The 288,358-nt window shown below is 38.8% G+C and overlaps 8 protein-coding genes across 12 annotated transcripts; all 8 read left to right on the top strand.

Moving 5' to 3' along the window:
* Positions 1–49,304: 49,304 nt before the first annotated feature.
* Positions 49,305–225,208, top strand: unc5db (unc-5 netrin receptor Db). 3 transcript variants are annotated; one of them, XM_053480676.1, is made up of 17 exons: positions 49,305–49,568; positions 134,723–134,935; positions 160,439–160,582; positions 162,085–162,188; positions 170,790–170,970; positions 175,843–176,010; positions 177,796–177,960; positions 178,558–178,590; positions 180,552–180,737; positions 191,467–191,736; positions 194,700–194,784; positions 202,621–202,792; positions 211,382–211,606; positions 220,201–220,350; positions 222,003–222,167; positions 222,621–222,796; positions 223,673–225,208. In XM_053480676.1, the coding sequence occupies exons 1-17, from the start codon at positions 49,487–49,489 to the stop codon at positions 223,854–223,856; spliced, it is 2,703 nt and encodes a 900-aa protein (XP_053336651.1). In that variant the 5' UTR covers positions 49,305–49,486; the 3' UTR covers positions 223,857–225,208. The 3 variants fall into 3 exon arrangements, with proteins under 3 accessions (XP_053336651.1, XP_053336650.1, XP_053336652.1); XM_053480675.1 differs by having other exon boundaries at positions 222,618–222,796; XM_053480677.1 differs by lacking the exon at positions 178,558–178,590 and having other exon boundaries at positions 222,618–222,796.
* A 13,236-nt stretch (positions 225,209–238,444) lies between these two features.
* Positions 238,445–247,034, top strand: hdr (hematopoietic death receptor). 2 transcript variants are annotated; one of them, XM_053481496.1, is made up of 10 exons: positions 238,445–238,632; positions 241,184–241,301; positions 241,389–241,517; positions 241,759–241,870; positions 242,295–242,389; positions 242,838–242,933; positions 243,027–243,061; positions 243,164–243,412; positions 246,353–246,389; positions 246,507–247,034. In XM_053481496.1, exons 1-10 carry the CDS (start codon positions 238,612–238,614, stop codon positions 246,803–246,805), a joined length of 1,191 nt encoding a protein of 396 aa, XP_053337471.1. In that variant the 5' UTR covers positions 238,445–238,611; the 3' UTR covers positions 246,806–247,034. The 2 variants fall into 2 exon arrangements, with proteins under 2 accessions (XP_053337471.1, XP_053337473.1); XM_053481498.1 differs by having other exon boundaries at positions 238,452–238,632; positions 243,164–243,259.
* A 2,368-nt stretch (positions 247,035–249,402) lies between these two features.
* Positions 249,403–253,749, top strand: LOC128509453 (lysosomal membrane ascorbate-dependent ferrireductase CYB561A3). 2 transcript variants are annotated; one of them, XM_053481203.1, is made up of 6 exons: positions 249,403–249,464; positions 250,701–250,899; positions 251,168–251,376; positions 251,906–252,060; positions 252,852–253,020; positions 253,397–253,749. In XM_053481203.1, the coding sequence occupies exons 2-6, from the start codon at positions 250,713–250,715 to the stop codon at positions 253,418–253,420; spliced, it is 744 nt and encodes a 247-aa protein (XP_053337178.1). In that variant the 5' UTR covers positions 249,403–249,464; positions 250,701–250,712; the 3' UTR covers positions 253,421–253,749. The 2 variants fall into 2 exon arrangements, with proteins under 2 accessions (XP_053337178.1, XP_053337177.1); XM_053481202.1 differs by lacking the exon at positions 249,403–249,464 and adding an exon at positions 249,976–250,085.
* Positions 253,750–253,976: 227 nt separating this feature from the next.
* Positions 253,977–254,618, top strand: LOC128509829 (histone H2B). Its single transcript, XM_053481682.1, has one exon. It carries the CDS (start codon positions 254,048–254,050, stop codon positions 254,420–254,422), a length of 375 nt encoding a protein of 124 aa, XP_053337657.1. The 5' UTR covers positions 253,977–254,047; the 3' UTR covers positions 254,423–254,618.
* Positions 254,619–254,665: 47 nt separating this feature from the next.
* On the top strand, positions 254,666–255,308 carry LOC128509830 (histone H4). The gene has a single exon (XM_053481684.1). The coding sequence runs from the start codon at positions 254,822–254,824 to the stop codon at positions 255,131–255,133; it is 312 nt and encodes a 103-aa protein (XP_053337659.1). The 5' UTR covers positions 254,666–254,821; the 3' UTR covers positions 255,134–255,308.
* Positions 255,309–256,960: 1,652 nt separating this feature from the next.
* Positions 256,961–258,541, top strand: LOC128509887 (histone H1-like). The gene has a single exon (XM_053481760.1). It carries the CDS (start codon positions 257,049–257,051, stop codon positions 257,661–257,663), a length of 615 nt encoding a protein of 204 aa, XP_053337735.1. The 5' UTR covers positions 256,961–257,048; the 3' UTR covers positions 257,664–258,541.
* A 7,210-nt stretch (positions 258,542–265,751) lies between these two features.
* On the top strand, positions 265,752–267,197 carry LOC128509852 (histone H1-like). Its single transcript, XM_053481711.1, has one exon. It carries the CDS (start codon positions 265,832–265,834, stop codon positions 266,444–266,446), a length of 615 nt encoding a protein of 204 aa, XP_053337686.1. The 5' UTR covers positions 265,752–265,831; the 3' UTR covers positions 266,447–267,197.
* Positions 267,198–282,217: 15,020 nt separating this feature from the next.
* On the top strand, positions 282,218–283,004 carry LOC128509773 (protamine-like). The gene has a single exon (XM_053481608.1). It carries the CDS (start codon positions 282,218–282,220, stop codon positions 282,743–282,745), a length of 528 nt encoding a protein of 175 aa, XP_053337583.1. The 3' UTR covers positions 282,746–283,004.
* Positions 283,005–288,358: the final 5,354 nt, after the last annotated feature.

Genomic DNA, 288,358 nt, shown 5'->3' with positions numbered 1-288,358 from the left:
GACGACATCATAAGAAGTGTGTGCGCGCGTGTTTTTAGCCAAGATGGATTAAGCAGAACAAAAGGACTACGTTTACATTCTAAGCCATTCAGCATTTCCTGTTTAAAATGCCCTTCAGACTATGTTCGTGTGAAGGCGGATGGATACTGTATATGTGTAAGGAGTCAGACGTGTAACATCCACTACATCGCGACAAAATACTAATGTGATAACTTGAGATGCAGTACCTTATATTCTAGATAACAACTAACTCTAATCATTAGGAACGTACACTGTGAAATTATTAGGTGAATACATATTAATAAGGTTAGTTCTTAGAAATAATTATTTTATTCAAAGAAAAAAGATAAATAATAATCACACTATAAAAATTGTATACAAAAGTTCACAAAAAGCTCATTAACCTAAGTTCTTTTTTATTAATGATTAAATAAAAATGCAAAGTTCTTGGTAGAGATAAAATATATTTACAAGGGATGTTCAAATCAAACCGTAACTTTTAATTGTGTGGAATAAATGAACACAGTTCTGTGAGTAAAATCTGCCTTTATTTCTTTATATAATCCCCTGCTATACTGATGCACTTATCCCAGTGTTTTACTAGTGTTTGAATACCAGCAAGGTAAAAAAAAAAAAAAAAAAAAAAAAAGGTTTCGCGTGCTTCACTCCTTTTGAGGAACTCCTTTAACTGCTCAAACATGTGGAAATGGCTTGGATTGAGGTCAGGACTGTACAGGGGATCTGGCAATAACTCCCAGCCAAGGTCCTGTAACATGCTAATAGTGGTGTATGATTGTGTAGAGTTTCCACAGGCAGATGCATCTCAAGTGCAAATTCACGACAAGTTATTCATCAATCAGGTGTTTCACTTATTGAAAGTTCACTTAAAGTGGGCTCTGAGCCACCTCATTCATAGACATACAGCCTTCTTTAAAATGTTTGTACCTTTCAGATGTTTTACTGCGACTAAGAGTCTCATCACCATACTGTGCTGGAAGTCTTGTGTAAATGTTGGTCAGTTTTACGCCTTAATTTGTAAGAAATTTCAGTACAAGTCGCAATTTGACTTTAACACCCCCTGTATAACACACTTTTCCTTTTTTCTTTTCCTTTTGCTAAACTATAACCAAGATCATGTCTTGCTTTAGAGGTGGAAAAAGGAAATAAATGTTGTGGAGCGTGACATTGCGTTTGCACATCTGTGTGTCACAGGTCGTGCAGAGTGAATTACCTTCCTAGATTTACAGGATTGATTCTTACCCGCACGAAAAGGCACTTCGTTTTTTATGATGGTCTCCTAATGAAAGTACAACAATCCCTCTATGTGTTATGAGAACCAAGGCACAGAAAAGGGGTAAGTCACTTTGAGTATTGTTTAAATTCACTGTGAGACATGGCGTGAGGGTGTTGTTTTGAAGCTCTGTGGCACAGACTTTGGAGGGAATCTGAAATCTTTTTAGATAGAGTCAACTTTAAAAAAAATCAACATACATGAATCTTTACAATAAATTACTCATAAAGAAAACGTTTTGTTTTTATTGGAAACATTGTAAAGGCATAGGGGCAGAGCGCAAGCAGACATTAACAAGTCGAGATAATTAAAACACAAGAACAGGCAAAAATCCCAGAATATAATAGTATAAATCGACATCTTTAGACTCAGAACAGGTGCACACATTAGGTAACAGGCTAATGACCGGACAAAAACCCAAGGACATGAAAAAAATAAAAAGCAAAGTTATGAATTTAAAATGTACAATATATTCCTTAATCTAATGAACAGTACATTGTTACAGTAACAATTAAAGTAAATGAGTAAATAAAAAAAAAAATACACTGCCTAGCCCAAAAAAAAAATTCCATTTCAGATGGGTTAGGTCACCCTCCTTTCAATTCTATACATTACAAATACATTGTCTATTCTTCCTTAACACATTGCTTCATTTTAGAGGACTTCGGGCATTCACTTACAGACAGCTCTCTTAAAAACCTTGATTCTTTTACTTCACTATTCTGATGTACATTTACTGATGTGCTTCAGATTATTGTCCTTTTGCCTGACCAAATTTCAGCTGGGCAAACATTTAGGCTGTTGGGCTGAAGGCCTCACATTTGTCTCTAGAGTACTCCGGTTGTATTCTCAAGGTGCTTCTCTCTAGGGATTGCCACAGCTGATCATCTGATTCACACACACAACCTGGCACATGTCTTAGACCTGATGCCCTTCCTGATGCAACCCCTCCCATTTTATCTTGACTTTGGACTGACACTGGACCCAGGCCTTATACATGGCAGTGAGAAATCTACCGCAGAGCCATCAATGCCACCTGTAGAATACTCTAGTATCCAATTCTTGGTCTACTTAATGACTGCAAGGTGCCCAGCACCCTGGTTCTCCTGGCACCCTTTCAAGCGAACCATATTTGTTCAGTCTTTTTCCAAATGTGCTGTCATGGACTATAACATGTTTACTGATGCCTATAGGGTCTGAGATGTAGCCTTTGTTGGGTTTGTATTTATCTGAGCATTGCAAGGACTGACCTTGGCATGAATCTGCTGGGATGTCCACTCCTGGGAAGATTGGCAATAGTCTTGAATGTTGTTTTCATGTTACTGTGGAATCCTAAACTTCAAATTCATGGGAAATTATTTTAGAATCCTTTGCAGATTGACAGCAACAATTGCTTCTCCGGAAAGACCAATGCTTGTGTCTATGCTTTAAAACTACTGGTTTTATAGAAGTCTGGACACCTGCTGATGAGTAATTAATCAAGGGCTGATGATAAGCAGCACCTGGCTGCAACTTACCCTCTAAAAGCAGTAAAAGGGTACTTAGTATTGCCTTAATTTAATTCTTTTTTTGGTTTTATTTTTGTTAAATAATAACGGCATGGTAAAAAAAGAATTATATGTTGTTGTTGTTTGTCTGAGATTGTATTTGCCAAATACTCTACCACTACAACTACTACTCTAGCACTACTATAATTAGATAATTTTATTACGTTTTTACACACCAGAAAAATTAAACATGACTGTATATGTAAACCTTCTTGTGCAAAATATTTAATTTTGATGGTCAAATATTTTTGGACAGTTTATGGACATGGCATAGTGCAGATAAATTGGAGGTAAATATTTACAAAGTTTATAAAGATATAGCTGAAACATTCTACACTCAACAGTCAAATAGTCAGAGAGCTAAGGAAATGATGTTTACGGATATGAAAGTGAGTTAAATTTCGTATTTTCCTCAAAACTGACTTAAATTGACTGTCCTTCAATGAGGACGCTATTCGGAAAATGGAGTTAAACTTATTTAAAATTACAGATTAGGGGTCAAAACCTTAACCTAAAAATGTAAGTAAATTTATGAAATATTTGACAACTGAGTTTCAATAAATCAGTATGTGGGGTATCTGGGGTACTTCCTCTCTGGGAAACGGCCTACAGAGTAAGATTTATATGCTAATATTTAATAAATTAAGCTTAGTAATGGATCATGCTGTTTTAAATATTAAGTCGAAATGATGAGATATTGTGCCTCGGGGCTGCTGTAGTTTCTTAAGAAATAGGACTTCTCTATAATTAATATTACATTAACCCCTCTATAGAAAGAATAAGAGGCACTGAACTACTTCCAGTAATGTGTAATAAAGCTGGAGTCACCTGCATCTTTTACTCCTCTTAAGAATTTTTTTTTTTTTAACTAAAATATGTGCAATGCAAAATAGATTTTATGTCTTGTATCTATGTATTTCCAGTGTTGATATCCATCTATGGTCAAGTCATAACCTCCTGGCAGCGACAAGCGTTTTCCCTAAGTTGATAGCTCTTAAGTTTTGTCTAAGGGTAAGCTTGGTTGAGATTGTAAAGCATAATCTTAATCAAACCATTTAGTGAGTCTTCATGTTGTGTGCATGGAGGTGGAGTCACCATAAAAGGGAAGTGTTTGATCATAGGATAAAGTCAATTAGAAGACTCAGAACTAATCTGACTCTGTTCTAAATTAAATGAACCCGTTAATTGGTCAATGCACAAGGTGGAGGGGGGAAAAAAGGCATCTTTCCTAGAATATTCTTGACCAATAGAGTTTAACTTTATATTTCCATTTAGACATTATTTGTGCAATGTTAGTGCTCATTAATTCTGTGAGTGTTTATTATTTATTTATTTATTTATTTATTTATTTTGGACACCACTGTCTCCTGGTTTTCCATGATACTGACAAAGTTGTTCTCTGAGGCGCTGTGATACATTTACATTTATTCATTTTCCAGCACTTTGATCCACAGCAAATAACAAGTGACGCCTAATCCAACCCAAGCACAGAGCTGAACTCCTGCAGAGGCTCTTTGCTTACAACCTTCCCGCTACTAGCGGACAACCTTTACTCTCTGCTGCAAGCTGTTGTTGTGTTGCGAGATCCTATTAATGTAGATATTTTTAGCATTTATAGCAAAGCTATCCTCTGATTATGGATGAAAATACAGGAGCCACAAACCTCCTTTTATTCAAACTGGAAATCAATGTGAACCCCAGCCACCAAATACATGACAAATGCATTGATTTGCATTGATAAACAGTGCTTGCATTTAGAAGTATCCCCCGGGTAAGTCATTAGGAGTTACACATTTACTCATCGTCTATACCACTTTATCTTGTACATAGGGTTGCCCGAGACCTTGAGCCTATCCCAGGAGACTCATGGTATGAGGCAGGGTACACCCTGGATGGGGCACCAATCCATCGCAGGGCACACACACGCACACACAGACACACACACACACACACGAATACACACACACACACACACACCCTAATTCACACACACTATGTGCAATTTAGGTATAACAATTTGCCTAATCTGCATGTGTTTGGACTGTGGGAGGAAACCAGAGTACCTAAAGAAAACCCACCAAGCTTAAGGAGAACATGCAAACTCCATGCACACAGACCCCAGAGGCAAGAATCGAACTCAGACCCTGGAGGTGCAAGGTGACAGTCCTAAACAATAAGCCACTGTGCCACCCATTAGAAGTTATTGAACTCAAAATAACATCCTATTAGAAAATTCTAATGTGTGCAGTTGAGAAGTAAATGCTGAGCTGTGTTAAGTGAAAATCTTTGCATATTCGCTGGTTCTGGATTAACAGACATTGTGTATTTAGCCTTATTAAATCAGCACTGTGGTCTGAGGAAAAGAATTGGGTTTAGTTGTATATTAAATAACCCTGTCCAATACCACAAGTGCTGACATGCAGCTACATATTTCTTTAGTCACTTAAACACACCTTTATTCACAAACACATACACACACACACACACACACAATTTCTTTTCTACTTTAAACATTTTGCTCCACTAGAAAAAAGCAGAGGCTGTAAAACTGTCGAGGTAAAAAAATGTGCTCTTAGTTTATCACAGCTAAAAAGCTTTAAACAAGCTGAATATGTGGCATTTGAGATTATTTAGAAAAGTGTAAATGGGTGGAAAAACTGCAGGAACTTTATATGCAGGTATGAGATGTAGTGGACAGAAAAAGCACAAAAAAGCATATTGTTTTGTATTGGGTCTTCAAGTTAGCCCGGTTTTCTACGACATACTGACTTAAAATAACTGCCAAATTCACATATGGTTTAATAGTCATATATTGATCTCAAAGCCAAATGGTTTGCATGTGTAGCAAAAAAAATTGGCCCAATATTTTTGGAGTATTATAAATTCATTCGTACGACACCCATGCAGAAAAATTGTGGAAAGGATTCTAAATAATTTGATTAAATTTATATTTGGTTCTATATTATCTGAACCATATAAAACTTTAAATCTGCTGACTGATTAATTTTCACTGACACGTTTTAAAGTGTAATAAAAACTAAGAACATTTCTGTATTTGGTCCTGCATTTTATCATCTCTAATAAAAAATTTGTGGCTTCAGAAGTTTCAGTCTGGAAACAAAATGCACTAGATCATTAAAGAAATGCTTTTGACATGTAGTTAATCCCATGCTGATGATGCCAATGTCTTCGATCTGAGCATCCCAGTGTAGCAGACGCACTGATTTGGGTTTAAAGTGTAATTAGTTTCCAACTGTTATCAAAGACATTAACAGAAAAGCAATATTTCTAATGATCATTCATTTAAGTGGGTGTGAATGAAGTTTGGCGTTTAATAAAGCACAGACTGTAACCTCAAATTCCAAAATTGTTGACACCTTTCAGGAACAATGATAAAAAATGAATAGATATCGATTAAAAAAAGAAAAAGAACACCCATTCTTATGTATATGATTCTTTTTTTCCTTAATGTAGTGCCATTTTTTCAGCAAAATGGTACTTTTTTTAATCAGGTGTGTGTGTACTGTAAGCAAAAAATATTGTCATTATCATCTACAGTAAATTTACTGTAAGTATACTGTACTAAATGACTGTTACTGGCAACTTAGATCACGTAGGCTACTTTTTTCTTTAAAGGATGTCACTTTATAAAAGCGATTATCCATTTTTTCGACTTCAGACTGAGTACAAGTAGGAGTCCATATTTTTTTGTTATTTAGTTATTTATTTTTGTACTTATATATATATAATTATTTAGTGAATAAAATAAAAATAGAACATACCATTAACAATTAATTTCTGTTTCCTGATTAAAACAGTTGCACATTGAACTTCGGCTACTAGAATCATTTATTACAGCACTTGCTGGTTGATTACTGTATAAATGAAGTGCATTAGTTACACTCAGTTCCATGAATTTTGGAGCAAAGATCCTTTTTTTTTTTTTTTTTGCCATTTGGCCCCGGTACACCACCACATTGAATTTGAAATGAATAAATAATGGAACACATGGCTTACATGTTGCATGGCCAGGTGTACCCTGTTCCCTAGTTACTCAATGACTAATCAAGCAGAAAAAAGGCCTGGAGGTGGTTTGGAGTGTTACTGTACATTTGCATTTGGTAGCTGTTCAATCGAACTCTCTACATGAGGACCTAAGGGCATAAGTGAAGAAGGCTGAAAAAGAAAACACACAAAACAAATGCACAAGAGAGACAAAAACATTATGAGTGGCAGTACAAAAGAAGGAATTAACTGACAAGCTCAGCAACATCCAAAGGCCTGTCCTAAAATGGAGGAATGGATAATCCTGTCAATGGTGAAGAAAAAACCTTTTACAACATCTAGCCAATTCAAGGACATTATTGAGGAGGTAGGTGTGCCAGTGTCAACGTCTAAAGTCGAAAAACTATTATTAAGTACTGGAGCTTCACACCAACTGATGAAACCAAAATGAACATGTACCTAAATGATGGGAAAAGAAAAGTATAGAGAATAAAGGTATCATCTCATAACCCAAAGCATACTGTACCACATCCTTTGTCAAAGATGGCGGAGGCAGTGTTATGGCCAAAGTGGGTATGGGCTGCCAATGGGTTCCAGTTCCAGTAGAGAAACGTTAAGACAATGCTTCATATTGTAAATGTATAATGTCCCAAGGCAAGCTATCCAGGGCAAAGAAAAGGGATATTCTTTACTGGCCAACCCAACAGAGCATGGTTTTTACTTTCTTTCACCAGACTGAAGGCAGAAAAGACCCATAAACATCCAGCAGCTGAAGGCAGCTGAGGGAAAGGCCTGGCAAAACATTGTGAGGGAGGAAACGTATCATTTTGTCTTGTCCATGGGATCCAGACTTCTGGGTTTCATTGATTGCTAAGAATTTTCATCCAAGTATTAAAGACAATCCTTATTTATTGTAATTATGTGCATTTGTTTCAATATTAATTGAAGATCCCCTCTAAACAAACAGATACACACAAAAAGAAAATGATGCGTCACTTTAGCTTTACTGTATGTCGTGGTGCTCTCATAGTCATTCTTGATTCATATCTGCCATCACACTGCTACTGTTTAAATGCCATTAAAACATTTCTTCAGGTTATTTTTATTGCAAAAAATGCTGTTGTTCCAACTTTTGACATGTTCAAAGAGCACAGTTCTATGAGCACAGTAATGCTTTGCTTTGATTGCCCTCATTAATCATGAAATACATCAAGAGTGCTGTCATGTTGTACCATCTGTTCATTATTGTCAGAATCTACACTAGGCTGATGTCACCTAGAATCATGTGGTATTGGTTGTTGGTCTTGAATGAATATGAGTGAATAACTGTGCAGTTATACCAATACCAATACCACTATTGGTATTGGTATTGATGGGTCTCTATCCAATACAATCAACAGGAATAGTATTGATGGTAATGAAGCCATAAACACCTTTTCCATGATTGCCTATAAATAAGCAATGGAAAGCGAGATGTACAGCAATTTAAAGTCTTGTTCGTGGTTTCAGGTCAAAGAATGGAGGAAAATAATGGAAAACCAAAATGATAATTTTTACCTAGGCATAGAAAAACTATAGTGTCAATCTCCAGCAGAGTGGAAACATCACACATTGCAATTTATTCATTGCACAATGAAAAAAAATAAACTAATCCCAATAAGCATGCTCTTTCTCTCTCTCTCTCTCTCTCTCTCTCTCCCCATCTCTGGCTGGTCCATTAACTTTGATGATGGTTGAGTCCATCATATGGTGCCTTCTTCAGCCGTCGCCATTTAATTTATGAGCTGGAGTGCGCTGCTGACATAACCTGAAGCTGCTTTCCCTCTCTTGCCATTATTGAAACAGGCCTGAGCATCGTAATATTGATACAACACTGATGTGTAACATAAAACGGAAAGGCTAGCCCACGGCTGGGAATGCGGCACTTTTTAGAGATCGTATAACCGCTGTGAAAATAGTGATGGAGGACTAAACAAAGTCAGGTTTTATTGTCGTTCCATCCATCATGACTCGTATAAAGATACAAAAGTGACTCTGAATGCACTATACCACGCGTAAAGGCGAAAAATTGCAGAGGATTTTGTATCACAGATTGGGATAGAGAGATGTCTAAAGGAGCAGTATTTTTAATTCAGAGGTCAGGTCAGGGTTAGGCTAAAACAGAAATTATTCAGAAGATTAAACTGGACTACCTTCTCAATAATTCCTATTTCAGTCTAACACTGGACTTAGGTAATCATGTCAGCCTATGATCTGACCTCAGAACTAAAGAAAAAAAGGCAATATTCAGAAAGCAGTGACTTTTTAAATGGTTTAGCAAAACTGTGTTAAAAATACTTACCCATGAAGGTGACGCAGTGAAATGATGAAATTATAGTATTTAATAAGGCACGGCCATGACTATTGGGGCCATAAAGGAATCATTTGTGATATCATATCATAAAATACCAAAGTCATGTTTATGAATTGTGTTACATAATTAACTCCAAGATTAAAGTGTACTGATCTCTGTTGTTGCAACAAAATAGATCTCTAGAAGCATTCTTTTGTGAAAGATTTTCCATAACATGATCTACTGGTTTATTCTTTGTTTACTACTGTATGATGTGTACCATAGTATTGTTACAAGTACTGGCAGGTAGGAAACAATGTGACTAGAGCTAGCAAATTGGAATTATCTGTATAGATACTAGATATGAGAAATGAGAAACAAAGGAGGCTACACAAAGAACCTGTTAGATGAGGAATTTGTAACAAGCAGCATAGAACCAGTAAACAAGCGATATCATGCTAGATGCTGGTAGACTTTAACAAGAATCTGAATAATATGTATAAAATTAGGACTCCTAATATGGAACTGCAAAACACAAAGTCTAGAATTAGACATTAGGAGTTATGGGACCAGGAATCCACAATACTAACCCCCTATTTTTACCAAGGAACAGCTGTGTACAGTAGCATTCTGGCTGGGACCTGGTTGCCAGAGTTGCCATACTTGTCAATGCTTGTAAATCCAACAGATGTCATGAAGTATGAATTATACTTTATATCTTTAGCAGAAGTGGTGCTCTGCTCTGTTAAAGATACTCAAGTAGTCTATCATTAACCTTCTGAAAGAAGTTCAAGCTGCCAATCACCTAAAGCTTTCTTCTTGAATATTCATTACAAGGTCAAAAGTCAAGTCAAGCTGCTCTGCTTCTGAAATGCTCCAGGTGTGGTATGAAGCTGAGTAGAGGATGAAACAAAACTGGGTTGCAAATTCAGTGCCATAGATCTATTTTATGTTGGAATCTGGTGCAAGATAATAAAAAATGAGGACTATTTTATTAGCAGTAATAGATAACCGTCAATGGGTAATAATGGGTCAAAAGATTGACACTATAAGATCTGAGAAACAGAGTAAAAAGTGAAATACTAGGCATACGTAACTAGAAACAAGGAATCTAGAGTGAGTGTAGTTAGACTACAACAGGAATTGAGAAACTAAGTATGGAGTCGGAATAGCAGATATAAGGAACTAGTACTGGAAGGAAGGGATTAGCACACAAGTACACTAGGATTGCTAATCAGTAAGAAAAAGCCATGACAAGAAACAACTAGAAATCCTGTAACTCTGGGAAATACGAAACTTTTTTATGGGTTTATTAACTATATGTTTAAGTATTATTAGTGATGTTTGCAAAGCACTTCTTTTGTACAAACTTTGTACTAGTTCCATATTGTTTGTCTTAGACTTGGCTTATTCAGGAATGGGGTTCTATGACTTTTCTAAGGCGTGGGGGCAAATTTCCTTCGCAGTCCCTTAAACTTAACATTGAGACCAACTTTGACAGATTCTAGCGCACAGCAAGAATTTTGTTGAAATATAAAATTTATTACATTTGAGGAAGCTTGCAAGCTGCGTTAGAACTTAGTAAAAGGGTATAGTTTGTACCCCTGGTGCCCAAGTTTGCTCCATTGGCATGTAATGGTGAAAGTACTTCCCCATCGAAACAAGGAGTGTTCACAGTTGCATGGAGTTTATTATTATTATTATTATTATTATTATTATGTTTAAAAATTACTACTGTTTTTCCTATATTGGTGCTTCAAAATCTTGTTGAAATGTTTGACAAGGTTGTAGACACTTGTGAGGGAACTTCGTCTCTTTTTCCATGCAGAACAGTTTAATGGTCTTAGTGCTGTTCTTTTAAACTGTCTAGAAAACATTTTTAATAGAAATTGACAGCTCTGTCCATCATAGATTTTTATGTTATGTATCCTACTAGAAAAAGATTCAGCTTGTATCTATAAAAAAAAAATCATATTAAAAGAGTTTATAATTAAATCAGCAAGTGCATAATTTGTAATTTAATCACCAGGAGATTTTTTTTTTTCACCTTGTCTTATTTGTTCGCTGATGTGCCTCATTAAAGTCTTTCAGCATTAAGGTAGCTTGAAGGTGCCTAATTAATACTTTACCACAGTGTTTTTAATTTCATATCTGCTTCGATTCAATATCTCGAGGAAGATTAAGAATAGCACAGATGTGTTATATGTGTTATATCATCTTGCTTAGCTTTTAAGTTTTTCATTTCTTTTAAAGTTTTTCACTGCTTCACACTAAGGTTCTGTAAATCCTTTTGTTTTGTTTTTTTAAAATCAAGCCAGATTAATCAACACAACGTTTACAAAATAATAATCAACTCAGGCAGTAGGGATGAATACTAAAACTTATCATTCAGCTTCATTTATGGATTCTGCCAATAAGTCACAAAAAAAAAAAATTAATTAAGTGGATACTTCAAGCAAAGCGCTCCGATATTGTTGCTCATCAAGGTGCCTGAACGATCGGTTTTGTTCACAGCTTGATTAGTTTCTGACTACAGAAAGAGCCGAAGCATCAAGAGAATGCTTTAATCTCTGAACGTACTGTGGAACTTCACCAGACATATGTGACAGATGAACAGCTTCAGAAAGCCAATAAAGGAAAAAAGAACTAAAAATGCTACAGTGTATAACTTAAATCGCAAAATCCTAAATGTGTTTTCAGGTAATATATTTACAACCTTTATAACGTTAGGAACCATGTGCTAGGAATTTAGTGCTATTTATGTTTTCATGCTTAACACCTTTTCCCTGGGGAGTATCCGACATCTAAAAATAAGTCATAAGAAGTCTGTAAGCCCCATAATGACCCCGGTTTGACAGTGGGTTCTTCATGTGCTTCATTAAAAGACCATACGATGTCATAGACAGAATCAATGATAAAAAGGTAATCCCAGTCTAAAAACATTCAGCTGAATTTAATTATTTCCTAAAATTATAAAACAGGATCAGAGTTTCCAGGATGCATCATTGTGCAAGCTCATTAACACCTTTATACTCATCAGAATGGAGAATCCCACAGCACTTAATGCTTTTTCTTACTTTTTCTTAATTTTTTATTTTTAAATAAAACAGCTTAGGTTTATAGACCTTGCTTATTAGTTTAATTATGGTAGGAATAGTCAGGGGCAAGTAAACCCCTCTGGTTATACAGAAAGCATATGCTCTAGGGAAGTGATTTAGAGGAAAGAATCACTGCTAATCAATCCGAAACATTCGCTCCATTATTTACATCTTGATGTACGTTATGTGGTCCTGCCCAATGTCTCCGCTCCCATCCACAGGACACTCTCGGTGTGGCTCAATTCCAGGGGTTGTATTTGAAGGCTGAGTATGTAGGCGTCTCACAACAAAATATTTACGCACAAGCTATTAAATTAAAATGATGTTAATAAAAATTCAAAAAACAAGGGGATTTATGTGAAATCCATTCCCTAAGAGACAAGTTTTCATGGTTAAGTGTTACACGACATTAACCAATGCAGCTTGGCTGCCTGCATCCTATTTCACAACTATTTTAACCACAATCCTTGTAGTTTTATAGATAATTTATACTTCATATTACACTGATGTAATGGTAAGGGTGGAAACAGCTGGTGTCACAGTTAGAAAGGCCTCCGTAGACCAGACCGTCTTATTAAATTTCGGCATTTGTGGTCTACGCAGTCAGCAAAGGAAGGCCACAAGTCTACAAAGACTTGAACAGTGCCCAAGCACCACCGTTACCAAAACATCAACAGCCATATTTTTAAAAAATGTCATTCAGCACATCAGTAATGTTTAAAAGTCCTGTCAAAGTGATGCGATTTGACACTATGAAGTTGTTATGCTGGTTTGACTTTTATCAAACTTGTGTTTGGAATCTGGCCATTTTCAGGTTCTTTTTCAACTCTGGGTGTTTATATGATTATATCCACCTGCAACAGAAAAAAAAAATAAAAAATCTTCTCTTTTTTTGACGTTTGACACTTCCTGCCAGGCTGGATTACTTTTTAAGGTGGCTGACGGATCGATCCAGACGCTCTTGTGTGATAAATGGAGTAAGATGTGACGAGCATGATGACTTCTTTTTCCCTTTTTGAGGTGTATTTATCGATTACCAAGGCCAGTTTTGAAAGCGTGCACCCATACCGATATCTAGTTGAAAGGAAATAAAAGTGCAGCGAACGTGTAAGCCTGAGGCCTTCATACAGTATGTCAACCAGAATGTTATTTATTTATTTTATTTTAGCAGGGAAATTGATTTGGTGTTAAAGCTTAAAGCATTTTGATTTAATTCCTGTTTTTTATTTTTTTTTTGACTGAAAGGTCAAAATTCACATTTTACCGCATCTGAAATTCACGGCTCCCCTTCAACTGACCTTGACCTTAAGTTATACAGAGTCACGGGCTTTAAAACGCGCTCGTCTTTTCCGTTATGAAGAGCCCGTATCACTCTGTCCATTAAATATCCAGAGAAGGCATCTTGTAAAATTCATTCACCCATCTCAAATCCTCTAATAAAATGAGCAGTGATTTATTAACCATCGAGACCTTGGCCCGTTAAGATCGCTCTCTTGTGCTATTATCGTTTATGAACTTCAGATCGAGTTCGGCCTAGGGTGTGTGTGTTGGGGTGGGGGGTAATAGGGTATGGGGTATAGTTTATCAGAACTTTACAAGAAGCTGGTTGGATAAAGATGACTCAAAAATCTTTAGGGGGCAGTTTTGCAGACAAATCTTTTGAATGAACATGACGGCGACTCTCTGCTGATAATTTGTTCCAGTCGAAGACTACATTTAATCTATTTCAGGCCGCAGGCATCACAAAGATTTGAGCTATAGCCGGTTAGCTACTGCATGTCTGCCGAGAATTCATTAGCACGGAGCTAAATCCTGAGCTCTTAGACATTCAGATGAGTTTTGAAAAAAAAAAGTGAAATTACCTCAACAGTAAATGCATCAAGCTTACTGTTAGACAGACAAGGGAATATTCAAGTGCCACAATAATTAAATGGTCCGGAGTGGACAAGCTCGGAGACAGGAAATAAAAAAGAAGCTGGAAATTACAACCCGTTTATTCCGAGCACACTACCTCGTCCCTGAGAGCTACAGCCACTTCTTTGGTAGTGCACTCAGACTTTTAGACCAGTGTGTACGTCAGAAGGAATAAAAGTCACTGTGAAGCTTCTGTCCGCCATTAAGCAAGAAGAGCCACACATGATGCAAGCAAAGAGCAAGCTTTGTTCCTTGGAGAAGTGCAATGAGGGAAAGATTTGACTAGAATGGAAACCAATGGAGGCGCTATTATGTAATATTCTGTAATTCTATTACATTTGCAAGAATATACATCAAGTAAAGGTAAAAGACAGTGTCCTTTAATAATCTAATATGAACATAAGATTATAAGTTTTATTATTAAAAAAAAAAGTTTTAAAAACCTGCAAAATTTGAAACACATCACTCTACAAAAAATGTAATTATTTTACAAATCTCAAACTTTTTTTATTAACATGCAAATCTGTGTCATGCCTTATGTTTAGGGCAAGTATTACCACTAGTAGTTCATTATAGATTACAAAATATGCACTTTTTATTCTTAGTTCCTTCACACAGCTTCATTACATTTACTCCAAGGAAAAGAAAGTCACATCATCTAAATTTCATGATCATAAGAAAAGATAAGTTATATAAATATATATTCAGAATTGTATTGACTAATTAATTTTAGAAGTGCAACTCTGTTCTGCACATTATAGATTCAAATAAATATGGTATGCACCATACTTTACTAAAACTCAGGATGAAAAAGGCGGCAATACAATTCAGAAAGAGATTTAATAAGATGCCCACAGAAGTTACACACGGTTCTGTTACTGTACTGCATCAGCATGATCGTTTCCTTTGGCGGGAGTCTGCAGCAGCCTTTGTTCCGGGACATGTTTGAGAATCTACAGCGAGGCAGAACACACACACACACACACACACACACACACACTGCACTGACTTTACACATACCGTTGTAAGTATGTGTAACATGCTAATAGTGTGTACAGTATGTTTTCAGGAGAAAAACACTCACAGATAACACCAAGCTAATGTTTGTTTTTTTCAGTACCATATGTTTTGCAGCACACTGTATATTAGGTAAAAATGATAATAATACATTAACATTTTTTTCCAAGTTCTCATACTATAATTTAAATGCTAGTTGTCTGTTAGACCTGTATGATCTAATCGATTTTATGATTTAATCGATTATGCTGTTTAATCAATTTTCTGTTGGTTTTCATTTTAGGATCTGTTCGCACTTTTTTTGTATTTAAGTAAACGTCTAAATGTTAAATTGTCTAAAATTGACAATTTTTTTTATTGACAAAAAGCTTTTGCAAAAAAAAAATGCTCACATCTACCAGGAAATGCTCTCATTTTGCAGAATTAATTGCTTCTTCTTTTGGGTTTATGGTCAGTTTAGTGCAATAGCACCCTCTACCAGACTGGAGTGTGGTCTGAAGATTGGCAGGAAAAAATAATATTGATATTGATTTTAATCACTAACATACTGTACAGGCATCCAATGGTAACAAGATCATTTAAGTAGTTTTTAATACACATCCCTTTTACTAATCAGGCAGTAAACTTAGTAGTGCTATTGAATTGAATCAAACAATCTACGTACAGTCTATTAACCACACTGTACGTATGTAGTAGAAATTGCTGTGCTAAAAGAAATAAGCAATGGTACTCAATTAACATTTAATAATTAGGGATCAGGAGCTTAGAAACAGGAAACTGAAAGTTAAAAATGACCTCAGGTTTTTCTACTTTAATTTGTTTCAAAAGCCAACATCAGAAAAATCTCATCTCCACGTTGTTCCTTACATGTACATCATGGGTATGTGACAAATCTGTATTTAATGACAAGGCAGAAGATAAATAACATCTTGACCCACCACAGGAATATTACTCCAGAATCATGGCGAGTCCATATTTTATTAATCTCCCTAGTGAGTGTGCAGTTGATAATTGAAGCTCATTTAATCCAAAAGGAATAGCAGGACAAAGCTGGATCACAGGTCTGTAAATAATAGCGCCGACGCTAGATTACTCCTATTTGTCAATGTCGGCGTGTCCTCTGTGCCGTTCTCACGTTCCTGCACACACCTAAGCGCCTGCAATTTCTACAATCAATTTGTCAATGGATTGCGTTAGGAATTCATAACACACCGGTTCATAGCACGCAGAAAGTGCCAGAAACATATTTCATCTGCAGAACAATTACAGCGCAATATGCAAAGGGTTCGATAATAAAACTTATTGTAGATTATAATGAAAAAGAGAGCAAAAGTATATCTGCATACTGTACAGTATGTGGATTCTTTTTTTTTTTTTTTACTACGCTGATGATTTTCAGTAGAAGCCTCAAGTATGTGCTGCTTTGTTTAGGGTTTGCTGATTTTACAGTTTGTAAAGGTAAGTTTGCGGTTGTGATCTTTTTTATATATATATTTTTTATGACACCTTGAGCTTTTTGCAGTAAACTTAGCCTGCAGGACATGAACCAGAAAATGATTCCCGCCTAACAATATCTTTAAGCTTATGTCCTTGAGATATGTTTGATATATTATGTACTATGACTTTTTAATGTAGTGCTGTAATGGAAGTTTATGTCTGATGTGGGAATGCTGGGCATAAAAATGATACTGGTCTATTGTTCCATACCACTGAATTCACTAATCTAATTGGTTGTTTCTACAGCATCAGCCAATTGACAAAATTTGCATTTTGCACTCTCTTATCACACAATAAACATGATATTTAATTCAAAAACATAACTGTTGTTATGGTAAGAAGGATTTCTGTGAGGCTATTTTAAATATTTATGGAATGAGTCTCCAGTGCCAGCTCATATCGAAGGAGCCACAAGTATTGCCTCCTTCATAAGGACTCTTTATTGTCAGAGCGTAGGAAAGTGTTTGTGTCTACTGTTACAAAAGGAGTCTCCAGTGCCAGCTTGTATGAAGGAATGAAGTCTTATGAAAGAGTCTCCAGTATCAGCACTAATTAAAGGAGTCTCCAGTACCAGAGTTTATGCAGGGAGTTTCCAGTATCAGCACCAATGCAAGAAGTCTCCATTTCTATCATTTATGTAAGTAAGTATGGAGTATCCAATTTTAGCTTTAATGGAAGGAGTCCCCAATCCTAGTGCTCATGTATAGAGTATACAGTTTCTAAGATTGTAGAATGAGTCTCCGGTTTTAGGATTTATGTAAGGAGTCTGTAGTTTCAGCACTTTATGGAAACAGGATCTTAGTGCTCATACAAAGAGTCTCCAGTGCTAGCTCTTATAAAAGAATTATGGAGTCTGTAGTGTCAGAGCTTATAAATTGTTAGGGCGTTTTCATATTTAGCTCCAAAGCTTTGGAATATCCTTTCAGACAATGTTCGGGGCTCAGAGACAGTTTCCCAGGTTAAAAGTAGACTCAAGACACCTCTTTAATCTGGCATACACATAATTCATCCCATAACCTCATACTCCAGTATCTCCTGGATGGCAACTAATTCTTTCTACCTGTTCTTTATTTTTCTACCCATCCCTCTAGAGATTGTGCCAGCTTCAGTAGACAAAGGCTTCAGTAGACAAAGGCTTCAGTAGACAAAGGCCAACCCTGCGAGGTTCCTGAGGCATCCAGGGAAGAACCAGCTCCAGCTGGATTTAGTGCTTATAAAAGGAGTCTCCAGTGCTAGACCCAACTGATGGAGTCATCTGTTCAAGCACTTATGCAATGAGTTTCCAGTGTCAGCACTCATGGAAGGAGACTCCATTTTACTGCTTATGGAAGGTGTCTACAGTGTCAAATCTTTTTTTAAATGAGTCTTTATTGTCAGTGCCTTTGAAAGGAGTCATCTTCATCAGAGATTAAAATATATGCTGCTGTATTTAAAAAAAATAAATAAATAAATCAGGAATTAGAAAACAATTAGCATCAGTGCATCATTGGATAATTTCCTATTAAAACACACAGCCAAATGTTTAATTTCTCATATACTATATGTACTTGAGAAAAACAAAGGATTTTTAAAATAGGTTTAATAAGTTTACTTTGAGCATCTAACATTATTTCGCACACAATGCACGTTTTCATAGAAATACCCCACAGCCTGTCTCTCCGTGTGTGTGTGTGATAATGAAAGCCCCCTATGCAGCCATGGCAGGGTTATTTGTGTGAATATCGATGGTGTTGATGGATGGAGTTGTTCTGTTCTCATGCTGGACAGTGGAGAAGGTGAAATATGTCCAGCGGACTTTAGCCATGCATCACTGTGACTGGAATAGTTTGTATGATTGACCACTACGCGTGACTGTTTTTTTTAGCTTCTGCTTAAAATACATGCAAAGTAAAGATTATTCAGTCCAGTTTAATGAGCGTTCGCACCGGGCAACTCATATAAAAATCTCAGGTTAGTTGAAATCAGAACAACGTTTTGCACATGGAATTCAACAATAAAAAGGTTATTGTCAGAAAAGAAATTTGTTAATGGACAATTACAGAAACAATCTTCAATAATTTTATCTATATTCTTTTAAAGTCTTATTTTCTTCTCCATTTGTGTGTTAAAATTATTTGAAAAAACATGTACTGTAGACTCATTTTGCCTCAAATTATAGACTTAACATTTATATGATTCAGTTCGAAAATGAAAAGGAACATCTATATGTTATATTTTGTATGTTTCAAGGTTGTAAGATCACCAATTCTTTGCTTAAGTTAAAGTCCAATTACTTAAGTCAATTCTTAAAGCATTATGGGCAATGGCAAAAGGAAAGATTTTCTTCAGCATGAAAGCACACACTAATTTACTGTTACTGATGCTAAATTAGGCATCCAAAGAACAAAGGACAATGGAGGGAAAAAGAAAGGCTTTATTGCTATCTATCCATTTTAATATCTCTGGTCCAATGCTAATCACTAGACAGGATAATTTTAAGATTGACTCCGTTAAGTGTCAGATGAAAAAGTCAAATTTAAAGACTTTAAAGACATGTAGTTAAAAGAAAATGTAAGCGAAAGAGAAAGAAAACCCATGATTTGGCAGAAATGAAGCATGATTATAATAAAAAGTACCATCTAATTGGATGTAGCTAAATTTTGGCAGAAATGAAGCATTTATCCATATTATGCTAAATATACAGTAACTCTTCATCACGGTCGTCACTGGCAATTAATCTACCCTCATTTATTTGGCATCAGGAGATCACTCACTCATCATCTATACCACTTTATCCTGTCTACAGGGTCGCAGGGGGCGTGAAACTTGTCCCAGACAAAGCAGGGTACACCCTGGACAGGGTGCCAACCCATCACAGGGCACACACACACACGCTCATTCAAACACTAGGGGCAGTTTGGGAACACCAATCAGCTTAATCTGCATGTCTTCGGACTGTGGGAGGAACCCAGAGGAAACCCACTAAGCATGAGGAGAACAAGCAAACTCCATGCACACAGATTTAAGGCGGAAACTGAACCCGGAACCTGGGGGTGACAACGATAACCAATATGCCACCATGCTGGACATCTGGTATAAAGATTTGTCATACATCATAAGGTGGCATAAATCATTTTTTGGCAAAAGGAAATTAGTGAAATTTAAATATAGTCTACTTCAAGATATTTATTTAACTTTACAATAGGTTGTCAAAAATTGTGGTGACTTTAATTTGGCAATATTATGGACCTTGTATTACAATGCTTATCATTGGATCACTATAAGGAACATGCTGTTGATGTGGACAAATGTGTATATGTAACACCAAGGATCAAAACACCACATTACATTGGAGTAATTTAAGAGCTAAGATGCACTGCATGGTAATATTTTTAAAATGGAAATGAAAGAGAGATAATGTTACAACACTTAGAGATGTGCGACATGAGATCCACATACTGTTGCAATCTCAGATCGGAATTCTAAACCTTGATAGAAAAATAATCAGACGTTGTGTTTGGGCCATTTCTTCAATGTTATCTCAACTTTCCAAATTAGGGTTGTCTGGACATTTGAAGGTTATCACAACATCATTACAATCTAATTACAATGATCATTTAGGAATATGGTTCCTGCTGGGTTCTCTAGCTTTTGGCAAAGACCTTATAAGCAGCCAAACCCAACTAAACCCAGTTAGTGTAACTTGAAAGTATATACTTTTTATACTGTAGTACAAAATTTTAAATTTTCCTTCCTGCGATGTGAAGGGTTTTCCCATTTCTTTCCATGTACAAACTGCTTGATGAGTCTCACTGAGCTAAAGGCACCCAAAGCCTCATCCATCACATGTCAGGTCATAGATTTTCTGCTAACATCATATTATCTTTATATTGGTCTCAATAAATCTGTCGAAACTCTAACAGCTATGATTGAAAAAAGATGTTTGAATGTACAAAAACTGTCAATAAATCTTCAAGGTTGAATGTTTTAAAAAAAAAAAGATAGTGTTTATTTAAGATTACTGATAGCATTCCAGGCAAATGGAGTACAATTGTCTATATAAGCCTGCATGGTTGATTTGCCTGAGTTTACAGACCAATGATTTTTACTTCCACCTGTTACAAGGATTATAAATAAATATATAAATATGTTGATCAATATGTTTCAGTATCAGGCTTTCAGGCTTTGAATCTGATCCAAGAGACGCATCCTTTTTTTTTTCTTTTTTTTAATTTTAATTATCATCTTTGTGAAGCAGTTAATCTGTCACATGCATCACACAGTGCATTCGGAGATTAAAGCGCCCTCCTGATGCGCAGATGCTTTCTGTAGTCAGAAACTGATCAAGCTCTGAAAAAAAAAAAAAAAAAAAAAGATCAGTCAGACACCTTGATGAGCAACAACATCGAATCGGTCCTCTGCTTGTCCGCTGTTTGTCCATCTTCGCTGTGAGGATAAAACAAGAGTGAAGGGAATCAGGGAGCACTTTCTGAATGATAAAAGTGAATTGTCAAGAAGAAAGAAGCGTTTCAGCGACATTGACGCGACAGGATTTCAAACAGAAAATCTACAGTATTATAATAACGCACAATTGACTGATGAGGTCATCGAGGTCAGACTTTAGAGCACTCCTTTTATTAAAAGTATTTTCAAATACCCAATAGACCGTATCTAGGGAACAATACACTTCAGGATGTGCTGTTACAGGAAAATAATCAATTACAATGAGTTTTAAATAAAACAGTGTCTGAAATCAATGGTTTTATTTCATCCTAAGTTGTTTTATTCTCCTTATATCGTTTTAACGTTTAACCAAAATCAAAAATGATGTCCATTGACATTGTAGACTCCAAAAATCCAAAAAATTTAAATTAGAATGTAAAATGGAAATTTAAAATGAATGCTTTTCCTGTGCTTATTTTTAAAAATCTTGCTGTTGTAGTGAGAGTTCATGTGTAAACATACAGTACAGTACAGCCTGCGAATCATATTGAGGAAGGGCAAAATATATGCTAAAGGAATAAAACCCTGCATCCCCTTTCCGTTTTTCCTCTCCGGCTGTCCTTCCTTCATCCATCCATCCAGGTCAGCAGAGCGAGCTGCGGCCGCTGCGCAAGTCCTGACCCAGCAGCCGAGAATGTCGAGATTAGCGGCCCTGGGCCAAACAGGCCTGATGAATTCTCTCATGAAAACAGGGGAGAGGGGGATAGATGGAGGAGAAAACAGGGCAGATTGTGATGGATGACAGGGTCTTAAAGTCGTTCTTCACGGGCGTCTCTCCAACAGCTGGACTACCTACGGTTATGGCCTCAGTAGGACACAGATTTTTCTTTCTCAGCACACCGTAGTCTTAAAACGTCGGTGGCGCCGAGATCTAAAACCTTCCCCTCGGGCGTGCGGTAATTAAACGAATTTAACACGATTGCCAATCACAGGGCTCAGAAGGGGAACGCGTATTCTTGTTGCACACCATTATATTTAACAGCTATTACTTTGTTTGGAATTTAATTTTCCCAAAGGTGTGAAAACAGAGAGAGACGGAGAGAGAGAGAGAGAGAGAGAGAGAGAGAGAGAGAAAGAATTTATCAGAGTACCAAGCTTGGTTCAACAAAAATTAAATACAGCTTGAGGACGCAATACAGCGTCCAACAAAGTGGAAAAAACAAAAAAAAAATTGGTCGAAACATAATTCATTCTCTATGCAGCAAAGAAACCTGTTTGAAGAAATCTGTCTGCAAAAGAAATTTCCATTTTCTCTTTATAGTTCAACTTCATCACACTGTCACACTCAATTCTAACAGTTACACATCACAGGCTTAGAATAGGCCTACAGTACATAGTGTTAATTGTTGCTTTTTAACGACTTACAAATTATGTTGCGCCTTTTAAGCAACGACAGCTGTTGGGAAGTCTACGCCATCCAGAAATATATCACAGGCGTAGTCATGGAAACCAAAGTTATTAAATAAGCAACATATCTATTTAACTTTTGGGTGTTTTTCGTGGCAACGTATTATGAAATATTAACAGTGCATAAGGATTTGTATCTGTAATCTTGCTATCAGCAAAGTTTGACTAGTAATTATAAAAAGATATCAAATACAATTTAGTAATTTTTATGTCATATGCAAGAGAAATTGAACTTCAGGATGTGCTTTTCTAAGAAAAATATCATGTTCGTGGTGGTAACAGAAAGTCCTGTTCATCACACCATCCTGTTGTTGATTATTTTCCTGTAAATGCATCTTTAAGGAGCATGAAAAAAAATAAAAATAAATAAATTTTAATAATTTTATGCAATTCCATACTGCACAGACAAAGCTTTTTTTTTTCCTTGCATTTTCATTCTTCATGTAAATAGAGGATTATGGCTGCTAAATGCTTTGAAAAGCCTGAAGGCTCGCACCTTATCTCCTCTCACAAGCGATGACAGAAGGCAGCGATGCAGCAGATTGTTTTTAATTGCCTCTTCGACTCCCGTCTCAGCAAATTGAATTTAAAATAAATAAATAATAAGAATAGGTTGAACCAAAAAAAACATACAGTCCTCAACAGAATGTGTTGGATATGTGCAGCGAACTTCCTCTCACGCTCGTAAAGGCCCAGGGGTGGCACACACTTCAGCGGGTGTGTGTTGCAGCTTGGCAGTGGCACTTAATGGCCCTCTTTCTCCGAAGAGCTCAAGGAACATTTAGGGTTTTGTCCTCTGAAGGCTTCCATAAGGGCAGGTGCTGGATCGGTTGCATAATTTAATTTGCTTTGGTTCAGCGCTCGTACATAAAAAAGGTGAGTGGGAGGTGTGGATGAGTGAGAAGGAGAGAGAAAGAGCGAAGGAGGAAGAGTAAAACCTTTACTTTTGTTAAGAAATCAAGAAATCTGGAAAAGCATGGTGATCAAAATGGAAGGCAAATTCAATTACATTTTTATTTATGGATTATTTATAAATATAACAAGTCACATTGTTTAGTAGCAATTTACAGTACAAGTCAATTTGGGACGTTTGATTGTGCAGAATAACAGAAAGCAGTTATAAGAGTAAACTCCCATATAGTTTCTCTCTATAATTCCCTGCTACACTACTGCACTTATCCCAGTGTTTCAATAGTGCTTGGATACCATCAAGGTAGAAAGTTTTCTCAGTACACCAGAGCTATGTTTGACCTGCCTTCCTCAGATCTGAAACACTGGCCTCCCAGGAACGCCTTCAATGGACCAAACATGTGGAAATGGCTTGAAGTGAGTTCAGCCCTGTACGGGGGATGTAGCAATAACTCCCAGCCAAGTTCTTGTAATGTACAAGTGGTGTTTGTGAATGATTGTGTGTATAGTTCGCACAGACAGATGAGTCTCTTCTACAAGCTGGTGACAAGATGTTAATTTTCACTGATCAGACGTTTCACTTGCTGAATGTGTAGTTGGGCAGTGAGTGCAGTGGGGTCCGAGCCACCTTGGCCAGGATCATCATTCGCAGACGAATGGGCTTCTTTAAAAAGTTTGCACTGTTCAAATGTTTTACTGTGGCTAAAAATATCATCATTATACTCTGCAAGTCTTCTATAAATGATAATTGGCTTTAGACTCACTCACTCACTTATCGTCTATACCGCTTTATCCTGTATTCAGGATCACGGGGGCCTGGAGCCTATCCCAGGAGGCTTACAGCACAAGGCAGGGTACACCCCGGACAAGGTGCCAATTTATCGCAGGGCACACACACATACACACACTCACACACTACGAGCAAATTGGGAACGTCAAATAGCCTAAACTGCAGGTCTTTAGACTGTGGGAGGAAACTGGAGTACCCGGAGGAAACCCACCATGCACGGGGAGAACGTTAAAACTCCATGCACACAGAGACGGGAATCGAGCCTGGCCGGGAATCGGACCCGGACCGTGGAGGTGCAAGGACAGAGTGCTAACCACTACACCACCGTGCCGCCCTGGCTTTAACTTGAACATGATAAAATGTAAAATCTGTAGAAACACATATTGGTTCTGATTATAGATTTTTAAAAAAGATATGTTTATAATAGAAAATACTGATATAACTGCATCATACAGTAAGTAGCATCTCTTGCAAACATCTTCTAAGCAGTATCTTTGTCAATCCTGCTTCTGAAAAATCTCTGTAAAATAATACTGAGCCGAAGGTATGCAAACACTTCTCTATTGTAATTTGAGATTTAGCAGCAAGAGTACTAAAACACTTGAGTTTTCAAGTTGACCCAAACCCTAGCGAGTGCTCTTATATCTCTATTCATCAACAGATCTTTTTTTAAGCACTTCTGCACCCGGAGAACGATTCTTTATCTCTCTATCAGAGCAGAATTGAATTCAGATTGCCGACATAGCTTTAGTTAACTTATCAAATGATTAAAACTCCCAGCCTGCCTGGAGAATCAGTTCACTTCTGATCTGCGGGGGATTCTGTGCCGTAAATCCATTTAGCTAAACCAAATAATCTGTAGTTATGTTTTGAAGATCTAGCGGGAGAATATTTCTTCTGCACAGTCTTGAACTGAACTCTGAAATGTAATTAATAGAATGCATTATAACGTTAGAGTTGGAGAATTACTTGTTCTATGATATTAGCTCATCTCATCCATGATAATGGGAGATAATGGAAGTCTTATCCGTGTTGGATGTGCGTGTACATGCAAAAACGGAAGAAAAAATAAATCCCCTCTTTTTTCCCTCTTCAATTTTCACACACCTTTTTTTTTCAGATTTTCCTCTTGTTCTTGATGTTTACGGTGAATAAGGTACAAGACTCAACCTTGGATCCTTAAGCTGTGAGTGTTGTTATTTTATTTAAGTATTATTTTAGTCAAAGTTATTGTTTGTTATGCTTATTTGTTGAATTTAGGCACACTGCGACGTTAATGTTAAAGCCTGTATTGCATGCTGAAGCAGGATACATCTTTAGAATAGTAATTTTGAGGAATATTAATATTGTACTAGAAAATTGGTGTGAAACTTTGTAAGCCAATTTCATGGGCTTTTATTAGCAGATATGGAGGACTGATATAGAGCGTCATCCTTTTGGTTCATCTGTTTCTTAAGTATAATACATGGGTGCAAAGGTTAGAGGTTAACTTCCAATAACCAAACTAGCCATCCTAGTCATCCTCTTGGTTGTGTTTTAACTTTTATGTCGCCAAACATCAAGGATGCCAGTGTGAATAAAAACCCATAAATATAAAAGAAATCAATCAAAAACAGCTTGTTTTTTGGTCAGAAATGTGGCTTGGAAAACCCTCAAAAAATACGATGAATGCCCTATAATATTATTATGTTATTTTATTATATATAATAACTTTATATAATAACTTTATATATAATAACTATTATTATCTTATAATAATATAAGATAATATTATATATATATATATATATATATATATATATATATATATTATATATATATATTATATATATATATATATATATATATATATATATATATATATATATATATATATATATATATTAATGGTTTGAAACCCTAAAAATCCAAGTGCACAGACCTGTGATGGCAACACAGCATAGTAAAATGATGTTTAAAAAAATACAAGGTGATTCACCGAAAACGGCCTAAAATATTTTGTAATAACAAGAATAAAGCAATCTGAAGGAAACAATGTACAATGTGTTCCTCAGTATATGGAGCTTTGAACCTGTTGGGAAGCTCTGAGTCAGAGCGATAAGGTGCCAGACAGCCATCGTGCTGTTTAATGCTATACCACTTCACTCACTCACTCAACTTCTCATTAGGATGGTGGCGTGCAGTAATGACCAAATCGTTTAAGCAATGTGGTTTTAAGCAAAGAGTGAATTAAGATTTGGGTATGGTAAGGATGTACGGTAGGGTGGTATGGAAACCGGAAACAATGGCATCTAAAGGCAGAGGACGTTGAAAAATGTCTCAGGACACAATCGGTGTCATGCAACTTCATAATGCAATTGATTACATATATATACTGTAGTCTATTTTTTGGATTCAGATTGCTTTTATCAAAGTTATAATGGAATATTTGGGGGGCCTCTTTTGACTGAATCGACCTGTTTATATGTTCTTATATGGAAGCCTTCAAATATGAGAGTAATGTCGCAAAAAATTAAGAACTATTTTTATTTATTGATTTATTTATTTTTGGCCATAAAAACAACCGAAAGAAACAATAAAAACACATGATCATGTGTATCTGTGCTATTTCTTTCAAAGAAAGCAGGTTTACACAATCAACGTATTATTTAAGTTTGTATAAAATGTAAATGTGTATAAATCTAAATGATGAGACTGTCCCTGATGAGCAAGCCGAGGATGACGGCGACAGTGCCAAAAAAAACTCCCTGGGACGGCAATAGGAAGACACCTTGAGAGAAGAGAATTATGACTCAACAGGGAAAGTCTCTTGTTTTTCACCCAAATTTCACCCCTCATTTGGGTGAAAACGGAAAGCAGGGATTGATTCCCAGTCATACTGTGTGAGACTGGAAGTTCAGTATAGCAGGGAATGTGCCTAAGTTAATATGGATTCCAGTTAGTTATTGGGGGAAAATTCATTTAAATAATGTGCTGAAAATAAGACATATGTTACTATATACAGCGCAATCCTGAGCCATATACAGTATATACTATATACTCTACAGTACGTATATTATTTATTTACATTTATAAATAATAATATATTTTTTTAAATAGCAAAACAAAAAAAATACTAAAATGCTTTAGGTTTAATGGGTTACAAAAAGGGGATGATATTTTCCCAGTCGTTCCTGGCCTTTTGTTCTGATCAACTGAAAAATTCATCACTGCAAAGGTGTATTTTGAGGACAGTTCATTTAAAGTGAAATAATGAATAAAAAAAAAATAAAAAAAAGAGTGAATGTGGAGGGAATTCAGCCATGCAAGACTGCATGATCTGAGCTGTATTTTAGCTCGCTGGAATGTTAGCAGACACTTTTTGGCAGTAGTGGATGGAGTACTTGAGTGAAAGTCAAGATCCCCTAGGTAAAATAGTACTCCAGTAAAAGTCCTCTATTTACATTTCCACTTGAATAAAAGTACAAAATTACTTGCCTTTAAATGTACTTAAGTATCCAAAGTAAAACTGGGATATGTTATGACTCTAATATTTTACAATTCTTCCTTTTTTACTCAGTTAATCAACTTATTGAGAAGATTAACACGATCTATTTAGTTAGTCTGACATTGATAAACATTATCATGAGCACTTAACATGCAGGTGAGTCAGTTCTATTAGGGAGATCTGAGTGGCTGTGGCTGGATCTGAGAACAGGCAAACTTTTCTTTTCAGATTTAGATTAAATTGGACATCTTTGCACATGGCCACCACATGCCTTCTCTAGAAAAAAAAATGGTAAAGAAATCCTAAATATTTTAACCAAATATTAAATACTGTATATCATTCTCTCTCTGAGGAATATAAATGAATGTTTCATGTGCTTGGTGTGTGAGAGATGTACTGATATCCAGAACTGCTTGATAATTTAGTAGAGGTTATGATCACAGCCAGTGGAAGCTGAATTTGTGGAGATAATAATCTCAGCTTGTTAAAGTAGAACTTCACTTTACCTGCTAATGGCCAAAACATGGTATTGATATTAAAAAGTGTTTCTCACCTAGGTGAAAAAGTGAATTTTAAGATCGGATCATAGAACACCATTTTTTATAATACTTAATGCTTCGTATCTTCCGATCCATGCTTCATTATTTGTAAATGCGTACAAATTTACATTTTCATCAAAAAAAAGAAACACATTTGCTACAGTAATTAGAATTTCATGCCCTTTTGTTAAGTGTCTATAACCTTTGAATTTAAATCTTTCAAAACTTAAAACTTAGCCAATTTACATTTCACATGAAAAGACCTGAAAAATGTGTATTATTCTAAAATGCTAAATTATTATTGTATTGCAACATGAATTTTAAAAAATAATCTTTTTTTTAATCTTTAAAAAAATTAATAATTTGTATTTTAAATGATTATTATTTAAAGTGAGACAATATAACTCTGAAAAATGGTCATGTTTGGAGCAATCGCCTCTTCAAAACGGCTAAAGTTAGCAACTTGAAATTTTTAGGGAAGCAAGATGCGTAAACTTCCATGATGAGTAAACTTCAGACCTAGCTTCTTTGGCACACACATTTTCTGTATTATATGTACTGTATGACATATAACAAAAAATAAAATCAACACCAATACTGTGTTTTGGCTGCAACTGTTTTAATGTCATAGATTTTATTTACCCAAGTCCAAATGTTAACACTAAATATTTAGCATTTCAGATCATAAGAGTGTGCAGTCGATAAGTTTTGAACAATACAAACTATGAAGTGAAACAGCAAGCTCGCTAGTGGAAATGAATAAAACCTAAAGTGATAACTAGCTCCAGCCTGTGTTGCTGTTGTACTGTTGTACAAGATAACCGTAGTAATGATGGTCAATTTAAAATACAGTGAGAGGGTTCACTGCTGCGATCATTACAGAGAATTATGGAAGCAGGAGGAGAAAGCATTGGAAAATAAACCATTCTTTCTTCTGTTCCACAACTTGAAAAAAAAATCAAAAAATTTAAAGAAGGTCATGGGTTTTGAAGTGAAGAGTTAGACTCAATATTTTTTTGTTATTTCTCCAGGTGCTCAGTATAGACTAGTATAGTGTAGACTGTTGCACTGATCTTCTACTAGTTATGACATGAAATGTTTAGACACATCAGACACAAGTTTAAACATAAGACTTTTTTTTTGGAACAATACTGGATTTTCAAAACTATAGACATTTAGTCAGCAATTGCATAGTAAGGATCCAAAATTATTCTTAATTACACTTAATTTTGGTTTTAACAGTACTAAAAGGCTCCGATCTAAGAGACTTCTTTTTTTTATCAAATCATGCAATGTTTAAGTAGAACTATATTGTTGTCGTTCTGTGCAAACAAAAAAAAAACTTCCCCTTGCCCTTTAATACTGCCACTCTGTATACCACATTTTAAGTGAAAAATTCCGTACAGTTAATATATTTTTTTTATTAATAAACTTTATTATCACACACCTGAGAAGTATAAAGTGCAACATAAAGTGAAAGAACTGGATCTCATGTTTTGTTAGATAAAGTTAAGCTTATCCAGGTTTTTGCACTCAGATTTCTCCACATGCCCACGTTTACTCCTTTTCTGTGGCCTCCCTGGCCCAGCTCCCACTTCCCCACTCTAACAACCAACAGCCTGAGGATGAGAGCAGAGGGAGAAATATTGCTCAGGTTCACCCCATCCATCACCCATAAGGCCTGGTGTGTGAAATACAGGCCAGGCTCCTCCAACAATGAGGCCTATCTTGTATGTTAGGCCCCTCGCTCGGGTATTTATCACCTCCGAGTCCGCACAAAGCCTGATTCATGGGCCGATCACTCTGATAAAAATGTGCTGACTGCATCTCAGGACTTGCTTTCCTCCATCAGCTCTTTCTTTCTCCTTTTACCTTGCAACCTCTTCCCTACTCAGTCCCCAATAGCGCTCACAAAAATAGATTCAGTCTTTAGGGCCTTTTCCACCTCTGTTTCGACCTGGCTGCCTCCTAAAGCACTTTCTCCCACGGGACAAATGCAGAAAAAGCTCACAGAGCTAAACTAGAGCAAACTGCTCAAATGGTCTGATTTAGCCACACAGGGGGTCAGTGATCGTCCAAGGGGTTTTGTTTCAGTGTAAAGGCAGCAAATCAACCGTAACATCATGAGAGCTCCTTTTTTTGTTAGTGTTGTTTAGTTGTTTTTGGCAGAATCTCTTAGCTTGGCTGCTGGTCACCGTTACTAGCACTTTTTTTTCCTACCTTCCATAAATGTCTTGTAAAAAAAAAAGAGGACATTACAAAAAAGTTATTAACAACCCACAGCACTGAAAACTATTTCTAATAAAAAGAAGCTAAATACATTTTTTTTGCCTTATATTCTGGAGCTGAAGCTGGACATAAAAACAGTAAGTGATACAGTATGCTAGTGTTGTTGGGAAACATGTAAACAAGATGTGATTGTCTTTTAATAATAGAAAAGTAAGCATAAAGCAACAACACACAACAAATTATCAATTAACAAATAACAAATTACATGTAGCTTTAACCAAATATAAAACCAATGTACGAAGACGGTGACGTGAATAAAAATTCATAGCCATAAACTACTCATTAATGTTCAAGCATTAAAAGAACCAGTAGTAAATAAATATAGAGATCTTTGTAGGAAGTATTTTGTGTGAAATTTAACATTTTGTTGCTAACAGAAATTCTTCAGAACCTTCAAGTCCTACAAAAAAATGCCACACGGCATCCCGCAGGGTTCAGTTTGAGGGCCACTATGATTCCCAATTTACAGGGGGAGAAGACATTTGTTCCACAAACATAATATTGGATTTTAATTCTATGACAAAGACACACTACTTCATACAAATTGGAAGACAGAGACTGAAATACTATGAAGCTACAGCTAAGAAATTTGGTTTAGCTACAGACCTTTTTGTATCATAAATAACATCTGATCAAGAAACATAATAAACAGAATAATTATGCTCACTCAACATGGTGCTGAGAGACAAGAAGAAAATAACATCAAAGCACATCACACAAATATTCTTCAAACTAGAAAACTCTTGTCATTTATCATCAAATTTTCTTTTTGTTTAAGAGGCTGCACTGTGTTACAGTAAATTTTACTCAGAGGCTTAGTCTTACTTCATGCTCTACATGTGCCTCATCAATATCCTTCCCCCACATTTAGGCCAACATACAGCTGACAGCGAGCGTCATTATTTTGTGCGCTTTGCGGCCACGACTCTATCGTATTGATTTAATGATTGATATGCTGGCGAGAAAAAAGGGACGCCGTGACTGACGGCAGGGACAAGCGAAGGTCTACAGTTTCTCTAGATAGCCTTGTCCTTGATTTAGACGAATTGATATCTGGAGGGCGATAACTCTCAGCGGCCTCTCTGATCCCAGGGCTCCGTGCTGGATTGAGAGGTGGAACACCTGGCTTATATCTTACCTGTGATTGATGGTAGTTAAAAAGCTAATTTGAGGAGATAGTAACTGAGGCTTCTAGCATCTCTGTCTGGATCTGAAGTTTGACATTTTAACTGGTAAGTAAGAAACATGAAAAGTCCCCACATCATCAAGTATGCTGGAACATATGGAATGGTATATGGAACTGATAAATGCATGGAAAGTGTTACGAATTATAAATCTCCTTAAGGTAAGTTGCTTACAGATACTGCATGCCCGCCGCCAACCTGCAAACAACCACGCATAGCTATTTTGTTACAGCCAAGTTCCTTTATGCAGAGATATTGGCCAGTACTGTAACTATTTTCCCAGAATAGCACTCACTACAGTATCAAACCTAATACACAGGTTGGAGCACAATAATATATTGCAAAATTTACTAGAAATTCCAAACACCATAGCTGCTTGTAATAAAGCTCGCAAATCAGATAGCGAGAAACAGATGAACTGTTTTCTACTGTACAAAACACACACGCACACACAGGGAAGTAGAAAAGCCGAGATGAACTGCACTAATGAGGCAAACGTTGGCTTCGTATAAAGGTATGTGCCTGAAAAGTAGCGCATCTTTTAGCGCATACACTTATGTGCAATATCTTGAACTTATATTACAAAATTAATCTGTAAACGGTGCAAGATGTACAATATATGTGTAATTTATTGTATATTTCTTTTCTGCTCTTTGATTGTTGTTTGCTGTATTTAAAACAGTTTATATGCAATTATGTTTGTGTGCACTGGAAGCCACTTCAAAAATGTAATTCAAAAAGATCTAGAACACTAAAACAGCGGAATGTTTCTTTTCCATGTTATCTCACATTCTCTTGTTCTCAATTAGACAGATAAGTAGAGAAATAGTAATAAAGTAGAGAGTAAAAAAAGTTATTTTTAATGTTTAATGTAAAACAGAGAACAAAGAATGTTAAAATTTCCAAAAACTGTAAGTAATCCATTTTTGTTTATCTGTCTGTCTTTAAAAATGCCAAATGAGTATGGTGATACATAATTTAAAATGTCATCGCCGTTTTGCCATAATGTTTTTTAATGATGTGAGAAATCCCCTGTATGTTCACCACTGAAAAACAAAACAAAACGCCATCCTGATTCAGACCTCATTTGTATCACAATGTCACACTTATTAAGAAAAGAAATGTCGAAATGTCTTAAAACTTCCACTGTACCCTGACTTCTCGCCCCCACATTTAATTTCATCTTTGCACTTTGATGAGGCAAGGAATCCTACCCAGGCTTGGTGCTGAGATCTTTGTGAACGTGCTGTTTGGTGAATAATTGACTGCAGGTCTGATCGAGTCCCCATGGCAGCTGTTGCACCAGACACAGCACCATGATCACGCAACATCACACCGACGTCATGCAAGCGATACCCGCTAGCTGTAAAACAAGCATCGTTTAATGACTGGCATGAACTGATTAGAAGATAAGCTGGTTATCGTGTGGCTGAGTTTGATCATGTGTTTTCTCCAGACAAAAAAAAAAAGAAGAAGAAAAAAATCTCTGCTGCTCAAGCTCCAAGAGAAGTAAAGCCATGTAACAAGCAACATGAGTAAACTTTCCTTCCGCTATGAAGCTCCCAGTCTGTGGTCTGCTTCTCTCTCTATGATGGTGTGTTCTGAACAAAAATGAACAACTTTTATTTTCGCTTTTCTTTTGAACTGCTTCCATTTATTTTGTTTTGCATTATTCCTTGTAATACATCCTTGGGCTTTGGAAGGCTCCTATAAATATAAATTTATTAGCAGGAGTATTATTTTATGGATCGTAGCCCCAAGGAACCGCATGTGAAACCCCGACATACAGTAACCAACCAATTCTTTATGTCTGAGCTTGTTCTATTGATTTAGCTTTACAGCTAATTACTTTCAGGCCAGATGTGAAGGTTGATGCCTTGGAGAGGTGTGTTTCAAAAACAGTTCAGGAATGGTCAGGAAACAAGGCGGTGACCTGGGTTATTGTTTGTTTGTTCAAACAAACATGATTGCGGGCCAAAAAGTAATTTTCCATTCTCCATCAAAGTAATTCTCCATCATTTTCCTTTCGGATTACTGGCTTTTTTGTGTTTAACAAATTTATATAATCACCACTTTTTCTTGTTGCTACTGTAGTCTTTCAGCTGCACTCATCGAGGGGTCACCACAGCAGACCATCAATTCGCACAACAACTTGTCACAGGTTTTATGCTGAATGCCCTTCCTGATGCAACCCTCCCATTTTATGTGGGTTTGGGACCGGCACTGCATGCAGTGACTGAGTAGTATGGGGTTTGGCAATCCCCCAATGGCGGGGCTCAAACCTTAATCCTCAGATCCCCAAACCAGCAACCTAGAGCCTCAGGCGCCTGAGCTACAGTACCTCTCCCCCTCAATCACCATTTTTTCCCCTTTTTCACCAACCAGCTACCAACTCAGAATGTTGGAACTAACATTTTCTTCCATATCGTTTCAAACTGCTGTTCATGTTGTATCACAGGATGACAATTTGCCTGCGCTTTGCAAATTTTTCGCAAGCTCAAATAAAAACTATTTTTTTACAACCGGTAATGAACTTCATTTCTTTTAAAAGTAGCACTCCTTCTTTACTTTGGAGTATTTTAGCATTCTCCCACCAACAGAATCAAACATAGTCTCCCAGTTATTGCCTGGCTCGCTGTTCAGCTCCAGTGAGCGTCTCACTCATATTTCATTCCCAATTAGAACTCGGACCATTAGGTTCTCACGGTCGCTACTCAGCACAGCAGGTTGTTCCAAGAGTCCCATCGCTAAGAGCTATGTTAAGAGGCTGGATGTTTTTTTGTGGCTACACCAGCTCAAGACCTGACTAACTTACAGGATTGGAGTGTCTTGTTTGATTCCAGTTGTGATTTGACCCTCTAAACATTGAACGCATGCCTCTATTAAGCTTTTGTGTCAGAGATATGAAAGCAGGAGTATCTTGATCTGTATCAAGTGACCTTTTCAAAGAAGTGCAAAGTTATTATGTCATTGCAGTTCGAAAAAAGAGCGGACTCTTCAGGTCTGGAAGCTATGAATAAAATTATACTTTTTTCTGGGTGAAAATTGCACGTCCTCCTTGACAGGCCCATTGTAATTTGTTCATTGAAGGCTTAAATGCACGAGATTTCTTCGGAGACCTTTCACATGCAGATTTAAATTGCAGATGAAACTTTTGGAAGTGATTTCGATTACGAGGACTCGCTCATATTCCTGAAGAAGCTCGTTTTAATCAACCGATTATCTGAGCTGGGGTCTCGGGTAACGTGAAACTAGATACGGCTGCCAAGTCTTTTCTGGGGATCGAGAGGGGAATTGTCTGCCACTTCAAAGTGGCTGTGGTTTTGCGGCCTGTCCGAGTTAGTGTGGTGATTAATCTATTGGCGTGGAGTGGGGGACTTGGGGGGGTGGTAGTGGAGGTCGCACCTTTGTCGGATCCGATTCGCAGCTTCTTGTAATGCAGTGAAGTTAAATAAGACCACAAAGGTCAACCAGCATTGCTAATAACAAATGACAATCATTTGGGCTTTTTATACTTAAAGCCAAGACTATAATGCACACACCTACACCAGTAATATTTCGACCTTGTGGCTTTCAAGTGGTATTTCATCAGTCCGCACTGACATTTGCAATGGAATGTGACAGGATGTGAGCGGATATGGTGGAATTTACCTTTCAAACACTTGATCCTGGGTATTTTTGCTTCAATATATTCTCTGCTATTCTTCTGATTCCCAAATGACATTTGATTAATTTCAAGACCGTTCTCTTTTTTCCTTTTTATAATAAGTCTTATGCCTACTTTTGCTGTAATGTTTTTTTATTCAGGCACAAGACACAGCATCATCATGTTGTGGGGAAATGATCACCATGGAGTCATTCTATTTTCCAGTATTAGATTAAATTACATTTATGCATAAGCCAATAATATTAGCTTTCTACCACATGGTAATTTCCTGAAAATTGGAAATTCTGGGAATAGTCCAAAACATTGTCTTGGTTAAATGATCTTAGCCATTTCCGTGGTAATACATCACCTTACATTTACACATAAGCCAACAACATTAGCGTTCTACCACCGAAGATCATTTCTTCACTCGCACTTATCGTCTATTTTGCTTGATCCTGCATGCAGAGTTGCGAGGGGCCTGGAGCCTATCCCAGGAGACTTAGGGCACGAAGCTCAAGCCACCCTGGACGAGGTGCCAATCTATCACAAGACACACACACACATACATACACACATTGGGATTTGGGAATGACAATTAGCCTAATCCGCATGTTTTTGGAAACCCACTAAGCATTGGGGAGGAACATGCAAACTCCATGCACATGGAATTGTACAAAGCCTTGTCCTGGTTAAATGAAGTTATCATTTTCCCCCACTTTTTTTCCAATCCTTGTGAATATTTTATAGACTACTCTACCAAATGCAGTCCCTGAAAGTTGTCAATGCTGTTATTTTCTGTAACTTGCACTAGCGCTGTCTTGCTTAGATGATAAAGCTTTTCCACTAATGTTTTGTCATCCATTCACAGAGGATTCAAAGGAAGTTAGAGTCAACTAATGCTAGCCCCATACCTTTCAAACCCTGCTGGCTACGAATAATTTGCAATATTTATAGCTTTAATGAAAACAACGAAATGACATTTTTTTTTTTTTTTTAATTATCAGCATTACACAAAAAATAATTTTTGCTCCACATTTAATAATCACTAGCTATTTCACAGGTACTAATACATTATACTAGTGGTGGAAAGCAAAAGTTGTTGTTTAGCATGAAATAAAAAAGAAAAGAAAAAAGAAAAAAAAACCTGTCTGTGGCAGGAGAAGGTTAGCAAAAAAGACAAAAAGCTTTCATTAATCTTCTGTAAATGTCTGGCTTTCCAGTGACATTAAGATTTGATTCATCGCCAGACCCTATAGAGTCGTGCCGCGGCTGAAGTAGTTTTAAATTCGAGATACAGGCAGCGAGGAACCAAACCAATATAGAGTCAAGAGATATCGTCTAATCCGACCTGTGGTCGTGGCGCATCATCACAAGCGCTAATTCTGTTAGATCCTGCCTCGACCGGGACTCTGAGCGCTGTGTGTCGTTATCCATGCCGTATCATTCGCAGTCATGTTCCTCACACACTGTAGACTCTCAATTAACTCGTCCCCAGACTGCATTCTCGCGTGCATTAAAGGACTGCCGAGCACGATAGGTCAGGGAAGATTATCTGTGATTTATTTGCCCTTCCCACATCGTCGTGTTCTTAAAGATGATTTTTCTTCTTTCTTTTCTTTTTTTTTTCCTTTTTTCTTTTTAACCCAGGCGAGGCACAATTTCTCCTCCATTTGTATTCACTTTAGCGTTTCCTCTGATGCCGGGGACGAGGTGAAAAATGAAATTGAGACGCGTAAGAGAACGGGATCGATAATAATTGGGCTTTGTTTCTAAAACAGTGGAGATGGAGTGTCTCTTCGGTTTCCAAGCAGTGTGTCCCATTTATAACACAACTAGTTGGAAGATTCTTCAGGAGTTGTTTTAGAGGTGTGTGAGCAGAGTGATATATTAGCACACAGACTCTTGGTTGGAAGTAAACGAATGTGCTTTAGTAAGCAATAATCCTTAGTTTTGATGTCGTTACAGTGCATAGAATGTATTTCCCCCTCTCTCCCACACACACTGAATGCATTTTAATATCACTTTATGTATTCTACACACATACATGCTGAGCACAGATTAAACATATTGATCTATTATTCCCGACATGCAAATGAGACAAACGGCATCTAAACAGCACAAATGACATTAAAGCCTAGAAAATGAAAAGGTCAACCCGGAACAAGGCCCGCGGCAACGACGGTTTTTCTTTAATCATTTTGTACTTGTGTGAATTTCCAAATCAAATGTGAGTACAAGGCAGGTGAAGATGTAGATTTTTTGCATTTTATTAAATCGGTGGGTTTTCGGATATAGTGTTAGATATAATGTAAAACATATTGTAGGTGTTCAGTGCTCCATCTCTGAATATGATCTTGAACCACCCACATGGTAACGTTAAGCATAGAACATTGGCATAGAAATCTGAATCTTAGCTTTGACTGAATGCTTACGGTCTTGTGGAAGGTCACATTGTACACGATCCTCTTCCATACAAGGCAAGATGATAAAAATGACATTTGTCTCAAATACTGTAGATAGATAGATAGATAGATAGATAGATAGATAGATAGATAGATAGATAGATAGATAGATATGAAAAACTCTGCATTTGAATATTTCATAATACAGAATAGTATCCACATGAAGAGCTCAGAACAAGTTTATACCCTGAAACCGTCTTCTTCTTTATCTTTCAGTTGTTTCCTTTCAGGGGTTGCCACATCGAATCATCTGCCTCTATCTAACCCCATCCTCTTCTCTCACACCAACTAACTTCATGTCCTCTCTCACTGCATCCATACTGTAAATCTCCTCTTTGGTCTTCCTCTAGACCTCCTGCCTGGCAGTTCAAACCTCAGCATCCTTCTACCGATATTTTCACCATCTCTCCTCTGAACATGTCCAAACCACCTCAATCTGGCCTCAACGTGGGTTGTCCCTCTGATGAGCTCATTCTTGATTCTATCCATCCTTGTCACTTCCAAAGAGACCGTCAACATCTTCAGCTCTGCTACCTCCAACTCTGCCTCCTGTCTTTTCTTTAGTGCCACTGTCTCTAAGCCGTAGAGCATCGCTGGTCTCACCACTGTCCTGTACACCTTTCCTTTCATTCTTGCTTATATTTTTTAATCGCACAACACACTTTACACTTTTCTCCACCCATTTCAACCGGCCTGTACACACCTCTTCACCTCCTTTCCACACTCTCCGTTGACTCAAAGTACTTAAAGTCCTGCATCTTCTTTACCTTTGCTTCCTGTAGCCTCACCGTTCCACTTGGGTTCCTCTCATTCACACACATGTATTCTGTCTTGCTGCGGCTAACCTTCATTCCTTTGATTTCCAGAGCATACCTCCATCTCTCCAAATTTTACTCCACTTGTTCCCTGCTCTCGCTACAAAGCACAATGTCATCTGCAAACCGTATAAGGCTTTATTACTTCAACTTCACGTTCTTCTTGTTTTGTAGTTTATTTCCAGCATGTCTCTTCCAACCCTTATGAATAATAAATAAAAAAACAGCATCCTGTTTTCTGATGCCCGAGAGAACCACGTGTTCGTAATCGAACCACATTTTCATTGTAGTTAACTGTTATATTAGGCAATGTTTTGTAATTGTGTGTAGGAGTGTGTGGGTGGGGGGGGATGGTCATGGGTGTGTCCTTGTGTAAATGAAATATACCACTCTGTAATTGTTATCTTCTGCAAAATCACCAACTTTCATGGCAGAACTGGAAAAAAGGAACAAAGCTAGCTATAATATTCCATCAGGAAGCACAATCCGAGCACACAAGAGAGACAAAGGCCTGACAGAGATCTCAAAAACGGAGACAGATATCGATGTGTCCTTGGGTTACCCCTAAGTGCTGACTATCGTTTTGCCACTTTGGGTCCAAGTCTCTGAGTATTGCCAGAGATTCGGGCGGATGTTTTGCTCCGGGTGAAAGTTGATCCGTCCTGAAAATCAGAGAAAGAGAGAGAGAGACATAGAAAGCTGTTAAGCTTTTAACCCTGCTGTTCTTGTTCACTTACTTAGCAATGGATATCCCATTGACCCAGGCCTCAATTAGCTCCATGATTAGTGATATACACGGTACAGATGGAAAATGGAGACCCTTCTCGTGCGATGGGACCGCCCTGATGGTCGGAGGCTGCTGGTGTTAATTAGAGATGGAGGGAATGGGACAGCCATAAAGTTACATGTTGGGCAAAATATTAAAAACGTTGTCTCATGCTGCTTTTAGGTAGATTTTAAAATAGGTCATCTTGACCCGAATTGAACACGAGGGTTTAAACTGCTTTTGGAGTTTGCCATATGGAGTACCTGTCCACATTGGATGTTCCCTCTGTGTCGGGAATTTAATATTAAGCTGCCTGCTGGCTGTTTACCAGATGGTGCAGTGAAACCCCTCGCAACGAGCCGCTTGAGACGAATATCCATGATGAAAGCATGCACTCCCGGTGATGAGTCCTCCGCTAAATTTTCTGACTACCAGACAAAGAGAAGTGGTTTGCTTTACTTTAGGCAAAGAAGGTTGAGACCTTATTAGTTGGAAGCTGTCTCATACACCACCTTAGACACAGTTTCATTATGTTCTATTTAATCAAGTATCAATATGCTTGACAAACAGACTGTACTGTAAATGTGCCCTCTACACATAAACCAGTTAGTGCTTACCCAGACTTTTAAATGTCTTTTAAAGATACACTACATCCAGCTTTAGTGGGATCCAACAAATCAAACTTTTATTCCAAAAAATACATTGTTCATTAAAATGACACGGTGGTAGAACCTTTGTAAAGTTTGGGTTAAAGTTTCCAAGCAGACAACTGAGTCGAACTGGGGGAAAGTTTTATTACTCGCTAATTAAGGGCCAGGAATAGTCAAAAGCCATGCTGGGAACTTTATGTGAAGTAAACAGTTATATTTAAAAAATATCACATTATGAAAATCATTCTAATGGCTTAAAAAAAAATGGAGTACCGAATTGCTTACGTTAATTTGATGTGAAAAAATATTTTTTAAAGAAGTAGAAGCAGGGGAAATACAAGATGCAGATCTCTGCAGATATGTAATATTATTATTAATATTATTATTATTATTATTATTATTATTATTGTTATTATTATTATTTTAAAATTTAGCCAGAAGAAAATGTGTTTACTTGAAAAATAAAGAACTGAAAAAACGGAAAAGCTTAATGAACTTCATATTAAATATATATCCCATGTGGAAATAATTATATTTGTTTTTACATATAATTCATTAATTTCAACAGATTTTACTCATAATTTATTTATTTTCACATGAGATTTTACACAGACAGCCCGGTGACTTGGTAGCTAGTACGTTGGCCTAACACCTCAAGGGGGGTCGATTCCCATCTTAGGTCTGTGTGCTGTACTGTAGTTTGCATGTTCTCCCCATACTTGGTGGGTTTCCTCCAGGTACTCCGGTTTCCTCCCACAGTGCAAAGACATGCAGACTTGGTAAACTGGCTTTGATTAAATTTTTGACATGTCAATTACCTAAATGAAAAAAAAGATTGCATCTATATACAGAATGTGTATTCCTGTGAAGCTGCATTGTGACAATGTCCATTGTTCTATGTTATATTGTGCTATATAACTAAAATTTTATTTAATTAAGTATAAATTTATAGTCATATACAGTAATCAGAACATTTTTGACATGGCTGCTCTCTCTCTTTCTCTCTCTCTCACACATAAACACAAATACTTGGGAACTTAACATTTCTAAGTCTAAGTCTAAGTATTTCTAAGTTTTGTTTGTTTAAAATTCTTTAAAAATTTTTGTCATTTTTTGTTGCAAATTAAGGTCACTGAAGTTAAAGGCAGATACATTTTAACATAACTTAAATATAAAATACATCTTTTCTACAAATAGGTTTTTCCCTTGAGGTACTAAGACTGGTAATTGTAACAACTACGGTTCTTCACCCAATTCCAGTTTCTAACATCTACAGTAAATCACAGTAAGTTAAAAAAAATGAGCATACAGGATGTAAACACACACTGTTTTTATTTGGGTCCTAGTCCTCAGAGTTATAATCCATAACAGCGATCAAACCAGCAGTAGTGACTGTAAACCCAGGCCGATCGATTACCATTGACCATCGAAGGTCTAGGCTTACTTTTGCCCATTTTAGACATTGGGATTTAACGGTCAATAAAAATGCCCCATTTCAACTAGATATGTGTTTTTTTTTTTTCGTTTATTTTTTTATATTCAACACAGAAAGATTGATGACTCAAACCTCTGGCTGTTGACTGATGTAGGGCATGAATAACTGTAATAAACTGTATGATTAATCTTGTTTGAAAGCTGTTGCCATATACTCCAAACACAAAAACAAAACAAAAATAAAGAACAACTTACACATTTTTGCACTGGTAAATGCTACATAAATCCTAAATTACTATGTAGGTTACATCCCATAATAGGGAGAAAACTAACATATGAACAGGAAATTACTGTACACAAATACATTTGTTATCAAAAATGACACAATATCATTGTTCAGAAACATAACTTTTAGAAGAACATAAAGCATCACCTACCTCTTCTGTTATTACTAAAAACTAAAAATGAGAAATTATCATTATTAGTAATTGTGCAGACTTTCTACCCTTTTTTTTTTTACAATGTAAATCTTTTATAATGACACCTACAGTACTTGTTAAAACATAACGAAAGTGTACTGTTGCTTTCAATTAGTATAAAATTTGGTATTATACAAAATTTAGTATTATACAATTAGTATTATTCGAAAAGTATAAAAACATTGACATTTGTGTAAAACTTTTTTTGCAGTTAATGATAATGATAAAGTGGTGCAATAAGTCAGGTCCTAAAATGTTTTGTCTATCTTACACAACAGCAATTTGTTAATGATTAAATTGTTTTTTATATTTATGAAACTGAACTTTTTCTTTTATGTGATGTAAATTATAACCTTTGTAAACAATTTTAAAGTATAAGCTCCTGTGTTTTTGGAGACATACATGTATCTTAAGGCTTAACATTACAGCTTTATGATGATGTATGTACTAATGAAAAATTAAAAATGGATTGTTTATGGAACAACCTCAGCAGCGACCTCGTTTCCCCTCTTGTCTGTTCCAACCACTCAGCATTCAGCATCAGCAACAAACCAATCTCCGGCCTGATCATCTGTCATCATCTGCACCTGTGTCTCACTGGTTCGTCCCTTACATTAGATGCTTTTTTTATGCTTGAGTGATTCATAGGCCACTGTTTCGCTTAACCAACAAGAAACATTATTTTAAAACTGGTCAGGTACAGGGACTGGACAGAAAATAAGAGCCACAACTTTGTGAGTAATGAGAGCCAAAAAAAAAGTCTTATAGGAAGCCTGGAGAACTATTTCTTAAGACTACATTAAAAATGCAAGACAGTTTGGCTCTCTGAAAGCAAACTATAAAGAAATGAGGTGGGATAAAGATTTTTGCACTATACTGTATATAAAAAGTAATTCAGTCGGAGCAGCTGTCAGATGATTGCAGTTGATTTTAAGGATCAGTTGCCTCACATGTTAATTCTCAGCCTTAAATAACAAAGCATTGCTGATTTTTTAACACCTTTTACAATAAATAGTTTATTATAATTTTTTTTAGCATAATATTCTTGACAAAAGCCTTTTTCTAGGCTACTCAGCTAATGCCAGACAGACAGTAGCAGGGGGGTTGCATTTGGAAACTGATGGGAGACTAAATCCGATTTCTTCACTAAAATACTTAAATAAAAACATCAAACGTTAAGTAAACGGCACGGTGGATCAAATGGCATTTAAAAGCAACCAGACTAATTGCACATTTCTTTCTATTGTTATAATACCTCACCTTACCCTCGCCTATAATCAAGCCCGGCAATTTTAGCAGGCCTTGAATGGCAAAACTATTGAACTGCAGCTGATAATTAACAGCCACGTGTCCATAAATGATAGCTTCACAAGAGTAAATATCTTTTAACAGGAAAAAAAAAATTTCTCAGTGTGAGATCAATTTTCCCAGTTAGGACATTACATTAACAATAGAAAAAAAGACTTGTTTTGTGGATAATGGTCAATTAAATGACAGAAGGTTTCAGTTTATTCAGTCACCTTCAGAATTCAGGGTCTTTTTTCAGCTTTTATCCTCAATGCCCATGAAATGCAAAACGCATACATGAAAAAAAAAATATAGAAAGTGGCCTTTATTCATAGCACAATGTTTACCTACAGTATCATATTTTCCTAATATGTGTAAAATGTCTTCTAAGCTTTAAAATGAACTTATGTTGGAATATGACAGCACTAATCCAGTATGCTTCTTTCTTTATAATCAGTATTCAGCAATACAGTATTAAACTCTTTGTCAATTAAAACAAAATTTTAACTTTTAAATGTAACACCATTATGCCATTTTTGTGCATCAAAACAGAATTGTTCAACCAAAAATAAAGATTCAGCAAAGAATCAATTTCTTCTTTCACAAATGTTCTCTATGTTGTATGGCGTACTGCTCAGTTAATAAGAAGAAATATTTTTTTTTTTTGCTTATATTGGTTGAAGACGCTGGAATCTTGCTTAAGAAAACACAAAAAAGTTTTTTTTTTAAATCCATTCCTCTTTGATGCATCTTTGAATAACAGCAGATCCTGGAAGATGAGCCAGACTGCATTCAGAGAAATAAAATGAAGGGCTTCAGTTTGCTTGGCAACAAGAGCAGTGAGAAACCGCAGCACGGTCCCCTTTATCACGCTTTCTCTGACCGTGAATGGAGTTGGAGCGTCTCCGTAGGCTTTGTGTGTGCGTGTGTGTGTGTGTGTGCGTGTGTGTGTGTGTGTGTGTGTGAGAAAGAGAGAGAGAGAGAGAGAGAGAGAGAGAAATGAGTGTGTCTCAGACAGCTTTACAAAGTGTGATGGAAAGCAGGAACCTTGACGCTATGCTTCAGAGCACTTTTTTGGACACTTTTCATTATTCATACTTGGGTGTCAAGTATTAATTTGAATTTGGCATTTTATTATAATGCTTTTTTTTATTCTAGGCTTTTTTTTAATGTTTAGAAAATACAATAGTCCTTGATGCAGAGACTCAACATACAGCATTATCTCTGTAGATCTCTGTTTACTGCATAGCCAAAAATAATCACGTAACCTCTTTTCACTAGCATTTAGAATTTAGATATAGTATTTTTTGTCCAAATGTCACTACACCACACTAGAAAAATACACTACAAAGTTTGCTCATTTTCAAATGTATTTTTTTTCTATTGCAGATAATTTTTTTCATTTTAAAAATAAATGCTTAAAAAAAAAAAAAAATATATATATATATATATATACTGTATATATATACATATATATATATATATATATATATATATATATATATATATATATATATACATATTTGTTATGGTTTGTTGTCATCTAATATTAAGAAATGTTAATTAAATGTGACTAAATTCAAGATGCATGGATAAACGTATTTGGATAAACCTGTTAATTATTGAATTAAGTTGTTTCAATCAGGCCCCTTATCCCCAGTGAAGGGAAATCTTAATGCTTCAGCATACCAAGACATCTTGGACAATGCTATGCTTCCAACTTTGTGGCAACAGTTTGGGGAAGACCCTTTTCTTTTCCAACATGACTCTGCCCCAGTTTACAAAGCAAGGACTACTGTATAAACACATGATTGGATGAGTTCGGTGTGGAAGAACTTGACTGGCTTGAATGCACAGAACCCTGACCTCAACCCCACAGAGCACCGTCAGGATGAATTGGAACGGAGATTCCGAACCAGGCCTTTTCGTCCAACATCAGTGCTTGACCTTATAAAAGCTCTACAAAATGAATGAGCACAAATTCCCACAGATACACTTTACAATCTTGTGGACAGCCTTCCAAGAAGAGCGGAAGATGTTATAGCTGCAAAAGGAGGATCAACTTCATATTGAAGTTTGTGTATTTGGATACAATTTCATTGCAGGTTTGGCCAAATACTTTTGTCCATATAGTGTAGTTTAACCTTTTGCAGTGTATAAAATACAGGTCAAGAACAGAATATGGAAACCTATGTGATTTCTACAGAATGGTATGAAAAGCAACCAGCAAACAGAAATGCCTTGATGGTGTTAGAGGTACCAAAGATTCTATAGAATGGGTAGATTAGCTGAGAGGAAGGCTGCAACCATGGTGAACAGAAAAGCATTTCCACATCCACAGCACATGTAAATTTTACAGCAGGGGACCAAAAGAAAAGGATAAGTGCTCCACATCCCGCCATGCATGGGGCCAAGCAGGCAAAATTAAATCGAGCATCCATAGACAAACATGTGCCATCCAAACAAGTCCAATCCATAGATGTCCATGTTGTAACCCGCAGCACCCAAAGGATCCACTATCAACAAAGGTTTTGTGGAGTCAGAGCTGCTCCAGTGGCACAAGGGAATCCTAAAACCTAGGTGGGGATGTTTATATTTTTAATGTTATGCTTAATCTGTGTACTTCATCAGTACTTTCATCCCCAGGGTAGGTGATCTTGTGTATAAGGATGAGGGCGGATAATGCTTTTTTTCTCTTTTTCAACGCATCACCAGTCATGGGTTACATTGGTCTTCTCACTGATTATGATCATGCAAATTCTAATAACATTAAATGTCTAAACATCTAAAAATTGAAGCATTTGACTTTAATTTAGACAGTAAATGGATGATAAAACATTAGATTTCTATATGCACATTTTCACATCTCCTGCTTGTTTCTCCATACTGAAGTTCTGAAATCAGACAAATTGCTAATGCTGTCAGGCATCACCCTGATAATCAAATGCAAAAGCTTATAATCATTCCACTGTATCAAACTCAGAAATCCTGTTTGCCTCTCGTTTCCATGACCAGTAATTGTTTTACAGCGTTCATCAGAACAAAGGAAAAAGCAGCGCCTTGAACGTTCTTCTTTGCATAATTGGGTTTGCAGCAAAATTTTGTGTTCCTAAACGTCATCACTTATAAAATATGAGTCATGTTAACTGTTTGAATTGCTTCCCTAAACGTAATATTGCCTCCACACCTTATTGCATGTTGAATATGCAAACGAGAGTTTTTTTTTTCTTCTTCTGTTGGAGCTGAAGGTAAAGGTGATTATAGTATAGTGAATGGACTTTAGTTCAGCTGATACATTATGTATTGTATAATAGGGAAGCCTACACTTTAAGAAAAAAAATAAAAAATTTCCGAACAATTACTATAATGTAATTACATAATGTGTGCACTCTCTTCAAAGGGCAACATAAAAAAATTGAGAAATATGAACAAGTAACATTTTTGCATGTTTTTAATTCAGAATAAAATAAATACCTTAAAGGTTTAATTTTAAACAACCAAATAAACAGCAGTCTAATTATGGAATCACTCTTAATCACATTAATTTAATTTGATTAATTGATAAAACTATTTATCTTTGGCAGCTGGTAGAAAAGTAGAGTGTTTTTCGAATTTTAGTACAAGAACACAATAGCAAGGCAATAAGAAAATCCTGAATGTTTATTGATCGATTTAATTGAGTAATTATGTTAATTATGTTGGGTCGAAAATGATCTACCAGCTTGACCAGCTTGTCTGTGTTTTGACAGGTGGTAACTGGAGCACATATATATTTTTCACAGAAATTGAATTCTGTGAATATCGATTCTTAAATTCCAACTTGAAAGCTATGATTTGATTCTAAACTGTATGTTGATGCTTTTCCTTTCAAATCAGGAAGTCAGAGTGACACCATATTGTTTGTGAATAGTGTTTGAATGATTAACACAACAGGAAGACATCATGTATAATGACACTGCTGGTTCTTACTGATAGAAAAACCCTGACAGTGTATAAAAAATATTTTCGATCAGATAGATACATTAAACAGCCATGAGTAACATTATGTATAAGTCACACAAATTTTAGTCGCATCCAAATATTTGAGGGTGAGTCAAAAATTATTCGCACACTATATTATACTAAAATGTCTGTTTGTCTCATTAGCGCTTTTCCCCTGTTAAGCAATCAACAGTGCTCATTACAGTGAGAAGCGTATTGAAGACCTGAAGCCTAAACACCAGATTAAATGCAGAGGACTGTTGTATTTAAGGACATTGTGATCTTGCATGACGATGCACGTCCACACACTTCTGCCCACACTGTCTACATGCTGCAGGTGTTAGAGCATCCTCCCTTTAGTCCTGATCTTCCTCCATTGGACATTCAGCTGTTTGGTCCCCTGAAAGCAGCCCTACGAGGATGAGGATTTACCCCTGAGGAAGGAGTTAAAACAGCAGTCTTGCAGTCTCACAGCTCAGCCTAAAACATTTATTTATTGAGATAATACAAAAGTGTGCACAAAAGCAAGGAGATTATGTTGAAAAATTCTGTATTGTCTTTTTAAAAGTTAATTAAAATAAATTCTACAGGCAGAGTTTTTTTTTCTTTAAGCAATGAACAGCTGGAATAAAGTAATATATGCTCATTTATAACATACACCAATAAATCATGACATATTTTAGAGGCAGGACAAATACACGCCAGAGAGCATTTAATTCAACAAACACAATACTAGTACAGGCTGGGTCACTGGAAACTATTTTTCATCTATAGTTTTACATGCTAGATTCCATAACACTCAGGTATGGGCCGTTAAAAGAAACATCCAATTAAATTTTAAGTAAATTTGTACCTCGACATATATTCACTTTAAGAAATAACTAACATTTAGCAAGAAATTTGAAGCATTTTTAGCATACAAGGAAATGAACTGAGCTAAAATGAAAGCTGGCTAAGTTGCTTGTACATCCGGGGGCCGTTCCAAATTTGTCCGCGTTAGTGAAAAGCCAAGCAAAGAGAGTTTACATATTTTTTGGTGTTTTTTTTTTTTTTTGCATTTCGTGCAAGATTTATTGAAGACATAGCAACATGGATCCCAAGAATGTTAGCAAGGACAGTCACAAGACAAAAAGGAAGCCACTTTCAGGTTTGTTTTTAAAGCAGCCAGTGCCAAGAGAAATCTTAAATTAAGGTTAAGTGAGGTTTAATGTCTATTTATTTCATATTTACATGTTTTTTTTCTTAATGTTTAGATTGTTTTTATATGCAAAAATATGATTATAGTGTTGTAAATTGGTAATACTTTGGGGGGCTGGAACAGAGGATCTTAATTGACTTTATTTCCTAAGGGAAAATGTGTTCGGCATTACTACCTTTCGCCTTAAGAACTCGCCTCCGGAATGGATTAAATTTGTATGCTGAATTACACTCTCTTTTTTTTAATTGCTGTTCTGTATAATTTATTTATTAAATGTATCGTTTATAATTGTGTGTGCCAATAAAATGTCTGATTACCCTATGTAATATATATTTAGCTAACATCTATAATGTTATTTAGGATGAACACTTCGTATGGGAGCACAATATTATTTCTTATGAGGAAATGCGTTTCGCAATACGACTTTTCACCTTAAGAACTCGCCTCAATAACGGATTACACTTGCATGCCGGGGTACCACTGGTACACCCTGAAACCGTCTTTAAAGATTTAAAAGTTTAAAAGTGCAGTTCTGTTCACTTAAACTCAACTTTCTGCCCAACTCGCACGTGCTAGCTAACTGCAAAGTCAACTGTTTCCTTCGCGCGCGCGTTCCACTGAAACATCTGCCGCTGATGCTGATGCTGCTTCCACGCGTGACCCCGCCCACCTCGGCGCGCTATTGGCTAAGACGTCCGTCTTCCCGCCAGCCTCGTCAACTTACTATTGGCTGCCTGTCCCACGTGTGACGCTTGAAAGTCTGAAGAGGCAGCTCGAGAGATAGAGTTGCGCGCTCGCGCTGTGGCCGCGGAGTGATGATGGCAGTCGGATAGCTTCGGCTTCAGCGTGCCAAGTTCTCATCTTCTTCTTCTTCTTCTTCTCTTTTAAAGCTTTTATTCATTTGGAAGGACATTTCACTGAGGGTGTAGAGAGAGGGGGAATGTTGCGAGTTTGAGGAGGAGCAGACGGCGACAGAGATGCGAGCTCGGAGGGACAGCGCGCGCTGCTGGGACGCCGCGCTGATTCTCCTCCTGTGCGCGAAGTGCGCGTGCGGTCGAGGTAAGCACCACACTATGGGAATAAACTGCATAATTTCATGCAAAGATGTAAATCATGGAGAGAAATATTCATTAAAGACTCCATATCGTGTTTGGAATGATTTTTTTGTCTTTATAAATCACAGCAGTTCTTGATATTTGGCGTTTCTAAGCGCGCACGAGGACGCGCGTTTTTGGGGGCTGATTATTTATGATCACTTAATAGTGTAATATATCTGAACGTCTTGGACAAATGCGGATATGTTGTTGAATCTGTGTGTATGTGCATATATATATATATATATATATATATATATATATATATATATAGAGAGAGAGAGAGAGAGAGTAAGAGACATGCATTTTTGTTTAATAAATAAGATTGTGCTTTATAACATGCATACAGTATGTCACGCGCATGGGGAGATGCAACAGGCGCACAGGCTTTTCATTCTTACTCACATTTACTCCATTTTAGCGATAGTTCCTCCTCCTGCTCCTCCTCCTCCTGGTGTGGTGCCCGAGTCACACTGCAGTGCCTCCTCACCCATGCTCGGATGGGGATTAAAGTCCTGCATGTGGATCGAACCCAAGTTGCATCCATCTGCATCCATCAGCAGCAGTGAAATGTACAGTGTGCATGCATGCATGCAATACTCTAGGGAAGCCTATAGAGCAAAAACAGCCTTGAATGAACACCTAGAGTAGTGTTCGGTGTGTAAATGAGCACTCCTGTAGGGCTGTGTTGGATGAATGGATTACTCTTACATGGTTGCAATAATACCTGCAGTACAGAATCAAACGCTTTAACGTTGCATTAATTAACTCAGGGTTGGATTTAAGGCGTTCGTTTGTCCAGCAAGATTCTGTGGAAGCCATGGGAAATTTAAGAGTTTGTGGTTCGATGCGGCGGGATGCTTAAAGTCGGACCAGTTGAAGAGCGTGTAATTTTCACGAAAGGGGGCGGGGTTGTTATGAGTATCATCAACTTTTTTGTAAATACAAACTCGTTATTTTTGGAACTTTAGTTGTGGACATTTATTATGTATGTGGAATTACATCAATTAAGAGAAAAGCTGTCTTTAATTAACTTTTACTCTTTGTGTGTATCTACTGATTACAAATTGAACCCCAAATTTGGTCTTGTTATTTTTTGCATCACATTTCTTTTTTGACATCTCAAATTTGACATCTCGAATTGTCTCGAACTTGTCCTATTGAACCAGAAGGTCATCAAGGACTTCTCTCCAAGGACTTGAATTAAAGATGACAAATTATTCCCTAATCAATCTTTATTAAAATTCATGATTGGCTGTGAATTTTAGGATTCCATGTGGACATTGCATGCTTTTAGAACCTCATAACTGCCCTACTGTAGTTTCATACCACGATGCGGTTCAGCCAACAAAGATCTGTGAGTCCAGGTAATTTTTAAGAAAGCGATCATTTATGTGACAAAATGGAGGAAACAAGAAGAAATAGAAAGTCGTTGAGGAGATGACTAAGGAAACATAAGCAGTCTGTTTTGCCATGAGAACTGGAGCTACGGTACACCTTTTTCCCCTTCCCATGTCCTCCCAGTGAGCTGAAGAAGCCGCAGTAGCACTAAACCTAACAGCGTGAACCGGAACGCTGCAGCGTTGATTTAACGTGTGTCCTGTGGATTGAAATCATTCTCACCGGGTTTAATGATCTCCAGAAGCGTTGATTTAATGCCCAACATGGGAGCTAATGCCACCACGCAGGAGTTAATTCCTCACGGTCGGTGTTAACTCTGCCCTGCAGATCTCCCCGCGTATGTTATAGCTGTCATCTCGCCTGGACCGTTTCCTTTTCCTCTGTAGCACAGCAGCAGGCCTTATTAAAGCACTGCTTCAGTTTTACAAAGCGTCAGGAAGCTTTCATGCCCACATAAGGGATAAATTAGTGTGTGAGAGGCGTGTTTGTGTGTGTGCGTGAGAGAGATTATTGTTATTGTTACAGCACTCTACTGTGTGGTTCTGACGATAAATTGTTGGATAGTTTTTTACACTTTTTAATTTTTTATTCTTTACACTTCAATTTTAAACCACCGTTTATATCCAAGTGTGTGGTTGTGGGTTAAAAATAAAATAAAACAGCGCACCCTCAAGGACGTTGTCTTATCGTGATCTCGATCTAGGTTTATCTTTCACCCAAGGCCAGAGAAGGACAGCGAACAAAAGCGGAGGTCCGTGCACATGAGCACGGGTGAAGGTCGAAGCGAGCCGCTTCCACTCCCGTTTACGAATCCATCACCTGCTTCGGTGTGCGCGCTTACATTTACATTTAAATGAAACCAAACGAGCGAACACTGGCGGATGAAATACAGTAGCGGCACCGGTAATAAAAAAAGCAACGTCGCTGTGTTTCTTGGAGGGCCGATCTCACCAGGAAAGCGGCGTCATTTAGGCGGCGATGGTGTGTAATTTATGAGTAACAACGACTCTCATTTATGCAGAGCATGCATGGAGTGAAAAAAAAAATCACACAAAAAATACAAGCAGGATAAATCTAGACTTCTGACCTACACATGGCCTTATCAGCACGGCGCGAGTGAATGATGTCAGAGCATATCGGTGTCACAGCCCGGATGATTAGTCATATCTACCCTAAAAAGAGTACAGCGTGCTCCTTTGAATGACCCCCATTTGTTTGAACGCCCACGTTCGTCCTCTTTGTCCAGGCTAACGTTCTCACAAAGGGATCAGCGTTAGATTAGCATCTCTGCTCCTATTGTTGCAGGAGAAATGATAAAGCGTTTCATTAATCAAAGCTATAAGAGATAATCCATCTCAAAAAGAATCTTCGTGGCTTTTATTATAAGAAAAAAAACACTTTTGGTTCACGACTGTGTGTCGCGTCAGCAAAATCCAAACCAACTTCCAGGTCAAAGCTGAGCTGGTACTTAAAGACTGAGCATTGGCTTCTTGGGATTTGACCTCATACCCTTCAAGTCAAAGACATGTCTTATGTTACCTTTAAGTGCCTTTTAAGGCATGGTGGTCTGTCCATGAGGGTAGTGTTTCATCCTGGTCTGGTGTACTCTCTTCTTCTAATGTTCCTTCTGGTTTTAGGGCACCTATTATGCAAATTTTTTTAGTTACCTCTCTTTTTTCTTTTCTTTCCTTTTATATCTATTGACATATAACACAAGATTTCAGGCGAGAAGGAATCCTGGAGTTCAGCTCGAATCAGGGACTATTTCTGATTGGCTAGAAAAATACACTTCCACAAAGGAGCATTTCAGCAGAAACATTAACCGAGGCATTTCAGAGAGTCTAAGACTGAGCACGGTTAAAGGACATTGTATCTTATTTCTAAACCTTTGACTGAGATGTGAATAATTTTGCTGGCATCTGAAATAAAGAGAAATGAAGCTGCAGAATTTATTACACACTCTTACTGTAGATGTTGCCTTGTGGGACGGGACCCGGAGCTCGAGTGGTGGGGTTTGGTCTTTAATGACTGACGAACACACACACTTTGCGAAAGGCACCTAGGACACCAGTAAGCTGTGTATTACTGTAGGTACAATATTAACACCACCACCATGAGACTAGCATGTACTTCCTCCATTTATTCCGAACGTGTCAGAAGCCTGGCGCTGGGACATGTGACGTCTCCTGCGAATGCAGCACGCTGTTTGATGGAGCTGTGACAGGCAGCGTCAGCTCGTCTCCTGTCATCTCCACTCCGCTCTTCTTTCCCACCTTCTCTCTCTCTCTCTCTCTCTCTTGCTGCAGTCACTCTTGGTCTTTGCCTCTGCCCTTCCCAAGACTATTGAAGATGATTACAAGCCAGCAAGAGATCAAAATCTAATAAAGGGGGAAAATCGATAATGAAAATATGAGGAACAGTGCAGTAGAGGATGCTGAATGTGTGTGTGTGTGTGTGTGTGTGTGTGTGTGTGTGTGTGTGTGTGTGTTTAACATAAATGGCAAAGGAGTATGCAATGCAAGGATCTATCTATCTATTTATCAATCTGACCCCCATTATAGTCACCATTCTAATTGTTTTCTGTACAATAAAGTGACAAAATAAGGTACGATTCAAAAATATATATATTATTCATGTAATTAATTTGTAAAAATATAACCTAACAAATAATATATTATAATACAATAATATATATAATATAAATTTTTACAAATAATGTCCTGTACACATAAGGAACTTGCACACCTTTACTTCGTAAAAGTGGAATAATACTTGGATTGTGGCGTCTGATTAGCAAGGATGTAATGCAGTGTTATTATTATTATTATTATTATTATTATTATTATTATTATAAATATTAACATTATTATAATAATAACAAATTTCATTATTATTTCCTTTTTATTTACTTATTTTTATGAAATTATAAGTTGTTTATCTGTATTTTCACACATGTACTGATTGTATATTTATGAAGTGATATTTTAACCCATGAGCTCATTTCTCAGCCATGTGCTATTGTTTATTTAAGTGCGCAGTGTTTGGGCGTCTCAGAGCCTGTAGGAAGTTAGGTAGGCTGTGTTTCTCCTTCGGATTGGTTAAAATTTTAATTTGCATCTATATGTGTGTGTGTGTGTCTGTGTGTTGTATGTGTGTGTTTAAAAATGCCCTTAAAACATTACTTTTAATTAACTTTGATTTGGGTTCATTTAGTATTCACTCAGATCACAACATAAAAATCCTGAACTGAATGGTAGGGATTGGAATATAGTACGTGCTGTTACACCCTTACTGTGGGGTCTGTCTGTCTGTCTGTCTGTCTGCCTGTCTGTCTGTCTGCCTGTCTATCTGTCTGTCTGCCTGTCTGTCTGCCTGTCTGTCTGTCTGCCTGTCTGTCTGTCTGTCTGCCTGTCTATCTGTCTGTCTGCCTGTCTGTCTGTCTGTCTGTCTGTCAGCAGGTCTTTCTGTCTGTGGGTTTATCTGTAAGTCTTCCCCTCCATCCATCTGTCTATCTGTACGCATAACTGTTAGTCTGTCTGTCTTCATTTTGTCTTTGGCTATCTCTCTGTTCATCTCTCTGTCTGTTTGTGTTTCTATCTATTTTTCTGTCTGTCGATCTTTCTATCTGTACATCTGTCTATTTATCTCTCTCCTTACTGTATCTACTGTATCTCTCTGCTCCCTTGCCTCTTCTCTTCCCCTCTATGTTTTTCTCTTTCTCTCCCTGTTCCTCTTTTTACCCTCCCATCTATTGATTAGGTTTGGGGGGAAAAAAACAACTGACAATCACGATCACAATCTTCTTTTTAGTTCACACATGATGCGATTTAAAAGTTGCACAGTTTTTAGAAGTTATTTGGTTTATACGAATAGACATTGGACGTGGTCCTTTTTTAGAGGACATTTAGAAAGCATCATTTACACTATTTTGCTGTAGGTACTGTTGTTACTTTCTCGACAACGCAGACGGGGACATAACATGAAACACCATCACAACTGAGAAATAAACTCTGAGTATTATTCTGAGCGATGTTAATTCAGCATGGCTTCACACAGCATTGGAAAAGAACCTTTAAAGGAAAGAATAAGCTTTAAATTAAACAACGTACATTTGTGTGTAACATCCAAAGTTGATGGGTATGTGTTTGTAGAAATAGTTAAATGGTTAAAGCTAAAAATTAACATAGTGTTCTTAACTTGCCTTATACTCAACATTTTGATGGTGCAAGGTTCAGTCATCCCATATTTTTGGAGTAAGTCATAAAAAGTCACGCTGTCGTGTATGTGTGTGTGTGTGTGTGTGTGTATTGAGGATCGTGGTAGCTTGTAGATGCATTATGGTTGTTTCTGTGTCTTCCACATACTGTGTGCACAGTTGCTGTTGATTGGCTCTTTTGAGTGACGCGTATAGCCACGCCCACCTCGAGGGAAGAAGCACTGAATAAGTAAAAAAATTATTCTAGATGCTGTGATATAATCTGGCACATAACTGTTCATAACTTCTCTTTTACTCAACATTTTGCTTTAATTTATGATGTAGGTTTTACTTCAGGGAAAAACCGAAGGACTGGCAAAGTTTCAATAAATTCTGTTCAGCCCGTTTTGTGTGATGCTGTGACAAAATCTGGCTGGACAGACATACAGACATTCAGACATACAGACAGGAAATTTTCTGAGACTGGTTTCTGGTCCTATAATGAATGAAACATAAAAAAAAATATCTTTGAAAGTGCGAGTTCTGACCAGTGTACAGCCGAAACCTTTCTTTTATTTATATAGATGTTCTGACTTTTCAAATCTATAATAATTCCAAATCTCTGAAGTGATTGATCTGTCTGCCTGTTATAAAATCAGACTGTGTATGTATGTAAGTGTGTCTTTCTGTTACAGAAGTGAAAAGGTAAAATACCTGTATAGAAGGAATATGTATTATATCTCCACAATGTACATTTCTGAGACGAAAAGAGAAAGACGGACAGAGAGACAGACAAACAGAGATGGTGTATGTTTGTGTGTGTGTGTGTGTGTTAGTGTGTATGTGTGTGGGGGGGCTCTGACCTTCACTCCTCACACGCAGTGTTGATTTACTGCAATATTGCTGGAAAGCAACTCAGCTCCTTAGAGCTGATGGAGGAAGGGGCGTGTTTCATCCATGTATTGTCCTTGGTGAAGTGTTCTATCTTTAGATGACTTGATATGATCCAGACCGCGCCTCCTTTCAGGACAAGTGACACTTTAAAGATAACAACAAGGTGAAAGTCATGACGAGCCATCAGAGCATCTAAAAAGGCGATGTCTCTTAAATAGCTCTGACGACTTAATAAGACAACCGCGTATGCTTTTCAACATGGGCGGAGTCATCCTGGAGGGACCACACCCACCAGCATGGAAACATTACCTCATGTAGTGAGCTTGATTTATAGTGTTGCTTCTTTTTATAAGGAGAGACTGTAAGTCAGTACAGATCTCCAAGTGAAATAAGTAAATGACCCCCCACACATGGACTTACACGTATCCTTTCCTTTCCTACATGTCCCACAATCCAGTGCGTCGGCAGCCTGTCTGTAAAACCCAGGCTCAAGAGTATTTAAGATTCTGATGAGAAATAACTGGTGCAGTAACAGAACACTCATTCGCTTTTTTTTTTTCCCCAGCCCTGCATTATTCCATCTTGCCTAAAGGACTTTTGGGATTAGCGCCCATTAGCATACGTTGGTATCCAGGCAACGGCGTGACACGTCGCAGCCCTTCATGGAGAGTGTCTCAGACAATTCCTTTACTTCAGCGCGCAGCAGTAAGCGCGAGGCATGGACGCCTGGTGTTTCAGACACACCCCAAATCCCAGTGTGTGCTAATTACTGTTTACCCGTCATCAGTGTCAGTTCTGGTGGTCCACCATCCAAATATATACGCAACGTAGCATGTTTACAACTAGCTGATTACACAGGCAAATGGAAATAGATTTTAATTATTGTTTTAATAAATTGGTGCAGTAATCATCTAACCATGACATCACCAACAACCCAGATCCCGCTCAGTGCCGGTTCCTGTGACATAACAGACATCGACATGAACAGGAAGCTCCTCCCCTCCCCGAAGATTATTTATTTATCTATAGATTTATTTATAGATTTTTCTTTATTATTTTTTGCAGATGGCACCCAGCAGATGAGCTTTTTATCTGTCTTGTTTATCAGCTCTCAACCCCAGCCCTCATCCAGCGTTATTTACAGCTCTCTGAAAAACGGGGGGAAAAAAAACTCTCGCCATGCTCCCGTAACTCAGTTTACACACGCGTCATAAAAAACGAACAAGAAACTGCCCGAGGGCTTCTTTTCCCCCTCGTTCACGTTGATGTATGTGTTCGTTCGGAACTTTACGAGGTTTTTCCCTGAGCTTGAAACACCACCAGACTGTCGCGCGGAAACATTTTCAAGCCGTAAAGGCAAGAACCTGTCACGTTACGGCGCTTTTTAAGGTAAACGACACAGCAGGTGAATGAGGAACGACGCAGTCTTTCAGACACATTTTTTTTTGTGCGCGTTGATCGGTTTGTTTACGAGGTGTTTTTTATGACTTTTTTTTTTTTTTGTTAAACTCAGGAAGATGCTGAAGATTTCAACTGTTACAAAAATGTGCGGGAGGTTTTCACTAGGTTTCAAGTAAACGTTTCAGAGCCCGCAAAAACGTCAAATACCGGGGCGGCCGATCTTCTTTTATTAGAGCACGAGCAGAACATGAGTAAAAGAGCCTGAGAGTGAAGAAAAAAGTTTCAGTGTCAGTGTAAACAGACTGTAATCCAAGCTTTCATCACCTGCTCCATCTCTCTTTCTGTTTGACATACGGAGGCTAAGCTGTGTCTGGAAGTGCTGAAAGAGAAACTCAGAGAAGCCGTGACAGTGTGTGCGGGCAGTATGCTGTTAACGCACACACACACACACACACACACACACACACAAACCTACGCTTAGACATGGTCTACTGTGCCTGAGCTTATATAGTATATTACATTATATTATATTATGTTGTATTATATTTCCGTTTGATCTCGCCGATCAGCCATAACATTATGGCCATTATAAGAGATGAAGGGAATAACATCTCGTTTCAAGTATTTCATTACAACACCACCTGGAAGTGGGTGGAATATCGTATTAGGCAGCAAGTAAACATTTTGTCTTTAAAGATGATGTGTTGGAAGCAGAAACAAACGGACAAGCTAAATAATCTTCAGCAACTTTGGCAAGGGATGAAGTGTGATGGCTAGACGACTACTCCAAAACTGCAGCTCTGCTGGGATATCCCAGGTCTTTAGTGGTCAGGACATCCCAAATTTACTCCAAGGAAGGAAAGTTGGTAGACTGATGACAGGGTTCTTTACAGGCACGCTTCATTGATGTACAGTATGTGGGAAGTGAAGGCTGGCCCGTGTAGTCCGATCCAATAGAAGAGCTAATGTAGCTCACATTACTGAAAAAGTGAATGATGGCTCTGACAGAAAGGCACACAGGGCATGGCAGACCAGTCAGAGTGCTCATGCACTATAGAAACCACCTATAATGGGCACGTGAGCGTCATAACTGTCAGAAGTCTTGTCTTTTCTCTCTCCACCCTGTGGATGGCTGGGTTATGTGTGATGCTTACCTGGCGAAGACTTGGCACGAGGGCGTACTGTGGGAAGAAGGCAAGCCGCTGGGGGCAGTGTGAGTCCCTGGACAGTGTACTGCTGGGAAACCCTGGGTCCTGCCATTCATAATGTTACTTGGATACGTTTTTACCTACCTGAACATTATTCCTGACCTGGTGTACGCCTTCATTTAAATGGTATTCTGTAATGACAGTGGCCTCTTTCAGCAGGATAATGCGAGTAGTGGTTCAAGAATGGTTTGAGGAGCACAACTTCAGTACAATGAGTTTAAAGTGTTGCCTTGTAGTCCAAATCCTCCAGATCTCAATCCTATGTGTGAAGGCAAAAAGGGAATTGCTTAATATTAGGCAGGTGGTCATAATGTTCAAATTCAAATTTTATTCGTCACATACACAGTCATACATAGTACGATATGCAGTGAAATGCTTTAGACAACTGCCCGTGACCCTAAAATGTTATGTTATGCCTAATAACTACATAATAATAATAATAATAATAATAATAACAACATTTTCCCACTATTTTTAAATGTACTGGTAGAAAAACAAGATATTGCATTACTCCTGTCATAAAAAAATAATGTTTATGATTTTAACATAAAATAAAAAATATATACAAAACAATATTTCAAATAAAGTTCAAGGGAGTTTATTGAAACCAGGAATTTTAATCTTTGTACCAGAAGTTATGATTATGTTACATGGAGATCATGATTTACATCAACTGTATTTTAACATTCAATCAAGATTCATTATTTAGGACAGTATATGACAGTATAGTAAACAAATGTTAAATAGTCTAAAATTAAATAAGGTTCTTAAATATATCCAGGACTACAGCTTTTGCCAAACATTTTTTAAATGTATATATATATATATATATATTGTCTGTACTCTTTTTAGAGTGCATTTCGATTGGCCTGGAGTTTGCTGCAATGCATAGTTTTAAGAATGTTAAGTGTGATTCCAAACCGCAGGGAGCGAAGCTGCTCAATTTAAAGGAAACCGTGTAGGGAACAACTGAACAATGGGTCTTTACTTCGCCAAAAGAATTCCCATCAGTCATTGCGCATCGCTGGAGCATGATAAAAATCATGGAGGTCAAAACTGGATTTATATGTCCATTATTCTCATCATCATCATCATCATTGAGACCATCATATTAATATGACACAATATTTTAAATGATAATTTAAATATGAAATCCTTATTATTATATTATAGGCTAGTAATCTGTAAAAAAAAAATTTAATCTTAGCACTTCTTGTACATTTATCAAATAATTTACAGGTTGTACACATTTCACTTGTTTATATTTTATAATGGTATTTATTTTTGTTTTGATAAATATTTAAAATGTATCAAATATTTCCGTAGTGTGAAATTTACCCAGCAGCAGCAACAGGTGTCCGAGGTCCTCATGTTCCCATGGTGGAATGGTGGAATTTTGTTGAGGGAAGTTCCCTTAATTAACGTTCCCTGCACACAGAGCAGGGAGTAGGGAACACGCTGTGAAGTACACGCCGGAATGGAACACGGCCATACTCTCTTTACGATTAGTATTTGTTCTTTTTTATGGGTGATTGGGGAAACACTGCCACCTAGTGACCTGGAGTACGGCGCGGAAGATTTTGAAGAAGAATTTCGGCATTTATTTAATACTTTTGTTAATTTTGTAAACATTTACATGTAGGATTTTTTTCGGCTGGCACATCAGACAATAAAGATTTGTGCTATAGAACTGAATTCAAATCGCAAAATTTGCAGTGCCACACACAAATAGAATAATATAGCATTCCGCAAAGCCTTAAGTCGTTTGTGGACGTGTGTACAAATGAATACGACTGAAGGGTAGGTACTAAATTGCTTTGCAAACCAATTTTATTCTAGAGGAGAATAAAATATACGTATTTAATAAGAGACATTATTAACACTCTTTCCTTTCTGCAAATTGAGTCACTTGTGAAGACACATAAGTTTTTAGACTTATTAACTGATTTCACTTTTCCTTACTGGTTACTGTGTACATCACTCTTAAGCATTGTTAAGTGTGTCCGTACACTTAGACATTGCCTAATATTTATTTAAACAAAGCTTTGGCTTTTTCATAAGCTCGAACCTCAAATTACAGCTCCTCCGTCCCGCGGTAAAGTTCCACACTCGCCACATGTTCACACCTCCAGCGTTGAGAGACAGTCCGCTTACACGTGATGTAATAAGTGTAATGATTTCTTGTGCATCGGCTTCAGGCTGTTCATTTAATACACAAAATCTTTATTAAAAATTAGTATCCGAGTTTAGTCTGAAAAATATTTCCATGTCATTGGAGTGACGGGAGTGGGAAAGCAAAGACGCACTGCAGCTCGATTACGTGAACACAGAAAAAAAGAGGATTGAATAAAAGATAAAAATAGCATTGTTGCAATAGAATGTACACTTCTATTAAATAGAATGTCTCCGCAGTTACATACAGTATAGAGAAAAGCGGTGAATTTATTTATTTATTTATGTATTTATTTAATTTTTATTCCAAGTAGGCCATGACCTCCAGTATATAGACTTTAATACTTGCACTATTGATCTGTAGGGAGAGGTTTGGTCCCTGGAAAGCAATGGATCAATCGATATTGGCTCAAGTGTATATTATGATTCATATCTCCAAGCAGTAATTAATTTATATTTATTTTTTTTAATTTTTTATTTTGTAATATAATAAATGAATGTTTTAAAAGCAGCAAAGGGAAAAGTGATACTGCATGCTTGTTAAATAAAACCTTATGGCACAAGCTAGAATTGATTCAAATAAAAATGATTCAGTGATGCAGATCTGGATAGTTAATGTTATTGTAGTCAAGTTCAACTATATCAGAATGTAGAAAGCCCAATTTAGCCTTCTTAGGTTAGTCTAGCTTTTCACATCGAGCAACCCCCAAATGTTCCCCACACACACACGGTCGTTAACTACCGAAGTTCAGGTAATCCATCCTGCGTGCTCCCCTAATCCACCCATAATCACATAATCCATCCCAGATCGTTTTGATGGTTTCCTCCGCCCGGTCTGTGTTTACTCACATGTTCACTGAGAAGCGGCTCTACTCTGCACTTTTCTGTTGGGATCGTGTAGGTGTGATGATAACAGAGCCGTTGTGTGTGTGTGTGTGTGTGAGAGAGAGAGAGGGAGGTATGAGCAAACTTTGATCACGATGCTGTTCATTGATTCGTGTGCTTTTTTTTTCACGCAGTTTGTTTGTTCTTTGTTCTTTCCCGCTCTCCCTCGAGTAGGGACCTTGACCTCGCGTATCTCCTCCAACTCGTCTGTTTTGCATGCCTTCCATCTTTAGGAAAGAAAGAAAGCGTTGCGTTTTTTCTGCACGGCCTCGGGGCTTTTCCGTTTGTGTTCGTTCCAAGTTTCGATCTTCCCCGGCCCTTTCACTTTGTAACAAGGCCAGAAGTGCCGCGAGAGCTGTTTGATAGTAGGCAGCGCCGCCTCTCACCATCACGCCCCTCTTTGTTGGTTTAACCTCCACCTACTTTACTGCGAACACTAATTCTTCAGCGTTTAAAGCTGCATTTAGGATCTAGAGAATAAAAGAAATAGTACTAGTGTTTGATTTGGGTCAAAATAAAGCACTTTTGATTAATAACAATGAAACGATATATGGAATAAGAAAGAGTTTATACACTTGCGGTGTGCTGTTGTAGGAAGATAACGGTTGGACGATTTTTAAGACTAATGATATAGTAAGAGGCTGTCATGGACCTAAAATTTCAGGATAACTTGAAAGCAGGGACACAAACAACAGGAACTGATCAAATAATCAGTTTTTTAACTATAGTATTCTCAGAGAGAACAAATCAACACCTTGGGACCAATCCGAATGAAGCACTCAGTACTATGGAAACTGAGGGTATCCTTATTTTCCTAAATCTTTAGGGGCTTTTTTTTCTTAGAGTAAACATGTCTGAGAAAAGATAATGGCCCGGGACGCACTTTAAATCACATCAGCCTCAACAACAGATGAAAAGCCTCGACCCTGGGCAACGAGCCAGAACAAGCTGAAAGCACCTCAGGATCAGGATCAGGTCCTAAAGAAGCTCACCGGAGCTGAAAGAGACTGCACGTGTGTCCTTCGCGGAACATCGCAGTGATTTAATGGCATGCAAACAGGGGAAGGCCACACACAAAGAGAAGTCATTTATCCATCCTTCCCTTCCCTGCATGCGCAATTTAATAAAGTGCCGAGCAATAAAACAGCTCCCTTCAAATCCAGGGGCAAATATCAGCTCATAAACACAACACAGCACAGAGCTCAGACGAAGGGCATCGGACGGCCTGCGGGGGAAAGCCTGCCGCGCACCCCGCAAATGAAGTCCTACAAGATACCCAGCTCCGACCCAAACAGCGCAACTTGTTGCAGCGGCAGTTTATTAGCGAACCACGCACCGGATATCAATAATGCAGATGTGGTTGCTCAACACTCTCGTTTGTTTGTGTAAATACCTCAACCAGTGGGCAAGCATGTATGAATTTCGAATAAAGCATAATTAATGGAAGCACATTGATCACACGTCAGGTTTCGGGCCCGGATAATTAACGCGGCTGTCTGAAATATTTATGCCGTCTGGAGTAAGAGCAGAGCATCGAAAGGCAACCATGCGGAAATCCAAACCGCAGTCCGGCTATTAAATATTAAAAGGGAACATTAATCTAAAGCCTTGTTTTGCGGTGACAGAGGGTGCGGATTGATCCCGAGCACGGTGAAAGCCGTTTCAAAGATTCGACCGCGGAGTCACAGGAGGTCAAACACGGGGTCAGGGTGGATTTAATGGAGCTTTACAGCTATTTTTATCCGTTGTTTCTAATGCGACGTTGTCCGAGAATATCGTCAGGGTTGTGAGCGAACGGGAGAAGCCGATTCCTGCTGTAGTTTCAAACTGATTGAAAAGCACAATGCGTGAGATGTTTGTCTCTGCCGATAAGTCGCATTACTTCACCGGTCCTTCAGCTCATTTAGTTTCCCCTGCTCTTATTACAAGATGTAGGTCAGGACCACTACATTCACACAAGCTCACACCTGCACTTCCCATCCTGAGGAATGATGCTCGACCTGTTGCATGATTAAGTCCCATCGTGTGTATCGCTGACTCTCAAACACCAGGGGACGACTTAAAAGAAATAAACATGGCAGCCTGCCAGCCTATTTTGACTCCGGCGTATAGCTGCCTGAAATAGGCTCGGAGGCTTATTGCCCGAGCCGCGTCTTTCCCCTTCGCATGACCTCATGAATAAGTATTGGTGAAGCAATTTTTCCAGATTCCGAAAGGAACTTTTTTTTTTCTTTCTCGCCTAGCAGCCAACACCTATTTGCCCACCGTAATGCAGGAACAAATGAGGTAGCATCAGCTAAACGGGTTATCAGAAGGGTATAAGAGGAATGCCAGGCGCGTAGTTCCCAGTCAGGCGCATCGTGGTGTGCATCCACGTTAATTAGGCATTAAGTTAGGCTTTGTGGCATCTCAGAAGGGCGTTAAATTAATGCGCACACCTTGACGAACACCAGCCCAAAAGTAATTGCATCGACTGTGTGCTTAACACTACGCTAATCTAAGATCACTTACAAGCTCTGCTCTGCATAGTGAAAATCTCCCTCTCTCTCTCTCTATCACAGACACACACACACACTTGCTGTTTTGCTGTTAAGCCTGTGTCAAAATGGAAAGTGTGCTAATTGATCCTCAGTAAATCAAACAGAATATTAATTGTCTCACACTTGGTTTTTAGTTTAGCTAATGTGCATGTTAAGAGCAGTGCAAAAATAAAATAAGACACACACACCAGAACTACTGAAATGGACGCACATGGAGGCAAACAACATGTTTAAAAATGTAACCTAAAAGTCATTTTCAGTGGTTGAATCAGCAGGATGTTCTTACAGGACACTTACAGACACAAGCATGCATTATCTCTGTGTGTAGCAGTGCAACAGTCTTATTTCTTCATCATCCTGGCATTTAGTCACATCTCTCCTTTGAAACGCCTGACGGTTATTCGAACACCCGTGTGGAACTTAGCTGGAAGACCACTGTTGAATTTGACGAAGTAGATTTTTGAAAAGGTGCTTTTGAAACTCATGAAACATGGAGCACAGTGCAAATTTCTGCTTGATCAAAAAAAAACAAAAAAACAAGAAAGCTGAACTTCACCTGACTTTTTGCTTTAAACAATATCTGGTACTTTGGAGAAAAAAAAATCCAGATTAATCCCAGCTGTCCTTTTCGATGTTGGAAATAATTTGATAAATGACATTTTGTGGCCACGGCTCCAGGCCCGGCATCTCGCTTTGATAAATGTTACTTTCCTTGGGTTGTCTTCAGTCAAAGGCCTTTCTTAAAGGCCACCTTCGTCATCATCACCGCTCGCTTTTGATGAGACCCGAACCTGCTACTGTTATTGCGGATGTAAAGAGCGAGGGAAAGAAACACGCCGACAGACATAAATGTCAGCGTGGAGCGTCGTAGGCGCCCACCAAGACATTCAAGAGGAATGCAGATTTCTTCACTTCTGTGATATAGACTTGTGTGAACTCTCTGAACTGATATCGTTACATATAATATGTCTGATAAAATTTAGGTTCTGAACACAGGAAAAAAATTTCAATATGCAGTTCAATCAAAACACGTGATTTTAACTGACAGTGCTAAATCATGCAGAATCAGGTCAGGTGGTGTTCAGATTATACATCAAAACATGGTAAAAGTGGCGTGGTTGTTGGCAAGACATAATCAGTTTTTGAAATGCTGCATCATTGACCAGGTACTGTATACAGGTGTTTGGTGATAAAGTCAGAGAGGCCAGACTAAGTTGGTTTGGACATATTCAGAGGAGAGACTGTGAATATATCGGTAGAAGGATGCTGAGGTTGGAACTGCCAGGCAGGAGGTCTAGAGGAAGACCGAAGAGGAGATTCATGGATGCAGTAAGAGAGGACATGAAGTTAGTTGGTGTGAGAGAAGAGGATGCAGAGGATAGGGTTAGATGGAGGCAAATGATTCGCTGTGGCGACCCCTGAAAGGGAACAGCCGAAAGACAAAGAAGAAGAAGAAGACAGGTGTTCCCATTAAAGTGGTCATTATGTGTCAAAGAGTGTTTACACACAAGTGCAATGTGTAGACATCAATCTAAATCCCTTAAAGTATTTCTGCATTTTGTCCCAGTGCAATACCACTTGTTATGTTGCTGCAGATGTCTTTCCAGATGTTCTAGTCTCTTCAGTTAATAGTAATTGCCCTAAGATTCTCAGAGGAACCCTCTCCTAGCAGCCTAAGTGAGGACATAAACAGTAAAACATGAGACTGAATATGACAAACTAGCACCTACACTGGAGATCTTTACACCATTCTGGGATGGATAAAAAGACATGGAAACTGAAGAAGGAAGCAAGGTCCAATAAATTTACATTTATACCAGAAACTTATATCCTACGATATATCATACTAGTACAAATTTATCAAGATTTAGAAGTTCCCTTAAAGCTTAGAAAATAGTGTCATTGGGAACCAGGACTGACACTGAACAACCAGGGACACCACCCAGGGAAGAAGCCAGACCCCCACTGAAGGACAAAGTCCACCACACAGAAACCACAGCCATATCTGAAAGATCAAGATTACCAGTGAGGAATCAGGGCCACCACTGAAGATACTCTAAATGAAGAAAAATCACATGTCTGAGGAACAAGGATTGACACTGAGGAAGGAGAACTACCACTGAGGAACCAGGACTGAAACTGAGGAACCAGTACTGACAGTAAGCAAACAGGGATACAAGCCAAGACTCCCACTGAAGGTCCAGGATGACCACTGATTATCCAGGGCCATCTCTGAGGAACCAGGCTTGCCAATGAGGCAACAGAGCCACATCGAAGAAAACTGGATTTAAAGGCATAATAAGTAACCAAGGCCACCAATGAGAGACTAAGATAACCAATAAATAACCAAGACAACTAGTGATGATTCTGAAACCCCACTAAGTGACCACAATCTCCATTGGTGACCCAGGGACACCAATAAGAAGTAAGGAATCAGGACTGCCACTATGAAAAACTAGATAATCACTGAAGAACCAAGACAGGTACTGAGAAACAAGGCAACCACCAAGATATCAGAGGAACCAGTAATGAACCAGGGCTACAATCATGATCTCGGCTAGGGGCTTACATGAGACTTGGGTTGAGAAAGCAAATTGGCGTTTGTGCATTCAGTTCTGAACCAGGAGATGGTGTAATGAGTACAAGGACGAGAGGCCGAAATTTAATTCCTGCAGTAAAAGGAAGCCACTGGAGTAAGGAAGTCAGATAAGAGAATTTGAGAAGGTAATGAACCATATGAGCAGCAGGTTTATGAGCATTCTGTAGAAGAGGTACAGCATATGAACTGAAGAGTTAATATTCAAGTCTGGCATACACTCGGGATGTGATGGCAGTTCCATCACAGAAGTCGTATTATTCCAAAGTTATAAAAATGAACCCTGATCTATCTGGTGGGTTGATGTGTAGAGATTGTGCAAAGGCAGATATGAATGAAGTCGAAATGAGCTGAAATGTCGATCAAACACTACAAATGTCAGTAGGTAATTAAGAAATATGTCATAAATCAATGGATACCCTGGTGACTTGGTAAGTATGTGGGTGTTCAGTAAATGCTGTAAAGAAGGTTAACTGATGGTCTGTATATGAAAGTAGAATGTGATATCATTAATTGGTTAGCTGATTGTGTGTAGCTGTTTTGCATTAATTTGTCCTATACAGTCCATTCTGCCTAAAAAAACCCTGGGGTGCAGTGCTGAAGTACGATGCATCTATAGTGTAATGACAACATCTTGTTTTGGCATTCAAATTTTGAGGCTGATCGTTTTCCTGGTGCAAGACTCAGATTCATCAGATCAACAGATCGGAGGACTTTACACCGTCCCTAGATGAAACCTTATATAAAAGTAGTAAAAAAGTAAACGTCTCATTATTGTTTTCCTCCTTTGCCTTCACATGCACTGAAGGCCAATGAAGATTTCTCTTTTTTCTGCTCCTAAGGCAGCAGCTCAGTGCCGTAATTGGCCCTTTGTGTGAAAGGAGTAGAGGCGAAGTGCACGCCGAAATGAGATTCAGATCTTGGACTAGAGAGGCAGAGCGGTGGGGAAGTGATGAGGAGTGATAGCGCAGCAGAGGACAAAAGTGCCAGTGATTACGTTTATTTCCACTGCAGCAGGAGAAAAACCTGCTCGGAGGCTCTGATTGCTGCTCTGTACATTTGTGCAGGGATTTGGCTTGAGATTTTTTTTTTTTTTTTTTTTTTTTTAATATTGGCACACAAATATACAATCTTAATTATAATTTGCTCTCTGTGGATTACATCTACAGTACCACGTATTCGTTTTAGTGCTGCATTTTGTGATTATATTATGCTCTGTCGTTTTACTATAAAGTCTGGATTTGAGTTTGTTTATGAAACAATATCATTTAATAAATGCAGTTAAATTGGCTTGGATTATTTTCTGTGCCTGGACACCTACATAAATCTAATTTTAATTTCACAGGCATTATCGTGCTCATGCGCGTCCGCTGTTTTGAAGTGATATTGAAATGAAGTTGTACTATGGAGCAGTATTATGTCCAGAACTGTGACTGTATGTCATTTGAGCTTAATGAAAAAAAGGTAAGTTCTTGTAGTATCTTATCCTGCCTGTTCTACACAGCATGGCCTAAGATTTCAGAATGACTAAATTGGCCTGCATCAAGCATCAAAACGACCTTAAAAAAAAACACCTTTAAAATTTGAAAAAAATTGTGATTTTCTCCCCATGCATTTAAGAGAAAGACAAACAGACATGAAATCTTTTTGCTTTTCCATCCAGGCTACTGATTTGTCCACCGCTGTGCCTGTAATTGGTTATGTGATATTCTGTAAACATGGGCAATAAATCTAATTTGGGAAAAGAGAAAGGATCAATTGTATAAATTATATAAATTTATGGCTCATTGTAAGTTTCTTGAAATGAGTGTAATTTTTTTTAACACATAATCGAAAACCCTGTATACAATACTCAGCAAAGAGGATTCAATCCCAGCTTACCACTCATAAAGAAACATCCAGATCTAGAAGTTTCAAAATCACAGTTTGTTTGGTGGTTTTTGTTCTTCTTCGTTTTTTTTAAAACCCTTCAGTCACATTTCTGCACTTCACACTTAAACCCCGCCACTCAACCTCTCCACTTTGCCAATTTTTGCTTTTTGTTTCTCCAGTGGTGCATTTGCCGTTGCTATAGTAGCACTCGTGCTCCATTGGCAACGATTATGAGTAATCTGTAGTTCAGTTCAGATGGTCGCTACGTGTGCACCGTCCTGGTTCGCCCTATGATTAGCCCTTTATAAAGGGCACCACACAAAGCATCCCTCGGAAAAGCTGTACTAACAAGCAAGCCTCATCTCCCACACACACACATTACAATTAGCGCGGTCGTTTATGTTTAATGTTGCATTGCTATAAATGCGGCAAGCAGCAGGCATGCTCAGGAAACGCCTGTGGTGACAGATGTTAATGGTCAGGGATGTTCAGTCAGTGATTCACTGGACATTTGGGCTGTTCGGGAGCTATTAAATGCTGCATTACAAGCTTGTTCAACGAGTGAGTGACTCAGAAAGAATGTGAGGAAATTAATGACCATTCAGATAAAAAAAAAAAAAAAAACATGGTTATGGAGAGATGTTTATGAAGAACAAACTGTACAGTCACTCATTTGTCATTTGCATTTATTTCTATAATAAACGCCATGATGACACACTTGCATCCTTGCTCCAGATTGTACTTTCGGCCATGAGTGAAAGCCAGTGTTGCTCCTTATTTACCCAAGTTTTTGAAGACTTTCAATAAGCTCCATATGAGTTGTAATGTTACTTTTCCACCATGCAGATTAGTATTGCAGACAGATGGTGTCTTGGGTGGCAAACGTGACAGGCAGGCAAGATGGATCTCCCTCTGCTATCAGCACGCCGTTCTCTGGCAATGCGTCCCAGGAGAGCAGGGCCACCACGACATTTATTAATCGTCAGTGGATAATTCCAAATAAAAACCAGTTCTGCAGCGTGGAAATCTGTGGGGAAGAGCGAGAAAGAAAGCAAGAAGTCTCACAGCCTGACATGAAGTATTACCGTGCCTGGTTTCTCCCATGACTCAGAGCTATTACTTGTACACGAGACAGATATCGCTGGCACAGCCCTTTTTTTTTTTTCCTCAGCCTAATATTTCTAAAAAAAAAAAACCTGAAGATCAGTCTAGGTGTGAGCTTTTAATGAGAGCGAAGTAGAGAAGAGGTATGCCAGAGTCATATAAATGACACAGTCATGTGCTCTTCCTTCCGAAGATATGACAGTCGCCTTTTGTTTTTTCTTCTCCATCTATCCACCGTGCCACAGAGGTAAAAAGTGCTAACTTAGTGGGATAAGCTGGTATACCAGTGCTAAAACCCATTTGGTTGCATGTTTCAGCTGAGCTGCAGTGAGGTTAAACTGTTTCTAATGGAAAGTAACTAATGCATGCTGAAAAAGTTGCCAGATGAAATCAGAGACTAATTTACATATTTATTTAACTTTTTTGATCGTCTGCATATAAAGACACAAAGGCATGACTACTTGATTTTCTCAAGATGCTTAAAATATAAGACAAATTAAAGAACAAATGAAGGTAAAATGAATTACACAGGACAAACAATGGTAATCAGCAATTGGTTGCTGGTAACAGTGGTAATTATTGATTGGTTGTTGTGTAGAATGGCGATTAATGGTTGGTTTCCAGGAAGTCATGGTGATTAGTTATTGGTCATTGTGGACTTCGTTGATTAGTGGTTGGTTGTTAAAAGCAATTGAGATCAGTAGAACAGAAGAGATAAGCAATTGGTTGTTGGGAAGCAATGGAGGACTGGTGGAGATCAGTTTGTTTTTGTGATAAGTAATATTTTTTTGGAAGCAGTACTGATCAGTGATTGATCATAAAGAACATTGGTGATTAGCAAGTTGTGGTTGGGAACAATAGTGATCAGCGGTTAATCATTGGGAAATTAGTGATTAATTAGAGTACTGATTAGTGATTGTTGGGAACAATGGAGATCAGTAGGAAGGTGATGTTAACAGTATTAATCAGTGATTGTTTCAAATTTACCAAATTGAAGATTAGAGGCAATGGTGGTAGTGACTGTGAAGATCAGTTAGTGGTTATTTGGAATAGCAATGATCAGTAGTTGAATGTTGGAACCAATTGAAATCAGTTAGTGATTCTAGGATATAGACTTAATTAGTGGGTGGGAAACTATGGTGATCAGTGATTGTTGGAAACTGGCGATTAGCGAATTGTTGTTAGGAACAATGACGGTCGATGGTTGGGAACAGTGGAGATCAGCTCATACAGACTTTACGGTTTTGGTTTCAACTTCTGTCGCGTAAGCTCGAGATCTGCATTGAATGCAGGACAGTCACCACCATCTGCTCAACAAGTCACCGGGTTTGTTGCTTATATCTTTTTTACTACCTGTAAAAAGTCATCAAAGCTGGAGAACAATCATTTCTAAGATGGCACAACAGAAGTAGAACATTTTAAGAAAGCAATCCTTCTCTCTGTAGGTCATGTCTTGCAGCATTTATTGCTGGAATCAAGTCAACAACGTAGCCTTTAACTCAAGTGATTGGATCGAAACGGACAGACGCACAATATGCGTTAGGCACGGTCCTCAATCGACGCTAGGAACATGATGACGGTACTGGTGTGTAATAGCTCAGTTCTGACACTTCAGTTTGTCTGGGCTTCTCCAGTCAAGATGAGCGTATCATTAAACATGAAACTCATTCAAAAAGTGTAACCCTGTGGGAAATAGACCGATCCCTGCGCGCTAGCAGAGGGTTGTGACAGCATTAAAGACACAATGTAAAGCAATTTATTCTGATCCTTAGGATTTTTTTATCCATTAGTGACCATGTGGCTATTTTAAACACGTTGTGTTTTGAGCAAGGCCTAATTTCGTTACCACAATAGACAAATTGCAAAACAGCAGTAAAACAATCCCCCCAGAGTTAAACTGTATTCATTATATTTCCTTGTTTCAAGTGTCACCCAGAGCTTCTATGCAAACATCAAATTGCGTTCTTTTCTTTTTCCAGCGCGTCTCACCTTTCCCGTTTTCTATTTTTGAACAGAGAAGAACATATGAGCGGAAGGTCTTTTATACCTAAGCAAGGCACTAGCGACGACATCTCGAGTGCACAAAACAAGCTCTGACAGATAGACTGACTCGCTAAATGATTTATGCAGTAAAGAAAGCTTCTCCTGCACATTAGCTGTCACCGGCACTTTCTCAGAGTGTTCACCGGCTATGGGTTTTTTTGTTCTGAAAAGAGCTGTACAGAGCTTTTAGGTCGGAGAAAAAAAACGAAGGGAATGAAGTCAAATTAAGCTCAATAAAGAGTCCTATGATATGTCTTTTCACTTGGGAAAAAACAGCACTTTTGCAGCATACCCTGGCTGCCATTCACTGTCCAGACACTGGACTTGTGACGTGAACTTTTTGTACATGGAATCATTTGTGGTTCTTCAGCTAGTATGAGTAGTATGAATTAAATGACGTGTTTAGCTCCATGTTTAGTTATATATTACTTTCACAAGCAGCACAAAGTTAAATAACTATTCATTTAATTGTCTTGTTAAAAGTATTTGTCTATGACCTTTAAGTAAGTTTATGGTTGAGAAGAGGCATCATGGAAACTTTATGAAAATGCTAAAAAAAAACAAAAAAACATCCTAATTAAATAATTTATGTTTCATCCTCTGATGTTAATGTTGGCCCAAATGACGAGTTCTTGCAACTGTTTAAATCTTGACCCAAGTGAATGAACCCAAGAGCAGTACAATCTAACCTTCAGCTAAACAAGTTAACCCTGGTGAGGTAATCAAACCAACACTCAAATTAAAGGATCTTAAAGTCCAAACAAAATAGTTCCTTTCTTTAACCTCGAGGACATGGTTAAATAAAGGGCTCCATCAGTGATCTTGGAACATTCAATATTTTATCCTTAAGCGGAACATATGAAAACAAATCAGATCTCTTGATAATGTAAAATCATTTTTCTGAAGTAATTATTTTAATAAAATTATCCTTTCATTGCTCCTTTAGAAATTTTCATTATTGCATTATTGTTTCAATATACTCTATGACGGAGTTGAACATCGGATGTAACACAAGGTAGTCCCACTTAACTCAGGAGCACCAATTTTTAGCTTACATTTGCTGGTGAAGGACTTGGCTGCGAAATACTTACAGACTCTGGAGGCTATTTCAGAGCACGACTTGTCTCCATAGCTCTCAGAACAAAAGGATCCTAGCCAAAGATTTTATTGAATTATTGCTGGAGTCCTGTGTGACTGACATTTGTAAAACAGATACATATAGTAGTAACATGCATGGTACGTGGAACTATAATTGAATATTTCATTTGGAGTTGTTTTATTAATTGCACTGGAAAATGGGCGCTTTTTATAAACCTTTTCTTGATGGCAGGGTAGTACAGGTGGTAGTACAGGTTACTGCTTGCCTTACAGCATCCCTTTTTCAGTTTTTCAGACTTCTGGTTACTTTTCATTTTCTGGATCTTTACATTTGGTTCCTCTTGTGTCCCATGGTTGGGAGTTCGAATCTCACCTCTGGTCCGAGTGTCTAGAGTTTGTATGCTCTCCCGGTGTAGTCCAGTTTCCTCCTACAGTCCAAAGACAGGCTGTAGGCTGACTTGCATTTTTAAATTGCCCTTAGTGTATGATTGGGTGTGTGTCTGTGTTTGTTGCTTTGCCTTATGACCTAAGTTTCATGTACAGTAATAGGTAGAAGGTCCCCTGTGATCCTCCACAGTAAAGCGATTTAGATAATTGGGTTGATGACTACTGATAAATCAAGTAGTGAGTGGTGACATATGATGCATTCTTATCGCACCCCAGATATATCCCTACATCACCCCCAGCGTCTCCGGAATGAACTCCAAGAACCCGAACCAGGATAAAGTGCTCACTGGCAATGTCTACTGCACTGACTGAGACCCCAGAAAGTTGCGGATTAATTACATTTTCTTGCAGTGGTTTGAGAAGTCTAAATAAAGTTGTCTGCTTCTCCTTTGTGGATGGCCACAGCATTCCCTGCTCTGCACAGATAACACCATCATCCTGGGAGTCTCTGGACAGCTTTGCTAGACTGAGCATCACCATCCATTTTTAGCTCTGCAACTTTCACCAATTACATTTCAAAGTGGGTGGATTAGTGCAACTTTTAATTACTAACGAGGACAAAGTGCATCTCTTGGTTATTTTGAACCGTTTCTGAAGCACAGCGGCAGGGTTGATAAGTCCAGCGCTTTCTATGGCACAGAGCGATTAAAGCGTAGCACTGATAAAAAGGAGGCAAATTAACCCTTGGGGTTCAATTAGCATTTTTTCAGATTAAGATGCTTTTTTCCACTTGGGTGTCACTTTTATGCTTTCCCCTATCCTTTTGTTACATCAAAGAAGCATTTAGCTAGGAGACATCCTTTTTTCTTTTAATTCGACACCGGCTGTGAAGATCCGAGAGATCACCATCATGGAAGATAAGAATGGATGCTAAATCATGGAGGGAATTCTCAAGGAATTCATAGTATAAGACAAACAAATGTAGCCATGTTCCTTTGAGGCACTTCAATAAAGGCCAGCTGAAAAAAAAAAATTATCTGCTATGAGCATGTGTTGACAGCGGTGTCACGTTTTTTCTCTCAGACCATCCAGTTGCCAGTGACACTGCTGCTTTTTTTCCAAGCTTGTTAAACCATGAAAAAAAAAAGAACTTTTTTGTCCAAGACCAAAGTAAGGCTTTTTAAAATCCACCCCGAAGGAGTAGAGAACAATTTTGTCTAGCTTTTTAGTTGCCCTGCTTCACAAAAAAACGGATTTAAGTTTAGATCCATAATCACAAAATGTCAGATTTCACAAAAGAAGAAGATGAGTCCATCAAAGCCGTTGGATAGAAGACGGTATAACAGACTGTTCCATCGCCACTCTGGTATACCTGGTTTTTATACTCTGGTATGAGCATGGTTTTTAATCAGAGATTGGATGAATAGTAAGTTTTAGACCTGTCAAGCCTGCTTTATCTTCCAATCCATCTACACCCATACAGTGGAATGAAATATCGGGCCCTAAAATCACTGTGCCACACACAAGCATGAGGGCACAGTTCACACAAGCACAAATAAAGCGTACAACAAGGCTTGTGTCAGGAATCAGGGAAACGCTAAAGAAACTAAAGCCCCAAAAGTTCTTTCTCAGCATAAAGGTGTAGTGTCGCAACATTATTAAAGCATTACTTGCACTACGTTGGAAGTCATTAGAGTTACGTTAGCAGGAAATAGAGTTAAGAAATATGAACAAAAGGAATTGCAAACATTAGTGTCTCCACGGCTACTTAGAGCGGTTAGCACACACATCTTATAACATTCCTAGCCCAGGCTAATTATCATTTCATTTTAATTATCACCATAACACACCCACTAAGTGTGCACAATTTATCTAAACGCGCAAGCAAATTAATAACAAAATTAGCTCAGAGCCTCAGTTTCGCAGAATCCTTCTTACTTGAATTTTTTCCCCCTATGTGTTGCTGTGTGAGGTACAGATCCTTCAGTAACTGTATCATCAAGTTAATTTTCATCAACAGCAGCTCGACTTCCAGCACTCCCTAAAGTAGTTAAGAGGATTTCTATAAGGCTGGCTTCGAGAGAACATGGTGGATTTCCAGACATCCAGACCACCGCCTGTCTCCCTACGTTTCTTGATTGATTTTTAACCCGTGTAGCGGTCTGCTCTTGATGTTCCCATTAAAAGAGCTACAAATCCAACTGATTCCCGGCATAAGGGATTATCAAGATAATCAGGAGCAACAGGTTTTATCCACATGTCATGGGCTATCCCAGGTTCAGTCTCCGCAATGTTTCCATAAAGACACTTCTTGTCTGCAAGGTCCAGTTTAATCAAACATGGTGCACGTCCAGGCCGTCTCTCTCGCTTTACACTCATCCCGCTAATGATTATGGACTCACTCAGGCCGATTTGGTCCGAAGCCCAGAGGGTTGTTAATCAGCTCTAGCTTCATGCAAATGTCTATTGGCCTTGCGCTTAATATTTCAGCCTTACCCTTCTCATCAGCTCCACAGAGGGCCAGGAGCTATCTTGAATTCAGCTGTTTTTTCTTTACATCATAGCCCAATTGCTTGCTTCTGCAGTTTCCCCTCCCCTCCATTTGTTCTCTTTGCATAGGAAACGTTAGACAAGGATTATTTTGCCCTTCAATGTTCTTGCTGAGGCGATCCACGTGAGCAAGCGCTCATGGCGGACCCTTATGAGGACATTTTTTTCCCCCCATAAAGCATGGCTTGAAACCGTAATATTACACCTGGTGGGATTTTCAAGTCGTTTCGCAATATCCAGCAGTGAGTCACGCTCGGCTGAATCAGCTCAGGGCGATGCTTTTCCGAAATGCAAGCGTACATATCTCTACCGAAAAACCCATCCAATTCCTTATCTATATTACATATTTACACCGTTATTTCCATATTGGACACCCTGGGTTCTTATTACCCCATGCATTCACCTCCTGCAATCCACACACACACACACAGAGTGTCAGTGCCCTAGTGACTGCTGCCTTGACACCTTGACAGGAAGTGCGGCTGATAAGGCAGGTGGTGTCACATCATTTAGCGCTCCAGGTCTAAACTAGGTGAGATGCTATTTGTCTCAAGGTGGGGGGAAACAGGATGCCTACCAAGGTCAGATAAACCAGTGACTGATGAAGGCCCTGAGTTGAGATGGCAGACATCAGTCTTGGCTATTAATGTATTTATTTTTAAACGTATACATTCACATATACAAATGTATGTGTAAACTTTTCCATAAGAAAAAAAACAAATAATAATATCTGATGTTGTCTGGCAATAACTGCTAGCAAAACATTTATTTTTAACTCCCTAAATGATGTTATGCTTAAAAACAGAAGCACATTAAATAAATTATTGAAATAGGACAGCACTTTGTCCTTGTACCTCCAGAGTCGTGGGTTCGAGACCCATTTCCGTTCTGTATGTGTGGAGTCTCTGCTTTGTGGGTTTGCTCCAGGTGCCCCGGTTTTCTCCCACGCTCCAAGACATGCAGATTAGACTAATAGGCATTTCCAATGTGCAAGTAAGTGTTTGTGTTTGTGCTTGTGCCCTGCAATGAATTGGCACTTCATCTAGAGTACCCTGCCCCATCCCTTGTGCTCCGGGTCCCCTGAGCTAGGATCCAGGCTTCCTGCGACCCTGAACAGGATCTGAGAGAGAGAGAGACTTTTATTGAAGAAGAGACCTAAATAAATCTTCTTTTTTTTTTTTTTTTTAGCTAGGTTAACCATGCAGTAAGAGCGGCTAATAAACTTCAGGTGACCCCAAACACACATTTACGAATGTTGTCCTTGTGAGGACCTCCCCATTTGTAACTGATGCTGATTTTCCTAGAAACCATAAATTAATCGTGTGGCTGTAGAATCGCCTAATGTTTGCATGGACTCTCTACTGACAGAATAGTTACTGTAGCCTTAGTAACCAGAAGAGAAGCTTTTGGTTATAAAAACACAGTGTGTTGATAAGGACCACTTGATTGTGAGGACCGGATGATTGTGGAAATTGACGATTTTAGGATTTTCAAAGCATTTGTTCCTTGTTGGTACTCCAAAAGACATTCCATTCACATAAGTATGACTGTGGCTAATAAATGATGTGTTAATAGAAATGTGCTACAGTATCTCTGTGCTTCACCTCAGTAACTAAAAAGTAATCCAATGCCTTTTTTTGTCAAATCATCAGATTTTTGGGGACTTTATAAATGTAAGGAGATTCAATGATGCATTACAATTGAGGTGACATTTACAGCTCTGTTACGATTGTGATGATGTTTAACACAGCAATACAATCGCGATTACATTGAATAACCTTCTACAACTATGATGACATTTAGCGCTGTCCTACAATTGTGATGATGTTTAATGCTCTAAGACAGTTGTGATGGCATTTAACACTCCCTCCTTAATACAATTGTGATTACATTTAATGCTCTTTTATGATCGTGGGGACATTTAATGCTATCCCATGACAGTAATGGCATTTAATGTTTGTGATGACGTTTAACGCTGTCCGAAAATTGTGATGACATTTAACTGTCTCTTACAATTGTAAAAATGCTCAGTGCTTGATTAGGACTGTTCGGGACAAATTGGTCCTCATAAATGGTTTATCACACATATAGAGATGTCCATGTCATGCTACTGTCTTAATGAGGACCTTGCTTTAAAAATAAAGATTTTTTTTTTCATGTACACTAAGAGAGAGTTCCTTACATTGATCAGGGCAGAAGAGCTTGACTTTGCAGTGTAATTGCTAGGGAAAAACCGTCACAGAGAGGAAAAATAGTTTAAATGAACCTTTTTTACTTTTATATTTATTCATGAGTGGCCATTGGTGGCTTAGTGATAGGCATCTTGCCTGCCTTGCAGAAGGCCCGGCTTGCCCTACCAGCCAATGCCTCACACATAGACACGGTGCCTTTAGGGCCGGTTGATTTAAATGCGTCAGGATGTTCACGTAATAGCTGTGCCAAAATTAAATGTGCGGTTGATTTGCTATAGATGATCGAGTGATAATATGATCAACAACAACAACAACAATAACTAATTTTCATTTCTGTCCCATGTAATAGTTATGGGTCGTTTATGGATGATTCGTTCTTTTTAAACAAGTATTTAACGTGACTCAGAAGAACAGGTAGTCTTAGAGAGTAATTTGTTCATTTTCTACTGGGCACTGGTAATTTTTTTTTCCTACAGGAAACAGAAATTTGCAGTGCAATAGATTCAAAAGAACAAATGACTCGGACTAAAAGACTAATGAAAAGAACTGTTCAATTCTGATTCCTGTGTAATGCACCGCGTAGCGTCTATCAAAGTCATGTGACAAAAGAATGAACGATTCGGACCAGAAGATATGAGAGGTGAGCTGCCCATTCTTTTTCCCATTATATGTCCTTAGCTGCATTGTAATATTTTCATTATTGAAAGTAGAGACAAAATTTGTGTATGTAGACGTGTTCAGGTCTGTTTATTGAAAATGTAGCTTTTTTAAAATTATTTCTAAACAAAAGAACGAAATGAATTAAATGGCTCTAAAAAAGATTTGTTCATTTTGATGAACGAGATTCAAAGAATCGAGTCACTAAAATGACTCAGACTTCCCATCACTACCGTGTACATGTAGGCGGATGGTGACTGTGCACGAATGCTTTTAGACTTCCAATCTATTTTAAATAGTCTCATAGCCATGAGTCAAGATGTCGAAGTCACAGTTTATTATACGCATATTCAGCTCCAAGCATATCGTTCAGTAATAATGATAAGAAGAGGTGTGTAGTTACAGTACAAAAGCCAGAAACACCAACAGCTCCTGACACTTTAAGGGTTTAATCTTCCATGCTGTCATGTGACCTCAATGAGTTTCCTGACGCACCAGCAGTCCAGTCACTTCGAATTACCACAACCAGACATTGAACGTCTTGGAGGCAGAAAATGGCCTCAGCAAACGGATTCTGAGTATTATAGCAGTTTTGAGGGAAAAAAGAAGAAGATTGGAAATTGAGGAATGACGGGAGCATCGTCGCTAAGGCTCTTACTGTCTCAGCAAGAGATTTCAAACATCAATTATACATCTCACTCTCCAAAGAAGGCACATGTACTATTGTCTTGTTTTAGACCGTATTAGCGCTTCGGGGTCTGCTCTTATAGGAGCTCGTCTAGGAAACAATGTGATGGAATGCTGTCACTGTTGCACCGCTGGAGAAAACCTACGTCTGAATCCTAAATTCCTTCTCAAGCCACCAAACTAGATTCAGAAGAGACAAGAGCGACGTTTCATTCTTGTGGATGCCACAATGTTTCCAGGACTGAAAACCCTCCTGCTTTTTTTGTAATCTTTTGTTCTGGTAATGCTAGCTAGCTACAAGTGGTCTACTGTACCTGATCACACAGCAACAAATTCAGTCTGGCAGCTGTTTATTGACTTTTATCAAGCGTATGCACTGTAATAAATGCACTCTAGTAGAAGAACATTATTAAATATATCCCTAAAGGGGCCGCACTGGAGTGGAGAGCTTTTTTTTTTTTTTTTAAGAAACACACATTAAAGAAGGAGAAAAGCTTGTAGCGAAGTGCATTTTGTGAAGAGATCTGGCCTCCATTTAAAACAGATTGAAAACAAGAAATGAATCCACTGCTTTTACGAAGGTAAATTAGAGAGTTTAAAGTTGACTTGCTCCGCAGTAACATTTCAATCAATGTAACCGGGCATAAATCTCTCACCGCCTAAAAAGATTCAAATATGACTGTTTTATTTTGAAATAAAAACACAAATTAGCTACCAAAATAATACAAAAAAGGCTTTAAGTTTTAAGCTTAAAGTTAACAATCAAGCAAATTCTTGAAGAAGAATGTTAAGCAGATAAATAAAGGAATAACTGTCAAGGTTTCTAATAGGGATGCAAATCACCAGTGACCATTAACTACAAATTTATTACGATTCCTCGGGCCGATTTAATTTGTATTTCGATTCTGTAAGTATCAAGATTTTATAAATATCCAGTTTTTTCTTCTTTTTTTTCAGATTTTGTTACACTTTATAAGACCTTCAACCTATAAATTAATAAAAAAAAGTTGAAGAAAGCAAAAGTAAAAAAAAAAGCTGCTTAAAGTGTATTAAACATAAGAAATTCAATGTTTTGATTCTCTTTATTCCTTATAACATTAGTTTTCACACCTAAAAACCAAATGTAGCATTTAAACAATGCAGAATTACTTTAAATACAAGAGTTTACTATTTAACTTTTTTAAATTGAATTTAACAAAACTCCATTTTTAGTTTTTTTAGAAATGCACATACTGCATCTCTGTCATCTGCCATCATTATTATTTTTTATACAAACAGCATATTAATCACTCTTACCTCATGGGGCAGCATAGTTTAGAGTGTACAATCTGTAGGATCATAAACAAACGGTCGCATTTTATCACCATGCATTAACCGCATTAACCAGTTGAAAGAAGAAGAAGATTCATTCTAAACTAAATACATTTTCCCTCATCTCTAGTTTTTAATATCCCTTAGATTTTTTTAATCGATAAATTAATCGATTCATTGCTTACTAATGAGTCGAACTTTGTCTGTGAGTAATTAAAAAATGTGAGTTAAGAATTAAAAGTTCTTAAAGAATGGTTCTTTAGTGAGAAAGCAAACCCGGTCCACTTCTTCACTTTTATACATGAATAGTATAAATAAAGAGCTTCGTGCTAGCAGCCAAGATCCTGTTGTCCTTTCCTTAAGGCACATTGAACCTTCAAACGCCACCTTTAAGGATATTATCATTCACTAGTATTATTGTTTCTATAGTAAAAGCTTATTCTCAGGATGCTGGATCCGCATCTAATAATACGCAGTTAAGAATAAAAAAATAAAATGTTTGTTAATGATGTGCTTATTATAAGAAATGTGGTTTCATTATACTAAACAAATTTACAGTGCGGGTATATAAGTTACTGCTATTTATTATACTTCAAGGGAATACATCTACTAGTGTTGTTACAATACAGATACTATTATTAATGTCGATACTTCTCTATACTTGCGATAAATGTGTTTTAGCAGGGATTAGCATTAGTTTAGCATTGTAATTCTTTTGTGTGACAATTCTTGTACTGTATCATTAACTTTTTTTAAAATATATACTGTATTATTGATTTATATACGTTTGCATTTGAGTTGTTAAAATGTTGCCATTCCTGTGTATTTCTACACGTGCCATGGTCTAAACTATTTGCTAAGTTTGCTTGGAATTGAGTGACATGGTGGTGCAGTGGCTACTTCTGTGACCTGGCACCTCCATGGTCTAGGGTTCGATTCCTATGGGGTTCAAATTCCCTGGGATGGGCTCCAGGCTTCCTGTGACCCTGTACAGGATAAGCAGTATTGGGAAAAAGTGAGTGTTTAGAACTACTGTATAACGAATTATACTGTATATAAAAAATGAAATATATAAAATAAAATCATGATAGTAACAGAATCATAATAAAAATCGAATTGGCACCTGGTTAGCACGATGGTGGTATCGCTTAGCCTTGGTGATTTCCAGATTTCCATATGATATACCATCCCCAGAAGATATTTTGAATGAAAATGATTAGATACATTATAATCTAGGACTTGTGTCATATTCTCAGGTTGTTTTCAAAATCGAGCTTTGTCTTTGGGGGCAAGAATAGAGTCTAATAAAGTGGGAATGGTCTAATAAAATTAGTTGAGTTTTATTCCTATTTGCTTCCAGGAAAAAAAAAAAGAGCAATTAAAAACATTTTACATCAGCTTGCTGTAGTTGCTAAGACTGCTCCTGGGTTCTATAAAGCACAATAAGTTTATATGTGTAATCACTCATGCACATTTAAACATGTGCATCATTAATAATTGTTAATAAAATATGCACGCTATAAAAAAAATAAAATCCTGCATCCACAATGGATTTTAATACAGCAGTATGTTGACCAGATCATGCAGCTTATAGATGCGTCCTACTGTATTTCAGTTCTCCTCTGAACTGTAGCAAGGATTATAGTGTCAGTTTAAAACTTTTTGTATTTCACTGAGGTGATAAAAAAACATTTTTTTAAATTAGTTGGGAAATGTAAACATTATAGTACTTTCTATTTAGAAACAAACTGCAGCGCCACTGTCTTGTGGCATCTTATGGCATTACATTATTATCACTATCAGACTTTTAATAGCAATGTACCTGACTCTAGCACCGGTGATCAGCATTTTGAGATTATTTTCAGGAGGGTTTTAACGATAATAATTATAAAAAACAACAAGAACTAACTGTATATTCAGTTGTCTACTTCATAATAAAAAAGTGCACATTTTGTCCATTTTTTTGTGTTGATTTATTTCATAAGAAATAAAGGAAAAAATATTAAATATGCCGTAAATATCACAAAATAACCCCAACTTTACCTCACTTTAAAACAGTGTGGGTGCAGCGGTGGTGCTGCGTTTAGGAGCTTGTCTTTTTCTTTTCCGCTCACTCTATAATGGATGCCTCTCCATATTTCACTTCATTTCAGTTCCCCTCATTACTGCGCCCATGTCTTCAAGTCTAATCTCTGAATCAAATGAAAAGGTGCTCTGTTTTCGCTCTGTTTTTGCTCATTTAACAAACTCAACTCAAGATCTTTTTTTTTCTTGCTACATCACGAAGACATCGCTGCACTTAAAGAGACAGATCATTGTTAGCCAGACCATACAGACGTATGCATAGTAAAATTAGCAGTTATTTCAAAATGCTTTCAAAATTAGTGCAAGACCATCTACTTCTAATTTACACACAAAGCGATTTAAGTTTGTGCTTACAGTTATGAACAAAATGTATATACAAGCGGGAGTCAAAAATTGTCTGCACTGGATTTCTTTAGAAAAGACAAATACATATTTTCTTCTTGCTTTTTAATACTTTTTCCATCTATCAACACACTTTGGTTTTCCATCATTAAAAAAACGTTTAGGGCTGAGCTGCGAACCACAAATGCGCTGCTGTCTTCACTTCTTCATCAGAGGTGAGTCATTGTCCTCGTAGGGCTGCTTTCAGGGGACCAAACAGGTAAAAGTCAGACAGAACAAGTTCATTATTATAGGAAGGATCAGACACCCTTGGACAGCAGTCCATTGCATTTAATTTAAAGTTTATTCACTGTTGATTGTTGAACCTTTTTCCTGCCAGTACTGGCCCTTGAGAATCCCAGAAAGCACCAATTTTCCAGCTGATGGTTGACTTTTGACCTTTTTCTCAGTCGGTAACTGAGGATGTTTCCGTTCCATACTCTGTCTGTGTCTCTTCACCAGTAATGATTCTTTTTAAGTTTTAATATAACTCCGGATCATTTTTGAGTCACCCTTAAAACACAAAAATTTAGAGACAATAAAGTATAAAAATGAATACATGCTCTACAGTATTGTTTATGAATTGCGGCACGTTTATCTTCTTTAGTTCCCCAAAGACAAGCAGACTTCCTTTGATAGAGTCACAGTTTTACATTTCAATACATTTTCATTCAGGAGTTGAATTGGTAAAGCCAAGCAAGGCCTCGTTAAGTTATTTTTCAGCTTGGTTGTTGTCCTCTTGTTGTCTGGGTCGTCCATCTTTAATCTCAAGATATTCCCTTCGATGACGTGTAATGCCCCAGGTCCATTTGTCTTCATGCTCCTCACCCTGGGTATCATGTTCAACCCCTATTTTGCCAAACATGATGAACTGAATGAGCTTAAAGCTTTCTGTATGTGTTGTTATTTAAGAAATCCAAGAAAAAGTCTTAGAACAATTGTTAATAGCTGTTCTAATGAATTGTTTATTAAAAAATATCACATAAATTAACATTATCTTTAGCAGATCTCTAGTGATGTTAAAGAAATAAGATACTTTTATTTATCACTCTAAAGCATCTTAGTTTATTTATCAAACATATGGTATGAGCATTAATTAATTCTTACAGGCACCTTGTAGGTACTATATATATACAGGTCCACTGACTAATAAACTTCATTAATTAATCATCTTCTTGACTTGATATAAACAAAATGAAAAAGAATGCATCATTTTCTTTTTATAAATTATTAAGTATTTGAACTTTTTTCCCCTGTGGACTTTAAAACTACACTATATTAGTGACTCTTTCCTTAAAGTCTCATCTATCAAGATCTTTTTGTTTTCCGCATCTGCGTGCTCCGATTCTTTCCTACTTGAGGCGTACACCAGCCGAGGCTTTGTCGTGCTTTTGTGACAGAACCTGATTTGGTACAGCGTTTTTTTTTTTTTTTTTTCCAGCCTCACTTTCTTGCAAAGACAGGCAACATTTCCGGAGCGGATGTGTTTAGAACAGGCAGGTCGGAAAACAAGCTGAGCAAAGCACTGACGGGTTGGAAAGGAGGAAATTTGTTTAAAAAAATGTTTAGATTAGCAGGTTCTTGTGTTGGATAGAAAGAACCTTTAAATCTGCCGGTAATATAAAAGTAGAAAAAAAAATAGAAGCCAATTCATTATTACAAACACATTTGACTTTATGGATATGTGCAGTATTTTTGACGTCAAGCAAGTAACACGGCAATCAGATTGTTTTGCTTGAAAAACACCACATTATTCCTTTTTTTTCCCCACTATAGTATTCCACACGATATCCCTAGTACTTATATTATATTCCTTAAAACGAAGCAGGTGGGAGGAGTGAAACCCGAGCACCCCGTTTGACTGACAGCTGGTCCTGACACATTTGAAAGATTGATTGAAGGAAGCTGGGCTTCATCTTCTACAAGCTAAAGTGTTGCAAATGAGGGGTAACTGCCTGGAACGGAGGAAAAAAAAAACAGCTCTCTTTTTCTGCTTAAGCCAAAAAAAAAAAAAAAAAAAAAGCCAGCAAAAATGTTCAGTGAGAGACTGCTGTATGGGGGAGCTAAGATAATTCCGGGAAGCGCATATCCTCCAGGTTTTCACTGTACGTTATAATGGTTCCTCGACTACATCCAGCGTTCGGAGGGAGCGCGAAAAGGTCAAGTGTCGTGTTTCAGATTATCGATTGCAGAGAATGGCTTGAAAATAGCATATTCTGAGCTCTTGTCTATTTCTTAATAGTCCACCGCTTCTTTTTCCCAATCTTGGCTCCAATTACGGATTTTACGATACAGTGCTGATGCTGCATTGAATGGATCAGCCAATTATCTCTAGTCTCTCGGGGGATTCACTTTACACTTTACTTGCACGTCAAAACTTTTTGATTCCCATTAAATGTGTGTATAAGGTACCACACGTGTAAGCAAGACACGAGGCAGAATTATAAACTCACAATAAACCAAACCATTTATTTGGTTTAAGAGGGCCACTTTGTAGCACACGGATTCATCCCCTTAACTGCACCAGTTTCAGTAGAGCCAGGTTTCAGAGCATCCTATCAGCCAGAAAAGTGAGTGAGAACCTAAAAGCCATTACAGCTGTCCATCAGACCTTGCGGAAGCCATTTATAAAATCAGCGGGATCAGTCTGAGCAAAACAACAACAACAGCAAAAACCCTTTCTTTTTTTTGGATATCCTCAAAATCCCAAGATTTTCAGTGAGCCCCTTGAAATACTCTGTCAGGTTCATGGAAATGCCAGAAGCATCACTTCACAGACCAGATTGACTTTTGTCTTTGTTTTTCTTTTTCTTTTTTCCAAAAGGTTGCTCATTACAGCTTATCAGCCAGGTCTTTTACGAGCAGCCCGCCTTTCTAAAAGCCCGCAGAATAAATTGCCCTCAGTGTTCATGTCGTGAAGCGAGCGTAAAGTGAGTTTGCTTTAAACAAGTCCGGATTGAGGGTAATTGCTTTTTCCTGTGACGTTCGGACGGCTTTGTCATCCATGCGACAAGTGGATTTTGATCATGCAATGAATTTGAAGATGTCACTTTTTTCTAATGCACAATAAAAAATTATATTTTAGACATTTAAATGATATGTATAGAAATTTGTATATGATAATGTTATATGTACATTTGTATATTCAGCCTAAACATTATATTATTTTTATTGAATTTTCCATCTTTGGGTTAATTGTACTCAGTAGTGTAATTTGTTCATTGCAGTGAAATCTTTTAACTTGAACTTGGGGGAGGCATACATTTTTTTTAATAAATGTATGCCTCCAATACCACAGGCCACCATCAAGCAATGCTTTTGGAAGTAAATATGGCAAATATAAAACAAACAAACAAACAAACATGGGTTAGTTAGGTCATATAGACTGACTTTTGTTCATTAAGGTACAAATTGCACATTCTTTTTCATAAGCGTCAAGACCGAGCAAGAGACTGATGGCAGCATTGCTGCAGGACATTCTGGCTTCCTTGAGAACCCAATACACTGGGGTCATGACCTGGACGAAACCAACCCTTGTGAATGTAAATATTTTTTTTTCTTAAATATATCGATAAAGAGTGGGTCTAAATTTATTGGGAAAAATATGTGTAATAAACAGTTACATTTGAAGTACTTCACTATTTGATATAAACATAATTCAGCCCAGTTAGAAGAGTCACATGACTAAAGCATTAGGCTGGGTGGTAAAAATGACTTTCTATTTGAAAAGAAATAGCATGTTAATTGGCATTAGCAAAAATTCGAACCGAAAACCGACGACATGACATTCATGAACGTGGCATAAAATTTCCTTCGGTATGGGTGAAAATCTAAGAATGGTCTCCGCTGAGACAAGGCCAATCATTTTGTACCACTGGAAATAAGATTTCCATTGCATTCCAGCCCTTTAAATGCAGCGCCCTGACTTTTCAAGCCAAAATAATGAGATAAAAGCTAGTGCAGTAGCACAAATGTCTGATTGATTTGTATAAGAAAAGCTCAAAAATAGGAAGAGCACTTTTCCCACTTCCTGTTAAACCCCCTATAGTTACTGAGGCATGGCTTTCTTCCGCACTTCTCTGATTCCTGCAGGATTAAACAGCACCAGGCATGTGGAAAGCTTAAGATTCGGTTTACGCTCATTCCCTTGGCTACGCTGTCTTTGAAGCCCACATTTAGCAAGGACTTGCTGTTTATTTCTCCTTGAACAAAGATCTCGGCCTCGACGACGCTCGAACTTCCCGAGCGACTGCCCCCTTAAGGGAGATCCTGAAGGTAGTTTGAATGGCTGTGCATGGTTCTCTCTTTTTAATCACCTCCACACACACACTTTGTAATTCTAGTTTATGATACTTCTTTGCATTTTTTTTTTCTTTTTTCCTTTCTTGTCCTTGATTGTGTGCCGCATGGAAAGACGTGGGCTTATTAAATTATTTCAAAGTAAGAAAAAGAGTTAGGAGCACAAAAAGTGTGGGCGTTCACTGTTTTTTTTTTAATGTGGTGTATACGCTCAGGTGCGAGTTTATTTGATACTCCTGGCTTGTAGATACACTCTCGGGTGGATATATTTGCTTATATTACATACATATTAAGGTGCCTCATAATACCAGAATGCTGTTGAAGGCAAATCACAGATGTCTTCTTTTTGAACGTTTTATAATATGTAAGAAGTTGTAAGTGTTTCTGTGCATCTGAATCTGTGCACCATATAGTATAACATTATTGTGCAATATCAGCAAGAAGCAATGACAACCCAGATACAAAGCAGTAGATGATACCTACTCACAGAGCAGGACCATCAGGCGCTCTCTCTAGCAGCAACATCAGCACAGAAACTTTTAGGAAAGATTCAGAGCTTTAGCTGTTCACAAGCTTACTGCATTAAGAACAATGCCAAGTGTCAGATAAAGAGAGAGGGTATTTGAGGTATATTGATATATTTTGAAACAAGACATTGGATGAAACCTTGACTCTACATCTTTATAAGGCCCCACCCAAGACACTTCCTCTGCGTCTCCACGAAGCCCCGCCCCGACTCTCCTTGTACATCTTCACGCAGCCCCACCCACGACACTCCCTCTGCGCCTCCACGAAGCCCCGCCCCGACTCGCTCTCTACATCTTCACGCAGCCCCACCCATGACACTCCCTCTGCGTCTCCACTAAGCCCCGCCCCAACTCTAGCTCTGCGTCTCCACGGAGCCCCAACTCTCCGTCTGTGTCTCCTTGTAGCCTGCACCAGCTCTTCCTTTGTGTCTCTACACTGCCCTGCCTCCACCCTACAATTCCTGCTGCCATGTTAATTTTGCTTCAGCAAACAAATAGAGAAACATTTAAAAGTCTAAAAGTCTCAATGCAAATATGATCTGAAAAATATCCTTAAGCACTGAATAATAGTTGTAAACTGCAATACAAAGAGAGTTTCATACTTTGCATCGCAAAGGCTTCACGGCCCGTGAAGTCTTCTGCCACATTTAAAATTCCCTCAGTGTGAATTTATTTTTCTTTGTGACATTCTGGGAGCTCCACAGTCTGTCTCAGTGGAAAACTTAACTACTTCACCAGAGCAAGAAGGCCTGTTTTGTACCATTACCATTTTTATTGCTGTATTTAACTCTATTATAATCAGTCTCTTATTGTGGTTGAGAACAAACAGGAAATAAAACCGAGTCTTTGCAGTTTATTTTGATCACTGCCTGTTTTAATAAAAGTGCCTGTGATGACTCACGTGCGACTTATAACTGAACAGTTAGCCCACATTGCAGAATAATGGAAGGAAGATGATGGAAGATGGTGATGGATGGATGAAGGACCTCAGCCATCCCAACAATGGACTGTTCTCTCTGTTGTGGTCTGGGAAGCGATTTCGCTCCCTGAAGACCAATACAGAGAGATTGAGAAGGAGCTTCTTCCCGCAGGCCATAAGGTCTCTCAACCACAATACAATACAGGACTAATATCATCTCTTTTACATCCAACACTGACTGGGCATTCATGGCCACTATGGACACATTCATGCACACTTATATACACACTTATATACTTATACTTTTATTTATGGACCACTGCACAAATCACTTTAGTAATAAGACACTTTAAGAAGTCACTTTATGCATATTTGCACACCTCGGTCATTTTTACATTTCTTATTTGTACAAATTTCTATTTTCTTCTTTTATATTTCTATATTTTATCTATTGATATTTTGTTCTTATTTGTACAGTATATTTTTATTTTATTTCACATTGCACAGTATATTTTACTAGTTCATTTCATTTTTCTACCATATTTCTTTTACTGCAATATATCTTTATTTTTACTTGTACAGTATATTTTACCAGCTAACTTTATTTTTCTACCGTATTTCCTTTATTCATATTCATTTCTTATGTTTAAGCTTTTATTTTAAGGTCACTGGTAGTCGAAAAAGCATTTCACTGCATATCGTACTGTGTATGACTGTGTACGTGACAAATAAAATTTGAATTTGAATTTGAATTATTATATATACTGTAATTTATCAACATTCAGCCTAAAATACAAATCATCTTTGAGCCATGGCAACCAGCACTGTCTGGCAGTCTGATGGGTTAATCTGGGTTTGGGGAAGAACGCTACCTTCCAGAGTGCAAAGTGCCACTTTCAAAGTTTGTTGAAAGAGAGACAGCAGTCTGGGGCTGTTCGGGGAAGGTTCTTTCCCTACTCTAGCATGACCGCGACCCTGTCCACTAAAGGTCTATAAAGACACGCTTTGATGAGTTTGGTGTGGAGGAATCCTCTGGTATCCTGCACACAGCCCTGACCCCATCCCCACTGAACAGCTCTGAAACGATCAGGAACGTTCAGTCGTTCAACATCAGTGCCTGACCTCAGCAATGCTCTTCACACCATGTTGGTACTAAATTCCCACAGATACCCTCCAGGATCCTGCAGCAAGCCTTCCCGAAGAGATTGGAGGCTGTTATTGAAACAAACTTCGTATGCATGCCTATGCTTTGAAATTGAACATCCAAAAAGCTTCCTGGCGTGATGGCCTGGTGCCCACGTACTTTTGGCTCTATAGTGTATGCATGTGCATGAGCAAGCAGGGCATCTCTGCTACAACGTCAACCCACTGCCAAGTGAAAAAGCTGCAGAGTCTGTCCAGCCCACACTAATGGCCCTAAACAAATGGGCTAATAAGAGGGAACCCTGTCTTACCTCTGAAAACCGATTATCCGTAGCTAATTAGCACACGTTTAATGAACGAAGAAATTAAGCCACATTAAGTATGGATCTGTGTTTATGCTAATTTGCGAGGCAGCTATGCGAACCATGTGCATTAGACAGACAAATAAAAAGAAGGGGGGTGTACTGAAGTCAACCAAAGGGAGATACACAGAGGGAACAGACCAGGGAAAAGGTCAGAGGCTGAGCAAGAAAGAAAAAAAAAATCAGCGTCGCATGACATGTTCGGGAGCAGCTATTTACAGTGTTGGCATGCTCACCCTCTGGCCATGGCATGAGTCAAACACAAGCACTCCGTCACAAGAGCCAATCAGACCATGTTCTCCGCACCGCGCAGTGGCAGCCATATTGGTTTTGTGCTTTCCAGCAGAAATAGAACAGCTGCGCCACTAGCAATAATGCAACACACACACACACACACATAGCAGCTATTCCTCTGCAGTAATGGCCTGCTGGGCCCTGGCACTGCCCGCTCACTCCCTGTTTTAAACCCTTTCATTCCTGCAGAGGGTGGGTGGATTATGTGAGTAGCAGGAAATTACAGCTCTTGAATGGTAATGCTGTTTTGAATTGTTGGGCTGGGAATAAAATAAATAAATACACGAAACGTGGAGTCAGAAAGCACGACCGGAGTCGCGCACGGTGCTGTCTGTACCCGGAGGATGCATATTTTTATACGTCTGCTGTATAAAAGTCGCATTTTAAAAGAAATATAGTTGATTTAATTCTAGCTTCCACAGGAGAGTCTGTCACTTTTTCCGCCCACTTTCAGACAGTTAGAGACTGATAGAATACGACTGATTAGAGCCATTATATTTATCCATTATAGATCTTTTCCTGTAGTCTGTATGCAAACATTGAGATTATGTCATGTACTCGCCAGTTAGAGTAGTGAAAGGGGCAGGGGTTAAATGTACTTAAAAGCAAATTAAAAGAAATCCACTAAGTGAAGATGTGGTTCTGTAAAGTCTGTTGTAAAGGTTTGTATGCGTGTACAGCCAATCAGATCACAGCTTTCAAGATGACTGGTAGGGGAGGCTGAGATAAGGAATAGGGTTATGGAGAGAGGCAGGGCTATACATTCTTCATAAAAAATGGGAGAGATGGTGTGAACATGGACTGTCTAGCTGTGCATTAAAATTTCTTGTGATTAATACTAAGTACTCGCATGTACTCTTGTGCTTGGCTATATGAAAGAATCATGGTGTGTGTAAACCGAGGTGTGATTTGAACCCAGTACCGTGCCTGAATAAGACGGATAGCTTTTCACGGACACCTGAACGCTTAGCCGATCTGTCCGACTGTCAGTACTTGACTCTTTCGTTCAGGAAGATGCACGAGGCTTGTCACGTCCATCACGCTAGATCAAGTTGCGAATTTCTGCACACGCCGTTGCATCAGAACCACCCCTTCCGCTTAGGCTTGGCGTTTTTATTAAAGAGTGCAAGGGAATATCTGTGCTGATAAGATGAGGAGTTTTCGTCGATTAGCATATCGTAATTAGTCTCGGTCCATTGGTCTGCTGGATAGATTCATTAGGAGCAGGGCATGCTGTAAGGCCATTAAAGTGCCTGATAGTTAAGCAACCGTCACATTTAGCAGCGGCATCTCAATAACGTTTATAACCTCATCAGTCGCAACGTGCAGGATTTTATCGCTTTTCCGATTTGTTCATGTTTAGGTAAAAAACACATTTAAACAGCATGTGACGTGCTAGAAGCCGCTTCCTTCCCTCTCGTTACCCCCAACAGGATGGTCAGCTCAGGGTTTATTTGAGTACGTGGATCCTTCGCATGTGGACTTACTGTGTGTTCTTACAGTTGACTTCCTTTTTCCTTCCCGTCTTTCCTTTTCAATTTATTTTGTATTTTTTTTGCAGCAGACTTTATTTTCAACACCACATATTTATTTAGTAAAAAATTAAAGACAAATTGAGAAACAACATCGTCTCTCTAAAATATTCAAAACGTGTTCCAAAGTGTGTAATTTCCAATTAGGCTTCTTCAGACAAGGACTTGAACAAAAATAATTGAACCCATCATGCATTAAATAATCACTGAGACCCCAGACGTACAGTTATGATATAATCAGAGGTGCAGTTTAAAACCTCGCTGCTTCTTTTTCTCCAGCTTTAATGGAGGCGTCTCATTTCTTGCCCGCGTCCCGAGCTCATAAGTCAGCGGAAAGATCGCTGCCAGCTAGCGCCACGCTGTTTGTGTTTTATTTATGTATTTTCATCACGCTCCTGCGAGAGCTTGCAGCGTGGCAGCCCGCGAGCTAAAACACCACCTCGGCTTCGCTCCGAACAAGTAGATTTAGCTTGGCCTGCATGCCTCCTGACTAACGCTGCCTGTTTTTCATCAGCCCAAGTCAGGGAAATGGTAAAAGAGGCCACTTTTTTTTTATGTCCAAGAGCCTTATTACATAAAGGACTAGGGCTCGATTTAAAAAACACCCTCGCAACAAAAGTGAACACGCTATAACACCAAGAAACAAGTGCATGCTAAAAACTTATAGCCTAACAGGTAGCAAACTGACAATTGGCTAGCTAACTGACCCTAATTACTTAGATTACATAACAGGACGAAGGTTGTGCAGAAAATATGCCGTCTGAGTGCCGCTATTTTAAAACATGGCCTTGTAGAGATTTCCTGATCACAGCCGAACAAGCAACAGCTAATTACTTTTCTGAAGGCTTCACTTTTTTTTCTTTTTTTAACTCACAGAATCAATGTCCATCAACGCTTTTAAAGAGGCGCACAAGAATGAGAAACGTGGTACCGGTGTCAGTGCTATTGTAAAGAAATGTCCGGGCTCTCACTTATCTTTTAATGAAAATCATAAGTCAAACTTGCAAATGACCTGAGGAAATGCCGTTTATAATCGAGTGTATAGTGAGACCGTGGCTTAATGTGAATAATGGAAACAGTCCCAATACTTTAAAAAAAAAAATCATTATCAAAAGCCATTAATTCATGCTGATGCACTCAAGAATTTTCAAATGTTCAGGTTGTGAATGCAGCCATGATAAAAGGTATTACATTTGCAGTGGAACCTCGGTTCACAAACATAATTCGTCCTAGGTTCTGGTCGTAAATCAATTCAGTTTTTGTTTTCGAAGGAATATATGTAAATAGAATTAATACATTCCCCATCACTATATTTAACTTACATTTATTTTGTTTAAATCACAAGTTATAAAACAAAATCTGAAAAATCCTTAATTATTAAAAAAAAAAAAAAACAACAACAGAGCTCTAAATATTTAAAAAGAAACCTTCTTGTGCTATTCTCTTGCTGATTTGATGGAAAGGAGGAGAGGAAGGTGGGTGGGTAGGGGGTAAGTGTTTGGAAGGAAAAAACCCCTCCATAATACCACAGGGTAATTCTCCTTCATGGGTTTTCTCTATTTTCTCTGGTTCATATGTGGCAGCCAGAGAGATTTCTTTCTTTCTTTCTGTCTTTATTTTTTTGTGCTGCACAATTGCAAAGGTGCAGCACTCTGCCAAGTCTTGGACGTCATTTCACTTTGCGCTCAAAATAATTTTATCATGTGCGCGATCCGTAACCCGCTGATCCATGACTGTCGCTGGGCGACGCACTCATGCCTTTGTTCAGCTGATGGCGGCAGCTTGGGATGGCAGTGTTCTGAGGAGGAGTTTGTGAACAGGGTCACATTTTAGCCGAATTCTTTGTCATCAACTGATTTGTTCACACAAGACAAAGGTGTAAAGTCCACTGTATTTTTAATATCGAATATTATACTGTACCTATCAAAATATTTCATTTATGTCAGGATTAACACAACAAGGATTGTTAGATAGATAGTTTCAGCACAAACAGTATAAAAGAAAATGCTAGCTATTATGCATCGTGGTACTGCATATTATTAAGCCTCTGATAGGGAAGTTAGGTTACTGATAGGAAAGCTAGGTGCTCAAACCCCAGCACCATCAAGCTGCATCTGTTGAGCGCTTGAGCAAGGCCCTTAACCTCGTGTGCTCCAGGGGCCATGTATTCTGACAGACGCTGCACTTTGGCCCCACCTTCCATACTGGCATATATGAAAAAAATAATAATTCACTGTGCTGTAAAGTGAATATAAATTGAATCTTAATATTCTGTGTTGCATATGCCGAGGAACAAAAACTTTATATTTCATAGAAGATACACCAAAGGAAGGGGGTTTTGCTATATAATATGTGAGAAAGTAAGAGGGACATTCCTCACAGAATAAGCTAAGGGCCAAATGGTAATTTTACATATGGTACATACCAAATGATGAAGGAATATATTCAGCATGGAGTATATCAAAATAGGGAATTCCTTCGAAGAGATAAATAAAATGGAATGTTCATAAATGAGAAGATATATTCCATGTCAGAATTACCAAATAATGGAGGATCTTTAAATACAGTATGGGACCAAATGATGATTTCTCTTTATTTATACTTGACAATAAAATGTATTCTATTCATTGTATAAAGTGGTTAACTTTGGTTCCCATTATGCACTCTGGTTTAAGCTGGACCTCGATTCTGTAATTTAATTTAAGACAGTTGCACAGTAATAATATACTGCATGTAGACCATCTCCATTTCCTTCACCTCTACTGTAATAACGAAAGTCTATGAGTGGAAAAAGGCACCGTTCTACCCTGCATTAACTCTGGCTAGAGAGAACAGCAGGGGAGAAAATACATATGGAAATATATCAACATCATTGAACGTTCATGCCCTTTTGCAATTCACGGCTCTCTCAGCGAGGATGTGGGTGACGATGTAGCCGGTCTGACGAGCCTAATGAATTTTCATTGCTTGGGGGTATAAGGCAAAGGTAAAAGGCTCTGCCTTCGCTTGGATTTCTCCACCTGTCTAAAACTAGCTCTGCAGCTACACTTCGAATTCTCCTCCTGATGCTGGTCGACTGTTATTTGGATGCAGGAAAAGCTGTAATAACTGATCAGAGCGTAGGCTGCGTTAACGCTTTTGCGTTGATAAGACCTGGCTGTTCCTTTCTGATAAGCGTGCTGACAGATAATAAAATAAAATGGGTTTTTTGAAACATCTACTAGCCCAATATACGAGGCTTAGCTCTGGTATAGAAACCTCCAATCAGAAACCTGAGCTGTGTTTTCTTACACTCCTGAGCAATTTGTCTGCCTCGCCCTACTCTCATATGCCTGAAAAAACCCCAACAAAATGTGACACCCTGCGCGTACAAAGCTTCTCGCCACATATTCTATGGATACGAAGCGGAATAATTTGCGGCCAGCTCACTGAAGTGGCTCTAAGCTGGGAGATAGAAGCACTGTATTTGTCATTTCCTGCGGTCCTCCAGGGCTCGTTTCGGGGCCTTTACTGATCCGTGACATATTCTCCCTGATTGACCAGCTGCTCGGACATCGAAAGCAATGAATAACTAATGAAGCCGGGAACCTGATTTGCTATGGAAAAAAAGCATACAGGCATTTCTTCCCCGTTATTAGATGATGTTTCGCAATGCCGGAATGCTGGTGCATGTCAATAAGATTCTCTTTGCTGGAGCGACTTTTAACCAGAGGTGTGTCGTTTTAAAGCAGAGGGCACCTTGGGTTCAGAAGGGGAAAAAAAGAAACAAAACCTGGAAAGAAAAGATCAGTGGAAGAGAAAGTGGATAGCTAATTTGTATGCATTATCCACATAATGGGGATTTATGTTCCAAGCGTCTTCCTGATTGCAGAAGGAAAACTGTTTTCATTCCCTGCTAGGCATTCAAAAGGTGGTAGAGTAGGTAAGTCTCCGGCAGGCCATACTGTAGGTTAGGTGGATAGTTGAATGTACTGCTTTTAAATGACTCTTTTTACCACTGATTTACAGCACTGAAAAAAACATGATGCAGCGATGGATAAAAAGGTAGATAGAGTGCCCAGCCAAAAAAAATAAAAATAAAAATCACCATCATTCGCATGGCTTAAAAAAACAGTTAAGAACCTTCCATTGGATATTTACTGCAGTGATTTAATATTGTTCAGTTGAAACAAGTTATTTACCCCTAACTGATGCAGGGAGTAGCTTGTCATTTCTTAAACAACCATGTACCAAAACATATCCCGTGGTCGTGGCAACCAACTCTGTTTCAGAAGGGTCGTAAAGCAAACAAAACAACTAAAGAGAAAAACTAACAGCTGTGCAGCCTAAAGAAAACAACTCATCCATGAGGCTAATCAGTAAAAAGGCTTCAATTTGCTAAGGGGCATATACTGTAGAATGCACTGTGGAGCGACGAGAAATTGTTCCAGATTGAGGAGTAAGAAAGGTAAGAAAAGAGGCAATAAAGTGATGCACCCATCATGCCCAGTGCCTAAAAAGATGTCACTGCTATAATAAAGCTCAAGGTGGTCCGATAAATTATTAGTGTGTGTTACTTTTTTTTTGGGCCGGACAGTGTACATACTAAAGGTTTGGACACTAATTTGGGTTTATTCTTCTAAATTCCAGAATAATACTTAAGATTTTAAGGTGCAATGTAAATCACACATATGGCATTAGGCGATTAGGTAACAGCATCAACAAAAGTCAGTTGTTAATTTAATACATGAAGGTCAGCTGTTCTGGAATACTTCTTGCAAGAACAGTATTTTCAAGTGCATTTGCAAAACCCATCAAGCACCATGATGAAACTGTCTCTCATGAAGACCTTTCCAGGAGAGCAAGACCAAAACTTACATCTGCTGCAAAGGAGAAGTTCATTTAGCGTTACCGGCCTCAGAAATCACCAATTAACCTCAAAACAGCACATCAGATTACAGCTGTTATGAAGCTTTACAGAGCATGAGTATAAAGGCTATAAAAGTATATGTTTAAAAGAGGATTATTGTATATGTGGATGCCTTCAGCATTGTTTTACAGTTTGGAAAAAAATAAAAATCAGAAAAGACTGTAGAATTAGAAGATGTCTCCCTATGTGTGTGTGTAGTACAAGTCCAAGTCCACACTGCCTGTTTGTTTTGTTAGCTAAAGTCTTAGGGGATGAGAAAGAGACTAGAAGGGAGTGTAAGAGGGATGGGGAGTGGGAGAATGAAAAATACATTACATATCCTGACATGTTTTAGCTCAGAGAGGTGTAGCTATGTGAGTTGAGTTCGGGGAATTGAACGGGAGAACTCAATAGAGAAACATGGCACCCAATAAAGTGCTACAAACACAGCCATATGTGCAGTTTGCGTGAAAAATCTTCAGTTGAGTCAGCTCCCGGCTGAAGGATGTTCTGGAGTTGTGCCAGCTTTGATGGTGCTCTCATTACAAATCAAAGCACTTTTGTAATGACCGAGATATTCTTGCGAGAGGAATGATGATGAGGATGATGACGCTGAGGAAAAACATGCAAAGGACAAACAGTTTATCAGAGTGATAGCTGATCTACAGATTGTTTGTTTTGTTGAGAGACAGATTTTTCCTCTATAAAGAAAGCAGCAGGCTCATGAATCTTACATCAGCACATGGACATTTGTCTGTACAGCCCCTCTCTCTCTCTCCCTGATGTGTGTCCAGACAAGCAGCAGGTCCTGGCATTTTGGGAACAGACTGACTTGGAACCACCAATTAAATAGCCATGCTTGGTTTATTTATTTTCCTGATATGACAATGCCTGTCTTTTTGACATTTGCTTTATCTCTAGACAGTAATTTAAAAATGTTCTGTGTGAGATACAGCTTCCGCCCTAGTGCCAGTCAAACACAGATAGCGGGGTACCTACCTGCACACTTAGCACAATTTTGCAGGGAATGATGGAAAAATGGTATTGCTGAGTAACTCTCCTTGGCCAAGAAAGAGTAGGAGAAATACTGTATTACTTATTTATTCAGAAGCATATGTCTCTATTGAGCGAAGGAAACTGGAAAAAGGGGCATGCTCTTAGCTAAACATGTTACATAAGGAATGGATACAAAAGGAGTGAAGCTATAACAATACACCAGTACAGAATCCTTCTCCACTCTAATTCTTCCTCAGGGAAGGTCTAACTTGATGATTAAATGCCTCCGACTCTTGGTTTCAGTCTGGGTAATTGAGCTGGAGATTCCATGCCTGAAGAGGTCAGTGCTAAAGGTTTCCAGGCATTTTTGTTATAGCCTTTCTAGTCCACCATTTTGCTGCATGAACGCCTGGTGTAATGTTTTTATACTCACTACACTGAGCTGATGCTTTTATCCTAAGCAGCTGGCAGTTTAGACAGGCCACAGCTGAGTAGTTGTGGGTTAAGGGCCTTGCTCAAGGATCTAAAAGTGTGGCAGTAGTGCAGTAGTTGCTTTCAAACACCTGACCTTGCAGTCAGTAAACCAATGCATTAATCAAGCAATGGGGTACCCAGTGATGTGATCCAGTGTCTCAACCATATAGGGTAACTCCATATGGGGGAAACCAATCAACCCAAGTTGACCCAACCCAAATGGGTTAACAAAATACCTTAAGTCACTGGTGTAGCCCAATGCCTTGCCAGTGTCATAGTCCAGTTGAGTAGCACAATGCCCTAACCCAATAGAGTAACCCAATGAGGTCAAACAGTGCTCTCACCCAATGGGGTATGCCAATTCCAGAACCCAGTGGGGTAACTCATTCCCTTTACCCAATACCATAACCCAATGAAGTGACCAGATGCCTAAACATAATAATGTAACTAAATGCCCAAACCAAGGAGTGGTAATGCAGTGCCTTAACTCTTACTGCAAATAAAATGAAGATTATGTCAAAAGATTATATGACATTCCTTACTAGTAAATAACTGTCTCAAATTAATACTCGGAAAATCAACTATGTGGTGCCTATTTTTGTTTTCTCTTCATTTGCAGCATTTTACACTTACGAAACAGTATGCGTATGTAAAAAATACATACTGTGAGGGCATTTATTTAATGGTCAATAGATGCTGAACTGTAAAGGCAAGTGACAATTTTATATTTTCAGGAGCAACGATCCTGGCCTATAAAATTTAATCAAAACTCAGCCATCTGTGAAGCTGTTTGCCTAAATGTGCTCATTTTTGCGTTCGAAGGCATTGCAGCAAAACTGCATCACGATTTTTAAATGAAGAAGCTGAATAAGGATTGCCAAAAGTGGTGTCTACGGAAAAGCGTGTAAGAAATGCCCATCTTTACGTCAAGCTATAGCAATCCAGGCGCTACCGGACAAACATCTGTCACTGCAGCTTCACTTACCCGCAGGCCAGAGTGGCGAATGAGCCCGATTTGTGGTGAGTGTGAGCGAGCGCTCGCTGAAGAATGTAATTACTAGAACTGACCGCTGCTCCATGGCCCGTCTAGTTGTTCAGGCTCATTTTGAACACATGATGCTGACACCGCAGTGTCTGCACTGACAAACTCAGCAGCACTGCAGGCAATAAAAAAAAAAAAAACTCCAAATGATGCGTGTCTACTTCCACATGCTAAAGGAGCCAAAGGCTTGGGAGGAAACAGGATGACAGGCACTGAATGGGAGGAAATGGAGCCTCACGGACAAGGTCGGTAGTGTCAAGCTACAGAAGGCTGCTTTTGTTTATTTGCTAAAGATGTTGCAAAATTTGACATATAAATAGCAAAAAGTATAGTGATGAATGGCAACTTTTTGGAAACTGCACTACCACCCACCTTCCGGGTCACCATTGAGAAGTCAAGTTTTAATTACACTCGAGTTTGGTCAATATAAAGAGGTATATTCTATCGTCTAATTGACACATCATGTCGCAACGATCCACATGGCTCTTCCTCTGAACTGAGAAAGACACAGCAGTTTACTAACACCAAAGATTACCCAGAGATCACTTGGGATTAAAAGCCCTGTCTACAGTATGTTTTAAAGCCAGACTGCAAAAAAGCTCTGCGACATTGAGATCATCTGGACTGAGTGGATGCTAGGATGAGGTTGTAATCTTTGTGTTATGGCACTCTGGGGAAGGGGAGTGTACAAGGAGTGTGTTTCTTTTTCTCTCTTTTTTTTTTTTTTACACAAGGTGGATTTACTATATAAAGTTAGCCCTGTGTCCTAGCCCACTTACCTTTGTACTCTCATATGTGGAGGACTGGCCAGAGTGGTGCAAAACATCCCTCTCGTCTATAACTGAGGCAGCCCTGAGGGAGGTTTCTGGGTCGAGTAATGGCTTTATGTTCCACTTGAGGGCCGGGGCTGGGGACGGTCAGACGTAAGTGAAAAGTCTATTTCGTCTCTAGGTCAAAACCAGAGAACCGTAAAACGCTGATGTAAACTTGGGACTAAGGGAACTAAGAAACCAGACTTTGAAAAATGTACGACTTGGCAAAGAACATGAACTGTACATGAACATTAATCCCAGGCCAAAAAAATAAATAAATAAAAATAGAAGCAATTACAAGAATAAATGAGGATGAGTGTCTGGCATGGAGATTATACATATAAGAAGACTTTTAATATACAAATGAAATTAATCTTCATAGGTGAGTACAGTTTCTTATCCTAGTGTTGGTTTAGAATTAACATCCTGTAGTTACTTTTTTGTTGTAGAATGAAGGACATATCGACACTGATCAAGGAACATACAGTACAAGTACGGAATTCCCTCTCTGCCTGAAAGCCTCATCTAAGCAGAATTGGTATTTTATTTTAAAATCCAATTTCAGCTTAAACAATTGCGCTCACTCAACTGCGATCCCGGTGTAGCTGTTGTAGCGTAACGTATTTTCCTCATTACTTCAGCAGCTGTAAAGGTTTTTTTTTTTTTTTTATAAACGCAAGCAATTTCAGAAAGCTCACAACAGCACAATGGACATTATGACCCACAACACAGTGAAATGCATTGCCTGGAAACATATAGAATGAGTTCAGTAACCTATTTGGTCCTGGCTGTTTGTCGGGTTCCTTATATGTAAGCCATTTTTTTCTCCTGCATATTCATTTGATGTTTATCGACTTGAGCTATAAATAGGGCTACAGTACAGGGTATTCGGAGCAGTCAGTCGTTAAATATGGAATAAAACAGTGAACCAGTTTTCTGTACATTTTTTCTCAAATATTAAAGCGTGTGTGTGTGTGTGTGTTTGTGTGTGTTTGTGCGCACATGATTTTTGCCACTTGCCCCAAATTAGGCTTAGGACTGTCAGTAAACAAAAACAAGCATTTGGAGGGTTGGACATGTGCACTGAGCCCTGGCTCTTCTGGGGAACATCATCCTACAATCCCAGCCATGGCCAAGCTAAGACAGATGGGCAGCCGAACCCTCTGAGAACAGGTGGAACCTCTTAATTGGGACCCGGTCAGCAAAAACGCCAGCAAGTCCTCAAAGACGCCGCCACCACAGCTGTGTGTCCAGTAGAACTAGAGATCTTGATCTAAGCTGTGGGGAGAAAAACTGTCTGAACCATGTGGATGTCTGATGGGGGGAGAAATTGGACCTCATTATCAGAATATCTTGGTCTCTGCTTGTGTATCTAGCTTGCGTTAGATATAAGTGCTTGGTTGTCAGCTCGCTAATCAGGTGGCATGATTTTCAAGAATAAAAACATAGCATGATGCAACATCATGACACTACGGACTCTCCAAAAACTGGCCAAATTCTTTATTTTGCCGTCTGATGCAAGTCTGGATACAAAACCGAGGAGCTGGGAGTGCTAATTATCCTAGCTTAGCATGTCTTATCCAAGCAGACACTGACCTTGAAATTCAGTGCCCTTAATCCATTGTCTTTTGTATGACCTGAGAGACCCTGGTGTCATCCTGCCTTTCCTCGTTACCTGTTTGACTTTAGTGTAAGCTCGGGCAACATGAAGGGGACTGAAAGCACTCGGGTCATTTTCTTTTCCAATAACATGCTTTAATAGAGCCGTTTGTCTCGAGACATGTCAATGCAAAGTTCCCCGCATCATCCGTGTAGTACTGTAAATGCTGCTCTCAAAGAGCCAACATGCTATTGTCATGTTATAAGACAAGATCGTCGATGCTTGATTCTTTATATCGTGGTAGGTAATGACCTCCCTAGGGGCTTGTACCGTGCCGGTTTGAGTGCTGCCAACAAATCCAGACAGCAGTGACCTGAAGGTCTTTACTTTTTATTTTTTACTTATTATTATTATTATTATTATTATTATTATTATTATTTTCAGATTCCGACCCTTAACCGCAGGGGTATTGTTTCGAAGGTGTAAAATTTAAGTTGGTATTCGAATACCTAATTAAATAGCTAATTGTTTAAGGTGGTAGTATTTGACTAACTGATTTAAATCCCCCAAAATAAGTTTTTTTTACTACAGAGGCAATAAGAGATAGAAGGAAGCTGATATCTTCTAGTATTCGGGTTATGAAGTCTTTTTTTTCGGATAAAAGTCTTAACTCCCTTAAGTGAGGTGATTAGTTTACTGTCATGCATGTTGAATCGAATATCAATCTGGCAAGATAAGATATGAGATAAGACATTTGTAATACCATTTATTTAAAAGTATTTACTTAGAATGGGATTCAGATTTGGAGATTAAGGTCACTGAATCATGTAGGTTTTGCTGGCTTTGCTGTCCTTCCTGTTGATAAGATTCCTGTATTACATCTGACAAAAACAGATCTGCAACATGAGTAAAAGTTTGATTTACTGTCACTGATATTGGAATATTTGACAGAAGGCACATACCTTTTTTTTATTGGTATAATTCAAGTTACTCATTTGTCCCAAGTTGAAGAATCGAGTGAACTGGTAATGAATACCTGCGTAAAAGTAGTGAAAGAATAAAAAAAGGCAGCCAATTATAACAGCTCTGCTGAATGAGGCTCTGATCTCATGAACGTTCTTTGCAAAGACCAATAGTAATTACACATATTGATTCACTTGTTATTTGCAAGGTTTTCTGCCCGTGAGAGTGATGCTTAAGTTCAGGCAGCAAAGTTTGTGCATTGTCCCAAGTTTATATTTCACAAATCTTAAAAACCACAGCTCTTTAACCATCATTGGAGTAATAAACCTGTTGGAAAAACAAAGGGGCCTTCAAGACACACTAATTCAAAGCTCGACGGAGGCACACAGAACATCGTAAAGGATCTAGAATCTTTGCTTGAATGCTTGAATGTGTAAAAAGTCTCACGCCAAGACATATTTTATAAAAGGACCGCTTTATGAAGTCATTTCTAAATAAAATGAAATGGAACAGAAGAGGAATAAAAGTATTGTGTGTAAAATGGCACAGTGGGATTTACAAACCTTTGAGAGAGACTTATCTAAATGATGGATCAGGAAGCTGTCAGTAATAAGATCGTGTGCAAGCATAACGGCTTGGGAAATAACGCAGAGAAATTCATACAGAGCCTCTGACTGCATAAGTAAGCGTTGTAGTCATTATCGGGCAAGAGTAGAGTCCATATTGATTTTTAGCCGTGCTGAGAATTGAGCATATTGGAGCAAGTTGATGAAAGACCACCCTCTTCAACCCTCCTGCGCTTATTCGCTTTTACTATTCAAACACTATTTCTGGAGAACCATTTCATCAAAAATCAGCGCTGTATCGCTACGACTGCCTCCAGCCACAACACGGAATCGAACCTCCATCAGTCATTCTGTTGCGGGAAACCAGACAAGCTACGAGAAACTGTGCAAAGTGTAATTACAGATGCGAGGTTCCTGTTTCCGCGCGTTTGTATTCGCGGTGTCTGGCGCTTCATCAATAATGGCTAGATGGTGGGAAGTCGAGGGAGGGGAGCAGGCGGGGGGGAAAATTCCGGCACTCGTTTTCAGAGGCCCAGGGCACACTAGACTTGCTCGTCACGTCCCTCAACTGCCTCCATGTGTCAGGCAGGCCAAGAGACAGAGAGAAGGAGAACGAAGAAGAGTAGGAGGAAGAGAAGAGAGGGGAAAATCGAGGAAACTCAGCTTGTCAGCGTAATTGGCACCTGATGTGTAGGGCAATGGTGATGCATTGACATTCATTACGCTTAATAATGCACTCGATTTCGCGGCTTCGGTCACTGCATCTCTTGCCGACTGCATGCTTAGCAAAGAGAGCGAGAGAGCATGGGGAAGACAGCAGAGCTAGAGAGATGCTGGACGAGCTTCAAAGAGACTCCGTAAAGGCTTTTCCTTTCACTCTGCCGTGTGGTATTAAGCGGAAAAGCTGTCCGTCACCGGACGCCGTTACCAAGAGCTCTGCAGTCCTGGGGACTCGGTGGCCTTTAGTTTCACACACCCAACTACCCGATTCAGATCACGAACACGACTTTTCACAGCCTAGCTGCTAAATTGGAGGTATTAGAGCAGGCGAAACACCACAAACTTTTATCAGTGCTGAGATGTGGACCTTGATACGCAGGGTTCTCAGGGCTCTACATTTATTGAGACATCCTCAGACAGAACTGGATGTGATGTACATATTTTCATCAAAATGTCTTTTTAAAGTCTTTCTACAATGGCTATAGTCAGTTATGTATTTTATAACAATTCTCAATGCTTGGCTTGTGGAATAATGGACTTCCCCTAGCTCTTCAGACATCTTTTGAAGTAGTAGCTGTGCCACTTGGAATGTTGAGAAGGTCTTGTCTTCTGTGGAACATACTGTATAGCTGAGGCAAGCCTCTGATGTTTGCACCATTGTGACCCATCTAGATCTGAGTCTCACAGGTACCTCGGCCACCTTCACAGGACGACTGCTATCTGTTACACATTTTCCCCGTTAGACATGCTACAGTATTTAAAATGCTATTATAGACTAAAATTATTGGACTGCACTTACAGCATTTGTTTTTTTTAGCGTCTGTGCTACCTCTTCTCAGGGTCAACAAAGTGATAAGAGCAAAAGTGATGCCAAAATCAGTCTGTAACTAGAAAACCTTTAATAAGTTATGTCAGATAAATCTTTACACACAACATGCCATTCAACGTGGAGAGTGAAAACAAGTATAAGTGCAGAGTTTAATTAATTATTTCCGACACTGTCGGCTGCATCACTGTTTGAAAGTTTGCATCTTCTATGTTATTAAAAACTGTACAGTTTCAGTCTTCTGCAGCGACAGCATTACAGTATGCATTTGATTTGTTACAAAAAAGTATTTCATTTTTGCCCATATTTTTTTTGAGTGTCACTCAATGTAACTAAAACTTCTCTCCCCCACACACCTCTCTGCCTGAACGCCATTTCCTTGCTAATCCTAACCAGTTCGGACACCACAGGAGATCTCCTACATTTTGATGGAGATGGGAGTGATTTACTATCTCACTATTGCATCATTCTGAGAATTTTTGGCCACTTAAGAGCGATTTCCCACTTTGAGACGCTTAGTAAATACGGGCCCTGACCTAAATTCTTTGGAGCACATAATAATGCTGAGCCTAGACCTGTCCAACAAAAGCAAGCCAAAATCAACGCCCTTGCAGGTTTGTATAGTAGGCAATAGACATGATGGGTGCAGCACCTCATTACTTACCTCTCTTCTTACACTGGTACAATAAATCAGACCACATGACTCTTTTACAATACTTTGTATCCCAATCTTTACCTTTATCTTCTCATCTTTATGCTATAACAAACTGAAGCCTTTTTTAAGCCTCACTAATAAGTGGTTTTCCTAAGGCTACATAACTGTTTACATCCAATCCTACTAGAGTTCTAGTAGTCAGTAGTTTCAGCTTAGTTGTTTTCTTCGCTTGATGCAGACCAATAATTTGTCCCTTTCAAAAGAGAGTAACATCTTTGCTATGACCACAGGACATGGTCATGAGAAGAAATGAGAAGCTACTCACTGCACAGTTAGAGTTAAATAACTTGTTGCCAGCTGACCCATATTAATCATTGCAGTAAATATACAATGGAAGGTTCTCAAGACTGGGCATGAACATGCGGGCAAAGCAAGCTGATTGGAATCATATAAGTATATAATATGAGTTACTATTTTTGTAGAAAAAATAAGGAATAAAGAATTTCACAGCACTGTGCTTTTTAAACAGTTTGTCCTGGATCTGGATTCAGGCGGAACAAATTCGTTTGGCTTGATGACAAAGTGGCCTTTTATGTAAACAGCCAGTGTGTGTGCGAATGATGTGATGCCATGCCAGTGGATTTTGCGCTCTGGCTGTTTTGGCTAACAAAACCAACAATACAAGGCTTATCTGGACGAATTGGAACAGAAGCTCCCGATTTCGTCTCGTTGTCCGATTGAAGATTGCTCCACCTGATTCCAATCAGCTCGCTCTGCCCTCATGTTCATGCCCAGACTTGAGAACCTGCTGCTTTCTTTGTCCTCATCAGCCTGAAATCTATTCAGTGGCAGTGTTCAGGGTGCGAGTGTGTAGTGGCTGTTCATCTGAAGACTCAAGAAATGCTGGGCGTGACTCTAGGACAGAAAGAACCCTGCAGAAAAGCTAATTGGTTCACTGGTGGTTGTATAACGGGTTCTAAGTTATGGCATTTTAAGATTTACATAACGTCGGTTTATAAAACAAATTTCAGACTCAAGATGTTGAAACGAATTGAATTGTGTCATGCATTCGTTTATGATATATATTATACCTCAAATGTTATTAATACAGTAAGGCCGCCAGTGAATCAATTGGAAAGGGACTGTGTTATTTATGGCCATAACGTAGACCTGGTAATATTAACGGTCGCTATTACGGCTCACAAGGAGTAGATGCCAATTTATCCCACTTAGCACCCTCTACAGAAAACCAATTAGGGCTAATAATGCTACCTTGTTATTAGACTAATTGTTTTTCACACCCTGGCTTTAATGCAAAACAAAGGCGTTTTGTTTCAGAGCCATGAGCGCAGCAGCAATATATCTGGAAGACAGTTAATATATGCGCCGTGGTTTAGAACATTGTGCACATTTGCATTAGTTTTAATTATTAGGAAGATACATTACAGCAGCTTCATACAGTAAGCATCAAACAGGCCACACTGGCATGTACTGTTCATTGGGGGGGAAAACAATGAATAAGAGGGAAAAAATAAACTTACGGTGTAAGAAGTGAAGCAGTCAGCAGATTCTCAGCTAAGTAGAGCAGCAGAGAGCGAAGGGAGACGCACGAGGGAGAGATAATGGCGTGTTATTTTATTCTGCCAGCCAGATGCTGACCAGTTTGTTTGGGTTCATCGTCTTCTGTTTGCCAAGGAAGTTGTAAAACGAGGGCTGTAATGAACCTCTAACCGCAGTCGAGGCCCAAGATAGATAAGCAGAGACAGATGGAGTGATTGTGCAAGGTTTTTTTTTTTTTTTTTTTTTTTGGAAGCAAGTGCAAAATGTTTCAGGCCCATATGCGAGACGCACGGCCGTAGAGATGATGAGGTGAGAGCCGTGTGCAGGGAGCTTTAACGAAAACCACGCCTGTCTTTCTCCGTTTCCTTGTTGTTGTTTACCTACACCGCCGATTGTGTGATTACTGTACGTGCAGGCGATTTTCTTATTTGTTTTTCGAATTTCATTTCCACCTCTTTATGTTTGTGTTCCAATTTCCTTAGCACCAGCTTAAATTAACACCTGGGTATTATTAGTATTGATTTATAGGAAGCAGAGATTGTGTTTGTTTCCTGTTAAAGAGCCATGGCTTGTCTGATGAGGTACAGTAATATATATTATATGTAATATGGATAAATTACTCTATCTAACTCTGTCTATCAAAAAAAGATCAACTTATGGCAGGGCTGCCAGCCGTCCTGTAAAATACAGTATTGTCCCGTATTTGGAAAATAAAAGACCTGTTTCGTATTTACCATATACAGGACATCATTTGTCCCGTAATTTTAAGAATCAGTTCGAAGAAATCTATGGGAGAGAAATATTACAGTTTAGACTACGGAGACAAGGTGATTTATATAAAGGAAGCAAACAGTCAGTGCATATAATGAAACCCTTCCTCTACCTCATGGTCTCCACCACAACAGAACAGAGAGAACCCTTCTCATTGTTCTTAAAAATAAAATAAAAGTTAAGAATGATAATAGCATTTGCATGATCAGTTCCCTTTTACAGTAGTTGTTTGCATTTTCATGTCACCATGTGGGTCAGGTAAAGTCGTGCAATCAGGCAAATCCATCTGCAATAACTGATAAATACACTGTGATGGTTTTTACCAAATAATATTAACTGTTTTATTCATGCTAACACAAACATGTTATATACAGTTTTTACAAATATCTTACAAAGCCAACTACTGTAGCTCATATAAATATACCACTGAATAAGAAAATCATATATGAGGGATGTTGTAGTCAAACTGGGTGAAAGTTACGTGTGAATGAATGAGTAAAACCAACAGTTAAATTAGAATAAAAGAAAATCCCACTGCAACGTCCCTCTATCCACCTATTTACTTATTTCTGTATGAGTCAGACTTAAGAACAAATCCAATTTACGAACATGCTCCTGGAATAGAACACATTCGTAAGTCAGTAACTACTTGTACTAATTCTCAAAGTCAGTGTTTACCTAAAATAAATAAAATTAAATTAAATAATAGTGCACTCTGGTATACACCTTAGACACAGATATACAATGTAAAGCATACCAATCTAATTGACTAAATCTCTGTCCACTTACCCACACTGTCATCATATGGCCAAAAACCATACTGTAACTGTGCTTAGGGAAATTAATCTCACAGAGAAACGTGAAATGTAATAAACTCTTGTCTTTGCACATTTAAATAGCAAGCGAAATTCCGGGTGCCATTTTGTCTCAAAGCTGTTTTTCACTGTATTGGACCGTGAACTCATTTTGTTGAAGATTTTCAGAAATTATAATTATTCACCATTAGAACAGCTTTTGTAAGACATTTTTTATCATCGTGCTTCTCGACTGATTCATTAAAACTGGTGAGGCCAACCCATTTCTCTTGCACCCCCACACACACCCATACAATATATCGGACATTTATTTATACACTAAAAACATTGTAAATATTGGTATCTGGTGCACTGCAGTGTCTATTTTTTGTACAATACACATGAGCTACTTCTGTGATTTGTTCGCCTTTACAAATGTTTGTAGAACCGCAGCCAGTTCGTATCTACAGAAATTCGTAGTGCCAGTGATGGGTGTGCGCCTCAAACTGTTATCACTCCTTGCTCACTCCATAGGCTTACTAGGGAGACAGCCTCCCCTTCTGCAGTTGTGTAAAGGGGTGGGGCCGCTGGAAACGGGCACAGCTGCGTAGTAATCAGCGCTAATAGAGCTTGGGCATGGAGTGTTGCTCAGGGTCTGGTCTGGTGCTGGAGATCCAACAAGCAAAGTTGTGCGACAGAAGCTAAAAACACGGAAGATTGGCATGGGAGTGGGATGATGTAACACGCTCAAAGAAGAAGAAGAGGGGAAAAAGCCTGCTTTGCATCCACCTTAAGTCCCCCATTCTCAGCCAGGAAAGCCGACCAGCTGTCGGATATCAGAAGGGATTCCCACCTGAGGCCATGCCCAATGAAGAGCTAAGATGGGCCGGTTGGCCAGGCCAACTTTGCCCGCCGCTTGTGCTCACCAGCCTGTGCCCGCATGCCAGCTAGTCACTGCCCCCAGACCTGCACACGCACACTTCCACATACTTTTCTTGCCTTTCCATCCTTTGTCTTCCCCATTTTCCTAAATAAAATTCCCAATTTTCCTTAAGACCTCATCTCATGTCTGTGTTTGTGCTGCTACAAAAGTCGAGGACTGCCTGTATTTTCAATTTTTATTCCTTAAGAATTAAAACTTCTTTTTGAGTCTTTTTGAGTCTGGCTAAACTTCCAGACACCCGTGTGCACTAATTTGCATGTTGGAACCATCTCTGCTCGGTGATGTCACTATCTGAGAGTCCGCAACACTTTCAGGTGCTGTTTTGACAGCAGTATTTAAATATATATATATATATATATATATATATATATATATATTTAAAGCTTCGTCTTGTCACAGGACAGATCTGTAATTTCTCAAGTAGAGCTCCAGGATGTCTCTTAGTCTTGTCATTGTTTAGCAGGTAGACTGACATGTGATAATAAAGAAACTCACGTGCTGATCGGAGCTCATGAAGCTGAATGGAATAAAGAGTTTCGAGATCCCTGGCAGCTATTCAGCTCCTCAGATTATTATGTTTTCTCTTGAGGAAGCAGGTTCAGAGCCGCATAGGTGCCGGTCAAGGCTGTGTTTTTGTAATTTCCATAGAAATGAGGTAGTATTGCTTTTGTTGCTCAGTCGCTTGCTTTATAAAATTGCGGAGCTTTTTGTAGCACTTCTTCATTTGTTTTGTGTTTTTATGTTTTTTTTTTTCTGTCCAAACTATTAGGCAGGTACTGGGTTTTGTCTGGATTTAAAATATTAAAACTATATAATATATACGGTATTTTTAAAAATGAATGCAGTAGCTGATGAGTAGGAAATTGTAATGTCTAAATTGGGAAATAGGGCAAAAACACTCGCTTTCTCCCCTCCCTCTATCCTTCCCTCTAGCTTCTTCCGAAGATTAAGAAGTTGTTGTTTTTTTTTGCCTCTGAGAAAACTTTTTAAACTTTTAGGTAGAGCCAAACCTGTGTTTTTGGAGGGACAGTTCTGTCGATGTCTTACATTTTTTTCTCCATTCATACACACTCGCGCAGTAAAAAGAATCCTTATATTCCTGAACCTGGTTTCAGTTTCAGGTCTCCTTGGCTTGGCTGTCGAAGAAGAAGAAGAATCGATTGCCATTCCTAATAAAATAATATCCAAACAAATATGTACTGTAAGAGTAATTCATCATTCGACAGCATTCAGCTTCCCCTGCTTTTTTTTTTTTTCACTTTCATTAGGATTACCGTTCCCCTCGGACCACCGTATAAGCACATAAATAATTCATCGGGCGTGAGTGATTTTTCCATCACTACATTGATATCAGAAAATCTCATGAATGTTGGATCGGCTCCTGCTGTTTGTTTAGTTTAGGCTGTATGATTAAGTCACGCCCGGGCTGTTAATTCATGCTGCCGATCAATAACTTCCCAATAGCGTCCAGCTCGCACAGCCGAACATACCCGACCCTTAATGTGTGTGTGTGTGAAGTAAATAAGTAGGCGCACAGTAATAAGTAGGTTACAGCTCCACTCTGACTCTGTATTGTTCTTTCTCTCTCTCTCTTTTTTAAGCTTTCTCTCCAAGGCCAGAGCTTTGCTGACTCCAAGCTTCCTATATCCACACAGAGTGTCTCGAGCAGCTCAGTAAAGGGGGAAAAAAACAACATTTTTTTCTTTTTTCCCTCACTTGTCAGCTTTTCCTCTCTTCCTCACTCAGCGGGATGCTATCTCAGTGGTTTGGATGCTAGTCTTGATCCCCTCGCCCCCCCGCTTTGACAGAGCTCATTTGATAGCTCTTACTCAGGCATCTATGGGGGATTGATGTTGATGGAGGGTACACGCTGCAAGGTAGCGACATAGCGCTAGCCATTTTTCAACCTCAGACACAGCCCTTAATTAGCGCAGATCATTTCTTGCCTTGCAAGTGCTGCCGGCTCCCAATTATCAACGTTCAGCTTGTGTTAGCTGGAGGGAAGGTTGCAGAGTTCAAAGCTTGACTGCTCCTAATGCAGGTCCACCTTCACATTCGCAGCGCCGGGTGCTGAAACACACACTCGGCCATGATATGATGCAATCCCAGCGCCCATGGACGAAACAGCCCAGGAAGAGTGAATGTTCCTGATGTGCTTATGAGTAAGCCAGTGATTAAGTTTTTATGCTGGTAACTGAGGAACTAGTGGTTCAGAATGAAGGGCTGACAGAAAGACACAGATGAAGCTTTGAGCAAGATCTTTAGCTTGTCAAATTCCTAAAATGCTTTAGATCTACTCTTCTATTATGCTGCCAATTAATATTTAAGATGATAAAGCAAATAATATTTTTATTTGTCAAAAAAATTGCACTGTTTATTTTTTATAAAAACTGTGCAAAAAAATATTTTCGAAATCAGCTTTAGGAGCACGACAACAAGGTCCCGCCCACTAGCCCCTAATTTACATATGATATTAAAATAATGCCCTTCAGGTTACGCTCACTTCCGAAAAAATAAGAAATACAAAACACAGTTTTATTTATTCAGATGTCATTTCAGTGAGCAAATAAAAAAGGAAAAAAATCAGCAGACCAGAGTTTAAGAAAAGAATGAAATAAAGTGGGAAAATTAAGCTACAGTGAAATTAAGTCGGTGTGCTGGTGTCTGAGGTTGTGGCAAATAATAAATGTTCCTCACAGAAACCTCAACACAGAAGGAAAGAAAAGATGCTGCAATATGTTTGTCTTTCGCAGGCCTTTGTTTTTTAATGAAAATGACGATGAGTGGGTGTGTGAGGTTTAAAGGGTAAAATCGTGAAGCATTTTTGCATTTTTATCCACAGGTAGTTAAGCTGTGGATTTTTTATTCAATTTAATACACAAACAGATTCAAGGGAGTCCAGATTTAATTCACAGTTCATTTATGAATACAGGTGAGACAGTACAGAACCCCTATTCTGTATAAGCTAAGGCACTGAAGCTAGTCAACACAAAAAGAATGAAGTCTTTTGTTTGAAGTGTCAATATAAAATGTATGTAAATAAATGAATACATAAATACATGCATGCCAGAAAGCATGTTCACTGCAGCTCCAGTGCAAGATATACGAGAACAACCTTGTGAAACCAAAGCCATCTGAAAAGAAGGGGCAGACGGGGTGACCTCTGAGGCAGAGCTCCAGGTTGAGGTAGGCGGGGCGATCTCTGAGGCAGAGCTCCAGGTTGACGCAGACGAGGTGACTTCTGAGGCAGAGCTCCAGGTTGAGGCTGGCAGGATGCCCTCTGAGGCACAGCTCCAGGTTAAGGCAGGCAGGGTGACCTCTGAGGCAGAGCTCTAGGTTAGGGCAGGCGGGGTGACCTCTGAGGCAGAGCTCCAAGTTAGGGCAGGCGGGGTGACCTCTGAGGCAGAGCTCCAGGTTGACGCAGACGAGGTGACCTCTGAGGCAGAGCTCCAGGTTAGGGCAGGCGGGGTGACCTCTGAGGCAGAGCTCCAGGTTGACGCAGACGAGGTGATCTCTGAGGCAGAGCTCCAGGTTGAGGCTGGCGGGATGCCCTCTGAGGCACAGCTCCAGGTTAAGGCAGGCAGGGTGACCTCTGAGGCAGAGCTCTAGGTTAGGGCAGGCGGGGTGACCTCTGAGGCAGAGCTCCAAGTTAGGGCAGGCGGGGTGACCTCTGAGGCAGAGCTCCAGGTTGACGCAGACAAGGTGACCTCTGAGGCAGAGCTCCAGGTTGAGGCTGGCGGGATGACCTCTGAGGCACAGCTCCAGGTTAAGGCAGACGGGGTGACCTCTGAGGCAGAGCTCCAGGTTAGGGCAGGCGGGATGACCTCTGAGGCAGAGCTCCAGGTTGACGCAGACGAGGTGACCTCTGAGGCAGAGCTCCAGGTTGACGCAGACGAGGTGACCTCTGAGGCAGAGCTCCAGGTTGACGCAGACGAGGTGACCTCTGAGGCAGAGCTCCAGGTTGAGGCAGACAGGGTGACTTCTGAGGCAGAGCTCCAGGTAGACGCAGACGAGGTGACCTCTGAGGCAGCGTTCCAGGTTGAGAAAATGTCAATTTCCTCAGTGGCTTCTGGTCTTCTTTAATCGCCCTGGGGTCCAGCCAAAAATTGCCTGGTTTCCTTAATCAATGCAACAACATAAAGGTTTGGAGGATTTGACTGTGAATCAAGCTTTTCAATCCACTCCAAAGAAACCAGAGTTTGATCGTTCAGATGTTCCAAAGATGACACTGATGATTAACGAAGCCGACAGTTGAATTTGCTTTGTTCTGACGACTGAATCCCTTCTTTCTGCTCTTCTTGTGAATTAGATTAGTTCACCTGTCCACAATACGTTGGCCTGTTGGTATTCCGTAATTGATTCCTTACGCCAACAACCCTGCGCCATCAGTCAATCTTTCTTTTTTAGCTTTAATTAAAATCCATGACCGATTTCTATTCTGCTGTCTGATGCCAAGTCAGGATCAATAGCAGAGGAGCGTCCAGAGATTGAAGTAGCTCGATAAATCTATGGCTGTGAAGCAGCCAACCCTCCTGTCCTCAAGTGGGAACCTAGCTCATCACCTCTATGTGTGAAGAGATATTGTGTCTGTGTGTTACAGCCCCATGCCTTACCCTCGTGTAACAGATTTACCTGAAAATGTTCTGCAAGAAAAATTATTTCTGTTTTAACTCAAACCCACACATGTACACCTCCCTCACAGGTCCTGGAACTTTATGTTCCCCTGAAGATCAAGCCAAGTTCACGTTAAAACCCTAAGGTGGCTCAAGGTGAGGCTTAAAAAAAACTGGTTCAGGAGAAGGTGTTTACTTGCTAAAGGCAATTTTTAATAAGAAAAAAGCAGAGGAAGAAATAGTGCCCTGACTTCACATATATTATACAAGCAGTATCTATTTTTATTTTTCTACCTCTTGAGTTCTGGATTGGTCAGGAGGTGCCGGTTCATTTTTATTTTTTTTTATAACAGCAGCTGTGACAAAGCTCAGGCTTGTATTAATGTGCATTAGCTTTTCTATGTTTTACATGCCACAGTCCACAGTAATGAGGTGGCGACAGCAAATGCCCCCTCAGAACCCACATTTAAATTCAATTATTGAAGCCTTTTCATGATTTAATACAACAGCATTCATTTCAATACAATTTAATAAAAATTGTATACAATATCTTAAGCAACAACTTTGTCTACATAATATCTGCGTCTATTTTCTATTTTCATTTCAAATTGTCTCTGGGTCATTTGTGTTGTTTTATTTACAGCTAACGCTAACTAGCTTCCTGTATCCCAAATCCATCTCTAACCCCTTATCAAGGGCACTACTTAGAGTGTGGAAGTGATTGTACACCCTAGAGCACAAGCATTCGATTTAACACCATTTGGCATTTAACCCTGGGACCTGGAAGTTAAAGTAGCTGATATTGTAAAGCTGAATAAACAGAAATATAAGAGAATATCAAATGATTTACAGGACTGTTCACCACCAAATTACAATCTGTGAATAACAAATGTTTGTAGTACTGTTTGTATAAAGGCAATATCATATCTGAGGTCATGCTGGCCTAATGAATATCAATACAGCTGGGATATCTTTAGATTCTGTGCTGATATTTAGTACAACAGCACTACCTCTATTGTGATATTCCTTAAATATACTTGAAGTTTGCTACTTTGGAACAATAATTTTGTACCTAAATACATGTATTTAAGTTTTAATTCAATTATAAAAATCACAATTTTAAGAGTATTAAGTGTACGTTTTATGTGCTACAGTCGAACAATTTCAAGTATACCTAAACACTTAAACACATAAACACATTAGCACACTTATAGTCATTAGTAAAATTAAAGTACATCTTTAATGTATTATAAGTCAATACAAAATTACATACGATGTTACAAATACACAAGTAATAAAGCATGAATCCTGTTTTATTACTGCAGCAATAGCATCCATAGTTATACTTTCAACCATGTGCAATTTAGTTATAAACCGTTGTATTCATGAATGAAATCTTTCTTGTCAATACTGATCATGCTGAAGTAGTGTATTTAAATTGCTGAAAACTTTATATTATACAACACTTAGTTCCAACCATGTAATCTAATAGAAAAAAGACCCATTTGACAAGTGATTTATAATAAGCCTACTGCATTAAATAGTTAATATATAAAAATAAATACATAATAAAAGGCTAAAGAACTTGAAGGGCATTGGTGGCTCAGTGGTAGGTTTCTTGCCATGCGGAAAGCCCGGATTCGATTCCCAGCCAATGCCCAAACCCCCAGCCCACTGGAAGCAGTGCCGGTCCCAAGTCTTGAAAAAAATGTGTGTGTGTGTGGGTAGGAAGGGTTTGCGTCAGGAACGTCATAAAACCTGTGCCAAAATGTTTTGCGGATCAGTTGGTCTGCTGTGGCGACCCTTCGAACAAAAGGCTAAAGAACTTAAAGAATAATTTTTTACCCAGAAAACATAATAAAATTGTGCAAAAGCAGCTCCGACTTCCATCTGCTGCTCTAGCCAGCAATGGTCTCGCAAACAGGAAGTGCCTTGACAATAAAGGTCATGATTTTTGGTCTTACTGTTGCTTTAATAAAACTGTTTCATGAGCTAATTCTGCGAAAATTTGTGGTCATGTTTGAAGGCCACTACTGGAGAAAGTAAACAACCATTCCAGGAAATATATCTCCTGCGCCATGACTGTCTGAACAACCAAAACACAGGCAAGTGTAAGTGTGCTTTGGAAATTACACTAAATTTTCAGTTACATTTTACCTTACTATAGGAATATTATCGGAATATATTTGAACTAGTTTTCAACCAGCTCTGCTTCAGATTTTAAACACCTGTTATATTATAAGGCATGCTTAGAAGGAAAAGAAAGTCACACAATTACACATTAAGGGTCAGCAATTGGCGAAATTCCTGCGCCAAATACTACACACCACTGCCGTTAGGTAACGCAACACCATGCAGAGATGCACTGTAGTTAAGTAAGAGTACGGATAGAGGATAAAAGTACCCGCTAATAAAACAGATGAGTGAAATATGTACTTAAGTACTGCAATGAAGTAAATGTGCGCAGTTCTAAACTCGCTTTTTTTAAAAAAAAATCTAAATTTCTGTTCGAACGAACACCTTTAACAGAATTTGTATTATATACTGTATATTTCGTTGTGTTTCTACTTTGCTGATTGCAAAAATAGAAATTTATAGCTACAAAGCATTAGATTTATCATTTAAAAATGTTAGTAGGTTTAGACAATGGAAGTCTAAATTATTTATGAGTAATGTTTTACATATAATGGCATCATCTAAATTTTAAAACACCTGAAATATTGTGAAACATCTACACTGGAAATATTTGTTTTATTCTCAGGTGTGAGTTTAGTCTTTTATTTCGAAAGTGTTCGCAATAAACAGCTTTGGACTACAGGGTAAATGAAGTCAGTAAGTCTAATGAGGACACAGGGGAGATCGTCCTCTCTCTCTCTCTCTCTCTGTCGCTCTCTTTTTCTCTCACTTACTATCTCTAGCTCTCATACTCGCTCACTCACACAACAAGCTTTAAACAGATGATTAACAGCTTGTGGCATCCCCTTTGTGCACATACTAATAAATAATATTTATTTTGAAAGAAACCTCTTCATGCTTCTTTACATCTTACGTTATCTGTTTAAGAGTTAAGATACTTAGATAATTATAGGCGTAGAAAAAAAAATATTAAAGGAATCTTCAATTAGCCACATTTTTGGGGGGGTGATTGTACCTAGCTTTATTCGTTAATTTACCACAATCTAGCTTCAAATTGGAGAAAATTAGGGAATACAAGAGTTGTTTATTTTATATATATATTTACAGTATATATAATGCAGTGCTGTTGAATTCTCAATTCTGATTGGTCAGATCAATTCTGAGTCACAATTCTAATATGGAGATGCACAATACATAATCTGGGGAGATGGTTATGCTATGAAAGGAGTCTCCAGTGCCAGTGCTGTAGTGCCGGACATTCCTGCAACAACCCACTAAACATTGGACGTCGGATAGACGTGCAGATCATGTCTATATTGGGTCCGTCGGTCCATGACCAATTCTGGACATCTATTCGACGTCCAAACTAGGTCCACTATTTATACGTCTAACAATGACCCAACTTGGACGTCATTTTGACGTTAAACATTTGACCTAATCTGGCTTATTTTTTTTGGGACGTCATTTGGACGTCTATGGCAGTGGCAGTAAATGTGTTTTACAAAATAGAGCCTAGCAACATATGATTATACATATGAATACAGATTATTTATAAACAAACAAGATTTATTATCTGTATGGCTATTTATTTATTTGGTAGACCATATATTTATTTATATATTTATTTATATATATATATATATATATATATATATATATATATATATATATATATATTTTTTTTTTTTTTTTTTTACATTTTCCTGTTTCCCTAACAGTTTTTATTTTATTTTAGGTAGCCTATAATCAAGTAATTAAAATTTGTATCTTATATTGCATTGAGGCGTAGGCGGGGCGGCAGCTGACGACCATCATGCATTGCGGGAGGGTTTCCGTGTGTTCACCATGTTGGGGAAGTTTGTTTGGGCTAGTGTCCTCGGCCATGTTTGTGTGTTAGGGTGTTTGCGACCTGCTGAATGTTCTCTGGTTCATTCTAGGCTGAATTGGGTGTAGGTTCCAGGTAAATGTGTTGCTCATGCTATACAGTGCCGTGTGTAAATAAAGTACTCCCAGCCATTAGCATTGGGCAGCAAGCAAGCTCACTCGTTCTTCAAGATCCTTCGGGCGGTAAAACACCGCAGTACTAAAAAAAGATATATATATAAATTTATGTAAATTATATTTTATATTTAAAAAAATCATGGTAGCCTAGCCTATCCACCTTATTCCTATCTTACAAAAGACGGTAATTGGATGTCCAAAAATGACATGGAAAAGACGTGACTACGACGTCACATTGCGCAGTGGGAAGCAACTTTAGTATGAACTTAGCTTTATAACACTCTGCCTCACACTATCCTGTTGTTGATTATTTTTTTTGCAACAAACCTATAACAGTGTAGTATGGTGGCTTATTTTGTTGTTGTTCTTTTTCTTAATTTGTTTGCTGATGTAATGTGAAGGAATACATAACTATATTAGAACATCCAGTGTAAATGGGTTTTCTGTTGAAACAGAAGGCTAAAATGGTGAAGTGCAATAACACCATGTTCTCAATTCAGCTAAAAAGTGTAATGATAAATAATCGTGAGTCCAGTGTTTACCCAAATTAGCTAATCGGATTTAGGATGATTTCAGGTAAGGTGGGGGGTGGGGGGGAGTTTCGCTTTGTAATATATAAAGGAAAAGCATGCGTCTAGCACTTGCGCTATATAAAGCTGCGATCCTACCTCCACCTCTTCAACGCCAGAGCCTACACCACTGATTCAGGCCGTAGCTTATTATACACTTTATTATACAAGGAGTGCAGTAGAAATGCAATTAGTCTCATTACTGCAGCACTATCACTGACAAAACTCCACGGTGTTAATTAAGTCGCACCAAAAATATAGTTCCCCAAGCTAGCAGCAAACAGACGGGTCTGCTCGGGTTTCCTTTGTTACTCAGTGGCTGAAGCTTAACTCCTTCTGAAGTGGAGAGAAACCTCACTTTAAAATAACTTTGGGCTCGGAAAACAGTTTGTAAGAGCACCGTGTCCATCAGCGCATAGGATCCGGCGTGTCACAGCAACGGTGGTCATGCCTGAGCGATTTCACACCAGCCTCCTGGAGCATGGCGGCTCACTGCGCGTGTGTTCTCCTGCCCTGAGCCGTTTGCCATGCTGCTCACGCTCGCATCAACACCAGGTCAGAGTGGCTTTTCCCCTTTGTAATGACATTGTGTGGGTTTAAATGTTATCACAGCCCGAAAGAAAAAAAATGTAAAAATAAAGAATAAAAAAAAGGAAATCATTTGCAAGATTGCATTAAATAACAGTTTCATGAAAGACAGGGGGGTTTTTTCTTCTGTGCCTGGATTATTATTTATTTTTTTGACGTAATAGAGATGAGCATGGGGCGGCTCTAAAATGAACAATTATTTGCTTCATGCATATTAAATTTGTTACGTGAAATGATGTCATACGTATTGCATTGCTTATCATCATGTGCAGAAACCCCGGGGACGGCCTTCTGGTGGCTAATGATAGCTCAAATGAGCTCCGACACCCAAGCTTATGTTCAGCAGAAGCTCGTTAGCGAGTGAGATTTGCTGGCAATTTCCACAGCTGAAACAACGGCTCAGTTTCTCCGGCTTTCTTGCAGCGGGGTATTAAAGTAGATTTATCCGCGGCTGTGTGTTCTCGGCCGTACAGGTCGTTTCCCCTGGATCCCAGGCATGGCCCTATAACCCAGCTGGTAAATAAATCAGCGGCTTCCCTCTGCAGAGATTTAATTTACCTCCTGACCGGGCCAGCGAGGGCTATTATCTCACCGGGGGAATAAGGACACACTCTAGCAGAGGAAGATTGGACGAAGGAGGGGGGAAGAAAAGATGGAAAAAGACCATCCAGGTTCAAGACCCCTGGACTGTCAGAGCTAAATAAATTGTCGTGAAAATGACATTCCGTACAGGTTTGGCAAATGTTTGCACAACTAAAGGTCATTCGGTGGACATAATGTCAACTTCACATCTTGGTTAATCAAATACTTGCTGTTTACCCAAGCTCGTTTTCCAGTTAAACAAGTAAAGAGATGAGTCGAACATGCTGAAAGAAAAAAGACTGCCAGAAATTCCCTCTGGTCTCCATTTTAGTGGCCGCGTTTCATGCATCATGCTTCACGTTTCGTGTCGTGCTGTGTGAACACCGCCGCCTGGCACGGCACCTGGAATATGAACGAAGCGATTTCCACATCAAAGAGATCAGCGCGCTCTTCAGATCGCCCGAGCCATTAGGTATTATTAATGAAGCGGTCACGCTCCCTCGCCAATGAAGACAGGTATCTAGCCCTGGCCTTGTCACCCTGCCACTGGATTTTATACATACAGTGCGTATCACTCATCTCAGAGGCACGACTTGAATGATACAAGCACCCACTGAGTGGCTCGATGATTAACCAAGACTCAGTGACCTTGTAAGGTTTCGAAGAATCAGCTCAGATTAGTGTCAGGTTGGTAATTTAGAGCTGTTTTTTATTTTTTTTTTTAAACAGGAACTGATTTATTATATTTCATTAATTGGATCAAATCTTCACACACACACACACACATAACCTCATCCTCATCCTGTCCAGTAATATGAAAAGTGGTTTAATCAGGATGTTTGAGTTGTGTTAAAGAAGCGACAGATTCTGTGATTCCACCAAAAATATTTCTATTGTTTATGCATGAGGTGGAAAATTGGGTTTGATTAAAGCACTTATTTTCTCAGAGCCAGTTCATTTCTGAGAGCAAATTAGTTTTTTTTCTTTTTTCTTTCTTTTTTCTTCGCCAGTCATGATGACAGATGACAGATCCAAGCCTCTTTATATATATATATTTTTTTCCGCTTTCCTCACACTGAAGCATGGCTCTGAAAGCCAAATCATTTCCATGCACGAGCAAGCGCTGGAGGAGCCTGTGAGCATACAGAGGTCTCATTTTACCTGCGTAGAGGTAGAGCCGGGATTAAAATTTCATATCGCGATAATTCCCGACGATTGCCTTTTATACCGGTCAATATATGGTTAGACAGAGAACGAAGCGAAGACGAAGCCGTTTGCACGGGGTATTACCGCGGAAAGACTAATCGAGTTACGGCCTGACGTTTTCCCGAGCAAAAGTAAATGAATAAAAAAATTCCATTAATGCCAGAAACAATTTAGCAGCTGAGATGATTGATTTAAAAAAGGTCTATGGAGTGTTTTTTTCCAACAGCTGCTTGTAGGAGTTTTATTATTGTTATTTACACACTGCACATTAGTAGTGCACATCGAGGTGAGCTAAAATAAATAAAAAAAAAGTGTTATTGTTAACTTGTGTTGAATAAATTCCTCGCAGTTTGCTCAAATAAAAGAGCAAACACAAGGCATGAAGCTCATGAATAAGAAATAAAACATGAGCAATGATTACAGCAATCTGGTTAAGAATCACAACAGAATACCAAAATATATGTTTAATGCGAAACAAGAAAAAAAACACTCTAAGGCTTGAGATGTTCAATAAATGTCTTTTGACACACAGTACGAGCTAAAAAGTTTACCTTTTCAACTCTCTGATATTAACCAGCACTGCTTGAAAGCTCCGCCCCCTGTGCTCTCGAATGGTCACTATCGCTTTCTGGAATCACATCTGACAAAATCATTCCACTTTTTCAACCTGAAATAATAGAAAGGCTAAATTCGTTTTTTTTTTTTTTTTTTAGATTTTACACAAGCGACAAAACTGATACGTTTGAACACTTTTGTCAAACCTCCAAAAGCTTTAAGCCCAAGGGTTTTGTGTGTGTGTGTGTCTGTGCTTCTTCCTGCACTTCATACGTGCATCTCAAATGAATTTAACTCAGCAGATGGATTTTTTTAAACAGCAGTAATTCAGTAGTAGCGTTCACTCGACTGACTTCAGTTCGAATAATCCAGCTCCGGGTGAAGTGTATAGATTTATGCACTGCCTGGCTAAAAAAAAAAAAAAAGAAAAAAAAAGAAAAAAAAGTCACCACCTGGATTTAACTAAGCAAATAGGTAAGAGCCTTCTAATGGATAATTACTGCAGTGATTAATAGGGTTCACTTGCAACAAGTTTTCTTGACTTGAACTTAAGGGACTGGGACTAAACAGCTGCGTAGCCTTAAGATAAACTAATCAGTAGGTGAAACGGCTTCGGTTTACTGGAGAGCATAAAAATTGGATTATGAAGCATTGGAGAAAGGTGATGTGGTCTGATGAGTCCAGATTTACCCTGTTCCAGAGTGACCAGCGATGTAGGCCAGGGGTAGCTCAGTGGTTAAGGCATTGGACTACGGTTTGGAAGATCTCAGGTTCAAACCCCAAAACCACCAAGTTGCCACTGTTGGGCCCTTGAGCAAGGCCCTTAACCCTCAACTGCTCAGATGTGTAATGAGATAAAAATGTAAGTCGCTCTGGATAAGAGCGTCTGCCAAATATGTAAATGTTCCATCATGCCTACTGCCTGTTCTTCAAGCTTGTGGACACAGTGTTATGATCTGGGGTTGCTTCTGTTGGACAGGCTCAGGTTCAGCGATGTTACTGTACAGTATGTCTCCGAAATATTAGGTCAGCTGAATATATACTGAATAATCATTTTTTTCCATCGAATGGATGTATTATTTCCCTGGTGGCACAGGCATATTCCAAAATGACGATGCCAGAAATCATAGTGAAAGAGTGGTTCAGGCAGCATGAGGCATGCATTGGCCTCCACCTCAACCCCACTGAGAATCTTTGGGATGCGCTGGAGAAGCCTTTACGCAGCGGTCCGATTCTTCCATCATCAACACAAGAGCTTGGAAGTTAATGGATGGAAATAAATGTTGTGGCATTGCACAGGCTTATTGAAATGATGCCATGGCCATAATCAAAGCCAAAATCGGTCCAATGAAATTAGTGTTTCAATTATTACTTTCTATTCTTTCCACACACAGTTCTACATACTGTGTCCCTGTGCCATTTTGGGTAGAATCCAGAGTTCCAAGAGCATGACTATAAACTCTCTCCAGGGCTCAGGGGTAATTCATCAAAGATTCTGTTCTGGACTTGCCACTTGTGGTGGGAGTGGTAACGATAATTCTCAGAACTGTTCAACCGATGACACGTCGCGTCACGATATGAAGAAAAAGAAACACGCTTCGTGTCTCTCTTCTGTCGTCCATCCATCTAGCTATCAACACAACTACGACACTAAGTCGCCTCCTTTCCTTCCTGTTCATTCTCTGCCTATTCCCTTTCCTGCATTTCCACCAGGGGAGGCCTGAACTTATTTAACACACTTTGCAGCCAGAGTCGAATTGCACGAGCGCAGCAGGAAAGTGGAAAACTCCTCAGTGGGCTTCATTACTGTGCCCAGTCAAAGCCAGCAGAGGCAAATCTTAGAGTTTCTTCAGGAACCGTGGAAGACACACACCTCACAACTTGCACGTGTGAGTGTGTGAGAGTGCGTGGGTGAGGGTTTTTTTTTTCCAGCAAATTCAGCACTTATGGTATATATATATATATATATATATATATATATATATATATATATATACAATGCCAGAAAATATATATATATTTTTTTTCAAACATCCCCCAGCAAAAACACACTCACATGTATTTTGTTGGTAAGTGAATCTGACAAGGAGAGAAGGAGAAATCTGAGAAGTCACAGTGCTGAGGGAAGAAAATGGCCCGATGCTACAGTAGGAAAGAGTATTAGGACTGAGAACGAGTGGAAGAGCGGTCTGGTCTTAGCTATTTGATACAGATTTTTTTTTAATGCCATTTTACTACATAACGACCACTGCTCCAGACTTAATGGTGCATTTTTATCTTTTGTACAATCATTGTTATTATTTTTATTCCTTTTTCCCCCCCCGACGTCTACAGTATGGAGAGAACTGCAAAGACGATGAAATCACTGCTTGACCTCCTGCTAGGTGTCCAGTTCTTGCTCCATGTTGCACTTGCTTTCAGCTTAAGGCCAAAAAAAAAAAAAAAAAAAGAAAATGAATGAAAATAAAACTCTGGAGTGCTGTAAAGCGAAGATCCGTATAGCTGTACGGTCATTCCTAGTGGAATCAAGCCGAAGCGGATCAACGACGGGGTGTCGATAACTGACAAAGCCAGTGTGTGTCAGCCAGAGTTCCTGGCCTTTTCAGAAAAAGATAGAGAGAATAAGAGAGAGAGAGAGAATGCCAGCTGATCTACAGTCCGTAATTATTCCCGAAGCATCCAGCCGTGAGCCTTGGCGATGGGTCACACCGCGTCAGATGTGTAATTGCCCTTCATGGAGCGCAGCCGAACGGACACGCCGCTTGTTTTGTAGCAGATCTAACCTTTCAGATTGATTGCGCTAGCATCGAGGGCTCTTTTTCAAACCCTTAGCAGGCTGCATGTATGTGTGTGTGTGTGTGTGTGTGTATGGGTGTGTGTGCCATAATGGTGTAACTGTGTGACACTCACATGATACGGGCATGCAAGTCTTTTATTTATTTATTTATTGCCTCCATGCACCCACGGGACGTGCGTAACAGGTGCCGTCTTCACTCAGACACCCTTTAACAGCACCTGTTGTGTTTCTTTACAAATCTTCCCCTCGGGAACATTAAAGCGCCCGACGTCTGCGCACAAGTTTATCCATTTAAATTCTTCTATTACAGCGAGGCCTGTGCGTCTCTCGGATCGACCGGCCGGCTGCATACTGTACATGTGCGTCTGTGTGTGTGTGTGTGTGTGTGTGTGTTTTTTTTCTTTACACGCCGCTTGAATGAATCTATCCTCTCACGGTTCACGTAGAGGTTACAAAAGCAAGAGACAGATTGAGCACATAAGTAGAGTTCCCCTGCGTTTTTCTCTCTCTCTCTCTCTCTTTCTTTCTCAACCTCTTTCTCTCTCTCAGTCTTTTCTAGAAGGATGGGGATTATCTTGACACTCCTTTTTGACACTTCTGCCTTCAAAAACGAATCCCCGAGCCTGCTGAGCCTGAGCCTGAGCCTACCCACCATGTAACACTTTCCCACACACACACACACACACACATGCACACGTATTTCTACCCATCTTTCCCAGTAAGTGTTAAAGCACCAGGGCTTTTCCAGCGCTGGAAGTGTGTAACCGACTTGAACGGGAAAGAGCTGTCACACAGTTTTCCATCACATCACCTCTCGCTTAGGGCATTTTTTTTATTATTTATAAAAAATTAAAAAAAATTATATAAACATATGAGCTACATATTTCTGTCATAACCAAGCGCTCCTATATAAAGAAACCGTCTTTTTGTCAGCATCATAAAGGCTGTATTTCACATCGCCCTCATCCTATTAGGATCTCATAACCCTCTTTGCGCGAACGCGTGCGCCCTTTTCGCCGGATTTAGATTCCCAAAGCAGCGCGCGAGGCGTACCGAAGCGCCGAATGAGACCGTAACTAATCATAGGCTCCTAAAAAAAGCCCCACATGCAACACGCAGGACTGTTATTCCACCCTGTTCTCGTCCCGTTAGGACGTTTTTCTATTAGGATCATCGTTATATACACTATTCCGTTCGCTTTATGAGACATAATGTGCGCTACATAGAGGGAAGGAGACATTATTATATTATAGATCTACTTTATAGTGCCGCTGTAGGTGACCACAAATATTGGCCATATATTCTGGAGATATAGTGCACTACATATACAGAGGTTTAAAAGCCGGTAGCTCATATAGAGTAGGATGGGAATCCTTAATATCTCTCTTGTTGGAGATTTAGTGCTCTACATGGGGTGTAAAAGACTCCGTACGCAGGGGGCCTACACAGGGACTAGTGAGTGGAGTACGCAATCACTCCCTAGCCTTTTATTATTTAGAGAGAAATCATTATTTCATACCTGCTAGTCCACTTATACAGTAAGTGGGGAATTGAAGCCCCGGATAAAATGAGACACATTGCCACAAGACAGCATGAAAGGATCTGATCCAAATGACTCAACATATACCATACAGGGTGTGGCATGTACTCTTGTGCACTATACACTTGTCCATGGAATGCAAAGCTCAATCAGTGTACAGCGGCAGTCGTTGAGAGCAGGACAAATCCCGAATCTAAGCTTATTTTTAGTGCCCTTATGTGTACTGCACTCATATAAGCAACAGAGAATCGAATCCCGAATTAAACGCACAATGTTTTTTTCCCCTAAAGAATTATCCCTCGTGTGCTCCATCCACCCTCATTTGAAAACACACACCCATGTCAGCGACCCCTAGTTTTTTCCTCAGCAGAAAGCCGAAGCGCACCAACAGTCAAGAGGCTGAGTAAAACTTAACGAGCGTAATGGGAAAATAAGTGACTTATCGGCGGGCCGCCCACCTGCCTTCATTAGAGGCCGCTCTTTTACGAGCATCGATCATGAGGTGAGCAGCCGACAGCGGCTCCCCTCCCGCTTTATGGAGCGTAGATTGTCACCTTGTTCCAATTATCTGTTACCTTTTGACAGGCGTCGAGCGCGCGGGGCATTGCTAAAACGCAGAGGGTGCGTAATTAGAGCGAGGCAAAGAGAACCCAGGGCCAGTCAGAAGCTTTCCCCGGACCCTGCGTTCTCATTACGAGGCTTGCTTTTATACCTCGTTACAACGCCGCGCTGAATCGGTGCACGGTAATGAAGATGGTTCGTAATTAGGAGCTTTTTGACGGATATCGATTTCAGTTTCAGCAGCTGCTGTAGATTTTTGCTGGATTTAAGTAAAAAGAAGAGGCGAAGAACCAGAGAAGCTGCCTGTTTCCAAGGAGTGTGAATGGATGGATGTAATGGCATATAGGTTGTAAACACTCTCTCTAGTGAACGCTGGTTTGGGAGGGATTTGCTTTCGGCCTCTGGTTTCAATTTTGACATACGGCCAAATTCCGTAGGAGCCTGCTGGGATGTAGTGTTCCTTCAGGGTGCCTATGTGCCCACTCTAGCCTGAGATTCTGGTTCCTCTTCAGTTCTTCAGTAAAGTTTCACTTGTCAGGATGCTTTTCTGCTCACCATGGTTGTAAAGAGTTGCTGTTTTTTTTTTATAAAGTGGACAGTGAGTGGTTCCTACAGCACGAAGCATAACTCCACATAGTGTTCCTACGGAGATTTAAAGTTATGAAATAGTAGCTCGTAAATTCTACATAACGCACAGTATGGACATTTCTGATGTCATTCCCGCTATAAAGGACAACATTCTTAAAATACGTTGTCCTTTTTAAAAGATTTGGTCATGGGTCCTGACCAGGACATTGATTCCTGATCTTTTTTGCTAATACAAGGTCATGCCTTTGAGCTAGTGGACCATGGATCAGGTGTTGGCGCGTAACCGTGTCCTCGTACTAGTGCATTTTTCGGTGGTAATAAGTGGACAAATCAATGCAGGTTTGCATTTAGATGACAGCGCGTGCAAACACACTCGTCTTAATCTTTCTCCGAGCGCCCTTGTGTGCTGATCCCTCAGCATAATTCGGCACGGTATTTTGCTTCCATAATGCAATTTCATACATGACAGAACCGCACTCTATCTATTTATTTATTTATTTTTGTACCGCCCTTTGCACTGCGCTGACCAGATTTTCATAAATAATGTTTCATATGTGGCATCGGATTTGAATAGAATGGAAAAGTGACGTGGAAGCACATGTGCAAGGGGGATCTGATAAAGCAGCACAGGATGTTTAATTCATGACATCAGCAAGCAAAGGTGAAGAAAACTTTAGACTTTTTCTTCCATCCGTCGCCAGCGAATGTGTAGCAGCTCTGCATTTCCTCCCTCACTCTGATGCTAAACATGAGCGTGATGATTGGAAGCGGTGATAGAAAACGAACTCACTTTTATTGTCCCCGCTTCCGTCATGACAGAGTGTATTGAGCAATCAGCCTGCTTATCCTCGGAGGCAGGGGGGGATGGGGAGTGTACGCAAGATGGTTAACACAGGGACCACAATCAGATTCACTTATAGATTCGAGCTTGTCTGAAAACGAGTAGCTCTCATCGAGGTACTCGAAAAACGCATAAATACGCCTGATTCGCGTCACCTGCCGTCAACAAGGTGTACGGTGAAGTGCGAGCAAAATGAATTCTGTCCTCAGGTCACGGACCTGTTCTCTCCGAAGCAGATCGTGCAATCTCGCTCAGCCGCCGAAACAATTTTCAGATTGTCACTCAACCAGTCTCGTCTGTCTCTCGCTTTCTTTGTATTTTTTTTTTAGTTTCAGCCCGTGAACAACTGACCAGGTGGAAACTCCAGTTGAAAAACGTCTGACTTAAATGAGAAAAAAAAGTTTCATGAGTTTCCAAGGGTGAATGAGAGCTGAACACTGGCACAATCACTGATGCTCACCATCTGCAGCTTGATACTCAACTGAAAAAATCTTCCAAGTTAAATCACATGTAAATGGATCGGTATCGTCCCACTCAATTTGTAATTAAGTAGGCAGTCTGTGGATCAAATCAGCGCTGGCATGAATAATGATGATTTCCGAATGTGTTTGGATGCAGCTAATCAAAGGCAGTCCTGCCTAATTCATGCAACACTTCCAGGATGAGTGCTATGTACAGCAATCTCCTCTGAAGAGAAACGGAGATGAAGAACGTGCTGCTTGGAACAAAACTCCAAACTGCACATGACTGTATTTTTTTTTAATGCACTTAGAAAGTGTGTAGCTCTAGTGTGCTTTAAAGTAAACACATTCCAAGCAGCATGGTCGGTTCATGTAAAAAACATTTGGGTTTAGAAATAAGCAGCTTTACGCCCACACATAGGACATTTTCCTTGTCAGGATTATTATATGCTCTATTCCCTCGTTAACGTCTCCCTGTTGCACTATGAAGGCATTATTTCCACTTATATGACCACAAATATTTCTCTGCTGGATACACATAGTAAAATGTCTCCAGCTATAGATTATTTTATTACTGTGGCACCTGTGAAGGGGTAGTATGCGGTTAGACAAGTCAACAAGTCAACACACATTTCTCAAAGTCTATGTGTCGGAAGCAGGAAAAATGATCCTCAGCAACTCGGACCAAATTGTGATGGCTAGACAGCTGGATCAGACACAGCGTATCGCAGTCTGTTGCATATGTGTAGACCAGTCAGAGCGCCATGTGCACTACAGCAAGCACCGACAGTGAGCATGTAAGCATCAGAACTGGAGCATGAAGCAAAGGAAGAATGTGGTCTGGTCTAACGAGTCATGTTTAATTTCACTTCGTGTGTATGGCCAGGAGCATCACTTACCTCAGGCACCAGGATGCACAGTGGAAAAAAGGCAAGATGGCAGTGTGACGCTCCACTGGGTTACTAGGAAACCTTGTGTTGCTGACCAGGTAGAGTGAAACCTTGGATTGCGAGTGACTTGGTCTGCCAGCGTTTTGCAAGATGAATCGAGTGAGGACTCTTTTTGCGCTTTTTGTACAGAGCATCACATTATCACAACTGAGCCAATGGTTCTTCTCTCGTGCGCCCTGATGGATTATAGGTAATAGTCTTCCATGCTCAGTCTCAGTGCATGCGCATAAAGAATTTTTTTATTTTGTGTTCAAGTGTAGTGACTGTTCTTTAGTAACTACTGCAACAACAGCCCTCATAAAGAAAAAAGTTAGAAGGGAGTGTACTACACTACGCAGTGCTGGAGATCAATCTGTTTAAAGACAATGCGATGTCACATTTCCGCGAAATTCTCAAAGGGAGGCAAAAGCAAGCGTCATTAGAGAGGTTCCTTGTTAATGTAGTTTACAGTAGTTGGCAGTGAATCTGTTAGTGTGTGAGTGTTTGTGTGTGTGAGTAAAAGTGGTACTACACAGTAGCCCCCCTCCTTCTCCTCTCTCTCGGTTTAATCCAACTACCATTATTATCAAAGGTAAAGTGCAGGTTAATTTGTTTTATTTTTACTTTATATTTTGTATTCATTATTTTTATATGAATATTTTTGGGTTGTGGAACGAAATGGAAGCTGACTTTCCATTATTTCTTATAGGGGGACATTTGCTTTGATATATGAGTGATTTGATATACAAGCCCACTTCCAGAACGAATTATGCTTGCAATTCAAGGTTTAACCGTTCACACTTTTATGGGAATGGTATTCGCTGTTGGCAGTGGCACATTCAGCAGGATAATGCACCTTGACACACTGAAAACATTGTTCAGGAAGGGGTTCGAGGACTTCATCAGTAACTAAGACTAAGTGCTGGACATACTTTGATTAATGGAGGCTCCACCTTACAACTGGGGCTGAAATGATTTGCTGCTTACGTCTTGGTGCCGGATCGCACAGCACAGCTTCATTGTGGAGTCCAGGTGTTGACGGGTCAGAGATCTTTTGGACCAGAAAGGGGAGCTAGACAAGATTAGGCAAGTGGTTTTAGTGTTAAAACGGATCGGTGTATAGTCTTTACCTGTGTTGGGAGACAATAATTTTTAAAGAAACTAATTACATTACAAAATTACTGTCATTAAAAAGTAATCAGTTACATTACAGCATTGCAGAAAATGAAAACTCCTTTGTGATTCCTCATGTACAGTATGTTGTTTTAGCCAAGACCTTTATAATTATTTTAACATCATCTCTCATAATGTTAGATAGATAGATAGATAGATAGATAGATAGATAGATAGATCGATAGATACTTTATTCATTTTCATGGGGAAATTCACACAGCTTTCTTCGAGCCCTTTTTGGGCGTGGTCTTGACTGGCCTAGGCATGGTGCGACTGAGAAGACCCCTTTCTCCCCTACGCAGTTTTGCACGGTGACTGTAAGTACGGTTCATCATAATTCACTGCGGGGGGTGGGGCTTGTAGGACGACTTTCACACACACACTAACGGATTTATAGGAGATAAAGGTTACTGCTGTCTGGCTCACGGATTACATAAATTGTCTGAATAACGGATTACATTTTCGAATAAGTAACCAAATAGTACTTAAAGTATGGACCAAATGCGTTAGATTACTCGAGATTACTCAAAAAAGTAATCCAGGTACTCTAACGTTACTTTGTAACGCATTACACCCAACACTGGTCTTTACTACACAATATTTAATGTGTAGTCTGTACATTCTATATGCAACAATTATTTGAAAATGTGAGGCTTGGCCATGAGAAAAGGAGAAAGCACAAACCTAAATATAAGAATATGAATAAATACACAAATACATTATGGATATTTCTCATTTTAATATATTTCCTACAAAAGCTTTCTGCATTTCCAGGGAAACCCCAGTAGGCTAAAAACCGCTTCAGGACAATCTGCAGTTTTAATGTCTAATTTAAAGCAACGTGCTGTGCTTTGTAACAGTGATTTATAAGTCCTCAGTGGGGGAAATCCAGGAAAAAAAAGACCCCATAAGCCGTGCGGGAGTGTTCCTTATTTGTCAGATCATTACAGTCATCATCATTCAGCATTGTCAAGCATCCCGTGTCTCCTCCCATGCAATCATTTCACTGGTGGTTTTCGAGCGCTTCCAAAAAAAAAGAAAAGAAAAATGACAAGGGAGAATCAGAAATGCTGCTTTCTGTGGAGGCGGAACAGCAACAGCACAAAGAACAATTTCATCAAGTAAACCGCCTCAGTGTAGATGAGGGGAAAATAATTTGGGGAGGGTTTTTTTGTTGTTGTTGTTGTTGTTGGGGAACCAGGACTCTGCAGATCTGTTTCCAAAACTGTGTCTGAGAAATGTGTTAAAATGGACGCCATCCAGTGTTCTCACAAATACACTGGGAAATAAATAATTATAAGTGAGTAGGACGTAAACCGTGCCCACGCTGCTGTGATTGCTGCCATGAGAGCCTTTGTCCAACTGGATTGTGAGGTTATGTTCTCCATAAGCCACTAAAAAAAAAAAAGATGCTCTGTGCGACAATTCACAGATGCAAATGAGAATGAATAATGTTTACATGTTGAATTATTCAGAGCAGAGTTAGAGCTTTTCTATTAGATCCATTATTATCCATGTTGGAGCGTCAGCTGATGCACAGGCGACACTGTTTGACTATGATGATGATGATGAGGATGATGATAATCCTGGAATGTAGATAAATTTAAAAAGCAGTTGTTTATCCCATGTGAATTCTTTTTTATTTATTTATTTTTTAAAGCTTGGTTAGACGCAGGAAGATCATACTTTTCAAAAAATATAGCACATTTCAGTGGCCTGCTGAGAAGACGCTCGTCAGTAATGCAGATCTCGCCATCCATCACTCGGCTTGTCGGCTTTCAGGAATCAAATAGATCTCTCCGGGTGGTGGACTGACAGGTCTTTACTGAAGTTTTTTTGCCAGAATAGCAGAAGAACCCGTGCTTGAAAGGAGCCACTGATTAAAAAATTGCTTTCAGTCCGTCACGGCCTGCAGCGTGTCGCTCGCGTGTGTGTGTGTGTGTACGTCAAGCGGTTTGATGTTTCCCACTGGGCAGTAACTGAGCAAGCGTGGATCTGGAGCGTGGCCTCGACGCACCAAGCTGTGTGTGCGTGTTCATTAGGACAAGTCGAGGTGAATCACTTTTAAAAGATCAATGGTGGGTCGGAGGGACAGAATGCGCAGCGTGAGACGAGGCCAGCGCAGCGGTGGATTACAGCATGCTGCGATCAACTAAAGGTTAAGGCTTTCTGAGGTGGTGGGTTCTACGGGTTCTGTGTCACACGCCGGCTTTAAAGGTTTAGAGTAAACCGAGTGTAACTTGTGAGACCAATGAAGAGGAAGAAAGCAGGGATGTGAGCTATTAAATGTTGAGCAAGATTCTAAACCGATCATACTTAGTTACGCAAATTATATTTTATCTTATACTTTATCTACAACATCTAATGTGTAGCAAATTTTGAAACAGACCTCGTAAAGTCACGTGTTTAACCTGACTTGTGTCACGTTTTTATCTAAATCACAGCCATGTACAGTCATGTGATCGTATATTATGAGCCAAAGATAATTATGGAGTATTTCAGGCGTGTTTTTTCTCCACTTTGTCTTCGTTCTTGTTTCTATCAGGTGTTCTGTGACTGTCATCGATGGCTGGACTTTATTTTATATTTTATTTATTTCAGCACAAATCCCCTGGATGATGCGCTACACAACCATCTTGTTCAATGTTGTTCTGGCCTCCAGAGAAATGGCGAGATTGGAAGAGATTCGATGTTCGAGTGGCTAAGCTGTTTTGCCAAAAATCTCATCTACTGTCTTCGGAATGAGCTTCTCTCTCTCTCTCTCTCTCTCTCTCTCTTCTCTTTTCCTCACCTACTCTCCTGTCCTCCCTTTTTCTTCCCGATTATATTTCTGCGTGACCCAAAGACAATAACCTGCCGTCGATTGCTTGTACATTCAGAAACTCGATACCAGGAAGGAAGGTTCTTCACCGTGATGAGATACATTAGAGCCCATCTATTTCTTGCTTTCTTTTTCCCTTTTCTTTCCATTTTTTTTTTTTTTTGCCACTTCATCAGTCCCCTGCCTGGAGGGGGCCATTTCCGAATTCGGAGGGCGAAAAATAAAGCTTCCAATTGCTCTCCATTTTGTGGCCTGTTAAAGGAAAAAAAAAAAAATCAATGCCACTTTGGTCCTAAGGGAAATGAACATATTTATTAAAGTGGAAAAAGTCAGCATGTGGGATTTTTTTTTTTCTTTTTAGTTTTTTTTTAAGGGTAATTAGAAGGAAAATGTCTGCTATCATTTGTGAAGCGATGCATGCTTGTAGGCAAATGTGAACAACGTGTGAACATATGCATGCCTGCATTCAAAGCAAAACATGGTGTGACTCTACAATCCCTGTACATGGATTTCCGCATTTATGACTCATAAAACATGATCCAATCTGTGTCCAGGTTATAATAATAGATAAACACATCCTGTGTGAGTGGCTAACACGCAACCTGTTGTGCTTTTTATGGCTCTATGGAAGACATTGATTACTCCTGTATTTAATAACCACTCAATGGGTCTCTAGAGCTGCTGATCAGACTCACACGACGTCTTCAAGCCATTACTCCTAATCCGTCAATAATTACATCCCAAGTATTGAGACAGCCCTACATGGACAGAGTCAGGTTAATCAAATCATTCTTAATTATTGCGTTTCCTCAGGCACCGCAGGAGACGCCGTATCCGATTCGTCCTCCGTCGGCGGGACGTTGCCGCACTTCCGGCAGGAGCCAGAAGACGCCTACATCATCAAGAGCAACCCCATCCGGTTGCGGTGCCGTGCCACTCCCGCCCTGCAGATCTTCTTCAAGTGCAACGGGGAATGGGTTCACCAGAACCAGCACACGGTCCAGGAATATATGGACCAGAACACGGGTAAGGAGCCACGCTGCTTCCATTCCATTCCATTTCTGAGGAGACGAACATGATAGACATGTCTGTTAGGTGGGCGTGGCCTGAACCAGTAAAGGTGGTCATATATAAACCTTTGTACAAACTTTTTTTTGTCATTTCCATGGCACGAAATGGGTACACTTTTTGTGGTTAAAGCCTTTCATAAAAAGGTGGCACGGTTCTTTGTTCTTTATTATTAAGTGCACCATTCCAGCAAGCTTTTTGAACAACAATTGAGCAAATCGCCAATATTTAAGAGTCATCATTTCCAAAAACACTTTCATTTACATAGTAATAATGCTGATTTTATTTTACTAAACACATTAAACCATATTTCTGTCTTTCAAGCCTGATATTAGTGTTGCTATCTACAGAATTTTCATGATGACATCTTTTCATTTATGTATTACAAAATCCAAATATCCTTCGTATTTGTCTCACCTCATTAAACAGTTCAGCTCCTTTTGCAGTTTATATTACGACAGCCTGTGACAGCGGTTCAGATCAGCCAGCTGTTTCAGCTGATCACATTCGCACCGTGCCCTCTGTGCGAGCGTCGTAAAAATCACAGGAACTTCAGACTAGTTCGAGGCACAGAGGTGATGACGCCAACCTACTGTTCGACGCGGTTCGACGGAAAGAAATCCACTCCTTTCGGAGGTATTTAAGTCGTCGCAGCAGGCGGTTATCAGCAGGCGTCTGTTCACTTTATTTCTTTGTAAATGTCACAATCCGCTCTTTAGCTGTGATTCAGATTAGTTTTGCGTGCTCTGATCCAGTTTGTCTTGTCAGGTGCGCTGTTGAAGAAAAAAGAAAAACAAATCTGGCAGCTCCTTTGATTCAACCCAATAAGCCGCTGGTGTTCTGATGTGCACGGACCAGCAGCAGACAATTCTTTTTACACACGGCCAAGCTGAGACTATTACTCCCATCGGGCTGGCACAGAAACCGATGTCTCCCTGATTTCGTTTTGGACACCATGAGGACGATTACGTTAACCATTACTCAATCAAGATTTTGAAGTCGTTTAAAATTGAAATACCCATATAATACGATTACATGCGATCATTACATACTATGCGAAACTCTCACGTCAAACAAACTTTTCAGAAAGCATACAATCCATCTCAGAACAAAACGTTCTCACAGTTTTTATAGCTTACATACATATCTGAAGAAAAAACCTCTTCAGCGTTTGGAAGGCCAAAGTGCCTGCGGGCAAAACAATACACAGCGTCCTTGCGCTGAGAGTATTCAATCCACGTGTGATGAGAATGAAGCCTAAGAGTTTCTTCTTTGCCATCCCACGTGACTGTCCTTGGAATCTCTGTAAGCCTTGGCTAGACTGCTGCTTCCAGCTCGAGAACTGGAGAAACAAGAAAGGGAATAATAAGTCACCCCGACTACGCTTCTCAATATATTCATATGTACCTGGTGCCAGTGTATATGAGTGAGTGGGTCATATACCTGCTGGCCTTCCATTCGGTTCAGCCCTGTGCCACAGAGACACAGACGCATGTGATTGACAAAGACTGACCAAAATCCAGTCACGCAAATCTTGCACTGGACTTTAGACTGTGATGGGTGTGACCAGCCTGGGCCACCGCTTAGCTCTGCCCCTGCCACAGAGTTCCCTTCAGTAGTGATGGGACGTTTGGATCATTTTAGTGACTCGGTTCTTTGAATCTCGTTTATTAAAATGAAAATTTTTTTTTTTGAGTAATTTATTTAATTTTGTTTTTTTGATCAGAAATAAAATAATAAAATAAAATGTTACATTTTAAATAAACAAACCCAGAAAAACAAATTTTGTTTCTAGTTCCAGTAATACAAATATTACAATGCAGCTAAGGACTTATAATGATAAACAGAATGAGCAGCTCACCTCTCACATCTTCTGGTCTGAATCGTTCATTCCTTTCCGCTGTTAGCGTCTATGAGAGTCACGTGACAAAAGAACGAACGACTCGGACCAAAAGACTCATGAGAACCGCTCATTTCTTTCTGTTTTCTATACATAACCTACGGAGATTTTGCGATGCTTTGCGCATGTGCGCCCTGTAGAAAACAAACAAATCACTCTCTGAGACTACTCGTTCTTCTGAGTCACGTTCAAAAAGAACGAATCGTTCATGAACGACCCATCACTATCCTGCAGGGATGCACACTGCCTGAAATGCGCCATGAGTAGCAAAGAGAAGAAGGAAGCTGACTTTCAGTCATATATCCAAGTCTGGCTTGAAGATGCACTTACTGTGATTGTTTGTCCGAGGTCATTATTTAGATTTTAAGATTATTGTCGGTTCGATAACGACAAAAAAGTGTTAGTCCTCTTTAGTTTTCAGCTCGCCTGTGAGGAACAACTTTTTTATGAACAAAAATAATGCAGAAAAAAAAGAAGGAAAAGTTTGTTAGCTACTCGTTAGCATCTCTGCATGAGTTTTGTTTTCCCATTAAGAATCCTGCATAATGGGTATTTTTGCTCCAAAGCATGTAAAACAATGGGATTAAACAAGAGAGATTTAAATTAGCATAATGCTAAATGAAGCAATCGACAGTCTAAGATGATTCTCATCGGTTTGCGACTACACTCGCTGCAAAAGGTTTTATTTTGTTTTTGGTCCATTCTTTTTCAACAAAATTTTGTTCATGTGTTTTTGTTACTATAGAGTTCTATAATAAACCCCAGTAATTTGCTCAACAGTTTGTCCCCCAGATGTTGCCTAGGCGACGAAAAGCTTTGGAACGAACGGACTTTATATCGGAGCTAAACTCATAAGCTCCGATAATGTCGTCTTTTTATAGCAGTGCCGTAATGGACGACAAATACTACCGGGATTGGATTAGAGCGAGGCCTCGTAATCGCGGCTCCGGATCTGCAAAGGACTGCACTTTATCGATTAGGACAGCGGCCCTCAATGCTGCTGATATGATCTCTTATTTACCCGCGCCCCCGGACGAGGCTCGGGTGCTGATAAAGCGACCGGCGAATGCCCTTGAGCCTAATGCAGGAGAGGCAGGAACGGTCCAGAGACGCGGGATAAGCGCCAATTACCCAGGTGACAGAGTGAAGAGGAGGCGAGCTTGGCAATCTTAGCCGAAATCAACCATTTCAAACTGTTTCCTGGGCTGGAAAATCAGCAAAGTGAGCATGAAAGGAATGGAACGGTGCCGCTGCCGTAGCAGTAAGCCTTAGCTAAAATAGATTCCCATTACAACTTCTATTCTTATTTCGGATTCTGTTTCAGCAGCAGCACTCACCTATACACACACACACACACACACATGCACATAAAAAGGAAGATAATAATCAAGCAACAATCATAGAATGGTGTTATCTTTGTTAAGAAGATCAGTATACGATGTAAAAATAGCAGTCATCTGTATGTGTATCTGTGATTTAGCACCCTCATACTATACGCTGTTTAAAATTCATACACATCATACATACATATGTGTGTGTGTGTTAAATAACACATATGGATATGTGATTAAGTAACAGCAACGACAGTCAGTTTTTATTTTAAGACATGTAAGTGAGCTGTTCTGAAATAGTTCCTGCAAGAAAAGTTTTGTCAAGTGCATTTGCATATTTTGGATGTTTTACAATGTATAAAGAAATAAAAGTCAGGAAAGACCATGGAATTAGAAGCGTGTCCAAACATCTGACTGGTAGACATTTTTTGTTTGTTTGTTTGTTTGATAATTTTTTTGCGTGTTATAATATCTTTAGGCCAGAAAAGAAAGCAGTACATTATGTAAAAGGCCACTTTTCAGCCAAAAAAAAAAAAAAAAAAACAATAAGAAAGCTCCTTGGCTTTGCATGCGTTAAAAAGAAGCAGGCGTGACGGAGTCCTCAGAAGGACCGTGGCTGGTACTGCAGGATGAGCAGCAAAAACTGAGCAGATAATTTCCTTATAAAACTGCACAAATTGTACCTGAGACTCAATTTTAAGCGAAGGCTCGGCGAACCAAACATTTCCTTTGTTTCATTAAGTAGAGTTTACTGTTCTTGATAGTATTCCTTTTAATGGGGATATATTTGTTTTCCTGTACTGTATGTGTTACATGATATTGTTTGTGAAGTAATTGTTCGGTAGCAACGTTATTATGATTCCTTCGTGGTTCATAACTGTCCCAGTCTTAAATCTCAAATTAACATGCTCCACTTATTTAGTTTCATTATAATTGTTGGCTGGAAATAAGATTAACCAATCAGGAGAGTGTACAGTATGTTTCTCACATTTCTGCCTCAAGCTTCACTCTGAGCAGGAAATTAAACCTTGTTGAAGATTTTTTACTTTTTTTTTAGGTCAGATTTATTTTATTTTTATTACTGGCATGCCATTTTAGTTCTAATGTTAAGTTTTTTTTTTATGTTAAGATAATGCTGATATCTATTAGGTATATTTCCCAATTTATTCTGAAACTAATTCGCCATAACTCCTCTACCTGCAGGTCATCATTCTGACTCCTGAATTATTATAGTGGCTATTAATACGTCTGTTTATTACCGTAATAACCCACTAATGAGACGATGCTGTGTCAGTCATGTGACTGGAGTTTAAATAATTGAGCATCAACTCTCATGTTATTGGCGTGAGACTCTAATCTGGGATTAATGTTTCGCCGCCAGTTCGATCTCAAAAGGCACCATTACTGATAAGAGCGCTCGTTCCTACGCCTGGATTAGCACGCACGTGGCTATCAATAATTGATTTTTCTTTTTTTTTCTGCGAGGAGGAGGTCAGGTTCCTCATCTATAATTCAGACTGAGCGCTGTGATTAGACAGAATCAATCTCAGAGCTGTCTGCTAGTTAAAGAGGCATTAAAACAGCAAGCGAGGCGACCGATGGACGTGTGGTTCGGTGCCGAAAAGTTGCCACATGCTTTAGGTTGAAGGTCTTTAACGCTGAGTACTTTCACGTTCAGTTTTTTTTTATTATTAATAAATATTATAATATTAAATATTATAAATAATTTGAAGTCATAAATTCTTTCTTTAATTTAAGATTTTTATATTAAATTATATTTTCATATATTTTTATATGAAAATCTATTTATCTATAATACATTTCATTAGATATATTTTACAAATAATATAATAAAATACTTATTGTACAGTATATAGTAAATGTGTTATTTATTATTATTATTATTATTATTATTATTATTATTATTATTACTACTATTACATAAATAATGAATAAATAAATAGTAACTGAAAAATATTATTTATACAAATAACTGTATGAACTCAAATAAAGCTCTGTTTATAAATAATTAAATAATTTATTTTGTATTTTTTTTTTAAACAAGACAATTATTTTTTGAGAATATTTTATAAGAATTGTGTTTTTTTTTCTCAATAAAAATAACATTTCTGCATTTATAACATTTATTTTATTAACAGGTCCATTACCATAAGTACAGATGTCCGGCTGCACTGCTGGCAGATTCTATGACTGCAGTCTTTAGATATTGATTCTGACCGATCAGAAGGCAGAATTTCTGCAGTAATTGAAAGATAAATGACGTTACTTAACGAGCTCGATGATTAAATATACAGCTCAGACAGCAAGACGTGACACAAGCTGAATACAAAGTACTGAAGATTTATACTTGATATACACTGTAGTTTCAACTGTTCTAAATGATGAGAGCTGTGTGTGTGTGTGTGTGTGTGTGTGTGTGTGTGCGCGAAGGAATGAGGGTCTATTAGTAAAAGAAAACACTAGTTTAAAATGCCCGAGGTCAGAAAAAAAATCCAACACTGTCCAGCTTTACCTCCCATTGCTGGAAATAACGAGGTTTGTTAACAAGTGATGTGAGTTTGTATATCTGATACAGGTGGATCGTTTTAGTCGACGAAAATAGCGCTAGCAGAATAAATCAAGTGCATAGACCGCATTATATATTACATCTCCTTCGCCGAATTCGTGACTTTATATATAATTAGTCCACATTTCTATTTAGTTTCAGTGGTGTTTAAAGGAGACACAGACAGAGACCTACTGTAGGGCAGAACACTCACAGAAGAGGTCGTAATGTACAAAATCGTCGAGTGGTTAATAAAACACACACTTAAGGCACTTCAGCAAAGTCTGAGACTGAAGTCACGAAGTTGCTTGTTCAGTGCAAGTGGAGAATAAACACTGAAAACAGGTTCAAACGTCAACCGGGTTATGAAGGTTAATTGAAAAATAGTGGGGTTTCCTTCAAAGAAATGAGAAAGATTCCTGGAAGGAGTCTCCAGTGTCAGTCGCTCATACAGACGTAACTGCGAAAGTTTTTATTTTTATGTTTACTAAAAATGTAACTATTCAAGGGCCACAAACTTTTCCTGTCACTCGTGCATGCCTGACCTACTTTACAAGATTCCCAATGTGCACACTGGCCTCTAATGTGTTTTAGCAGGATAACTACAAAGTAGCAGGCCAAAATCAGCAGCTGTCATGAGAGCTTACACTTGTTTGTCGTGATCACAGGCCGCAGTCAAGTCTAAACAGCATCTGTTTTACTGAATAAACTAAAAAAAAAATATATATATATATATATATATATATATATATATATTAAAAATTTTTGTCTTGATTGCTTTTTAGGAAAAAAAAAGATTAAAAAAAACTGCTTTATGCAGCAACTACCATTTACTTTATCATGTTCTACCTCTTTTTTTCACTCTCGTTCATGTGAGTTTGCAGTCATGAGTTGTTCCTGGCTTGTGTCAAAGCTCTTCCCGATGATTGTTGCCAGGCATAATCACGCTGTGAGCAATCGCCGTCCCGGAAGCTATTTATCATAGTTTTGTTTGCGTAGAGAAGTCTGAAAGCGGGTGAGGGAAGCAGCTGCAGTGCCTCTTGTTGTGCCTCTGTCATCATCTCTTACTGATAAATGACAGCTGAGAAGCATACGTGTAGCTCATGGACCCGCAGAGCCCCGTGAATAAAACACCAATAAACTGTGTTTATATAGCACCTTTCATTTGTGATAAAATAGCGGGGAATGCGCATCGCAAAGTGTATTACAAAAGATTAAACGTTTACACATAAATGTGAGATATTTAACGCTGCTAGGAAAATTTACTAATGCTAGGAAACTTTAAAGAAATGATAAATTCGAATTGTTTTAGATTTATAAATTTATGAATGAAAAACTCCATCTTCTCATCCAACTGGCTGTCTCCTTACGTTAAAAACTTAGGCTCTTCAGTTTAACTTCTACGTCCTCACTAAACCAAATTTACTTCTCTATCCTGTCACCTTGACCCTTTGCCTCTTCTCATCCAAACCCTACTCCTTTTTAATATTTCACCTCCTTATCTTCTTAACCCTCTACATGAATCTTCTACCTTTCCACTTTAACCCTTAGCCTTCTTATCTAAACACTATGGGTAATGTAACCCATGTACTTCATCATCTTTCCATCCATCCAGGATCCTCTGTAGTCCAACTAGGGACCATGGTCCCAACTAGGGAAATCATGACTATTGTATTTATTCCCATCTTGTACGACCTCTGGTCCACATTCTCACACTACAGGCAGTTTGGAAACGGCAGTAAGCCTAATTTGCATGTCTTTGGACTGTGGAAGGAAACCGGAGAACCTAAGAACATACACGTCAAACCTGACGTGGGAATCAAACGTGGCACACAAACCCGATGTGGGAATCGAACCCAGGACTTGGTTGTGCAAGGCGACAGTGCTAACCACGAAGCCACCATGCTCTTCATAATCTACATGCTCTTCCTCCGCATGTTAACCCTCTACCTCATCATCAAACCTAACTACCTCACAATATTACCATTCTACCCTCGGATTAACTCTCTCCCATATTATCCGTGTCCTTACTTTTTGTCTAAATGCGCTAGTTCCTTTTGTTGCCTCATTTCAATACTCTACCACCTCGTCTAAACCCTCTACCTCCACGTCTAACCCGCTACCACCTCGCCTATACCTTCTAACTCTGCCTTCTTATCTTATCCCCATTACCACATCATCCTAACACTTCAACTCTTCAATAAACTACAACCTTGTTATCTTAGCTCATCTTAAACCTCATTTTAATACTTTGTCTCCACTGAACACTCCATATTATTTTCATCTTCTGTCTTCTTACATTTGTTGTCTTCACTATCAGAACCCTATACCCTCACATCTTAACCATTATTCTTTTTACCAAATGTCTTTACCTTCTTGTTCTTCTCCCTTATCATTATACTGTAAACCTCTTTCTCATCTGGTTAACCTTCTCCTCCTGACCTTCTTTCCCTCTTCCACATTATACCTTCCTAATTCTCACTTTAAACCTTTCTTTGCTCCTTACCTCAACACTCCAACTCCTTATCTTAACCATCTTCCTTAACCACTTCAACCCTCTTCATCCTCAGCTTGGCTTCCCATTCCTTCTTTCTTTACTATATTTCTTTTCCTCTTAACCCCACCCTTTTACATCCATGTCTCCACCTTCTTCCACATCACCTCAAGGCTTTATCCCTTTGTCTTATCCCTCATTCTAAATATTTAAGGGATCTTTTATTCTCACCCATCCTGCCAAATGCATTCAGAAGTTACAGGATGGATTAAATGTAGTACAAGATAGCCAGAGGCAGGAGAAGGCATGAGCACAGCTTTACTTTGGGCTGATCCAAGAATCAGCATTGGTTAGCAAGGGTCAAACAACAGGCAGCTAGAGGCAGACTCGAACTAATCCATAATCCGAATGAAAGCAGACAGGCTGAGTTCAAACCGCTAAAGTCTAGAGATACAGAGAAGTAGAGGAACTTTGCAGGAACACGGCTTAAAAGTTACAGCAGAAGCTTGTGGTAGACTTCAAGAAAGACATGGATTGGCTATAATTACAGTGCAGTGAGACTTTGTATTTTTAGCAACAGATTAACGTTAGAAATAAAGAGAAATGCTATAAAATATAAAGAAGTATCTGGTACATAATTTGTAGAACGTAATCAGTAAATTGTTTTTGTTGTTTTTCCCTGACAGTGCAGCTTTGACTGTTTCAAGCGCAATAATTCATACAATTAATCTCCTAGTATTTCAAGGATATGTCTATCTCCTAGATTTCCTAGTATTCTGCCGGAAAATAAAGCTTCAGGTTACATCTAACAAACTTGAGGGATTAAATACACACTGTGAGAGACTTTGATGACACTTGAGGGCCTCTCGCTTTCCCTCCGTCTGATCTGTCTTCGCACAATGCCTTAGCACACTGGCCTTATTAAAGGTGCTCATTAACAAGTTTCTTTGATTAGCCATAGAATGTCCTGCCATCAATGGTTCTCCGAGTCTATCTGTTTTTTCTCCATAATAAAAATATAGCCTCGGATACTGTATGCTAAAAGAAATGAACACCATATGGCCTGTTGTAATTATCATAACAAAACTTATTAAGGAAATGAAAAACACTTGCTTCCTGATGCCTTAACAAACATAAGAGCGCTGTCTTGTGCCCTTCGGCACCACACACGCTGCCTCATTTACCCTCGGCCATGGAGAGCACGAGTAGAGTGCACATTTCCTTGGTTAAACTCCCTAATCACAGCTGATAATGAGAACGGATCGGTACGGCTTTAGGATCTTCCCAACGAATGGACATAAGCGAGCAGCCATGCATTGGTCTGCGGTGCTTTAATTCATTGTGTTCGTACCGAGGACTCAGAAGCAACTGCAAACCAGAAAGCCTTCCCTCCCCCCATCTCCCCCCAGGGAGAATGATTTAGATTCACCGCATAAAGCAATCTCACAGACTCTCAAGGGAAGATGTTATTAAAAGAATTACTCCACTAAGCGGAGTACAATATGTGAAAATGAATTAAACATCTTTTAATCTACAAGCTCTCACAAAGTGTGTGTGGGGGGTTTTTTGTTTGTTTTCTGGCAGTCGAAATTTAAATTATGGCTTTTCACACAGCAAGTTTTCATTTAAAAAAAAAAGCTGAGATAAATGAAAGTCGAAAAGATCAGCTTTTCTAAATTCTAATTCTCATTTACATGTATATACTGTACAGTATATATGTACTCTCTATATACTGGCAGGTCAAAAAAGTCACAAACTCAAGATTTAATTAAATCTTAAATCAACACAATGGGGTGGCCAGATCATGTGTGAAAATCATTCCTCATGATCCCAGAACCACTCTTTCACAATCTGAGTCCTGGAATATGACCATGGCAACATGGGGGGGACTCCATAGAAGTGATAACTTCTTCATTTACCACGTTCAGGTCATCGGCTGACTTCATTTTAGTGCCGTATAACGTTGCTGAGTATAGACCTGAGCAACTGAAGTAACCCTAGATCATAACACTGCCTCCAGAGGCTTGTACAGTAGACACTATGCCTGATGCGTGCATCGCTTTATGTGCTTCCCTTCTTACCCTGACACACCCATCACTCTGGAATAGGCTTAATCAGACCACATGACCCCTCCATTGTCCATTCTGTATGCTTCCTGACAAACTAAAGACTTTTTTTTCTGATTAGTCTCACCAATAAGTGGTTTTCTTATGGTCACATAGATGTTGGGTCCCAATCTTTTAAGTTCTCATCACATTGAATGTGTATGGAAATGTTCTTACTTTCACTAGTGAAGAGAACTTGGTTGTGGTCAAGAGAAATCCTGTCATTCCTGGTCAGTACCAAGAATTAAACCAGATCAAAGTATGCAAGACCAACAAAAACAAGACCCAGACAGCCAAAAAAATTATAATAATTTTCTAAATACCAAAAAAAGAGCATGCAGTACGACTTGCGGGAGTCTGTGTATCATTATATCAGGATATACAGTGTGACCAATAACGTCTCGGGTTACTTTGCTGTAACCCTGTTCCCTAAAAAGGCGGGAACGAGATGCTGCGTGAAAACGCTATGGGAAACATCTTGTCATGTTGCCGGTTGTGAAGCATGTGTGTATCAAACACGCCAAATTTTGGCTTATATAACCTCGGTCGGGTGACGTCATCTGATGAGACGCACCTGCAGGTTATAAATAGGAGTGAACCGGAAACATTCCTCAGATTGATTTGTCTGAACGGACGTCCGGTCACGTAGGCAGTGCGGCATTGGGACGCAGCATTTCGTTCCCGCCTTTTCAGGGAACAGGGTTACAGCAAAGTAACCCGAGACGTTCCCTTTCAAAGGCTACACTCGATGCTGCGTGAAAACGCTATGGGAACGAGAATACCAACGCCGCCGCACTGCAAGTGTCTGGACCCCAAGGTTGTGTGGCGTGTGCGCACAAGGCCGAAAAGGTCTCAGAACTATATCTGGAAGCTGACTCGAGGACCTGTGAGCCCGGAGTGGCATGATCATCCAGATTATAAAATCTAACAAATGTGTGCGGAAAGGACAACCCTCCGTGTCACACACTTGCTGCAGGGGAATACTTCTTGCTAGTGCAATAGATGAGGCGATCCCCCTGGTTGAATGAACCCTGATTCCTAGAGGCGAAGTGAGCCCACGCGCCTCATAGGAGAGGGCAATAGCCCAATGTAGTGGGGGCCACCCCCTGTTGCGGCCCCAGACCATGTAAAAGCTGCTTTGACTTACGCCACTAGCTGATGCGGTGGACGTAAATCTAAAGAGCACGTACTGGACAAAGTAGGTGAAGTCTTTCCTGCTCCGAAGCTGTAAACGCGGAGGACAGAAGGCTTCATAAACAATAGGATGCATACTGGAAAATGTGTGCGGAGAGGACCAACCCTCCGCGTCCCAGACTTGCTGCAAGGGAATACCTCTTGCTAGTGCAATTGATGAGGCGATTCCCCTGGTTGAATGAACCCTGATTCCTAGAGGCGAAGTGAGCCCACGCGCCTCATAGGAGAGGGCAATAGCATCTCTCACGCCGCTTGCGGCTTCAAAACATGTAAAAGCTGCTCTGACTTACGCCACTGGCTAATGCGGTGGACATAAATCTGAAGAGCACGTACTGGACACAGTAAGTGAAGTCTCTCCTGCTCCGAAGCTGTAAAGGCGGAGGACAGAAGACTTCAAAACAATAGGATGCATATTGGCAAATGTGTGCGGAGAGGACCAACCCTCCGCATTACAGACTTGCTGCAAAGGAATACCTCTTGCTAGTGCAATTAATGAGGCGATTCCCCTGGTTGAATGAACCCTGATTCCTAGAGGCGAAGTGAACCAACGCGCCTCATAGGAGAGGGCAATAGCATCTCTCACGTAGCTTGCGGCTTCAAAACATGTAAAAACTGCCCTGACTTACGCCACTGGCTAATGCGGTGGACGTAAATCTGAAGAGCACGTACTGGACACAGTAAGTGAAGTCTCTCCTGCTCCGAAGCTGTAAAGGCGGAGGACAGAAGGCTTCAAAACAATAGGATGCATGTTGGCAAATGTGTGCGGAGAGGACCAACCCTCCGTGTCACATACTTGCTGCAAGGGAATACCTCTTGCTAATGCAATTGATGAGGCGATTCCCCTGGTTGAATGAGCCCTGATTCCTAGAGGCGAAGTGAGCCCACGCGCCTCATAGGAGAGGGCAATAGCTGTCCGCTCCTCTTAGAGAGGTAACACCATTTGGAAAAACCATCTTAAGGGTCAGAAACCTGAGGCGCTGACTCTAGTGGTTCAACAAGGGGCACAAGCCAGAGGACAAATTTTTTCTGCAGAAACTCCAGCACTGAAACAATTCAGCAGTGGACTGGGTCTACCTGCTTCGTCATGCACCAACTTTTCAAATACATTCTATTTGAGGGGAGGCAGTCCTAGTACTTAGAATAGTCTTAATTACGCTGGCTGGAAGACCAGCTTGACTTAGAGTCGGAGAGTAGTAAAGGGGACATTTGCTGATCTTGCGAGTCAAAGAGGTCCACCTATGCTACATGAAATTTTCCCAGAATGTAAATCGCCCTGAGGGACAGGAATCTGGTGCGCTAGCTATTTAGCGGCGCGAGCACAGTCCGCCCTGGCGATTAATATATGAGACTGCCATAGTGTTGTCCACCCGCACTAGGACATGGTAGTCTCAACTGCTGGAGAAAGTGCTTTAGGGCCTGAAATAGAGCCATGATTTTGAGGCAATTGATGTGCCGCGCAAAAAGATGGCCTCTCCAGCTCCCTTGGGCTGGACGGTCATTTAAGACCGCACCCCAGCCCACGAGGGAAGCGTCTGTCGTTAGCATCTGCGACGACAAGACGAACTTAGAGTGGGACCCAGAGTCAGAAACCGGGGTCTGAACCACATAGGAAGGGTACGAAGCACCTGGCGCGTAGCCCTTAGTGGGGATTGGCCCTAGAGTAAAATCCCCTGGTTCTTAGCCACAACTGAAATGCTCTCATGTGCAGAAGGTCCAAAGGTGTCACCGTGGATACAGTGCCATGAGAGCTAAGATCTCTGAAAGTGATGGTCACTTTCTGGTCTAGCTTGATTTCCTTGACGGTGTTGAGAATGGATTCGACACGAGCGGGAGACAGCTGTGCCCGCTTACGCTCAAATTCCATGTGACACCCAAAAATGTTGTCCTCTAAGCAGGAAAGAGCATGCTTTCATGGCATTGGATCTCAATCCTAGGAAACAATGATTAGCCAGAACGACATGCTGATGTCGAAGCGCTAGCTACTGAGAATGGGCCAGCCAGTCATGTAATTCAATACGGATGCTTCGGGAGTCGTAAGAGCCAGAACTACATCCATGTATTTTGTGTATGTGCGGGTGAAAAAGCTAGACCAAATGGAAGGACCCGATACTGGTAAGCTTCGCCCCCGAAAGCGAACCTCAGGAACCTCCTGTGTTGTGGCAATATTTCCATTGATTTATTTTTAGATAGCGGTAAAGCCTGCAAAATCTAAAAAATTTGGACTCAGCCCCCCGTTCCTCTTGCACTTTCCGGTTTCGTGGAAGTGGAGACCACGCCATTGAAACGCGGAGAGTGATGTGAGAACTGAATCCTGTAGTTTCTCTGTACAGTGCTTAGTGCCCAAGGAGATATACTTGGCAGTAGCTTCCACGCTGCCAGTTTCTCAGAAAGGGGCAAAGCTCAGCGGCTTGGTTAAACGGGGTGGATGTTAGATGTTCGGCATCCTGAAACACGGCAGGAAAAACCCGAAGAACTAACAATTTTATTGGAGACTGGAGTTGCCCGAAACACCAGTGGTGGCGGAGCAAGAACACCAACCTCCTGGGGGTGCCAGGGAGGACACTTTATTCTTTAAAAGGAATTCTGCGTGCCTCTCCCGATTGGGGGGCCACCCCCCACGATCCTGGGCACATGAACCTCAGGGCTTCTTTGTGAAGACAATATGCCAGTCTGACCTCTTTTGGGGCGGATTGCGTGACGCACCCCAATCTTGCGAGGGGGTGCCCAGCTCAAAAACACTCTCCTTGTGTGTTTCATGCCTCGCAACAGTCAGACCCGGTCAAGACTGGGTGGCCGACAGTCCCGACTCTTGAGCAAGGCGGGGAAGGAATTTCCCGAAGGCTTGTTATATAACTTCGCCTCATGAACCTAGTGGCGACCGAGTTAACGACATCGCCAAGTAGGCCAGGAGGCGAGATGGGGCATTGAGGAGGAATACACGATCCTTTTCCTTAATGCCCCTGTGATTCAACCACAAGTGCCTCTCCGCGGAGACCATAGCAGCCATAAAACGGCCGATAGCACGAGCCGTCTGCTTTGTTGCACGAAGAGACAAGTCTGTGGCCCGGCGTAAATCCAATACGCCTTACCTTGCAGAGCCCCGCCAGTACTCAAGTCTCTCAGCAGGTCAGCCTGGTAGGCGTGCAAAACCGCCATGGTGTGCAATGCGCCAACCTGACCTGCTGCCTGAAAAGCTTTTCCCTCCAGGTAAGATAAAAAGTCTACACAGCTTGAAAGGAAGTAATAGCTTTTCAGGAAGGATGATGTCCCAGAAGAGAGAGAGCCTGGAAGCGTCTCTTCTATCTGGGTGTCATCATATAACTCCGCGTTTCTACCTCAATTATATTTAAATAAATAAATAAGTTAATGGCAGGAAAACACGGGATGAATACAGCTTACTCCATGAAAGGGTTAACTCATATGGAGATTGCTAAGAAAAGGGGAGAGAGCGTCGTTGAGGCTCCGCCCCCGGCCACCCGACAGAACCTGCCGTCTATGTTTTTTTTGTTTTTTTTTTAAGTGCTTAGAGGCTATTATCATCTCCGCAAAAGCAAGAGAGGATGTTTATCCTTGCCCATTCACAAGAAGCGCGGCGCGCGCTTGCGAGCGGACAGAGGGATTTCCCGATCCGATGAGAACGCGAAAGAAAGGGGTTTTAAATCCGTCTCTCACTGCTCTGCCGGATGCACGTGTTTAAGCCCCAGGAATGCGCGGCGGCTCGGAATGCGAGGCGCGCGCGTAGCACTTAATCGAAGCAGTAAAGTGTAGAGATCGCCCTCCGATATGGATATACACACGGAGGGACATCTCAATTAAAACTCTACCATATCGGTGAGTTAAACACTTTCTTATTTTGCTGGTTTAAACACACACGCAAACACAACAAGGTCAGTGAAGACAAAAGATCTGAGGAATGTTTCCGGTTCACTCCTATTTATAACCTGCAGGTGCGTCTCATCAGATGACGTCACCCGACCGAGGTTATATAAGCCAAAATTTGGCGTGTTTGATACACACATGCTTCACAACCGGCAACATGACAAGATGTTTCCCATAGCGTTTTCACGCAGCATCGAGTGTAGCCTTTGAAAGGGAACTTCTATGGAATAAAACACATTGTGAACAGGAAGCTTTGTGATTACTGTAAAGTCTGTTTATGTGCAAGTTTCTCAGAAAGCAAAATTGCAGACATTTGTCTAGCCTGAGGCAGGGGCAGGTTTGCGCAAAACTGTAATAGCATTATCACAGGAAATCAAACCTTTACTTTCTTCACATTGAGCCTCTGCTCTCGAGCAAAACATATACAGAGGTGAGAGTGAGATTTCTTTGCCGACTTATTCTCCCGGAGCTTTTGGGTTCCATCACCAGTTTCATTAGATTCCATTTGCTGGAAAACTTACACCAAGCTGGACCAACTGGTCAATTTATAACAAGCTTCTGTTCCACTTCCCATCCATACTTGCTTTTTTTGACTATTTGTTTGCCATGTGGACTTGTGGTGGTATATGTGGTGTGCATGCCATGTGCTGCTAGAAGAAGGCTAAGACCATGATGCAGGATGACATTAATGCACTACTAAATCTCAGCGCTAAAGTGAAATGTCATGTCCATTTGTGGAGTGGACTGAGTCACTTAGTAAGTGTCTCACATCCATGCGCACGCATACACTGTGGGAAAACAACTGGCACAAAAAACATCTGCCTAAAAAACTAAAGATGCTGTTTTTAATGATTAACCAGAGCCACTGTGGACTCATGTCATCGATCTGCTGTTATATTAATCTACTGCTACATTAACATAATATATGTTTTCCACCTTTCATCATAACTAAAGAAACAAATAGGTGAAGAATTTTAAATGCGTTTCCCCAATGCATTAGTCATTTTCCCACCAGGGCAGCTTTCTCATGAATATTCATGTGTCAGCCCTGAAATAATATTTTTAAATGCATGTTAACACACTTATTTAGTACATTTATCTGAGGAATAATCGGTAATGAGCGTTTAAATAGTGCAAGGCTTTTTAGCACTCATAGAGGAAGTGGTACGATGAAGGTCAATGTGCTTACACCCTCTCCTGACATAATATCATATGAAAGCAGGCTCAATAGCTTCATGGTGATCCACAGTCCAGAGAAGAACCAAGAGCCTGAGGTCAGCTCAGCTCAATAGCTTTTTATTCTTCGCACTATGGATTCTTAATGCGTCGCTGGAAATTGAGTGCTGCGAGTGAAAGAAAAAAAAATGTTCTCATAAGAAATTTATATGAAAATGTACCAGTAAAGGCACTGGGGTTGGAATTTTGTTTAGATTCATCTATAAGAAAATGACCAGAATCAAAGCTGGAATTCAGGACATTTATTGCTAACGGCTGTGATATACACCAGTAGCCAAGAAATAAAGTACTGTATTTACATATACTCGTGAAAATAAATGTAGTGGCAATATTGGACTTTCAATCAATTTTCTGGCATTTACAAGCTGGAATTTTGGAATTAGAAAGCTTTTGGCAGAATTCTGGTTTAATATTTTCTTGGCAGAAATGGTCGTATTCAATTAAATTTGTCGGTTTCCTGGGACGGAGCCGAGATTTAAGCGTGGTCCGCAAATTTTTCAATAGACATCAGAATCCAAAAACTTGTTCTAAACATTCCAGAAGCAACTTTGATGTGTTTCTGGGGTCATTATCCGTATGAAGACTCGATTTCCTCCAAGTTTCAATTATCTAACTGATGATTTGAAGGTATGCTGAAAAAAAAATGTGAGGTCCTTTTTTATTCCATCCACATTGTGCACAAGTTCTACTGTCAGCAAAACAGCCTAAAAGCATAATCCTACAGTACCTCTTACCACCTAGTGTAGTGTTCTTGGGGTGAAATATCTCACCTTTATGCCTCCAAACATACCTTAGGTTGAACCTTTTTTTTTCCAGAAGTCTTTCTTTATGCAAGTGGTCAGCAAACTTTGCAACAAAACTGGCTGGAGTGTAAAGTGCAGCTTCCAGTTCATGGCAAACACGTTCCTTGGTAATTTCTGGGTTGTTGTTGACCATGTGAACCTGATTTCCTCTCAGTTTTCCAGACCTTGGCAAAATGACACCTCCTGTAAATATTGTGTACTTTAAGTACAAAAAAATGGTTTGAACTGAGCTTGGACTCTGCAGTTGTTTAGAAATGTCTCCAAGGCACATTGCTGACTTGTGTAAATCTACCATCCTCTTTCTCCTCAGTTCAGTTGCTGTGCTATATGTTGGCACAGAGAAGCTACCAGCTGTAGTCAATCATGATCACTAAGATGAAGTTTAGAGACCTAGGGCTTGGCAAAATAAAAAGCTTTTAACACAATATTGCCAAGACATTCATGTTCATGATAAGTCTATGTAAAAGTAATGTTAACATGATTACATGATCGATATGTTAGTAGTGGATACACTGTGGGATATTTTTCTTCTTTATTTTCTTTTTCTTTTCTGTGACAAAAATGACTCTTTTACTGATGAGGCCAGCACCTCAGGATTGCTCTCATTGTGCTTAAACGTATCTCTCTCTCTTTCTCTCATGCAAACACACTTATCAGGCATGAGATCTCATCGCTAAGCATCTATTAGCACTGCACTGTTCCCCTGTTTTCACACAACTCTCAGAGCCATCTCCTTGAAAAGCTTGATTATTAGCTGCGTTTGTCGAGATTAACTTGTTAAATTTGTCATGTTTAATTTGCTCTCGTGCCTGGATAAAGCAATTGCCGAGCACAGAAACAAGTGTGCACCATAAACAGAGCTTTTAAACCCCCCGATGGCTAAAAATGAAACTAGCCTGAGGGACAGAAAGAAAGAATGCAGTGTTCCAAAGTGAGATAAGTGACTTCCATCAAAAATATCCTCATGCTAGTACAAACATGTCAGGCTCTGAAAATAAAATAGAGATAAACCCCTATTTAACAACACCTCCAAAGAACAGACAGCAGTCCAGAGTTTCTGGATAAGCCACGATCAAACATACTATATAAAAAGCACATGTTTCCATCCTCCCTGTCCATCCTGTACTTTATTACTAGTGTTCTCGTTCATGTGCTTTGGGTTATTGTAACTGCTTTCAACTTACACATACAGTGAGGTCAATAAGTATTTGATCACTCTGTGATTTTGCAAGTTCTCCTACTTAGAAAGCATGGAGGGGTCTACAATTTCTACTGTGAGAGACAAAATCTAAAAAGAAAAATCACATTGCATGATTTTTTAACAATTTATTTGTGAATTACTGTGTCAAATAAGTATTTAGTATAAACACAGCGAATGGCGTTAAGACCAAAAAGTTCTACTTTGGTCTCATCTGAGCACAGGACTTTCTCCCACGACTCCTCTGGATCATCCAGATGGTCCCTGGCAAACTTCAGACGGGCCTGGACATGGGCTGACTTAAGCAGGGGAAGCTTCCGTGAGATGATTTTAAACCGTGACGTCTTAGTGTGTTACTGATGGTAGCCTTGGAAACGATGGTACCAGCTCTCTTTATGACATTGACCAGCTCCTCCAGTGTAGTTCTGGGCTAATTCTTCATAATTCTTAGCATTTTTAATACCCCATGTATCTACTTAGACTTTGGCTGATTGTGGGGTGCACAGGCGTCTTTTTGACAGCTAATGACCTCAAACAGGTGCTACTAATTTAGAATCATGAACAGAGTGTAGCTGGACAATTTAAAAGCAAAATAACAGGTCTTTGAGGGTCAGAAATCTGGCTGACAAGCAAGTGATCAAATACTTATTTGACACAGTAATTTACAAATAAATTGTTAAAAAATTAATGATTTCTGGATTTTTCTTTTTAGATTCTGTCTCTCACAGTGGAAATGCATCTATGCTTAAAAACTTTTAGACCCCTCAATGATTTCTAAGTATGAGAACTTGCAAAGTCACAGGGTAATCAAATACTTATTGACCTTACTGTACAGGTTGTCAGATGCAAACAGTCTAGGTTGCTTTCAGACTATGATACACTGTGTACCCAGTCTGAGGAATTTGTAGCACTAGCATGATGTAAACTTGTTTTTAAGAGATTCTGCTCCACCTCATCTTCCCATTGGAACCTTGCTGAGATCTTCTTTGTTTGCAAAGCCCAAGAAGTGCAACACCAAATGAAGTGAGATATTTTTACGAGGTCCATGCTAGGGCATCCTTGGGATACTACAAATGCCAGTAACAAGGTGGAGTTGAAGTAAAACTGTGAGGTCTCCATTTTTGGATTGAAGGATCTGGCAAGGGTGGACGATGAGTTGCTGAAAATGAAGATATCATCCAAATAAGCAAATGTATAATGGTTTAGGGGCTCACAAAGAAGCTCTTTAATTAACTCCTGGAGGGCCACAGGAGAGTTAATCAAGCTGGAAGGTATAACCAAATATTTGTAATGCCCAGATGGCATGATGAATGCAATCTTCCACTTATCCCCTGACCTCATGGAGATTAGATTATCCATAATGTGTTAATCCCTTTTTTAAAAAGATTCCTGCTTGCTGAAAGCATTTAAATGTTGAGTTCATTATGGGCAGGGAGTATTGGTCTTTCTGTGTGACAGATTTCAGCATCTAATAGTCTACACAGCGCCTTATTTTTTATATTAACTAAAAAGAACCCTAACCCGACAGGTGACAATATAAGGACAAAAAATGGCTATAAGTTCTAGTGGTGACAGAATAACCTACCCCTAGCAGGAGTTGTGCAGGGGAGCAGTTTTATGGCACCACTAATGGCAGCAGTATCTGGGACCTCTGTTTTGAAAAGTTTGTTCTTAGATTCCAGTAGTCTCAAAGCATTTAAGACAATTCTGCTTCATCTGAGCTAGCAGGAGGTTGAAGTCAAACGCCATTGATGCAGCTCTAAAAAGATTGAGATCCCCAGACAAAGGTGGTTAGGATTGGCCAAGACAAAATGGTCATTATGTTCCTTGAGCATGAAAGCATTTTTACTGATAACCTTACGTTCCCTACTAAGTTCTAATCAATAAAATTGCTTCCTTGAGCATGGAAGGCATTTTTACTGATAACCTTATGTTCCCTACTAACTTCTAATCAATAAAATTACTGGCCATGTCAATAGAGGCTTCCACAGTGGCCCAGCCTCTCCCCAGGTGATTGTGGTAGAGACAATGAGACCAGAGCCATGAGGGGCTGTCAAGGGGAGTCCCATTCAATCATTGATTCTTCTCCCTGAGATAATCCTTGCTTTTTTGGCTTCAGGTGGGGACAGTCAATGGTCAGACTGTTCCCTGAGATTGAGCTAGAAGCACCTACGCTTCCCAGGTTTAGTCGCCAGGTTTAGAGAGGCCATGCTTAATTTAATTTTTTCTGGGAGGGCTGGGGTGTTCCAGTCAGAATAGGCCCCAAGCAAAACTCCACTGATAGCTACTGCATGACTACCCTGAAGGATGATGTCACCACTCTTCTAATTTGTGAATAGTCAAAAGTGCATTTTATGATTTTCCTTAAAGCATCTTTGGATTCTGGTGTCAAAAATTTCAAGATAAGATTTTCATTATAAATGATCTGCACCAGTCTACATATAGAGTTATTTGCAAGTCAAGTTGTCCTTGCTTCAGTTCTTAGATGGAAGTGACTAAGGACTGAAGCAGTACCTTGATTTGCCCAATGTGCTGTAGTATACCTTGCACGTTTCCAAACAAAATGACTAGTGCCTGATCATATTTTCTTACCGTGGTGAACTGATTCGATACAATTTCTGCTGTTCACACCCAATTCTCTACTTTCTTTAATAGCGCAGGCCTACTGTTACAGGTTTCAGCAAGAAATACAAATAAAAGTGCCAGATAATGCCTGTTTATCCCTGAGAGGACAAGGCTTGGAAGATGGAATCAAGTTTGGTTTTTGGGCAGATTTGCTGGTGTTAAGCATACTTGTGTTACAGCGAGACAGAATGTAGGGTGGCAGCTACAGGAGTCAGTTCAGGCAGGATGTGATAGTCAACAAAGATGGCTCCTCTAAATCTCTCTCTTAATCTCTGAGACAGAGATCAAAAGAGCCGAGTGACTCCTCAGAATCAAATATCACTGTCCCTCCTTTTTTTCCTTAGTGGTTTGCATAATTCTTTCCTTAACACACATTAAATTTAAAGTGTGTAGCATGCAGGATCTCTTGAAGAGCAGCACAGAAATTATGTCTGCACACCAAGTGAATCATGCCACAGGTTTATAAAGGTGTGTGACCAGGTGGCATGCGCTTGTAATGATTGCCAGCCTCATGGCATTGCCTAGAAACCTTTATAAAAGTGTGTTTGGCTGGACTGGGCATTACCTGGAAAGGCGTTACAGGAAGAAAGATGGGAAAGAAAAAAAAACAATGAAAGTATGTATAAGGAGAAAGAAAGACCAAAAGAAACATACGGAAAGTGTGCCATAAAGGAAGAAAGACATACTGAAAATATGCAAAGAAAGAGAAACCTGAAAGTATTGAACAAAAAAAAAGGCGAGACTGAAAGAAGAATAACAAGAATTGTACATTACGCAGATAGACAGATTGGTACTGTATATAGTGGTAAATTACCACTCATACGTTTGGGATCACTTTCTAACTCCATGGTCGTTCCTGATTTTTATTTCTTTCTACTTTGTAAAACAGGTAAAATGTGCAATAATCGAATCTGCCTGCTACTCATGATCTTTAAAGCGTTTATAACGGCTCTAATCTAAAGTGCTGATTATTAGTTGATGATTTCTGAGGCTAGTAACTCTAAGAGAACTTCTCCTCTGCAGCTAGGTAAGTTTGGGCCTTGCGTTCCTGGGAAGGTCTTCATGAGAGCCAGTTTTATCATGGTGCTTGATAGATTTTGCAAGCACTATTACAGAAAGGTTGTCCTCGGTATCCTAAAATAACAACTGACTCTTGTTGTTGTTACATAATTTTCTAATTCCATATGTGTTATTTATCAGTTTTACAATCCCCAGTATTGTTGTAGAATGTAGAAAATAATTCACTAAACAAAAACAAAGAAATCTGCAAATGATCCTAAACTTTTAAGCGGTGGTATGTGTTGCAGGTGCTTTAGAAAGGTTCATTCTGTTTATGTCACTTATACAGTATTTAAGTGTGATAATGATGTCATGTGTAAAGAACACAATGAGTGTTAATGAGCGTTTACACATTCCAGCTATTAACGTGATTAACAGACTGATGAAAATGAACTTGCTAGGAACTCATGTGTTTGAAGAAAAGAAAAAAAGCACTGTATAAGGAAAGAGGATACACCAGATGCATTGTTGCATCCCCAAGGTGATTTCTTGTCACGCATCTGGAGGGAAAAGGTATTGGAGGTACCGTAGAACATGTAGCTGCTTAAAGAAGAAAACTTAAACATGTTCTTGGTTTGGTGAATAAAAAAATAAATTATTTTGAGTAATGAGGTCAATCTTGGATAGAGAGAAAGAGAAAGAGAGTGAGACTGACCAGAGGCCTTGCTCCTTTTCTCCAACATGTCACTCGGATAGTTTACTTGTTTATGCTTTGTTTTCATCTGTCTCTTGTTCTCTGAGAACATTGCGCTACTTTCTCACTCCAGCACAGCTGTGCAACTAAAATTACCCAATCAAACAAGCTGAAGTCTCCAGAACTGAGCCATAAAAATAGAGTGAAATCATCAATCTTTCTATCGTTCTTTCTCTCAATCTATCAATCCTTCCATCATTCCATCAATCCTTCCAACTTTCTTTTACTCATTCCATCAATTGTTCCATCTACTATTTCCTCAATAATTTCTTACATACATTGATGAATTAGCTTGTACCCTACTATTAAAGAAAAAAAAAAAGTCATTGAAATACCATAAAAAAAAATAAAAAAAAAATAATGAAATTGGCCTGGACAAAAATAATGAGGCCCTTAAACTGATTTTTTGTTGTACAATCTTAAAGCATTAACTGTAATCCAGTGGTTTCTCCAGCTCTTAATCAACAGGTACTGTATGACTTGACTTGAGCAAACTGCTCCAGCTGCCTCAGGTCTAAAGCGTGCTCTCTCCAGACTGAATGTTTAAGCTCTTTCCACAGATGTTCAATAGAGTTTAGGTCAGGAATCAGGAAGGCCACTTTAAAATAGTCCAATATTTGATTTTAAGCCTTTCTTGGGTGTTTTTAGCTGTGTGTTTTGAGTGATTGTCCTGTTGGAGGAACCATGATCTGCGACTGAGACCAAGCTTCCTGACACTGGGCAATATGTTTTACTCTAGAATGCCTTGAAAACAGCCCAACATAACCGAGCCTCCTCTGTGTCTCACGATAGGTACAGTGTTCTATTCTTTGAAAGCTTTATTTTTGAAAAAAGTAGTTTTGTTTCCCAGAAGCACTGTGGCTTTTCAATATGCTTTTTAGCAAATTCCAGCCTGGCTTTTTTTTAAGATTTGCTTTCAACAGTGGAGTCCTCCTGGGTCATCTTCCATTAAGTCCACTGTTGCTCACACAGTGACGGATGGTGTGATCTGACTCTGATGTACCTTGACCTTGCAATCCCTTTGAAACTTTTTCGAGGTTGCCATTGGCCTTCAGATCATTCATATTATATTTCTGTTCAATCTGTTCAGTTTTTCTCTTGCGGCCATGTTCAGGAAGGTTTGCTACAGTCTCATGTACCCTTAACTCCTGAATAATATTTGCAGCACAAGAAGATGTAGTTTTGTGGATATGGTCTTATAGTCTTACCTTTAACATGCTCATCGACAATGTTCCTTCTGCTCTCCTCAGACACCACCCTCCTTCGCTTTCTCTTTCTGGTCCATGTTCAGTGTGGTACACTTAAAGGTACCAAACTGCAGAGCGATTTCTTTTCTCCATTTAAATAGGCTGACCAAATGATTGCAAGAGCGAAAACACTCGTTATGCTCGTGATGCTAATTACATGTACAGGACACACTTCAGTTTAACATCTCACTGTGGTTAAATTAATTGGAGTCCCTTCTAGGGTACCAACTGATTTAACCAGGGCTGTTTCATTAGGTTTTTTTGCCCTTAAAAAATTCTCATTATATGATTATTTATTATTATTTTTATCAGTTTAAAGCTTTTACTTTACAGTGACCGTTGTGGGTTTTTCTGTCTTTAGTTACTGAAATTATTTCAACCAATTCATCCAAAAGTATGTATTCTTTTCTTCCTTTTAACATTCTGTCCCCCTTCTTCCCATACAACAATTCTTTCTTCCATTTTCCTCATCCATCCTTCCTTCTATTTGTTCATCCATCCATCCATCCATCTTTTTTAGCAATCCTTGTTATATTTCCTACATTGTATCTTCCCGGTATTCCCACTTACCTCCTTCCCAACCACCCTTCCATCAGTCCTCCCTACAGTATATTCCAACCATTTCTTCTGCCCTTGCTTCTATCCATCCATCTATACTTCCTATCTAACTTACTCCAATTCACACCTCATTCTTCTTCTTTCCATTCTTCTCTTTCTTACTTCCTTTCTTCCTTCCTTTCTTACATACTCACTTTTACCTTTCCATTTTATTATCACCATATTTATTCTAGTCTATTCATTTTAGTTTCAAAGCACTGTCAGATAAAACACATAAGACAATGACAAAAGGTGCACATCGCCAATAAATAACATTTTTATTAAAATGGTCTTTCTGAAGAAGTGAAGAAACAGAACTATGGCAGTAAAATGTATCTGAGGTGATGTCAATATTGACCTGCTGTTCTGCTCAGCACGGTTGTACAGAGTTACTGTACTGTAAGTGTCACATCCTGCCGTCTCAGCCATCATTACCTGATTTTCATATCAACAAGAGAAACAAAAAATATGTTCTCTCAATATATTAATATAATTTTCGCTTTCTCTCTCTCTCTCTCTCTCTCCGTGCTCAGGTCTGAAGGTGCGTGAGGTGATGATAAATGTCTCTCGGCAGCAGGTGGAGGATTTCCACGGCCCTGAGGATTATTGGTGCCTGTGCGTGGCCTGGAGTCACCTGGGCACGTCCAAGAGCCGTAAAGCCACCGTGCGCATCGCCTGTGGGTCCTTCACATAAACACTTTCTCTTACATCTTTTTTATGTACTGGGCTGACTTAATATTGCCTGAATGTTGCATATTTAGAGAACCAACAACCTCCTGACCAATCAGAATGAAGAATCAGCCAGATACATATGAACAAAGTCCTTCCACTGGAAGTCTCTCGCAATCAGATCACTCAACCTCAAATGTACAGGTTATGACCTTAAATTGAATTCAAGGTGATAAACAGTTATAAAGAAATGAGTAAAAAACAAACACATTTCAGTAAAAGGGCGAAGCTATTCAGGGTCATAATCAGGTAGAGGCCATTTTTCCCACAGTGTGTCTGCTATTAAAGAGATATTCAGAGGTGGGAAAGTGCAAACATCCTGTACATGAGTAAAAGTATAGGGCAAATATCACTCCTCTAAAAGTAGACCTCCATTTAGTGAAGCACCCACCTTCGAATTTAATTATGTATCAAACATACGGGGCTGAGTAGTCATTTTGTCTCAGCTTCTGCTTCCAAACAACTGTTACATTAATGCCTCAAAAAAGTCACGCAATTAGTCATCAGGTGGCAGATACTACACACCAATGTGGTTGTGTAATGCAACACCATGCAGAAAAGATGCACAAACTCCAAACTTTTACATTTTTCCCAGTTCCAGGTTTAAATTCTAAGGTAATAAGTTACACAAATTTTCAGGGCTGCAGCAATAAGCCTCATGAAGCGTTAAATTACCCTGTCAATCCATCCTGAGATGTTAATTCCATATTTTGCCGTTTGCTCTTTTAGCTTAGACGTTCTGCATCTTGTTTTTTGTTTTTTTTTCTCCTGTAAAAAGCATTAGTGTCACTGCGACTTTTCAAAACAGAAAGAAAGAAGTCTCAAGGAGTGCAGAGTGTTTTTCAGTGCGGGCGGCTCTGATCCGGGCGTGTAGGAGACAGAACGCAGCGCTGAACACTGCAGAGATGTCAGAGATCCTGAAATACACACAGCCATTCAAAGCACTGTTCTCTTTCTCACTTGCTTCCCCAACCGTCTCTCTCTCTCTCTTTCTCTTTCTGTCTTTGCTTTATTTTATTCTCTCATGCTGATGTTACACATAGCAGAGACTCCAAATATAGCAAAAGATTTTACTCATTTTGTGTTATTTTGCAATCGGCACACACTTACAATTGTTATTAATGTTCGTATCACAAGTAACATGGGTTCCAATCAGCAATCTGCACTGAAAATATACTACTTCATACTGATGAATTCTCAATGCTGATTGGTCTGTAGGTGTTAATGACTTTTCTGTGCATTAAGGCACCCTTTCCAATATGTTTCTCGAGGAACAGCTCCTATTTGGTGAATTTATCTGTGACGAGAAGTTTATAAGATATTTATGGAAGCGTCAGTGTTGTGCAACGATCAGAAGTAAAGCTGTAACTGTAACCTTTAAGTTAATAAAAGTTTATGGTGATTCCTAATACAGTATGTTGCATATATTCTCTCTTCTGTCTCTGTACAGACCTGCGTAAGAACTTTGAGCAGGACCCGCAGGGGAAGGAGGTTCCCATCAGGGGTATGATTGTTCTGCACTGCCGGCCTCCAGAGGGTGTGCCTGCTGCTGAGGTACCATGTGTGTATGTGTGTGTGTGTGTGTGTGTCCTTCTCTCTCAGTGTATTTTCTGGCTGGTTGCTGATAGATAATGTTGAACTTGAGCACATGCCCTGAGGTTTAATCACGTGGCAGCACACAGCAGGGGTCGTGAACACACAGAGATGACGGGCACGCGGTGTATGAGAGCAACAAGGTTAGACTCTCAGCAGGTTGTTAATCATGGCTGAAATGAAAGCGGCGTGTCACTTTCCCCTTCCTCCAGCTCACTTTGGCCCTTTAGTCCACATTATACAAGGTACAGTGACTCCTCTTCCTCTGCTGATGAGTCACGTGACTTTTTTTTTTTCCTTTCACTTAATATTTTGTGGGATTTTGCAGGCAAATCCAGGAAGGTAGATTATAAAAACCAATTAAAGAAGACGAGGCTAATGAGATGGGGCATGTTCAGGGCAGGACTGTGAAAAACAGAAAGCAGAAAAAAAAGAGAAAAGGAACAAAAAAGCATCTACTTCTCTATGTCTAGTGGAGAGCTGTGTCAGATTCGAGAGAATTCTTGAGCATGAATCACCATCTAAAAACTGTCCAGTATAATGAAACATGAAAGTGGCTGTTAGGATTTAAATAAGCAAGTGATTAAGAGCCAAGGATAATTACTGCATCGATTAATATTTCGCAGTTGGCAACAATGCTTTTAACCCTAACTGATGCAGCGAGTATATGTCAGTAGACAGGGTTTTATTCCCTGTTTAAATAAAGCTGCAAAGAATGCAAATAAAAAAAAAATAGCCTCAGTTTAATAAAAGGAATGCTAAACATCAGATTCTTGGGAATTGATTATTAAAATACAACAATAACAATGCAAACAGAACAAAAAATAACAATGTGCCTACTTGCTCAGACGAAAGAGTTAAGAAGTAGACTAAGGAGCCCACGGAGTTGTCAAAGAGAAGAAGAAGAAAAAACAGATAATAAGGGCGAGTTTTACTCCAAGAGCTAGAATTCATGCGCATGTCTCGGTTAATGCATAAAGATAATACCGAAGCTTTTTTTGGTGACTAGGACACTATCATTTATTTATTTATTTTTTTTAGTTTGCGTATTTTCACATCATGTCAAGGCATTCACTAATTTTATGTTATTCGGTGATGCAATATGGAGACAGTCAACCCTTGTTAGACAAGGCATCATTATTTATCAGAGCACCTTAACACAAGTATGGAGGTCTCTGCAGCTTGTGCGTATAAATTAACCAAAACATGGGAATAACGTGTAGCATTCCAAGCACTTGGTTCTGTTATACATGGCCACAATACGTGTTTTATTGTTCACTGTGGAGGTCTGTCGGGAAATTGATGCTCGCAACATGTTTTTCTGGGGGGCACAAGACTTCACTGCCAGGCTTGCAGCAGCGGTACAAAGTTGACCACACTTTTTTTTGTACTACAGTTTCCGGTGCCAATAATGCCTTGCTGAAGAATATTTTACATCATCATCATTTCAGCGTGACTTGAAAGAGCGGTCCTGAGAGAGTGAGGAATCATTTTCACACTTAAATTGGCCACTACAGAGTCCTGGGCAGATAGTAGAGCAAACATTAATTCTTTGGCAAAGGTTGCAATAAAAACAGGCTGAGAATGTCGGCCCAGACTTCTCCTAGCTCCTCCTAGGGGATCCCTAGACAACCCCAATTTAACTGCAAGATGGACTCTCTCCAGCAGCTTCAGGGTCTTTTGACCTCCAGTCTCGTCCAGTCAGGTATGCCAGAGACAGCTCCGGTTAGTGCTAACCAGGATACTATTACTGAAAACTACCTCAACTGACTCATCTCAGTTTGGTGCAGCAGTATCTACTGGAGAGTGTCCAGTGCAGAAGAGCAAGCCCAGCATCCCTGGAAAGGAATGTCATTTCTGGTGCCCATACTTGTAGTCCTTCATTTCTTACAATCTTCAGCCATATTTAAGTGATGACCAGTGACCACGTGGGGTTGTATCCCTTGGTGAAACTCAAGGCTATGTCACCCAGAAGCTTAATCTTCTTGACTCTTCACCAAAGAGTGATTCTTGGAGTGTTTTTACGTTAGGCCCAGGGATCATTTCTGAGAACACTTGACCCCAAGGTTTGTTAGATTTTGATCAGTGGGAACACTATCGCTCCACACTCCGTGCCTGGGTTCGCTTAAATCAGATATGAAAGCCAATTGTACCTGAGATCACTTTAGATACGACATCATCAGTGCTGTGCGTCTCCTCCGAAATCTCTGCGTGCACATAACATCCTCTGACCTACACAGTCATAGCTGATGAAGTAGGAAGGCATGCAAGAGCCTTGCTCTTGACATTTTTTTTCTAAAATATCAATAATATTAAGTGTACCATGAAGGTTAAATTCCTTGTTCTCTTCTTCCCATGGTGAATGGTGGCTTAAAAACTATGTAGGTGCATAAATACACAAGTGTACTTTAGAACAAGAACAAAACTCTGTGTGAACACTTTATCGTGCCTAATGTAAAAATGCCCTTAAAGTAGTGTATACTGACTTGTAATGTCTGCAAATAAACACTTGGTGACTGGTCCATCGATGAAACCCAATTGAGCTCACCCCAAAATGGGGACATGGAGCCATATTGTGGACCGGATGAAGTATTATACAGGCAACCAGGATGTGTTGGATGGAGTTGATGCCACAAATTTTAATGGCTTAATTTGCTAGCTTCTGTAAGTCTGGCATTGTATATCTAAGTATACAACTAAGGCACGTCCACAATATTAAGTTAGGTCCGACTTTTATTCTTCCATTTGCCTTTTGCTTCTGCTTTAAATGGAGATTGTAGCAGGAAGTAATGTAAATGGAGTTTTACTGTAGAAATTGTTCCCTGTGTCTGATTCTAAAAAGTAAGAAAAAGTAGTTTCACACCAAACCAAATTATCAACATCTAGCATTATAGCACTAAGGAACTCTTCGCTTGCCCAAAATAAAACGTTTATGGAATACAGTAGACCAAATTGAGTCCAAGCATTTTGTTATTATTTATGCACCCCAGTGTTGCGGTGGCATTTTTGGTTCTGCGGAAAAGAGAACCCCTGGGCTGCAAATATGAACCAATACAGCAGATTTTTTTTACACACTCAAGCACAACAATGGACATACTGTGCATCAGAATTGGACTGACCTTTAAAGTGATATAAGAGATCCTAATGTGAGCCATTACAGCTGTCCCTGAAGATCAGGACCAGCCAATCAGCAGTATACTAACAGACTGAGTGCGGTATAACTTGTTATTTTGCTGACATTATCTAATTTATATAATATAATGAGTATCAACCTGTGGTCTTATCACCCCATAATAGTACAGGTAATGTCTGTATGCTTGAAACATTGAGATATTATTGTGTAGCACCCAAAGGTCAGGCAGTCTGCTTTCTGTTTTATAAGTTCTTGTAGTCTCGACTGGATTCGCCAAGTCATATGTTTACGAAGAGACGCCGTATGAACCTCACGGTCTTATGTGAGTAGCTTAAATTTAATGAGGTGTTGTGCATGTGCAGGGTCACAGGGGTTGCCATGCCAGACTTGTCACTGTACCTTGTTACTGTACATTACATCAATAGATAAATGCTAGCTAACTGAGTCATTACCCTGAGTCATTAGCTACCGTAGCTTATGCTTGTTGCCTAGCAACAGTGTTCGCGTTATTTTGCCCAGCTAAATTGTGTGTACTGTGTTTGTTTGCCTTCCCATGTTGCTAGTGCAAACACAATGATAAAATACAGTCTGGCAGTTTGTGTACAAAAATAATGGAACACTACAAACATTTTTTATTTATTTATTTTTTATTAAGAAGACAGATGAATACATCTTAAATTGACAATCATGTGATTATGACAATTACTGTATGTGTTGTAATAGGGCGTTTCTTTTTTTAAACACAGAAATTTAAATAGTTTTATTTATTTGCTTATCCATCTGTTGATGAAATAATTTTCAGGGTTTGCGCGCAAAATTAGATTTAAGGTATGTATACTGTGTGTGTGTGTATGTGTGTATATATATATATATATATATATATATATATATATTAGGGATGCACCGAAATTTCGGCCGCCGGAAATTTTCGGCCGAAATAGCATTATCGGTTTCGGCCGAAACGTAAGAAAGCGCCGAAAATAAAAGCCGAAATTGTCGCCACGCCTCTCCCATCCTCCCGTCTCGTTCGCGCTGTCATTACGCATCAAACACGGAGTATGTCGGCGGTTTGGAAGCACTTGGAAGCAAGTTTTGTTATTGTTAAACAGCCTTATTACTGTTATTTATTATCAATAAAAGTTTGATTGCTTAATTAATTTGTAGTTTTTTTATACAAACAAAAAGAAAATATTTTAAACATGTTTTTTAATGAAGCCATTTTCGGTTTCGGTATCGGTTTTCGGCCAAGTGCATCCAAAAATTTCGGTTTCGTTTTCGGCCCAGAATTTTCATTTCGGTGCATCCCTAAAATATATATATATATCCATTACACATACTTTTTCTTATCCCTGTTCAAGCAGTATACCAAGGTTTTTGGAAATCAAAGTCAAACCATGCAGAGGGCAAAGCGAGTAAAGTCCTGTGAGGGACGTCTTATGGATAAGAGTAAAAAAAAAAAGATTAACACAGAACGCCACAAAGCAGAGAAATAAAAGCTCAGATCAATACGCTGTAGCAAACCTGTGCTGGGATAAAAAAGACGATATAAAACAGGATAACTTGTCAGTTTGTCCTTGGAGCCTTGGAGGCTTTTATTTACTTTTACATGTAAGCATGCAAGAGGAATTTTGTAGAGCAGAAAGGCAAAAACATTCATACGTAGATCTGTTCATTTAAACATGCACATTTACTTTTACTGGGCCATTTTAGGAGATGCTAACGTTTTGAATGTCTGTTTTTTGCTAGCTCAGGCATCTGCATTGGCTCATTGTTCACGGGACTGAAAAAGGTTCTTTACCAAGGTCTGTCAGCCATCTGCGTCAATATTCTGCACGTAACAAATCTACGCCTGAAAAGCTTCACAGGCATATTGCTAGTAGCGGAATTGGAGCCGACGACACACTCAATCTGCTCACGGTTCAGAGGGAATGCTTATGCGTTGCCTAGGCAACCTTGGCGAGTAGGCGTGCAGAAGTGTCCTGGCGTGTAGAGAAACACGGAAAGCGTCTGAAAGTGTCTGAAGGAGCCTCTGGGGTGGGATCAGGTGGATGAGTAAGAGAGAGAGAGAGAGAGAGAGAGAGCAAGGAGAGGGAATGGATGAGTGGAAAGGTGGTGGTGGGAGTAGGTGAGTGGGGGTAGGGTAGGTTTGAAGGATGAACAGGGAGATTGGGACATGCAACCCAAATTAAATATTTAGACCCAAAACTTTACTTTGAAATAATTAAGGTTTGATTTAGGACAGCTTTATGGAGCAAATCAGAAAGGAAATCAATTCATGCATATTCATGTTTCTTACCAAGGGCAGATTTCCTTTTTTTATTCGCTCCTCATGCATCCTATCCTTGTTCAGTGGGAAGTCATGAGGGACAGTTGGCATCAGCATCTTAAAAACAGTAACAAACTTTTAGTACAAATACGTATCAGCGGTACACAGGGGGTTGAAGCTGTTCCAGCTGTAGTTACAACATGAGACAATGAATAAAGAGCGTAAGACCTTGGAACATATCACAAACTGAACTGTAAATTAAGTGCTAATGTTTTAAGACACAAATCCCTCAGCTTGATATTTCCCAGCGGGAGGTCCATGTGAAGGCAGAATAAGCAACCGAGGTTAGCGAGTGAAGGAGGAGGAGGTGTGTGTATGTGTGTGTGTCTCTTTCTCATGATATTCTACAAGCACATATACCTCAGCTGAAAAAGTGAAGCTGAAAGTTTAGATTTTTGACCGTAGTTTATTGTAAAGAAAACAAATCTCAGCTCCTTCAGGTATTCGGATGAAAGCGAAACGATATCCTAATAACGACTTCTTGTTACCAATGTCTTTTAGGTATAAAACTCCAATAAATCTTTAAATGCATTTTCCCGTCAATTTTGTTGTTAAAAATCATTTTGTTTGTGCTCATGAATATATTTGCATACGTACATTTATCAGCCGCTTCATTAGGTAAACATGTTCAACTCCTCTAATCACGAGTGACTTTAAATGTGGAATGGATGTTGGTGCCAGACAAGTTGGTCTGACTATTTCAGAAACTGCTGATCTACAGAAATTTTCATGCACAACCATCTCTAGGGTGCACAGCCAACAAATCTGCTGAAACTGCATGATGGTATCATACCAATATGAACCAGAATGTTTCCAGTACCTTGTTGAATCTATGGCATGAGGAATGGGATGGGGTCTGACCCAGTACTAGCAAGATGTACCAAATGAAGTGGCCAGTGAGTGTATAAACACATGCATATGCAATAACAAGTGTGGCTTGAGGCAAAACTTGAGAAAAAATACACCCATTCTAGAAGGCAAGCTATATTCTGGCCGGATGATTCTCACGATGGCGAATCGAGGGACGAGTGTGTGTTAAAATGTGTCATGTTGAATGGGCAGAAGACAAAGACGTGCAGTAAATGGGGCCAAAAATGACCATATTTATCTTGTGAAAGGACGTCAGGGTGAATCCAGATATCAGGCTGAAGACCTGAAGACATCATGAAATAACTGCGTGAATAAATGAAAGGAATTTTGCGATAATCCAATTGTGTCCTTAAGTGACGGGACCGAGGCACTAATGGCATCTAGTGGATGCTGGGTAATTGAAACAAATGTGCCAATTAGACTGTCATTTCTCACTTAGCCTGGTTAATTCGTGTCTGTCACCTCATACCTCCATCACCTCTCTCCCTCTATCTCCCTCTATCTCTCTCTTTCTCTCTCTCCGACTTTCTCTCCGTCTTTTTTGTTTTATCACTTGTTTCTTTTCTTGTCTCTCTTTTTCTGTCTCACCTACTTTTTTGTTTTCTCGCTGTCTTCCATTTGTGTCTCTTGTAGCCATCTCTTCCACTCTTTCCTTTCTCTTCACATCTTTTCATCATCAGCTCAGGGCAGAGAGAGAAACGGAGATGGGAGGAAAGAGAGAAAGAGATCATCGTGAGCACGAGAGAGGAGGAGTGAGAGCGTGAAAGAGAGAATGAAATGGAGAACAGTGAGGGGAACTCGGCCTTCACGCCGCATTAATTGTCGCTTTTAACTCGCAGATTCCCCAGATGGAGAGCCGCCGAGACCACAGGGACAGAAAAGACGCGCAACTTCAGGCGCAAGACCTCATCACCAGCCTCAGATCCATTTGTGTGTTACTTGAGTTTAGTTTTAATTAATCCGCGACCCTGACCAGGAGAAGGCGGGTAACGAGGGTGTACGAATGCGGGATAATGAGAGGTCCGATTCGAGGCGAAGGGACCTTTTGATCTCATCAACAGCTTTTCTCTTACATTTCATTTCATTTTTTTCTTTCTGCAGTGTTTAAACAGCCACCATTAAGCAACATCATTAATTTCATTTGATACTTCAGTATAGATTTTAATGATGTCACTTGATGAGCTGCCTGTAAGCGTGTGAGCACATACTTAGAGGAGTTACTGAGGAGGGATGTGGGGGCGAATCCGTTATATAGTGCACTGGACAAATTCGGTTCAATCCAGAATAATAACACTTATAAATAAAAGAAAGGTTTTGTCTGTACATCGATCTTCATATCTTTACGTTTCATACAGGAAGGACTCAAAACCAGACTCAGGAAAATTTCTGTCTGTATGTTAGTCCAGCTGATTTTGTTACAACATCACACAAAACTGACTGGACAGAACTGAATGAAACTTCCTGAAGATAAATATGCTCCATAAATTTAACCAAAATATTGAGTAGGGATGTTATGAGCAGTTTTGTACTTACCAGCCATCATTTTTTTGTACAAATATAGCGCTTTTGTCCTCAAAGTGGGCGTGGCTACAGTATATGCGTCACTCAATGCGATAGTTTGGCGTAAATACAGAGAGTATACGGAAGACACAGAAATTACCGTAATGCTCCTACAAAGTGCTCAAATCCTCAAAAAACACAAACAAATGTGTGACACAGCATGGCCTACTCCAGTTAAAGATATCTAAGTTTTAAAAACTGAACCTTGGACAGATCATTGTATGTTTATTCTCATGTTTGACATGACATGTTCGTCTCATATGTCCAGAAACAATGTTAGTAATTAAATCAGGCATGTGGAACGCCACTATTGGAGCAAAACATATCCGCAGCAGTCCGCGGTGAGGGCGAGTAGAATACCCAAACTGAGAGTGTTATGCGCTCAAATCAAAATGTTGATCCGAACAGTCATGTGTCGGATGTAATAATCTACTGTACTTTAAACAGGGAGTGTATTTGGCTGACGACGAAAGAAGTACAACTTGGGGTAAACAAGGCATAAGATACTCAACCTTAAAACATTTCATTTCTATCAATCACTTGAGTTGACTCACAAGCCAAATAAACTGACTCACTGAAAAGAGGCAGAAGTTTATCTACACTGTAGATCCTGAACTGTACATAGTAAAGATTCTGTACATTTAGCTTCTCTCTCTCTTTCTCTCTCTCTCAGGTGGAATGGTTAAAGAATGATGAGCTGGTAAGTTCGCTGGACGACGACAACATCGACACCCGCGCTGACCACAACCTGATCATTAACGAAGCGCGACTCTCCGACTCGGGCAATTACACCTGCCTGGCCAGCAACATCGTCGCCAAGAGACGCAGTGCTACAGCTACCGTGGTCGTCTTTGGTGAGACACACACACACACACACACGCATAATGCCCCCCTAACAGCCATGACGACCGGTGTCTTGTGCATCATCAGTTATCCTGAGAGGAGATTTGTCTTCTTATTAGATCTCCCCGAGTCTCTCGGCGAGCGAGCGTTCCCTATCCTGCCTACACAGTCACGTCCCTACTACCAAGGATACGTTTGGGAGTTTTCTCGGTGTCAAATAATGTGACACTTGCTATGTCTAATTAGCTAGCGCTAATTGCCAAAATTACTGTTTATAAGTATAGGAATTTAAAGTGTTTATCTCTCAGGGATTTTCTTTTCCCCCCAAAAGAAAAGACTGCGTGGAAGGTGTTAGTGCTGAAACAAAGCACTTCCGCAATGAGATTTAATGTTTTGTTTTCAAAGCATTTAGCTACACGAAGGGAATAAAAGAAAACTTCTCACTTAACGGCAGTGTTGCTTTTTGTTAAGCAAAAGCCGCTGGCTATTTAGCATTTAGTAGCAAACTGCCGTCCATTAGCGTTTACCGTTAGCCATGTTAGCCTTTCTAAGCGTAATATTTATGTTAACGAGAAATGCTCGATCCCCTCGGCGTGTTCGCTCAGAACCCGAGCAAGCTTGCGGAGGGACAAATGTTTATGGTTTTTCTCCATGAATGCGCAGTAATCTTAATCCTTAATGCTTATCGCCCTGAGAGTCGATTACGGCGCAGCATTAAAAATCGATACGTCTTTATAAACGTGGAGGCGTGAAGCTGCTCCGTCTTAATCCCATTTAAACACGCACCGTCACTCATACACTCTAGACACCAGCGCTAGCACACTTTCTGTGTGTGTGTGTGTGTGTGTGTGTGTGCTTGGGAAGAGAGAGAGAGAGACAGGCCTAACTTCAAGACCTGTCTGTCTGTCTGTCCCACTATCCCACAGGCTGTCTGTCTGTGTGTGTCTTTGTTAACGGCTCAGTCTGTCTACCTATCTGATATCCTCTCCACCTGTCTGTCTCTGTCTCTTTGGCAGGTTATTCCCCTATGTGTCTGTCTGCATCTTTCTATCCTTCAGTCCCTGTCTGCCTATAAGTCTGACTTTCTCTTTATCTGTCTGTCTGTTTCTATCCTCTTGTCTGTCTGATTTTTTTCTGCGTAACTCTTTATTTCTCTGTCTGTCTTACTTTCTCTCTACCCCTTCATTTGTCTGAGTTTCTAAGTGCCTGATGCTCTGTTTGTCTTTTGGAAGCCTGTGTCTCTGTAACCTTGAATGTCTTGCTGTATGTCTGTTTATACTTTTGTTTCACCATCCATTAGTGTCTGTCTACACACCTGCATGTCTGTTAACCCATCTTTATCTATCTATCTATCTATCTATCTATCTATCTACAGTTTTGCTTAAAAGTTTGTATACTTTGGGAGATTTTGTAAGCCGTGTACCACTTTAAAAAAAGAAAAAAAAAAAAGAAAACATGAGTCAGAAGGCAAAACAAATGAATTTTATTTCTTATGGGACTCAAGTTCATACAGTATGTATCAAACAAAACATGACAATGAAGGAAAAAAAAAACGTTCACAAACTTTTATTCCTTTAGTTATTAATATCATGTATTGTCCCCTTTAGCATCAATGATGGCATGCAGTCTTTTGTAATAATTCTGCACGAGGTCCTTAACTCTCTCAGGTGGTATAGCTGCCATTTCTTCTTGGCAAAATGCCCTTAGTCTCTACCTTTATTTTTGGTTGTCCTGCATGAACTGCTTGCTTGAGATCTCCCCCAAGTGTCTTAATGATATTGGGGTCCGGAGACTGTGATGGCCGTTCCAGAACCTCCTCCTTTTTCTGCTGTAGCCACTGAAGGGTCAACACGACCTTGTGCTTTGGATCATTTTTATGTTGGAACAATCCATGCACAGCTTTCGCAAACTGCGATTGCAAATTGTCTTGCCATGATTTTGGACTAACTTCCCAGTGCCACTGAAGCTCATACAGCCCCGAAGCTCCATGCTTGTAAATATAGCATTTACGGTTGTGACTATAAAGATCAAATTTGGTCTCATCACTCCAAACCACTCTGCTCCAGAAGCTGTGAGTCCTGTGTGCTGTGCTATTCATGGCATGGGTACAGTAACGGCAACTCAATCATGCAGGTCATTTGTGTTCAAGTGCCTACTTATTGTGCTCCTTAAAACAACACCACAATTCTTTTCCAGCGCAGCCTATATTTCTCTCCAAGTTGTTCGTGGGTTTTTCCTTTCATCCTGAACAATTCTTTCCACAGTAGTGGGTAAAATCTTTCTTGATCCACCTGATCGTTGTTTAGTATCAACAGAGCCTCTTATTTTTCACCTCTTTATCAGAGTTTAAACAGTACTGACTGGCATTTTCAATTGTTGAGATATCTTTTTATATCCTTTTCCTGCTTTATAAAGTTCAACTACCTTGTTACGCAGGTCCATTGGCAGTTCTTTTGTCTTCCCCATGGTGCAGGAACCATGCCAGTGCATCACCTCATGAGCTGAGAAACTCACCGACTATTTAAGCACAGACACTAATTCAAATTCAAATTTTATTCGTCACATACACAGTATGATATGAAGTAAAATTTCTCATATGACTGCTGATGAAGTTTCAGTATGAAATAAGAGAAATATAGAGAAATATGGAAATAAACTTCAGCTGTAGAAATGTACATTATGTACAGGCAATAACATAATGAAAATAAAATAGTAGAATAAAAATAGAAATAGAAAAAAAATATATAATAAAATGAAATATAGAAATGTAATGTAGAACTGTGTCCAGTTAAAGGCGAGGTAATGTGCAGAATAGTGTGCAAGGTTGCAGTTCAAAGTTCACAGTATACTGGTGTGCCATATGTGTAATGTGTGAGATGTGTGTGTCGTAGACCAAGGTCTGTAAATTACAATTACAGTGAGTCACATTACAGGATGTGTAAACTTTTGATCAGGGTTGTTTGGGTGATTTCAGTTATCATTGGGTTTTAAAAAGGGGTCCAACAACAATGTGATAATTAAAGACTTTACATGCTTAAAAAATATGAAAAATCTTGTGTATTATCAGTCATAATAAAAAAAAATGGCAATGTTGAAAAGTTTCTTTAAGTATATGCAAACTTTTGAGCACATATCTATCTATCTATCTATCTATCTATCTATCTATCTATCTATCTATCTATCTATCTATCCATCCATCCATCCATCCATCCATCCATCCATCCCTCCCTCAGGCTCTTCCTCACCCTGGCTTGTCTATTTATCTACTGCTCTGCAAGTCTGTCTGTCCTGGTGTCATGTTTATGTCTCTATCCTCTTGTCTTTCTGTGTTTCTCTTTATTTATTCATTGTCTATCTCTCTTTTCCTGTATGTCAGTTTTTAGAGACTCTCCACACACCCCAAAAAAAACACAGGGCTCAGTCTGACTGGGTGCTTAACTGTGTGGATTGGCAGCTGCTCCCTCAGCAACCACAAGGCCCTCCAGAGAGCCGTCAGAGCAGCTGAACTCATTATTAGTGGCAAACCCCTGGCCTTACAGGACATCTTCCATAAACAATGTCTAAGGATGGCTCGCAAAATCACCACGGAGAGCAATCACCCAGCGCATGGACATGTTTCCCGACAGATTCTACCTGCAGGCCATCAGAATCCTGAAGCGAGTCCAATCCAGGCATCGTCTGTCCGCCTTAATGTGCTCTTACTCAATACACTCCACCTCATCCTACATTCCCTGTACTGGACATTTCTTTACATGTTGCTGTCACTTTTTGGGGGCATTTTGCAGTATTTCAGGGGCATTATTCACTTTAATTACTAGGATGATATGCATTTATTTTACACAACTGTAGTCAAGTTGCACGCAACTTTAAAGGTACCCTGGACCCCTGCATTATCAGTTCCCCACACTGTCTTCTCGGTCACTGCTGTACAAGTCTATACATGTTACATTAGTTCATTTGTAACTGCGGTGCGAGCAAAAAAGGATGCCACAATTGTGATTCGCATAAAAGAAGAGCAGCGTGCAGTGATTCTATTTTTGTGGTCTGATCGTGTACCTGGTGCCAAAACAACTCGCGAAAGAGCACAAACGGAAGCGTTTGGATATCTCCAATCAAGGTGAAGGTTTCTTAAAGAGAATCATTACTGGTGCCAAGACACTAATTCATCACTACAAGAGTACTGAGAGTAAATGCCAGAGTGTGGAACAGAAACATCCTCAATCGCAAGCCAAGAAAAAGTTGGATCAGCTGGAAAATTAATCAATGCTTACTGTTTTTTTGGGATTCTTAAGATCCAGTATTGGAACATTATCAGGAAACGGTTCAACAATTAACAGTCTCGTTACAGTGAAACACTTATTGAAGAGCTCAGGCCTAAACTTCAGATTAAACGTAGAGAAAGGGCATTAGCAAACTGCTAACCAAGGGCATTGTGATCTTGCATGACTATAGACGCCTGCACGTTTCTGCCCACACTGTCGATTTGCCTTCCTATAGTCCTGATCTCGCTCAATATGTTGAAAGGTTATGAATTTGGTCTTTCTAAAAATTCTACAGCCAGAGTGCTAAAAATTTTTGACGGAACCACATATTTATTTTACTACCTTTTTCCACTTTTGCTCATACCTTGTGCCTGCACGTATTCTACTGCTTACAGTCGGGATCTGCACTTTACTTATCTACCACCGGGCGTGCATACTATACTGTACACATTAGTCCTAATATATTCTGCATATTTGTGCATATATTTTAGGTTGTACTTGTAAATAATGTCTTTATTTCTCCTTCTGCTTGTATATCCGAATGCATACTGTCGAGTACCTTGTTGTTGGTAGCAGCATGCACTGTGTCCTGATTTCCTCTCCCTTTCTGTTTCTCGGTAGTGAACGGAGGCTGGTCTCTGTGGACGGAGTGGTCCCAGTGCAGCGTGGATTGTGGGAGAGGAGTACAGAAGCGATCTCGGACCTGCACTAACCCGGCTCCGCTGAACGGAGGAGCCTTCTGCGAGGGCATGTCTGTACAGAAGAGCACCTGTAATGCGCTCTGTCCCGGTTAGTGCTGCTGCTGCTACGCGCACTCCTCCCTCACTCTGTCCATCAGACACACTCATTCGTCATGCGGCGCGATCACACCTGGCGTGTCTGAGAAAAATTGCAAATATTTAAATGCAGGAGGAGCGACGTGTAATCAAACACACATGGTGATGAGGAAACACAACCTGACACCTTTTCTGTTTATTTCTTATCTCATTTCCACCTCTAATTTTGGAGGATGAACATTTCTGGAAAGTGATAGCTAGCAACTATAACCTGGCATCCATCCATCTACCTATCCATCTATCCATCAATCCGTCTATCTATTTTGAAGATCGATTCCTACAGCTATAAATAGAATTACTGGCGAATTGACAGATCAGGATGCTACAAAGACTCACTCCCATGCCTAATCCTGAAGGACAAATGAAGGAAGCATGGCCGTCTAGCAGACTGTCTGCACCTGCTCACGTTTTGTCCCCGTTTTCAAGCAAACGAATTAGTTCGGGTCCCTTTGAGCGCCAGTGGACCCGGCCGTGACCCACTTCTCAGCGTTATTTTAATAATCACCTCTCTCTCCAAGCTGCGCCAGGCAATAACCTGCTGATTTAATTGCCTCAGCTCCTTCTCTCTGGGAAAGCGGCTTAAAACTCATATTTATATACGAGCCGCTTCATCACGCGGCGTTCATTTGAAATATTACCCGCTTAAAAAAAAAAAAGGAAAGTGGATGTAATTTTAAAGCGTTGCCAGAGCACTTTATATTATCGACACCTTTGCGAATGAAATCGTTTAGCCTCAGACTCCTTTAAGTTAAGACGATTACTGCGATTATGGCTCGTTTCGAGGAATGAAAGAACCGAGGTTGATTTCCTGAACAGAGTTTTTCCTTTCTCGAGTTCGTTCTTTAGATGCCTTTTGTGCGCATTGGGCGGCAACGTGCTCGGAAAGCATTTTAGCATTATTTTCATCGATCATCTCCACCTTACGTCTAAAACAGACTTAATGTATGAATCGTCCTCAACACATGGATCGCTTTAAACATTTGTCTTTTTGTGTGTGTGCGTGTGTGTTGGCTTTGAGTAAGCGCCGCATTGACGATTCCAAACACTGGTAAGCTAGATCAATCAGCTCTTTATTCTCATTTCCTTTCGCTTTATCGACCATCTATCGCGAACGAGAAAGGCTTATAAATCAGATACAAATTCTTCAAGCAGCCGAAGTCTCCGTCCCGGCTAAAATTATGGCGCCGGGTCTGTCCCAAGACAGTGATTTCATAGCCCAGTGGCGTTTAGAATTCATCAGACACATTAGAGAGACATGTTACATCGAGCAAGCAACACGGAGCACCTGCTCTTAACACCTGAAACCTGCGGCGCATTAGCACTAACACACAAACATCATTTGCATTTAGATGAGCAAAGAAGGAGCCTCATTCGGCCGTGGAGAACTTTAAGAACTCGCGACGTAATAAGCACGAAATTGTTTCCTCTAGGGCGCTCGTACGCCAATGCTTCTTGCCAGCACCCGGGCTGCCAGCACGACTTGCGGCTCAGTCGGATTGGGTAATTTACACGCAGTGAAATCACACACGTGACGCATGGAAATTAAAACATTCACGAGCGTTTCATTTTGGGTCGAGATCTTTTTTTGTTTCGTGTTGAGTTTTTATCCAGTTGTCGTTTGAGTCCCGAAGTGAGATAAAATTGACCGAAGATAAGCTCCTCCCATGATATATTTGTAAAGGTTATAAAAGTAATGTACACTATGGCTATAAAATAGTTTTACCCTGTGTGTCCTCAGTGGATGGAGGATGGGACGAGTGGAGCGAGTGGACGGAGTGCAGCGCCCAGTGTGAGAGGCAGAGATGGAGGGAGTGTACCGCTCCGGCTCCTCGCAACCGCGGAAAAACATGCGAGGGCAAAGGTCATGACGTGGATAACTGCACCGGTGACCTGTGCAGTCAAGGTGAATTATTATTTAGAGCTCATTATCATCATCATTATCATTAATGCTCTGTTTCACCATCATCATCATCATCATTCTATGGCATGATGTCTTTACATACAAATCGTAGCTCCTGTACAGTGACGTATGCTATTAGACCCTAAAATCACACAAGCTGGATTTACATTCCGCAAAATCATCCCTAAGCACCAAATGAATGTCTTATATGTATAATAAGTGGGAGATTTTAATTTCAAATAGCTTAACCTGGTTTTAGGGTACACAATCAGAACCCGGAATTCAAATGTCTTGGAGTTACAGGGTGAAATGAAGGCTAATTCCGCAAAGCAAAGCTAAGGCTGTCGTTTCAGCGAGGTTCGTTCCGCGATCCTCCGTCTGTGGGCTGAAGCAAAGTGTCTCAGTGCCATCTGTCAGCGCATCCCGACTTTAACGATGCCATGCATCATTATCTCCAGCTGATGTTGGCACAGCCAGCATTTGGACTTCACTGCATGATCTGAATCTCTGAGTGCCTTAGTTAAGTGAATCAGGGGTGCTTTCTAATTCTCTCTCTCCCTCTCTCTTTCTCCCTCTGTCTTTCTTTATGTCTTTCTGCAGATGGGAAGATGCTGCATGATGTTGAGCCTCAGAGTGAGTCTCTTTTCTTCCATTTTGTTTCCAGAATCAGTACAATACCTTTATTGATATCTGCTTGGAAGAGAAGTCGTTCCTCTTGCGTCGGTATAGCCTCGGTTTGTTGGCTCGCTCAGAGAACAGCTCGTATTTCATATACACCGAATTTGATATCAAGTAATTCCCACCTGTCGAAAAAAAAGCTGTCACCGAAACAAGTTTAAATATGACAGCGCAGGCTTAAGTTGCCCAAGCCGCACCCTATTACAGAGCTCTAATCAGCTTATCCTTCACTCCAAATCGTCTGAGAGGCGAGAGAGGGTTGTTTTCCTCACACGTCACTCTTCCAAAAGGAACCACACCACGCCAGAGATCAGGATAATTGAGTATCGCCGCTAAGCACCTGCACTCACATCTGTCAAAATATGACGCTTGATTAATAACGGAAGAAGAGATAGATTCTCGGGACGAGGCGAAATACCTACTGCTTTCAGGACACACATCCTCCCTTCCTCCCATTCCATTCATCCATCACATTTCGTTTATCAGAGGTCTGTCAGTCATCAGGAACGTCCATTTCCCACATTCCCCGTCGCAATCACTCCGCCGTTTCAAGTTCAGGTGGATTTGCAGCGGTCAGATTAGCTGGGATGAGTGATGCGATACGGCATGCGCGCAAGCGCGGTCTATATTTAGCCGAGCTTAATGGGACGCAATTACTGCACATTAGCTCACTTAAGCAACCGTATCGTGTCTTCTTATGCTCCCCTGTGTTTTACGTTAACTAACCGGATCAGCACGTCGCACAATTTAAAACGAGTGTCAGCAACACGCTCCTTCTTCAGTCGCTAAATGTGGTTCTGAATCATTACTGCAGCAGGTCAAACCGAGTCCGGCGTATAACACTCAGCATGAAGCCAAGGTTAATTATCTTCTGTCCAGATTTTTTAAACATAAGCAATGTGCTCTGCAAATGACTGGTGTGTACCGATTTGAATCAAACGGGTGACGTTAGCGGCTGTTCATACCCTCCGTCACCTTCTCAACTAACACCAGGGAACCTAGAAGGTTCAGTTTTTATTAAAAGTGTTTAAAGTGACAGTCAGTGAGATAAAGTGCTCATTAACCCTCAAACCAATCACAGTGAAGACCTGAACAGCACATTCAGTAATGATCATATGACTATGGTGTTTAGAAGGCATCGCAATCACACAGCGAGGGTTAAAGTTCCTTTCTATTATGTCAGCCCTGACGAATGTGACCACTTAACTCCGAAGCAACATTTTCTCATTAGAAAACTTTAACTACAGCAGTTTGAGCTCACAAGCAGTTACCCAGAGTCACCCTCTCAGCACGGACGATGCCCTTTTCCGTCCTCGGCGAGCTGGCAGAGTCCTCACACTGCAGAGGTCAGCTGAACAGATGTAGCTTGGTGTGGGGTGCTGGCACACCGCAGCGTGTGTGATTAAAGTTGCGAGAGTCCTGGAATTTTGCACCTTCCCAGAACATAGACGTGTGCCAAACGCACCGTCGTACGCTGTTAAACGTATGCATATCACACCTGTTCCCGTTTGCACAGGTGTGTAAGGGATTTGCCAGACTAATCATGAGCACTGGACGTGACAACCATTTTTTTGCCCAAAAAATAGTAATTAAACCATGACCCCTGTTAATGATCACTTTTCTGTCTGTGCCAGCCAACGTTTAATTCCTTTTTTTTTTTTTTATTTGGAAATTCATCTTGGAAAAGAAACTGCTCACGTGCAGCCAGCAGTCATCAACCCTTATTTAAATCCTTTTTATAATCAGTGCTAATTCGCAATCCTGCATTACTTCAAATTCCATTTTTCATAACTCTGTCATCTAGGACTACTGCTATTTATTGTATCTGCCTATCTAGCTCAGACCTTCATCCTCTCATATATGTTTCAAATGCGGTTAATGTAAACCTCAACATCTCTTTGATCTTGCCCTTCCAGGTATGGATGGTTCCAATGAGGTGGCGCTGTACTCAGGATTGGCGGCAGGAGCCATTGCCGTAACTGTCCTGATCATCTCAGTGACGCTGTACCGCCGGAGCCAGAGCGAATACGGAGTAGATGTGATCGACTCGTCTGCCCTCGCTGGCGGATTCCAGTCCTTTAACTTCAAATCCACCAGACAAGGTAAGACTAAACGATGCCTTAGTTTGGTTGGTCCGTTAATTTCTGTTCAGTCAGTATTTGCTGGAGTTCAGAAGCAGATGTTAGCACTCTGCTGTGTGCACATAATAGATTTATGAGATCATCCAGTGCTGTCCTTGACCCGCTTGAACTAAAGGTCTGTGGAGTTGTTCTTAATGCATGATCAGTTGCAGAACAGAGGCTCGATGTGTCTCAGCGTTGACCCCTGTGCTCTTGCTGAGTTGTCTTTCTGATCAGATGCTTGTAGCAGTTCTATCTAGACCACAAATTCCCACCCAGAGCTGCATGCTGTGCTGCAAATCAGTTTCCTTCTTTTTTTATGAGCAAGTCTATCATTCCTGCTCAGGCTGATCATGGTTACATGCTGCGTTCATGGTCCAGAGAGGCAAACTTACCCCTTGTCTGCTCACAGCACCATCATCCACCACTGTCTTCTCCATATACAGAGGGAAAAGCGGATGTGGGCCCAGTAGGGTAGCATTCCACAACCCATCAGTCTTGTTTAACTAGCCCAGCTGTCCCAGTCGTCCTGCTTATCATTCTGAGCACTGGAAAGAATTCTTATTGGACTTCTATCATGCCCCTCAATGTCATTCTCATTTATTACAACACTCTTCATCTCACAACTGTAATTCCTGCCACTGTCATACCCTTCAATGGGCTCGTGTCATTCCCACCAAGGGACCAAAGACATTTCTGTCTATTAGAAGACTGTCTTCACAGGCTATTAGGCCTGTGTCTGTGTTCTGTAATTATTTTTTAAACATATTATATGACTGACATTCAAGCACGTTGAACCACTGCCATTCCTGCCCTCTGAGTTATCATTCCTGCCTTTATAGTGTTGTCAGTCACATGATAAGGTGGTTCCATCCTGCATTATTGCCAGAGACGCTAGGTCTACGATTCGGCTTTGGAACTATCGCAGTACTGAAGCTACGATCCACAGCATCGCTTTTAAAAAATCTATCAAATGTGTGAATTCAGAAGAGAGAAACATTTTGGCAAATTTATTTCATCTGCTTAACACTAGATGAGAAGTGATCATTATACAGCCACAGTTAGGGCTGGCATTTACTTATAGTATATGAACAGGTCCAGCAAATGCAGCAAATGTTCAGAGGACTAAAAAAAAAACAAAGAAACTCATTAAAAGCACATAGCAAGTAGAGCAATGTCAACTGCAGAACCACAAGTTAGATACACTGAACAGGCCAATATGATAATATCCAGATGTGTCTGGGGTTTGGGTCAGACTCAACAGGGATTCTGTACAAGTTCTTTAATTTGTCCCGCTGCTGAGAACATCATGACACACAACATATCTCAGGCATTTTATAGACACCAACCTAGCGTCCAGATAGAAAGAAGAAAATACATTTCCTCTAATATACTAACTATTCATTATGTAAATAAAAAGGCAGCAACAAATCTGACAAAACCTACTGGATATTTATGGATATTGATCCATAAAACCATCACTTAGTTTACAAAGATAATAAGATGAGGCTGCGCAACCTATTGAAGAAATAAAAAGAAACTCATTTCCTTCATGTACAAACAAGAATAAAAGTAAAAAAAAAAAAAAAAAACATTCATAATCCATAAACAACAAATTAATAATTAATGGAAATTGTTTCAGCATTAGGTCAACCTCCCTACGCAGGGTCTTGACTTGACCCTTCTCTCCCCTTTGGCTTACAACATCTCTGCAGAACTTTCCTCCTACTTGGGTGAATTAAACTATCACCTCAGCTCGAGGGCAGCAAATCTATAAATTGCTTTTTGGTGATCAACTGTTCCAAGCATGTCCTTCTCGATCATTACATCATGTGCTAGGTCTGCTTTGTCCCATGGTCCTTTTAAGTAAGGTGCGGAGCCAAAGTCAATTCAAAATTCTTTTTAAAGCACATTTCACACAACATAGTTTCACACAGACAAAGTGCTGTACAATCAAAAAAAAAAAGCTGCAGACATAGAAAAAGACTATAAAAAACAGATCATAATAAGAAAATACTGTAAAAGGAAATCGAAATCTAAATAAAACTGTATAGACCAATAGAAAGTCCAACCTCGTTGTATAAAATAAGCAAATAAAACAGTAAAACAGTAAGTAAAAATAAATTAAAATTGAAGAATACGTCATCACTGCATTTAATGCCAAAGTGTATAAAAATATTTTATGGTGAGATTTATAAAAATAGGAAGAGTAGGCCCTGCCTGGTGTACAAGGGCAGCTCATTCCATAGTTTAGGGGCTGCTACTAAAAAGTTGCGATAACCCTGATTCTTCAACCTAGATTTAGGACCTGTAACTTAAAGCTGTTCACCAGACCTGAGAGACCATGCTGGACTGTATAGTGCAATGCTGGACTATAGTGCAATGCACTAAGTGACCTCTCACAGCTACAGCTGCTAATCGGGATGGTCAAGGTAAAAAAAATATATATATATATTATTGCTTTCCGAAAGGCGAACATCAGTATCCAGCATGTTGTACACAGTGAGCATGTCCTCAGTAGGGCCAGCCTCTGATGAGTGACAGGTGTGGCTGAGACAAGACGGAGTCTGACTTTGGACTTAATTCTGTTAAACAGTTCCTCATTGACACAAGAAGAACACATTTCATGTTCAGCAATCATTCTGTCTAAACAAGGAAATAACAACAACTCCATTCATTCATTTTGCCTTCCACCTCTGTCCAGAAGTTGGCTCTGGGACTGCTATCTGGCTGGCTTCCCATAAGGCCTTTGTTCTCTGTGGGTTTCTTCTTGTAGGTATCTGTAACATTGTTACAGACAGAAGAGCCTGGAAAACAAACAGCAAATACACTGATGAGAATCCACTGAGCCATAAATTCCAGTGCAAATGATCTATTGATGGTTAAGGTACACCCAATGGCAAGAATGGCATTAACCGACTGTTTGATGCACAAGTTCACTTGCATGCAATTTTAACGTCTTTGAAGTGTCCACAAATTTATGTTGGTTTACAAGTGAGATGCTAAAAAATTTATACTTTCCAGAAGGCTAAATAACTCTGGCCTCAGTACCCACTCTGCATGTGTGACACAACACAAGATCTCAACTCATGTGCATAAATGAGCTTGCAAACCACTTCCCTCATGGCTGCTGCCCCATCGTAATCCTGTTATTAATTCTCAGTTGCAGTGGTTATCAAAATTGGTCATCTCTGTAGGGGCTAGGAACCTCATCGTACCTTTCGTAGATACAGTTCTAACTGTCCTGTCTTGCCATCCCTGGCCTTATTAGCCATACCAGTGTATAGTTCTGCAAAAAGGATCAACCCGACTCAAAAGTGTCATGCACTGTAGGAATTGACCTTTATTGTGGCTTTCAGCTGTTTCGTCATAACCTAAAAATGGTATTTCTTGCTTCCCCTAATATTCAGGTCACTGCCACAACACACAACAGGTACTCTCTTCTGTCACTAATCGTAGTGGAAATGGTATTCTCTGTATCTTACAGTATCTTCTGTACTTGTGATCAGCTGCTTTGTAGCTATCCCAGCAAATTACACTGTCCTTATATGACTGGGTGGTTGCACGCTTTCAAAAACAAGCTCAGTGCCTCTCTCCAATTCCTGCCCCCATCATTCACAAATACAGTACATGCTTTATCTGAGATTTTAACCAAATAGCCAGAGAACAAAGCAGAGTTTTTCCTATTTTCTATTCCAGCCATTTAAAACTCTGAAAGCAGGGTTTCCTGGAAGGCTCTTTTGTGTGAGCCAAACTGATTTTGTGGGAACTGAGAAAGCTTTAACTGTTTAGCAGCTGCGTCTTTATCCTCAAAATCAAAGCAATTATCCCAAAATCCTGACGCTGCGACTCTACCTGTGGTTCTCTTTCTCCAAAATTAAACAGATACCATACATGTATAGCTATACAAGTGTCACAATTAAGATGCTCTGAATAAAATTTTATCAAATTCCATTATAAATGTATTTTTGGAAAGCATTAAATGTCACTGTCTACTTTCTCACCCAATTCTTCCTGCTCTTGCTCTTTTTCTGTCCTCTCGTTGTCTATCTCGATTCCTCCATTTTTTCACTGACAGTCACACAAACCTATTTAAATTAATATAGTATATTTGTCTGTTTAAGCCAAGTACAATTTTTTTTAGCGTATATTTAATAATGGTGGCAAGGTGGGATAATGATCAGCCTTGCACCTCCAGGGTCAAGGATTTAAGTCACGCCTTCAAGTCTGTGTGTGTACCTCCTACAGACCAGATACATGCAGATTTGTTAATTGGCATTTCCAAATTGCCTGTAGTGTGCCCTGCGATGGATTGGCACCCCATCTATGGTGTAGATTTCCTTGTACCTCCTGTGACCCTGTAAAGTATAAGTAGCATAGATAATCCGTTATCACCCAAATGAGGATGGGTTCCCTGTTGAGTCTGGTTCCTCTCAAGGTTTCTTCAGAGAGTTTTTCCTTGCCACTGTCGCCGTTGTCCTCGGCTTGCTCATCAGGGACAATTTTATCATTTTGATTCCTACACATTCACATTTCATACAAACTTAAATAATTGTTTTGATTGTGTAAAGCTGCTTTGCGACAGTGTCAATTGTTAAAAGTGCTATACAAATAAAACTGAATTGAATTGAATTGAGTAATTCGTAAAGAGTGCGGTTACTTCATAAGTAACCGGAGTTCATACTTTATTTTTAAAAACTAGTCTAATAGCACATTTGAGTAAAAACCACTTCTTGATGAAGGTGCCTTTGGGGTTACTGGACAGCTATCATGTATTGCACTGTTGAATGACAGTCATCGATACCAGTTGGATGACAGTGTTTTTTATTTATTGAACAACGGTCATTCAAGCCTATCTAATAACTGAGATTTTAGCCTATTTAATTAAAATTAAACCTAGTATTATTGAATGATTGTAAAAAGCTTCCAATAAATAACTACAACTTAAATCAAGTGTCCAGTTATTCTATAAGCATGTTGTACAGCAATGATTTAATAATAAAAAGCAACTATTAGGAAAGCCTGTAAGAAATGACCCTGTTTAACCCTGTTGTCATCCATCCCTTTTATACTTTACTGTCTCTCCTATCAGTGAGCATTCATGACCAAACCTTAGTGCAGCCGTGCAAACCTTGAGTGCTGGACTAATACATATAATTGGTCCACTTTTCTGCAGTGACAGTAGCTCAATACTTTTTGATGGTGTGATTATGAGTGTTAAAATAACAATGTAAAGCAGTAATGACATAGCAGGTGCCAAAGCCAATCTCACTTCTGGACCATAGTCCGAATAGTTTTCTAGTAAGATAATGTTATTTCTAAAGCCATTGCACTTGCACACATCCCATCTTTGATCTTCTAGGAACACACCACCACATCTGTAGAATGTACAATACATGGGGTTGTTTAACCAATCTTAAGTTATATCCAATATGCCCAAATGGAAAAGGTACATTGTCTTTCTTAGTGACCTGTTTGGAGGCGGACGTTTTGTCGTTTAAATTAGGTAAGCTCCAGTGTTTGGTGCTTTCATGAATTCACCTATACAAACAAATCTGCATTGCGCTAACATCCCGCGCAGTTCCACAATTTCAGGCTTTGACATTTAATTAGAGTTTAAGTATATTTTATGCTTAAAAAGCTCTGATTTTGATCATAAACCTAATGTTCTACTTCCTTCTCTATCATTATCTCTCTTTTGTGTTTTCCATCAGGAAAAAAGCATGAAACTTTAGAGTTTCATTAAGTCTGAATAAGGCTTATTCACAGCTTTAATTCTAGTATTTTCCTTGATCTCCCATCCATCATATATAGCCCATAAGGAGCATTTATTTTGTCTAAAGGATAAATATTATCCAAAGGAATATTAAAGCTGTATAAAAGTACAAGAAATACTATTAATAATACAGCGTATAAAACAGTCAGCTCTAACATACAATTAAGTGACTAATATTGATTATGCATTGGGATACCCTGTATAAGAAAGCAAGTGAACAATCAGTTCTCAAAGGTGATCATTTGATAGCAGGAAAACTGGACAAGTGTAATGATGTAAGCAACTCTGACAAGAGACAATTTATGATGGCTAGTACAGTTTTGAACTTGAAGGTTAATAAGATGTTCTTCAAGGAAAAACAAAGAGTGAAACAGCAAAGAAAAGAGTTACTGTTTGTGCATCACTCATGCCCAGACTAGCTGCCTGTTGGGTTGCATAGCTACAGAATCGGTCAGCTACAGAATCAGTGGCCTGGTCTGATGAATCACATTTTTTTTTTACATTATCTGGATGACTGTGTGTGTTTGGGCAACTTACAAGGGAAGGTATAACACCGGGATGCACTATAGTAAGAAGGCCATTGTTGGCAACCGAGTACACCCCTTCGTGGCAACGATATTCTCTAATGACAGTGGCCTCATCAGCAGAATAATGTGCCCTGATAGAGCAGTATTCAGGAATGGCTTAAGGATCAGACAGAGTGACAAAGGTTTTAACTTGGTCTTCAAGTTCCCCAGATCTCAATCTGACCAATCTATGTCCTTACAACTTACTGGACTTAAAGGATCTGCTGCTAATGTCTTGGTGCCAGATACCACACAGCATCTTCAGAGGTTTTGTGAAGTCCATGCCTCAGCAAATCAGAACTGTTAAAGTGGCACATGAGATACCTACAAAATATTAGTCAGGTGGTTTTAACACTATTATTGTACAAAGTGCACAACATGTTTGACCCTCAGATGCAGCAGAAGACCACATGGACCTCCACCCCTTTACCAAAGAACTAGACTGGGCCCCTGAACTAGAAACCTGTTGAATCTCTATTTCTAACATGCAGATCACAGGGACAGAATTTAGCATCCACAAAACCAGGTCAGTCTGGTCATGGTAATAAACAGCTTCTTAGAACATCTTGTATGCCTTAATACAAATCAAGCATTGTAGGAATGTCTCACCCTCTCTGTTGTATTGTGACTGGCAACATGCATTTCTTTATTTCTATCAATCTGGCCATCATATGGTGACTTCCATTATGGTAACGGGCATTCTCACTAAGCACAGTTCATCTTAGTCTGGTTCCACAAATGTGAGGGCCTTTGCAGCCCAAATAAATGAGGGGACGTAGAACAGCAAACTTTCACCCAAATGACAGTTTTAATAAATCAAAAATTGCACATTTAACTTGAAGAGCACAATATTCATCTTTTAAATCAAATAAACTATTAAAAAGGTCAAAAGAATTAAAGTTAAATTCAAACCAATAAACTCAGAAGAACTTAACTGAATCCAACAAACCACAGCAGAAAGAACTTTAAACCAAACTAAACATGAAAACAGCTACCCTCAATCCCCCCCCTTGACAATACAATGGGACCACATTTATATGGATGGACCAGTCCATTTTTAAACACATAGGGGAACCACAACATCACAACAAACTAAAACAACCAACAAACAAACACAGGGCAGTTAAATAACTAATATTAACTTAACAGATATTGAAAAAGCAGAACAACTAGAAAAAGAAAGAATCAAACCCATATACATATAGATACACACACACAAACATAAAATAGCAGACAGCCATTCCCACCCACAGTTAGTCTACAGGTTGGTAGGGCCGGTGGAACCATAATTGCAGTTGATGCAGCATGCCAGACCTTAGTAGACGACGGACCACTATGAGAGCTCAGCGCAGTAGTCCCAGCCATTCACACCTCCACGGTAACTTAAACTCAAGGAAAAATAATATTAACTCAAAATAAACAGTACAACAAATTAGGATGTGTGCACTCCACCCAGATATGATGCACTTATAAATAAAGATCTAAATGAAGTGAGGTTGGTGTCTTATTGTTTAATATAAATAAAATACCAAAGTAAGTAACTAAACAAATGCAGTGAATGGGAATATGCACATGTTTAAGTCGATCTGTGTGTGAATGCTTGCACATATTACCCTTCAATGTGTGGCCGATGGCGGGCCATCACAACAAACATAACAATAAGTTCAGATTTAAATCCAACAGAGTACCTTTCGGGGCTCATAAAGAATTATGTGAAGCAATCTACACAACTTAGATGAAAATATTGATGAAATAATTTCAACACCTTCTTTAATAGTTGCCATGAAGAATTGAGGCTGACCTGAGCAGAAATTTGTCTTCCCCAGAATTGTTTCTGATTGAGTGTGTGTATGTAAACTGTGGTGCTTGTAACCTGGATTGGCACCCCATCCAGTGTGTTCCCTACAATGGGTAAAGGGTTTGGATAATGGATAAATAGTTGGATGGATCACTCTACCATAGCATACAAATGTACTCACCAAGATATATTTCTCCAAGCAGAATTTCAGTAATTCCAAGTTTGCATTTTTATAATCCATGTTGTAGTCAAGATGTCTGAAATTTGGGCTTTCGGCTCTAGAAGATGCAATGTTGTCAAACAATCATCTCTCCTGAAACTGCTTGACCTTTTTCCAGGCAGCATCTCAAAGTCAGAGCTGACGGCATGCTATGTTAAGTGTAGCTTGTCTTTGTACATACTGTAGGCATCACGGATTCATCTCATTCTTACAGCATGAACGGTGAAAGCCCCAATAGTGGTCTGTTGTTTATTTATTCATCTGGATACATTTATTGGTAGTTATTATCCTCTGTGCTTGTATTTATGCCCCATGAACAAAAATGTAGTGTAGCTTCTGTTGCTCATAAAGTCAGCATCTTGAAGAATGATTCATTTGTACTATTATCACATGCACCCAATGATTGAAACAAAGTGTCTCCAAATTACTGAATCAGCGTTCGCTTGTGTGTATAGCACGAGTTAGTCAAAGCATTTGGCGAGTGAAATGTCAGTGACAGTGATCAGTTCGCCTGGGGTAATTTATGGTTCTCCTAAAAATAAAGAGCCATTAGCCTTGCGCCTCTCGCTGCGCGGCAGCTGGGCCAAGGGCTACAGTCTGTGCGGCACGTGGCACAGGGCGAGCTGAGCACAGGGGCAAGCTGGCAGAGGTGGAGGAGGAACGCTGAAGTATGACCACCGCCTGCTGAAACTCACGCTGGGATCATCCTGATTTAGTCACTCTTCTCAGAACAAGAAGGTCACCCAAAGTGTGCTCAAATGGAAGAGGGAGTAAAAGAGAGGAGGAGAAGGAGCGAGTGCTAGGGTAAGGGAAAATGATGAAGATATCACACCACAGGAGATTTGACTCATAGCTATCAGCGAGGAGAAAAAAAAAATATTTCTGAGAAAGTAAAAATAAAGCAATTAAAACAACTTGTGACACATAAAGCATGCTAATGAAACACAGTGATTAGATTTCTAGTGGAGGATAAAATGGTTGCTTTTTATAAAACTTGAAATAAGACTCCATGATTCTTACTAAAATGTGAATAATTTATAAATATTTTTTTCTCTTTATGAGAATTGAGGGCACGATTCTCTTACACGATTCTTTTTTCCAACCAAAATCATTCATTGCACTCAAGTAAAAAAGCACATACCATCTATTCAGATAAAAAATCTGAACAGAAATAGCATGTTTACAATGATAAGAAAGAGTAACTAATAAATAGCACCTGTGCTTTTTGGATACTCAAACAACTACAGTACTTCATCACTGCAGGCATTAATTATATATTAATATTAATTTTATCAGAATAAGATACATGTCAAAGTTGTATTTCTCAGTGTTAACATACAGTACTTCTAGTATGCTTCTAGTATAAATATAAAAAAAAAAAGTCTCTGTCTCTCTCTCTACACATATACGTACATATATGGCATTGTTTGGGTAAGCTTATCCAATGTCACAACATTTATTTCCATCCAGAGACGTGTTAATGTCTCTCCAAGATTTTGTATTAAATGATGGAAGAGTCGGACCGCTGCGTTAAGGCTTCTGCTGCACGTCTCAAAGGTTCTCAAATGGGTTAAGGCCAATGCATGTGTGAAAATAAATGATGTCCCATGCTTCCTGAACCACTCTTTCACAATTTGAGCCTGATGGATCCTGGCCTCATCAGCTTGGATTATGCCCTTGCCACCAGGGTAGAAAGAAACCCAATGATGGAAAAAACCTGGTCATTATGTTTATTCAGGTTATTCAGTTGACTTCATGTGTGTGTCTAGACCTGACCAAAAGAAGCAACCCCAGATCATACCTCATCCCCACACACACATCACCTGGAACAGGGTAAAGCTGGATTCATCAGACCACATGACCTTTTCCCAGTGCTCCACAATCTATTCTTTATGCCCTCTAAAAAAGTAAGGCCTTTTTACTGATTAGACTCACTGATTAGGGTTTTCTTAAGCTCCACATCTGCTTGGTCCCAATCCCTTGAGTAACAATATAAAATAACACATACATTAATAAAGTATGTATTAGCTAATAAATGCAACACAATAGAAAAAATGATGGTTTGACATGCACATTAAGGCGAACACTGAGGGCATTAAAAGGAGCCAATCAGAAACACGTCATCAAAATGAACCCCCTTGTACATTTTAAATAAATAAATCCAGCTCAGGTTTGTTTGGATGAGCTGTGTCGATCTGATCTGCTGAGCCTTGGCTTTATGCACACTGCCACAAAATGTGCAAACACACCAGTACAGAAACCTGAACCTGCTTTTGTGCTTTTGTCTTCCGTTCATATTGGTTATACTGATCATTGTAAAAGCGAGAATCATCCTGCCTTTCGTCTCTCAGGTAATCCTCTCCTTCTGAACTCATCCACCCGGCCTGAGCAGACCTACAGCTTCCGGGACTCTGTGGGGAAAGAGCTGTTTGACCCGCTGCCGGATGCCACGGCCAAGGTCCAGGGCTCCTTCACGGCCGAGTACCACGGCAAGACGTACCCCGAGGGCTTGGCGACACCCGTGCACACCAACAACGGACCCTACAACTCCTCCAGGAATCATCTGAGGAGCAGTGGCATGTTTGGACACCAAGGAGGACGACTGGTCATGCCAAATTCAGGTACCGCTGTGGAGATAAAGCACAAGCTTTGTGAGCTTTCTTTACTGTTTTTTTTTTTTTTTCTTTTGTTGAACAGATAGTCGAGGTGCTGGGAAATCCAAAATAGCCAAAATCTGTTATCATAATGATATCCCAACTTTAATTAGTTTATACATTTACAAAGATGCCGTTGTTAAGTGGAAGAGCAGAGTTCAGAATGTTAAGAGAAAAGATTTGTTAGTTTTAAAGTGTATTTATTTCGTTGTTTTGGTTTAGTAAGCGCATGTTTATTTATTTATTTTTGAACCTTAATTTTAATTAAATGTGGCCCGTTTCCTTATAACATTACTTTTCTCACTAAAAAAATCAAGCGCAGCATTTAAAAACTAAAAACAGCAAATAGGAGAGTTTAGCATTTAACTGAGCAGCGCGTATCCCCACCAGTAGGATTATAAAGAAACAGCACAGCATTTTTATCTCCTCAAATGCCTCCAAAGTCTCAAAACTCAACTCGACAGTGAGTACGCAGGCGCATGTGGCTTCTAATGAACGCGATTTTTTTATCTAATTAGCACTCGCAGTGTTTTTTGAGACTTGTGTAAGCATGTGAAATGAGTGGGTTTGAGACTAATGAGAGGGTTTGAGACTAGAGTTTGGAGGAAAAGGCAGTTCGGAGGTTACACCATAAAAATCCATTACTATCTTGCTTGTTTATTTATTTTCTTGTTTGGCTTCTCATTTACATATTGAATTTTTGATTTATTACTCTATTTATTTATTTATTTATTTAAACATTGACTTGCTTGTTTATTTAGCAGTTTTTAAACGTTTGCATGTTTAAATTTACCTTCTTTTTTTCTTTTTGTTTTCATGTTTATTTCTTTCCTCATTTATTTCTTTCCATTCATCTATCTCCATCTTCATCTAGGAACCCTTGTAGTCCAATGGAGGCCAGTGGTAATCAACATTGTATTTAATGTCATTTGTACGACTGTGGTAGATCTCCGGTCGACAATCACACACACATTCATACAAATTCACACACCACAGGGCAGTTTGGGAACGCCAGTTAGCCTAATCTGCATGTCTTTGGACCCACCAAGCACGGGGAGAACATGCAAACGCCACGCACACGGACAGGGGAATCAAACTCATAACCTGGAGGCGTAAGACTACAGTGCTAACCACTAAGCCACTTTGCCGCCATTTATTTACTTATTTGCACATTAATTTATTTTTCCTATAATTTGCATAGTTCTTTGCTTAGTTTTTTAGCTGAATCATTGCATGGCACTCCTAGCCTCAGGTCAGTATTATTAGTGGGAATAGGAAGTTATGATGATCTGTAGAGGAATACAAAACGTGCCGCAATACCACTGCGCTCTTCTAGCTGTCTAGCTGTTTAATAGCGCATCTGAGCCTGAACAACTTCATTACAGCTTTGAATCTAATTGCCACAGTTTATGTTTTTAAGCCTTTAGCCAGCACACAGACGTGATATTGTTGTCCCCCCCCCCAGCACTGCTAACCCTTTTCTTATGATAGACAGCCAATCTCAGCATCATTAGCACAAACCCGCTGCAGAAAGCGTGATGAGACGTGTTTGATTTAGCCGCGACAATCACAGTTTTCATTGGCTAATGAGGAAAAAGGTCAATAGTTCACCAGGCCTGCTTTCTCTTCTGAAGGGTACTTCAGTCGTCATTAGAGTCACAGTGTTTGTGTGTGCGTGTGTGTTTGTGTGTGTGTGTGTGTTTGTGTGTGTGTGTGATTGTTTGAATGTCGTGAAGAAGTTTAAAAGCACTCCAGTTGTTATATTCTACAAGGATATTTTCGAAAGCATGATTACATACAAAGTTTTAGATAATGGGAATGAAACCTTTTTTTTGATAACTAAAAAAATAAGCAGCTCTAAAACGATTTTCAAAAAAACGAACGTAAGAATAGGAAAAAGGAGATCAGACAACTAACTAATGCTTTTTATATTTGTGTTGGTTTGTTAGAGCACTTCTCTCTCTCTCAGCCATTATCAGGCAATAAGGACAACAAGCATCTCGTAACAGCACAGAGAAATGACCTTGAAAACATTCAGTCCTGCTCCTTCCTTCATTTTGTGTCCCTTTGTCTCAGAAGTGACCGCAGTGTTTATAGAGACTGACCTGTTTCATGGATGTTCCATAACATTAAGACTAAGTGTAGAGTATATAGTCATGAAGGAGCAAATCTCTGTGGTACGAGACGATCGTTGGACTTTATGTGTCTAAAGTCCAAATTGACAGAAGATGGCATAATAATCATAAGCATTGAACACTTTATTCTATCATTAACAAACTATACTATCAGAGTCGTGCAAAATGACATTCACTACATGGATTGATATCTCACTTTTTTTCAATGTGTTGTTTTGTTGTTACTGTAAAACCCATAGTTTTCTCTTTCAGTTTTTGTATTTTTACTTCTCTTGGTCCAACCAGTAAGCCCGCTGGGGGGAAGGGAGGGGTGCAAACTTTCGCACTCAACTCGTTGTTCAGCATTCCTATGCAAAAACATTAGTTATTAGAGCCCTTCGGGTTTCAAAAGGTTGTTTCAAAACATTTAGCGGTGAAGTGTGAAGCGTGAGTCTGCAGTTCAGAGTCACCCCAAGCACAAATCATTAATACTATTGTATTATACAAATCTATTGTATTAAACCCCCCTGTTATTCTCATTACCCAAATTAGTATAAAAACAAATTCCTGGTTGAATCTGTGGGAAAAAAAAAACAAATTCATTCATTATATGTTCTTGTGACTTTTAAAATCCTCATCAAATATATATTTAAGAGAGTGATGAAGTTTTGGTCATGCAAGCATGGCGTTTATTCAGAGCGAAGTGCGCTTTCATTGTCATTCATCGTATTCATCGACTCACCGAAAGTTTCCGACTCGCTCCCGCGGCTCTGGCGTGCGAGCTGACGGCAGCTGTCTGGCGTGTTGTTTGTGCAGGAGTCAGTCTGCTGGTGTCCCATGGGGCGATCGCCGAGGACACGTCCTGGGAAATGTACATGCTCATCGATCAAGGAGAGTCCAGGTAAAACAAACTCTCTTTCTCTTTCTTATCTAAATACAAATCAGGTTGTTTTCCTGTTGTTGTTTAATATATTATATATATATTATACTACCGTTCAAAAGTTTTAGAACACTTTCAAACTCCATGATCGTTCCTGATTTTTCTTTCTTTCTTTATTGTAAAGGAATGCTGAAGGCGTCCAAAAAATGCACTAATCTCCTTTGAACAGTTAATAGTGAGATGTTTCTGCTACTTATGCTCTGTAAAGACTTCATGACGCCTCTAATCTGAGGTGCTGTTAATTGGTCATTACTCTAAATAACTCTAAATGAACTTCTCCTCTGCGGCAGAGGTAGGTTTTGGTCTCGCCCTCCTGGGATGGCCTTCACAAGAGCCAGTTTCATTATGGTGCCTGACGGATTTTGCAAATGAACCTGACAATACTGTTCTTGCAAGAACTATTACAGAAAGGCTGACCTCTGTGTCTTATAATAACAACTGTTGTTTTTCTTGTTGTTACGTAATTACCTAATCCCATATGTGTTATTTTATAGTTTTGAAATCCCCAGTATTGTTGTAGAATGTAGAAAATAAATCACTAAACAAAAACAAAGAAATTTGCAAGTGTTCTAAAACTTTTGAACGGTAGTGTGTGTATATATATATATATATATATATATATATATATATAATCGTATACATACATAATCGTATGGTGTACTATATACTGTGCACACTAGGAAGCTGGCAGACAGAAACATAGAAAACACAATTCTACTAGAAACCCGGCAGCAAAACAAGAAGGACAGAGACAAGACATTTAACAAGTTGAAATTGCAACATAAACATGCAAGAAGGAAGAGGTGGGGAAGAAAAAAACAAGACAGAATCCTGATGTGCGTGTCCAGGAGTTAGAAAGCACAATTAGCCCCTGCATGAACACCAATTTGAAAAGGCCCTGTGGCCTCTCGTGTCTCCAAGGAAACACATTTTTTGTGTCTTCACCCTCTCTGGTTTGGTAGATGATGGTAAGGGAATTAGCTTGAGGATGGGAAATGGATGCCGTTAAACATGTGCCAGAGGGTTATATAAATACATGTGAAAGGACTATATATATATATATATATATATATATATATTTTTTTTTTTTTGCTGTTTGTTCCATGATGACCCAACTCATAACAGTTGTGACGACATTGATGCAAATGCTGGACGCAAAGTTGCACAGCTAGAGTTAGAGATCCATGAGAAAGCATTAGCATGAAATTCGAAGCTTTGAAATCTGATGTTTTTATCAGAGTAAATAAATTATGATTAGAGAGAGAAGGACTGACTGGAGGGCTAAAGCATTGCTGCATCGTTCTCTTTTGGTAAAATAACCATCAATTTTTATTCGAGGGCAAAATCACATCCAAGTTGGAGACATGCGGAAATAGCCCAGATGCCATCATCATTATTGAAATGGTTTAAACAAAAAATTAAAAACATCAACACAAAAAGTCATTTCCAGACCTCCAAGTTTACAGTACTTTAAACCTGAACTATGTTCTCTATTGGTTAACACGTTCAAGGTTTGCAGCGAAATTAAGTGCCACCTGAATATAATTCTTGATTTTTAAAAAAATTTTGCTTACTTTCCTGTGTCCTTGGCCATTAAAGTAAATTTCGTTTTTACCCAAAAGAATTTTCTGGTTTGCTTACTGTATGACTAAATCATACAGTTCTGTCATGCCGAGCACAAGAGGACTTTACAGTTCAGGTCACATTAGGTGAAAAATCCTACAGTTTCATGAGATCACCTCCTGTCTCCTCTCCTGCCTTCCTGACCTTGTGTCTTCTTTCTCTTTCGTCTTCCTCGCTGCTCTCCATTCATACTATCACAAGCACACAACAGATGGTGTAAGCGTTCTCCTCTCCAAATCGCAGTCTCTCGGCAGGAGACTGGCGAGAAGATAGTTTTTTTTCCCCTTCGCCCTCGTGAGTCGAGTCGCAAGTGCCTTCTGGAGGCGCGCGTGTTTTTGCATGTTCTCTCCTTTAATTGGTTTAAATGACTTTAGAGCAAAGATCAAAACATAGCACAGCCACCTCCCGCAACTGAAGCCCGTCACATGGGGAGGGGCGTTTAAAACAAGTCTCAAATTAGAATTCTGTCCTCCTGAGACACTTTAAAAGCAGATGAAATAACGTAGCACATGTTCTATTAAAATTTATTTTAATTCATATATACATACAGATTTGTGTGTGTGTGTTTGATGAAATGTTGCGTAGGATTACGGGGCAAGGCATAAAACATCCCAGCATTGTTAACAAGTGTGAACATTAGTGTCGTAATGTATAAATCTGCTTTGTTTTAAACAACATAATGAAATATTGACATACATTTTAAGTGAATTCTGATCAATTTTAATCAAAATCAACACAGAAGAACAATTAAGATTTCATCCTGTAACTCTTTTCCTCAATAATATAACCCTGATTCATATTTTTGATTTTAAAATATTGCTCTACAAATCCTTTCTTTGTAATTCATATTAAATAAAGTCCATTTATTCCCAAATTAAGCACAGTGACGACCCCATGATGGCCTTGTTTCATCTCCGCTGAAGGAGAACCAGCATGGCTGTCATTGCTCACTCCGTATGCAGCCTTAAAAGGGAACAAGGGCCGATGGGAAGCAATTACAGTGCACGAATGCAAAACGGAAGCGTTCTGAGTCATCTTGTGCATGGACATAGATCGAGCGTTTGTTAGCCGCGAGAGACATTGCAGAAATGAAGAAGGTTTGACCTTAAAGATGTACGAAATCACAAGTGATTGCCCCTGTTGGTTTTGTTCTATCAGCGCAAAAATCAAAAAAAAAAAAAAAAACTTTCAGGACACTAGTGTATAGGTACACTGCTTGACCAAATAAAAAAGATTACTTAAACGCTTGGTGAAGTTGCATCAAAGTGATTTCACAGCAAAAATCACAGCTTTGTTTAATGGTGATTGTGACAGCATTTACAAATGCATAAATACTCACAGAAATTGGACTACAAAGCAACAGGAAGAATTTAAACTACGTTCACCCCAGATAGGTGTTGGTGGAGCAAAATAACTGGATAAATAGACAAAGAACTTCTACATAATAACATAATCTACAAGTTGTATTTAAAAAAAATTAATTAATCACTTTTCACTTAAGTTTGTTAAGCTATTCCTTACTTAATAGCTAAATATTTTTTGTATTCAAACTGTACAAAATATTTTATACCTACAGTATATATCTGTGTGGCATCCTGGGTAAAAAAAAATTGTATGCATTTGTATCCTGGGTAAATGTTTTCGTAAAAGTGTGATTACATTCTCTTAATTTCAGTAATGGCTGCTGTGATTCATTTATATAAACGAAAAGATTTTGTCTGTACAAAACCGTCAGAATTCGGCTCTTCTTTATTTTTTACACATTGGAGGACCCGAAACCAGTCTGGGAAAGAATTTGCTCTGTATATCTGTCTAGCTGATGTTGAACTTTGGCAGTACATAGGTATTTCCCTTTTTTTTAAACCTGCGCCATAATGAAATCATAATGTTAAGAAGAAGGGATGTTATGAGCACTTGTGTGCCAGGTTATGTCACATAATCTAGCACTTGTTTTTGTTCCTAATTTAGTGCTTAAGGTAAGCCTGGCTAGATGTCCCACTCAACAGAGCCAATCAACTTCATAATTTGCTATGTATAGACACAGTTCTGCTTAAGACACCAAAACGATGATCCTTAAAAAAAAAAAACAGAAGTGCGGCACAGCATGGCTTACTCCAACAAAAAGGAAACTTGCCTATAAAAATTTCATCTTCTAAAATCAACTGACAGATCAATGAATGTTTATTCTTCCTCCGGGACGTTTAAAAGTTTACATTTAAAAGTTAGTTCAAAACCATGTCCTGAAATGTCCTGAATGTCCTCCGCTAATAAAAAGCAGTGGTGTGAAGCACCATTATGAGATAATTGCTATAAAAATCTATATTACAACATAATCTTATTATCTATTAAAATAAAAGAAAGGTTTTGTCTGTACATGGGTTAGGACTCGTTCTTTCAATGATTTCTTTACGTTTCATACATTGGATGATCCGAAACCAAGAGGTTTAGTCACACCATTATGCAAAACTAGCTGGACAGAATTTAATGACAATTTGGCAGTCCTTAGGTATCTGCCTGAAGTTAAGCCTGCAGCATAAATAAAATCAAAATGTTGAGTAGAAGTGAAGTTATGAGCAGTTATGTGCCAGATTATGTCACAGCAACATGCAAAACTTGCTGGACAGAATTGAGCGAAACTTTTGCAGTACTTACATACCTGCGTGAAGTTAAAACTGCACCATAAGTGAAATCAAAATGTTGAATAAGGGGTATGATGTTATGAAGAGTTATGTGTTGGATTTAATACTTGATACTTTCTACTTTGAAATAAGATACTAAAGCGCTACTAGCTCAATGTAAACAAACACCTGCACCAATAGGTATTAATTAGAAAAGCTAAACTGAATATTTTTACTAGGATTAGTTCATATTTTACAGCTGAAATAACAGAGCTGAAGTGGTACTGTATAAGTAAATTTTAACGCACTGGAGTCATTTTAAGACTAAACTTCATGTTTATCTGATCTACTTTTTCGATTATTTTTTGTTTTAAACCTTTTAACCCTTTACCTGTCAATAACAGGTACTTACGCTAGTCCTCTATAACCACTCTTCATAAACATGGTGAGCAGAAAAGCATTTTTAAAAACCTTGAGTCAGATCTGCTTCAACAGCAGATGATTATATCAATTAGATGATTGTTAAAGGGGGAAAAAAACAAGGCTTCAGGGTTTCATTGTTAAATCTTCCACTTTCCATTTTTGATATATATTTTAATACATTCAAATATTTTTAATAGTTATCGCAGATGTTTTCTTTCAGTTTTCTCTCGCTATCATAAAGACAAAGCTGACATGATTCTGACTAGATTATTATTATTCGGCCGATGTTGTCCACAGTAAACAAGCGTTCTTGGATTTGGGAAAGGTTGTTTTAAAAGATATTTCCCTTGCTTACTCAGGCCAGACTAAGGTCGTAAGCTTAGCAGAAAGTTCCACAGAGGGGAGCTGGTTTGAACACATTGTGACCTCGAGTGATGTCGCTGAGGAGTTGTAGAAGTTTAAAATTGGTGCGGACTAATTATATTTTTGTAATAACATTTGACAAAACCGGTGCAATAACACCCACTTCAGACTAACAGTACACATGGTGCTGGAGGATTTGGGATTTGCCCAGTCGTTTCCCTTCCCTGATGCGTCACTTTTTTGTGCTTCTAAACAGACTCGTTCTCACCTGTAGTGAGAGCGAGCTTCTCTCGTTCTCTCTCTCTCTCTCTCTCTCTCTCTCTCTTACTCTGTCTCGTTCTCTACTCCTCCTCTGAAGCCATCATCCATGAAGCTGTCACTCAAACCCTTCTTTGGCCAGGAGGGAGCGGTGGAGAATTGAATTTTCCTCTCCCACTGTCAGATAGCGCACATCGAATGCACCTTCGCTCTGCAGCATAATAGGAATCCATTAAAATCCACCAAACACAATCGATCACGGCTGCCACCTAAAAGGTGACTTCCCTCTGAGATATTTTTAAAGCCCATCAGAAATAAGATTATACTCTATTCCCGGGTTTTTATCCCATGTCAGCATTTTAGTTTGTCTGTTTGTTTACCGGTTTGCCTGTTTGTTGTTTCTCTAGAGCTCCTCCGCGTTACGTGTCACGACAAGGGTTTTTACCCGAGTCATTAACCGTGTCGATATTAAACATATGTATATCAGTATGTGAGAGGTTGTTTGCGGTATTAAAACCCACACCTCCGCTCTATCAGATATCCATTAAACCCGAGACCCCGTCAGGAGCAGCGCGGCCACTAATGGCTCCCTTTCATTCCTCGTTAAGTCTCGCAGGGATGAATCATCCGTCACTTTGAATAATGTACCTCATTACGGAACCTGGCTAGCGCTAGCAACAGACTCTAGACAGTAATGTGGAACAGAATCATGTCGAGGAAAGATGATGAGGCGCTTTAGATGCATCCTGTCTCGCAGGTGGCATCGCAGTCTCAATTTTGGCTCAGACGCACAAGGTTTGGTTCAGATATTGAATGCTAATTACGATTGTTTGGTTAAAAAGCAGTTCAGGAATTAGACATGGACTCATTTCAGTGTTTTATCAAGAAAGAATTTCTTCCAAATAAGTCGAACCGCACTGTGACACAGCTCAAAAACATGATCTTGGCTGGCTTCAAGTGGCTCAGAGTAAGCACGTCTTAGCCTTCACCGTCCCCAGGAGGTTGCAGGAAAGAATACACTAGTGGGTGGGAGAAATTACAGGAATAGATAGATTGTAAGTGTGTTTGTAGTTTCTAATGCACAGCATTAAACTATTCAGTAAGCAGAATTCTTGCCTCCGCATTAAAGGGGTTTTATTCGCAAATCCCTCCAAGTGTTGTGACAAGTTCTCCTTGGCATCTCTGGTCCTTAATTGTGCCAAACCAGGACATGTGAAGTGCCATCGAGGCTCAGAAGCTCTCGGTGATTGAATAAAGAGTCAAGCTAGAGGTTATTAAAAAAAAAAAAAAAAAACACCTGAAATAATGAACGGTTTCTCCAGGAAGCCATCATGCATGAAGTATGAAATTGTTAATATAAGTGAGTGGGCACAGATGAATAGGCTGATTGACAGTTATGGTCTTTGTTCCCTCTCAGGAGACGTTGAACTACATCTCAGCGGTGAATTCTAAAAAGCCTTTTATGCTTCAGATACAACCTAGAGAACTTAGAAAGTTAGCACTAATAAGATATTATAAAATTCGAATATTTAACGGGTGTTTGCCTTGCCAAATAGTTTCTTGTTAGCAGAGGTCAAAGAGGATGAAAAAAAAAAAATCTGAAGTTAATTACTTGGCATGGTTTTTCTTTCAAAGTCTTTCACAGTGTTCATTTGGAAAACGACCTTATGCATAGTAATCTATTGAATAGTGATTATAATATAAACAAGACTAGAGTCCAGTTTTGTTTCTATAAAATAAAATAATAATATCATATATATACTGTTTACCAAGGATGTTAGGAGATTTCCTTCCATCCCTTTGTCCTGAACTTTCATGAGCCTTTGTTAACTTGTCCTTAATGGGCCCCGTGTCGTGTTTCATGCACCGTCACAAGGAGAAGACGCGAAGTGATGATAATAAGCTGGAAATTATACATAGAGTCTTATGAATATGCAGCAGCCATTAAATGATTTGCTCCCAGGTGCCCTTCGCGAATCAGCAGCTTTTTTTTTTTTCCATGCAGAATTATGGGCCTCTCGGCAAAAACACGCTTCCTTTAATGATTTCTAAGACTGCTAACTTGGCAGTTGGGGTAATTGTTTGTGCAAAATCATGTGGATTCTTCACAGAAAAACAGTCCTGTTGGTGCACAGTTGATTTGTTTTATTTCACCTGATTGTTAAATCTAGCCAGATTGGAGGATGTGAAGTTGTAAAAAGTCACCCACAAAGCTCTTTAACCCTTCTTTACCTCTTAGAAACACTGTTGTAGCAATGGCCCAGATTATATCTCTATTTTATACCAACTTAAAATGCTTGTAATTTAGAAAAGTTGATGATCAAAACTCTTTCTATTACTTGATGAACCTAAAGAAAAAACACTAACACCACTATTTGGTTTCAGGAGCAGTTTTAGCACTTTTATTTCACTTTCCGTACATAACTATGGTCTCTGTGGAGTTCTTAAAACTGTTGAACCCTGGTTTTACATGAATTAATTTTTTTTGCCTTGTCATTTTTTATATGCACAGCGCAACATCATTAGAGAGATGTGAAATCCTGCTGGGGCCAGAGGTCACATACGGCCCCCCAGGCCTCAGCCTGACCTCCCCTGTTGCCATGACGATAGCCCACTGTGCCGAGGTCATCGGCGAGAACTGGAGCGTCCGCCTGAAGAAGAAAACGAAGGACGATGAGTGGGAGGTACGAAGTGTCTTTCCCCCCCTCCCTCGACCTCGACTTCATTTGAAATTCAGATTGTCAAGCAGAATGGCTGTCTTTGATTTATCATCCCGCCTCTCACGCCATGCAAGGTTCGGGTTATCTTTACAAAAACACTGCAAAAAGAAATGCGTGTACATCTCCAATCCACAAAGCAGAGAGCTTGTTTCCTGTCAGATAAATGAAGAGAAATGGAGATAGAGCTTCTGTTATATAATAGAAGTTAAAGTGTCTTACAGAGGCCAGTAGAGAGAGGACTTTAGGGACATTACTCAAGGACACAATAACAGTGGAGGAAATTTACTGGAGGGAATCAAATACAAGTAATTCAGCTGCAAACTAGTCATATACATCAATTGTAAAGAACTTAGCTGTAAACTAGTCAGATACATTAGTTGTAAAGAACTTAGCTGTAAACTAGTCAGATACATTAGTTGTAAAGAACTTAGCTGTAAACTTGTCAGATACATTAATCACAAATAATTGGCTGTAAACTAATCAGATACATTAATCGCAAATAATTGGCTGTAAACTAATCAAATACATTGATTGTAAAGAACTTGGATGTAAACTAACAGATACATTAATTGTAAAGAACGTAGCTGTAAACTTGTCAGATACAATAGTTGTAAAGAACTTAGCTGTAAACTAGTCAGATACATTAGTTGTGAAGAACTTAGCTGTAAACTAGTCAGATACATTAGTTGTGAAGAACTTAGCTGTAAACTAGTCAGATACATTAGTTGTAAAGAAACTTGGCTGTAAATTAATCAGATACATTAATCGCAAATAACTGGCTGTAAACTAATCAGATACATTAATTGTAAAGAACTTGGATGTAAACCAGTCAGATACATTAGTTGTAAAGAACTTGGCTGTAAACTTGTCAGATACATTAATTGTAAAGAACTTAGCTGTAAACTAGTCAGATAAAATAGTTGTAAAGAACTTAGCTGTAAACTAGTCAGATACATTAATTGTAAAGAACTTGGATGTAAACAAACAGATACATTATTGTAAAGAACTTAGCTGTAAACTTGTCAGATACATTAATTGTAAAGAACTTAGCTGTAAACTGGTCAGATACATTAGTTGTGAAGAACTTAGCTGTAAACTAGTCAGATACATTAGTTGTAAAGAACTTGGCTGTAAACTAATCAGATACATTATTGTAAAGAACTTAGCTGTAAACTTGTCAGATACATTAATTGTAAAGAACTTAGCTGTAAACTGGTCAGATACAATAGTTGTAAAGAACTTAGCTGTAAACTAGTCAGATACATTAGTTGTGAAGAACTTAGCTGTAAACTAGTCAGATACATTAGTTGTAAAGAACTTGGCTGTAAACTAATCAGATACATTAATCGCAAATAACTGGCTGTAAACTAATCAGATACATTAATTGTAAAGAACTTGGATTTAAACCAGTCAGATACATTAGTTGTAAAGAACTTGGCTGTAAACTTGTCAGATACATTAATTGTAAAGAACTTAGCTGTAAACTTGTCAGATACATTAATTGTAAAGAACTTAGCTGTAAACTAGTCAGATAAAATAGTTGTAAAGAACTTAGCTGTAAACTAGTCAGATACATTAATTGTAAAGAACTTGGATGTAAACAAACAGATACATTATTGTAAAGAACTTAGCTGTAAACTTGTCAGATACATTAATTGTAAAGAACTTAGCTGTAAACTGGTCAGATACAATAGTTGTAAAGAACTTAGCTGTAAACTAGTCAGATACATTGGTTGTGAAGAACTTGGCTGTAAACTAATCAGATACATTATTGTAAAGAACTTAGCTGTAAACTTGTCAGATACATTAATTGTAAAGAACTTAGCTGTAAACTGGTCAGATACAATAGTTGTAAAGAACTTAGCTGTAAACTAGTCAGATACATTAGTTGTGAAGAACTTAGCTGTAAACTAGTCAGATACATTAGTTGTAAAGAACTTGGCTGTAAACTAATCAGATACATTATTGTAAAGAACTTAGCTGTAAACTTGTCAGATACATTAATTGTAAAGAACTTAGCTGTAAACTGGTCAGATACAATAGTTGTAAAGAACTTAGCTGTAAACTAGTCAGATACATTAGTTGTGAAGAACTTAGCTGTAAACTAGTCAGATACATTAGTTGTAAAGAACTTGGCTGTAAACTAATCAGATACATTAATCGCAAATAACTGGCTGTAAACTAATCAGATACATTAATTGTAAAGAACTTGGATGTAAACCAGTCAGATACATTAGTTGTAAAGAACTTGGCTGTAAACTTGTCAGATACATTAATTGTAAAGAAACTTGGCTGTAAACTAATCAGATACATTAATCGCAAATAATTGGCTGTAAACTAATCAGATACATTGATTGTAAAGAACTTGGATGTAAACTAGTCAGATACATTAATTGTAAAGAACTTAGCTGTAAACTAGTCAAATACATTAGTTGTGAAGAACTTAGCTCTAAACTTGTCAGATACATTAATTGTAAAGAACTTAGCTGTAAACTAGTCAGATACATTAGTTGTAAAAAACTTGGCTGTAAACTAATCAGATACATTAGTTGTAAAGAACTTAGCTGTAAACTAGTCAGATACATTAGTCGTAAAGAAACTTGGCTGTAAACTAATCAGTACATTAATTGTAAAGAACTTGGATGTAAACCAGTCAGATACATTAGTTGTAAAGAACTTGGCTGTAAACTTGTCAGATACATTAATTGTAAAGAACTTAGCTGTAAACTAGTCAGATAAAATAGTTGTAAAGAACTTAGCTGTAAACTAGTCAGATACATTAATTGTAAAGAACTTGGATGTAAACAAACAGATACATTATTGTAAAGAACTTAGCTGTAAACTTGTCAGATACATTAATTGTAAAGAACTTAGCTGTAAACTGGTCAGATACATTAGTTGTGAAGAACTTAGCTGTAAACTAGTCAGATACATTAGTTGTAAAGAACTTGGCTGTAAACTAATCAGATACATTATTGTAAAGAACTTAGCTGTAAACTTGTCAGATACATTAATTGTAAAGAACTTAGCTGTAAACTGGTCAGATACAATAGTTGTAAAGAACTTAGCTGTAAACTAGTCAGATACATTAGTTGTGAAGAACTTAGCTGTAAACTAGTCAGATACATTAGTTGTAAAGAACTTGGCTGTAAACTAATCAGATACATTAATCGCAAATAACTGGCTGTAAACTAATCAGATACATTAATTGTAAAGAACTTGGATTTAAACCAGTCAGATACATTAGTTGTAAAGAACTTGGCTGTAAACTTGTCAGATACATTAATTGTAAAGAACTTAGCTGTAAACTTGTCAGATACATTAATTGTAAAGAACTTAGCTGTAAACTAGTCAGATAAAATAGTTGTAAAGAACTTAGCTGTAAACTAGTCAGATACATTAATTGTAAAGAACTTGGATGTAAACAAACAGATACATTATTGTAAAGAACTTAGCTGTAAACTTGTCAGATACATTAATTGTAAAGAACTTAGCTGTAAACTGGTCAGATACAATAGTTGTAAAGAACTTAGCTGTAAACTAGTCAGATACATTGGTTGTGAAGAACTTGGCTGTAAACTAATCAGATACATTATTGTAAAGAACTTAGCTGTAAACTTGTCAGATACATTAATTGTAAAGAACTTAGCTGTAAACTGGTCAGATACAATAGTTGTAAAGAACTTAGCTGTAAACTAGTCAGATACATTAGTTGTGAAGAACTTAGCTGTAAACTAGTCAGATACATTAGTTGTAAAGAACTTGGCTGTAAACTAATCAGATACATTATTGTAAAGAACTTAGCTGTAAACTTGTCAGATACATTAATTGTAAAGAACTTAGCTGTAAACTGGTCAGATACAATAGTTGTAAAGAACTTAGCTGTAAACTAGTCAGATACATTAGTTGTGAAGAACTTAGCTGTAAACTAGTCAGATACATTAGTTGTAAAGAACTTGGCTGTAAACTAATCAGATACATTAATCGCAAATAACTGGCTGTAAACTAATCAGATACATTAATTGTAAAGAACTTGGATGTAAACCAGTCAGATACATTAGTTGTAAAGAACTTGGCTGTAAACTTGTCAGATACATTAATTGTAAAGAAACTTGGCTGTAAACTAATCAGATACATTAATCGCAAATAATTGGCTGTAAACTAATCAGATACATTGATTGTAAAGAACTTGGATGTAAACTAGTCAGATACATTAATTGTAAAGAACTTAGCTGTAAACTAGTCAAATACATTAGTTGTGAAGAACTTAGCTCTAAACTTGTCAGATACATTAATTGTAAAGAACTTAGCTGTAAACTAGTCAGATACATTAGTTGTAAAAAACTTGGCTGTAAACTAATCAGATACATTAGTTGTAAAGAACTTAGCTGTAAACTAGTCAGATACATTAATCGCAAATAACTGGCTGTAAACTAATCAGATACATTAATTGTAAAAAAAACTAGCTGTAGTGGGCCTCCGAGTGGCGTAGTGGTAAAGTGCTTGCCCTATCGATAGTTGATGCTCGATGCTGTTACCTCTCACAGCCGGAGGTCTAGAGAGAGCTGATTGGCCGAGCTCTCTCAGAGGGGAGGGATAAGAGGTACTTAGTGCTCCCACATTAATCACGGTTCTATAGCCAATCAGGGGCGTCTGTGAGCTCGCGCACGTGGAAGGAGCATCTAGCGCTTTCCTCCGAGTGTGTAACTCCGCCCCTAATGGTGCATGAGCAAGCAGTTGGAAAAGATGCGGTCGGCTGTTCGGAGGATAGTCTTCGGCCCTCCCGCCTTAATGTGGGAGCCCCCTAGTGACGGGGAGGAATTGGCCACGACTAAATTAGGGAGTAAATAAGGAAAAAATCTAAAAAATAAAAATAAAAAAACTTGTAAACTAACTTGCTGTAAACTAATCAGAGAACTTAGCTGTAAACTAGTCAGATACATTAGTTGTAGAGAACTTAACTGTAAACTACTCAGATTTGTAAATTGTAGAGAATTTACCTGTAAACTAGTCAGATACATTAGTTGTGGAGAACTAAGCTGCAAACTAGTCCCATACCTAAGATAGATACCTTAGCTGCCATCTTTTTGCTAACTGATATCTATTCTATCAATATAATTTGTCAGTTTTATGTGGAGAATAAACCTGAAATGATGAACGAAACATAGACTGACTTGTCAAATTCAGATTTAACACATTTTGGTTTGGCTCATTGGCTTAAATGTTGGTGAATGAAAATGAGCTTTTCTGCTCTGTCTCAGTCTCTGGATAAAGTGTTCTGAAATTTTAATCTGACCTTGAGCTACAAACTTCACTTACACATTTAAATAAAAGCAAAAATATTCAGATTTGCGAAGTACAATTCTGAAGCAGCACATTTCATGTCGGGTATTTATAAAAAAAATACCAGACCTATTACTGCATGTCACTGCTTATAAGCTTTATCTCTTGAGTTGGGGGGAAAGGGTGAGTCTTTCTGAATGCAGCAAGAGGAGAACAAGGTGGTGACAAGTGAGAAAACAGTACAGGAAACCAAAAAAAACAAGACAATTTTGCCATGTAATAACAGTGAGGGCAAAAGAACTGTCAAACAGAGAAGACCTTCGGGCCAAAGGGCCATCAAACACAGCTGCTATCGATCGACTCCACCGGGGAAAACGAGCTGAAAATATCGGCAGAGTGAAGCAATCTGAGAAGGAACCCTGTAGAGGGTGTCACTCCTGACCTGGTCACTCAGCCGGTGCTAAATCGAACGCTTAACAAGGTCTTACACCTCTGCCACAGTTCAGAAATAATATTTGCAGGATTCCAGCACAACTCAGTGAGATATTAATTATTTCTCATAATTATTCGGTTTAAAAACAGGCAATTATCTCCGTAGCTCATACTCAGGGTTGAAACAAATGGCCTTAAACCTCAGTAGCGATTTAACAAAAATTCCAGTTTTAGAAGCAAATTGACTTTTTTTTCGCCTCACTGAAAATGAGAGCCTTAGTACCAGCCCTGGATCTGTCATAGTCAGCGCAGTGAGAACGGATCAATGACCTTCTCTGTTAAGGCACCGAGAGCCAGCAGTGTTGTCAGTTCACCTCGATAAACAGCTTGCTCTTCACCCTTTATTCACGCTTATACATCATCTCTTCTACCCCGCTCAGGTCGAGTCCTTTCGTCCTCACCTCCGTGTATACTTGTAGTCTGAATTCAGACTAAGAAATGATATTGAAAAGAAACCATATTACTATATGTACACACCTCTGCTCTGGATAGACATAAGCGTAGCCCTGTGGTTCTATCGAGACGCGACCTTGGCTTTGGTGAAGTGATTCGTTGTAACAAAGCGAGTGCAGCTCCCGCTGTGTATAGCAGCTGGACAAAGGTTTCATAGTTAAAGGGGGAATAGAAGCAGACATCTCAGCAGATGGAGACAATAAATTGCCTTCATTGCAGGTCTTATCGCCAGTAGTCATTTTACAACCATAACCACCATCAATTCATAACCAGCTGTGCATGATAGGAAAGAATGTAAGAAGATGAAATAAGTGGCAGAGCTAAATTAGAGGTAAAGTTTAATTCATTCTACAAGTGCAGTGAAACCTTGGATTATGAGCATGATTCGTTCCAGAAGTGGGCTTGTATTCCAAAACACTCGTAAAGCAAATTCAATTTTCCCATGAGAAATAATGGAAACTCAAATTATTTGTTCCACAGCCCAAAAAAATAAATACGTAAAAATAATTAATACAAGTTATAAAGTAAAAATAAAACAAATTAACCTGCCTTTTACCTTTAAAAAAAAGTAAAAATAAATCATTTTATCATTTCAACATATGTGTTTCTGTTTAAGTGTTTCTCGCTGTGTGTGTGTGTGTGTGTGTGTGTGTGTGTGTGTGTGTGTGTGTGTGTGTGTGTGTGTGAAGCCCCTCCCGTCCCGAGAAAAAGTGTGTGAACCGGCATGGTTGCGCGCACACACAAGAGAGGTTAAGGGAGAGAATGGATTTTTAACCTTCTAATGAGACTTTATTACACAGTAAACCTTTCCTATTTGAATTTCACATAAACACACATTGACAAAAAGACTGTTTTGTCTGAAAAATTAACAAGGAATATCACTAATGACACTCGTGTGAGCGCATACTAACGGAATCACTGCTGTAAAGTAAAACAAACAAACAAATTTACCGACATTTTACCTTTGAAAAGAATCGTGACAGAGCAGTGTTTCTGTGAGGAGCAGAGTGTGTGTGTGTGTGTTTGACACCCAGCACGGTGTCAAATTACACATGCGCACACACACAGGCTGAAACAGAGAGGGAGAAAAAAATGGATTTTTAACCTCTTATGAGACTTTTGCTTTACACGCGCGCACAAACATGTGCTATAAGAAACAGTACACGCGCACTGTAAACACACACCCACAGTAAACAGTACACGCGTGCACGGATGTTGATTATACCAGTAAGAGATGCGCACTAAGGGAGACAATTTAACCACAATTCCGCAGCGCGAGAGGGAGAAAAACCATTGACTCAGTTGTGATCACGTGACGCTCCGCATCAAAACAAGAAGTGCATGCGTGATGCATGATACTCGTTGCTCATAAACCAAGACTTGTTCTTTTTCCAAATCAAAATTTATTAAAAATCTTTGCTCGTCTTGCAGAACACTCGCAAACCACGTTACTTGCAATCCGAGGTTTCACTGTAATATTTTCTAATTACAAAAGAAAAATATTAGGAGGACACATAAGCACGATACTTATGCTTACTACTAACAGCACTCTAAAGATTCACTACATTTATGACATCCATTTAATAGTTTTATTTAGTTTTGAACTGAATCTTTATACAAATATTTAAATCAGTGTTCCAATGTACTTCTCTTACAAATCCAATTATATCAATAGTATACTAGTGAACTTAAGTATCCTTACCAGACCTAGTATTTTATAGATAAACTCAGTGAGGATAAAATATTTAATTTAAAATGTATTTTGTTTAATATACTATATACCAAACACTATATTTTTGTACTATAATTGTGATTATAATTTTCTATAACTTCAAATAGAATTTTTCAACAAGATTTTTGTTGAAAACTAAACAATAACTTTTTAACATTATGGCTATAGTTAGAACTACAAATTTCTATGAGAATGTATATTTTGTATTTATAAATTTAAGTTTATTAAAAGGTAACTGCTATACTTCTCTTGAAGGATAGTTAGAATGTTAGAATTTAGTGGACTTCTCTTTAAGCATTAAAGAAAAATGCTGGTATATTAATTATTATTATTATTATAAAATGTAAACTAGTATATTTCTTAAATATACTTGTATATCAATTCTAAGCTAGTATTATATACTATAAAACATGAATTTATGTGCATAAAGAAGGATTGACTAATTTTCCTTTTAACTACTCAACATAGGACTTAACATATTGAAATTCTCACCAAGTGTACAGTTTTTCCAGTAAACTTTGAGCCATGACTTACAAACGGGCTGCATTATTCAGACGTTCCTATACGACCCATTCCTTCTCGTCCATCCGCAGGAAGTGATGTCGGCAGAGGACGAGTCGACTTCCTGCTACTGCCTGCTGGACTCTGGAAGGTGCCACCTGCTACTGAGTGAGCCGGGTTCGTACGCCCTGGTAGGGGATCCGCTGACCGACGGCGCCACCAAGAGGCTAAAGGTTGCAGTGTTCGGTAGCTCACACTCATCTCTAAGCTACAGTCTAAGAGTGTACTGCGTTGATGACACGCCTCATGCCTTTCAGGTCAGCACCACTTGTGTGTTTTTGAGTAAAATTCTTAAAATCTTCTGCAAACAAGTCAATTTTAAATAATATTCTAGTAGCTTCAATAGCGCTGAATAATTTAAACTGCATTGCAGCGCTAGTGTTATATGGCATAGAATAATCTTTTTGGAAAATATTACGTTTAAGTAGATACAATACAAAGACTTTCCATGACTACTATATTGAGTTGCATGGTTAACACAAAGTGTATGTGTGTGGGCTATCTTCATCAAAAATGTATGAAAGAATTCTTTCAATTGCTTAAAATGAATGAAGCTTTGCCATTCCTTCGAATGTATTTAGGACTAAATAAACAAGTCAGTGTCATGCATGCAGCTATTTCACTGAAAACAGACTTGCCTGTGAGTATTTTACCATTTTAATTCCACTCGAGGTTGAGGTTTAAGCCTGAAATCAAAGCTTTCCTTGTTAAATCATGTCCTTAATCACATGTGCAAGTTTCACATTTCAAAAATAAAACTACTAGTCTTTGTCTGAAATCTTCCAATAAAGTGCAGCGGCTCCTGCGATAATAATAACCAATCAGCAAAGGCACGTTTGTGGGTGTGAGCTTGACTGTGGGTTATTGTCTTAGCTCTGACAGATAATTTCCATAACCCAAGTTCTTACAGATGTACCTGAAGTCCCTCCAGCCAAATTAGGCTGTTTCACATGGAAGAGCATGTCACGATATGGAATCAAAAGCACTTTGATTTCATTTTCGCATCGAGCCCTATTTATACATCATTTAGCAAAAGTTGTCTGTGCTTGTTGATTGCATTCGGCTTAATTTCAGAGTAGGGTAAAAGTGTCTACATTTGTTTACCTCAAACCCTGTGCTTTCCAGCTGGAGTTATACGCAAGTGCATAATCATACCACTCTATAAATCCCTAATCCGTTAAATGTAGGACTGAGTTTCAGATGGCTTTTGTTGGAATTTAAAACCATGTCTAATGGATCGTTATTTTCCAGAGTCATTTTTTATAGTCGGTTTGCAGAATAAAGGCTTCACTAAAGCTTTATTCAACTGGTGTGACTCATTCTATTAATTTGACTACAACAGGCAAAACAGGTTGTTTATATATATTTTTTTTTCTTTTTACCGGAGGAATTCTTGATTTTGATTGGGCAGAAGGTGGAAATTCATTCACTATACAGTAACTGCAGCAGAGTTATAATCATGGTGTTGTACTGTATAATGGGCACATTTACCTTTCCATAGCTGGCTATTCTTTTTATTGTGTGTGGTTTATTTCTCTGAAGAAGTAGACAGTTTTATTTATTTATTTTTTTCAGAGCACATGGCTTTCAGAATATACATTATGATTCTTGACCTATTTTTCAGTTCCTTGCACAACTCTATCCTGTGCTAAAAAACATCCACCGAAATAATGGTCCAGGACATAATAATTTCTTTGGACTACAAAAACCATTGGTTATGCTCTGAATAATGTATTATACAGTTCTGTACACAGACCTACTTCAGTCGATTGAAAGCTGTTGATTGCTGGTCATTATTGTTGAAATGTTCCCAGAATGTTATATAGCAGCATTCGCAGAACCGACAAATATAGTTCTTAAATTATTATCCAATCCGTGTTAAGACGTTCCCAAAACATTATCCAAAACATACCCAAACATTCGCAAAACAGAAACCAAAAAATCAAAAAAAAAAAACAAAAAAAAAGGACTGGAACGTTCCCAGATTGTTAAAAAAAAAAAAAAAAAAAAACATTTCCAGAATTTACAAATTAAGTTCCTTAAACATTGTTCAAACTTTACTGATACCAGAAGTCTTTTAAAATGTTCCCAGAATGTTACCCAAACATTCCCAAAACCTGAACCAGAAACATTCCTACAACGTTTCTCTAAAAAACATTTCAACAACACCCAGAAAGCTGGACAGTTTACCACTCTAGGGAACAAAAAATATATAATTTTAATAATGTTCTGCAATCCTAACATTGTAAGCTGGCAGATTATACATCTAAACAGTCTTATTTGTAGATCAGCTTGTGATTTGATGCTGCCGAGAAAATCCGTTTAAAATGTGTTCACAGGCTATAAAGGGAAGCACATGGTCCCTGACACTGTGCCAGTCAACTGATAGCCAATTGGTGTTAAGTGGCATAAAGGGATGAACATAATCCCGGACCCGTTAGCGTTCAAACGGCGCTCAACTGGTGGTGAGTCGCGTAATGTATAATTTTCCTACATCAATGCCCCATCAGAGGACACATGGCAAGATGGAGGTGTGGATTGATATTGCTTGTGTCATGACCTGTACCATCTGCATGCTGAAGGAGAAATACTCCAGACCAGGTTGTTCTCGCTGTAGTGCTGGGGATTAGTCAGGGTGAGCACTGTTAGTGCATGAGGAAATAGAAATACTTATTGTTAATAAACAGTTGCTGCACTTACTCTAATAAATATCCAGGAGGATACATATACAGTACTGCACACCATCCGTGCCACCGTTGGACAGCGTAGTATTAAAAAACCTAGCCGTTAGAGTTCCGTACATGTTAACGTGTGAGAGAATGAGCTCTTCTGGTTTTTTTTTTGGTTTTTTTTTACCAGAGTATTTTTTTTAAAGTATTTGACGAGTCTATCCGACTCTGACCTCTCTCATTAACACTCGTTTTTCGCCCACATGTTCCAACGATCGATGTTTAGTGTTGTTTATTACACGGTTCTCAAAGTAAATAAATAAATAAATAAATAAATAAATAAAGACATAGACTGCAGTGTTTAAAACCCCCTAAAGGGCAGCTGTGTCTAAGATACTGGAACCATCACGTCTGGCACTGACTACCATAACCACAGGCAAATGAGCTCAAGCGCGCACACACACACACACACACACACACACACACACAAGCGCATCTTGTCCATGATGATGTTCAGACTCCTGACATCTAAACTGTTCGACCTCGAGACTCCTTGTGATTCATCACTGAGAGGAGAAGACTTGCTGTGTTAACAAGCCAGGAAATAAAGAGGGTCACTGAGTTTCTGTCAGCCCGTCAGTGTGTGTGTGTGTGTGTGTGTGTGTGTGTGGGTTTGGATATGAATACATTATCCTAAATGAAGAGTGTTCTAAACATTTATATACAATACCCAATTAGGACGTTTGTATTAGTCCATTAGTGTTTTTGTTTTGTTTTCAGAAGGATTGAGGTGAACGTTACTTTCAAAGGGCATCTGGTTGAGACCGGAGGTTTATGCTGTGATTTTGTGCAGCACAACAAAAAAGCCGTGTGAGGAGGAGGTTTGTACTCACATGCAGGCTAATGAGCTGTAAAGCTTGACTTGTAAATTCGAAACACATTAAGGAACAGAACAGCGACTCATGATTATATACTTGGTTTTGTTTTTGTTTTCTTAGATTTGCTGTTGTTTTGATTTTTGTTGCGTTTTAGTTTTGCAAAAATTGTGTTTTTGGATTTGGTGTTATGTGTGGGGTTATGTCTTTTTTTTTATATATAGTGTTTTAAAGTGCTTTGTATAGTTGTGATATTGGTTTTGGTCATTTGTCATGGCTTTGTTGTTTTCATACTTTCTTTGTTTTTTTTTTGCATTTTTTGTTTATTGTCATGTTTGTTACTTTGTCTTATATATATATATATATATATATATATATATATATATATATAATTTATTTTTTTTTTTTTTTGCTTGTAGTGGGATTGCGGTTACGTTTTTGTTTTTTTAGTCACACTCTTTAGTCGTTTGTTTGGTCATGACCCTGTTTTGTAGTATGCATTGTTGCAGCTCAAGTATCCCTTGAAACCCTAAACACGAGGCCTTAAACTTTACACAGCCACCAATTTTTTAATTGACAGCATTTCTAAGGCCTCTCTTTTACTCCATTCCCCTCGGAATTGTCCTTAAGTATCCCCCTTAACTCTCTTGGATTTGCTGTCATGTCTGTCAGGTTTTTTTTGTTTGTTTTTGTTTTTACTGTGTTTCTGTTTTATAGTGTCTTAGTTTTGCTGTTTTTTTTTTTTTTTGGTGTCATGTTTGATTCTTATGGCATGTTTTTTTTTTTTTTGCTTTATTGTCATGATTTTGTTCTTTTTGTCATGGTTTACCAGAAGAACTCATATTCTCCAGCAAGCTCAGTAAAACCTAACAACTGTTTTACTTATAATACTGCACAAATCTGTCAAAACTCCTGATTTTAAGCTCCAAATAGTCACTGTTTATTTTATTACTCTTTATTGCTCTTTATAGAAGTTTCTTTTATGCAGAAATGCTTTTAAAAGAATCTGTTGTACTGTATGTGCCCAAGACTTTTGCACAGTACTATAAGTAAAACAGCCAAAATTGGCACAGCATATACAGTATATGGTGCCTAAGACTTTTACACAGTACTGTATATGTACAGTACTTTTGTACAGTAATGTATATATATTTATTAGTGTGTGTATATACAGTATTTTTTTATTAGTTGTTGAAATGTCTGTCTGTTTGCACTGTGTATAAGCGAAACATGCACTGTATATGACGCCAGGCTTGTTTATTCTCTTTTGACTTTTTTTTCCCACTATGCCGCCAGTTTGTGTGTGGTCATGTGACCACATGTTATTATTGTTACTGCAGCTGATTGGCCAAACTGATTCATGTGATTCTTGTTTTTTACGTCTAATTGGTGAAACAAAAGATTCACCGGCTGCACTTCTCTGTTAAAAATAAGGAATATCTAATGTGTAGAATAAATGGTTAGTAAAGTATGGAGTCGAGTGGAGCCAGATCTTTTACAGATCTACTCAAGTAAAAGTAAAAAGTAACATCACTCATAGAAGTAATCTTTTTTTTTAAAAGTTACTTAAGTCAATGTAACTCATTCCTACCCACCTCTGTTCGTGTCTGGTTTTGTTACAATGCTTTTGGTTTTGTTGTTATTTCTTTCATTTCGTTATGTCTATGATTTTATTGTTGTGTCTTTGTTGTTGTTGTGGTGCTTTTGATTTTATTGTCATGTTTTTGACTATGTTACACTGTCTTGTTTTTGGCATGTTTTTGATATTATTGTTTTTTGTTGTTTTATGGCCTTGTTTTAATGGTCTTTCTCATGTTTTAGTTTTGTGTGTTCAGTTTTGGTTTTGTTGTAATTTTTTTTGGTGTTTGCTGTCATTTTAAGTTGGTGTTTTTGGTTTTGCTGTCAAGGCTTTGCTGTCGTATTTGGTTTTGTTTTCATGTTCTTTACACCTTCGAAGAGCCAGAAAGTCCAACCATCTGTTTTCAATTAACACTTTTCTCAAATCACAAAAGCCAATTTTTGCAAAGAGGTAATAAATGGAGATTTAGCAGATATGACTGGTCAGTTGAATGAGTGGATTCCCGTATTACCATTCAGGCTGCAAAATAGCATCTTGGCTTTATCTTATCCTTTAATAATGTAATCTATTGAACTGTTCTTGTTAGCGTTGTTTGCAGTGTGATAGGAACGGATGGGGAATATTAACTCGAGCTCGCAGGTGCTCAGCCGCAGGTGGCTAATGGAGAAGGAATGAGTCGAGTCGGTGGAGATTGAAGATGTGTTCATGAGCTGCCGGTGGTTGAGTGTTTCCCACGTGAAAGAAGTTATTTGCAGCCGAGTAATCCGTTTATTTCAAATAGGCGTCGGATGATGGTGCAGCAAATCCAGATAGGACCCAAAATGCCATCTAGACTTTTTGGCGCTGAGAGGGCTTACACTAAGAGGATAATGCCAGCTTCGAAAGATTTCAGAGAGCTAGGATGGCCCTTTAGCGAGACCATAAATTCTAGAAGTCAGTTCATACCAAAAAAATAATAAATAAATAAAGAAGTAGTTAAGTAATTCCCAGTGCTGGGGCTCTCAAGTTCCTTAACAAGTTTTTGTTGCTAGTGCCGGAGTTAAGTTCAGATCTGATGTCACCAGATCTTTTCAGATCAAACTGAGCCTGATGGAAGAGTCACTCAGTCTTGTGCAAAGCCAAAAAAAAAAGAAGAAAATCCTATCGTCTCGACCTTAAGCCAGATGTTCCAGGACTTCCTTTCACGCTGCTTTCCCTGTGATGTCTCTGATCGCACTTCCTTTTTACACTTTTCTTACTTTCATTTGAGATAAGTCTTATACTTTTTGCACTAAAGCAGTCAGCATTGTCGCTTCACAGCTCCAGGTGGGTTATCGTGTGTGTGTGTGTGTGTGTGTGTGTGTGAGAGAGAGAGAGAAGGAGTATGTTTTCTCTGGTTAGTTGAACAGGGTATTTCCATTACAATCCCAGGTAGGAATGTGTATCTACAGTATATTTTGCCCTGTGGTATCCCGGTGTTCCTTCCAGGGTTTATCCCATATTACATTTATTTTAACAGGATCCTGAAACAGTTCAATCACTGCTCTGGATTAGCAGACAGCTAATTCCTAATGCAGCACGGGACATAATTAAGCGTGCAGTGTTTGTTGGCGGATGTTACACTCACCTTTTTTTTCCCGTTTTGCAGCATGTTTTATTGTGAAAGTGTGATGTGGTTAAAAAAAACAGAAGGTGACAAAAAGCAAACCACAAGTTTTGTTTTCAGCGAAAAGCCGATGTCGCGCTGCATGATTACAGTTTGTATTTTCATAAAGCTGTCAACATTGCTGTTTCTTTTTCTTCATCTCTCTCACACACACGCACACAGACTCATGTCAGAATCAATCAGTGGAGTGCTGCATGAGTGCTCACACTGCTATCAGTAAGCAGGGCGAGATTGAGAATGCTCAGAATAGATGCCGTTAACACACACACACACACAACACAAACACAAATATACACACACACACATATATCAGAGGAAGCCAGTGAGACACAAGGCGGTTATGACAGATGAACAGCGCTACACCTGAAAACAAAGCAGCCGTTAATCAGTTTAAATTCAATTTACTTTTCTAAAGTTCACGTTGATTCTGTTTTGTTTTTTAGGGATGTGTGTGAGTGTGTGTGTGTGTGTGTGTTGGTTTGTTTTGCTCTGTTTTTTGCATTGCCATTTTTCATCTGAGCCCAGAAAACCGAGGATCCTCTGAGGATTCCAGCTCTTTCTAAAAGTGGATATGCTGATGCCAGGTTTTTTTTTTTTTTCCCTGAACCATCAACCATAAAATCTGTGACTCACACACAACAATACTGTTGATATCTGTTTTGTTATTGTTGTTGTTTTAAAGCACTTTTATATGTGGGATTAAATCGTGGATACAGAGCCGTGGGTTTAATTGTGCTTATTAAAAGTGTACCATTTAGACTTTAACATCGGCTAAACCTGTTTTTATTCAGTTGTGAAATGTCTTGTCGCAATAAGTTAAGGGGACTTCCATCACAAATGTGTTTTTCCACTGGGGCAAAGTTGGTTTTAAGGATGATGGAAAATAAAGAGATGTTATATCATTACATAGGTTAAATGTTTATATAGTGCCAGCACAATGGCTTAGTGGTTAGCACTGATGCCTTACACCTCCAGACCTCCCTAACTATACACTAGACAAGTGTAAAAGATAATAGAAGGATGGAATGTTGATTTGAAAACTCACTGACACCTACTCATGGAAAAGGATTTCTGACACATAGTGTTAATAATGATAATGCCACAATTGATTCTGTAACCTCTAAAATCAGATGAACTATTTCAAGAGCTAGTTTGGGGAAAAGATATTTATGCTCTAAATCCCTTTATTCATCCTTCATCAGGTCAGCTACAATCCATCAGACATAACACGTACACGTAAGTCCCTAAAACCTATGACCTTTACACCAATATGTGTTTCTATCCCAGACTGTAGCCACAAAAAGTTTCTGTTTCTTAGAACTAAGAGGTCCAAACTTGTTCCAGCATACAAAGCTCTTGTCCACAACCTAAGCTCCAAGAAGACACAGTGTATTATAGTTTGACTGGAAGATCTTGCACAGAACTCTGGCTGAATTCAACCTTTGGAATTCCTTGATACCCCAACATCAGTGTCTCATACTAATGATCTTGTAACTGAATGAACTTAAAGAGTGGACTGCATTAGAACAGCAAAACCTGAAATGTAATGATCAAGTTGTTAAATGAGGAGCTGGCGCATGAAGATTTATTGTGTGTAGTAAAGGTAGCCTTCGAGCAAGCTTTCTGAAGCAGTCCTAGTAGCTAGTAACCCCGTGTCCTTTTCCAACACAGGATCTCTGAAGGTCTGGGGATGGTCCTTGTTAAGAGTACAGAAGTTCTGTATAACAAACTAGAGCAGGGCATGTCTGACATTTCATTATCATCTGCCCGCAGCGCCATCCTAACATCTTCACCTCATACAAAATCACACCTTTGAGGATTGTGTGATCTCTGTAAGGTTCATGTCATCACCATTGTGAATCATACCTAGAGGTATCAGGAACTTTCTTACTCTGTAGCATAACTAGGGAGAATCTTCCATATAACACCAGTCCAGCAGTTTTATTACATCTTTGGTTTAAGCCTCTGGGGAGACCTTTAAAGGTTGCAGCAATCAGCTAAAGAACCCTCGAGAATGGCAGGAGAAGATCTGGCTGTTGGAGTGCTTAATATAATCCAATGGCTTTCTTGTGCCTTGTTACAGGGAGTGGTGACTGCAGAGAGCAACAGACATGGCTTGCTCCTGGAGGAACCCAAGACTCTTCTGTTTAAAGGGAACACCAACAGTCTACAGGTCTCCATCCAGGATCTGCCCCAGTTCCCATGGAGCATCAAACCCTTTAGCACCTGTCAGGTAAAGACCTTTACATAGTTTATTTCTTCTACACGAACAGCGAAATGTTCCAGATACTTACTGTCGATCAGTTTCTTTGTAGAAAAAGATGTTTTTACTTGGCTGTAGATCTCATGAGATTCCCAAGATGGAGATTGTGTAGGAAGGCTGACCTTCTTCAATCATTCAGAGCGACACTAATTAATTGCATGCGTCTGGTATGAGATGGATGCAGATCGGGATAGTTAGCATTCTGCCAGTTCACAGCTGGTGCTATGTGTGTCAGGGGAAATGAGAGCTAGCCATTGGCCTTCTAGGGTTGCTAGCTGTCATGGATAAATGATATCATGGGAGAAAAATAAACATATTAGTTTAATTTGGAGAATACTCCTACCTTGGATATAAATTAAAGAATAAAACACTAGGGTTACATCCTGTTTTAGGAAAAACAGTCAACCAAAATGGCTTCCAGCAGAACACTCAGATTTCGAACATCAATTGATGATGATGATGATCTAACATCTTGCTAACATCACGAAGGCTTGTTAATCACCAGATGAGTCGCGTCGAGTGTGTAAGGGTCCCGCTAGGCCGGATTTAATCTCTCGCAACATCTCCTTCAGCTTAACAGCTGTCCTGTTGACACTGATCTGGAATCAGCTGCGAGGACGTGTGATGGATTAGGGTTTGGAGGAAATAAAGAAGAAGCTGATCCTAGAGATAGAGGAGTGACGGGGTATACATTAAGATAAAGTTTGATTGCTTAAGGAAAGTTTTTTCAGCAGGAAGTAAAAAGTCCCATCATGCACCTTTTCCATCCCTCAGTGACAAAGCGCGGGTTGCAGGAAGTCAAGGGCACTGGCTGCTCTTGTTCACCGCTGCTGAAATTAATTCAACATCAAAGCCAATGTTGCTCTGTGGCGCTCACGTAGCGGGCACGAGGCTTAACCTGAGAGCGACCCGAGTGCTGGAATTAACAGAGATTTGGGTTCGAGCCTGTTTTTTTTTTTTTTAAATTCTCAAATACGGCTCTTTTAGCCGTGCTGACTCAGTGACTTCACTCACATCACTGAGCACCGTGTCTCTCCTCCTTTCATCTCTCTCCCCCTCGTCCTATGTCTCTATAAATCTTCATCACGCCCCTTCTTGATCTTTTGTAACCCCTTAACACTCTACTTATTTTCTCCTCATGCCTATATCTCCATTTCCTATCTCCTACCTGTCTTTTTCTTACTACTTTGCCTCTGCTCTGCTTTGGGTTTCGGCCTTTGGCCTTTCTATCTTTTCTGTCTCCATTCACCTTTTCTGCTTCCACTCTTTCTTGAGCTTCCTTGTCATTTCCTTTTACTCTTTCATTATATTTTTAAGATGCTTTCTAATCTATTCTTCTGTTACACTATATCTTTCTCAGATTTCTCAATTTCTCTCTCTTCTAATCCTTTCATATCATTATTCATTATTTAACCTTCTTCTTCCATGCCGTGTCTGTCTTCTTTTTTTCCTTTTGTTGTCTGTCTCTGTCCTTACTTCGCTTTTTCCCTACTCTTTTCCCATGTTTTTCATCTCCCTCTTCTCTCTTTACCATTCACGTCTTTTTTTCTTCTCCCTCCCCACAAGTTATCTCACTTTCTCTCTTTCTCTCTCTCTCTCTCTCTCCTCTGTGTGTGTTGCAGGAGTTCTCCTTCTCACAGGTATGGAACAGTAACCAGCAGCCTCTGCACTGTGCCTTCTCTCTGGAGCGCTTCAACGTTGGCACCACGCAGCTTTCCTGCAAGATCAGCGTGCGCCAGGTCAAAGGTCACGAGCAGATTCTGCAGGTCTACACCTGCGTGGAGGAGGTCGGTTCTTGTTTCATGGATGATCTGCTCAAAATAATAATAATAATAAACAACACTTAAATTTTACTCTTTGATTGTTACGAGTCACAACACTCACACTGGGCGGCACGGTGGTGTAGTGGTTAGCACTGTTGCCTTGCAACTCCAGGGTCTGGGTTCGATTCCTGGCCAGGCTTGATTCCCGTCTGTGTGTGCATGGAGTTTGCATGTTCTCCCTGTGCTTGGTGAGTTTTCTCTGGGTACTCCGGTTTCTTTCCAAAGATATGCAGGTTAGGCTAATTGGTGTTTCCAAATTGCCCGTAGTATGTGTGTGCCCTGCGATGGATTGGCACACTTAACAGGGTGTACCATGCCTCGTGCTCTAAGCGTTCTGGGATAGGCTCCAGGTCCTAGTGAACACTCCTCAAGTTTGTGATGCTTTTTGATATTTTGTTGTTGTTGTTTTTCCAGAAGGAAAAGGAGATGCTCCCATTTTTTATGCAGACCGACTGCACGGTCACCTCCCAGACAGGCGCCAAAGCCTTCAAAATCCCTCCGTCCATTCGGCAGCGCATCTGCGCCACCTTCGACACTGCCAACACCAAGGGCAAGGACTGGCAGCTCCTCGCTCAGAAACTCCACATTCAGAGGTAACACGTTCCCGCCCAACGCTGATGCACACAATGCAGTTCTGTGATACAACACTCTGTAAATAATCATGCTGTTGTGGCATATACGTTATACATTATGCATGTTCTGCAATATTTAATATATCTTATGCATGCTAAGCATGTCATTTACTAAGAAGGGAAGCATCTGATGGTTTAGGCCCGAGCTCGGTTGTTGTTCAGCTTTATTAAGGAGCGTTATTATTTCATGAACACTGAGGGCGTTTCGGATAATTTACAACTCGGAGCAAATAACTACTCATTGTTTGGAGTTAGACGCACAAACGTGTTGAAATACTGCCATCCGGTGGCCATGACTATGAGCACCAGATTGATGCGAACACTCGGTGCAAAACTCCAAATATGTGTAATTCTAAACAAGACAACGTATGATTGTTTGCCTTAGAAATAAATCTAAAGCAGAGTATTTGGCTCAGTGAATCAGTGCTTGCTCCCTTTGTGCCAGACGTCTGAGTACTAAATGACTCAGGAGAGAAAAGATGAAAGGCACAGAAGAAGAGGAGGAGAACCACAAAGAGCAACATTATCCCCATACAATCAGCACTAAAAAATAAACGCAATCCATACAGCAGTATTATACACCGAGGTGTTGTTTGTTCCCTGATTCTGATTGGACAGAAAGTCGTGATTCATTTTCATTAACAGCAACTCTGACGTCTGTAACATAAATAATATATTTTTGCTTTAATACGTTATTGTTTCTATATTAGCAAGTCACACACAGGGACTTGTACAGCAGACTCATCACATATGGGTCTAATCAAAAATATGGTGTTATTCAGCAAATTAAAAAAAAGAATATGGTTTGACTCGTCGTATTTTCGTTGCCTTCCTCAGGAACCTGACGTATTTCTCTAAGCAGCGCAGCCCGTCCGGGGTCATCCTCAGCCTGTGGGAGGCTCGGCACCAGGCCTCCGGAGACCTGGACTCGCTGGCCAGCGCCCTCGAGGAGATCAGCAAGATCCACTCGAAAAGCTCGGCCCAGAGCCCGTGCGAGACGCAGACGGACTACAACCAGTGACGGAGAGACGCCAGCACCATCCGTCTGTAAACTCCTGACGTGAACGCTCACGTCCGGCTCCAGAGAGACGTGAACACGAGGAGCACGTAAAGACAGAGTAAAAGGACGCACTGCACTTCTTCGAAAAAAAAAAAAGGAAGATGAGAGCACTTGAAGAAAGTTCTGCCTGAGCTGTACCTCAGTTACGAGGGTCAGCTCGGGTCATAAACCTTCTTAACCGTTTCCTTTTTTCCTCTCAAGCTTCGCCACTGGCTCACAGGCAGCATGGACCTTTAACGCTTCAGTGTGCTACTACTTACTTTTTCTCGTGGTTTGGTTGCACTATAAAGCATTGTAGAGGTCAGTCGTGTGGCGTGTTTCAAAAGAAGCGACGCGGTTTCCCTCCCTTCCTGAGTGAGGAAATATTTCTACGCACACTGTGTACTGCGACGTTTTGTGTTGCTGATAGGAAGCCGTTGTAAAAGCTGCGACTGGGACGCAGACGAATAAAAATATGTGCTTTTCTTTTTAATGTTGTTTTTAAGGTGCCAGGGCAAGGGAGGGGTGTGTGTTCGTGTGTGTGTGTGTGTGTGTGTGTGTGTGTGTGTGTGTGTGTGTGGGTATTATGGTGAGCGTAAGCATGGATCTCGGGTAGAACATCAACACAACCACTCCAGTGTGTTTCTCTTAGATAACAGCAGCAGTTAGTGCGGTCGCCTTTGCACGGAGGACGTTGCTCTGGCGAGACAGATAGAGTCAGATAATTGTCACCAGCCCAACATCAGCTTAAAAAAAAACCCCTCAATCTGACACACGCCTCATTTCCTGCAACCGATACAGAGCGCTGGAGGAGGTTAAGCCTCTTATAGTATGGCACTGGGTTTAGTAAGAACTGCTTTTAGAACAAGATTAACATACTATTGTTTAACATATATATATATATTTTTTTTTTCTTTATCTGACACATTTCACGAAGAGTTTTATGTATAAATGATATTATGAATACTAGTCTCTTGTTTTGGATGACAGAAACAGAACCGATACTCTCTACATACAAGCGACTGATAAACATCTCTCGCCGACCAACGACCAACATCCTAAAAATGAATAAAGGAACGATGTGCAGGAAACTGCCCCGTTGTTTCTTATCAAATGTGACAATTATTTTTTTAACGAGATCAAATAGAATTATACTGGTCTGCTCTTTTGTTAGATGAGCTCCTCCTGCTGCTGTCGAAAAATCCAGCCACATGACAATAAATATATGCATAACTGCAGGATTTTTTTTCCTGGCAAATATGTTTCCGCTTGATTTTTTTTTTTTTCATAAGATTTTAATGTATTGACAAACTGTTTATCCAAATAAAGTTGAACGCAAAGAGTTTATGGTTTTATTTAAACACCTTGATTTAACCAAGCTACAAACCAAGTCACGTCATCATTCCTGCTAAGCTTCTACACAACCACCAGTTTCCAGTCAGCTCTTTTTAGATAAGCTTTTTCCATGTCCACTTAAAATTCAACTGGAACTTTTCAGCAAATTGATGAAGTATCTCATGAATGGAGATTATACGACTCTTAGCTGCAGTACAACATCTGTATGGTGCAAACGTGTTGAAGATCCCAGCGAGGTGGCTCGGAGCCCATTGCAGGTGTTCCTGTGAACCTTCAGACGTCAAACGTCTGATTCTTGAAAATAAGCTGGGAGTTATTGCCACATCCCTCATATAGTCCTGATCTTCCATCAGGGCATTTCCATGTGTTCGGGCAATTAAAGGAGTTCCTGGGAGGCCAGCGTTTCAGACGTGAAGTAGACAGTCTTCATGGCTCTGGCGTTCTGAGAGAATTTCTACTTTGATGGTATTCAAGCACTAGACAAGCACTAGGCTCAGGTTGCAAGGGTTAATACAGACAATATGGAGCAAGCACACAGCCATCTGTTCTTGCCATCTTCCTTTTTAAATCGGTCGAAAAATCAAAAAGAACAGTCCTTTTTGAGGGAACCATTTTGAGGGAAAAAAAACTGACTTATCAAACTCAGTCACTAAAGAGGACCATGTGCCAGTGAGAGGTTTAAAAAAATAAAAAAAAAAGGATGTAGGAGTGGAGATGGATACGGCAGTGTGACACTGTGCCCGTCTTTTCCAAGTCACCGCCTTCATTAATCCGCTTCCTCCATGGGGCTCATTTGCAGTCATCTTTAATAGACAGCGCTTGCTCGCTCAGCGAAAGACACATCCTAGTGGTCATTAACGATGAAAGATGTTATCCGGTTTAGCAGGAACATCTCGAGGTGTCTTTTAACGTTCAAGCTGGACCTTTTGAATTATGGTCATTTTAAAGAAAGAGTTCGGTAAAGAAAATGATGAAAAGCTGAAAACTTTACATGCTTCTGTTGAAAACTAGCATTTAGGGTAATTGCTAAGGAGAATATTTTAGTAGGTGAAGAGAGGGGGGAAAAAAATCAAGTGCATGTTGATGGAACTTATTTTCCGGGTGTAAGTTCGGCAACAGTAAAAAGCACGAACATGGCAAGGTTGGGTGGAGGTGATATAATCAGTGGTTGTATTTTTGTGCAGTCCAATAAACTCACTGTCCCGCCTACTTTGCTTTTGCTCATATTGCCTCACAAATGAGTCACAGTTACCGTCAGTTTGTCTTTCAAGCCACTCCTGCACATACCAGAGTGACGCATCTGGTTAAAACGCTGAGCAGCGATAAATAAGACAAATCATGCCTGTTACATCCATCTAGTATTCTGGGAAATTTTTTATGTGAACAAAATAGATTTTTTTACATAGCTGCCCTTAAAACAATAAATAAATAAATAAATAAATCTTGCATAAAACTTAAATAAAAGTGTAACGTGTAAAGACATGAGCAAATCTGAAATGGGCAAACGCTTTTTCTATTAGGGCCCCAGGATCGTTTCCAAGAACACTTGACCTGTAGTCTACTTTATTTTGATGGGTGAGAAGAGAACACAAGCATTCCATCATGGAGCAATAAAGAAGGCATTGTGATGCTCTGGCTAATGCTGTGCTGGAAAACATTGGGTCCTGATACCCAATTAGGCTCAGTAACAGGTGTTTCATCTGCCATGAGAAAGGCCCGGGTTCAATTCTCAAACCCCAGCCACTGGATGCCGTGCCGGTCCCAAGCCTGGGTAAAATGGAAAGGTTCGCGTCAGGAAGGGCATCCGGCGTAAAACCCTTGCCAAGCTTGTATGTGCGGACCAAGTGTCCGCTGTGGCGACCCCTTGCTGGGAGCAGCCAAAAGACCAACAACAACAAGGTGTTTTGGCAGCACAAAGGAAGACTTACACAATATTAGACACATGGTTTTTGATCTTATGGCTGAGCAATGGTGGCTCAAACGGTTAGGGCTCTGGGTTACTGTTCAGAAGGGTCAGGGGTTCAAGCCCCAGCACTATGAAGTCCTTCAACTCTGTCTGCTCCAGAGGAGCTGTATCCCGGCTGACCCTACGATCTGACCCCAAGCTTCCTATCTGGAATATGTGAAAAAATTATTTCACTGTGCTGTCAGGTACATGCGACTAATAACTTAATCTTAAATACCATTGTTGTTTTTTTTTCCTCAGGGTTATATATACATTCACCAGTAGGTGGCACCCAATATGACCTTTCTATGAGTTCATTTCTCTTTTTCTCCCTTTTAAATTCCTATAGTGAAAAAATGGCACTTTCCAATAAGCTCACATGGAATATTTCGCCTGATTCTAATGTTAAGTTGAGACCAAATATACACCCTATATCACACTTTTTACTAAATCAGTGCTTACAGTAAATGAAATAATTTAGAGCAATACATTGAAATAAACCCAACCCCAAAAAAATGTTAAGCTTTAGTGACTAACCTATTCACCTTATGTATTTTTACCTTTAGGTAGGTCCCTGTTTTTTTTTTTGTTTTTTACAGCTCCTTTTCCATCTTTATTGTTTATGTTGGTCATCATGGAGATGAAGATAAGATATAATGGGGATTGTAAAATAAATGCAGCAGTACTGCTATAAAATTTAAAGCGATGGCCCGGTCAATGGGACGGCCGTCAGGACAGAGCGCTGGCTCTCATTCTCGCACTAATGACTTCAGGCGCCATAAACCTTCCTGTCCCAGGAGCCACTCTCATTATCACACACGCCGACAGAGCAGATAAAGCAGTGTGATGAACAAGAGGCTTCGGGCAGCAAGTGTTACTGCAGGAGTGTCCGAATGTCTGAGTGCACCCCAAAGAACTGTTTGATTTCATCACTTAATCAAACGCTCAGGATGAGTTTTACTCAATCACAAAAAGACTTTCACAGTGATGGGAAGTGTAAGGTCAGTGGTTTTGGTACTGGGTTACTAATCAGTTGGTCTAAAGTTCAAACCCTAAATGTCCTCAATGATCAAATGAGGTAATGACACTTCCTCTATTAATACTGACCCGTCCATGGTTTGTAATTCCACTGTTTTTTTTTCTTTTAAGTATTTGCCTTGTAACTGAAACCGCTTGTATTTTCCCCCACCCTGATTTGTTTATCTTCATGTAATTACTGTCACACTACCTATTTTGTTTGGTTGAAGTTACCAAATTGGCGCCCTGATTCAAGCCATATGTCACATCTTGGGTTCACACCCTGCGTGTGTGAACTTTGTTGTACTTTACAAACAAAACTGCTTTTTCTTGTTGAGTGTGTCAGGAGGAAATTTCAGAAACCTGCATTTTGGCTGTGAATGTGAAAAAAAATATATGATGACATTAAATAAAAGTCACCAGTAGCAGTAGGAATGTTGATCTAGAAATAAACACAAGGGGGCTATCATGGGACTTATGATTAAATGTCCATGAATAACGGGGTGTCTTGTAGCCGACCATAGTGGTTGACATGAACATTCAGCGAGTGGAATGCCTGGTCCTTGAAACTTGACTTGTGGAAGATACTCATCTGTCTTTGGGAAGTGTACACACAACATCACCTGCACATTACACGAATTTGGCTGGGAGTCCTGACCATTTCCACATGCTTGCCTTATTAAAGGAGTTCCTGGGAGGCCAGTGTTTTAGATGTAAAGCAGCAGGTCTGATCATGACTTTCCACCTTGATGGTATCCAAGAACTAGTGTGTTAGTGTAGCAGCAAATTGTATATAAAAATAAAGAAAGTCCTGTGTTCTGTTAGTCTGCACAATCACAAGTCCCAGTTGACTTGACCACCCCTTGTATTATAATCCAAATCAACAAAATATACAAGTTGTTGTTTGAACACCAGCCGAACTGTGGCCTCAGGACTAAAACACGATGTCTGAGCGTAAACACCTTGTGGGAATAACAAATGATATCAGCCATCTACGTAGGTATGAGTGAACATGACGCAAGCATTTCTTACATTGCCATATAAAGACATAAACACCCTTTCTGAATTACCTGCAGGCATTACCTGCTAAACTACTGCACCTACGGTAAACATTGCAAGTTTATTTGTTCGGCCATGAACAAAGCCATGGCATGTTTGCCTAGAGATACCGCTTAGGTAAAAACTATGAGTATATTAGCATAAATCAATGTAATACTTACTAATAAACAAAATTAGAAATATAGAAAATGAGCAAGGTTGCTTTTGATATTTTGACGAAAAAATTGTGACTAGTGCAAATGTAATCACTCACACGCTTTATTTCAGGCAATGTTAAAGAATTGAGGACCACTGAAGCCGTCATATCATTAACCAAATTCACATTTTAAACATTTACAGCAGCAAGTGAAGATCAAAGGGAATAAAAAGAACATAGCGGCTGTCAGTTTCTTTTCATGTGCCGGCATTTCAGATGCAAAGTCCGAGCGTCTTCTTATCTCATATGAGCTGCACACTATCAGAGGAGACATGAGAAAGGAAGCGAGCCAGAGAAAAAGGACACACATATATAAACATATATATAAAACCTTTGAGGAATTTAAGAAAAAAAGAAAGTAGTCTGCTGTGAAACACATCATAAATGCAGTAACCACAAAAAGTCCCCTTGCCAGAGTAGCTACAACCCATACATTGAGTCATCATGAGCATTAAACCAGTACTGGGCTTCCTCAGTACTCACTGTGTGTTTATAATCTTCTCCTCCTTACACCATTCTTCATGGTATAATTGGTTCCAAGTCTATTGGATTGCTTGGTTTTTGATGATATTTAGGTCTGGAGGGCCACGGTAAAACGTTTACATTTTCCTTTTTTTTTTTTTTTTAGGCTTTGGGTCATTGTCATGTTGAAGGATTCACTGCCTCTTCATTCATTCTTTTTCTACTTTATGCAGCGCTCCAGTGCCTGATGCAAACATACACCCACAAAACATCAGCAAGCCTCCACCATGTTTGACTCTGGGCATGGTGTTCCTCTACTCACAGGCAGAGGTTTTCTCTCCACATATATCTGTATGGTTTAGGCCAAATAACTCTGGCCTTATCAGACCATAAAATCTTGTTTCAAAACTTATTTGGTTTGATCATATGCTCCTTAGCATACTCCAAGTGCACTGCCTTATGTCTACAAGTGGACACTGGTGACCATGGAGATGTGAACTCTTATTCCAGTTGCATCCCCTGCTTTTTTTTTTTTTAAGTAGCTCCTCAAGTTTCCTATCGCCTCTTTCTGTCATGCACTTTCAGTTACTTTACTGTTAGACCTGGTGTCAATAAACACTTTAAAATATTTTATAGCTTCCCTAGTAAAAAAAAAAGTATACTAAATATATTAAATCCTAGCATGCCAAAGCATACTTAAATGTACTTGCAGCCAGACTAATGACTAGTATACTTGAAGTTTGCTATTTTGGAACAACTAATTTTGTACTAAGTGTATTTAAGTTGTAATTAAATTGTACATAAGTACAATTTGAAGTGTATTAAGTATACTTTTGTGTGCTAAAGTGGAACAACTTTAAGTATACTTAGTACACTTAAAGTATATGCCTGTGTGTGTACTAACGTACATACCTGACAGTAATTAATACAATTTAAGTATATATTTTATATAGTATAAGTACATTACAGCTATTTTTACTGTTTTACAAATGTATGATTAATATACTATGAGTATATATTTTTATTACAGCAGTAGCTGTTATACTTCTTGTCAATTACAAATAATAAAAATGTACACTGTGAGATTAATACAAATATACTTTATTGTATCATACAGTACATAAAACCTTCTAGATTACAGTATTGCAAATGTATTACCAGTACACTAAAGGTGTTTAGGATAATTTACAAATGCTGAATGTATTTTCTACACTATAACATGTTTTTGAAACACATTACATTAGTACAGTAATTATGAGGGAGATTTTATTCATGAGTTCAACAAATTTAATTTGCACAAGGTTACAAAAAACTGTCCTATAGTTTATTTGTATTTAACAAACACAGAAAACTAAAATTTAAACTGTAGTCTGAACACAGACAGACATTAGTATTAGAGTATACAGGTACAGTATTAGTTTAAACCTGGTGAGTTGATTCTAGCTGTTACACAGAGACTGAAAACAGGCCGAGAGCTACGGAGCCATTATACCACAAGCAAAGTACATGAGATTTAGCAACAACACAATACATTCTATGGTTTAAAGTATGTACTTAATTACAAACTACCTAACAAAAACCGTTAAATTTACCTTATGCCGATGAAAATAAAATAATAACGATACGAACTAACGCACGCGATGTTGCAGCTTCCAGCCGTTAATTCAAACTAGAAGTGGCAGACTGGGGAGCCAATCAGAGAGCGAACTTTCCGAATCTGCCCGCCTACAAACAATTGGCTGGTGAGGCGCCGATTCCAGTCTATGGGTTGCTGGAATAGATGCAAAGATATCACACTGCTGAAGTGTGTCACTTTATTCTGTGAGCACACAGAAGAGTGAGAGAGTGCAAACATAAATTATCTTGAACAGGAAAAAATGATTTTTAGCGCACAAAAACGAGTTTAACATCGCGCGCGCGCGAGAGAGAGATTCAGCGTGCAGAAACGAGTCTAAAAGCACGAGAGAGTAGTGCACTAAATATAAGTACATTTAGATTTAACTGATAATATACTGAGACTACCGAATATTAAAAATTGTTTTCTAGTGTATACTTTTTGTACATTTGTACAATGATTATTTCGAGCATATTTTTTAAAAAGTATACCAAAAATACATTGAAAAACAAGTTTAAATAAGTATACTTTGGGAATTAGACCAACCTTTCACTTAAAGTATATTTTCCAATAATATATTTTTGAAAAGTGTACTATAATACAATTATTTTTAAGTATATTAAAAATTTAATTCCAAAATTTGGTAAAAGCATGATGTTAGTATACTTTTTATATATTAACTGATGGTACAATTTTTTGTTAGTATATTTGAAATGTACTATCGAGGATTTCAATATATTTGTAATACACTAAAGTGTATTTTTTTTTTCACTGGGGTTTCTCCAACTTTAAGACGGTTTTCATGTTAAGGTCTCCTGAAAGCTGTTTCCTGACCGGATCCCATGTTTTTGTTGCTCTCAGCAAACTGCTTGAGACTGCCCCAGACATCTACCCACATCTACCCGCATATTAGTACAAGCCCAATCTAACATTGGAGTGCCACTCATCAAGCATTTAGTGTTGAGTGTTTTTTTTTCTTTTTTTTTTTAAGATCAGACACCCGATTTTACATCTTAAAGGTAATAAACTAATGAGGGACATTCAATTATTTTACTAGAACTTTCATTTTATAGACTGACTATGCTTTTTGTGACTTCTGATGATGGAGGAACATTAGTACAAGCTGAATGTGCAGTAAATATTTTGAGTAAAAAAAAATATTCTTTTTATTCATTTTAAAATAAGAGAGTAATATTTTGCATTGTATACAGTTATATTTCTGTTGCAGATTAATTATATAACAAAATGTTCATCCAGCAGGTATATTATTTGGATTAATGTCCCTTAACAAGATTCACCTTCAGCAATAGCTTGTGGTAGAGATCTGTTAGAATTCTGTTTAGATATTTGACTGCTCTTCTTGGTAGAATTGTTAGTGTCCGATTAAATTTCTTGGTTTCATGGAAGCCAAATGGTGGGGTAAACCCTGGATGGGGAGCCAATCCATCACAGGGCATACACACACTCACACACTCATTCACACACTTTAGGCAATTTGTAGACGCCAATTACCCTAATTTGCCTTTGGACTGGGAACAAAACTAATTACCCGGAGGAAACCCACCAAGCACAGTGAATGCAATTCACATAATCCTGTGTTTCAAAAAAATTCAAAAAGATATACGAAGTACTAAAGATATCCATGTTTTGTATAGGTTTTGTATCAGTGCGCTGTTTCTGCTGCTTTAAAAGAGTACTTATTCATGTGTATCACTTTGTTGCAACAACAAAAAAAGCCATTTTGGAAGAGAGTTTCATTTTGACATTAAACTGAGATTTATCTCTAGATGTGGTGTCTCATTTGGATCATGTGTAAAGTTTTGAGACAATAGGGCAAATCCTGCTGTTTAAGCAAAGTGTTTAAGCAAATGCAAAACAAATGACCAAACAAACAAACTGTAAAGTATGTGTATTTCCAGTACATGTTTGACATATTATGTAGAATTTTGACCCAGGGCTGATTAAAAAAAAAATAAAAATCAAATGTGCTTTGATTAAAGATGAGTGTTGTACAATCATTCCATTCCAGAAAAAAAGGAAGTTTTAAAAATCCTGACATTACGTTCAGTTTCAAGATTAGTGTCCGGTATACTGCAGAATAAGTACAATGTAAAACCACAATTGTTTTTCACTAGACTACTTATTCTTTCAAGCATTTATAGACTTGATAACTGCTCTTATTAAGATGGTCAAAGAAAGAAGTTGCTTTTAAACAATAATAATACAAAAAATGTAATATAACCTGAAAAAGAACATTTTATTGTAAAGAAGTTAATTTAAGTTAACTTAAAAATTATATTTAAATTGTTGCTAAATTATCCTAAAAAATTTTATGATTAAAAAAACAACAAAATACCTGATTTCTGTCACTACAGATATTCAGGCCACTATCTACACTATATCGGTATTTCAGCAACTTTGTGTTTGAATTATCTCACAATTGCTTAGTAAGAACTTAAAATGACAAATTTTTTTTTATTGCTTTTAGGCGTTTATGTAGGCCTAAAAACATAAGCACATGCCTAAAGGGACATTATTGCTATTGTAGTGTGTTCTGATATTGTGCAAACTTTCTTATACATCTATGGTTAAAAAAACAACCCTCTTATTGCACTTCCTCATTCCTTATTTGGTAATACGTCCTACAATCTGTGTCTAAACAAATATTCACGTCAGTGGCTTACTGGAATCCTTTTGTCGACCTGAAAAATGCTAATGTGTTTTTTTTTTGTGTCTTCCAGTCCTCATATGACTTACATGTTAATTATTTCTGTAGTATTAAAGAAGTTTCTTATATGAGTAGTGAAACATTATGACCTAACAAGGAGGTCCAGTTGACACAACTCAACTTCCGGGCCCAGTACTAGTGTGTGGTGAATATTAACTATGCGGTTACTCAGCAACACAGGAGAGCGGGTGTGAAGTTTCTGACTTGGACATGGTGTTGTGGACAAATGTTGCAGTGTGAAGCTTATTCACCTCAGGTCTCCCTAAAAGTGCTGCAGGATCATCATAAAACACATTTGTAGCCTGGACAGTCTGGAGCTTAGCTTCAAACGAGCCCATAATAATAAATTTACTTCATAAATAAATTATTAAAACTCATTTGAGGGAAAAGAAAGTAACAACATTAGTTGTATTAAATATCAGACTAGTTTCATGCTGTAGCCGTTTCCAATATATACTGGAACCTATAAACTAACCTTTAATATCACATCTCTCTCTCACACACACGCACACGCGCACACACCAACTATTAAATAAAAGGAAGACTAATAATTACTTTAATAGTAATAGTTACTTTAAAAGTAACTAAATTAGTGTATACACACTATTTCACTACTGGTCACTTGCAATTTTTTTTATTTTTGTTTAGTGATTTATTTTCTACATTCTACAACAATACTGGGGATTTCAAAACTATAAAATAACACATATGGAATTAGGTAATTACGTAACAACAACAAAACAACAGTAAGTTGTTATTTTAAGACACAAAGGTCAGCCTTTCTGTAATAGTTCTTGCAAGAACAGTATTGTCAAGTGCATTTGCAAAATCCGTCAGGCACCATAATGAAACTGGCTCTCATGAAGGCCATCCCAGGAGGGCGAGACCAAACCCTACCTCTGCCACAGACGAGAAGTTTATTTAGAGTTATCAGCCTGAAAAATGACAAATTAACAGCACCTCAGATTAGAGGCGTTATGAAGTCTTTACAGAGCAGAAGTAGCAGAAACATCTCACTATTAACTGTTCAAAGGAGATTAATGCATTTTTTTGGCGCCTTCAGCATTCCTTTACAGGAACGATCATGGAGTTAGAAAGTGACCCCAAACTTTTGTACAGTAGTATAATATATATATATATATATATAAAGATTTCCTGAATTTACTTTTCATTTTTTCAAGCCTGATGTACTATATGTTTGTCTTAAGACTATAAAACTCATACTTGTATGTAGCTTTAACATATTGATATGTTTTACTATAATAAATTAAGTTTGGAGATACATGCAGTTTTATTTCATTGAAATTAGCATATATTTAATGTTAATTTAATTGTGTTCAGCTTTAATATTTTACTTCAGCTACTATTATTTCTTGTTAGGCCGATAATCTTCACAGACACTAATATTATATGGTCACAGTGAATAAGTTTAGATGCTGACTGGGACTGATATGCACAGTACAGTATACTCAGTATAACTCTTAATAACTAAAGTTTCCTTTAAATATTGGTTGAACCCCAGGACTGTGGAAACAAATTAAAAAAAAAAAACAATTCTGACATAATCAGGGGGGTAAGTTGTAAGCATTAGTCGAACGTCAACCTGATTTTTTTTTTGTACTTTACCTCCTGTGAGTGTAGCTAATGATGTGATAATGCCAGGAAATCATGTCAGCTTTGAAGATCATTGCTTAACAATGGAGCAGTAGTCAACTATAAAGTATAGTCATGTCAGATGAATTACTTGAAAAAAAGAATCTTGTGGGAGTCATTTGAATGATGGGTATGCGACAGGAAGTTTGCACAACTGAGGCATGCTTTTCACTCCTGCTTGTAAGACTATAATGAATTGACTCATGCCTAACAGACATGATTGTTATAAAAAAAATTAGTTTAGTAATGTTCAAAGATTCAAAATCAATTTGCATCAATTTGTAATTTTGGCTACAAATAAAAGTGAAACACATGTCCCTTTGCTCTAAATCTATGCGATCATGCCCGGACATGTTTCCTGCCTTATGTAGTACACTGGAGCTAAAGGCTATCATTGCTAACAAGGATTGGATGTTAATGGCTAGCAATAACAGGACAATCCACCATTTTATCTGGGTCAGGCAAAAGTGTTGCTGTATTAATAACATTACTAAAATTAAGTTTTTCTATTCTACATTATATATACAGTAAACTATATACCATACCTCTGAACTAATTTCTCTATTTGGTTAATTGTTTATTTATCTGCACTATTCTTCCCACATTTGCCATGCCCAGGTAAAAGTACATTTCTCATGAGTGACCTATAGGTCTGAATTTTAGCACATGACTGTGGAATTCCCCTTAGATTAGCTAATGACTCACTAAACTGGATCATCTCCTCCCACTTTCCTGCGAACTGCCAGCAGACTAGGGCCCATCCTAAATGGAAATTGGAGATATAGTGCACTTTGTGCAGTGTAGAAGCCATCATGCTCTAATGTATCTCGTGTACTTATGAAAAAATAAGTGAGCTTAAAACAAACAGGCTTACTTTCAAATATTCATTGTTATTTACTGTAATTGTTGCAAAAAGATGGTATTTTGTACCCTAGGTAGGGAGCAGGGAGGGTCTTGGCATTGAGCCTTGGTTTACATGCAGCACTGAGGTTATCAGTGAGGTGCAGGCTGCTAGGCGTCTTTCTGATAATGCCAACCTCACATACGTATGTGTGTGTGTGTGTGTGTGTGTGGGCTAAATCAACTGCACACTGACTGTCTCGTGAGGGGGTTAAATACTCCTGTGCTTGTGCGAGAAAAAGGTTCTTGCGCAAGCATTTTGGTATTCCCCAAACTTTTTGCAACTTTTAAAATGTACTTTTGAACACCATACATTAGATGTCTCTGAAGCCTGAGTAAGATGGAAACAGTGCTGACGTTGCAGTTTTAATTTTATACATTTATTCAGGTGCATTGTCTAAAAGGGTTTACTTTTTGAGATCAGATTTCCTCATATCTCTTAAAAATATGCACTTTCTGTAAGTTTAGTGTGTGAAAGGGTAAGTAAAGTTCCATTTAAGTGCCTCATTGCATCATTAAGGTTTATTACATTTACACTAAAGTTATGTGTAAAAAATGCTTCAAGAAAAAAAAAAGATATGTGCGTGTGTGTGTGTGTGTGTGTGTGTGTGTGAATCCCATTTAGACTGTATATCCCCACCTCCTGCCTGGAATTACAGGATACTCTAGTTTTCTCCATACTGTGAAGGACACAGTGGGAATAGGCAGGACTACAGGACTTCTTCAAGACTATACAAACTAGAGGGAAAAAAGGAGTTAATCCTTTTTTTGGGGGGGGGGGGGGGGGGGGGTTGGGGGGTGTTGCTGGGGTTATGGGAGAGGGGTCTTTAGGCTCCTAGGAAACTTAGGGCATGAAGCGGGGTACACCTTGGATAGGGTGCCAATTCATCACTAGGCATATACACACTATGGACAATAAGTTTCTCAGGAGACTTAGGGTACAAAGCGAGGTATACCCTAAACATCTCTGGGCACACTGCAATTCGGGAACAGCAATTAGTCTAATCTGCATGTCTTTGGACTTTGGGAGGAAACCACAAGCACCTGGAGGAAACCCACCAAGCACAGGGGGAACACACAAACCTCAGGCAGGAATCGAACCCAGACCCTCGAGGTGCAAGACCACAGTGCTAACCACTAGGCCCCCGGGCTGCCACAGATTGGTTTGTGATAGCCTATTTTCATGAATATGACTTAAAGACTTTTTGTCTTGAATGTTGAAGAGCTTCTACACACGACCTAAGGGCAAGAGTCCGCGTGCTTATACTATGGACAAACTGCTTCACTGAATCAATGAATAAATGTGTTCTATCACAGTCAGTGGACATTTGTAATGCTTTGCGTTACACGGTAATGTTAATGAGAAAACATGTCTTTGGGGGAAAAAAGACATACAGTACGCTGTTTGGGAGTTAAATGATCTGACTGGGAATCATTCAACAGAATGAAATGCATGTGAGTCTGTTTGAGAAAGGTGGGAGATAGGTTTTTAAAGGAGTCAAGAAATGAAATCAAGGGGAAGTCCTCAAGTGTGTGTTAAAGACCAGGTTGGGAGTAGGATCAAAACAGGTGTTGAGACACACACACACACACACACACACAGGCAGGAAGAAGGAGGGAGGAGTGACGAGTGATGATCGTTCATCATCGCCAACACACACTACACCGGTTTATTCAGTAGCGCAGGAGCGCTGCTGTGTGTGTGTGTGTGTGTGAACACTCTGACTTGGGCATGGCGTTGTTGATAAACGCCGCGGTGTGAAGCGCAGTCACTTCAGGTTTCCCCGAGAGAGCTGTAGGATCAACATGAAACACATTTACAGCCTGGTGAGTCTGGAGCTCAACTACAAACTATCCCGTAATAAATATAATAATTAGAAAAAGATAAAAAACAAATTACTAAAACTCTTCTAAGGGAAAAGAAAGTGTCGAAACTCGCTGCATTGAATCGCAGACTAGATTCGCACAGCAGAGGTTGTTTATTTATGCAGTATAAGTTACTGTAAACATTCAGGAAACTATTTCACTGTAAAAATTACATCTCTCCCTCTCTCTCTTTTTCTGAACATTAAAAAACGTTTAATATTTAATTGTTAATCTAATTTAAATTGAATACATTTTAATATGAAAATATATCTTTCTAAGAGCCAGATAACTGACATACCCCCCCCCCCATTAGAAATTACATTTAGGTTAAACCTTTCATGAGCACTTTCCACACTTAAGGAATTTGTTTGTTTGCTTTTTTTTCTTCTTTCTTTTTTTAAGATATAAACAATCTTCAAATCACCTGACAGATTTTCATGTTTTTGCTGTTTATTTTACAAACTTGATGCATGTTTGTCTTAAGAATCGCACAAAAAAAGCCTCATATAGCTCGTGCATGTTCATGATGTGTGCATTTTACTATAACAAATTCAATTTGGAGATGTATGTCATTTTATTTAATTGTCATAAACTTTTCGTTAGTGGAAATTCTATTCTATTCTATTCTACAATCATGGACACATTCATGCAATACATATTTACATATCTCAAGCCATTGCACATGTCACTTTATACAATACATGTTTACCTGCCATTGCACATGACATTTTGCCACTCTGACACTTTAAGACATTTCAATGCCACTTTAAAACACTTAAAAAATTTTTTATATATATATATATTTCCCCCCTATATTCCTATATTCTATTATTTTTACATGCCCTTATTACATGCTCAAAGCTCCAGGTTTAGTCCTGAGCTCAGTTGCTGTCACATGTGTGTGTCCATATGGCTTTCCTTCCTCCTCGCAAAAACATGGCAGTTTGTGGAGATAAATTGCACCTAGGTGTGAATGTGTGTGAAGAGTGTGTCAGGGTGTATTCCCTGCTTCATGCCCGGTTCCTGGATCCACACAGTTTTGTCACGTATACATTTACAACACAAGTGAAATTCTTATCTTTACCCATATCCCATCTGGTTAGGAAGCTGGGGTCAGAGCTCAGGGTCAGCCACAATACAGTGCCTCTGGAGCGGACCAGGTTAAAGGCTTTGTTCAAAGGCCCAACAGTGGCAGCTTGGTGGTGCTGGGCTCAAACCAACTGACTTTTAATTATAACTGCAATTCAATTATTATTTTAGTTGCAAAACTTACAAATGATGCTCATTGCATGTTAATTTAGGTTGCTGCAACAAAATGACTTAACAGTGCACATTTAATGACCATAGCTGTATTAAAGTTGTGGCCATTTGCTTTAATAAAAAAAAAAAAAAAGGATTGTACACACTGTCATCAGTAGCTGTACATTCAGTTGTAGGGTTGCATGATTTGATAAAAAAAAAACAAAAAAAAAACATTTAGATTATTTTAACATATTGCGATTGTGATATGTAGCTATTCAATGTCCCATTTTGTGTTAAAAACGTATTTATAAAGGCTAACGGCAAATAATTGTCATTAGAGGATGTTTAACAATATTTATTTAAAACAGCAACATTATTTTAAAAAGTTAACAAATGTTTAAATTATTGTCAGAGTCTACAGACATTGCCAACTGTACATATATTATGTGTAATAAATTGTAGCCTTTTGTGATTACATAATTGCACCGATTAGTTTGATTTTTGTGTCATTTGAAATTTTGTGTGATTTAAAATTTGTTTTGGATTTAAAGTGGCCAATTTTAAATATGTTTTTCCCACGTTGCATGTATCGTTTGTTGAAGTTAGATATTGAAGTGGAAATTGACTGGTCACTGAACTCGGTGGTTCTTAAACTACAGTTCTTTTTTTTTTTCTTTCTTATTTTGCTGGGTTATTGTTGAGATTTTATAGTTAAAACCTGTGAAAATCTTAATAAACAATAGAAATTATGGCATTTTATATAAAATGCATTTTCTTTTCAAATCCTATGCCCTATATCTAGTTCATGTAAACATATACACTCACAAAATTGTAAAACGTGTTTATTTTTACATGAAACAAAACCACAAGTTTAGCTAGAATCTGAATTAACCAAACACGGGTTAACATTTGAGTCAGCGTTTCTGATCAGTTTTGATTGTCTTCCGAGTGACATGATTTGATCATCCGAGTTTCAGAGTCTTTCAGTCACTCTTGACTTTTAGTTCAAATGCGAACCCCCAGACGCCTCAAATTTACCACTGCTGTTAAAGAGTGTGAGCACAAATGCAGTAGCAGGTGTAAACACAGAGCTTCAAAGAATTTCACAGAACTTCCTGTCGCTGTGCTGAACTGTTTGGTTTTACCCTTGCTTCGTGACATGCTCAAAAATAGACCTTATTTTATCATGAATAAATATAAATAAACAAAGAATGTGTTAAACATTGCCATGCTCATTTATTTATCATTTACCTATATTTATGTTTTGTAGTTGATTTTCTGGATTTGGGCTGGGATCTCCGGTGGGAGCCGAACACAGCGTGATGTTGCATGCCACGAGGGCAGGGGTTACATTTACAACGGCATCTGCTGCATCAACTGTCCGGCTGGTGAGAGCCACAGTTCCCATAATGCATTCTGGCTATACAGTGCTTTCACCTGAAAAAAATTATTATTTTTTTTATTTCATCTTGCAGGTACGTTTGTAAAAGATGGATGCAGCAAAGAAATGGAGAAAGGTGTGTGTCAGCCGTGCGACTTTGACTCCTACACTGAGCATGACAATGGACTTTTCAAGTGTCTGCAGTGCACCCAGTGTCGCTCAGGTACTCACTTAAAAAGCTATACACCGTTTATGTGTCCAATAGCAAGATTGTTTTAATCTTAAATTACTATAAGATCAGAAAAAATATATATAATTGAAACTGAGCTCTGAGAAGTGTTAATCGTGCATATTTGCTTGCAAATACCATCCCAAAGATGATCATTGTCCTCTGACAGCATGAAGTGTTTCATTCCTCTTCCTTTTCTGATTTCTGATTTCTTTATCATTATCAATATTTGTAGACCAGGAGCTTGTAACACGCTGCAACAACACCAGTAACACACGTTGCCAGTGTAAACCGGGTTCCTTCTGTCTGCCGGATCAAGCCTGTGAGGTCTGCAAGATTTGTATGAAGTAAGTCTTAAGTCGTGTGTACTTGATTTTGTGTGTCTGTGTGAATGTGGGTATATGAGAGAATTTGAATGCAAATATGAGCGGATGTCTTGTATTATCACAAGCATCAACTTTTATGCCAACATTTTTAGACCTCAAATTATGTCTAAGTGCCATGTATCGGGCGGTAAAGTTGATTAGACTCGCTCAACCTCACCTTCACTCATCCCAGCCTTAGCTGACAAAAAAAAAAACACATGCTTTAGTCATAACTCAATGTGCTTGATAAGTTATCCATGATCAATTATTTTATGCTACAGTACATCTGCACAAATTTTGCGATTTTTCGAGCCGATACCAATGTTTTGTTGTGTAACCGATTTATGAGTTCTCCGACACCTTGTACATAAATCTTTCCTTGGTGACTACCTTGCTGTACATCTAGATGTAAGGAAGATGAGGAAGTGGTGAACAGCTGCACAGCCAACTCAAACACCATCTGCAGGAAAAATGAGAAACTCTCCAGCAGAAAATTGTCAGGTACCTAAATTATGCATGACAGACAGACACACAAGCCAACTTCATATGTAAAGAGATAAAGGGAAGAGTTAATCATTTTTGTACAGCATTACACATTCTTTGGTGAGAAAGTAGCTTCATTTAAATCTGATATTTTTTTCCTTGTGCATTTTGTGCATGTTTACTATACACAATACAATACACCACAATGCTGTCAACTCTAATTGGCCAGGAGGTGTCAATTAGCAGCTTTGACCATACTGCAGTTTTGCGGAGTGTTGCATCGCAATTTCACACATTTTGTCATTCTATACAATGCAAAATTTACAGTTCTGGGGGAAAAAAAGAAAGAAAAGAATAGACAAAGCAAGCAGTGATGATGATGATGATGATGTGGGTCATGATACAAAGTTTAGTTGTTCATCATGATGTAAATGTGTATCAATTGTGTTTGTGTTTGGAAATGCAGCGACAGTCATCCCAGTCGTGGTTGTCGTAATAATAGTAATAATCATGGTCATCGGTTTCCTGTACTGGAGAACATCAGCTGGATGTAGAGAAGCCGGTAAGAAATGGCCTTTTATTTATTTACAGATTTATACCTCAGTTGTGAAACCTTTTTTTTACCAAGGTTTTTTACTCCTCTTTGTAATTTCAGTGGCACCAAGATGGCTAATGTGTAAAACATGTATAGTAAGTAATTAAATCTCTTTCTATTTTTTGGAGTGTGTGTTTTTTTTTTTTTTTTTTAAGATGAAGATTATTACTATACAGTGTATTCACTTCCATCTTCAGGAAAATGATGATTTGGTGGAGGTGAAGCAGAACAGCATGAATTGCACACTGGAGGAAGGAGCACAGACGCAGCCCTTCCTCTGTCTGACTCAGTCGGTGGGTAAAGACACGGTAGAGGATGAGGAGGACAAAGGGCTCGGCTCGAGCCTTCCCAACACCACGGCTTCATCCCAGACCAGCCTGCCTGTGTGTGCAATGTCAAACGTGTGCAGCTTCAGCCACTCACTGCCTCAGCAGCTTAACAATCTGGTGAGAGTCACAGCTCCAGTGCATGCAGGCATCAAAGACAGCTGGCAGTCCAGAAAACATCTAGTGTTATGTGAATAGGCTGAGTAAGACAGATAGAGAAGTATAAAAGGAAGGGAAGAAAAGTTGATGAATTGTTGGTGTTGAATAAATGGAAAGGTTGCAGAAAGCTATGTGGATGGAAGGATCGATGGATGTTGGTAAGGACAGAATGGATAAAAGGAATATGAGATAAGCATGACTGGATATGATTGTTACTATTCGACAGTTAGATATGGTTGTATTTGGATGGATGGATGGATGGATCAGTGGATTGAAGAGTCACTAGGGAGATTTATGCATAAGGGTGATAACTGATTGGACAGATGGGTTAGTAGGTGCATGAGTGGATGTGATGTTAAACTGATGGTGGAATGGGTTCAATATAGATGAAAGAATACGTGAATCAATGGGTGGGTAATTGAATAGGGTGGTCAATCCATGAGGGATATAATGTTTAACCTTATGTTAAACTAACGTTAAAGTAAATAGAAGGATGGAGGAATGGTTGGAGAGATTTTATGCTGAACTGGTGGTAGAATGGAATGAGTTGGTAGATCCACAGTAGATTTAATATTAAACTTTTGTAGAATGGAGTAGATAAAGGGATAAAGTAGGGGATGGTTTTGATGTTTAATTGAAGGTGGGATTGATGGACGTGATGGTGGAACGAGCAAGTGGATCGATATGGATGGGTAAAATGGTCATGTGGATATACTGTAATATGACGGTAGAATGGAGCGAGTGGGCAGAGGGATAGTGGATGTAATGTGACGCTGATGGCTAGATCAGAGGTAGATGGACTAATGGATGGATGGATAGTTAGATGTAAGGAAAAGTACCTGAAAAGATGTGGATATTTAGATGGATGGCTTGATACAGAAGATGGTTGGTTTGACTGATGTGTGATGGATGCTAACAACGGGCAGATGAAATGATAGGTAGATGATGAGACCAGTAGATGAATCAGATAAATCAGAAGGATAAATAGAAGAAAGAGACAGTGAACAAAAGACTAAGCAAAGGGTGGATATAGCTGCGCACAAGTAGACTAAAGGATTAAAGATTAAATAAGTAATCAGAATAAAGAGATGGCTCAATTAATAGATCGATCACTTCAGAAGTGAGGATTAAAGCAAAATTTTTTGGCTATTACATTTATAAATATCTTTAAGCTGGTAAAAATCAAGAGAAGGGAGAATCAGAAGAAGCTGTTTTTACTCTTTATCTTTTATCTAGTTGTGTATAAATGATAAGATCACTAGGATAAGTTTCGATGAATAAATAAAACACTAGAAATGATGTGACAGAGGGAACTGAAGGGATTGGAATGTGTAAAAGTTTGAGCTTAGGAGAGAGAGAACACAGATTAATCTCTTATTGATCACAAAAAGAAAAAAAAGCATCGTTCTAGCAGGCTGTCTAAACTAAGTACAGATATAACAGGAGCTGCTGCAAGCGAAGGAACATCCATGCACAGGTCAGAGAAAGTAAATGACGACATTTTGAATAAATGTTACAGTAGCTCAGGAAGTCTGATGCATGCAGGCACGGGGTGTATCGGACAGCAACTCAGACGCTTCAGTTTGTGCGTGCGTGTGTGTGTGTGTGTGTGTGTGTGTGTGAGCGTGCGCCCTCTCATAAGTATGTGGTAGTGTTGTTCACTAGGGCCTGACTTAAAAAAAAATACTGAAAATTCTGTTTTCAAATCTAATTGGAATATTTAACAATGTTGCGCCACCTAGTGTCCTGCTTTGGTGGTTCAAAATCACAGTGGTACTTATTGGTAGATGATCTTATCCTCTAGAACTGCCTCTAAAATGACATTATGACCTCTTAATCCCGCTGTGAGTTAAATTTTTTACTCTAATAGGTCAGAAGTCATACATTTTCTATAACAGCAGTTATCATGTTCTAAAACATTTGTATAATTCTAATATTCCTTAAATGTATCTTCTATACTTTATATACTGTGTGTGTGTGTGTGTGTGTGTGTGTGTGTGTATAGCTAGATAGACAGAAGGAGAGAATATCAATATATCAAGAGAGAATATATATATTAGTTTGTGTGTGTGTGTGTGTGCTCCAGCAGCTCTAACTGACACAAGTGCTTATGTGTGCGGTGTATGCATGCTAACTTTCCATGTACTTTCCATGTACTCAACTTTTGTGACCTTTAATTTACCCCTTTGCTGTTTTTTTAAAGGATCTTAAAACCATAACATGTGGTGTGAAGCTTTTGCTCGCAGCAAGTTGTTTTTTATTTTCGCTTTGTGTGCTTTCTCACTGTGCTGTTGCGCAAACGCATCCCTTGTCACATTTCTCAATTAGAGGCTTTAAATAGAAAGTGGTACATTCTCATTACCAAACAGGATGTGGTTTAGTGAATATAATGAAGTTTCAAAATAATGACTCATTGCTGTTTCAGAAACAGTTCATCCTAAGGCAAGGTGCTGGGTGCTTTTTTTTTTTTTAAATGTTAGACTTCTGCTGCTTACTTGACGCAAACATACTATGATCGCTTTATGTTGTATTATATATAGATTAATTAAATTAATGACTAATTTATCATATTATTTAAAAATAAACCAAAGATTTAAAATTTGACCTTGCCCACTTCATTCGACAGTATCTTGTCCAGTACCTTCATGTGTAAAAATTCTTTATTCAGCAATTAACCTATTTGCTAATTCTGTTTAGCAAAGATGGAATTTTGTTGGTCTGTAAGTTTCGCATTACCCCTTGTCATTCTACAGTAAGTAAACCTGTCTTAAACTGGAGGAAGTTGGCTAGGCTGCGCCATCTGGTGGCTAAAAGAATCACAGCCGCCAAGCCAAGCTTCATATTCAAATATGTTTACATGTTTATATTAATGAGTGCTTTCCCACTTTCTGTCTATACCAGGAAAATGACAAACTACGAAGGCTTGTTCCTGTAAATGGTAAGTTCATGTCCTTCTTTGTATAATACACTTTTTGTCTCTGTGTCATTCCTGCAGAGTGTGGTTGAGCTCGGGTTCCTAATATTTTTTTATTTATTTATTGTTCTTTTTCCTCAGGAGATGACTCTCTAAAGAAAAGCTTCGACCTTTTTGGAGAGATGGACGTGACCTATCACAACCGATTCTTCAGGCTCCTTGGCCTGAGCGACAACGCCATAAGGACCGCGGAAGTGTCCTGGTCTTCACCTGAGGACAGAGTGTATGAGCTGCTGAAGATCTGGATGGAAAAAGAAGGCATGACGGCGGATTTCAACAGCCTCATCGATGTCCTGCTTACTCTGAACCAGAGGCTGTCAGCAGAAAACATTGTGGCAAGAGCCATCAATAGCAGCTACTTCAGATACGAAGAGGACTGATATCTAGGACAAGACCTCCCGCAGTGTTGTATTGTTTATACTATTATATATTATTGTTTTCTACTGAAACACTGTTAGGGGATAAACTGGACTTTTGGCCATTTGAATGTTATTTATTATTTTTGTACTACATTTCTTTAAATTATGTATTAATTGATTTTCATATTTTTTTCCTTCTATTTGCAGATTTTTTTTTTGTTATTTAATAATAAATGTCCTATTTGCAAAATGTGTTATTGTATCATAAAATAAGACGTATATAATTAACCATACTATGGTGAAAAAGCAAAACAAAATAATAGAATAGTTGATTTATAATATTTTTATCCTTTCTTTTTTTCATTTAACACACACAATATATTGATAAAAGAAGATTATTATTATTTATGTTTCACGCAGTTTACTTTTTTTTAGGTTTAGTAACTTTAGATTAATTATGCTGTAAGAACTTTGTACTTAAATTGAATGTATTTGAAATTTTTCCCCAAAGAAATTCAATATTACATCTTGTCATAACTCTATTGACCGCAAGAGGGTGGTGTTGTGTAAAGCGGCATTATTTTAAACCCAACTCTTTCAGCACTGTAGTGAAGGGCTTAAATAGTTTATTTATTATTATTATTATTATTATTATTATTATTATTATTAAGGTTGTAAGTAATGATAATTTGCTTCTTCCTAGCTTGTTTCTTAAAAGCCTATTCCCTCAACTAGTTCACTTGCTCATCGTCTATACCGCTTTATTCTGTATACGTAGATGGTATATACAAGTATATACAGGATACAGGCATCCTATATAGGTGGTCTGGAGCCTGTCCCATGAGACTTAAGGAAACAAAGGGGGGTACACTCTGGACAGGGTCCCAATCCATTGCAGGGCACAAATGCTCTTTTATACACTACATGCAATTTGGGAACACCAGATACTCTAATCTGCATGTCTAATCTGCATGTCTTTGGACCCACCAAGCACAAGAAGAACATGCAAACTCCATGCACACCGACCCAAGAAGGGAATCGAACTGGAGGTGCAAGCTGACACTGCTGACACTGCTATAAGCCACCACGCCACCCCTAACTGGTTATTTCCTCAAATAAAAAAATCACGAAAACATGAACATTATTTAGAGCATTAAGGACTAACAAAGACTTTAGATATTCATTAGATTAGCAGGGGGCTGTAAGGTTCCCTGAAACGGTGAGCTATTGGTTAAAAAACTATTTTGAAAGCCAAATATATAAAATAAAAGAAGGAAGAAAAGCGCTATAGGTACCAAATATGGACTATAAAGAAAACTACTTGATTCTACTGGGTTTACTGGAATTGACTAAAGGTTACTTCACCATATGTGTGAGTCATATTGCTGGAACTAGATAGTTCTTTTTGGACTTTTTTCCCTCTTTATTTATTTATTTACATTTGTGTGAATAAATGAAGAGTGTATATGGGACAGCTTTGAAATATATTAATGCTAAAGTATATAAATGCCAATTGTTAGAGTTAGACTGTCACACTCAAATATGCATGTTGAACATCTATTCTGTATTATTTCCCTTTCCTTGTTTTACTAACCTCCGTTCTACTAGAAAGGATTTCCATCAGATTTATTACCTTAGCTCTAGGAATTTGTGTTTAATCAACTACAAGAACATGATCAAGGTTAAGAGCTGGTGGTTTCTGCAGTTCAGTTAGTTTTGCAGGATTTGACAAAAGTATGTCAATTCAGGAAAGGGTGGGGGATCAAAAATAATGGGACAAGTGACTGACAAGCAGTTGTATCAACAGATGTTGACTAATTAAGCATATAAATGGCCTGGTGCTGGTTCTGAGTGCAACATTTGTATTGTTGAGCTGTTCACTCAACCTCTCAACATGAGGTCCAAAGAAATGACTATGCAGGAACAAGGCCATCATTTGGCAGGAAAAAAAAAACAAACAAAAAAAACAGAACAAACAAAATACACCCATCAGAAAGACAGCAAAAACATATTACTACATATTAACAGCACTATATTCGGAGTCAGCTACCCCTCTTGGAGATGACTTTCTGTGGCTTATACTTCCTTTTGAAGGAAAGGAAGTATTCTGGACATCTGACAAGTCAGCTGTCTTCCCCATGCATGTACTGAACTAGACCAAGAGATATACAGTTTATATACATTTATACTGTATGAATAGCAACTTACACAAACTCGAAATGAAATATTCTTTTAGATTTTGAGATACTGGATTCTTTTTTTTTTCATGAGCAGTAAACTGTAATTTTCTAAAGAATAATTGAAAAAAAGCTTGAAATAATTTACATGAAATGAATCTATAATATATTACAAAAGAAAAATAACTAAAACATTTAAATGGGTATGCTGTGCAATATTTTATCATCTTACCCTAAGAATCACATGCTCTACATTATTACAAACTAATTTAGTTCAGTTTTAAAGTTAAGTAATGAATGCTATATTTATAATGTTTTGTTTGTATTTACACTACTAATAAACATCAAACAATGTATAAAACTGAAAAGAAGTGATTGAATTTAATCACATAAACAGTCTCAACCACTGGTGTGTTAGAGAAACTGTATTACCCAGGGTGCATTGCGCTGAGGAAAGGCGGAAGTAAACAATGGTACTTCAGCTAAGCTAGCAAAGTCAGAAGGTGTGTTATAAAAATTATTCTAATGATAACGAGGCAGTAGAACTCATGAAAATGATAAGTTTATGTCTTGATTTTAGTTTTTAAAAAACGACTAATACAATTTATTTACTGGGCGCGCGAGAAGGAAGTTATTGGTTACTGTGGAAACGGCATGAAGTTGTTTTCGTGTTCATTTCCTGAAACTTATAAACGTGTCCACATGCATTCAGTGACCGAGTGCGTTTGATTTGTGTGTGTGTGAAATATATTTAATATATAAAATGTGTTTATATATGTGTGTTTATATATATATATATATGTTTATATATATATATATATATATATATATATATATATATATATACTGTGTGTGTGTGTGTGTATATATATATATATATATATATATATATATATATATAGACACACACACACAGTATACACTTCTGCATGTGCACCTGGGCAAAGAGGAAAGAATCTGATGCGAGGAAAGGGGAACTGAAAGCATCATGCGCTTTATTTTTGTAGTGATGTCACTAAAAGCTGGGAACTTTCAGATCACCCACACACATCACACTGGCACCAGTGTGTTTTTGTCATTTCAGAGGATACTTACTTTTATATGCTTTAAACCCATTTGTTGAGGTAAGTCATTTTTAGGCTAGAACTTCTGATTTGCGCAGGAGGTGTTAATTAATGTTCTGTAACAGCTCACTGACAGTAGATCCGTCTCTAAATAAAATCATGGTTTTATTTTTTTCTATGCAATTGAAATCTGAATGATAAAATTATTATTACTGATTATGGTAAATTTTTTAATTTATGGAAGAAGTCTCCAGTATCAATGTTTATAGGACTGTACATACTAAGAGTACCTACTAAATACTAAGATAGTACAGTTATACTAAGATTTTAGTCAGTCAAGAGGTCTCAGGAACAAAATCTTGAAGTTGTGAAAAGAATTCTACATTCACTCAAGATTCACGTGTAGCCTATAAAACTAACGAAAAAGATTTGTCAGGGATTTAGTTTTTTTTTTTTTTTTTAAGCGCTCTACTTTTAACCTAAAATGAAAGCCTTAGAAAGGGGCTGCTTTAGGGGTTTCCCCATGGGACATAACGAGGAACTGTTTTTATCATCTAATGAGGAACCTCCACACAGAATCAGATGAAATATTTACACTGACATATTTGTGAGCTCTTTAGTGATTCCAGTATTAAAGCGCTGGCTGAGGCTGTCATTTCAAAACTATTGTTTCAGGTCATTCCAGTGATGAGGGCGAACATATCCTTTTACACGGCCTATATTCTGTGTTTGGTGCTGAGCTTGGTGTGTGTGGTGCTGGTCATCCACTGGAATGCCTCATACCGGGGTGGCTTTTCCTGGGACGGGAAAATCACACAGTTCAACTGGCATCCCGTGCTCATGGTGCTCGGGCTGGTAGTGCTGTACGGAAACGGTAAGGCTCCAAAAACTGTTTATGGTGATGTGAGGAGGATTAGTGATGCGTGGGAGTGAGGAACATTTATGCCTTGTGTGTGTGTGTGTGTGTGTGTGTGTGTGTGTGTGTGAGTCATTCAAGGATTACAGTGCATGACTGATTTTGTTTATCATGGATATAAATAATTATCTGGAGCATGTGATGACAAAATGTATGTGGATAAGTGACACAATCAGCAATGTAATCACATATGTCCAAATCTTATTTACCAATATGTTTATCCTAGCTGCTGTGGTGTATCGTATCCCGCTGTCCTGGACACAGGATAAACTGCCATGGAAGATTCTTCATGCCTGCCTCCTCCTGCTTGCTTTAATCTTCACCATCATAGGCTTGTGTGCTGTGTTCACCTACCACAACACCAATGAAATACCCAACTTATACTCACTGCACAGCTGGGTGGGAATCCTCACCAGTGCCCTGTTTGCTGCTCAGGTGCAGAAAAACATCCAGATAAACTCTATATAAAAAGCTTTTCTTTTCAGTGGCATGAATTTATATATACGTGACTATGGAAATGCTATGTTTTAAGAAAGAATATGAACTTTTCCTGTTAAGATCTGTAGTGTATTTGTAAATAGTTTATAATACTCTCCTCAAATTTATTTATTTTTATTCTAATTTAATTTTTCTTGTAAATGACTATATGATATGCAATTAAATGCTTATACAAATGTTCATGACCTTAGATTTTACAGCAGTCAATTTCACATTTCAAAATTTATTTCAAAAATTGCACAATTTACAGTTTACAAAGTTACAATACAATATGATTAGAATATAAATATATAAAAATGTATAAGTTACACAGGATGTGCAGATTGAGCGATATAAAATGTTATAAAAGGGTAAAGACATGGCTTGCCGGTATTACAGCAGTATAAGTTGAACATAAGATATGGAATGAAGTGTTATGTGTGTCAGTTAATGTCCATGTCTTCTCTGTGTGTGTGTGCACGTTTAGTGGGTTGCTGGATTTGGAGCATTCCTCCTTCCGTGTTCCCCCATGCCATTGCGAGCGTTCATCAAACCCGCTCACGTGTGGATGGGAGCCATCATCCTAGTCCTCAGTGTTGTATCCTGCATCTCCGGCATTAACGAGAAGCTGTTTATGTCACTGTAAGTAAAAAACAAATCAGGATGGTTCTTTAAATTAAGTAATTGATTTCGTCAATTATGATTAATGCTTAGTGTACCTAAAGTGTAAATGCTGTGTTGTGTGAGATCACGTACAGAAGGAGGAATTTTCCCATCTACATTTTTGCTTTCTGGCTTGCTGGTCCAATGTGACTGACTTCCTCCTACACATGGCCAGTCATTGGATTTTTCTGAACTTTTAAATGGGGAAAACCAGATTTATGTAGAAATATGTAGCTCCTTAAATCCACCTTCTTTGTACATTAAAAGGAAGTAGTGAGGGGAAAAATCAAGCCCACATATAGAACTGGTAAAGATTAAGGAACTTGCTTTTTAATACAATATGCAAGACCTTATTATGATCCTTACTTCAAGTCTGGAGAAAGGACATTTAATAATGATCTGTAATACCTGTTATATATAAATGCTCACAAAATAGAAGAATAAGTTTGTATTAGAAATATGGCTCTGTTTTTTTGTCAATTTTTTTTATTTTATACATAAGCATTTCATAGACATTTAGACATGCATTTTGCACCACGCTGAACTGGTGCACATTTACTGGACACCAAGCATGTCATAGCTAATTGACCTCGATTTTAGTTTTAGTTTTTGCCAGACTGTATCAATGAGCGCTGTTTACATACTGCACGTTTGTCTAAACAAAAAAAAAAAAAAAAGAGGAAGCAAATCTTTTGAGTGGAAACAAAGGGAGTCTTAGTAGGTAAGGGCCCTAACAGCAAATCTGATCTGCTATTGGCCTGTCCTTTTAGAAAGAAGGGAACCAATGAGACGCTGCCGTACAACCAGCTGCCATCGGAGGCAGTACTCGGCAATTCGCTTGGAATCGTCATCGTGGCATTGGCACTGGTTGTCTTGAAAATCCTGTCCAATCAGAACTGGCAACGTCCTGAATCAAGGAGTGAATCGACGGGCTACAGGGTGAGCCCTTGTGTGTGTGTGTGTGTGTGTACAAGAAAGATGTTGCAATTCCTATGTATACAACCAATACTTGTTTGTTTTGCTTCTTAAAAGCTGGAGGTGTATATTACTTACATAAAAATGCATTGCAATGTGAAATTCAGGCGACATTAGACATTATGGTGTGTAGTTTTTATTGCTGTGTGGTAAATATTGAGCCATACAAATGCACCATACTGTAAAGCAATAACTAATATACTGTGTGTGTGTGTAGCTATATATATATATATATATATATATATTGCTTTACAGTATTATATAGCTATACAAACACTATATATATAATACTAATATATATTACAGGCATTCATTTTACCCCCCCTACTCTTCTTTTCAGCAACTGCCAGGGAATGACGGCTGAAGTCTCAGAGCTTTATCTTTCATGATGCAGTGACGTTATTCTGTCTGCTTCATGGGTTACATTCTGGATCAATTAAACAAACAGATACAGAAAAGAATTATTGCTTTTAGCTCTTTTATTACATTATTTATTCACTTCTAATTACACCAGGTGTTTTCTCTTTAAGAGTAGATCAGCACATCACTAAACAAAGATCAACGAAAAAGTGTGTACCATGATAAATAAAAAAAAGAGAGAATGAATGTTCGGAGCTCTGTACTACAATATGTGAAGTGAAAATAATATAAATCTTCTATTGAGAATAAAGAACATATAGATCTTAAAATAAATGTGTCTGTGTTTTTTTTTTTACATAAACAATACATCTTTCCAAATGTATGACCCATCTAACTGCCTGTCTTTGTTCTTCAATCCGGCCCAAACCGGTTTGGTAAGAGGGAAAAAAAAAACATAATTGATGCTATTCAAACTTGGCCAATAAAAAACAGAGGGGACATTTCATCCAATCAAAGCTCTCTTGATTCAAATTAGCATATGCTCTGTATATATACTCATTTGCTGGATTGAGGCACCTATTTGATCCCATTTTACTTTAGTTGGAATAATATTTTTTTTTTCGTGATCGCGATGCCGGAACCTGCAAAAGCGGCTCCTAAGAAAGGCTCGAAGAAAGCCGTAACTAAAACAGCCGGTAAAGGCGGAAAAAAGCGCAAGAAGTCACGCAAGGAGAGCTACGCTATTTACGTTTACAAAGTGCTGAAGCAGGTCCACCCGGACACGGGCATCTCGTCCAAAGCCATGGGTATTATGAACTCTTTCGTGAACGACATTTTCGAGCGGATTGCTGGCGAGTCGTCGCGTCTCGCGCACTACAACAAGCGCTCGACCATCACGTCGCGCGAGATCCAGACCGCCGTGCGCCTGCTGCTTCCGGGGGAGCTCGCCAAACACGCTGTGTCAGAGGGCACCAAGGCTGTGACCAAGTACACCAGCTCGAAGTGATCAACACCTTCATCTCGACGTGGAAACAAAACATTAAAAAAGGCTCTTTTAAGGGCCACCAAGGTCCCTATGAAAGAGCTGATTTTCTGTCTTAATCATTTGTTTAGTGTTTGCCAAAAGAACGAGTGAACTGTTGACACATATAACACAATGCACTGTTCAATGTGAAATAAAAATCAACAATAAATATTAACAACCGAGAAAAATGATCACATTGAATAAAACACACAATCTTCCCATGTTTTGGGCATGTTGTTCAGATTTGGCACCGCGCCAATTACACAGCCTCCTGGTTTCAATTAGGTCCGCGTCTTAGGTATATACGACTTCGCTGACACGCTGCCCTTCATTTCTCCGATCACTGCGCACAATTACTAAAAGGAGTACGAACGCATCAGAATGTCAGGACGAGGAAAAGGCGGAAAAGGGCTCGGGAAAGGCGGCGCCAAGCGGCACAGGAAGGTTTTGCGTGATAACATCCAGGGCATTACGAAGCCCGCCATTAGGCGTTTGGCTCGCCGTGGAGGCGTCAAGCGAATTTCCGGGCTGATCTATGAGGAGACCCGCGGTGTGCTGAAGGTCTTTTTGGAGAACGTGATCCGCGACGCCGTGACGTACACCGAGCACGCAAAGCGCAAGACCGTCACCGCCATGGACGTAGTGTATGCGCTCAAACGCCAGGGGCGCACTCTGTACGGCTTCGGCGGCTGAGCACACACTTCCGGACTTCACACGCTTAAAAACACCCAAAGGCTCTTTTAAGGGCCGCCCACTTATTCTCTAAAAAGAGCAAACTCTAATCTCTGCCTTTTTAATTCTACTGTTTTTATTTTATTTAATTTAATTTTTTAGATTACCTTCAATAAAATAAACATCTTTTCTATAATTCTGTCTTTTCTTGTCTTGGGGTAAAAATAAATGTTTATACATGGTATAATTATTAGGATACCAGATAGTGCTTACAAGAGTAAGTTACTAAGTTTGTTTTATACACCGTGGAATAATTTTATATAAAACGAATTAAAATATACAACCACTAAAATTAGGCATTTTATTGCTATTATAGAATCATTTATATTTTGTAGAATTAAGTTTTATACGGTTGTATGATGTTTGTTTAAATATATATATATATATATATGGTCAGTCTGAGATTTTTAGCTAATTTAATTAGGGATTTAGTGCAGGGGGGGTGTTTGTTTATTATAACTAAATCAGGAGAGAGTGCAAGTAGTATATGATCAGGTTATTTAAGGCCTGGGGTATATTGCTTGATTTAAAAAAAATATATTTTAAGTATAAGGTGACCTTTTTATTTTTAGAACTGATGTTACATAAATAACACATTGCAGTTAAGTTGATTATAAATTTGCTGACTGAAGTCTATCACATCTTTCTGGTGAATAAATGTAGCACAATGTTCTAATTATGAAAGCAGTAATAAGATAAATTGATCATGAAACCAAACAGAATATAATTCTCAGTAAATGCGGTTTAGGTCACTGATTCAATGTGCTGCTTTCACTTCGATGCATAGAGGACAATATGAAAGTAAGGTTAAGACTTCTCCAGTTACAATGAAAACAAGAACTAATCAATACAAATTATATAACACAACAAAAAATTATTGTTTGCAGTAATGATAAAGGTAAAAAAAAAACGTAATGTGACAGGAATAGTTCATAAGAAGTTGATGTATCTAAATGTATCTGACTCAGATTAACCATTTTGTATGTGTCTCTATTAGCATATTAAGCTACTAACTGTCCATAATAATTAGTCTGTTATACATCAATAATAAGCACTATGGTGATAGCGAATTTTTAATTTAACATGAGCACAAAACTCATTACTCTTTAGAATTAGCCACAATACCCAGTATAAGACACATCCCACACACTGCTAATGCTAACATTCCCATTTCATATGAAAATGCCAAAGTCTGGGAATTTCTTCCGCCCGAGACAATTTTATTCGCTTTTAATTTTTATTTGTTGAAAAAATTGGCCATAATTATTGTTCGGTGGAATAAAACAAGATTCTGTGAGATTAAGAGAGGTTGAAATGGCGACGGGGTTGAAGTGTGCTACCTCCACCGCTGAAAATCCGCTAAAATTACTCGCTGTTAAGGAAAGTCCAAGTAAATCGACCATGTGTGTGTGAATCAGAGTCTTTTCTGTGTGAATTCTCTATAAAATATGTATTTTATCGCGAAATTTGTGATATAAACTGTAAAAGAATAGAGGAAGTACGGTTTCCACCACTTAGTCTCCCCGTAGATTTGGCTGCGTTTTTGTCATTTTAAATAAAATGGCCGGGCAAACCGAGCAAAACGGGGACTAGACATGCAAACCGGGAACTCAGCTCTCGGGTAAGGCTTTTTGCAGGGCGATTTATTGATCATTAGATCGGAAATTACAGTGTTTCTTGAGGTAAGAAAACACATCTGAAGTCCACTCTGTACTGCAGGGAGCAGCCGCGCGCTCGGTTGAGTCTATAAGGTTCTCATCGCCGGTTTAAATGTCGCCCTCAGCTGTTCGACGTAAACATCGTCACTTCGTGCGTATTTTTTTTTATTCAAGACGCCGTAAACGTTCTCATCAAACTTTTTTAACGCGCCCGAACGATGGCAGAGACCGCGCCCGCTCCTGCAGTCCCCACTGCCAAAGCGCCCAAAAAGAAATCCTCAGCAAAGGCGAGAAAGTCCGGCCCGAGTGTTTCAGATCTCATCGTAAAAGCCGTGGCTGCGTCTCACGAGCGCAAAGGGATGTCCCTGGCCGCGCTGAAGAAGGCGCTCGCGGGCGGCGGATACGACGTCGAGAAGAACAATTCGCGCGTCAAGCTTGCGCTCAAATCGCTCGTTAAGAAAGGCTCGCTCGTGCAGACCAAGGGCACCGGAGCGTCCGGTTCGTTCAAGGTAACCAAAGGCGGTGCGGTGACGAAGCCAGCCAAGAAGCCTGCAGTCAAAGCCAAGAAGCCTGCTCCGAAAAAAACGGCGATTAAAGCGGCCAAGCCTAAAAAATCACCGGCCAAAAAGCCGGCTGCTAAAAAGGCGCCTAAGAAAGTGAAGAAAACGGCAGCAGCCGCGGCCAAAAAGGCTGTTAAGAGCCCGAAAAAGGCGAAGAAACCCGCGGCGAAGAAAGTGAGCAAGAGCCCGAGTAAGAAGGTGAAAGCAGCGAAGCCTAAAGCAGCCAAACCCAAAGTGTCCAAGGCGAAGAAGACATCTGCCAAGAAGAAGTAAGAGACCCCACCATGCTCTCAACTCCTAAACGACAACACCTTTTAAAGAGACACAGGGTTTTGTCAAAATGGTAAAATTTGGACTGAGCATGCGCAGAACTACAAGAGGAGGATGTGTTTTAGAGACTTGTAAAGAAACACCAGCGAGATTTCAAACAGCGGCACACTTAACTATAGCCATGTTTCCATCTGAGCTTTCCACACCTTCACAAAAAAACAGGGTTTGTGGAGATCTTTGTTTATATAATGTTTTTTGTTTGGTAAAATACTTTTTTTATTGCTTACATGTGTTTATCAGTGACATCCTTATCAGTAGGTAGAAAAGTGGTTTTGTTTTATTTATAATTATTTTTTATCGCATAAATTGTGATGGAATATTTGAATGGAAATGTTGCTATTGATTGAGTGGAATCTGAGAACACGACACACTCTCACTACCTCTTTGCACACCATGCACTAATCTGATTAAGGCATTCTGCAGCACTTCAGTCCCTTTCCGAGCCGCTTAGACTACAGACCTGGGGAAAACAAACTGTGTAAGACAAACAAAAATCTCTACACTAAATCTCTAGTTGTAAATACAATTTGATATGTTTTAATTCCATTTTAAATCTAATCTCTTAAAAAGTCTGTCCACATAGTCTCATGTTTCTCTTGGCAAATATATCCTGATTGAAGTTTTTTGTACATAATAAAATTTGTTAATTTATTATTTTGTGTGTGTGAGAGAGAGTGACAATAATTGCTTTTCTGTAGTTGTGGTATAACATCTCTCTGTTTCTCTTTGTCACCCAAACCTTTAAGCATTTATGTAAAAAAACAAAAAATAAACACAGATTTAATACAAAAACTTGCAATAAACCCTAAGTAAAACCCAAAGTTGTTTTTGTGTAGTTATTACTGCAACATTATACTTTACTGCAAGAATTATAACGCTATTAAAGATGGAGCATCATCCACAATCTACATTGTATCATTAGCTCTTATTCAGATATCAAAGATATGAGTTATGTTGAATATTTCTTGAAAGATTGTAAAAACTGTTAATGTTGAATCCATTAATATTGTATTGTTGGCCTAACTTTATACAGTGGAATTTGCAGAGACAACAGTTAACATTGTGTACTTGATAACTTTAAAACACATACTGAATGAACTAATACATTCAAGCTGATCCAGCAACTGACCTTCACTGAGGTACGGTCACTTAATTTTATAAGAACATAACTAAGAAGCAAGAAAGAAACGCCAAAATTACTTATAGTACAGAATTTCTCTTTATTTAAAAAAGTATATATTCCAAATTGTAATTTTTATTCACATTAACTTTACTCCAATTGTAAGAATTAGACGAGTGCCACTTAGACTTTCTTAGCCTAAACATTACTAAGTAATTAATCTTACTTTAAAGGTAATGAACAGGCAGTTTATTAACATAAATGAGTTAAAAACACTGACAAAGACTGCTGAAGTTTTAAAGCTAACATTAACAGAATTCCAAATCTTGTATATGAATGTCTATGAATTGTTATGGAACATTTTGGTTCTGCTTACATTTTATACTCATAGATCAGTTAAGGAAAGGGTAATTCAATCACTTTATTCAAATATAGGTGTGCTAAAAATGCCTGCAATTTAATTATATAAAACTGAAAGTTATGATGTTTAAATATAAAAGTATCTGTGATGTTTAAGCATCTGGTGTTATCCAGATATTTTAATGAGTCTACTAATTGTTTTGACTAACAGAAACAAACATTTAGTATCTGGTCCTTTTTTAAAAATATTATATTAATGTGGTTTGTTTATGTAAAAAAGAAGAGATAGCAAGTAAATTCATGATATCATAGCAGGCTTTTTCTTACTCCTCAAATACCATGCCATGCTGTTAAGATATGTATTATTAATTACGGATTTATTGCAAAATCTAAATGAAAAAAAAAAAAACCAGAATTGACAATGATGGTGGCACGGTGGTGTAGTGGTTAGCACTGCCGCCTTGCACTGCCAGGGTCCGGGTTAGATTCCCGGCCAGGTTCGATTCCTGTCTCTGTGTGCATGGAGTTTGCATGTTCTCCCCATGCTTGGTGGGTTTCCTCCCACAGTCCAAAGATATGCGGGTTAGGCTAATTGGCGTTCCCAAATTGCCCGTGGTGTGTGTGTATGTGTGTGTGCCCTGCGATGGATTGGCACCCTGTCCAGTGGGTAATAAGCCTCCTGTGATAGGCTCCAGGTTCCCGCGACCATGAATACAGAATAAAGCAGTATAGAAGATGAGTGAGTGAGCATTGACAATGAGGGTATGTTTTCTGTTGTGATACTACATGCAAAGTGACCTCATAAATATAATGTAATCAAATGCTGCAGTAAGATTTAATGTTCAAACCTGATTGCTTAGAAAATCAGGTCAAGCTGTTACAGAAAATTAATCTGTAACAGTGACTCCACTTCCATCACTTTACTGTCAGTAATTATTTTCCTAAAACAGCACACCCTTGTGTGAGTTATTCTATACTTAATTCGTGTTAATGTCCATTTTCAGCAATAAAAATGCCTTTTGTGTATTTGAAAGCAGTGAAAACATATTTTCCCCTCATATTCTGTGGTCATTACATCAATTTCAATATATAGCAATATGAGCTGATATATTCCTTTCTGTTTAACTAATCACTAGAGTAAACTAAAATATGATATGAAACTAAGCACACCACACTAATGCCTTGTGGTCTTTTTCAAAAGCTCTTGTCACCCTCTTGTGGTGTGATCTGTAGATTATTGCAGGTTTGCAAAGCATTTTGTGAATTTGATGAAACAGTCATATATAAAAAGAAAAAAAGAAAAGAAATTGCTATCTTTGACTGCCTGTGGTTACGAGTTTTATTTCAGTTAACTAAAGTATGAAAACCGAATGGAGTAACTTCCCGGTTAATTTAAAACATAATTCCAAACCTGTAGTTACTCCTGAGTATGACAAAGTTAAACTCTTGCAAATATCAAACTCTTTAAAAAATGAAGCAATATGTATCTTTAACACATCATTAGAATTCCAGAAACACTATTTTACACACTTTGGTGGCATATAGCCTTATTAATATATTTTATGCTCTTGTTCTTTTTAACCAAAGCTCTGCAAGATTGGGTCAGAGGGGTGACGGTTGGCCTTTTGGATCTACAGGAGGAGCATGAACAAGCCAATAAAGTTGTAGTAGTCCTAGAGGGCCTGGGTGACTATGCAACAGCTTTATGAGTGATGGTCAGGTCTGTGTTCTGAACATTGAGAACGAAAAGGACTGGACTCCTCTAAAGCCATCCAAACGATTTCTTTTGGACTTGGAGAGATATGCTCCCCTCAGGTTTAGATGCTAAAAAACAAACTCTTGTTGCCATAGACTCTTTTTTGTCTGACATTCATCTTTGCTAGTTTTTAAAAATGTTTATGATATTGTATTATAAAATAATCAGTAAAAGACATCTGGTGTTATCCACACACAAAAAAATGCTGGGTTGTTTTTTCTATCCAAGCGCTGGGTTGCCTCTGTTGAGTCATTTTTCTGGGTTATTTACAGAGAGTTGGGTAGTTTTTGTGTAACCCAGCTGCTGGGTTGAAATTTGCTTGGCCCCTCCCCCAAAGTTCACCGGTGTATTCAGCGGCTGTCAGCTTCGTGTCTTCTCTTCTGAGTTCCCACCCTGCTAATGACGGTTCATCCTCCTTGTGCATTTATGGGAAAATGACATTAAATACAAGGTCTGTATACACATGTTCACTCACCTAAGTCACATATGACTAAAAAATTATCACTATATGTAACATTTTTGTTACCGTGTTAAGATTACACTCAAACATTCAGGCTGATTTGAGGTATAATAATTTAGCTGACAATTGCTGCTAGTTAGTCAAAGAACCCCACCTATGTGTGAAAGAAACGGCTAAGCTGTCTGAGCTTTTTAGCTTTCTTTGTAGAATGTTTGCAGGGTGTACAAAGATGGTGTGGTGATGAATGAACACTAAACTGTTAACTGTAGTGCCAGCATGACGCAGGCATTTAGTTAGGTAGGTATAAGCGTTAGAAACCACATTAACATTAGAACTTTATTAATCTCACTGCTTGAGAGAATAAAATGCTGGGGTGTTACAAAACACTGATCTTCTCACAAATATGCATACCTGCTAACCCTCCCGATTTCCCCTATGACTCCCGTTTTTCACTAGCAAGGAATTCAGAAAAAGTACCACAGCTGTACAGATAACTACTAGATTGAAGTATTAATATTTGGGTGATTGTAATGTGCCAGTATGACACTAGCTATGACAATGCATTTCCTCTGTAATTAGCTTAAAATCAAGCAGTGAAATGCTCACATGAAAATAAATATGAATAAAAGAAATAAGTTAATAAAAATTAACTAGTAAAATATGCTGTACAAAAAATATACCAATATACTGTAATAAAATAAATATGTTAGAAAATAAGATAAACTAGTGAAACAAAATATCAATATAACAGATATAGAAATATAGAAAATAAAAATAGAAATTTGTCAAAACAGAAATTTAGAAGTTTCAAATGGCTCTGGTGTGCAAATATGCATAAAAAGTGACTTTGTGAGTGTCTTATTTAAAGTGATTTGTGCAGTGGTCCATAGATGAAAATATAAATATGATAAAGTGTCTTATTAAAGTAATTTGTACAGGTGATACTATAAATATAAATATGAAAATATAAATATAAAAATATAAATATGTAGTGCAAAGTGTGCATGAATGTGTCCAGAGGGGCCATGGATGCCCAGTCAGTGTTGGATGTTGCAAAAAGATGTTATTAGTCCTGTGTTGTGTTGTGGTTAAGAGACCTTATCGCCTGCGGGAAGAAGCTCCTCCCCAGTCTCCCTGTGTATGAACATTTAATAGGATGTTGTTTATTGCATATATGTACGGTTTGCAAAACCCAGAAGTTTTTTTTTTTTTTGTAATAGACCAGTATATCAAAGTAGTTTAACTGTTTAATAGACATGGGTATATATATATATATATATATATATATGTATATATATATATATATATACTGTAAAACATAAAAATAATAATAACCTATTTGTGAGGTAGAATTAACCCAACATTCCAGTTAAAATAAACCAACATCTAACATTTGACCAATTTATGTGGTAGAATTAACCCAGCATTATAGCAATACGACTAACTTGTTTTTTTTTTTATAGAAACAGAATAACTTGAACCAAGGGGATAAAATGGGAGACAGCTTACCTTTTTAATAGATAAAAAGTTGGGCTAAGGCAACCCTTGATAAATATAATTAATTGGCCCCACAACTAATTCTACTTGAGCTGACTTTAATTGTATTTGTAGCATTGTTAAATATTTTATTCAGCTGTCACGAACGTGGGTCTTGTGTCGGCATGGCATAAACGCAGAGACAGCGTTGACGGTTAAAGATGTTATTTTTCTGACAAAAGAAAGCAAAACTAAACAAAACACTTTTAACTGGAGCCCAACAGAAAACTTTACTTGTACCATAAACACTAACCATAACAAATGCCAGACAACCTAAACTGAACCTAAACAGGGTATTTATATTCTAATTAATCAGCCAACTCGGTTCAGGTGAGTGCTCTCATCACCTGATCGAGGTGCATTATAGGAAATGAAGTTCAACTAAAATAAAAAAAACCACAACAAAAACACATTAAGGGTCTTTGGGCGCTAGGCGCCCTCTAGGGGGTTAACCCTGACATCAGCCAGCGCATTCCTCTAAAAATTGAGGAAACCTAAAAAAGCAGTGCAACTTGTAACTAAACTTTTTTACATTGAAGCGGCTTGTTTTTTTTGTTTGTTTTTTTTACACGTGTAACACAAATTGTAAATAACTAAAGGTTAACCTATAGGTTAAACTATTTCATACTCTCTGTACCGGAGATTTATCATGTACCGGAGCAAAGTTAGTGACCCCTTTTGCATATTTGTCACACTTAAATAATTGACACAAAGAAAACCACGTAAAAGCCAATATCGACAAATGGAGAAAACTTGGGAGAGAGGTGAATCTTCCCGTAGAGGTCGGCCTACTAAAACTTACTCCAAGAGCATAACGATCACTTGTTAAGGTCAGTGTTCGTAATAAAATGAGAAAGAGACTGGTAAAAAATGAAAGCCACTTCCGAGCAAAAAGAACACACCACAATCATTCTTAAATTAGATTGAGAACCTTAAACAGGCCCTTTGTGCTCGCACACATTTAAAGATGAATTAAAACAATTCTGCGTGAAAGAATGGGCCAAAATTTCTCCACATCGATGTGAAAGACCCATTATCAGTTATCACAAATGCTTGATTACTTTTTCGCAAAGGGCCAGGCAGGTTTGGACAGTTATTTTTTTTTCCTTTACTAAATGTAATCATTTAAAAATAGCATGTTGTATTTATGCGGTTATCTTTGTGAAATATGGAAATTAAAATTAGTTTGATAATCTCTATAATTTTAGTGCAACAAATATGGAAAAAAAACATCATCTACGAAGGGGGGAATACTTTTTCACGGCACTATACAGTATATGTGTGTGTGCTATTTTGTAGATTTAAAATCTCTATTATTCTTCTAAAATGTAGAAAATAAACCACAAATTTAAAAGCATTGAAATAGAAGGTGTGGAAAACTTTTGACTGAAATGGTAAATAAAAACATAATAATAATAGCCTAATAATAATAATAATAATAACAATAATAATAATAATAGGCTTATAACAATTAGTTTCCCCATTTATATACATATGTATATATATATATATATATATATATATATATATATATTATATATATATATTAGCTTTATACACACTTACACAGTGATGTACCACCAGATCACTACTAGTGTTAAACTCATAAGTACACCTCATATCAGGATATACACAAGTTACAGTGACAGAATAGTTTTGCTATCAATATTATCTCAGGGATTAAACCAGCATTTTTACTGTTTACATACGGTGATCTTGACCCAAAATTCAAGATAAGTCTTAGTAAATAAAGTTAAAGATATTTAAAAAAAACAAAAAAAAAACGTGAAGTGACAGGAATAGGTATGGTCACACAGCAAATTCCTCAGTTTTGAATTTACACTTACATTGCTGAAGTAATATCCAGAAGTGTTTATAGGAGTCCCTTTGGACTGAGATAAACGGGTGTTAAATCAAACTTCGGACGTTACTGTGTATGTATCTATTGTAACTTAGAGTATCCAGTCTACATGTCTCCATTAGCATTAAGCTACGGTCAGTTATAACTCATGCCCGAAGTCCTGCTACACATTAATAATAAGCATTGTGTTGATTTAGTGAGCTTTTAATTTAACGTGAGTACAAAACTCGACGTCTCAACGGAGAACACAAGTCTTTAGAGTTAGCCACAATACCCAGTATAGGACACAACCCACACACCGTTAATGCTAACATCCCCGTTTCAAATGAGAAATTCCGAGGACTGGGCATTTCTTCCGAACGAGACGGTTTTATTGCCTTTTTGTGTTTATTGTTAGAATGTTTGGCAAAAATGGGGCATAATTAATGTTCGGTGGGATAAAACAAGATTAAGAGAGGTTGAAATGGCGACAGGCTTGAAGTGTGCTACTTCCGCCGATAAAAATCCGCTAAAACTACTCGGTTTTAATGAAAGATGGGTAAATCGACCATGTGTGTGTGGATCAGATTCTCTTCTGTGTACATTCTCTATAAAATCTGTATTTCATCTCGGATTTTGTGAAAAAAACTTTAAAAGAATAGAGGAAGTACGGTTTCCACCACTCAGTCCTCCTGCAGATTTGGCTGCGTTTTTGTCATTTTAAATAAAATGGCCGGGCAAACCGAGCAAACAAGTGGCTGTCCATGCAAACCGGGAACTCAGCTGTCGGGGAATGGTTTTTGCAGGGCGATTTATTGATCATTTGTTCGGAAATTACAGTGTTTCTTGAGGTAAGAAAACACATCTAATATCCACTCTGTACTGCTGGGTGCAGTCGAGCGCTCGGTTGAGTCTATAAGGTTCTCATCGCCGGTTTATATGTCGCCCTCAGCTGTTCGACGTAAACATCGTCACTACGTGCGTGGTTTTTTCGGACGCCGTAAACGTTCTCATCAAACTTTTTCAACGCACCCAAACGATGGCAGAGACCGCGCCCGCTCCTGCAGTCCCCACTGCCAAAGCGCCCAAAAAGAAATCCTCAGCAAAGGCGAGAAAGTCCGGCCCGAGTGTTTCAGATCTCATCGTTAAAGCCGTGGCTGCGTCTCACGAGCGCAAAGGGATGTCCCTGGCCGCGCTGAAAAAGGCGCTCGCGGGCGGAGGATACGACGTCGAGAAGAACAACTCTCGCGTCAAGCTTGCGCTCAAATCGCTCGTTAAGAAAGGCTCGCTCGTGCAGACCAAGGGCACCGGAGCGTCTGGTTCGTTCAAAGTAAGCAAAGGCGGTGCGGTGACGAAGCCAGCCAAGAAGCCTGTAGTCAAAGCCAAGAAGCCTGCTCCGAAAAAAACAGCCACTAAAGCGGCCAAGCCTAAAAAATCACCGGCCAAAAAGCCGGCTGCTAAGAAGGCGCCTAAGAAAGTGAAGAAACCGGCAGCTGCCGCGGCCAAAAAGGCTGTTAAGAGCCCGAAAAAGGCGAAGAAACCCGCGGCGAAGAAAGTGAGCAAGAGCCCGAGTAAGAAGGTGAAAGCAGCGAAGCCTAAAGCAGCCAAACCCAAAGTGTCCAAGGCAAAGAAGACATCTGCCAAGAAGAAGTAAGAGACCCCACCATGCTCTCAACTCCTAAACGACTTTTTAAAGAGACACGGGGCTTTCACAAAATGGACTGAGCATGCGCAGAGCTACAAGAGAAGGATGTGTTTTAGAGACTTGTAAAGAATCACCAGAGAGATTACAAAGAGCCATGCTTCACAAAAAAAAAAAAAAATTTGGTTTGTGGAGATCTTTGTTTATATAAATGTTTCATTCTTATCTATATATTAGAAACGTTTGACAAAATACTTTTTATATTACTTATATGTGTAAATAGAGGTTTTGTTCCTATTTGGCTTTTTTATCGCATAAACTGTGATGGAATATTTGAATGAAAATTTTGCTATTGATTGAGTGGAATCTGAAAACACGACACACTCTCACTACCTCTCTGCACACCATGCACTAATCCGAGTCTTTCTGCAGCCTCCCATTTATTTTCCGAGCCGCTTAGACCACAGGCCTGGGGAAACCAAACAAGCAAGTTTTGCCCTACTCTCCATATATATAGGTCTGTGTGCATTTTATTTTCATGTCTCTCTTTTTAAATATAAATCCTGAATTCAGTTTCCTGTACAGAACAAATATGGTAATTTATTATTATTACTTTGTGTGTTTAAAGATTACTGCTTTCTTGTAGATTGTGATATGACATCTCTCCCTGCCCTTTCTTTTTTATTGAAACTTTAAATCATTTGTTTAAAAAAACAAAACACTTTTAATACACAAACTTGCAATAAAACTCAAAGTAAATCCAGAGTTTTGTGTAGTTATTACTGGAACATTACATTTTTCTGTAGAAACTTTAAGGTTATTGAAAATGGAGAATCATTCACAATTGACCTCATTAGCTCTTCTAGACTTCTAGATCTAAAACTTTGTTAAATATTTCTGTAAATACCTTTAATTTTGCCATGCGAAGGTCTCTGGTTCAATGCTCAAACCCAAGCCACTGGATGCAGTGCCGAGCACAAGCCAGGATAAAAGGTGAGGGTTGCATCAGGATGGGGATCCGGTGTAAAACCTGTACCGAGTTGTTTGTGGATCGGATGGTCCCCTGTGGCGACCCTTTGATGGGAGCAGTCTGTTACTGTATAACAAATCTGTCAAGATGTTTGGTAGAATAAAAAAAAAATAGCTTTAACCCATCAATAGAATTCCAGAAATTGCATTTTATACACCCTGGTGTTATATAGTTATTTTGATAACTTTAATATTTATCATAATTAAAGATTGTTTAAAAATGATAAAACTTTTTCTTTAAATGGCTTGTCTTGTTTTCTTTAACCAGATGTCTGCTGAGGAAGATTGGGTCAGAGAGGTGAATGGCATTTACACTGTAAAAACTCCAACTAGATAAATGTTAAATTAAGTATTACTGTATTGTTGGCCCAGCTTCGTACAGTGGTATTTGTTGAGACAACAGGGAATACAGTGTCCTGAAAACTTTTAAGACTAAATAAACAACCTTCCCTGAGATGCAATCACAGGATTTTATAGGACCCAATATTCCCCTTCCCCCTGCCAGACCGATGGTCTCAAACTGTACTAAAGAGCTTTGTAAACTCTTTACTCTTGGTATTGTATATATATATATACAGTTAGGTAAAGGTATTTTAGACAGTTGACACTATACAGGTAAACCTTGGATTGCGAGCATAATATGTTCCAAAAATATTCATGTAAAAATACAACGAATTAACCAAACTTTACCTAATCCAGACAGAGCAGTGTTAGTGTGTAAATGTGTTAGAGAAAAGGCACCAGTGTTTGTGCGCATTCATTATTCCAAAACTAGTCAAAGGTAAAACAGTGATCTGCATAAAACAGGAGAATACAGGTTCTATTTTGCTTACAGGTCAGTAAAATACTTGGAGAACACCAGATGCTTTTAAGTCTCTTATAAGTCTCAATTCTTTTATATTACAATATAATAACCATTTTTAAGAACTAGCAAATACTTGATTTTTGTAGAATTTTTTCCCCCAATGTGTCTCAGTGGCAACAAGAGTTTATTTTAGTTCATTACTGTCATTATTTATTTCTGTCTCAACATGCAAATCTGTGTAAAGCATATCTAACCAAGTCCAATAATAATAATTTGGATGGCTTCATAGGAGTTTGTCCAGTCAATGTACAGAGCACAGACCTGACCAAACATCATTCCTAAATCTATCTTCAACAGCACAGCAACTTGAACAGCTTGGTCATGCTTTTTCATTAGCTCCAAAAGACCAACCCTCAACCCTCTTTCCCAATCCTCCACAGCAGACCTTTGGTTAAAAAAAACAAGTCTTGTAAAGACAAAGATAATACAGTTCACAAAATGTATAGCTATGATGAAAAAATAATAATTTAATTATTATATATATATTTTTAAAAAGGCAATATATCACCAGAGAGTCTAAAAGATACAGATAAAGAAGTTTCTGGAATTTCAATGATGTCTATGACTTTTGACTATTATTCCAATGGGTGAAAGCTGTGCCTTGTTTTATATTTAAAAAATTTTTTTTAGGGTATTTGCTTTCAAGGGTTTTACTTTGTCATTTTCAGGAGTAACTACATGTTTTAAGTGATGTTTTAACCAGGGGATCTACTCAAATTGTTTTTCATACAAATAAGTTAACCGGTATAACACCCATAGATGAGCCCTTGTCACCCTCTTGTGGTGAATGGTGATCTGTAAGTCATTCCAGGTTTGCTAAACATTTTGGGTATTTGATGGGAAACAAAAGAAATATAAAAAAATATATATTTGATACATAAATTATATATTTATATATATATAAAAAGAAAATAAAATGAAAAAAAAAAAAAAACTACCATCTTTGGCTTTCTGGCATGACTGTATGTCTTCATGTTGAGGTGTTTTTTTCGTATTTTACCAAATAAGGTTATAGTTAAAGAAAACAAAAGTGAAAAAAGTATATTTGGGATTTTTTCTTTTTATCAGGATCTAAAAGCTTAAAATGTAAATGTTTGTCATTCACATTGTGTCATGAAGGAAACATGACGAAGAGAAAGGTTTCAGTGTGACGCTCAGTCTATCATAAAGAATACTGCCATGCATTAAGGAAACTTAGCTCAGACAAAGTGGATGTCAGTTTATGTTTAATAGACCACGTGAAGTTTTTAATCCCAGACTTCCCATCACTTATAGAGCTCAATGTAGTGGGATTAACCCATATTTATTCCAATTATTTATTGCAAATCTCCATATACAAAAAACAAACCAAATGAACACCAATTTCTACCTTACACTCGGTCATGTCATAGTTTTCATTTTTCCATAAACTGTTCTGATTTCACTTAGACTCTTTATTTTTATTCATAATAATTATTTAAAATATTTAGTCTTTATCATAAGTTTTGACATACATTTTGTCACAATCGTGCTATGCTATTAATAAAATCATAATCAAATGTTTGTGTAATATATGGTGTTAATGAGTAATGTTACAACAAATGACTATAACATAAAATAAAATTTTAAAATGAAGTGTTCTGCATTATTACAAGTGTTACAATAATAATAATAATAATAATAATAATAATAATAATTACAATCTGTCTTTTTAACCAGTATGTTCTTATATAAATTCAGACATGTATAGTTATTAAATATAACCAGCAATTAAGTCTAAACTTTATGCTATTTTTAAGTTCGGTTCAGAAAAAAATTACAAATAAGCAGCTGTTCCATGACTCAGCAAATTTATTTTAAGAATTTAAAAGTTTATTGTGTTACCTTAAATACAGATATCTGATTCAGATATGCTTTATTAGTTCCTGTATGAGTTTTGGACTTCCATGTACAACTGCATAACAACACACTAACAATATACAATACATACTGTCATGCCATAGAGTTCAACAGTTTTGTGTACAAAGGACAAAAATGCATGAAGTGACGAGAAGTCTTCTTCTTTGTCTTTCGGCTGTTCCCTTTCAGGGGTCGCCACAGCGAATCATCTGCCTCCATCTAACCCTATCCTCTGCATCCTCTTCTCTCACACCAACTAACTTCATGTCCTCTCTCACTGCATCCATAAATCTCCTCTTTGGTCTTCCTCTAGACCTCCTGCCTGGCAGTTCCAACCTCAGCATCCTTCTACCGATATATTCACAATCTCTCCTCTGAACATGCCCAAACCACCTCAATTTGGCCTCTCTGGCTTTATCTCCAAAACATCTAACGTGGGTTGTCCCTCTGATAAACTCATTCTTAATCCTATCCATCCTTGTCACTCCCAAAGAGAACCTCAACATCTTCAGCTCTGCTACCTCCAACTCTGCCTCCTGTCTTTTCTTCAGCGCCACTGTCTCTAAGCCGTAGAGCATCGCTGGTCTCACCACTGTCCTGTACACCTTTCCTTTCATTCTCGCTGATACTCTTTTATCGCACAACACACCTGACACTTTTCTCCACCCATTCCAACCTGCCTGTACTCGCCTCTTCACCTTCTTTTCACACTCTCCGTTGCTCTGGACCGTTGACCCTAAGTACTTAAAATCCTGCACCTTCTTTACCTCTGCTCCCTGTAGCCTCACCGATCCTCCTGGGTCCCTCTCATTTACACACATGTATTCCGTCTTGCTGCGGCTAACCTTCATTCCTCTGCTTTCCAGAGCATACCTCCACCTCTCCAAATTTTCCTCCACCTGTTCCCTGCTCTCGCTACAGAGCACAATGTCATCTGCAAACATCATAGTCCATGGGGACTCCTGTCTTACCTCATTTGTCATCCTGTCCATCACCAGAGCAAACAAAAAGGGGCTTAGAGCTGATCCTTGATGCAGACCCACCTCCACCTTAAACTCTTCTGTCACACCTACAGCACATCTTACCACTGTCTTACAGCTCTCATACATGTCCTGCACCACTCTAACATACTTCTCTGCCACTCCAGACTTCCTCATACAATACCACAGCTCCTCTCTTGGCACCCTGTCATACGCTTTCTCTAAATCTAAAAAGACACAATGCAACTCCCTGTTACCTTCTCTGTACTTCTCCGCCAGCATCCTCAAAGCAAATACTGCATCTGATGTACTCTTTCTAGGCATAAAACCATATTGCTGCTCACAAATGCTCACCTCTGCCCTTAACCTAGCTTCCACTACTCTTTCCCACAGCTTCATTGTCTGGCTCATTAGCTTTATACCTCTATAATTGCCACAGCATTTCACATCTCCCTTGTTCTTAAAAATTGGCACCAATACACTTCTCCTCCATTCCTCTGGAATCCTCTCACTCTCCAAGATCTTGTTAAACAAACTTGTCAAAAACTCTACTGCCACCTCTCCTAAGCACTTCCATACCTCCACAGGTATGTCATCAGGACCAACAGCCTTTCCACTCTTCATCCTCTTCAACGCCCTTCTCACCTCACTTCTACCAATATTTGCTACTTCCTGCTCCACAACAGTCACCTCTTCTACTCTTTGTTCTCTTTCGTTTTCCTCATTCATCAACTCCTTAAAGTACTCCTTCCATCTTCCCATCACCCTCCTGGCATCTGTCAGTACATTTCCATTTCTATCTTTAATCACTCTAACCTGCTGCACATCCTTCCCATCTCTATCTCTCTGCCTTGCCAACCTGTACAGATCCACCTCTCCCTCCTTCCTGTCAAGCCTAGCATACAAGTCCTCGTATGCTCTTTGTTTGGCCTTTGCCACCTCTACCTTCACCTTACTCTGCATCTCCCTGTACTTCTGTCTACTCTCTTCAGTCCTCTCAGTGTCCCACTTCTTCTTAGCTAGCCTCTTTCCCTGTATACACTCCTGGACTTCCTCATTCCACCACCAAGTCTCCTTGTCCACTTTCCCCTTACCTGATGATACACCAAGTACCCTCCTACCTGTCTCCCTGATCACATTGGCTGTAGTTGTCCAGTCAACTGAAAGCACCTCCTGACCACCCATAGCCTGTCTCAACTCCTCCCTAAAGGCTTCACAATATTCTTCCTTTCTCAGCTTCCACCACTTTGTCCTCTGCTCTGCCTTTGTCCTCTTCGCCTTCCTCACCACCAGGGTTATTTTACACACGACCATTCTGTGTGACCATTCATGAAGTGACGAGAAGTAAACTGCATTAAAAATCCAGGGGGCAGGGATAGCTCAGAGTAACTGCTATTTTTTCTTTAGTGTGACATAATGTCCTATAGACACACATGATATCTTCATATATATAAACAGATTAGAATTGCATCAGAGGAGATAAAAGTATCATCTTAATTTGGTATAATTTTCAACAGTTTTAAGAGGGATGCAAAGTTTGACTCATATTTGTTTTTTTGTTGTTGTTTGTTCATTGTTTATGTTTAATTAATTTTCTGTTTATTAAAATGTAAATAATTGTCTAAAGTTTATTTATATTACATCATAGGTGTATACTTCAGTAAACAAAAAAAGTGAAAGACCTGGCAAAGTTAGTAACCCCTTTATATTTTCTTTAATAGCAGATTACACATTACATGAATTTATCTACTATTTCTTCAATAAGGGTGTTGTGTAAAAACAAACAAACAGAAAATAATAATAAAATTAAGCTAAAAAAGAAATCTAAAGAAACAAATGAGAAACAAAGTAATTGATATGTATCAGCCAGGAAAGTGTTTACAGAGCCATTTCTAAAACCCCGGGACCCCCACAAACCACTGGCCAGCTATTATCCACAAATGGAGAAAGCTTCAAGCTCATAAAAGAACCCCAAAAATATAAAATGCTAAAAATGCCTTGCTTGCCTCAGTTAAAGTCAGTGTTCATGATTAAAAAATAGGAAAAAGACTGGGCACAAATGACATCCATGGGACAGTTCCAACACGACAGCTGACCAAAAAGATCACAAGGCTCGTCTCACACTTGTTAATCATGATAAGCTTAGGACCTGGACAAACTGCCATAATTGATGGTACTATAAATTCTACACTATACCAGAAAATCCCGAAGGAGAATGTCTGGCTAACAGTTAGTGCCCTCAAGCTTTTGGTTCATGCACCAGGACAATGATGCGAAGCAAGTCCACCTGTGAATGGTTCAAAAAATGTCAAATTAAGGTTTTGGAGTGGCCTAGTCAACCGGACTTATATCTGATTGAGATCCTAAAACAGGGCCCCTGTGCTAGAACATTCTTCAATGTGGCTAAATCAAAATAATTTTTTGTAAAGAGTGGACCAAAAAACTCATTATCATTTACAACCAGTTATTAAGTTTGGGGAACAATTATGGTTAAATTAGGAAGAAGAAAATACTTTTTTATGACATTGTATCCACATAAACACAACAATATAGAATTAAATTTAAATTAGTATATGGTTATACTAATTATGCAATCCACTTATACATCTGCTGATCTGTGATGTTTTTGCATTTACAGCTCCCACAATATGTTTTTATTTGCATAATTAAACTACTGAAACAATTATACCACATGATTTTTTTCCTTCTTAAACTGATGAACGGTACACAAATAATGAATTATAAATAATTTAAATAGGTAGGTGTTTCGCCTGCCATGCGGAAAGCCCGGGTTCGATTCCCAGCCAGTGCCCAAACCCCCCAGCCACTGGATGCAGTGCCGGTCCCAAGCCCAGATAAAACTACTTTATCTTTACTTTACGCATCCGGCGTAAAACCTGTGCCAAGTTGTTGTGCGGACTGGATATTCCGCTGTGGCGACCCCTTGCCGGGAGCAGCCGTAAGACCAACAACATTTAAAGTCTAATATTTTCCTTGTAAATAAAAATAGCATGCTCTTATTGTAAAAACAATAAAAAAAAAGAAGACAGTGGGGACATACCAATTATGACATCATTTTAGAATTGGGGGAATTTTATGTCAAGATCTCCAAAAAGCCCTGGATGCTGGAGAAAAAAAGCATTAGACTATGATGTCACTTGACGTGATGTCACTCAATATGATTTCACTTAATTGATTGTCACTCAATGTAATATCACACAAGAAGTTATTAGCCACAGCATAAGTATAAGACATCACCTACTGTTGGCCTGGTTTGGTGGCGATCATATAAAGAGGAAGAGTCCATTGGATGGCTTTTGCAAACAACCCAAAATAACTGACTTCCTGCCGAGTAAAGTTGACATGCAATGTAAAAGTTGTTTAGCTGTTTTGTTAAATGTTTATTGGGTTTAATACAGTATGTATAGGTTCAAATGTGTGCATACAAGCTATACAGCAAAAATCATGTGAGCCGCTAGCTGCTCAGGCATTCCAATGGCAGCAGATTCTAAACTATCTGCTGACTCTTTGACATTTTTAAGACCCCTCAGAAAGCCCAGGATGCTGGATGTAAAAAAAAAAAAAAAAAAAAAGATAAGCAGGCCCAAGCACTCTGCGCCATCACCACCTGGGTGCACTGCACAAACAGTGTGTTATTTGAGTGTGTTAAGGCCAACAAAAAGCCATTGCCGCCTGGGTGCACCGCACAACTTGCACATATCACACACTACTGTATATAGGTCTGTGTGTCTGTGTGAGTGTGAGGGTGTTAACATTTGTGATGTGCATGTGTGTAGAATGCACAGTCTGCAGATGCTGGAAAAAAGCATCACAATATGATGTTACTCAATGTGATGTGACTGAACATAATGTCACTAAATATAATGTCACTCAATATAATGCCGCACAGAAGTTTATTAACCATTTTTCAGGGTGAGTTTAAGGCATTATCACGGCTAAGCTGTTTGAGATTAAAAACACCCTCTTCAATTTTGCCTCCTCAATGTCTTTTGATCACATCGGCCAGGTTTGGATTTTATAAATTCCCTAGGAGGAATAATTCAAAATCCATCGTCTGCATTTTTGCGTTTAACCCAGAATAACCAGCCTCCTTTTGCGTTAAGCCCAGGACATGCAGTGCGAAAGTTGTTTGGCTTAATAAGCTTTAAATGTGTACAGAGTTTCATGTGCCTATGTGAAAGTGTGTATGAGATATGCAGCAAAATCTCGTGTGGGGCCCCTGAGGGTCCAGGGCCACTTGACTCACAGGCAAAAATAAATAATAATCCTTTGGAAAACAAGAGGTTCCCTATAGTGTTTGGGCCCTAACAAGAGAGCCCTCTCACACTATGACAACATCTGTTGTCATAGTGCTCGGGGCCTAAATAATAATAATAATAATAATAATAATAATTTTCTCATTTGTCTGGTTTAGAAAATACATACACAAGGCTGCTAAAAGCTTACTTTTTCATGATAAGTGATAAGTCTTTTCGTGATTAGTCTTTAATATATTAATAAGCTTTATACACACAGAGAATTAATGGACCACTAGAACACTACCACTAGTGTTAAGCTTGTAAACACACTTCATATCAGGACATACAGTAGAAGTTGCAGTGATAGGATTATTTTTGCTAATAATATTATCTCTGGTTTAATATCTATTAAACCAGCACTTTTATGGTTTACTCTTCATGATGTAATCATGACCAAAGATTTTTGGTAATTCTTAGTGGAAAAGGTTTAAGTCACTAATTCTATACTGTATGTTGCTTTTACTTTGAAGCATAAAAGACAGGAAAAAATGTCTTTAAAAAAATGTCTTTATTATAAAACAGAAAAGGCCTCAGTAAAGGCCTCGGTCAGGACTTGACTTGGCTGCGGTTGCCCGATAGTTCAAGATTGCAATTGTCTCCAACTACCTGGACTCCATATTTACATCAATTAACATCAACTGTTATAGCTGAACTGCCTGCCACCCAACACACTGTATAAATGCAGATCAATTCCTGCTTTCTGTTTCACCCAAATGAGGATGGGTTCCCTGTTGAGTCTGGTTCCTCTCAAGGTTTCTTCCTATTACCATCTCAGGGAGTTTTTCCTTGACACTGTCGCTCGAGACTTGCTCACCAGGGACGATCTGCTCATTTTGATTCATACACATTCAAATTTCATACGGACGTAAATAATTCTTTTGATTGTGTAAAGCTGCTTTGCGACAATGACAATTATTAAAAGTGCTATACAAATAAATTGAATTGAAAAAAAAATAATTAAAGGTAGGTATGGTTACAGTGAAATAACTGAAAAGGACTAAAACGAAAAAGAATGCCAGAATGATTTTTCCCCCAATAATGATAGAAGAATAAACAAAGTGACGATAATAGCCCATGAAGGTCTCCACACACTCGCCATGCTCACTGCATGTCCTCATGATGCCACACACAAACACACAACAATACAAGCTATTTTTGTCACTTTGGAGAACAAAACTGGACAAAAGTGTCGCCTAAATGATTAAATGTAAATACCTGTGTAACTGCTTTCTGCCAGAAAATGGTGCATGCAGGCATTCACTGACATGGTGGCCATCCAGAACAAGGAAGAGATCATGCACCTGAACCAGATCTTGCCTCCTAGTCATTGGTACTATTGAACTAGGCTTAGGAAAATTGCAGGCCAGTGGATGTGGATGGGTACCATGAAGTCTCATTCCACATGGCTGTGTCCTTGGTTCTCTTGGTGTAGATCTCCACGCAGTCTTCGCTCGTTTCCAAGTTATTGGGTTCTCCTGTTGCCCAGCATGGTACCCTTTCACTTATTTTGATAAAATTGGTCCTCCAGAGGTGCACCATCACCCGCTTTATATACTGGATTCATCACTTCCACTTCCACTGAGGATGAAAAATAACATGTAATCAGTTTTACTATCCATTTTTTATTTTTATTTTATTTTTTTACAGTTTTACTTAATTCCACATTGTCATTGAGGTTTCCATTTACAGTAGTGAAATCTGTCTGTGTCTACCTGTTACTATGCATACGTTTGTAAATACAAAAGGTTGGTGAAAGGATGAGCACCTTTGGACAATCTCATACTGTTAGTAAGTTAGTTTGTTAGTAAGGTACAGTAGTTAGAACTTCCTTACTATGTCATGATGATAAAAATAAACTAATCATTTTGCAACAATGAAGATTCAAGTGGAGGCCATCTGCTGGGTAAATTTTTTGTGTTTTTTTTTTTTGCTTGTTTGTTTGTTTGTTTGTTTGTTTGTTTGTTTTTCCTAAATTTGGACTTTGGAGTGTGAAGATTTGGAAGAGCAAGCTTTAAAAGGCAATGTTGATGATGCTTAATTTTTTTTTTATCCATGTGTTTTTTTTTATTCTATTCAATATTTTATATTTATTTTTAGAAAAAAGACACATAACTGGCATACTTTCAGGATTCATAAATGTAAAATTTGTGAATTGTTGCTTTTGTTAATGGCAGGCCTAGTTAGAGTTTAATAGATGATGAGCATTTTGCTATAGCAGTCAAGTGCTGTATATTACTGGGATAGTTACCACAAGCATGCTAAATTAGTTTAGCCTAAGAACCACTGGAGCCTGGAGTAAGCACACTGCTCCACCTGCTGCTAATACCTAGGCAGATCTTGGGTGTACAAGTCCAATAGATACTACATTGTTGCCTCTTTCTTATCTAAAAAATTTAGGCAGGTAGGATTGTTATGTTTCTAATCCAAAGAAAACTGATGAGCTTGAAGGCAAAAAAGAATGGAAGGATCTGCATGTAATTTAATTGTATAATTAAGTGGAAGACTGCCAGGACTCTCCCTTTTAGTTATGCTGCAATAGTTTGTCCTGTCAGAGTCCCTGCTTGCCCTCTGCACTAAATATACATTCATGTTATACATTATGTGACTGTGATTATACCTAATTGTTATCTTTCTTTCTCTCTTCTCTCTCTCACCCTTTTCCTGCATCTCTCTGTCAAGTTACACATGCCACTGCCAGTGATCCAGACCCCTTCTGTCTGACTCATCCTGGTGTTCCGCTTCTGTTTGGAGATCTCATCATATATGAATGAACATACCCACAATGTTCTATCTTAGTTTGTTACATTATCCAGTTCTCAAAAAAAAAAAAAAAGTGTATTACATGGCTGAGGTCTGCTGCTGGAAATGCCTCCACATATTCTCCTCATTCTTCAACTTTGTTTAAATAAGCACTTTCACCTTTCTTTCCTCATCTTTAAAGATGTTAGTGACATGAGTTGAAACAAAGGAAAAGCATACAGCAAGATAAAAATTTATTAAGAGTTAAAAAAATTAAAACGCAATAATTCCATATATACTCAACTTTACATGTTTTACTGAAAAATGATTTGTTTCTGTCATTATTATGTCCTAAACTATTGTTAAATAATGGCTTGAGTTTGCTGTTTTTGATTGCGACCCTGTTTATTATGGAATAAATTAATTAAGATTTCTTCTGATTTCATGCTGACACATAAAGATGTAAAAGGTTTAAGACTGACTAAGCCCCGGAACACAGGAAGTTTACAGCTGAATTTTATTAGCTTTTTAACAGCTCTACAATGTTTAACATTACACATTAGGACATCAACTTGCACTTATACGGTCTATAGTTAAATATAGGGCTATACATTTACAACTGAATCCAAAGCAAGCAGTGAGCTACCTCAAGGTAACCTAGCTAGCTTGCTAACTGTATAGCTGCTAAGTTAATTTTAGAAAAGACTTACACTTCTAGGTCAATTCTTTTAACACCACACAGCGATAAAATACAATAAATAGATAACAAACATTTATTGTAAGCATATTTTAGTAAAATATACTTGTGTATGCAGCAATGTAACAATATTATAATATTAATCAACATAATATTAATCTTAGTGAAATAATATAAAAGTAGGTAGAGAGTATGACAAGTCATAAAACATAATGGGTTCATTTAGAGGTGAGACAAGAAAAGCAGACAACTATGAGACAGGTCATAAAACATAAACATCAAGGGAATGAGTAGTAATACTCAATGTACAGTGTGAACCCAAAGTATATGGAAAAAAAACCCTAGAGTGACCCAGACATGAACTGTACATATTTTATTATTAGCTGTCATGTGTCTGATAGATAGACAAGATAAGGCACCATGTGCCGGACGTGACAGAGACACGAGCATAAGATAAGGTGCCAGGTGCTGGCCTTGACAGAGACACAAGCACACTTAATGAAGGATTGAAACATGTGTTAGATACATGTGCTAAATGTGCACCAATAACCAAAAGACACATGATCAGTTTTAAGAATACTGAGTTTAATAAGAAGTAGAGACAACACAAAATAGCATGTGCATCTACATAATGACAAACAAGGAGATATATGAAAAATTCGATATAAAAATACAAAGTATAAGGCCCAACATAAAGGTACAAATAAATAGGAGGCCTGGATAAGCATCAATAGCAAAATAAAATGCATAAGAATTCACATATCAAACATCAACTTTCTCGTAGTCTCTTAGTAGGACCAGGATTGGAGTCATTCTTCCTGAAATACGTAAACCCTCTCTCCTGTAGAAATTGCATCGTTGACACAGATAGCTGACACTCAGCTTGAATGAGGCTCACAGAGGCCCAGTCCATGGCAGGTTCAGTAGGGTTGTAATCTGTACTGCCCATGCTGTCCGAGTCGTCCAGAGGAATGTAATGAGCACTTGGGCAAGTATAATCCGCTCGCTCGCTCGCTCACTCACTCACTCACCTTCTATACCGCTTTATCCTGTATTCAGGGTTGCGGGGACCGGGAGCCTATCCAAGGAGGCTTAGGGCATGAGGCAGGGTACACCCTGGACAGGGTGCCAATCCATCGCAGGTATAATCAGCTATAAGATTAAAATAAAATACATAAGTACAACAAATTGGGAAAACAAGACAAGAAATTTAAATATTGCAAAAGAGATGCTTACCCATGGTATGTCTATTGAAAACTGTAGAATTAGTCAAGAAAAAACAGGAATGTATAATAAAATTAAGCGGCACCCTAATATTTTTTTTATATATAAATTAAACAATAAAGTGTAGAGATAATGGAAAGGAATTTGCAAGAAAAAATACTTATAATGGAAAAAAATATAACCACGAGGTACAGATGACGTAGGGAGTCAAATGACGTAACATAATATGACAGCAAAATTTAAACACAATGGGTGAATTTATTGGAAAAACTTAGAATATAATAAGACTTTAGTAAGGAATGGAAAAAAAAGGGAAGAGGATGGACTACTCCCCTTGAGTAGTAAATGATGTAGTTTTATGGCCTGGGGTATGTTGCTCAATTTTTCAATTTTAAGTATACCTTACCTTTTTTTTTTTTTTTGATGATTCTTAAAAGAATAATAATTAATGAAATGTACAGAAGTTGACTTAAAGTTTGTTATTATAATTTCAAATGTGGTGGTGCAGTGGTGTAGTGGTTAGCACTGTCACCTTGCACCTCCAGGGTCAGGGTCCGAATTCCCAACCAGGCTCGATTTCTGTCTCTGTGTGCACAGTTTGCATGTTCTCCCCATTGGTGGGTTTCCTATATGTGTACTCCGGTTTCTGAGTGTGTGTATGTGTGTGTACCCTGGATTGGTACCCTGTCCAGGGTGTACCCTGCGTTGTGCCCTAAGCCTCCTGGTATAGGATCCAGGTCTCTGCGATCCTGAATACAGGATAAAGTGGTAGAAAGAGAGAGAGTAAGAATTTTAAATGTCTTTCACATCTTCCTGGTGAATAAAAGTATCATGATGTCCTATTGGTAAAAACATCCTCCTCCTTATCAACAACAGCGATAATAATAATTTAAAAAAAGAATATAATTTTGTCATTTGCCTGATTATCCTGGTTAAGAAGTAATGCATAAGGGTGTTAAAAGCTTCCTTTTTCATTGGTATATCTGAGAGCTTTATTTACACATAGGAAAATATAGAATGAATGCACGACAAGAAGACTATACTACTTCTAGTACTACTAAATAATTGGCAAAAGTGGAGAAAAATCGTTTTTTCAGCAGTGATAGAGATATAAAAACTGGCAGAAATAGCCCGTGAAATAAGTTCATGTATTTAACTTAGTGGATCTAGGCCATTATGTGTCTCCATTAGCATTAAACTATAAGTGTCCTTGACAATTCATGTCTAAACTCCTGTTTAAATTTGTCTCAAAATTTTGTCTCATAAAGCCGATTATCCAGACCAGTCCAGACTTCATTATAAACGTCTGATCTTTTGTTGACTTTTTTTTTTGTTGTTGTTGACTTGTGTTTATTTGTTGGAATGGTTGGTAACAACGAGACATAATTATTGTTCGGTGGGATAAAACAAGATTTTGTTAGATTAACTGAGGTTGGAATGGCGACGGGGTTGAAAGTGTGCTACCTCCACCGCCAAAAATCCGCTAAAATTACTCGGTGTTAAGAAGTCCGGGTAAAACGACTATGTGTGTGTGGATCAGAGTCTTTTCTTTGTGAATTCTATATAAAATCTGCATTTCATTACGGAATGTGTATGAAACACTTTAAAAGAATAGAGGAAGTACAATTTCCACCACGCAGTCTCCCTGCAGATTTAGCTGCATTTTGTCATTTTAAACAAAATGGCCAGGCAAACCGAGCAAACGGGGGACTAGGCATGCAAAACGGAAACGTAGCTGTCGGGGAAGGCTTTTTGCAGGGCGATTTATCGATAATTCGAACGAAATTTACATTGTTTCTCAAAGCAAGAAAACACATCAGAAGACCATTCTGTACTGCTGGGAGCAGCCGCGCGCGCGGTTGAGTCTATAAGGTTCTCAGGTTTCTGTCCCTCTCAACTTTTTAACGTAATAAATATAATTGATTGAGAGGGTCATTTTCAATTTCGACGTAACTATTGTCACTAGGTGCATATATTTTCAGAGGTCGTAAACATTCACACCAAGAAGACACGAGAAGTCATTCGTATCAAACCTTTCAGCGCGCCCAAACCATGGCACGGACCAGAAGAAGACGAAGAGTCTCCACTGCCAGAGCGAGGAAAAGGAGATCCAGATCAAGGCGGAGGAAGGCCGGCACGAGGATTCCAGATCTTATTTTAAATGCCGTGGCTGCGTCTCACGAGCCCAAAGGCGTGTCTCTGGTCGCGCTAAAGAAGGCGCTCGCGGGCCGCGGGTACGATGTCAAGAAGAACAACTCGCGCGTCAACCTCGCGCTCAGATCGCTCGTTAGGAGAGGTTTGCTCGTGCAGACCGGAAGGGCCGGAGCGCGCAGGTCGTTTAAGGTGAGCAGTCGCGCTGCGATGAGGAGGAGGAGGCCAGTCAGGAGGCGTAGAAGAGCTACTAGAAGGGCACCCAGGAGAGTGAGGAGGAGGAGGCGGAGGAGGGTGAAGAGACGTTCAGTAAAGAGAATGACCATGAGGCGAAGGAGGAAGGTGAGAGGAGCGAGACGTAAAGCCGCAAAACGCAGAAGATCCACGGTCAGGAGAAGGAGGAGGAGGAGAAGAGCTGCCAGGAAGTAGTGAGAGACTCCATCATCCTCCAAAAATAATTTCACTGGCAATCAACCTAATGACAAAATATCACAAAATAAGGACAACTCAACTGAGACAGAAATGAGACAATTAAATAAAAAACGCAAGCAAATCGCTACTGAACATACTGAGAAATCCAAGAACACAACTACCATCACCCGCTCAGTTAAAGCGGGCATCCAAAGTAAGGCTTGTTTATTTAACATGAACTGAAACAAAAGAAACCTATTAGAGTTCCAAAGTAAAAAAAAAAAAAAAAAAACGAACAGGACATCCCCATCAGAGACTGAAAAAATTAGGGAGAATTATTTTTTACTGATAATTATAATTAGTCTGAGTACAGTAGTATTTTCTTTCGTTCTCTTCAATCAAATGGAGAATCCTTGATCTCTATTGGTGAAGATCTGCTGGTGGTATGGGAGTATTCTCCAATGATTCAATTGATCCAACTTGATATAGAGAAATAATTCCCGGTAGACTACTGCTAGACGACTATATAAAAATATATATAATAATGTTTACAACCTGCCCCATAAATCAAATATTAGAATATTTCAAAAACTATTAAGTATTAACTGTCGGTTTTTGGAAGATTCAAGATTGTGATGTTAATACTACCACTCATGTGAAAAACAAATTCTCTACCCTAAGCTCATCTGTACCAAGAAACGGGAAAAATACCTGCAAACCTGCAATTTTAGATAGACCTTCTTTCAGAGAAAAAAAATACCACAAAAATTTCACATGGTTTGCTAAACTGAGTTTAACTGGAATTGATCATATTTATTTATCTAGGTCAGTAAAAGTTGCCCACTAAAAAAACTATGCTTTTTAGAATCAGATAATCTAGTCAAATTTATCAAGATCAATACAAACATTAAAAAACACTGTAGTTTTTGGAAATTAAATACATCATGTTTAAAGATTATATATTTGTATAGATATAGTTTATTGATCCCGTGACACAATAATTTCCCTTGCGCGATCAATAAAGTCAATGCATCCATCCATCCAGGTTTTACATGGCATAAAATAACCTCTTCCAAAACAAATGTAAATTACTCCAACAGCAAAAATATTCCAAACGTAAAACCTAATGTATCAATATATATTAGCTTTTCAAAACAGATGAAATCACTTTAAGATCATTAAATCTGAATTAAAAAGATTAAATGAGGAAGTTATCTTAAATGCACAAATATAAGTTGTCCCACATAATCTGGTCAGCCGGAGACAAATATGTATTATGTATACAAAATACTTGCCAAAATAATAACAAATTGAATCCAAGCAAGATAATTAAAATAGAACAAACCAAAGATTTATGTGGGACAATTTTGGTATAATGCAAGTCCTTATAATAAATAATACTTCTAAATTAAGAGACTACCTATGGGACGTCATGAGACATTATGGTGTTCCAAAGAAATGTATTGAATAATTAAATACTTTTGAGATTTACAGCTCAATGTGATGAGGACATGACTGAACCAATTTAAATAAAGAACCAATTTAAATTAAATGCAGATCCTGAATTTGAAATATATGTAATGTCTGAAACCAAATGAAACACTAATGAAACTAAAGCTGTATGGATGGGCAGTAACCATACCCCACTAATAGACATCCACATTAGACTAAGTAAACATTTCAGGCTTGACAGCTACCCCAATTTGAATTATGCTGAACACAACTGGAAAAATAAAGGAATAAATCAATTCTGAAATTGAAACTTAACCTATTTATACTACTATTTTTAGCTATTATTTTTCCACCTGACAATAAGCATCATTATGGTAAACATAAAACAGACACAAAACAGAGTCCATGGCCCTCCAGATAACCCCCACCCCCACCCCACAAAAGGCTGGTGATCCAAGGAAGCCCCAAAAATCTTTTGTCAGGCCTTCCTACACGTAGGCTGTGGTACGCATCCTTTGATACAGAACTGTGACATGGCATCCTTGAACTTGGACAGCAGTGCAAACACAATGTCCTCAAATCTGAATTATGGAGCAAACCCAAAAACAGCATCTGGAGCAAAATCAGATCAAAACTGGGAGTTGAGACCATCATGGAATCCTTGAACCCCTGATGCAGAGAATACACACAATCCTTAAATCCAAGAAGTGCAACAAAAGCAAAGATCTCAAACCTGTGTGGTGAAGCAAACATGAAATCCTCAAACCCAGCTGTTGGTGTGAGCATGGAATTTCCACAGCCAGGCCGTAGTGGAAGCAGTGTACAGCTCTCCAATCCTACCAGCAGAAACAGCGGCATTTCCTTGGTGAAAAAGAAAACTGCTTTAGTACATGAAAAGGGTGCAGCATCTGGATAAAACAGGGCCACTATACTACACTACTATAAACTGGCTGCTATACTACATGGAAACGGTGCAGTATCTGGCTGAGACAGGGCTAGGCATGACTCTGGGGCTCAGATGGTGCAGAACGTGGCTTAGGCTGTCATGACACACAACAGAGCTCTCAAAGCTAGCAAGACTGTCAAGGATCTCAGAGCATTTGTGGCCCTCAGAGCAAACATTCAGGCCCTTTAACAGGGCTAACAGAAGACAGGGCTTTCAACAGGGCAAACATAGCTAAAAAGGTCTTTGGGGCTAAAAGGGCCTTAGCGGTATTAGCTCAGATCAGAAATAACTAACTGGCTAAACATTCCTAATATTCCCAACAGGGCTTTCAGGAGGAAGTTCTGAAAAATGGCACTTAAGTTGTCTCAAGACACGGTGCTGTTTTCAGCTGAGCAAAATGCCTGTTGAGCATGGCTCCTTCCTCCAGAAGCACCTATGAATTCTCATGCATGCAGCACTGGAAGCACAGCATGGCAAATATACATCTGGATTGCACACAGTCACTGTGCAAAGAACAATGCAGTCACAATGCAAAGAACAAAGGACAAACTAGAACTTGAAAAGAACTGAAATGCAAAAATTTCTGCTGAAACTTTCTTGAAACAGATCATAAAAGAAGTAAACAAAAAAAAAGAACAGACAAAAGAACACTCAGAAAGCATGCACTGAATATTTAAAAAATATATTGCAGCACTTTTGTATGTATAAAACTACATGTTTATAAAATGTATTAGAGACCTTAGGTTTACATAAATGCATGTCAATTATATGAATATTAAAAATTATATACTTGAGTAACCTAACTATGATTTAAAAAATGTGAGATTGTAAACATAAAAAAAAACTTTTAATAAAGTTTGATTTCTAAAAATTAAAACATGACACTCATTATATACACAGGGATGCACTCCCTGTCCTCTCCTCTGTATTTCTTTTTCCATTCCTTACTAAAGTTTTAACCCATTATAATCTAACTTTTTCCAATAAATTTACAGATTATGTTAAGTTTTTTCTACCATATTATGTTTTGTCACATACCTCGTCATCTGAATTTCTACTGTACCAACTTTTTCCCATTATAACTAATTTTTCTTGAAAATTACTTTCCATTATCTTTACACTTTTGCTTAGTTTATAATTTTATACTATACATTCAAGGATTTTCCTCGTTTATCCTACAGTTCTCAAGAGACATAATAGTTTATTCGTAAAACTGATCGTGTGTCTTTTGGTTATTTTTCTATATTCTTACTTTGACATGTGTGCACGATGTGCATGTTTAGCACATGTATCTAACACATGTTTCAATCTTTCATTAAGTGTGCTCGTGTTTCTGTCGGGTCCGGCACCTGGTGCCTTATCTTGTCTATTTATTATTAAATAAGTACAGTTTATGTCTGTGTCACTCTAGGTTTTTTTTCCATGTAGTTTGGGTTCACACTTATGACAGAGTATCACTACCTATTCCCTTAATGTTTATTTTTTCTACCTGTCTCATAGTCGTCTGCTTTTCTTATCTCACCTCTAAGCGATTATGTTTTATGACTTGTCATACTCTCTACCTACTTTTATATTATTTCACTAAGATTAATATATTATGTTGATTAATATTATCATATTGTTACATTGCTGCATACACAAGTATAAAAAAATATGAAAATATGCTTACACACTACGACTACTACCTCTCTGCACACCATGCACTAATCCAATTACGGCTTAGTGCATCTTCCCAGTCTCTGTCTGAGCCGCTTTGACCACAGACCTGGAGAAAACAGTGAAACGCAAGGGTGCTCCGATTGCATTAAGGGTTCTCCGATTAAAATCAACCAATAATCACTTAATTTTTTAAATATTGGTTTTTGTATTAACTGGCCAAATGCAAAACACATGAGTCGACAGCCACATCAACATGTCGTTGCCAGTCTGGAAATATTAAGTCTCTTAATGACATTAACTCTGTAATATGGAAGTTTTTCTTTAAAGCAAAATCATTTGGGGAAAAGCAGGACAAAAGCTTTAGGCACAACAAACCTTATTCTCCATTCAAGGACATCTCATCTTCTCTCATCTTCTATACCGCTTTATCCTGTATTTAGGGTTGCGAAGACCTGAAGCCAATCCCAGTAGGCTTAGGACACGAGGCAGGGTACACCGAGGACAGGGTGCCAATCCATCGGAGGGCACACACACACACACACACACACACACACACACACTCATTCACACACTATGGGCAATTTTGGGAACGCTAATTTGTCTAACTCGCATATCTTTGGACTATGGGAGGAAACCAGATTACCCAGAGAAAACCCACCAAGCATGGGGAGAACATGCAAACTCCATTTACACAGAGATGGGAATCGAACCCGGACCCTGAAGGAGCAAGGCTAACAACTACACAACCATGCTGCACACTCAAGTACAAAGCAATAGGTTTAAACAAAGCAGAAGCCCTTTGAAAAGTTAACTTCACTGAGAGTATATAGGCTAAAACCATGATCACAAACATAATAATGGAGGGAGAAATAAACAGCTCCCTAGCTCTGGCCGGGGCAGCTCCATACATGTGGGTTGACAGTGAGCAACTATTAAACATGGCTGCACACATTCTAAATGATAAGGGAAATAGACAGTCTTACAGAAAATGCAAAAAATTTATATTCATTTATCAATGCCTGTTCTGACTGCTTACTGATGAGTATCCATGATTGACTCGCCAAATAGAATGTGACTGATCACACTTTTATTACATGCCTTCTATTCAACATTTGGATGTAATTTATGGAAGACTCAACTTCAGGCAAATATGGAAGGACTGTTTTGTGTGATGTTGTGACAAATTCAGCTGGGCAGACCCTACCGACAGACATACCGACAGGCGTAAAGACAGAAATTTTTCTTAGACCGTTTTCTGGTCCTCCAGTGTTTGAAATGTAAAGATGTAAATATTAATGCTAGATTGATGTATCTTTCCAAATATATTCCTAGATTTTAATTTAATACCATAGCAAAATTATCTAGAAATAAGACCACTTCAGATATTTCCTCAACCACAGCATGCAGTAGTGACGACTTATAAAAGTGACATGTGCAATGGTTTCAGATATGTAAATATGTATTGCATGAATGTGTCCATGATTGTCCAGTCAATGTCAATGTTTAAAGATATTACTCCTGTGTGGTGTGATTGAGAGACCTTATCGCCTGCAGGAAGAAGCTCCTCCTCAGTC

This window comes from Clarias gariepinus, chromosome 21 (genome assembly GCF_024256425.1).
Source record: "Clarias gariepinus isolate MV-2021 ecotype Netherlands chromosome 21, CGAR_prim_01v2, whole genome shotgun sequence".
In the NCBI taxonomy this organism is placed as follows: Eukaryota; Metazoa; Chordata; class Actinopteri; order Siluriformes; family Clariidae; genus Clarias; species Clarias gariepinus.
The sequence above is the reverse complement of the archived record's forward strand: the minus strand, read 5'-3'. Positions and strand labels throughout refer to the sequence as shown.

Excerpts from the sequence above, each read along its gene's own strand:
- unc5db (XM_053480675.1), top strand. The coding sequence starts at position 49,487 with ATGCGAGCTCGGAGGGACAGCGCGCGCTGCTGGGACGCCGCGCTGATT. Across the intron at positions 170,971-175,842 it reads AGCTACCGTGGTCGTCTTTG|TGAACGGAGGCTGGTCTCTG; the intron begins GTGAGACACACA and ends GTTTCTCGGTAG. Across the intron at positions 222,797-223,672 it reads CAGAAACTCCACATTCAGAG|GAACCTGACGTATTTCTCTA; the intron begins GTAACACGTTCC and ends TGCCTTCCTCAG.
- hdr (XM_053481496.1), top strand. The coding sequence starts at position 238,612 with ATGAAACACATTTACAGCCTG. Across the intron at positions 238,633-241,183 it reads TGAAACACATTTACAGCCTG|TTGATTTTCTGGATTTGGGC; the intron begins GTGAGTCTGGAG and ends TATGTTTTGTAG. Across the intron at positions 241,518-241,758 it reads GTGCACCCAGTGTCGCTCAG|ACCAGGAGCTTGTAACACGC; the intron begins GTACTCACTTAA and ends CAATATTTGTAG.
- LOC128509453 (XM_053481203.1), top strand. The coding sequence starts at position 250,713 with ATGAGGGCGAACATATCCTTTTACACGGCCTATATTCTGTGTTTGGTG. Across the intron at positions 252,061-252,851 it reads GAGAAGCTGTTTATGTCACT|AAAGAAGGGAACCAATGAGA; the intron begins GTAAGTAAAAAA and ends CTGTCCTTTTAG. Across the intron at positions 253,021-253,396 it reads GTGAATCGACGGGCTACAGG|CAACTGCCAGGGAATGACGG; the intron begins GTGAGCCCTTGT and ends TCTTCTTTTCAG.
- LOC128509829 (XM_053481682.1), top strand. The coding sequence starts at position 254,048 with ATGCCGGAACCTGCAAAAGCGGCTCCTAAGAAAGGCTCGAAGAAAGCC.
- LOC128509830 (XM_053481684.1), top strand. The coding sequence starts at position 254,822 with ATGTCAGGACGAGGAAAAGGCGGAAAAGGGCTCGGGAAAGGCGGCGCC.
- LOC128509887 (XM_053481760.1), top strand. The coding sequence starts at position 257,049 with ATGGCAGAGACCGCGCCCGCTCCTGCAGTCCCCACTGCCAAAGCGCCC.
- LOC128509852 (XM_053481711.1), top strand. The coding sequence starts at position 265,832 with ATGGCAGAGACCGCGCCCGCTCCTGCAGTCCCCACTGCCAAAGCGCCC.
- LOC128509773 (XM_053481608.1), top strand. The coding sequence starts at position 282,218 with ATGGCACGGACCAGAAGAAGACGAAGAGTCTCCACTGCCAGAGCGAGG.